We start from the raw sequence: 264,799 nt of genomic DNA on the forward strand, positions 1-264,799 counted from the left end.
AGAGCGGGGAGGGGGAGGAGGAGGGAGAGAGGTGGAGCAGCAGGGGGAGGGGGAGGGAGAGGAGGAGGTGGAGCGGGGAGGAGGAGGAGGGAGAGAGGTGGAGCAGCAGGGGGAGGAGGAGGGGGAGGGAGAGAGGTAGAGCAGCAGGGGGAGGAGGAAGGAGAGAGGTGGAGCAGAAAGGGGAGGGGGAGGAGGAGGAAGAGGGAGGGGGAGAGAGGTGGAGCTGCAAGGGGAGGAGGAGGTGGAGCGGGGAGGAGGAGGAGGAGGAGGGAGAGAGGTGGAGCAGCAGGGGGAGGAGGAGGGAGAGGGGGAGGAGGAGGGGGAGGGGGAGAGGTAGAGCGGGGGGGGGAGGAGGAGGAAGAGGGAGGGGGAGAGAGGTGGAGCTGCAAGGGGAGGGGGAGGGAGAGGAGGAGGTGGAGCAGCAGGGGGAGGAGGAGGGAGAGGGGGAGGTAGAGCGGGGAGGGGGAGGAGGAGGTGGAGCAGCAGGGGGAGGAGGAGGGAGAGGGAGAGAGGTGGAGCAGCAGGGGGAGGAGGAGGGAGAGGGGGAGGTAGAGCGGGGAGGGGGAGGAGGAGGGAGAGAGGTGGAGCAGCAGGGGGAGGGGGAGGGAGAGGAGGAGGTGGAGCGGGGAGGAGGAGGAGGGAGAGAGGTGGAGCAGCAGGGGGAGGAGGAGGGGGAGGGAGAGAGGTAGAGCAGCAGGGGGAGGAGGAAGGAGAGAGGTGGAGCAGCAGGGGAGGAGGAGGGAGAGGGGGAGGAGGGAGAGAGGTGGAGAAGCAGGGGGAGGAGGAGGGGGAGGGAGAGGGAGAGAGGTGGAGCAGCAGGGGGAGGAGGAGGGGGAGGGAGGAGGAGGGAGAGGGAGAGAGGTCGAGCAGCAGGGGGAGGAGGAGGGAGAGGTGGAGCGGGGAGGAGGGGGAGGGAGAGAGGTGGAGCGGGGAGGAGGAGGAGGGAGACAGTAGAGCAGCAGGGGGAGGAGGAGGAGGAGGGTGAGGGGGAGTAGCAGGGGGAGGAGGAGGGTGAGGGGGAGCAGCAGGGGGAGGAGGAGGTGGAGGGAGAGGGGGAGAGGTAGAGCAGCAGGGGGAGGAGGAGGAGGTGGAGGAAGAGGGGGAGGGAGAGAGGTGGAGCAGCAGGGGGAGGAAGAGAGAGGTGGAGCAGCAGGGGGAGGAGGAGGAGGAGGAAGAGGAAGAAGTGGAGATAGAGGAGATAGAATAGGAGGAGAAGGAAGAGGTGGAGCAGGAGGAGGAGGAGGGAGAGGAGAAGGAAGAGGGGGAGGAGGAGGAGGAGGAGGAGGAGGAGAGGAAGAGCAGGGGGGGAGGAAGAGGAAGAAGTGGAGATAGAATAGGAGGAAGAGGTGGAGCAGGTGGAGGAGGAGGGAGAGGAGAAGGAAGAGGTGGCGCAGGAGGGGGGGCGTTTCTCTGCTGCTTCAACAGGTGGGCTGAATTAATGCTGCGTTCAAAGTCTGTCTGGAATTAAAAATACAAATAAAAGCGAGCGGAGCAGTCGAGCTGTTGAACCTCCTTCAGAATCTGTGCTGTCTGAAAAAGCCGTTAGATCGGATATCATGTGCATTATTTAAATAATAACCCTGTTTGACATCTGTAATTTCCAATAAAAAAAAAATCTATTTCATCTCCTCGTGCAGTTATTATAGTGTAAAATAAAAGTTTATTTAATGATTTACTTTCTTTTTGTTTTGATAGGAACATGTTATATTTGCATATCCAGTTCTTTATATATTGTTACTGTAAATTGGAGGGCCACAGACGTACAAAGAGACTGAGAAACTACATTATGCAGACCGGTTTGGTAAAAAAGGTCTCGGCATAATGGACGTTAGCGGTCCGATTTTAAACTTCATAATAAACAGAACAACTGCTATAAGAAAAGCAGCTCTGCTCCATCCACTTCCTGACTGGTCGGTCGATTTGCCAGATTTGATGAATTTTGGCCCCAGACTGACTCCACTGTATTCAGATCAGGACTGTAGGGAGGACTCATTGGTCCTCTTCTATAAAGATAGCTCTTCATGCCTGTATGTTTGGGCTTGTTGTTCAAATTAATTTACGCCTCCCTGATGGTACTGCATGGTGGTTAAGAATTTAAAGTGCCTAAACCTTTTATTGTAATTTTTCCCAGAAGTCAAGAATAGAAATGTGTATGGCTGAAATAAATACATTGGAAAAAATTTGTTTCAGGCTTTCAGCAAATAAAAGCCACATGAAACTAACTGCACGTTCAGTGGGAAAAGCGTTAAACCTACAACATCATGCCACCTCTGTTTTTATCGTGAAAATGCTCGCAAGCAAATGTTGATAACAGATGAAAACAGGGAGCTAAGAATTGACGGGAAGGTGGGTAAAAATTCTTATCACGCTTATCACTAATGACGCCTGCCTTCAAAAATATAATAATCATCTGCGCCACAAACATTACTGATGCAGAAACAATTGATTTCTGGCATCAACCAATAATAACCTGATGTACATGTGAGTATTGAAGGGATGCTTACAAATAATCATTACGCACAAGTCATCTTTGGGTAATATGATTGCAAGCACAACCCAGTGGCCTCCGCTATGTACGCCCTCCGTCCTGGAAAATGAGGAATATAGTGAAAATAAAGAGCATTCACAATGGCAGCTTTCTATAGTGCCGCCTTCTGTCCCGTTCTAACAAAAATAGTAGAAGGAGTTTTCCACAGACGTCAGAATGAGGTTAGTGCATTTCAAAATCTTCGATTGGGGTTATTCAGAATGGGTTTAAAAATAGGACTCCACGCTGTTGGAGACGAAACGGGGAGGCGGGAGACTTCCACTGAGCTCATGTTGGAAAAGTCCATGAGTACATCAAACAGATAGCAAGGATAGAGTATGAATTTGATCTTGGTGCAGCTATACCTGGAAACCTTTAGCTCTTTGACCAAATTGCAGAACATGTAGAAAATTGGATTTGAATGAGCATTATGGCTGGTATATGGATAATAATGAGAAAAAGGAAAGCTGTAAAAGGCACATTATTCCAGGATTGAATCTCAGAATGAGGTAAGACGGCAGCTTTTGAGACAATATCCTGTGGCCTAATAAATGAGGGAGAAAATAGTATTATGAAAGCAGAACGCTTCTCGGGTTTGACCAACTTCAGGGGAAGTAGTGAACACACCTTAAGAGCCCAGCTCTTAAAATACACAGACCGCTTATATTAATATGAGATAGTTATATTTCCTGTTCTCCGGTTGTTTTTAATGTCATAGAATAGAAGAATTGTTCATTTCTAACAATTTCACGTCATTTTATTCACTTTTAAATTATTGTAATTTTCCTTTTTCCTGCAGTCTGTGGATTGTGTGTCTGTTTGTGAGCTTGGCTGCTGTTTTGCGTAAGTGGAAATTTGTAATTTGGTTAACTCTAAGTGACCCAAAAAAAAAAAAAAAGTAGCCAAGCGAGAACAATGACCACATTATATGACAGTCCATAAAAGAGACCTCGTCAGCACAGAGTAATGAATAAAACCAATCAAATGTTAGAGGTTACACATGGTACATCCACCTCTGGCTATATAGTTTGTTTTCTTCTGCAGCTAACTGTTGGTGAACTCAAGTGCAGGACAGATCCATATCTCATTGTGTCCGTATTTTATATAACACAGTGAAGGAGAGGGCATGATAACTGATTCTATAATTGAATACCGCTCTTTTCTTGCTTTGTATTGCAGCCCACAAATTTTTTACATTTTTTTTGTATGAACCAGAGGCCAGTGAAACACAATAGTGGATGCAATGGATGAAAACCTGACTTATGTATCAAAATAGTGCAGCTACATACATCACGGTAATCAACGGGATTCAACGTTATTCCAGATCTGTGATCCTTTTTTTTTTTTTTTTTTTTTGCCTTTTCAATCCCAGAACTCTAACTCCAGTATTAGCGAGCAACATTTGACATTGACTGATCCCCATAACACAAATGTGACTGAGCCGGACTTGAATCTAATTTTACTCTTGTTCAGCGACCACCGGTAGGAAGTGATACATACTGTATGTTACTGACATTTAATTCACACAGGCATGACATTTTTATTTATTTTTTTTCATTTGTGAACATCTTACCCCAAACTCCACGCTGCCTTTGCTGCCATAATTTAAAACAAGGAAGCCAAGCATGGTGATCAAGAAGCGTTGGGCTGTACTTCTCCCACATTTGTAGTTTTCATATTGCGAGCACTAGGTGCTGCTGCAACACTGCGATGCTGGTGACACAGCAGTGAGCTACAGCTCCCCATTATTTCTCGTCTGCGCTATCTGAGCTGTGCCAAAGCAGCGTGCCAACGAGACATCCCGGGCTCTCATGAATAATACAAGCAAGATGGCCTTGGTTCCCCGTCACTGCAGTGAAGCCCCTGATCTGTCACACTCACCTGGATATGACACACACTTCTGCTACGGGGGAATAAATGCTTGGTTTGTCTAGTCTGACATCCACACACACACACACACACACTCACACATACTGAAAGAGAGTATGAAAGACAAATACACACTTTTTCCAGTGTTGTAAACAAAAGTATTATGCCGTCCCTCCTTGCCTGCCCTGCTATCCCCAGCAGAAAAGGTAAAGAAGTCGCACACAAACACACACACACACGCACATTTCCTTCAGTGTATAAGATGACGAGGAGCTGGTTGATGGCAGACCGACCTTGCTGTGTGACGTACAGAGGAATACACAATAATTATGTCCTGCTGTCTGTTTCAGACACGGAAGAGACATCCAGTGGGTTTCTGACAGTTGACAAACACAAAATTAGAAGTACACCGCAGCAATCTGTGCAAGGTGGAGAATCTGTCAGCCGCTCGGCGTTTCCCGGAGTGAAGTGGACACCGTAATGACTGGAGGAGCAGCAGCATCCGCAGCAGCAGCAGCAGCAGTTGCTGGAAAAGTGGGAAGAGCGCTGCTCTGGCGATAGTTGCCTGAAGATGCCAGCTGTTTACTGAAAGTTTGCTGGTCTCAACGCAGAACCAGAATCTGGAAAGGTAACGGTGCATGAGGGGAAGGCAGGGGGGGGTGGGGGGGCTAATGAGGGACCACCAGTTGGTTATCATGACAATTTGCGAAATTCTCCCAACTGTAACGGGCTTAATGGTGGATTTCTGTCCTGCTGGTTTCATTACAGCTTTTCTTGGGGGAGTAGTATTGTTGAGCAGTTTAGAGTCAGAAAGCAAAGGTTTTTATAATGGGCCTCTATTTGGGACCAAACCTGGCCATCTAACTCACTATGTGAGGGATGTACGCTGTGTACGCTTGGACACATTCATAAATAATCATAAATAATTAACTAAAGCACAAACGCAAAGTAAAACTTGTTTATTGTATATTTACTCGGTGTCTGTATTTAATGCTGTTTAAAGGCCATGGTGGGTGGATGCTTTAATCCCAGATTGAGCAAAGTTGATATCTTCCACCTGCTGCCGCTCTGCTTGTACTCTTCAGCTCATCTGTGCTGACTGTGGCATTTCTGAAAACCATCATCCCAGGACCATCAGTAACAGGGGACGTATTAATATGTGAAACTCTGGCTTTACTGTATCTTGGTTCAAAAATATGACAGCAAGTGAGTACTTCTCCCGGTTTTCTTTTATCCTCGAGCTTTCTCGACCAGAGAATGATTCTAGATGTACGGGGTCATGTCAGTAGATCACATCAGCTTGCCCAGATTGAAGAACTTCGGCAGACAGACAATTCACCGGTTTGTGATTTGTCATATAAATCTGAAACTGGTCCCAAATACATATTGAATAAAGTCAAAGAACTAGGGGCTGACAATGTGAACATATAATCCAACAGTAAAAAAAAAAAGTCTTTGGTGTTGCAATTTCATTCAACCCTGCTTTACTGTAGATATTTTGGAGAGTGTTCAAACTGCCCACTTAAACGCAGGTATCAGACAGTGACTCTGACCAAACAAAGGAGAAACAAAAACTGCTTTGACTCCGAAAATGACCCCAAATGAATGAAACAAAGTTTGGTTGTTTTTTTGTTTTTGTTTTTTCCTCTGATCTGCAAAGTAATTGTTAGTCTGAGCTTTCACAACAGAAAGCTGAACAGGGTTAGGACAGGGTTGAACAGGAAGAACAGAAAATAACCTTCCCATGATGTGGGAGACCAAATATCCAATGCCCCCTAACCCAAATATTCATCTTAACCTTTAAAGACCACTGTCAGAGAAACTCGCACTTTGGAAAGGTTTCATACACTTATTCACATATTTACTTTCCCTAAGTTATTTCATTTTCCAACATTATTCCACTCCACTGGTTTGTTTTAACCTTCTTCACCTCACACGACTGTAATTGCTGTTCTTTTACCATAATGCCTTTAAAGCCTGTGGCATTACTGTGCTGTCCTTATTTTCTTGAATAGTACCGATTATGTGCATTTATCTGTGCTACTCTGCACTTTGTAAAATTTCGTTTTAAAAATGACCCATGAAAATAGGTAATCATTGGCCTATTTGTAAGTGCCCGAGTGCTGACACTGCTTCATAAAATAATTCTCCGCATGTTTGAACACATTGCTGCCTTTACAGAGGGGATCCATACTGCATATAAATTCTGCGGCGATTTCAATGCATACATTTCCCGCTGAACTACTGTTATACTTTGCCTCCATCTATTACAAGTAGACTGCAGTAGTATTTCTAAAAATCCAATACTTCCTCTTTATGTGGTTCGGAAGGTTTTGATTGGTTGAGTGAAACAACAGCAAGCAAAAGTGTTTCATGTTGACTGTTGGAGCTTCATAAAAAAAAAAAAAATTCCTGAATGTCTGCGCACTCATCAGGATGCTCTTCTGAATTCGATTACACGTCAGCTTCTATGTTCAGCATGGGAAATAAAAGCACAGCTGCTCTGGTGATCATCTCTTCACAGTGTACTAGTCATACAGCTTGAGGATAGGCCCTTTTCACAGTAGACATCTCAACATGTCACAGCAGGAAAAGCACAACTGTTGATGTTAAAATCAACCAGCATCCTGGTACGGTGCATGCTGACTCACTGTCACTTTCATGGCTGACTGAGACCCTCGAATACAGCAGAACCATTTCTTAATGTTATTAGAAACACTCAAGTGTCTGCTGTGAAACAGGCCTGTCGTCTCTGAGTTTCGCACTAACACAGATGTCAGGTAACTGATTGATCGCACCGGCGCCTTTAGCGTCGCATGACTGAAATGTCTCCACAGCCCGATGTTGTTACCCGCATCGGTTATTGCTGTGCCCAATCAGTCAAACAGCCACAGAAAAACAGTAAAACAAACGGTTAATCACAAAGACTCCAGGTTGAACAAGTAACTCACTCTGGACAACGATGTGATTCATGATTACTGTGAACTTTCATCTTTCTAACTACATCAGCCCAAGCTGTGCGCTTCTCTCTCACTTTTCCATCTTTCTGACCTCTCCTGTTGTTTTATGGAGCTATTTCTGTGACTGTAAGACCCCGTGACCCTGCTCAGCAACCACTGTCATAACTATTATCATCAGTATTATTGTTACGGTGGGAACTGTTGGTTCTCTGACCTGCTCGATATGACAAATGCGTTAAATGTGTTAAATTATACATAGAATACAACGTGGAGGATCATACAGGTCACAAATAAAAGGAAAAACTAACATTAAAAGTTAGACTCCACCAGATCAGGTTCAATGCATTCTTGCATTAATTAGGTCTGCAAAACTTTACTGAACAAATATACTGTATGTGTTAGATGCCTGCCGCCAGAGAGGGTCACCAGTTAATCTCCAGATATGGTAACATTCACGGGGACATGGGGGGGACATTCATTTGTACAGCATATTGTTTCTTTGGTTTTTTTTTTAATCATAAGTTCAAGCGTTTCACAATAAAAGTCAAATTCAGCATCTAAAACACAACATAATGTGAGCTGAGGGAGTCAACAGGTGGTGTTTGAGCTGCGTTCCAAACTCGAGTCACTCACTTTTAGATTTATTCCTGGCACAAAAAACAACCACCCAGCCCTGATCAGAAGACCTGAAAAAACAAGCTGCAGTACGTCTCTAATGGAGGCAGGTGTTTGACCATGCTGAGCTCTGCGGGCGACCACAAGAGTCCTGAAATACACTCAGAAAGTTTGAGGAAAAAAAAAAAAAATAATAATTTGGATCACTTGGAATTGATACATGCCTTAGGTAAGGTTTGTTGTCTATACGGGATGGAATAAACGTGGAATTAATTGGCTCTGGACAGCAGAACTACTGTGTCTGCTATAAAGTATAGATATCCTGTGATCCGTTAAAAATGTATCCCACAGAAGGATCTGTTTTTGTCACCCACATCCGTGTGGTTTTACAGCAGGTGTACCTTTTCGCTGTGATTACTCCTGAGTCTCTTCACAGCGTACAGCACATATTGAATGTCACATATTTGAGAAAGAGGCATTTGTTTCTTTTCACTGAGACGTCCCTGACTCACCTCGCTGAGAACAGGGTAAACTGAAATCGATCCCCCTAACACTCCGAAGAAATGTTTCACTGTCCCAAAATGAAAACACTATTTCCTTTATCACACACCAGCAGATCCGAGGTGAATACATTTCTGATATACAGTTTATTGCATTTCCTTTCTATCGTTTCCTGTAGCTGTGGATTAAACCTTGTAAAAATCAGTTAGCTACACTCCCTCTCTTTACCACTGCAGCTACTTTATATCCAGCCAAAATGTTTGGTCTGATTTCCTCGATTGTGACAGAGGACATGGTTGCATCCCTCCCCAGGGTCTCTCTCGCTCTCTCTCTCATGGACTTTTGAGACTTAAATCCTCAGCAGCTTTTCCATTCATCCCCGAGCTGTGTCAAGCACCACTTTGTTGGATTTGAATTCTCAGCTTCATTGTAGCAGCCTCCAAATGGGTGCTTGGAGAGTTCCAGCCTGGTGTGAATTTGATGATTGCGATGCTTTATGACTTCTAAATGTGCTGGATAGCTCAGCGACTTGGAGTGATTCCTTAATGGGTGCTAATCAAAGCGGCGGAGAGAGCAGTCAGCAGAAGGTGGGGAAGGAGACAGATAACAAAAGCCTGATGCATGGTACGATTACAAAATAGACCTGGCCTGAGCCCAGAGGGAAATTTCCTTTTTGAAGACGACCAAAAAAAATGACCTCAAAGATGCATATCAGTCACACAAATTTGCAAAATGATAAAACACGGACACAAAGTGACCACAGAGAGCTGTAAAAATGTCAATAAAATGGGATTTAAAAAATACAAATAAACATGAAACCCAAAGTGTCACCATCAAACCAAAGGGAGACACAAAACAACCTCAAACAAATACAAATTGACTACAGAGCATGCAACAAGACCACAAAGGGACACAAGTCAATTATAGAGAGACACAAATCGACCACAAAGAGATGGAAACCGACCACAAACAACAAAGGGAAGGAAATAACTACAAAGAAACACAAGGACTCACAAATTGACTACAAAACAAAAAGAAAAACAAAACAACTACAAAGATGAATAGTCAGAGAAGTAATAGAGAAAATTATATTAGCTGAATAATTTTTTCCTTCTAATCCTGACTTTGGAAGCGAGTGCAGAAAACCACCAAAAATCCATCACAATGGTAAAAAAATCATTATGCCATTGTCTATAATGAACTTTCATCCTAATTCATGATGTGGAGGACGGAAGAGAGACAGCTTCAAAAACACCTTCCTGCTTCACTCGCACACTTCTAGGCAGATTGTAAATGCAGTGCTCAACCTTTTCTCCTCAGCTTGTCTGGATATAATCGGCATCCCATTTTTCCATGATGAGGATTTATCAACGGCTTTATTTGCTGGAAAAGAGAGCGTCTGATCTTCACGCATGCAAAATTACTTCAAAAGACTTCTCTTTTCCTCTTTCTCTGTCAACACTAGATGTCCCCATGAGCCTTTGATAGAAAAAAACTAAATGCCGCCCAAACTCGAGGCGTGTGTAGATGATCATGAAGATGTATTTTCTTATGGCCTTTGTATTCTGGAGCAAATAACGCTGATGCAAATAAGGAGATTACACAGAGATTATGCAGAGAAGCAGTAGTGCAGACATGGCTAATGGGAGGTAAAACACTAAACGGCCCTAATTAAACACAGGACACCCTCTAGTAACGCAGCGTGATTGTAGATGAAGCATGAGCTCTGAAAACAAAACCCAGAGTCTTGTGGGCCAGGTGATCTAAACAGAGAGGATTAGATAGCAAAGCTGGAGGGCTGTAATGTCTCAGATCTCACAGCAGCTCCCCCCTAAAGTGGATTATGAAACTGATATGGTGTCAGAAGTTTACTGGAGGGCAGGAGATGGGAGGTAAAGACGGGCCATGGTAATCTTTTGGTAGACAGAGGGGGGAACAACTGCAGCTGATGTCAGATAAAAGTATGGCTTCCCTCCAGTAAGACTTAAGATCAGTGTGAAGAAGCAATAAAGTGATAGTTTGATACTGTAGTGGCTGGTGGGAGGGAGCGCTGAAAGAAATGGTTCTGGAGGAGGGCGAAGCTGTGATTAGAGGGTGGAGGTAAAATCCCAGGGAATCACCGGTGTCTGTTCGGGTGCTTGTTGAAGTCTTACTCTCGCGGCGGTGAGGAAACAATCAAAATGGAGTTTGGGAAGAATGCAGGTTGGAAGTGATATCGATGTGGTCTGAGCCGCGTACTTTGGGTTTAAAGATAGAACAGATCGCTAAGCGCCACCAGTTGTTCCCTGCCTGTCTATGCCTTGATGTTGCGATCAATTAAAGCAAAAAGGAAAATCACATCACTGTTTTTTATTCTTATTAATTCGTTTTGGGAAATCAAACACAGCGCGTCTCAACACTTCAAGCTTCATCAAGGCAAACTGACTTATCTGCAAAATTCTCAGCACCTGTTTTTTTTTTTTTTTTTCCTTTTCAACACAGTATCTTGGCTGATGAAGCTAAATTAATTTGTAATGATTAGATAATGAGTAAAAGAGCTGTCTTTAATTAAAGTTCGCTCAGCGATAAACCTGCAGCATGCTTTTGGCGTGCTTTTACAAATCATTAGGAAAGGCAGCATTTAGAATCAAAAAACTTTTTTTTCAAATGTTTAGAGGAGATCTAACTTTTAATAACTGTGATAGCAAAAGTATGAATATCTGAGCCACAGTTCATTATCAGATACTTTGTGCTGTGAAATATTCCCAAAAAAAAAAAAAAATCACCTTTCTGCAATATGTATTAGAATCATGTTGGAAGTAAAAGTACGACAAAGTATCTGTGCGCAATCTCTTCAAAACCCTTTGCAGGTAAAACATTATTCAGCGTCTGCAGGGAATTTTTTTTTTAACAATGCTGAAGAAATCACAACAAGACAAGGAAATAAGCAGTGATATGAATTTTACCAAGCAAAAGATAAAAGCAGAACTTATCGTGTAAAAGTAGTCGGCCGATTGAATAAGATTTTATGTTTATTCTGATGTTCCGTTCCGAGTCAGACACAGGGAAAAAAGATCACAGTACGCCACGGATTCTGACTGAGGTTTGACATTTACATCCTAATATCACCTGAAATCAACTTTGATGATTCAGGTGCGCTGCATAACTGCAGTTTTGCACATCTTGTTTGCTATGCTGAAACTCCGAGACACTACATTAATGCCTGTTAGAAATTCTGTGACAGTAACTGCATGCAGAATGAGATCAGAGTCCAATACGTTTCCCAAATTGAATAACAAAATATGTCGTTTGCCTCACAAACAGAGAGGTTTTCTCATGTGACATCCCTGCTGGAAAGACTACATTGTTTGTGACTTCTATAACTGTTGTTGAAATATAAATATGCTTTAGGTTTGGTTTAGTTTTTCGTTTTTTTTGTTTTTACAATCTCGGCTACGTTTATGGAAAATGTTGGAGTGTTTTTGTTATGAGCATTAGTCATGTTTTGCTGTGAGGTGACATCAAGCAGCTGCAGTAATTCTTCCAGCAGCAAAGAGAAATGCGCTGTGATTTATGATATAAGTCAGGAGGAGGTTGAGCTGGATGGATGAGTCAACAAGATGCAGGCGCGCAGTGTTTGATTCCCACGTGGACGCAGCAGTTCATGTTCTTTTAGCTGTCCGTGACCTTTTGACGAGGTTAACTACGCTGTTGTTATAACTATGACAACAGAGATTGTTTTATGTTAAGGAAGTCACACTTTTTAAGCTTACAACACCATAATCACTACCATAGCAACCACGGGAATGAAGGTCAGTATTACAGACTATAAAAAAATGGACGTAGCCTGAAAAGCCAATACTGAAGCGTCTTAAACCTGCATTACAGCGGGGCCAGCAGGTGGCGCTGTAGAAGCCCATGAGGAAATAGTCGCGCTTCACAATCGATTAATCAGCTCGGTACACGTTTATTGTTTCAGGAGTCTCAAGTCCTCTTTTTCTGTTGTAGTTTTTTTGTTGTTTCAAAGAAACCAAAGATGGAGTTGGCAAATTTACAAACCCAAGGCCTCAAACTTTGAAGCGTAACACTTTGTAGGTATGCTGCTCTTGATACACTCCGTGGTCTGCTATCTGTTTGGTGTATCAGTGAGAGGCGCCAGTTCAGAGGAGGCTGAGTCAGAGGGCTGGAAATAAATAACCTATGTGGTTGTTCAGGTCGAATTACTGGTTAGAAAAAAAAAATATCACTATTTGTGTTAAAATAAGTATCAAGGTAAAAAAAAAAAACCTTTGTCATCATTTCTTGATCCGTGGTCACAAGTAAAAGACACTTTGGTTCATTGAAAAAAGGAAAAAAATAAAAACAACATTTGCTGCACGGTGGTTGAGCCTGGAGTCCAGGAGATAAATATTATATGTCAACAACAAAAACTACACTAAACACACACACACACAGCTCCACAGTGCAGCATCTCCTCCAAAACACATCACAACCCCCCTTCTATCTACACAGCACTTGGACACTGCAAAAGGAGCCCAGATGGGCTGGGCGTGGTCCGGTTGTTCCTGGGCTCAAACTGCCAAGCGCAGCTCAGAGCAGAGGAAAGAAAGAAAAACAGGTTCATCAAAGAAGAAACACACACTTACATATATCTGTCTGTTTATCTGTCACTATCATCTCTGTGACTGTGGTGCCAGTGTTAAGCTGTTTTTATGACTCATCTAACTGCCTTGTCCTCCTCCTTTGGCTGTGTCACTGCCTCCTTTGCTTTCATCATTACCTCAAAAAAAAAAAAAAAACACAGCTAAAAGGCTTTGTTGCTGAAAGGTAAGCTGCTTTTTTTTTTTTGTTGTTGTTGTTGCTTTTTTTGGTTCCAAGGCTGATACTCTCATCTCTGTAACCACAGCAGAAAAAGAATAATGACTGTGGACATATGTTGAGCGGCCGTGTTCAGTGTAGGCAGCAGCAGCAGCTCTGATAAACCCACAGAGCTCTGCCTGCCCACCGCCAACCTGCTGACACACAAACTTAGCAAGTGGCTGATGCACACAGAGAAACGTGTAGCTCCATCCGATTCACGTTTCCTCATCACAAGGTGGTGGGGCCCAAAAACGGAGTCATCAAGCACTTTTACGTGGCACCTAAAAAAGCTAATTATTGCGCTAGTTTGACCAAAACTAGACTTTTAAACTACACGTAAACACGTTAGCTCGACTGAAATCGAACTAACACACCCAGATAATGCGAGTGGAAGTTGACCTACTGCTGCATGTATACGGACAGCCAGAGGAGATCTGAGCGTGTGCAAAAGTTTCCCACTAAGTTATGACCCGGAAGTGGAGCAGCATTTAAAAACTTAAACGCAAACATAGGTCAGACAGAAGAAGCCAGCTAACTGCTAATGCATCGAAACGGCAAATTCTGCAGCAAAAGCTAATTTTCGGACGGATACAGAGGCGAACTTGCTAGCTCACCGGCCTTTTTTTTTTTTTTCTTTCGACCTCTGTTGTGGTTTGTGGCGTCACAGGTCAATCTGAAGTGGCCCGTTATTCACAAGCCGAAAGAGTGCATATCAGTACCTATCGTAGCGACAAAATCGATTTCACTGCGGTACATGTTTACTGGGACAAGGACAGAAGTCCCATGAGATGGCTTTATCGAGCTATAACCATAGCTCGATTTAACTCTGCGTGGAAACATACTGATTTTTAGATTGAACTACTGCTCGTCTGTGGTTACAGTTGTGGATACGGAAACATTCAGCTGTTTACAGCCACTAACGAAAAAAATTGTATGTTTTGCAATACGTGTGTGTTTTGTTGGCATCGACTGATTTATGGTGCTGAAATTATCAGATTTTTTTTAATTCTTTTTTTTTACAGAGATAGCGGAGAACTTCATGATTAAAGATGCCGTTTACACTTACATTTATTCCCCGTTGAATGACCTGAGAATAGGTATTAACAATTAACTGCAACAAAAACAGAGCCAAATCCTCCGAGCTGCACACGACAAAGAAGTCAGCAGAGGTGTTCGTGTAAAATGCTCCCGTGTTTGCAGAACTTGTCTTCTGCTGATAACCTCAAAAAGGTCTTGGTCTTGTCACACATCCTCGGCAGAAAATCTAAATTATTGTTAAATGTTTGTCATAAACGAATGGTGAAATCAATTGTGTAGCAGGGGTAAATCATTTACTCACCAGCATTTCTCCTTTTGAAGGTGACTCAGCCTGAGGGCAGGGAAATCAAAAATACATGACGTGGTCAAACAGGAAACTGACGGAAAAAAACGAGGAACATGAAGAACGTTGATGGACAGACACACATTTTCAAATGCGTTTGGGCATTTAAACAATATCGCTGTCTGTCAGTGTGAATGTAACACTGTCAGTCAGAGTAACTTGTATTGCTTGTAGCCATTTTAAATAGAATAAATAGAAAAAAAAAATTTCACAGTTTTTTTTTTTTTTTTAGTTATGTCGTAAAAACAGTCTGTATATGATTTATATCTGTATTGGATATTTCATTATGTTTGAAATATTCAACATGGAAAATAATAGAAATAAGAAAAAAGTCTCAATCAAATTACTTGACATGACAATTACAATAAAACCGATGAATAAAAAATTCTTTATTCCTTCTCACTACGCATCTAATATCAGAATTTTGAAAATCTGGGTATTTTTGACTTGGACATGGTTCTCTGTGTCTGATGGACTGTTCTTTAAAAAAAAAAACAACAACAAAACACTCATGATCTCCATTCAATGAGAAGAAAGCATCAGCCAAAGAACTCTGGGGGCTCCTCACAGATTCGAGGTTACAGTATAATGACGGTCCCATAATAATTTGAAGGTACATTTTGAAAATATGAACCGCTGAAGCAGAATGTCTTCTGACCTTGAGTGGAGGTTTGAATGAAATGAAAGTTTTAACACCATTGACGGCTTGTAGTTTTTATGTCTTATGTGTATTTATATGTTGCCACTTTCCTAAACTCGATCTTTTTTATTCCATTATGGAGAAAGTGTGCATGGAGGAGAGGAAACAGAGGGTAAAGAGTGGATTTATATTCTGTCCAAACAGCATGTTGGATGCACCCCCACACATACACATCTCCAATGTGGGATGGGTGGGGGCGGCCAGTGCCGACCACTTTCTGTAGCTTTCTAAAACAGGCCATCCGACATTCACACCCACTTCACGCCATGAATGGCCAGCCGTGCGGAAGCGTGAGAGGAGCAGGCTACTGCTCTCTCTGATCTTTTTTTCATGTGAACAACCAAGTCCATCTGAGTTTCTGAAAATGTGTGCTGTTTTTTAAACAATATCACGTCTCCCCTTTCTGCAGCTCATCCTCTTTTCATGCCCAGAAACAGAGAACTACAGGCCAAGTCAGGCCGTATTAAAGAAAAACAATGGTGGAAACATCATCACGAAGAGACATCTGCACTGCGTTCAGGTGTGTCTTAATGAGGCTGGCGTAAATGGCGGTTCAGTTTGAAATCTCATGGCCTCACAAGAGCTGCAGAAAGCAATCACATCTTTACTGCAGTTAGCATGCTAACAGCTAGCCCACACCTGTCTCATTTTCAGTTAGCGGCTCATTATCAATATCTAAGGTGCATTCAAGGCCCAGCGTCTCCTGTCGGAAACGCAAGATGCGACCTCCTGTTAAGCTGCAATCAACTACACACACTCCTGCAAGAAACCACATCTGGCAGCAGAGAAAAAATTCAGATTGCTCTGCATCGCGCATGATGACAATAAAGCATCTTGATCTTGATTTTGATCTGCTCCTTTAAATTTATTCTTAAAAATGTCAAAATGCTGCCAAGAAACCTTCGCTGTACAGCCGGACACATCATCACCATCATCACCACCACCACCGCAGCAAAAGCTACAATTACATCCAGGCTGTAAGCAACCTAACCTTCTGGAGGAGTCTGGCTGGATGGGTCATTAGCTGCAGAGCCAATCCAGATGCACTTAGAGGGGAGTGTGAGGGGGATATCGGGGTTGTGATTAGTTTGTGATCATGCAAACTAACATTTTAGACTTGAGCTTTCAGCTAAAGATAATTTGGAGCCTGCTGAACAAAAGACTTTCTGAATGTACTCTAATAAGTAAGCATGCATCATACTTGGTGGAACATTTGGCACCATGCTGGACGTTGTGCTGATGGGAAGGGACGGGGCCATCAACACCTCACAATTATTTTGCCTTTTGCTGCAGGATGCTCCTTCATCAATGCACTTATTTTTTCATCCAAATTTTTACGTCCGTCCAGATTTCTGTTCGTCTTGCCGCTCTCTACTTTGTGCAGAGCGCAACAGCTATGTGGTTTGGAGGGATGTCTCCGAGAGGACGTTTCATCTCTCTGCCTTCCTGTCAGAGCTTGATGCTGATCCAATTCTGCTTCCTCACTTCCCCGAACCTCCATTTCTCTCCTCGACCTCTGGTATACAGCTAATATCTAATCAAATACTGTACTTATGTTCAATCCTGAGTTAGTTTCCTTTAATGCTACTTCATATTTCTCCTTGTGATATAAGCTATGGTGCACTCTGAAAGAATTAGTCTTGCAACCTCTGCTTTGTTTCTGAATGTTTCAAATTCATAACTTTTACTTGCAATGACATTTTTAGATTGTTTTGCGGTTACTTTTACTTAAGCAAAGGATTTAAAAACTTGGAAATTTGCTTTCTGGTATAATTTTCCTCATTAGCTTATAAAATATGTATCGTATTAAAATCCGTGTAAAATAAATGCTCTCTTTACTTCAGCTTAATCAACCTGACAGTTCCTCTTAGACACGTAACCAACAATCTGTCTCCTCTTTGTTTTCTATTTTGTTCCATTTGTTCTCATATTTTCTGCTGTATGTGTTGATTTTACAGATTTTCCGCATTTACATTTTGTTGCTAATTAGCGTAAAACTACAATATATTATAACCTATCTGAGGTTGTTTGGCTGCCGTCTTGGGTGCATTTTACTTGTGGATTTTATGGTATTATGTTCTTTATAATCAGCCTACAGTATGCTATAGCCGAACAAAATCGCCTCACTGGGGACATATAATTATGCCAAACGTTAAAGGGATCTGATGAGACTGCGTTTGTGTATATCCACTTAGCCTGAAAATGTCGATTACGTGTCTCCCGGGGTTGGCTATATAGATATAATTAAACATGCGACTGCATTTGTTTCTAACATTTTTCATTCCATTTATAGACGATGTTTGTCCAGTCACACTCCTACCACTTTTTTTGGAATTCAAATGTGAGTATATCCATGTTGTCAGATGATATTATACATACCGAAATGCTTTAATCAAAGTTTGTCAAAGTTGATTTTCTTCTCCCACATCCCTTACTGCCAATGATCTCATTCCTCGACCCACTTTAAATCTGGACCGTGTCTCTTCATGTCAAAACGGGTTTCATGTTTTTGTTCCTGCTGAGTCAGATTTCATTTCAAATCCTTTGAGAAACAATGCTCAGCTAAGAAAACACATCAAAAGGCTACAACACGTGGTTGTGTTATCTGCAAAAGGTTTTGATCAGCCGTGATCCACTTTTTGGTCTGGATCCTTTGGGGAAAATGACTGGCTGATGAAGAACCACTTTTGCATGTTTTTGAAATGATAAGGATGTCCAAAGATATCATAAAGTATGCAAACATCATCATCTTAATTACTAAGTGGCACGAAAACTGCTTCTTTATACTGCTATCTTGCTAATTAGAATAAATATTCCATCTGTTGAGCACAGATTCACTTTTAAAAGAATTTAGGACTGATGCCTTTGGCATGATGCAAGGATTTCAGAGCAGCGGACGACTGGCTAAAGATAAAAGTCGAGGTGGCCTGCCACCAGCATGGTGGGATGTCCTACTTGGAGGCCTGTTTGGGTTTCTCTACTCTGATATTAGAACAGTGTCTCGACTCTGACCTCTGGCCAGACAAAAGCTTTCACTCCAAGTGCCACGACTGCTGCATTATAAATGTAGCTGAAGAGTATCCCATTAGGAATGGTCCTGCAAAGGCTTCCACTTATTTCCAAAGTATCTCTCTGTGCATAGAAGACTAGAGCAAACAGCTCTGAGTGGGGCCTGCTAAAAGCATCCAAGAGAGTCCAGACACATCAGATGGCACATAAACAAAACAGAATGTCGAATGTACATCCAGAGAATTAGCTGAACCAGCTTTAGTCTGTCAGCTTCCACTGTTATATATATATATATATATATACACGTGTGCTGGTCATACTGTCAAGCAGGGCTGCATCCAACCATCCATTATTGATGCCGCTTATCCGTGCGGGGTCTTGGAGAAGCCTGAACCAATCCCAGATGGCAAGCGAAGGCTGAGGTACACCGTGAGCAGGTTGCCAGTCTATCAGAGCGCTGACACAGAGAAAAACATCTGGTCACACCTCGGGGCAATTCAGAGCCACCAATTAACCTCAACCTGCAACCTTTGGACTGTGGAGGGAAGCTGATGGCGTTGTGGGGGTGGGACACTGCGCAACAGTCGGCCAAGCAGGATGGAACGCACAAAAGAAATCATAAGGGAAATAAATTGACAAGTATTGCAATTATTTTGAATAACTCAATCAACTGAAGTCAAGTTTGTTGAAGTAATATATGTATATGTATATGTAGTCACTGTATGGAATTTATCCCTAAAGACAACAGTTGATTACTGCAGTTAATGTAAATCACGACAGGTGCTGTCATCCCACACACGACTACAGTTGCTGACTCTTTAAAAAGGTACTGCAGCTCGTTGTGTCATCCGTGAGCTCAGTGCAGCTGCTGTGCTGCTGGTTTTACAGCATCATGCTGGAAAGGTGACCCGCTTTAGTTTTAACAAGTAATAGTGTGGCAATTTAAGAACCAATAATTTGGATTTTTATGAAAAGCAAGCCGATTTGTTGTCCATTTAACACCTGCCTTTTTTTCTAAATGCCTTATTCTTTAACAAGACAAAAGCAGTTATTGAGTTAATTGAATATTGAACTCATCAGTAGCTGTTTTTAGTTTATATGATGGTTTTTGCATGTTATTTTCACAAAAAATAATGACGATCTGGTTTTTGTTGGGTCTCATACCAAACATGCATTGTCACCTCAGGCCTGGAGATGATTTGTAGGCCGGGCCATCTCTGCATTTCCATGACACTTACGGTGCCAACAATACATAACAATATTTGACATATTTTGCCCTCGTCCAAAAATTTCAAGTCCTGTGCAACACTAGGATATTGCACCTAGCTATGATGCGATTTTGATTATATTTTGTTTAGTTGTGGAGCCCTAGTCTAACCCCAACTCCAGCTCCACCGTCAGGATGCTTTTTTATTTCAATTGTCACCGAGATACATTGCTCTTCATTACAGTGTGCCTGGCCGAGGCCATGTGTGATAATAATAGCAGAGCTGCCACAATATCAGATTTCACTACTCCCTTATTGTAGACAAAAATTTCTTCACAATAAGGACGACATGCAATATCAAATTAAAAAAGTAGAAATATAGCAATGCTGTCAGTCAAATTAATCTCTAACTGCTTATTTTGTGTTTTGAAGAATGAATTATAGTCTTTAATCAACTGTAGAGAATCATACAAAAACGACAGGTCATCAGGGCCTGGCATCTGCCAATCTGATGTTATCATTACAGCCTGAGCAACAGCGTCTGTATTAAACGAGCACTGTGTGACGATTCTGGACCAACCTGAGCACAGCACCACAGCACATAAAAGGAAGTCTGTAAAGATAAAATGTTCACTTGTCAGTTCAGGGGTCACACACGGGAAGGCAGTCAGCCAAGGCAAACAAATCCGTCCAGGAGAAAAGCGCAACATAGAAAGTCCATAAATCCAGGTGGAGTTAAAAACCAAGAGAGCAAACACGAAAGAACAAAGACCGAAGAGCACAAACACACCAAAGTGACGATGACAACCTGAGCGGTAACCAGGTCTGGGAATATTTGTTGGGCAACAACAGGAAGTATAATTAGATAAATTACTCATGACTACCAAAATAAAACGTGGAATGGAACCCAACTAGAAAACACAAATCAGACAGAATATCACACACTGGCATTCAAACATTTTTCATGTTTGTTGAAAGATTCATTAAGCGACATTTCTATGATTATTCTGATCAATTGGTCACTGTGGTGGATGTTCAGACTGAAAACTGATTCGCATTCGATACAAAAACATGAAATGTGGTGAAAAAGGTCCAGTTTTAGACGCCACCAATAGTTTTTTTTAGTTAACTAGCCTGTAAATTGTTTTTTTTTTTTTTACCCTAATCAGAGCTTTATTTGTCAGGAGCCGCAGTGTGCCACTGTCCTGCTTTCTGTGGAAACAAAGACGCTGCGTTTATCTGATAATGCCAATTTCCGTGCATGACAGGGTGAAAAATACCCAGCGCAGAAGGTGTCGGCTTGGAATTGTTTGTTTTGTTTGACAAACGCTTAAGAACCTAAAAGACTCAGTTCATGACATGAAACTGAGCTGCGGAGCTGCACATTTATGAAGCTGACACCAGCGTATATTTATCAAGAAAACAGAAAAAAGCTCGTTTATATGAACCAGTGTGATAAATGACTCATCAGCTGTGCATTAATTAAATTTGTACTTTTTCTCCACCATCTTTGGAGCTGAGTTCCAGGCTCCCTTTCTGGCTATTTTGTAAACGGATGATTTAAGAGGGGGGGGGGGGGTCTCTAAGGTTTATTCTAATTAGTCTGCAACAAAAGACATCCCTCTTTTTTCCAGCACTGATAATCTCAACTTAAAAGCTGGAGCGCCGAAACAACTTCTTTTTTTTTTCTGTTTCAGAGAGAATGCACACCCGCTGCATTTATTCAGAGAGGTCAAAAGGAAGCGCTCCTGCTAGAGGAAGATGGATCCCAACTAAAGTCCTGCTCTTCCAGCAGAATGAAAAGAGGGAGCCATATGTTTAGTCCTAATGCAGCAGTCACACTGAATGTACACTCGGTTGACATCGCAATCTGGAGCCGCGCACGACACCATGTAGTTTAACGGATAATGGGATGCGAGACTGGTCACATTTCACATCTGTGTGAGCGCGTTCCTGCTTGCAGTCCCCATACAATGTGTCACAATCCATTACAGTCTCCAAAACACACACACGGTCCTTCTTTGTCTCTATACACACATACAAAGTCAGCATACAAAGACAGAGTGTACTTTTTCCCACTCTGCTGTGTGAATAAAGTCTCTTTCAAACTCAGGTGCACCCCCACAGACCACTTTACTCACCACCACAGCAGAGAAGAAACTCAGACGCACACACACACACACACACTCAATTAACTCCCAGCTTTGAATAATAAAACAATGCAACATACAATATTTCACTTGTGGAGACAACTCTTTCCTCGCTTTCTTATTTAGCAGGCAGGTCATTAATTGCATCACATGATAAATTACAGCAATTTCATGTGACATATACACACCGGTTGTTTATAAGCACAGATGTGGCAACATAATCTCTGGATTCACGGCGGGAATGTCGAGGGAGAGCTCTCCCTTATTTGCCTTAATGAATCATGCTATAAGTTTATTTTGCTGGAACAACAACACATTTGGCATATGTGCTGAAGAAGTGGCAGCGTGTGCATCATGTTTGATTATGGTGATGTGATTGACAGTATACATTTACACATGCGGCCTGAAGCTCATGACTCATTTTCAGAGTGTACATGAAAACATGTTGGATATCTAACGACATCTCTTGTGCTCAATCTCTATTATCGCGTTTTCTCCACAGCGTATGTGTCAGAGATGACTTATCATTGGAACAACGTGGGCGGCAGGGAGATTAATTTGATGTTTTCTCTTTCAATTTTTTTTTATTTTTTTCTTCAACTTGGATCTTGGATCTAGAAAATTGCATGAAATCAAAAAAATAGCATCAGGTGAGGCTGATTTGAGGCTTCCCGGAGGAAGCATATGTTAATCATCTGAAGCTTTGTGTTAGCCAAGGAAACAGGCCTGACTAGAAAACAACACGTTTCTAAATACTAAATAGTAAAACAACCCTTGACGGCAAATAGGTATCACCCTCTGTCCCACAGATGAGAATGCAAAGAATAAGTGCCACACACCAATCCTCAGGAGGAGCTGTACCAAAAGGCCACAATCTGCTTCCGTTGTGTCTACACTTGACCAAAGCTTAACCGCATGTGACCGGCGACATGGGGCTCATAGGAGCCTTCATGACTGACACATAAACTGCTTTTCCACTGTTCAAAACACCCTGAAGACCCGTTAACATCTGCCTTTTGTCAGCTGCGGAAAAGTGTGCAATCAGCAAGAGGAGCAGACCCGGGTCAACTGACTCTGCAGCAGGCTCTGCCAGGTCTAATCACCGTTGATATAACCACAACACCTGGCTGAACTTGGTAATTTTCACTTTTTGGAGCTCAGCCGGTGTAAACAGACCCATTACCTGTCCAGCTGTGCTGTTGTAGCGGAAACACTGCAGCTACGCTGAGGGGATGAACGAGCTGAAGCGGATGCGTTTTTAAAAAACAAACAATCACTGGCCGAAGCATCTCCAACGGAGGCGTCAAACCTTCTATAGAGACACCAGCCTGGCCCGGGGATGAGATGTGGTAGAGCTGATATCTCAGCGTGCACGGCGGCTAGCAGCTCACCCCGCGCTGTATCTGTGTGTGTGTGTGTGCTCTGTAACTGCATGTGAGGACATCGCTCCTTGCAGTTTTGTGTGTTCAGCCTGAACAGAAGGTCCAGCTGGACTGATTCTTCCATGTTTACAAAAATCCACTTATGTACACTAATTTTTGGTATTTTTCTATTTCAGAAGGCACTGGGGGATAACAACCTATTTCACTGTTTAGTTAGGAGGTCTAACTCACTTGGCAGAACAGATGGCACCTGAAAAAGGGGAGACAGAAGAGACGTGTACATGATTGAACTGGGAGAGTGGAGGGTGGGAAAGGCTTGATGAGAGAATGAATGGATGTGTAGACAGTGATTTAAGGGGGTTTGACAAAGGAAGGGAGAAGATGGTGACTTTTGAAAGGTGACACAAATTTGAGACGCTGGGTTACTCAGCCAAAGAGGGAGTTTGACAAAAATGTGTCTGTTCCGGAACTTTAAATTCCATCTCGCACGCTTTTCTCAGTGGGATGAAATTTCCACACTTTTGCACTTCTTCGCCACAGGTTACCGGTCTTTCCTAAATTATTGCACAGTTCTGTTTTTCACAATCAGTCAGTAGCGGCATTGATGCTGCAGTCGTTTATATTTGAGCATCTGTAAAAATGAACTGAGCACAAGATCTGTATACTTCACTTATTTCTGAAAAATAATAGACATGCCTTTGTTCTACGATGAGAGTGGCCACCGTCTGGCCATACACTGAAGACTTAGTTCACTTTATTGATTTATTAGACATTAGACACTTATTGGCCTTCACAGGTCTAATTGTTCTAATTCTAATTCTAACTGAAACATTTTTACTGTAGCATTTTGGAACAGAGGCCTGATCTGCTAGTGTGAGCGCACTGTCAATGGAGAAATTACTAATTCTCAACAACAAATCTCCACTTTTCTTAAGAGCATTGTAAAAACTAATGAATAAACTTCACAGAGTGATTAACATACTGCTTTAGTGAAAATGTAATGAGGTCTAAGTGTTGTGATTGGAGGGAGGATGCGTTTTTTTGTTTTGTTTGTTTTGCTTTGTAGCTGAAACACTTCTTGTAGTTGGACAACCCAGAAAATATCTTATTCCCTGGGCAACGTCATTTATTCTGAACTAGTGATTTGTTTGAGACACAGCGAAGGTGTTTTGGTATGTTCAGTCACACAAATCTGCCTCTTAAGCCCCCCATCCCTCCCTCTCTGTTTCTTCCTGCTGCCATGAAGCTGAACTTGAATCAGTTCATTTGGGATGTGACAGATCAAGCAGATGCTTGAAACTGGAGATGCAGAATTTTTTTAATGAAGTGCCCAAAAGGTTAAATTGTTGTGTCAGACCATTCTGCAAGAGAGAGTAGACAAATTTACAGTCCAACATGAAGCATTATTTTCTGGTGGATAATGCACGCTGAGCATCTTGCAGAATGAGCTCCGGTGCAGAAAATAAAATTTTTCTGGATTATATAAACACACAGAACTAGATATGCAAATAGTGCAGTGGAATGCATTGTTAACAGAATAATAAAACACCACAAGTACGTCGCAAAATCAACAGGGCTGACGTCTTGAAGTGTAAATAGAGAAAGGAAAAATGATGGATAGTATAGAAACTAGGCAAAGCAATAGACAATACAAAAAGACTGACATGAATAAATGATGATAAAATGTATAAATAGCTGCATCTGCACAAAAAACAAAGTCAACTTTTGGTGCCGTGTAAATGTCACACATTCATGCCACATAAATAGGATCAGTCGAATTCAGGTTTTGTGAAAGATTTGAAACATTAAAGGAGCAACTCCAACAAAAAAGCCGAAGAGCTCTCTGTGAGCGTACAATTACAATTTTGGTGAGACTGAAGCTCATTTCATCTTCTTTTGTTCATTGTTATCATTACTGAAGGGTACTCAGGGTATTTCACCTTAATAAAGTTCCTGCTGATCATGTTGTGGATCATGCTGCTGTTGTGGAATGAAACTTATAAAGTCTGGTGCCATGTGAAGATACCAGCCTGCTAACAGTCTCCTTGCTGTTATAACCTTTGCTCATGATATATTTTTGATTGCTAGAGTTACTGGTCAGTTATATCTACAACAATATATGTAAAAATGAGCTCTGCCTTGAGCAGTTATAGTGATATACTGAAATACTGATTACATCGTTATCCATCAGTGAGAAATAATTACAGTGAATTTAAGTTTCACTTGCTGACTGTTCCACGCATTTACAGGAACTCCCGAATGCAAACTGGAGTCCGTCTATATTTCAGTGTTGCTCCTTTCAAAGATGTGAATATCATCATAGGTTGTTTCCTTGTCTTATAAATCTGTGTGCAACACAAACTACTATAACTGCTACTTCTTCTACAACTCTTACTATGACCAGGAATGAAGGAAATACAATGATGTTTTGTGATTTTTTTTTTTTTTTTAACATTTTATTTACATTTTTTATTTTTTTACAGGATGATTTGACCTTTTATGTTTCAGCACACATGAAGATAATTTTGACCTAAAAACAGGATTACTTTTTGCTGGCGTTATCTATACTGTACATGTTTGGATCTGAACTCTGTTAGATACAGATTAAAACTTGTAGTTAAGTACAGTATGTTAGCAAATCTACTTCCCTTCACTGACAATTGGCTTGTTAACAATACCAGCAAAAGCAACAGTAAAACATTTTTCTTGAAACCATTTCTTATTACCGAATCGATTACTCCTCTAATTACAGACGGATTTCTCCTTTACAGAGGGATCAATAAAGTCTGTAAAATACAGAAAAGAAAGGAGCAATCGGATAATAACAATAATAATAATAATAATAATCTAAACCTGAAAATATTGCTGATGTCAGCTTATCATTCTTCCACCAGGATGATGACCAGGAGGTCAAACGGTGTGATGGAGTGCTGAATGAAACGGTGGATAGCACCAGACACCAGAGTGTGTGTGTGTGTGTGTGTGAGAGAGAGAGAGAGAGAGTAGGACATCCATAAACAAACTCAACTCCCCCCCCCCCCAACCTTTTTCCCTCCCCCCCTCCCCGTCTCAGTCAAGGACAGTTCCGTTTGGCACGGAGAGACCGAACCGCTCCACATTCAGCCTCTCCTCCTCCTCCTCTTGTTGTCGCTTGTGCTGCCTACTACGGGGCATCTGTGGTTGGTCCCTCCCTCCCTGTATGTAAATCCTCTGTTGTCTGAGCCGGTGGGGGAGGTGGGGGAGGTGGGGGGAGGTGGGGGGGAGGTTGGGGCTGCTGGCTCCCGCCTCGGTGGCGCACATGAGACCGGAGAGCGGCCGAGGTGAGATCGCTGCGCCGTCGGAGCTGTCCGCTGTGCCGCGGTGCTGAACTCCACATCTCTGTCCTCCCCCCCCCCTTCTATTTCACCTCTGCTGGCTCTACTGCACGTTCTTCATATTTTTTTCTTTTTTTCTTTTTTTGATTTTTGGGAAAGGATTAACCACCTCCCCTTTGGCTGTTTATAGATACAAACTTCTCCCGAGGACGTCTCTCTCTCTCTCTCTCTCTCTCTCTCTCTCTCTCTCTCTCTCCCTCTCTCTCTGTCTCTCTCCCTCTCTCTCTCTCTCTCTCCCTCTCTCTCTGCACTCGCCGGAAAATACGGCTTCACCCGCCGTGGATTTCACCGGAGCTCCAGATTTTCATGAATAAATAGTTTGTTGAAAAGTGCTTGCGTCCGCTAATCTCGCTTTGGATTATTCTCCTGGAAGGTTTACGTCTGGACACACAGGTAAAAACACACCTTTATGCTACGTACAGTATGTGCTCGCGTGTTTTGTCCCTAATTGTTTCACCCTCATCCGATCCCCCCCCCCCCCCCTCCTCCTCCTCCTCCCGGTCTGGCTCTCCATCTGACACCGAGTTGAGCCCTCACCGCCGCTGAGGCGACACACAACTCTTTTCCAGCAATCCATCGGGCCAACTCTCTTTAACGCGGTGGAATATCCTCTGATCGCTGCCTGAAGCTTCCACCGGGTCCCGGAGGCTCACACCGGCTGATATCCGTATATCTGAAGTTGAGATTAGACTTGCTGCGCAAACACTTCCGAGCACGGTGGCACAATCAATGTTTTTTTTTTTTTTTTTTTATTATTATTATTATTTTTAAATAAGCGACTGGAAACACGGATTGTTGCTCAGAGCTTTTAATTTATCCACGTAGTACTTAGTGTTTTTTTTTTTTTTTTTCCTTGGCACACTAATCCTTGAGTGACACCGTTAGCAGCAGAGGGATTATACTTTTGTTTTTCACCCTCAGCTCTGCGCCTGATTCACTTGGCAGTATATTACAGGCTCCGGCGTCGGGGATGGCCATTAATTGTGTTGTTTGATGGTTACGGATGAAATTTCTGGTGTTGTTTTTGTTGTTGTTTCTGTTGTGTGTGTGTGTGTGTTTTTTTTTCTTCTTCTTTTCATCGCCACAGTGCAGCAGATGGATTTAAAGACAACCTTAAACCAGATTACGTTCTGTCATCGATAGGACTCTGATGTACGAGCCGATTTCCTTTGAAGAGGCTTCTGTTTTGGCGAAATGAATAAATCTTACTGTCGGATGTAGAAAAATATGATCTACACAGCACAACAGCATTAGTGGGTGATGCTCAGGAGAGTTTTTAACAGCCTCCTGCATTATAAAGAATTCACTCGAGGTCTGTAGTTGAGCATTTACTATGTAATTTGGCAGCTTCGGTTACTCAGTTACAGCTGGTGACATTTGATGGTGCATTGTTAGTGTTTGTGAATAATGATTACATGCTGGTATTTAAGAAGCATTTTAAATGCAGCTCATATTTACAACTTACGTTTTTGTGACATTCCTGCTTGCACTGAACTAAATTCTCTGATAACATCACTGCCACCAAAGACTGGAAGTACTGACTTTTTCCGTCACTTTTTTTTTTTTTTAAGGAAAGGTGCCTCATGACAACTTCATCATTTCTTGGAGAAACTCTTTTTTTAACGGTTCACAAAGCAAACAGAAAAATTCAACAACATATTTATAAACTAATTGCAACAGTAACTGACAGCCTTGTCTGGGAAAGCATGGATGCTAAAGAGACCATGCAGTTCGAATACTCAGCCATCTGTAGGCCTCTACAATCCAACTTCAATCCCTTTATTCCCACAATGCCTTCACTTTATCTGTGAAAGCTCTTTGAAACCACAAGATAGAATCTATTTCCAGTTGGCGCATCAAATGAATGAGAGGATCTGTTTTTCAAGGCTGCATCCTCTAATTGATTCTCCACTTGAATACGAACTGGGGACCAAGTAATGTATCGTTAATATTTGGTGTGTATATATATATATATATATATATATAAAACAAATGATGAGTATGAGTATGCTCCAGTTTCATTAAATAACACACTCCGAGGAAATGGCAAGAGAGATAATACAATCCTCATTCTCAGAATGACTCCATATTCTGATAGCACCACTCTGACCGGTGGTCAGAATCATCTCCCCAGTGAGCCATTTTCCCACACCACACCAACACTCGACAAAGTCTCAAGTGTCCTCTTCTCTTTTTTTTTTATACCCACCTCAGAGCCAATTAAACCCCTTAACAACAGGTCGTAGATGGAGCCAGCTGAGCAGGTAGTTGTGTTAATGGAGCTGCTCTGCTTTTCATTACAATCACTTTCTTCAATCACCACAGGGAGGCAAAGCCTTTTGAGTCAATATTACTTTTCACTAGAGGCAGCAAAGAAATGATAAGAAAGTGACCGAAGCCTTTCAGATTTTGACAGGAAATGCCTCTGGATGGAGGGTTTACTCGGCCAGTAATGGTAGTTGGCAGTAAAGGGCAGATCTGGATGATGCGACAATAAAGCTGTAAGTTTTGTGAGGAATATTGCGCTGCCACTGGAAATAGCACCAATTTAGACACCCGAGATCATCATCTTCATGGTGATCTCAGGTGTCCTGGCTTCCCAGCACGGACAGAAGTCTCACCATTACCATTTACCCTCTGAGATGTCTTTATGGGGCTATTTTAAAGAGCAAACTGGGTTTTAACAAGCAGTTTCCTGGGGTTGTGGCTGTTGTGGCTTTCTGTACAAATGTCACACACATCCGCAAATCCTGTGGCTCACCTCGCAATACCAAGCGAGATGGATGAATTTGTCCCATTCCACCACTTATATTATGATCCAGCCTTCTTAGGGCTACTGAGTTTTTCTGAGCTTCCAGTAGGATGCCAGCTCTTTTCGAAGGCAGGGAATCCACAAAATCCCTCAAGTTCAGCTGCCAATAATGCGACTGAACTAAACACAATGGAGCAACAATCGTCTCTCCCAGTAGATGTGAAGCACCGCATGAATATCTCAGACCAAAACAAACGTTTCCTCTGCCATAACTGAGGCCTCCGATTGCCTCCATCGTCAGCCAGGTGATACAAACAGCCCCAAGACACACAAAAGGAAGAAGTCGTAAAGACCCGCTGAGTCCATCCAGGCTCTGATGCCAGGTTAAGTGCTTTCAGTCTACAGATCAGTTTTAGTTAAACCACATGTGGCCTGGTCTTGTTTGTTTTCTTTGTCTTGTTGTTATTCATGGTGAGTTAAAGCTCAGATCACAAAACCACCACATTTACATAAATGGAGTCAAACACCATTGCAGTCCATCTAATGATCGTCAGGGGGCGACTGCACTGGTTGTCTATGAGGAAAAACGATGTACATCTAAATGTTTTTGTTTACTCCTGATCAGTTATGATCTCTATCTATAGTTTCAAATCTTCCTAAATACAATGGAAAGTTGTTTTTTTTTTTTTTTTTTAAATTATGGTCCCACTTAGATGAAAAAAGTTCATAAAGCAGGATCTGAATTGGGGCGTGGCTGCTGTTTTGTGGTTAATAATAAATAAATAAATAAAATGGCCAATTTACAAACTCAAAAAAAAAAAAAAGGGGAAAAGTGGTTTCGCAGAAAATTCATTTCTTGAGGTTTCATTGACGAGCAGGATCCATTGACTAAAATATAAGACACAAATTGTGTATTACAAAGAATGAAGAACATTCTTTGAAGAACAAAGAACAATATTCTGAGCATACCTTTATAGCAATCACTGTGAATATAATTAAAATTTAACGTATGACTGATATCTAAACATATATATATATATAACAGCGTCACACTTTTGGGTTCCGACTTTACTGGGAGAGATGCAGTCAAAGTGTCATCCGACTGCAGAAGTATCTTTTTTGCTTTGTGAAGCTCTCACTGGTACAACCAGCCAGCAGCAATCAGTGTTAAGCCAAAAACTATGAAAGCATTTATGAGGTGGTAAGCCGTCACATGGTAGGGAAGTGAAGACACATTTCACACATCCTACGTCATTTTTTTGGCCATTTTATGGTTTAGTTATGAGACAGTACAAAGAGAGACGGGAAATGGGACAGAGAAGTGAAATAACATGTAAGAACGAGTCCATCTCAGCAAGCTTTTGTGTCCAAGCACTCAGCTGTCAGGTCAACACCCCCAGCATATATCAAATATGATACACACATAGCTACCTGTCTTAATGGAACAGCTATATTTGAGACTTGCTTCAAAGCCTCTACACTTCACCTAAGATCACTACAATGTGGTTTCTTCAGCGAAGGAAATTCAGGTTGGTTGCTTTCATCTATCCTGTGTGAATGGAAGATGGAGCGGCTAATGTTTCCACAGAACAGACCCACATTCATGAACACGCACACCAACAAGGACAACAGGAAAACAACCCTCGTGAAAAAGGAACGACTTTGTTCTCGGGCAGTGTTGCAGTACATCAGTTAGGGTTCTGGGTCTGATTTCCAGGCTCCAGGCCTTTCTGTGTGGACTCCGTCGGTTCTCCCTTTGCTCCCTCTGGGTACTCCGGCTTCCTTCCACTGATGTCTATATATATGTGCGTGCTTTCCAGCTGTGCCCGATTTTGTATAGTGAATAGCAAGCGACTTTATTGGAGCAATTTAGTAACTGAAGCACTTTCACAATGGGCTGATTACTACTATTTTATGATATTTCCCTCTTGAATCTCCTCCATTTAGTTGACCAACAGCTCTTGGTATGGAAGGTGACTCTGACTCGTACCTCTGTGTGAGTATTTGTGCAGCGTAAAACATATCCGCAAACTGGGTGGAATTTAAAATAAGAAATTCTCAACACTGAATATCGCAGTTGTTTGGGTGCCATATCTTTATCCCTCAGCTCCGGCCTCATCAACAACAACACCTCCCCTTTTTGCGTCTCCCTTCTTTGCACTTGGAGCTTTAAGCTTTAAACCTCTGCCGACACCCATCTGTGTCTTTGCGTCCGTCTTTGTTGTTCCCCTCTCAATGTGCAGAATCTTTATTGTGCAGTAGACCCACACACATTGAGATATGTCATCCCTCTGACATGTGTAGGAGACGCCACCTCCTGGCATTGTTATATCTCCTGGCAAACAGGAGGGAGGCTCATTTGATGAGGCTTCCTCCATCGTGCACGCTGCATTCATCTTTCATTGGCCCTTACTGCTGCCTGAAAGTATGTACTGTAGCAGTTACAGATGAGAACAGTTAGAATGTAATTTAGATTATTAGCACATGCTTAACTTGCTTTAATGATGTATGAGAGTGTCTGCTCTGCGTGTGCAGTGAAGTCATGCTGGTAACGTTTCCGCCAGATCATATTTCCTTTTCCTCCGTTTTGATGATCAATCTAAGGCAACAGTATGAGGCTCGGTCTCCTGACTTTTCAAACAGCTTTAGAGTTCTGAAGCATGACTTCCTTCACTCCCATGACTTGATTGAACTCCAAGTGTATTGGTAAATTGTTATTGTCATAACCCATTTTGTACAGTACAGCAGAACAAAGCTTTCATGGATTCTTTTAAAGCCAAGGCTCAGTGAGAGATTGAGATGCCTCTCTTTCCATCTTGATGCTCTTTGGCAGATGGTCAGACCGTAACAGAAGCTGCACGAACTTTAATGGCGAGTGTGGACAGGCTCTGCATCTCTGAGCTAATCCTGTCAGTGCACTGCGGGCACAGCAATGGCACAAGTGGCCTAAGGCATTGGAAAACATTTTTGAGATCGAGAGGGGGTGTTGTTGGCGCTGGCCGATTCCAGATAGGAGACGTAACAGTCTGTCTCTTAGATAACAACACCATTGTTTGCTGTTTCTGGGACTTGTGTGACACTTGAGGATACGGGTGCTTGGGTGGTCCGGCCATGCGTTGCATTTTAATGGCATCACAGGTCACAGTGTGTTGTTTACTGCCAATGTGGCCAAGTGTGACGCCATTATTCTGGGCACAGTGCAGTCGATCAGATCAGTCTGATTATGTAATGATTGTTAACAATCATGAGAGCCATGTGCCTCTGCCAGGCTTTCCCTGCAGAGTTGTAGAGAGAACCTGGGACTTCACGACATTTAAAATGGCCTATAAATTAAATGCCTATAAAGGAAAAGTCAAGGTCCTTCCTTCTACTAGCTCATATGTAGAGACTCCTGCGATCATAAATGATTGTAATGTGGCCCATATAATGTCCAAGTCCCCCGTTGTCAAACCTTTGTCACAGACAACTTATTGGTTCCTCTGGAGTCTCTCTACTGAAAGATCCTGTGCAGACTGACAAAAATATTTTTTAGTCTGGAACTCACTCATGCTCTGAGTCGTGAATAATTGTGACTTTTTGATGAATCCAAGGGTACAATTGCAGCTCATAGCACACAGTGGGCTGTTTATAATTCTCAGATTTGGTGCCAAGGTAGACAGAAATCCTCTGCATGACAAAAGAGATAGTAGAATCACTTCATTTTCTCACTGGGTGGTTATTCTGAGTTGTGATGAATAATGTGTGCGCTCCCCAAAGATGTATTAGATCAAATTTTCATATAGTACAAACTGGCAGCCAAGGACTGGTCACAGTGTGCTATCTGGGGTTTGGTAGACAGCTGCCTGGGTGGATCAAAGGCAGAAAAATGTAGTCAGAGAAAACCTCTTTACAAGTGCCAGCTGTCTTTAAAACCCCAACAATTTCCCCACAAGTTGTATTGTGGGTGACGCTATTTGTGTCCTTTTTTTTTTTTTTTTTTTTTTTTTTTGTCTAAGAATAGTGTTTATACAAAATAATAATCTTTCATAGAAAATAAGAAAGCTGCTGATCACTTGTTTAAAAGTCCTTTTTGAGGTTTCATTCACAAAAAAAATCAGCACTAAAAAGGATTTAATTTTTTAATGTTCAGGTGAATAGTATGACATTTTAGCTCAACAGACTAATTCACCTTCTAGCTCGGAGTTAAACACGGTGCAGGGAAAAACAAAGCTATATCAAACAGGGGGTAGCTTAACTTATCACAGAGATGGGAAACCAGTAACCTGACGGTTTTGTTGTCTTAAGCTCCTATTGGATGGGGAAGGTGGGGTGCTTTTAATATCACATGCTCTGGTCGGTGCTTTTAATCCAGCGGTGAGTGTATGTGAGCAGTTTTTCACCTGCCCTCCAGTCATATTTACAACTGAAATTACCTCCTGTCTTTTTCAGAAAATTCACTGCCCTCCTGTAATTCCAGTCCTGTCCAGGCCAATGTCTGTCCACTGAGGTTTTGCCTTTGTTTTAGCAGCATGTGTGTTTTCGCCTCGGGGTGAAAATAGAGAAATTCAAAGTCTTCTTTCACAGATATGATAAAAGACGTCGACAGCAACAAAGGCCAATGTGTTAAACAACGGGATGACAGACAAAATTGGAGGTAACAGGAGTGCAGGGTCTTGTAAAAGTTATCGAATGTAGCAGATTAACTGTATGGACAACTATCACGAACATTCTTTGTTTCTAGCTCACTTAATGTTCATGCCAGTTAGAGACCACCTCCTGATTTTGGAAAGCATAATTCCCCCGAGTAAACCTGTACTCCCATTTACTTTGGGGAGTTACACTACGCGGGAGCTTCCACTTGCCCTTCCTCCCTGTCGGCAATCTCAGTGCAAAGCTAGCGCTAATAAAAGCCGCTGCGGGCTGTTCATATTTACCATCAAATGAGCGTTTTTGACCTCACTCACTCATCTTCATCCGCTTTATCCGTATCTGGGTCGCGGCGCTGCTGGAGCCAATCCCAGCTCACATCGGGCGAGGTACACCCTGAGCAGGTCGCCAGTCCATCGCAGGGCCAACACACAGAGACAAACAGAGACAAACATGCACTCACGCTCGCATTCACACCTACAGTCAATTTAGAGTCTCCAGTTAACCTAGACATGCATGTCTTTGGACGGTGGGAGGAAACCGGAGCACCCGGAGAGCGTAGGGAGAACCGCACAGAAAGGACCCAGGCCGGGAATCAAACCCGCGACCTTCTTATTGTGGGGCGAAGGAGGCAAATGTGGAGTATTTTAAAGACACAAATGCAACCAGTGATGATAATAATAATAATAAATTCTATTAATTGTGTGTATCCTATAAAAAAAATGCATTTCATTGAGCGTTTCTTCAAAACGGATTCATTCTTAGTTTGTAAAAGACAAAGTTCCGACTGAAGTTTGTGCCTCTGCAGGATCCCTCAGTCTGTCTCAGCGATCAGCCCACAGTCCAAAGCATGAAACATCTGCTGAGAACAAAGCAGGCTGCAAACATAGAAACACATCAGAGGCTCATTAATGCTCCACTGTTTGACCAGCTGAACTCTAGTTACCTTAATGACTTTCCTAATGTTTTCCCCGCTCTAAATCCCTCTGCTTCTTCACCGTGTGTGCACCGGTCTCACACAGTTAACATCTTTGTGATCTCAGCAGAAGTCCTTTAATGTCCCCGAAACAGTGGAAGAGTAAAGCATGAATAAAATGAGATAGTGGTGCTCCCAGGAAAGGGAATACCTTCCTTGTTTCGCTTCGGGTTTTGTTGTTGAATCCTGGTGAAGCGCCGTCTTCCTGGCTAGCAGATCATTGAAATTCTGCATTTGATTTCAAAAGTTTCTCTGCCTGGATTTGGCTTGGCTGTTAGGATTTATAGCAGATTAACTGTGAGAGTGATTTAGCTCTTAGGCTCTGCTGTTGCTACCATGGCAGAAAAATAACTTTTTCTCATCTGCTTTTGCCATCCTCACTGGCTCACACATTCACTAAATATTTCAAATATGAAAAATAGGATGTGTGTGTGTGACCCTAATAATGACAGTGGAGGATATCAAAATGTAATTAGAGGTCTGGGGGGTAAAACAGATGAGCTACAACCACGTAGGCGTGAATATCGAGACACAACTCGACTCAAGGCATTGTCGAAACACATAAAACAGCGAGTGTTTCCGATGAGTCTCCTTCAGTGGTAAAATGCAATTGTGGAGTTTAGTGAGAAGACACAATACGCCATCATAAGTTCAAAGCTCAGTGTAATCAAATTTTATGCATTGGATAGATATCGGCACGAAACAGATAACAGCCTCACGAACGGTGAATTGTGTCATCACAACATGCGGCCAACAAATTTACACAAGGGCCTATTCCCGTCTTTATCTGCTATCTGGTGGCACGGATGCACTGCTCATATCCGCCTGGCAGAGAGAAGGTTGGAGATGGCAAGTTGCTCTTTGAAGTCCAGAGGAAGCGAGGGGTTCACAAATCCTAAGAAATCTGCACTAATTATTTAGTGAGCCAGTGAACTGAGATCCTTGTAACTGTCGGGACCTGTGATTGATATCGGGGGTTTGGGGAGATGAAACGAGCTTCTCCGAAACTTTTACATGCTGGTGTTCACTACAGTTTAACAACCCTGCCAGAGCACTCAAAAATGACGTTATTACTCAACTTGAACCCACTTGAGGTTCAGAGTTTATTCTTGACTTTGTAAAGATTATTTGATCAAACAAATCCATGTCGAGGTCCATCTATCCGTCTGCGTCTTCCTCCCCGCAAATGTTTCAGAAGTTGAAGTTCAAAGTTAATTCTTGACTGGCACCTTGTACCTGGCGAGGCGGGCTCACCCAACAGTGCATTTAATCGCTCTTCTTGATATTTTAATTGTCTGTTTTGATTAAGAAATGTTTGCTCATTTGCCAGTTGGTACCGGGCCAAATGTTGCCTTTGTGATGAGATTCCCCCTGTGCCACCCCGGTCCCCGTCTAACGACTGATCTGAAAATTAATCCAGCATAGCAAAGACTAATCAAACAATGTTTGCAAATTTGATAATTTGTCAATTAAGTCTCTGATGTCAGACCCAAGCACAAAACCGCCATTGTAACTTTAACTCATGCAGGTACGGTTCACTGAGCATAAAAGGAACATAAACTCAAATGTGTGTGTGTGATACACAATATTCAATGAGTCAGATTTAAAACACACTTGTGTTTTAAGCTGTTAACACTTTTTTCCCAGCCGGATGTTCAGTGAACATGCAGCACGGGGAACACGTTGTAACTACCTGAGGAATAATGATTTAGCAAAATAATACTTAAAAAAAGGAACATGCTTGAAAATGTAACATTTAATTATGCATACAATATCCCTGACTAATAAAGGAGAAGTATATAGCTGATGATATGAGAAAAACTATACGATCTGTATATCATTAGGGAAATCCATCCATCCATCCATCCATCCATCTGTTATATTCCTGCTCTCCCTTTAGGTTAGTGGGGGAATTGGGGCCAACCGTTGGAGAAATGACAATTTCTATCTACCAATCAAACAGAAAATTCTTTGGGAAATCACTTTCCCCAAGAGCTGGCCTCGCGGTAGACAGTGAATAAATTCTTTATCTCACAGTTATTGGTTTGACTGTGCCGCATAAGGTTAATTGTGCATCTATGAAAAAAAAAAAAAAAAAAGAAACGTCTGCCAGACACAAAGGAGAAGAAACCTGACTGAAGTCTATTGAACTTGCATACAAACAAAACCAAGTCGTATTAGATGGTCAAAGTCGTGACAAGAGACCCTCACAGGAATAGTTTCTAAGGATCAGTGTACATTGTTTTCCTCTGATTTCAATATGCTATTGTTGTGAGAAATATATATTTAAATACAGTGGAAAGAAAAACAAGAATCATTTGACCAAGTATGGAACTTTTGTATATCCAACATAGGTGCTAGTAATTATTGGATGCAGTGAGTTGACCCATCTCAGTTGAAAGACATCCACAACTTCATCCTGCCTGCTGCTTGACGTTTCTAATGCCACATTCTCATGCCTGTGACTGCCATACTTAACGCCCAACGCAGGTCATTGGATCTCCGCCGCTCCTTTTGGAGCACCTCACTGTGTACATTTCCATATTGATAGGGAACATTTATTTCTTTCAAGTTAATCTTAACTCTCTCCTTCTTTGCCGCACGGAACAGACTTGTTATTAACCGCTGCATGTTATATGAAGACAATCGCACTGACATAAAACATACACAAATTAGTATATTAATCCACTTAATAAATTGGCCCATTAGCATAACTGGTCACATTTAATATATCATGTTGATTATGGAATGACATTAGGCAGCTCAAGTGTGTCTTATTTGGATGTGATCCAGAATATCGGAGAGATGTTTAAGGATGTGCCAGGGTTAGGACTCAGCTTTTTCAAGGCCTCCGCAGATTTGCCTCAACTATTCAGACTCAATTTAAGCTCTACAAAGGAATCCCCCCTTTCTGAAAATTGCTGTTGAGATGAAGGCAAAGAAATAAAGCGGAGCCATACTTTAAAAAAAAGAAAAAAAGAAAAAAGAGTCTTTCTGCATGTCTCTCATATCATAGCTAGCGCTCTTTATCTTGCTGTGAATAGTGTTAATAAAATGAAGCACTTTCACTGACATTTCACCCACGTTAACAGTTGACTGCCATTACACAGCAGGCCTGTAGGTCGTCTGGGCAAAACAGTTTAATAAGTTTAATATTTCGGCAATCTTCAGCAGCCAGAGGAAGTGAAGTCACAGAGTTTTAAAGTGAAAACGCCCGCATTAGGAGGAGCGTGGGGTGGATGGATGAGCCCACTGAGACTTTTAGCCCCAATTATTCCAGGAGTTAACTGTTACTTTATTAATGTTACCATGATGACCGAGGTTTTCCTCAGAAAAGTACGTCAACATCGCTTCGCTGTCCAAACCCAACCAAACCAAAGTCAGTAAGCCTCACTGTAAAGTCATCGCTGTCGCAACAGATGCCTTCCACCACAGACGAAGCCCTGCAGATCATATCAGAGGGTCGGGACAAACCTACACACTCACTTAGGCTGGGGGATTTGCGGCACAGAGGAAGTTCATAGGTTGGTATAAGTGCATTTAATTTCTTTTTTGCTGAAGTTAATCTGTCCCTCCATTAAGCATACCGCTTATCTTTACTGGGTCACGGGGGTGTCTGATCTCTGCTGACACTGCGTGAGGGCAGGGACACCCTGGACAGGTTGCCGGTCGATCACAGTCACAGATTAATGTGCATGTCTTTTGACTCGGGGAGGAAGTACCCAGAGGGAACTCACACAGGCACACGCAGGGAGAAGGTCCTGATCCCAGAGTACAACTGAACACCCTCTTTTCTGAGGACAGAAGAAACACTTGCGTTCCATTAAAACAGACTTCTAGTGGTGAGAGTCTGCAGCAAAACTTTAGGTCACATATGAGCTGATCTGTGTAGAAACACAAGCTAAATATCTCAAATGCAACCGCATCTTCCAAATGAGGAGATCACACGGAAAGCCGAGGCTAAGCACAAAACAGAAACCATGCTAGCTGTCAGCAGATACAGCTGCCAGCACAGCTGGGCGTCTGTGGAGGAAGTGCTCTCTTAGCAAAAAGACGCTGCACTTCCTCTCACCAAAACATCTGTCACCATGTCATTTCAGATGAATTGCCGGTGATTACACAATGGTGCTTTTGTCTGGGGGTGGTTTGCAAACCCCCTAATTCTGGGTACTAGACGAGACTGTTGAAGTTGTGCCATTCTTCAGACAGAAGAAGCACTGATGAGACGTGTTATAATAAAAGTTATAATCTGATATTGAGATGATAACATGTGTTCATTCGGAACCAAACCGTCTCAGGGGCTAAGGAGCTCTAGAAAATAGGGACTAACTCAGGCAATAAAAATTCCTGTATTATAACTGTGTTTTGCATTTCAATAATGATGATTTTGAAATTAGATATGCACGGGTAGAAAGGGAATTTGAAGTGAGTTGCTGGATTTTCTGAGTGACTGCTGTGCAGATGTCGTAGCGTCCTCTAAACCTGTATTTACGGTCAGCGATCTTTGCGATTGCTAACTCTTCCTGCTATTTCCTGATTCATCACAAACTACAACCTTGAGAGCATGAAGAGTGTTTCAGGGTTGGAACCTCAACCATTAATCTGTTTTTTTGGAAATAAAAAAAACTGCTTTATTCCACAACGACCCAAAAGATATGCGATCCAAAGAGCATCCCGATCATGACAGCTTTCATATTTGAGGTGATAATAATCTGGTTTGTAGTAAATTTCTTTTCCAGAAGATTCTTCCTCTGGCACATAGGAACTAATGTCTTTTATGTTCCCAGCTGCTGCAACAGCTCAGAACAAACAGAAGGACTGGGCAGTTATCACAAGCGGTGACAGTCACCTGAACAGATGAAACACAATAACCTACAGGAGCGTGAAGCTCATCAAGAGGAAGGCGAATAGATAGATTTTCTGCGGCAGTGTAATATTAAAATTCAACAACACTGATTATGTGGCTCTCAAGTTGTTTTCAAAAAAACAAAAGAGGCAGACGAGCACTGTATTTATGCTTTACTGCACGGCAATAAAACACTTCTGTAAACTACAAAACTGGAAAGAAGCAAAACAATATTGATTGCTGCGAAAGGTGGCCTTCATACTAATCTATTTTTCTATATCAAAGTTTATCCTTTAGTCGTTTGACAAAAACATCTCCAACTCAACATCAACTTATTGGCTTTTCCTGGAGCTTTATACCAGAACATTCTTCATTCATAGCACCTTTAGAACCAAACAAAGTTGTACTTTCAATGCAGCATAGAGAAGAAGTCCTAAAACTGCTCTGGAGGAAACCTGAACAGATCCATCTCCCTGACAGACCATGGATGAAAATCCTTGCAAGAATTGCTGAGTGGACTTCGAGTTTGGATTGTTCTGTCAAAGATATAAACAAATTGTTTTCTGCTTTCAGGATGTTGAACCACAGACCATCCAGTTTTTAGTATTTCAGGTCATATAATAAATGAGTCTTTTATGCTCAAACATCTAAATAGCAATCCATAAACAATAATATGATAAATAAAAAATCCCATCTCAACTGGGTGACTCTCTTATAATTGAATAATAAAATGTATCCATGAATAATGGAAATTACATTATCATAGTGTCTCAGCATGAACAGTAACTCCACAGACTGAATATCTGAGCATGAAATGAAAGGAAACAAATGAAAATCGGGATGTGAGTGATTCACGCTGTTTTGGAAACACACTTAACAGGTTGGCAGTCGCTCTGGAAATTCCCGCAAAAAAACCAAACAAAAACAAACAAACAAAAAAAAACAACAACAACAATGCAATGTTTATCTTAAATTGCACTTTTAATGAATTAGCTTCCATCATTCGTCGAATTATCATCTTTGATTTGCACAGTCCCTGCAGGGAGAGGCAAAGAACTGTTTCAATCCTGAAAAAGGTGGCTAAAACTATCTGATTGTGTAAAAAACCTTTCCAGTCAACCTACAGTTCCATTTTAATTGCTGCTGTATATCCTCTATATTGCTTCATTTATGGCATAACGTTATGGGGCCTTTGTTTGGAAATACGAGATTGATTAAATTAAAAAGGTCACTAAGTACACGGTACTGTCACATACAGAGTGAACGTCAGATCTTTCTTCCTCCCTTCATTAAGCTGGCAATCGGTTCAGAAAAAATGTGGGTTTAATACTAAACTCCAGAAACTACGGCGGTACACAGAGCAGCTTTATCGTCAGGCCGAGGCGTTGGGGCTATCGGCCTTCATCAGGGTTGAGTGCCTGTGCCTGGGGGGAAATTCAGCAGTATTTTCAGAAGGAGGGGAGATGGTTGGCCCTTCAAACAACCTGTTTCTCTGAGCTGGATGGAGAATATAAGTTTACAACCTTATATTCACCCGCCAACTCTCCTAACCTCAAGGCAAGTGCTGCCCCTTTTGATGAACCCACTTTGCCATTTATTAACTGACTGGCTGACTGCTGGCCTTGCAGAAAGAAATGTAGCACGGTCTGCGGAGTTGTTAGGGTTTTTTTTTTTTACTTCAGCAGCGCCTGAAAAACTGTAGAGAAACGCTTTCTTCTCACTCTATGCAAAACATTCTCAGCATGTCTTTTTAACGCCTCAAGTTCTCCCTTTTTGTGCACATCATAAAATTGCGGACCGCAGTGGCAGCTGATGTTTCCCTTCGTGCACCAAAATAATAACAAAACTGTGGCGGGATGTAAGGAATTATTGAAAACGGTTGAGACGGACACCATGCGAGGGCATAAAATGAATACTATGCAAGATAATCACTTAGGCATGTGTAGCATTCAGAGTCGCTTCATTTGTTGGAAGGAACGCTCAATTTGAGGTCGGCACAGTATTTTCAGCACTTGTAAGGGAAAAACAGGAACCAAACGTAAACACTACCCCAGGGGGAAGAGTGTTGCCTGTGGTTCTGGTTGTGCTTTGAACTTGAAGGAGTCCTTTATCAGTATACAGTGCTGCTGGGGATGCATGAGTATGAGAAGTACCACGGCATCTGGCAAATAAGACACGCTGTGGCAAGATGCTCAGGCGGCAAAAACACACAGCAGACGCTCCAGTGTCCTCCAGATATCTTGGAGTCATACTGTAGTACTACAGCGCAGTTGATCTGTACGTAGAAATATCGCTGAGTGTACTTCAAGAATGCTGCCCACTGGGGGACAGAGATGTGTCTGCTGAAGCATACTGGGAAAGAGTCGGGGGGAGAGGGGAGAGCGGAGCAGTTTATCTGCTGACTTCAAGTTCCCCTCCAGTGACCTCGCTGACAATATGAATAATTTCAAACAAGCCTTTCTTGGAAATTATTGGTTGACAGACCAAACTGGGAGCAGCCACCTCATCCCTGGTGGCCGCACCACAATCCAATTCCTCAGCTGTAGAGTTGGCCTCAGCTTTCATGCAGAAACGAATTTCCATTGTATTACTAGCCACCGGAGTTTAAGTAAGTTTAAGTATCATCCATTCTGAAGGTGATTTTGTTGTACATTTGACAGCCTTCAGAGTCAGAACTTCTAAAAAACATAAATCAAGCTGATTAAATAAAGAGCAACAACTGTAGATGTCTGGCTAACTTATTTCTGTGAGCAAAACCAAGCAAGTCTCCTGAAAGTCCACATTCGGAGGGTGGCTATTCAAAAATAAAAGAAATCAACCTAAAAAAAAGTGATAAATTACACCTTTATCTTAAATCGCACCACTTGCTGATAACAGAGCAGAAATAAAAGAACAAGCCTAATTTCATCAGTAAGAAAACCTTCCCCTTTGTGTGCTTTTTTTTAGGATTGATGGAAAAATAGCACCTTAATGAGAGTATTAACAAAACAACAACAAAAATCTGAGAATATTTAATAAAATTGATTATAATAAATTGGAAAATAATGGATGATTATAGTCTCTGAATGGGGTGTTTGCTGGGAACCAACTCCATATTTATGATCCCTATAATCCTAAATACAAGGTTATACAATTGGAAGGACATGTTGTATGTCGACGCCGTACTTTCTATAAAAGTGTTTGGAATTGGAGTAATGTCCAGTTTTTCAGAACAGAAATGGCTCCTTTTCAAAGTCTGGTGAGTTTGGGGCATTACTTTGGGGCTAAACACACATTAATGATAAATGATTTTATCATTATATTTTCACTTTCAAAGGCAGTCCACCATTGTGATTCATGAGGTACGCAAACATTACACTATATTTCAAGTACATGCTGAAATTTTTGATAGATTCTAACTCAACAGGGGGTCAGAACCTCACACTGCTGCATCCAAATGAACGCCAACCATACAGTCAGAGTGTCTTCAGAGACAAGAAACACAAGGAATCCTGCAACAGATGGTCTCGTCGCCACAGAGCCCTGAGCCAGTACGGGATTGGGTGAGGTGACCGAAGGCACCGAGGTCTCATCAATCCACTGAGGAACTGAACAGCTTCTCAAGTTTGCTTTGAACTACTTGCTTGCCAAGTCCTGCGGGAAACTGTGTGCGGGTGACCTTGGAAGAATTACAGCAGTTTTAAAGGCAAGCAGTCATCATAGCTATTTAATTTCAGCGTGCTGCAGATGTGAAATGTAGTATTGTAGGTCATCGATAAAAGTGTGGCAGTCGGGTCGACCTCTGACTGTAGGTGGTAACACTGAGCAGTGGGTGCATGCTTCAGTAATACTTCAACAAAATACAACCCCCCCCCCAAAAAAAAAAAATCTAACAAAAAAACAAAAACATGACTTATAACAGTAATTCATTAAAGAAAAACACTCATAATGTATCATCTTTGCAAAGTAAGCTCGTCACCTTAAATAAAAGTTACGTGTTCGGGTACTTTGACTCTTACAATTCATCAAAGTGGGTGCCTTTGCTTTTTTGACAAGTACTAATGAAGATGCTGTTGAAGTAGTATTAAAAAGGATGAGTAGGAATAACTTAAGACACTGCTAGGAAAGACTGGCAGTGTTACAAAAGACACTTAATAAATAGACTGATTTTTAAAATAGATCTCTACTTTGTTTTACTGAGAGTGACTCGTGTATTAAATTCTGTTCTATGTGGTACAAGTAATATTGCAAAATTGAAATAAGTGGGTGAACTCTACAGAAACCCTGCAAAAAAAAAAAAAAAAAAAAAATTACAAGACAACAACAACAAAAACAAAAAAAACACACTGAGTAATCGCTGGTGGTTAACAGTTTTTTGAACAGCGACTGCGACAGTGGAAATGTTGAACAGGTACACAGCTCAGGTTTATAACTCCGATTGTACTGGACTGCTCCCAGGTGTAAATCTGCATGACTGGCTGACTTTGAAGTCTGATGACTGCAGAAAAAACTTCATGCAAGCTCAGCGAAGTAGATAAATAACAGAGAACAAAAGAGGAAAGGAAAAAAAAAAAAAAGAAAAAGAAAAACTGGTTATTGTACCCTTTTGGACTCTTCGCATTTTACACCCATGGAGGAAAAAAAAAGAAAAGGGATGGACCTGCCAAAGTGCTGAAAAGTTGCAGCCGCAGGACAAAATGAATGACACCTCAAATGTCATTTCAGCACATGATAGGTTTCAAACAGTGTGCAAAAAGTGGCATTTAAAGAACAATGCTGCTATATGGAAAATTGTCTATGCTGCAGAACAGGCGTTTGTAAAATTACCCTTGTGGAAACCTCAAGGCCTTTTCTGCTGTTTCAATTTATTGCATCTGTCATTAGTAAGTTTGGTGGGAGTATAGGAAGAAAAATAAGATAAGCTAATGGAGGAACACGATGACCCAATGTATTTCACTTAAATTGAATATCTAGCACTTTTAATGTGTGGCTGTAAGAAGAAAAAAAAAGTTACATTGATTAGTTTACCTGCATTTTAAAGATGGCAAATGAAAAACGTAAACAGCTCCAGTATTGTAATTGTTACAACCCTCATTCTTGGTTATATTTATATTTACACGTCCTGCTTGGTCTATAATTTAATGACCTTTAAGAAGTCTTCAGGCTCACAACATGAGTGGTTTGGTGGTTGTTTGGCAGGAGTCAGTTCACTGAGCTCTTTTCCATTCTTTTTCATAGAGTCCCCCCCCCCAACCCCCTCCACTCACACTTGGGAGTTGTACAGTACAGTCACAGCAGTCAATGGTCAATGAACAACTCAGTGGGAACTTAAAGGCGCTGAAAGCTGCCGAACTTTTCATGCTCACATTGCTTTTCCTGACACTGAGATATCACATTCATTTTCAAGTTTATAAAATTGCCCTTTTTTTTTTTTTTTGCTTCTTTTGGTTTATTAATAAATAAATACACCTTTAACTGTGTTCCAAGCTTCATGAGAGAACTGATAGCTGGTAGTGAACTGCAAAACAGATGGACCAGGGAGCTGTGGCTCGTCAATAAAAATATTTTGAATATCGTGTCCTCTTGTAAAAGGTTGAAATTAAACTCTGCCATATGTTTTTCTCATTGCGTAGAATATATGTTTACAGTCTTGTTTAAAAAACATGACCTGTACTGTTGTTACTACTGACAAAAACTCAGAGGCTCTCTGTGGACCCAGCCAAATGCTGAATTCTTCATGTCTCAAGGGGTTTATTTCGTTATATTTTAGTCAAGCTGACTGTAATTAGAAAGCTGTAAATTGAAGAGTTATCAGCAATAAGTCAGAATTAGTGTAAGCTGACTTTACGGTATAATAGTCAGGGGAGAGAAATATTCCTAGAGGCTCTTTTTGGGGAAAAAAAAAATAAAAATCACACAATGTCAGAAAAATGTATGGCATGGCTTTAATTATGTATTCCTATTTTCTCGAGTTATAAGTCAACCAACATGCATGACAGCTGATAGTGAATTACATTTATTCAGCGTCAGCTAACACCTAGTGCGCTGCTGGTGCATGCAAACAGTATTTGTAGCATGTGCTGTATGGTATGGACGTTTCACTTGATATGCATGCGCCGTGCGCTGAATGGCAAAAATCCGCTGAATGAGATGAATGGTGGGGGATCGGGGGTGTGACAAGACGTGATGCATTGTGTACATAGTGGGGAAAAAGGTAGTCTTCATTTGAAAGTCAATGCCAAGGCTTAGACGCACTCCAGGGGATTTAAAATCATGAGGCAGAGTTGTGCCGACTCTCCCTCGGGTTGGGGGGGACTGAGGGAAAACTTTTGGACAGTTTCTGTCTCCAGTGCTTTCAAAGCAAATAAATAACAATCCGGGCTCGTAGTACTTATTCAAATACACACTCAGAGTCACACAAGAGGACTTGGACTTTGGATTGTACATATTGTACTCGGGGTCGGTCCATGTTATACACAGCCTTGTTGCATTGTTTTAATCACCATCTTAGGTGTTTGCTCTGATTGGCTCTGAAAACATGCGGGATGATTTAACAGCGTATGTTGCTGGATGCCGCTGTTGCCCAACCAGAAGAGCGAGTAGCATTTAGGTTAAGCCCGTGTGGTTCTATGCTGCGTAAGGAAGGACATCCAAAAAAATAACAGAAAAATAATTGATGCTTGGAGGCGGCCTTCATCTGACACTATCTGCTCTTTTCTAACTAGTCAGACAACTGTTCAGTCTTTTGGATATCAAATATCTCAAGGTGATGTTATAGTTTTTATTTAATTAAACGCTGACACGCTAAATAGAGGCAGTAAAAACTATATTTTCACTCAGACAAGAGTTGATGTCAAGACCCATACATACAAAAATTATTAAGTTTTTTAGTATCAATCTGTTTTTGCTTCTTTCCTGAAGCTTCTCTCGCATTAGTGACTTTCCTGAACAGGTTTTCACTGTGATGGAAAACCTTCCTCGCAGCCTGTCGTAAGATAAATTACTCAAATGCTAGTTACATGTAAATGAAGAAATTCAGTCAAACACAACAATAAATCTTTCATATCATGTGTTCGTATTGCCACTGTGATATCAGTTGGCACGTTCATGTTTTTGCGTTTCATTTTTACTGAACATTTTTTTCTGTCTGGCTGGAGAATAAAATTCAGAGGTCAGGGCACAATGCACAATGTCGTGGCATATTTTACCTTTATGAAAGTCATTGTTCCTGCAACTTGGCCATGTTGCCATTATGAATATGTTGTAGATTAATTGTGCTGCCCATGTCTTCCCCACATAAAATGTTCTGTTTTTTAGATTTAATTGACCCTTAAGGTTGAACCTTATCGTTAGAGAAGTGAGTCGTATTGTAATCTGTTCGTAATAGTTAACCCCTCCCGGGTTATATTATACATTGGACAGGCAAACATCCACCCAGGAGACGCCATCACTCCTGTCGTAAAACGACTGCTGGTTGTTAATCTTAAAGACAGTTTTACTTCCATTTCATTGTACGCTGCCAAAAACCCCACTCACAACCACGGTGCACCAGATGAAGCAAACTGGCCTCAATGAGCAGAAAATGAACTCACCAGTGACGACAAAACTCACTTACGAACAGCGATGTTGTTGTTGCTGTTGTTGTTGATGTGATGTGCGTTGTTCGTGAAGACAGTTTTTGCTTTTCGTAAGGAAAAGAAGCTCACCTAATGAAATATGGAACATCATAGCTAGCGGTTCAGGATTTATACTCCCAGAAAGATGAGCGATGATTTAATAGTCAGTAGCTGTAGAGCTGGAAACCTGAGTGTTGCATTTCTGACTGATCATGATGAGTTAAATGGGCGTTGCATGACGTGGTTAAACTACTTAAAACTGTGCATATGTCTCTGTGTCTGACACAGCATCCTACAAAAGTTAGTCCATTAATAACCCATTTAACACCGGGATGCTGCAAAGAAGTTGATTGATTGTGCGAGCAGATATGGTAATCCACCTAGTGTGGCTAAAAGACTGTGCGAGGAGAGAAGTGGAGCAGCAGCCGCTGCAGGCAGGGTTCCTACCTGAATCTGGAGAGTTTAGAAACACAGAAAATGAATATGATCACATTAAAGAGGCAGTAAGTAAGATTTTAATGCCTCATAGCACAAAATAGCCATAATATGTCTGCGGGGAGCCGGTAGGGCATTAGCAGAGTTTGAACAATTACTTTACCAGGTTCAGAGATCTTTTTGCATCTCTAGGAATAAAAACACCTTGCCCACCGGATTACCGAGGAACTTTAATACCCTGCAGAGACTGCAGAATCGAAGTGAGGGGGAGACGTTTCATCTACAAAGGGTAAAATCTTTAGTTGGAGGAAGTTTGCCTCACATTGAGATCAAGTCTTTATGACTTGACTAAGACTCGAGTCTTAATGTGGCACCACTATGCTCATATGTGGAATAGGATTTGGACATTTGTCTCGTTGTAGATATTTCTTTGGAATATCTGCCTAGTTTTGACTTACATTTTTATGTAAATTCGGATGGAGAGGCTGGATGGTTCGGTCGTTTGGCTGATGATGGGTGTAATTTGTGTAGACGGATATTCTGTGAAGCTCATTTCAACGTGCATATGAAGAATAGAGATTGAAACGCCAGAGAGGATGACACTAAAAGTCCGAATTGGTTGAGAACAGGGTGCAGAATCTGGAGAACGACACACACACTAAACCTGTTGATATTAGTTCTTTCAGATGAAAGTACATTTTCTGTGAGGTTAAGCCACATGTACCGAACGGACCAACATCTTCATACCTGCTCAAAAAAAACCATACAAACACTGGTTTGAAATGAAAAAAGGAAGATACAGGCGACGCATTGATGTCACGCAGCTCAGGAAGGAAATAAAAGTCACATAAAGTGAAGGAAATAAAGTCTCAGCATTCCCGCTTTGTCTGCGACAATGCAGTGACATGTCACTCCGCCGGGGCGACCTCCTGACCTCCAGTGAAAGGCAAGTCAGCCAACAGAGCTGCCACTATACCGCCATTGTTGTCTGACTTGGTGTCAATCCATGAGAACAAGGAAACAGGGTCACGTTCCTGCTGTCAGTCACCCCCCCCCTCCTTCCACCGGCATATGATGAGCAGACAATGGTGGCTTGACATGGCTCAGAAAGTACAGCTCAGTGTTTGCCTCTGAAAAAATCAACAAGTCAAGCTGAGCCAAATATATTTTTAAAGCACCTCGAACAAAGGAGATTCTTGAGATATGCTGCACAAAGAACCGAGGGTATAAATGCAGATAAAAGTGTGGAATAAAAATACAAAGAAACAAGCGCATTGCAGAGTTTTAGCTCTTTCTCTTTGTGTGTTGAGTGCGTGTTTGTGTTCTGCTTGTGAAAGGCAATAAATGGAGCTTTGGCTAACCCACATGTATTTTCTCTGTCTCCCCTTCCTTTAGAATTGCTGCACACGTTTAAAGAGCATGTATTTGCTTGGTTTTGTTTAACTTCTGTAATACGAAGGTCAAGCTTGTTTGTACATTGCAATGAATAATTGAAATTGCAGGTATGTTGAGGGCGAAAAGTGAACATTCCCCTGCTCCCTTAAGTAAACATATTTAGGTTGCGTCTCTGTGAGGGTCGCTTGACTTAGACACTCACTAACAAATTAAAAGCCCTCACTGTAATTAACTTAACTTAATATATTGGCCCTTTATCATCTTTATTTTGAATTTCTCATGACGTCTAGTTCCAATTAATTGATCTAATCTCCTCCCCAAGTGTGGGGGATGTATTGATAGCTTCACTTTAAACCAGCAACGGTTTGCGGTTCCCATTGTCGACGCTAATTACAATGGACTTGATGTACGTTGCTTTCCGACTGGAACTGAATGAGTGTTAGAGCGGAGTACTCAACATTTTTGTTTGGCTTTTGACAGGAAAAGACCAATGAAGACAGCCAGATGGTGGTCGGCGGTAATTTTCCTGTTGGGGCTTGCTGTGCTTGGCGCCGATGGGCGGCCCAACAAGGAAGGATTCGGGTTGCCGCCCTATCGACCAGTTGTGAGATTCCGACACAAGGTATTGATCACCTTCTTTTTTAATTTGCTGTCTGTAACAAGATATCTATGTGGCTTTCCCAAGTATAAAACTAATTACAGTAGCACTTTCTTGCTGTGTCAGATGAATCTCATGTGGCTGTTGTTTTTCTGCCTGTTGAAAAATGCTTGATGGATCATTATCCCTCCCTCTGTGCTTTTCAAACGCTATACCAGATTATCGTGAGCAGAGAGGAGCTGAGCGAAGATGAAAACAAGCTCAAATGAAGTGAGGACACTCCTAAGAACATTCAAAGTAAAGGACGTAACTGAATGTGTGTTGACACGCGGCAGGCCTCGGCATCAAAATCTGCTCCTTTTATTAATCTCTCCTGCCACGTCTCAACGAACATCCCCTATAAACTGGTTGACTCCTTCATTTTCTTTGGAGTTGGTTCCCAAACGGCAACATAACAGAGATACATCAGTTAGAGCCATACTGAGAAAGAAATGGACTGATTTGGCAGACGGGGACTTGAGAAAAGCAGAGTGTTTTGTCAAGAGGCATTAGTTGGATTGTGGCTCTTCAGTACACATTTCCCATAAGCCTCCTTTGCAAGCCTGTTCTATTAGCACACACATCTCCTCTCTATTGAATCCACGATAAATATTACCAGTGACAATAAAGTAAAAACGTATCTATTTTTGCTCTTTACTTAAAGGCAGCCTGTCGACTTTAGACTAAATGTTGCATTTTAAATTTCTATAAGTCGGCCTAAGTCACATCTGCATGGTAATGAAAGGCTGGATGGTGGATGATGGCACTAAAGGAGAAGTGTTGGGGGGAGGTTGAAAGGTAGCTGGAAAGAGAGGGAGATGGAGACGGAGGGAACAGATGGTAGGAACGTCATTGGGCTGCCTCAGAGTTAAGCTGTTGAATCGACCTGATCAAACGCATTCTGACCTTTGGAACAATTTATTCAGTGGGATGCATTTGAAATAGCAGGACTGCCGATATCAGCTATGCAAGGGCTCTTCCTTTTTCTCGTCACCACTAGTCAGTAAATTATGCGTGTTAAGTAAGTTAAAAGATCTCAAGAAACTGATGACGGGGGGTTTCTCTCCAATCTGGGATTCTTTATGCTAAAAGAAAAGGCAGAATGGCATGATTCCGCGTGCACCAATGTCTGGACGGAGTTATTTATCCACGAGCCACCGCACCACTGTTTTGTCAATATATTCTACTCTCTCAAATCTTACATGTTCTGGGCTAAGCAGGAGCAAGAAAAAGTTGTTTTTTCAGAGTTCACAGTCTGACAGTCTGGAGCATGACATCCCTCCACAGCCTGTGTCCACACCTTTAGTTTTAGGATGGATGGTGTGTTTTCTCTGTGTATCATCAAGCGTAACCGATCTGAGCAAAGAGGAATTTTATTTTGAAGAAGGTGTGGTGAGTCTACTTCTGAGGCAATGGGGAGCCCTGAAGAAATTGTTTTTCTTAGATTTGACTATGAATAGTGTTTTGGCTAGAAATATGGAAAACAAATCAAAAGAAAAGCTTGTTTAAATGTATTTAAAATTGCTGCTGAACTTTTTTTTTTTTATTTTATTTTATTTTAGAAAGTGATTCATCTTATGTTGGGAACATTACAGGAGACGTATAATCTGTTAAAGTTGGTGTTGTGAAGGACTTAATTGTATTGAGAAAAAGTTGGCAGCTAACGCTCCAAGCTTAAGCTTTACTTAAAGTACAAACTTTTGGTGTGTAAATTCTCAAAATCGAAGACACGACCTTAACTTTAAATACTGAATTTGTATCTCTAGTTCGACTTAAGTTAGCTGAGTATAGTTTCCCTTGTTGAAACAGACTAATTTAGATTTTCTCACTTTTTCTACTATCCCGTTTTGGAACCAGTGCGACTTGAATAATTAAACTAATGTATGGCCACATGTAGCTGGAATTTGACAAGAAGCTACAAAAATGATGTATATGCTTTTCCACTCTGATGAAATTAATGTGCCGGCCGCTGTGATTACATCGCAGAAGAATGTCATTACAGCATCTGCATACCATTACGATTCATCTTGTAAGGGGACAGAGGTAAACTCCGCTCATCTATCCGCCTGTCAAACGGCTCTATGGAAATTTACAACCCTCCGCTGGAGAATGGCCATATTGCATGTTCCTTTACAAAACAGATCGTTGGCCTTTTTGCTCCTTCCTGACTTTTATCCACACACTGTTTAATAGAATATAGAGGGCAATTTTAAAAAGAAGCGGCTTTTAAATTAAATATTGTCAAAATATTTTGGGGGGGCACATTTAGAACTCGTTAATAACAGGGAGAACTAAATATTTTTATGCAAAACAATTGCATTCATTTTCTCATTCACTCAAAGAAGGGCAGCGTGCTTTACTTGAAGCTGTGACACCGATGGCCGTGTTAATGCCTTTTCACGTGCTTTGAAGGACAGTGTTTGACAAGGGCAACAGGATCAGATACAACCTTATAAGCTTTGCCTGCAAAGACTTTGATCACCAGGAGGCACTGGGTCATAAACAGCTGGTCAAATGTTCCCTCGCTATCCCTCCGAATTCTTCATTGTGAATTCGTCCACGCGGGGTCAGCTATAGGACACAGGTCCGCCACAGAAGCATTCAGCCCTAATGATGTTAATGTTACACTGAAAATACCATGATGCTTTTCGTTCTCATGATTCTTTAACATAGAGATTTTATTTTTTACATTACTCAGGTTATTTCATTGGAAGGGTGACGGAGAGGCTCTGTGCGTAATTTGCAAAATTTGTGGAAAAGTATCCCAGCTTGCCCGGCACAAGGGACAAAAGCAATTTCTGAGAGTTTGTCGCTGTGACATCAAGCTGTTGTGTCAGGACAAACAAAATGGAGGCAAGGACAACTGTGCAAAGTCTCATCCATCCAGCACTAGCTTGGCCACATGGCAAATCAGGATTAACAGGGAATAAGCAGAGAGAGAGGCGGGGAGCGGGGGGGCAAATGAGATTGAGATAAAGAGACAGGAGATGGGAAAAATAAGAATAAATCGCAGCTCGGTGTACAGTAATTGCTCTTAAAGCTGCAATAGGCATTGTTTGTCTTAAATGTGACGCCCGTTGGTATCATTCCCGTACTCCTCTTCCTCAGCTGGCCAGTTTTGGCCCCGGCACTTGTCACTCATCTTGAAGAGCTTTCTACTTTCAAATGGCAGCTGGCCTGAGGGTGAGGCAACCAGCTTCTGTTAAGTCTGTAAAGACGATGAAGAAGCAGACAATGCATCGGGCCAATCTGCCATTACAAGTCGATGTTGATGCCCATGCCGGTGTTAATCTTCGGTTTTCAGAGTGTGGCTGCTGGCTTATCTTTGCGGTTATGGCTTCTATTAACTGTGCTTTACCCGCAACTGATATATGGACTTACTGCAGCGAGCAACTAGCCTTACCACCCTCTGTTGTAAATAACAACACATCTTAACCACAGGCCATGCACACAACAGAAATTTTTCACATTTTACCGGAACAGGGTAATTCAGATGCCCGGCCAGACAAACTTTTAGGCCATGAAAAGCCCAGCGTTCAAGAAAATTTAAGTGTGTTGGGTGGTGTGGAAGACATTTTGACATTGCTTGTGTGGTAGATGTTGCAAAATCTGCAAAATATTTTAGATATTTAACCCTAACCCGAACAATGGGAGATGCTGTTATACAAGATTAATGCTAATTCCCAAAAGGCTGGATGGCAGATGAGCTGATTAGATTTCGACTGTCAAAGGTCAAAGCCTTCAAGACCTCACAGAATGCACTTTTGGTCTTGCGAATACAACATCGCCAATATTTTCACTTTCACATTATCACTTCATCTCAAGTACTGACCACTCGGACCTCCCAAAACATGTTTCTGGGCATTTCTCATGAATTCATACACTAATAATGATTAATTTAATTTTAATGTCTATAACAATAAAACTTAATGACAATTTGCATCATAAGGTCAAAGGTGACATCATAATCTTGTGCAAAAACCCCTGTCAGTTATATCATACTGTGACTCATGCAGCAGTGACAGATCTTGAGTTTATTGATATTATAATGTGTGCGCCACTCATTCGGCGTACGCGTATGCTGAACGTCGCACTTTTGTTATCATTGAAGCGGATGGCACGGATGAGTGTGGGATGTGAAATGTGAAGCAGTAACCGAGAGGAGACAAGAAGGAAGGTGGTGTCGGCGGAGTAAAGGGGGTAAGAGACAAAGCTGGCGAGAAAGAGATGTGGGCGGTCGGCCAGCTTGCTATGACAGCGGCAGATGAACTGCCGGTTGTACACCTGGGTGCTTCAGCGTCCCCAGAGTCTCAGGGCAGCAGAGACGGCCCCGCCAGCGGCCCTGGGGAAATCACTCTTCTCCAACAAATGAAGTGTGAACACTGTCTGCTATATGCAAATAAGCCCTGTTTGATATCTTCTCTACCTGTAGTGGAGCTCTAAATGTCACCTCCTCCAGAGGGTGGTGGGGGGAGACGAAGAATGTCAGAGAGCCACGTGTTTTCCGTGATTTGTCGTCATCAACAGCGTTTTGTATCAATGCCCAGAGGTGCCGCCGTGACGTTTAACTCAGCTGCGTCCTAGTTACTGGTATCATGGAATCGTTTCAGCTCGTTTATGGCCACACAGCCGCACAACCTGTGAGGCGGCACTGCTAGTTTTATGAATCTGACCACTGCAGACTGACATGTACAGCCAATCTGTGCAGACTTTGTACACACTTTCGCGGAGCCTCGATGATGAATCCTATAGGCTCGGCCGGCTTTTCCTGTAATACCGCCTGCAGGTCGATGTCGGCTGTTCAGAGTGAAAAACCTCGACAACTGTTGGATTGATGACAGGCCGACGTTGTACAGACATTTACGGGCCATGTGAACTTTGGTGTTCCCTCGACTTTTATGCAGCATCATTACCGGGCCAAAAGGTTAATGTGCTCCGTTTTAAACTGTTTCCCTCCAATGAACATCACCGAAGAGAATCTGTCGGCAAAATATATGAAATATGTTAGTGAGATGTGTCCTGTATATGTTCCAGTCACAGTTACAAAATGCAATGCTAACGAAATCGAATTATGAATGAGTTTCCATCTTCTCAAATGTGTATCTGCTTGTCTCTTTTTGTTTATTAAAAATGTGGATGTTAGGACTGTTCAAAAATAAAACTAGCTTTCTCTGAGAAGTTATGATTAGCATTTCCAGTTTTTGACGCACTACATGGTTCATCCATTGATAAACAAAAATGCTGAGGTTATGAATTGGTTATATAATTAATTGTTGGTTGCAGCTTTAAGAAAATGTCAGAAAAACCCCCCCGTCTCTGAGGCATTTGTTTCTTCACGACCGTAACTTGTAAGGGAAAATTTAGAAAGAATGTTGTCACTGTCACTAACATGGTATTTTCTCGTCAGTTTTCCGCTGCAGTACATGAGCAGCAGCAGCTGCATTTAACGGTTTCACTGAAAATGTCTCCATTCAGCGCAGGGATTGTTAACAGCATGCTTCTCTTCATGTGGGTGTTCTTGCCTCTGATAAGGTGTCTCATTAGCAGCAGCAGTAATGAATGCAAGACAGTACTATTTTGAAGAGATGTAAAAATGACTATGTAGAAAATGCCATTGATGGCGTTATTACGAAATCATACAATGTACAATAACCACAACACAAGAACTCAATCATCTCTGGAGCCTAAATTAAGTTATTATTCAAACATTTTTTAAACAAATCCTCCAGATGAAAATCATTTCAAAATCATTAACTGTATCTATCGCTTGCTATTCCTGGTCTGATGAAAATATAAAGAATATATATTATGTGCACTTTGTGAGTCAAACAAGGAGTTGGGTAATTTACTATTTTTAGAAAGCAGTCAGGCGCCACAGTCCATTATTTACAGTGGACTTGTTGCATAATGCATCTTCAGAGCATCACCCTGGTGGAGCTGGTAGAAAGCGACTGAATTTTCTGCACAAGGACGAGAAGGATGAGCTATGCAGGATTTTGCTGTAGAGAGAGAGATCAAATATTTATACCTTCTTCTTCATATTTATGGTTTGGGGAGAGCATCGCCTCATAATAGTGGTCCTGACAGCACCGTTGTCTACAACTGTCATGACTATACATGTACCAAATGGAGATGATTTTATATTTCAGCTACTCAAGGTCCCACAGTTATTGTCCTTTTATATATCGCTGCAATCTGATTTCTATTGAGTGATTCCTTTTACTTATTCTGCCAAATGCGGCTCAGTTATATTTTGGTTCGATTTAAAAAAAGGGAGAAAAAAGAAAAAGAAAAAAAAAAATCTGTGACTCTCATAACAGAATCATCAGGGATTTGACTACGATGACCAGATGATATATGTGCCAATTAGTATGAATTAAATATTAATATTGTTCATGTGCATGAGACCAAAGGGCCACTTCACATAATGGCACATTAATGTCCGACTTATCAATGCATCATTTGTTGCCATTCAAACGGGGAACACAACACTGTCTCCGATGAAGTCCTGCAGGCAGAGTGAAATCCTTGATGCCGACTATTTGCCTGCATTGACATATGAACTTTATTACATGGTCCATAGAATACAATTTCTATTGTGCAAGCATCAAGGATTTCACTCATTTAACTAAATGAATACAACCTCTATCATACTGTTGACGGCGTGATCTTGCGGTTTACTACAAATGATGTCTCCTTTTTGTGTTTGTTCCAACAGGATGGGATCGCTGAGAGCTTGAGGTTAAAGGGTGAGTTTCCATTTCTTATTACTTTCTCTTCCTCCCCTTTTGGTGGCATATAAGACACAACCAGAAGTACACATCATGTGGGGGAAGTGCAGGGTTGCTGTCTGATGAATGTGACGACGTGGCTAAAGCTTGCTTGCTATCCAGCATTTTAGTCAACCTATACCGAGAAGGTTTTACTTTTTACTGGAAGAGCAACTGATACTCGCAAACGCTCTGCATGAGGCCACCCACTGGGAGCACAGCGCTCTATCATCCAGTTTGTTTAGTTTAAAAAAATATACATCCCGCATGATGATGATGTTATGGCACAGCCAACTAACTTCTGCGGTTATGATTTATTTATTTATTATTATTTTTTTTTTAACTGGCTGACGAGTTTAAAAGATATTGAAGATGGCGGACAGTCTCACAGTTAAGTCCCATTATTCCGATACAGCCTTTGACTGCAGAGGCCAAAGAACATGACAAAGATCATTTTCATCCTCGTGAAACGACCCAGTGACCCCCGTGCCCCGCGTATGCCAGCATTGTTGCTTTTATCAGGATAGAAATGTTTCATCACGGGAGGTCAGGTGATCACTCAGGAAACCTCTATTGATTTTTCATGATCTTTCTGTGGAAGGAGAACGGTTGACTCAAACAAAAATGTGCTTCAAAGCACAACTGGCCAACCAGATCTTGACGCTGTAGAGTCAAGTATTAAGGCCTCTGCTGTTGGTGTGCAGCCCACATGTGTAAACCATGGTAATGCACCACAGTCCTCCGGCTGCTTGACAGACGGCTCTCCTCTGTCAACCTGCCACCTTTCTAATACCTTCTCTGTCTCCTCTAAACAAGAGTCAATGTCAGGCAAAAGGTGGTTCTGGTGTCCAACATGTCTGCCACTAAGTATTTGAAAGGGCCGCTAAATGGGCATATCCCCATTTTTCTTCACCATGGAAGGTCGAAGCAGTAATTGTAGAGGGTGCATTACCATAAAGGGCGGCCCCAGCTGTCTGCTGTGATTCACTTTAATGCGCCATGTTCTGTAAGCCGAGAGGGGAGATCTCACTTTGGCCAGTTTTCAGCAAACTCATTTCCAGTCCCAATAACGAGAACGCAAGCGAACTGTAGAGGAAATCATAAATAATTCAAGCATCAGCCCGTACATTGGAGGCTTCTCATTACTACACAACTGAGGTCAATTTAGCATTAAAACTTCAATTTTACAAGCTACGTCATAGGCTTCATGTTGAATGGACAGCTAGCAAGCCGAAATGAGAAGAAACACAGCAGCGGCTGAGCAGAGCGCAGTGATTCCGCTGAAATGTTGCTGATGCTGATGCAGAGAGTCAGTGTGTACTTTAGAATAAATTCATTACGGTTATAGTTAACTGCCTGTCCGAGATTTTTTACATACTCTGTTCATACTGGGGTCCCTTAAAATCTCCTCTCAGTCGACTCACCATCATCAGACCATTTAAGTCCTTGACCTACGATAGACCGGCCGGCTGCTCCGGATGGCTCACACTCAGTATTTCACTGAATAGATGGATAGATTTCTGCATTTAGTGCGGATGAGAAGACAAAAAAAATGTTACTAAAGATATGAAAAAGGGAATTCAGTAGTCTGTAAACTCAAAATGAATGTCAGCACAGAAGAGACAAAAGCAGACAAATGTCGGCCCTCTTCCAGGATGCTCTGTAATTGGAGTCCCGGAATGAGTTTGTGCCAAACTTACTGTGCTTGTTATGCAGGCTGCAGCAAGACCTCGGGCTGCCGCAGAAATGCAATTTTACAGAATAAATAGACTGATTCACTCTTATGGAATGCCTGCTGGAACTTTTTGAAATAATTTTACCATCCTCATTACGAGTAAAAAGTGTCAGTTTTGGCAACACTGCTGCGAGAGACGACTAGTGCTGCTGTCCACAGCCGAGAGACCGTTCATCTCCAACATTATTACCGGTGTTAAGACATATATGTTTGTATCTGGTTGGGGGAGAAAAGAAAAAACAACCTTTCAGAATTCAAGTAAAGGTTCATTATAAGTCCTTTCTAATTCAGAGTGTAGAACTTCCTGAATTTTAGTAACATTTTCAGGCAACAATGGTGCAGAATAACCAGAAATTATGACTACAATAAAGCCAAACACTATTGAAGCTGCTATAAACTTAAAGCTCAGTTCTAATATATTTATCATTTTTAGATTAATCTTTACAGGTGTAGTGGAGCATGGTAAAACACAACACGCTTTCATTATCTGGGGACACTCTCCATAATCTGCTTCGGAAAAGAAGTTGATCAGGTTTGTCAGGTCACACCTGTCCAGTCGCTGGTGCCAAGGCAGTCTAACTTCATCACTCCAGGAATAAATTTATTTGTTTTCACATTACTGAACCTCTTTAGCCAATGACATTGTCACTCCATGCTAACGACAGTGAGATGGCCAAAGCTGCACAAATGTCCAACAGAATAAAATCAAGTAACAGCAGGCTACATCCAAATGTTCAAAGGTCATCTTCACAGCAACAATATAGTGTTCAACACAAAACCGCAGTCATTATTTAACCTTGTAAATCTGAAAGAGGAGATTATAACCACATTTCCAGCAGCTTCACTCACAGAGCAACACAACCATGAAGTGGTAATTCTAGTTTTATAAACAGCTTTTTGGCATTTTTGCTTTTGAGAGCTGCAGTAGCGAGAGGCAACAAAGAGATGGGTAAGCTCCCAGAGCATCAAAGAAAAGAAATTAGAGGCTGCAGCAGCACACGCTCACCAAAACTGGAAGAACCCAGAAATCTGGATTTCTGCTGAGGCACAATGCATAAATAAGGACTCAAGCTCTATGTGGGCACCTTGGCACCTATTACAGCTTTGTGGCTGACCATGTGCATTCCTAAATGGCCACAATTTACCATTTTCTAATGGCTCCTTTCTGCAGGACCAACCTAAGAGCAGTATGCATTTCTAATGAAGTTTTTAAGTAATGACTGAGAAATCAAATAATGTTATTTCTAGCTTGTTATCAGCATGATCTGAATAAGTTATTATGTTTTTTTTTTTTTTTATGTTGTCTGTTTAACTCCATAGAAAAGCAGATTATTACTCAAATGGCACATAGCTGCTGGGCCTGCGTTGACATGCAGTTTAGATGGCAAAGCTGGAGGAGTGCATACTTTTTCATGCATGTGGGTACGGCCACTGAAGGAGGATTTCCCCACAGACAGACCATAATATTGGTCTTAAATAACTTCTGAATGGCATGGACTATTCCCATTAGCATAGTACAGCCTTTCAGGTATGAACTCTGCACAAGAGCAAACATCTTGTTTTGTTGCCCGGCACCAATGTTCATGTTCCCCTGATCTATGTCATCTCCCATTCTTTCCTTTACTGATATAATACATTAATTTGTATGCATAACAGTTGCCTCGCCCCCACCAGACCTGAGCCCATAGCAGCAGTACATCTGAATAATTCAGCGGCTGCAAACACCCAGCTCTAAATTGTATATTAATTCTAAAATTACACACCACCCCCTGGGCTCGGGTTACAGTTTTTATAACTCGTAACAGCTGTACGGAGGAGCTGTGAGCACTGTGTAGCACCGCACTTTCCTCAGACAGGATTACGGGAAGACTCCCCGTTGTTCCATCGAGCCTTTCACCGTTGGACCACAATTTCATTTGTAATAGCTTTTATACAGTAGGTCTTAATCAAGTTACTGTAGATTGTGTGCATTTCTTTTCTGGCCAGTGATAGAAGTGGTATTTGAAGATGGGCTGTGAGACTGCACTGCACCATCTGCTTATGAGAACCACTGAAAGGCACTTGGATTAGTTGCTGAGTAAAAAGAAATAAAATGACCTGTGGGACTTTTCTTTTGAATTCCTACCGGACTCACTCGCTGGTTTTACAGGTCACTTAATACCCTTTGACCCACTAAGTTATTACAGGACAGTAAATGTATGGCGTAAATGGTCCACAGTACAGCTCTTCACCTCCTCAGTGGAGAATTTCAGGTAGCTGTCATGGTCTCTCTTTATGTCAAAGAGTAATGGGCTGTGTTTGCATTGCAGATGTTTTAACTTGCTTTGGTTTTCGTGTGGAAATGTGATACGGATACAGCTCATAACTTATCTGCCTGCAAAAAGAGCTGACAGAAGTGTCTAAAAGGGTTATCATAATATAACATTTAGTTGGCCGCTTCCCATTCATTTGCTCTCTTTTGAAGCTGTTCATGCACTGAGTTTACAAAATATTTCCAATAGAAACTAAAACCATTTGAATGATGCCAGCTTTTCACCATATAAATAACTCAGTGGCTTTTCGTCCAAAACAAGGAGCTCTATTTGTGTGAGATGCTTTTTACAGTCGCCTCTGACAATATAAATATGGAGTGTGGGAAATAAGCATGTGTGACAATCTAGGAGTTTGAACTAAGGTGTTTTGTTTTAGTGTATTCTATCTGCATCCACGGCCAAATGTAACAATTTTTCTAGTTTTTTTTTTTTTTTTTTTTGCCAGAACGGGTCCGTTTTGTTTTGGGTAGTTTTTGTCAATTTGGTTGTTTTGGTTAAATAATTCAGAATCTCCCGAAAGGTCCGACACATCCAACTTGGCATGTAAGAACTAATATAACAATAAATACAATAATCAAATTATTAAGGTAACAAGCTTTAAGGTTTTGCTTGGAAAACCAAAAATATGGACACCTCAAATCAGTCAAAGACAAGAACTGTAATTAAACCACATTTATTTTTGATTCCAAAGTGTTTTAATTCTCACATCTTTAATTAAATGAATCCAATAAGAATGTTATTTATGTATCTGTAACAAGTTGTGTGTTTTTTTGAATCCTTGCTGAATTAGCTGCCCTTTTTAAAAAAAAAAAAAAAAACAGAAACTCTAACTACAACAAATCTAACTAGCTTTGTGAATTCACAAAGCAACAGTTGTAAAAGTGCCCCAAAAGATTTTAATGTGTATCCTCAATTTACTTCTTCTTGAATAAAAATTGATAAAAATCACACTAAATGAAGTCTTCTCCCATCCTACCTGGTCGTTAACCATTTAACCTGTGTCCGGGGTGTAAGCCCGTCGCTAATTAGGTGGCTGGGAGGTAAACCAGCCGGGCTCCGCATTGTTTGAACAAAGCTTTGAACTACTGAACTGATTCTGTAGTCTGGGCCCAGGTGTCTAATAAGCTACAACCTGCGAGAAATTACTGTTCAAATAGTGTTTCTTTAAATGCCGATTAAAAGCGATAGCACCGCTGGATACACATTTTAAACGGCAAATTAGCTGTTCGACTGCTTTTGCCTTCTGGTTTAAAGTCAAAAAATCTTTTTCAGCAAAAAATAAATAAATAAAAAATTGCATCAACGAGAGTAGTTTCGGTGGTAACTGCTCCACTGAAAATTAATTGAAGACAGATTTTCTGAACTCATAACATTCGCTTTCACTGAAAAAAACAAATGAGGTTCACATTCCAGCTCTCTTAATAAATTCTGATGTCAGATATCCGCCGTCACCCTCAGGACAAGAGCGCTCATTGCTTGCTTTATCAAGTTTCTCTCAATTTTTCAATTCGATAGAGTTTTATTCTAACAGATTTTGAATCTCGATTGCATAAAAGTTTCAGATTACAGTTATCTGCCTTCTTGCTTTGAGGGAAAGCTATTCAGACTCACAAACACTGACAGACGGCCCTCGGCCAAAGGAATAACATTTATGAACCGTACGGGTACTATTCCGTTACGACATGTCATTTACTTTCAGATCTTTGAATCACCTAATGACCTCGCAAAGAACATTAGACGGCCTACTCGAAAATGATAACACATCGAAGCGTAAAAAAAAAAAAAGAAGAAAAAAAAAGAAAAAGAGTGTGATTGCTGTCGTGGTGACCATCAGTTCTGCCAAAGGAAGCATGACGTGCTCTACACTTAACAAGATCAACAATATTACCATCAACACTCAGATTGAGCATATAAATGACTCCCAGGATGTTGATGCCCATAATTTTTGGCAAACCATATCCTGAATATGTAGAATTAAATGGAGTGAGACCAATCTAATTGAGATCCATCAATAATTCTTAGTGATCTGCATGAACCCGTGGTACTTACAGTGGATAATGATGAAAGCTTGGCATTAGCGGTGATTTTTTCCCCATCTGAAGGTCAACACAGTACTAACACAATGGAGTATTACCTTGATAGACATTTACTGCTCTAAGCCAAGATTAACTTCATTGTACCTTTTAACTCAATGGCAGGACCACAGCATTATCTAAACATAAGATAACTCTATGAAAATATCAATCAGCCCATGCACAGTCCTGAACTATCTTTCTTTAACCTTCACCTCAGTTGAAAATCTGAAAAGGGAGCATTTGGATTTGAAAAGAAAGAGAGAAGGGTGTCTAACCTTCAGATCCCAGATTGTCTTTCAAAGCTCTTCTTTATAGCACAGTTAGTACTGTTTGTATGTAGAGAGAAATAAAAAGTCAGTTTGAGTGACATAATACTCTTGTTGTCTTGTATGGTCTTGTTATCAGCAGGGACTGCAAGTTTTGTTTTCCTCTGTTCCTCTATGAGCTGAGGCTCTTTCATGTGTTTCATCATTGCAAAAAACTCCTTTTCCGGAGTTTTTGTGTGTGTGTGTCAGACAGGGCCGATGTGTCTTTAATGTCTTCAGACAAACTGTGACGATTTTATTCAAGTCAGGCTCTTATTTTTCAGCGCCACAAAATTTTATTTGGCCCTTGTGAAAGAAAGTCCCTTTTGAATTTAAACAGTTGAACCCTCAGAGGTTGATATAACAAAAGTCTTGATCGCTCTTCTTAACTTTTCAAACTAAGACAGAGCTTGACAACCTTATTAGCTTCAATACTCTGGACTTTTGATGATTTGCTGTGCAGTGATTTATTATTGATATTATCACTGTCATGTCACACCTTTGGAAAGTTCTGGATTTGGACTTGAACTTTTAAACTGCTCGTAGGTGTAAATGAGTTGTCATCTGTACATTTCAGACATTCGGCCAACTGATTGTGGTTCCGTTTGAGTACGTTCAACAAGCATGCAGCCTTCCCTGCGGAGAGCTGTAGGTGAGAACGTAGCTCTCCTCAGTCTCAACACACTTCATGCAACGGAGCTGCAACCATGACACCACATTTAGCAGAAGGCTGGAAAGACTCAAAGACTATCCCACATAGGCCCATTAACCGATTTAATGCTAAATCTACAACCAACCACTGAAACATTCATATAATAGTGGAGTTAGCAGCTAGCAGCCGTCCAGAAGAAGCCCGAGTTCTATCTCTGAAATATACCGGATATTGACAGGACATGCACATCCATCTATGTTTGTAGACCAGCTATTTCAAACAGGCGTCCCAACAGACCAGTAACTGGTCAACCAAACTGCCCCGCATAAATGTATACAAGGCGTTTGTGCCATTCGTTGTCCCCAACCCTGTTATAACAAAAACCTAAGCAGCAGTATATCATCTATCTGTCTGTTTGATTGACTGCAATTCTCATTTTAGCCATAAGCCAAAAACCCAAAGTCCCTTAAACACCTGCCCTCATCCTAAAGATAAGAATTGATTTGAATCTTTGTTATACTATTAGAACAGCGGAGAAAGAAAATATGAAATACGGAAAGAAAAAGCAGCTTGCTACTGTTGGTCCACAAACCAGCCACCTCACTGTAATGTGAAGTGGTAATGGGAGTAGTGTGGGGTGCTCACAATTAGTCTGCAATCTCTGATAAATGGGGTTGTTGGTGGGAATGCTCTCAGTGCCGCATCCTGATGTGGACAGAATGAGAGAGAAGCCGGGCCCACGTTCAGTCATTAGGCGAGGGAATGAAATGGGACGGAAAGTTGCCAAGTGGCTGCCAGGTGCTCTCATCTCCACTCTATAGCACATGCACTCAGCCAGAGACCAGCACACACACGCACACACACACACACACACACACACACACACCTAGGAAGAGAATGGAAGGTAACACATTTCTTTCACTTGCGTTACTGAAATGGTCCCTATTTTTTTTACATTTTCCTTTTGATATTTGTGTATTTGGCAAGACACATGCAAGGGCCGAGTTTACTATCTTTACAATAGTGCAGAGAAAAATCTGAAAAGAGCGTAACAACTGTAGTGACTTAAGAACACCGTGAAGGATATCTTCAAGTGTAGATTTTACAGAGATGGTGATTAAGGAATAAAACATCAATTGTAGCAGAAGATCATTTTTAAATAAACGTTTAAATTGTATTTTGTTTATTTCTGTCCTCCTGCATCTCTGGCTGCTGTAAGCTGCCTACCCGGTGCCAAGGTTGTGGTTTGATAGCATTTCACTGAATCGAAATGCAGCACTGAATACATTTTTTCAAATCAGGATCCTCCCATTCCCCTGCTGAAGTTAACAGGGTTCAACTTTTTACAATCATAGAGGTTATGTATATTTATAAGTTACAAATATCACTCAAAGGCTCAATTAGTGTCTGTAATCAAGATCTGCCAGTGGCGATGCCTGAAAGAGAGATGGATAAATGGCAGCCGACTAATATTCCCAAAGGGTGGATAGAATCTGAACAGAGATGAGTCACACAAGGTGAGAAAAGTTGATGAAATGAATCTGACACACAAAAACAGTTGCAGTGTTTCTTTCAAATAACGGAGATCACAATTGAGAAGTCAACGCCTAAAACTGCTGCGATGTGACGAGTGGGTCATTTCACTCCTGATGACAAAAACACAATCCGCACCCAAGAGTAGCTTTTGAATTATTCCTGAGAATAATGTAAATTAGCTGCATCTAATATCAGGTGTTGACATTTACCAGCTGAGCTACTGTTTTAAATAACCCTGAATATTGGATGTTTAATTGCATTCATATCTCTTTTTGATCAATTAATGAGTCATTTTCTAATGTAACAGACTTTCTCAGTGTTTCACTCTCTGATCTGGTTAAAGTGAAATGAATACAGAATAAATACAATTTCAGACAAAATACTGTGATCTTAAGGTCCAATTACTTACATTTCTCACACCTCCTGCTCAGTTGTTGTGAAATCTTGGGAGGGTGGGGATAATACTCATGTTACTAAAACATTCAATCATTTAGTGTTTGCATGCAGTATGGATGACATTTAGGTAATTTTTGATTTGATAATTCCCTGCATGTAAGCTTTATTATTAATCTTCTTTCATTTGGACGTTGTTTTGTTGTTATTCGTACTTCGTTAAGATGGTTAGTCCATTTGATTACCTCTTTCTCGGTCCCAGCAGGTTCTTGATAAAATATTTGCAAAAAACAAGAAAAAAAAAAAAAAGAAGAAGAAGCAGAAACCCCAAAACAAGAAAAAATACACAGAAGAAAGATAAATACAATATTAACCACAGTCCAGCATTCTGTTTACCATATTTGATCCACACATGCATTAAAAGAAAAAGGAAAATAACAATTTAAAGCTGTAGAAGACTCAGTTGAGTTTAATGTGTGGAATTGATGTCCTAGAACAGCGTTTACGTGAATTAGAGCCCTAATTTTCTGAATAAATTGAAAACCTAATGGAAAAAACAAACATCAGATGTTTTTTCTTCCAAAAGATGCTTTCTCTAAAACATTAAAGACTTTTTTTTTTTCAGCATCATAGCTCAGTGTCAAAGGAAGCCAATTTATGGGTGGGGGGGCTGTCCATATATTCCAAGGCGGGGGCTGGACTTTTATTAGTTACAGCAGCAGACAGCTGTGGTAATGTCTTTCCAAACCACTTAAAAGCCGGAGAATATCTCACTTGCAGTTTATTCATTTTAATTAATATTAATAATTAATATAATATTAAATATTTTAATTAATATTAACAGCATGTCCTTTGTAGACAGCAAAGTTACAAGTGATAAACGTGCAGACTTTATTTCATGAATAAACTGATTTGTGTTTTTCAGACTTCACAAAGACCCCTCGCAGTCTAATCATTCGCATTCGTCAGTACTGTCTGATATCTGCAGAGTTGCTGTCCCCTTTTGAAAAATCCAATACATGTATTTTACTTACAGCATTTTTTTTTTCATTGCACATGATAATTTAGACACTCTTGGCTGCAGCTCCTGCTGGCATGTTGTGACTTCGCACTTTTGTACCTTGGAGTGTGGCCCCTTTACTATTAAAGGAAAAATTGGATTTCACAGTCCAGTCATCAAGAGAGACATGTATAAAAAGTAGGTAAAAATGTTTGTTCATTCCATTTTAGGCTTCCGCATTTGTAGTTTTGGTTGTCTGGACATAAGTATGGACAACCACAAGACATGGTGATTCCCCGTTTTCTTTTTTTAAACACAATATATATATATATACATGCAATTTTTCAAATGTCCTTATTATCTCTGTAGGCCTGTTTTGCTCCAAGATAAAATGATTGATTTTTGGCGATTCTTTGAATAAATTATATGTCCAAAGGAAAATCTATTACATTTGGCACTAAACTGTGATGTGAATTGAAAGATGAACAGAGCAAAATTTGATCAAAGGTCAAAGTCACTATTAAATCACAAAACATGTATTTGCCCTCCCAATATGCCTCGTGGTATTCTAGGCAGAAACAGGGTAAAAAAGGGCAACGTTTGAGCTCAGCAGAGTGCTGCTTTCATTTTAATGTCGGAGGCCTTCCTTTTTATTAATTACAGCCGGGTTTGTCCTCTGTTCATGAAGTTTTGGTGGAATCAATTCATTAAGCACAACAAAAATGGAAAAAGAAAGAACAAGGTCGCATGAATAATAAGCAAGACTGTCTGGCCCAGTAATGTTACAGTATCAGACCAGCTGTCTAAGATAATTTATGTACTGGCCTACAGTCACACGAGTTGGTTAAGGTTGATTACTAAAGTGTGAATTTACTAGTTATAAATATATATATATATATATATTGTTTTGTATTTCAGAGGAGGGATGAAGGAATGGACCCATTGGGGTGGAAGGGAAGTCGTCAATGTTTTAAACATCGTGGTTTTGTCATCTCCAAAGGCTTGAAAAATCTCTTAGGCTTCAAATAGCTGTTCATAAAATGTTCATGAGTTGTTTATGCCACCAGGAGCAAAAGTGTTGTCACAGTGTTGCAATTAGCATATGATGGGAGGACGAGACGAAAAGCATTTCAGCAGGTGATAACTCAACACCTCTGTACGCAGCAGACAGATACAGGTCTGCACCTTGGAGGCAGAGAGTCTTTGACTTAAGATGCATGAAGCTGAAGATAACAAAGCTACAACTTGCTGCCTTTCTGCCACTTATTCCCACCAAATAACTTTTTTTTTTTTTTTTTAAACCAAACAAGGAACTATGCCGAGAATATTTCTCGTGACGTTGTTGAAACTGGTGAATATCCATATTATTAGTATTCCTGAAATTATGTTGTTGCTTGAGTGAACACTCGAGTAACATCTGAAAGTAAAATATGAGAAAGCCTGTTAACCAAGAAATGAAAAGGAAAAAAAAGTAATTGTTAAAGTCGTTAAATTGGCTTGGCCTTAAACCATAAATTGTGAATCCATTTTTTTTTTTTTTTTTGGGGGGGGGTTGACCATCCTCCAAGATTAACTATTGAAAGAACTCTGATGGCTGCAAGAATGCTGAAGTGAGCTGTGAGTCATTAAATTCCTTTCTATGAATATTCAACAAATAATTAATTGTGAATAAATTCTCTGTTCAGCTATTAGACATTGGTAATGGTTATGATTGTTGGAGACATTTGTTGAGGGCAGATTGAGTGAAGGCCGAACTTTTGTTCTTTGCATGGCAAGTTGGCTTAAAGTACAATTAAATGCTGCTGGTGAGACCAGAACAGCCTTCCATACCTGTTTTGTCATCTACTGAGACTTTTCAAGGACTTGATTAAGCGAAATGCCAGCTGGTGTGAGGGAATGTGACATTGTTTACGTGGCGTGTAAAAGTTTTAGTATTGTTTTAGTAGTTGTTTATTCTGATTTTCATCCCCTTATTGGCTTTCATGGGATTTGTGGACCTGCTTAACTTGGTGCGCTGAGTGAGCTGAGAGCCGCGGACTGTTGTTTACCATGCTCTGCTCTCTCCCTCAGGACTCTAAAAGGCTGTAATGGAAAACATCAGATGGCTACCAAACCAAGATTCTTCATTTAGGAAAACAAAGCCGAGACAGAAAAGAGGAAATGAAGTACAACGTGTCGAATAAGAGATGCTTGGCCAAGAGTAAACATGCCCTAAAACATCAGGGCAATATTGCTAAAGTGATGTGAGCATTTGGATTCAGAATGAGAACCAGACTTGTCAGGAGGCAGCTTGAACGTCTTTACAGACAGAACAGGTTGTTGGACGTCAGCAGAGGCCCGTTTCCATTATACGGCGCTTGTGCTTCTTTGAAGGCATGTCTTCTGCCGCGATATCGAAGGTTTGATTCGTCTGCTATGACAATCTGATTATGGAGGCCTTGTCCAAGTCTGTTATCATGTCATGTCTGTTATCCTTTCACCTCCGTGCTCACCTCATTATGCATGCATCTGGGGACGATGCCCTTCAAATGATGCAAACTGGAGAAACATATGTCAGGACCTTGGTGTTGTCTACATGTTCAGATTAAAGGTTAACAGTTTACCTGCACAGGGTGCACTTTCTGCCTGCTCCGATTTTAATGAGCCAATTCAGACGGGAATTTCTCTGCATTGAAATCTTTTCTCTAAAGTTTCTGCTGAATAGTAGAGTGCTCAATGCCCACTGAAGGATTTGCTGCAGTATTGTAAATATTGAATTAAGGATTTTTGCAATAATAATTTATATCTCGTTTTCAGCTATTGAATGGAGTGTTGTGTGTCTGTCCCATTCTATCATGCGATTCCTCGGTAATGTCTTGAGAGAGTCAAACTTGGCAAAAATGTCCACTTGGGCTTAAGGTTGCATTGATTAGGATTTCAAAGTCATTGTGACCTCAATTCACTCTTTGACTATAAGTTAAAAACTTTATATGATATGATATTTAAATATACATAAATTATATTTCTTGACTTAACTTTCTTGGACATCTTTGGATAATAAAGCTGATTCAGACAGAACAGGAAGCTGCTATGAATATGGATGTTGCTGCAGAGAAACTACTTATTCCAACACATGGATCCGTGACAGACTTTCTCAAATTGGTCGCACAATCACGAAAACTTCGCAGTCACAGTGAAATTAGTTTGTTGACCTGACCTCTTTATTTATTCCATGTATTGTATTGTATCTAGATAAAAAGAGATGCGACCTGCAACCTCAGTGACCCTTCGAGGCGAAATGGGACGCAGTGTTTTGGACACGCTGCACTGGACATGATGCAGAGCATCATGCATTTCAGTCCCCGCTCTGGAAAAGTAACAGATCATCAATAAATGAATGGCTGTCCACAATTCCTCATTTGTCTCTGATGTCAGCTGATGACCAGACTGCTGTGGATGTGCATACTTATAACAAATGACTGTGCCCTTCGCTGACCCTGCTGGTGGCAGAGGATGCCTGTCTGTGCGACATAAATTCACTGAATAATCATTATGCCAGGGCACCGCGGGGAATTAATAAACTAGCAAATTGACTGGCTCCAATCAGGTCACAGTGTACACACTCGGATCTCATCTAAATCCTCTGTGACGGCTGGAGGGTAGTGCAGCTGACTGTATGTGGGGAATGTTATGGATGTGAATGAGGCTCAGCACATGAAGTTGGTTTGTTTACCCCGTTGTCCAGCTGCTAAAATGAACACATTTAATTGAAAACCACATAACTGTCAAATGTGAAATTTAAGGATTTAATAACACCGAAAAGTCTCAGCGATGCCCAGGAAGATTTGAAATTCATCATCTGCAAATACAAAGAAAAACAAAGCCCTGCAGCTATGTGGCTTTCATTTGTTAGGAGGATTACACAAGGCTTTACAGAAACAAACTGTGCTGAAGTAATAAGTTTTTCCATTTTTGGAATTAGGTTTCTAAGGTAGAGAGCGATCTTATCTCCTCAACATATGATGTACCTGACCTTTAACACATTACTGTAGCCATCTGCTGTCTGCGCAAGTCTACTGTAGTCACCAGCAGATCATACAGCTGGAAGCCAAATGCCCCATAGATAGTAATTAATGCATTAGAGCCCCGTTCTCAAATCAATATGTATTGGTTGACAGTGAAACAGAATGTGTGCAATGGGAAAATAAATTTTGTCTGTGCGGTGCTCGGTTATATGGTTTTTCTTTTTCCTATGACGGTCTCTCAGTTCATTTGGCGCCTTATCTGGAGTTAATGCAGTGCAACTCTGAGCTCCACCAATTACAGTCATGTGCAACTAATTTGCATTAGCTAATATGTTTTGGAGGAAATGTAATGTCTGATGCAAAACTTAATTAATACTGTCACATTGTGTGGCAGTGAAACTGGGTTTGATGTAAATGACTCAATGTAGAACGGACACGATTTGCACATCAGAGACTTTGGTTCATTACCTGTCTAAAGCGCTGCCGGAATTGACCCGATCAATAAGAAAGGCCATGAGCCTTCCCCAAATTTCACCAAGTGCCTGGAGTTTCCTGAACCTTTTCCACAAAAAGTCTTCTAGCGCGACACAGCTGAGCTATGTATCTGAAACGCACTGATTCATGCAACGTTTAGGTAAGATGCTGGAAGGAACTGCCGAAAACCCCGAGAGATATTTTCTTGTTTGTGCTCCGCGCGAACAAGACATGAAGTTGAAAGATAAACTATGAAGAGAGTTCAATAAAGTCTGGCAGAAAATGAAAACATAACTCAAAGTGCGACACATCTTTGATGGTGTAATGGATTCAAGTCAAATCTCGGTTCAGACCAAACACGAGCCTTCGCGGCGCCAAGCCCACGTCTCCAACCTGGCTCGTCTCCTCTGCCCGATCCTTTCATATTTTTAAGATATATGCTTGGTGCTTATTATGCACACGATGTGTGGTATGATTTATTTTATGCTCATTAAAGACAACTTCATGAGACTATTTCACGAGGCCGTTTGCTGTGGTGCACCAGAGCCTTCTCAGTCTGAGCTTTCATTTATCAACACTGTGGTTAAATGTGTATTCGTCTGCGTGTTTGAACATTTTAGCTTTCATTGTAGCCATTAAAATACAGGAGGTTTAAAAAAAAAAAAAAAAAAAAGAAATACAGAGAAAACATTTTTTCTCGTAATTTCTCAGGTCATTTTCTAAAGGACAGTTCACTAACAAATACAGTGACCTTTTCAACGTTTGAATAAGCAATGGACAATTCTATAATCATTTGCTGCGCGCTCATTGCCAACTGCTGTGACTTTGTGTAAAGGTGCCGCCTTAAGAAGATTTCACTTTGATGTTTGAACTTTTTTTTTTCCTCTGATCATTATGCCCCTCCACACCTTGAGGACTATTCTATGGTACAATCTGAGAATGAGAGAGCTGCTGTTAGAGAGCCGATATGATTGAAGAAGTTCATGGATTACTGCACAGACTGATCTGCGGCTTGTCGAGAACGGTTGAATCAGCAGACTACAACAGAATCTTCACATCGGAGAAAATCGCACTAATCATTTCTTGGAGGAAAATGTGGTTCTCATCAAATCATTTATAAATTAAGCTATCCTCAGACGCCTGGAGTATATCACTCTTTTTATTTTTTTAACATAAAAAGGATTTTCTGTACTATATCTGTTCCCAAATTAAAGCTGAAGAAACACACAAGGCGTGATGCTTTGATCGGATATGAACCTTTTCATTCTGGCTTCTCCACCGATCCCAGTGGGAAACACCCCTTTTCTTCCTGCCTCCACACAGTGGTTAGAGTTCAGGGACTTCTGTGGAGCAGCAGCCCAGAATACAGTAACAAACGCGTCTCTCTGAAGGACACCTTCCTATATTTCATTTTGGTTTTCTTTTCATTTCAAACTGTCAAACCCTCCATCCTTGAATCAAATGAATACTAGCTCTTGTCATTATCGGGGCCCGTTTGTGTGAGAATTTTATATTATTTTTTTTCTTTGAAATCACTCCCACGTCGGTTGCTGTATACAGGACTGGACTTGCATAATTTATGGATTTGACTGACAGTTTGTGAGCTGAGGAAAGAAAAAAAAAAACACCATCCAGTATCGATGGGCATTCCCTGAGGATGGACGGGACCTAAACTGTGTAAATGAGACACAGGCTGTAACGAGCTAAAACCACAGCTTTCCATCCGTTTTGGCAGATGCGCAATGCAGATCACCAGTCGTGGTCGGGCAACAATCAAACCCTTTTTCTTATTCTTTGTTTTTGCAGGTTTTACTGGACACAATGGCTACCCAGGCCCATGCGAACACAAGTACTGTGGCTTGGGGCGTCACTGTGTGGTCGATCATGAGACTGGCCAAGGGGAGTGTAAGTGCTTGGACCGCTGCAAACCGCACTACAAACCTGTGTGTGGTTCAGATGGGAAGCTGTACAAGAACCATTGTGAGCTCCACCGAGTCTCCTGCCTGACGGCACATAGGATTACCATGACGCACAGCGAGGAGTGTTTCTACAAAGGTGAGAGCTCCTGTCACCTTTCTGTAATGCAGGATGTGTGTGGACTGCCCTGTATGCCTTGTCTTGCTCTGCGGCCTTTGCAAGTATGCTTTCATCCAAAGATGTGTCATTGTACCTGACTTGACCCCATGGGACACAAATGCTTAAGCTTAGCGCAAAGTCATTGTCATGAAAGGTTGAATAACACATGACTTTGTCTGCGTTTCACAAAGAAAAAAAAGGGAAATACTTTTTTAAGGTAGAAGAAAGTCATCTACTAGCAAGAGAATTAATCTGGGTATAAACCAAATGTTGCCTGCTGAACTAGCCTACTCCTTTAGCCTCCCTGGCAAATAACCAACTATCATTAAGAAGGTCCTGTTTTGGCTGGTAAAATCTGCTTTTTGGCATGTAGACTTACGGAGTCCATACCTCCGACCTAAATTACTTTTTGAAAAGATTTCAGCACTCCAGTTAAGACTCATCCATATGCAGCGAACCGTTTTTGCTCACTATGTCCACACTATTCTCAAATATAGCAAAACACAACACCCAAAATGATGCACTTTCAACACCCTTAAATACTAACTGTCCATTTTTGGAATATTTAATGTTATAAATGTGATGCCAGTTAAAAGGAGGATTGAGAATTTTGATAACATGCTCACATTAGTCTATTAAACATGAAGGTAAGGGCAGCAACCTCTTATCTTATCTTAGCCTGTAGAGGCAAAATGGGGCAATGCATGCGGACTCTGTCCTTTGTTTATCTCTCACTAATTAAGTAGCTTCCAGGCAACCAGCACAGACCTGGGGGATTTCAGTTTATAGCAAAGAAATAGTCCAGTAGCTCATTTTTATTCTCAAGGTGTTGTACAGCAAAAAAAAAAAGAAAAAAGAAAAAAAGACATAAAGCATTAATATGAGAGATTTTCGAGAAGTTGGTGGGAACAATTTGTTCTGTTTTGTATTTGGACTAGGAGAGCAGCAGATTTTCCCAAAATGTCAAACTTTTCCTTTATCGTAGTGGCATATGAAGAAATTGGGTTACTTGGCTTTTTTCTCTTCCCCCCAACATAATATCCTGAGTTAAAACTTGTTTAACACAGTTTAATACTGTACTCAAGCAGATATATTAAGAGCTGCTCTCATTTTATCATAAAGAAAAATTATGACGTTGGTGAATCCATGTGGGAATATTACACATGGAAAAGCATGAGAAGCAGTATTGTAATTAAAGGGCACATTTCTAATATTCTCAGCAGAAAAATTGCCTTTCTGGATCAGATTCATGGTTTGCTGCACATCCTAATACCCCATGTCAAAATACAGGCACATGCAGCACATCAGATAACACATTACATCTCAGTGTGGTTAAATATTTTAGACATCACGTAGCTAAACATAAGACAGAATGTAAGTGAGCGTAATGAGGAAGAGCAAAGGGCACAATCTGAAAATAGTCATATAGCTGTTTGTGCAGCTCGGTGTGGAGGCAGGAGCAGGTGGTAGTGCTGTGGTGCTCATATTTCCCCTGAGAAGGGTGACTGCTCTCTGCCATTTATTGTATAGACAGCAATTATTCTTAGTCCCCTTGAAATAAGCCTACCCTCCCTTTTGCAAAAGTAAGAGTTCCCGACATCCTTTCTTCCACTGAGGGCAGAGGGGAATAGTTGCACATTGCTCACAAACAGCACATTCACAATATTCATGAGCAACTGATGCAATGAGACTGCATGGACAGGGTTTCTTACCTTCCACTAACTCTGAAAAGCAACATCTTAGACATCTCGGTATGGCTTTGCATCTATGTTTTGTTGCGCATGAAACTCTAAGTCTCTGTGGTCCTCCCTCCAGAGACTTTTGAGGAGTAACGTCCTTGGATCGTTGAGCCAAAACAAAAAGAAACAGCACGTCCTCCTTATCAAGTATGCGTTTTTTTGTGTTTTTGTTCTTTCTCTGCTGAAATGTTCAGTTTAGAGATGAACAAAGCCCGAAGACACGGAAGAAAATGTGTACAAGCTTTTACAACTCCCAACACAGAAACCATCTTTAAACAGCCGCCTCATTGCTTGGCATACCTTAAGAGCAGCCTGTGCAGACGCGCTGTAGGTGAGCCAACGTGAACAGTCAAAGCATCTGTTTGATTCCAGTCACAGAAAAAGGCATTTGGATCAATGACACATCCCTGGTGGGTAACAATCCTAATCAGCCTCTCTCATGCGCCCTGTCCTGTGAGGCTACTCCCTCCCAAACCTCCACATCCAATCAGTGTCCGTCCGCATTGCAGAGTGGGATATTTGACCAATGTCAGGCAATCAATATCAGATAAACAGTGGCCAAAAGAAGGAACTAAACATTTTAAAAAGTCCTTTCGTCCTCCCAAAACACTGGCCCTAGCTCTGTCCAGATTGTTTTTATTTTTTATTGTGACTGATGTGTAATCAATTTCTCCTCTAAGAAGACAACACGGGAACCTGCTGGTGAAATTAGCCATTGCTGCATTGCTTTTGCATATTTATAAATGAAATGGTAAATGGCAGGAATGTTGTTTACAGTTTCAAATGTCTACATATGCCAACAGCAGGATAATGAACAGCTGCAGAAAATCTGTTCTTTGTTGAAAATACAAAAGGTACCGTGGCATTCAGGGGAAATGGATAATTGACCACATGTAATAGAGCTCACAACCAAATCTAGATGTCATTATGATTCGGAGGTTATTAGACGGTAAAATGGAATGTGCCCTAAGTGGCATGTTAAATGTGTCACTTGATTATTTGTCCTCCAGGTAATGGGTTCAATTTACCTAGTGTACGGAGATACACGTTCATTGTCACAGCATATTAATGAATCTCCTGTAGTCCAGTATGAGTTACCTGTATCTCAGAGGTCACGTCTTTGGTGCCATTTGTCACTCTGTCTGCTTTAGGTACTTGAAAATCTACTTAACTGATTTCAATTTAACGTTCTGTAAAGCTTGTGATTACTTTTTTAGCCACTCAAGGGATGGCTCAAGGGATTGAAATGTCTGTCAGTCCACCGCTTTAGTCCAGACTAAAGTAGCTCAGGAATTACTACGTGATTTGCCCTGAAAATGTGTAGAGACGTGAGGATGAAGTCTACTGTATTCAATAATTCCCTAACTTTTGCTGACAAAGCTCACATTTTTTTTTTGCTTTTTATTCAATTATTATTGTTACTTAAATTAAATTTTAATGAATTGCCTTGACATTTAGCGTAGAATGAAATGCACCAACTCTCTAGACCATTTGTCTGACTCCATCATCAGGCCAACGCCCTAATCTGTGCTCTGTCCTTTAGTTCATCATTAAACTCATCTTGAGATGTGTGCTGTATTTGGTGCCAATTAACTAATGCTAGCATGCTAAGATGCTAAAATAAACGATTTAGCCTCTTTGCTAAATTAGGCCTGCTTCAGATCACCATGTGAACGTACACCGACCATGAGGAGAACGAGGGAAGTCAGACAGACGGACAGAGGACTCTGATTGGACTGGTTGGTGATGACTCATTCTGGTGATTGACAGCAGGTCAGCCTGTTTATGTTTATTCATACTGTCTGATAACGCCTCGCAAGAAAATAACTGATTGGGATCATTATTAGTATTAATTCTGCAGGAAATCAATTTCAGGTGTGAATTTCGATAACAGAAAAAAAAAAAGAGGCATGTTGCAATATGAGGCAATATTCTGAGTGCGTTTCAGTGACATGACTTTATCATTACAGCACACAAACACACCGCAGATTTAAGAGTTTGTGACACATTTATCAGGTCAAAATCACCCGCCTGTTGCGTGCTACCATGGTTACCAAATGATATACTTTAGCATTGCCTATGCAATGAGTCAAACGTTGCTTCTGAAATGTTTTGCAAATAGCAATTTATCTTGAAAATAAAAGCTACAGTATATTCTGCCACACAATCCTTTCAAACTGACTACAACACTGAGTGCAAAGTATTCAGAATAAATTTATGAGGTTCGTAATGCCAGTGTTTTTAGCAGTGCACATGACAAGCTGATCACTGAAGAATGCATATTACAGTGAAACGCTTTGCAAATATGAACCTTGTGCAAGTACGAATACAGAATTCAAAAACAGCACTGCTGAACACATGCACAACTTTTCAAATTTCCTTTTTCTGTAAGGGAAATTAGAGGCATTTATCCAAATATTGTAATTGCAATCCCACAAGTTAGATTTTTTACAACTGAGCAGTTCATTCATTAGTTTATTACAACTGATTAACATTACAGCAGCATGAGGTTTCCCTTCTGCTTGCCATATTAAACTGGTTGTAATCTACGACTGTAGGCTGTTAAATTCAAAATACAATGCCATAAATGAACTGTCTGTGCCAGATGGATGACATGTCTGCGCCGCTAACGCTCTGCCGACTGCCACAAATTGGCTCATACTTTTCCTGTTGTTAGATATACAGAGGATAGTGAAATGTTTATCAGCTGGTCACCGACGGTCTATTTTCATCATTTATCAGCCGCTAACATTCGGTGGTCAATCAGCGCAAACAGAGTTTGCAGGTAGTGCAGGTCTTATTTTAGGCACATATGTGTTCAGCAGATCTGTAATCCAAGTTAAACCCTCCACTCCTCTACCACACAACCGCCGATTAAACACAAACAGTGCGGTTCAGAAAACAATGAGTCAAAGATATGGCCAAGAAAAAATTCTATTAATGTTTTTAACTAGAGGATTTGCATATTTAGATTTCTCCTGGGTACTGCATGATATTACAAGTAATCTTGAATTTAAACGTTGAATGAAAGTGCTACATTAGAATACAATGGTGCAATTTCATATTTCATGTATCAATTTCAGTGCTCTTTGTTACATTATGTACCGTCTCAAAATGTCATAGTGATATCTTAATGAGAGCACATGTATTCAGTCCAGGCCATGTTAAAATCGCTGGTGATTCTGCTTCATATTCATCTGACAGAAAGACAATTAGACCGCTGGGCGAGCTTAAACATCAAGCCGATGGAAATGATTGCTTTAGAACTGCCGTCCGTATGCAAAGAAGCGGTGCCACTATTGGTTCTGGTCCCAGCTGGTTGAGTCGATGCTGGAGACGGACAGGACTTGTCAGCCAGACGTTTCCTGTGGCTCTTATCTGCTGTGTAAGACAGTATAAAAAACTAGAAAATTCCAGGGAAATTTTGAAGTGCCACGGGACCCGGGGCCCGTCCGTCACCCGTCATCCGTAGCCCGTCGTTCGTTGCCCATCGCCCGTCGCCCCTCGCCTGGACGAGCAACCCGCGTACCGTCATGCTGTCGAAAGCCTTCCTGCTGAAATTTCCGTTCGGAGAACCGATTGAGCTTGATTCAGTGAGTGCGTGTCTATATCTGCCTCTATTTCCGTCTGTGTATATGTGTAAGTGCATCTGTATATCTGTGTCTGTGTATGTCTGTGTATATGTTTGAGTGCGTGTCTATATCTGTCTCAGTGTATGTCTGTGTAAATGTGTGAGTGCATCTGTCTATCTGACTGTGTGTGTCTGTGTATATGTGGCAGTACGTCTGGATATCTGTCTCTGTGTGCGTCTGTATATCTGTCTGTATCTGCATCTCTATATCTCTGTGTGTGTCTCTTAGAAGAAATCATTCAAAGTGATGGCCATAGGCCACAGACAGAGTGAGATGAGACCAGCATGACAATTGATCTGTGATTGTGTAGTAAGCGTAGGAGCTATGATAAAGCCTGTGTAAATGTGGGAGTGCATCTGTATATCTGTCTCTGTGTATGTCTGTGTAAATGTGTGAGTGCATCTGTCTATCTGACTGTATGTATGTCTGTGTATATGTGTGAGTGCGTGTCTATATCTGCCTATATTTGTGTCTGTGTATATGTGTGAGTGCGTCTGGATATTTGTGTCTGTGTGTGTCTGTGTACATGTGCGAGTGCGTCTGGATATCTGTCTCTGTGTGCGTCTGTATATCTGTCTGTGTCTACATCTCTATATCTCTGTGTGTGTCTTTGAGAAGAAATCATTCAAAGTGATGGCCATAGGCCACAGACAGAGTGAGATGAGACCAGCGTGACAATTGATCTGTGATTGCGTAGTAAGCGTAGGAGCTATCATAAAGCCTTTCGTCACAAACAGAGTTTAAGGTCTTCTGACCCGTTTAAACTTTGAACGGCGTTTCTGTGACAAAGTATGACGAAGCAGTGAGGCTCCAAAATGGGGTGGGTTTGATCCACAGACCTGAGCTGTATATCTGTCTCTGTGGATGTCTGTGTGAAGTGTGAGTGCATCTGTATATCTGTCTCTTTGTATGTCTGTGTAAATGTGTGAGTGCGTCTGTATATCTGTCTCTGTGTATGTCTGTGTACATGTGTGAGTGCGTCTGGGTATCTATCTGTGTCTACATCTCTATATCTCTGTGTGTGTCTTTGAGAAGACATCATTCAAAGTGATGGCCATTGGCCACAGACAGAGTGAGATGAGACCAGCGTGACAATTGATCTATGATTGTGTAGGAAGCGTAGGAGCTATCGTAAAGCCTTTCGTCACAAACAGAGGTCAAAGTCTCGTGACCTTTTTAAACTTTGAACGGAGTTTCTGTGACAAAGCATGACGAAGCAGTGAGGCTCCAAAGTGAAGTGGGTTTGATCCACAGACCTGAGCTGAGAGAGCTGCGGTCGTCACGGTGATTTGAGAATTCGTTCGGGTCAGAGCTCAGACTCTCCCGAAAACGCTCCGAAAAGTGGATTTTGACCACGTCCCGAACTACTTCGAATTGCGAGCAAACCGTAGCTCCGGTCCGAAAAGCGAAAACACCGTGAGAGACAGAAGAGTCTGGGGATTCTGCCAGTCTTATTTGAAAGGAAAACTCCTTAAAATGAGCGTGTAGGGACAGTGCAAAGACAGAGTGAAATTGTTTTTAGCGAAACCTTGATTTGCATTACAGTCAATTGGGCCAAAACCAGGTGTTGCTGACGCTCTGAGCCCTCCAGTTTAAATTTGGTGAGGAGTAGAGCTCTCAAACTTAGATTTTATGAATCCCAAGACCTGTGTCTACGTTTTGACAAAAAATCTTTTGTCTCCCTTTCACGGTTTGGCCGTGAGCTCGAGTTAAACATGAAAATGTCGGTTACTTTTTCACAGTGCTCTCACTCTACTTAACGAGCGGTTACACTCTAACTTTGAGGAAAAAGTGAATCGGACTGCTCCTTTGAGAGCTCGTAGTTTGAAAAGTGGACTGTTTAGGAGAAAAAGGTTTGATTTTGTGGAAAGAGCACAAGATTTCCTCCGTTTTAAAGTTTGAATGATATTTTTAGGTGCACGTATGACTGAGCTATGCGGATGAGAAAATAGGTGAATTTTTGAGGCGATTTTTCGTCGTCTCCCATGCATTCTCTATGGAAAATTTCGGCTGGTTTTTTGGGAATAACTTTGGGAAAAATCGGAATATCGACTACCCAGAACTTAGCACGCTATTCCCAATCGAGCCGCACGTTTTGATATATATATTGTTGGGCTTCGTTCAGTGGTACGACCCGCATTAACGGACGAAAAAGTGACGGAATAATAAGAATAATATTAATAAGTATGGAGAAGAATAAATAGTGCCTCGTGCTATGCACAGAGGCCACTACTTCTGTAGAAGTAGTGTCCTCTGTGCTTATAGCCCGTGGCACTAAATGACAGCAATGTGTTGACTGAAGCTTCTCATTAGCACCGGGGAGAGCATATGACCCGCATTTTCCCTTCGCAGTGAATGGCAACTCAGATAGGATCGCATCTGATTGAAAATTAAGTGGTGCACAAAAGCCTGTCCAATCTGCGGAGGGCAATGCGTGCATGAAGGCGAGCAATCTCTGCAGCAGGCAATTGCCACAAGCGGAGACAATTAGGGCTAAGGTTGCGGCACATCAAGCAAGTGGTTTCGGTGCATTCAGCACATCCAATTATCTGGGAGATCATACATTTAGAAGCATTCAGACATTTGGCTCCCAAGAAACCTTCTGTGCCTGAGCTTCTCAATTTTTTATTTACTACTTACTGTACAGTCTCGGTTCAACATTTGCTTTGCAACTTCGTCAAGTCGGTAAGAATGATGGATCAAAGTTTGGCACAAGTGTTTGCTTAAACACTGAGATGAGCTGTTATTGATTACCTCATACCTGCATGAGGGAAAATACCTGCATTCATTGGATTCATTGAGTCAGCTAAAATATCGGTTTTAATATTGTAGGGATAAACATATTCTTTTCAAAATTGGATTTATTTATGGATTTTGTTTTTGTCCCAACGCTAACAAATCCAAAACATGTCTCAAATGGGTGAGCGCCATCCAGTCCATTTCTAGGAGGGACTTGCAGTGAACATGATGTGAAAAATGTTGACTTAACTCAACAGGCCGTTTTGATTAGAAAGTAGCTCAAGTGTGAAATACTCAGTCATCAGAATGTGACCGAGTGACCGGCACTGAAATGCAATAATGTATTGCTTTTAATTACATTAATGTATTCAATCAGGAATGAGGTGCTGAGTGTACATTAGAATTACTGCCAAAATATGATTAACCAGTGGCATCTCAGAACCTACAGTAGAACCGTACAGTCACTGCTGTAATGAAAGTGCAATCACAGCTGCTTGACGGCCTGCACTGTCCTAATGATCCCACCTGTATCCTTTTGTTTCTCTGCCTCTGGCCTGAACCTCCTCCAGTCGTACTTATCAGCTCTTCCTGTCGGACTTCGGGGGCGATGATTACTTTTCAGTTTAATTTGCTGATTATCCTTTTGATAAATCAGTTTGATGTATAGATATTACCGAGTGTTGGTTCCAGTGTAGCAGTATCCGATTGTTTTTCTTTTCTAGTGGACAAATTAAAGGTGCTTGGCTATACTGTGATAGAAACCAGAGCAAACTTATAAATCCGAGCCTTTCTGTCAATTTCGCTTGAAAATGGCTTTTGTGAGGATTCATCAAAAGTCATCCAGCCAAATGGCAAGTGTCAACAAACTTGAAACACGAGTAGGGAGAGCATCAGGTTCTCTTCAGTCTCATGTAATTTCTCTCCTGCTTTAGTTTAGGATGTGAAAGGAAAAGGGAAAAGTCAGCCCACATTTGTCCTTCACATTTTCCATCACATCTGTGGTTGAGGTATCTACGTAATTGAATCCCACTATTCTTCCGGTGCATATTTATTTACAAACAGAATCTCCAGCAGAAGTTGGAGTCAGACACGGTCTAATGTGCCCTTCGTGTGGTTTCATCAGGGGTAACTTGGATGTCATTTAAATTTTCAATAGCGATTTATATCAGAAATATACATATACAGTACAGGCCAAACTTTCTTGACACACTTTCATATTCATGTGAATGAGAAGGTTAAGTAATACATCTTCTTTTTCCTCTCAAATTACAGATGTATTATTTGAATCTGATTCTTCTATTTTTTTGGACACGTGCACAGAAAGCTATATCGATGTACTAACCTTTCCAGGGAACTCTTTTCGAAGTGTATTGTTCACAGAAGAAAGCTTTAGTGGAAAGTTAATGACACATTTGCGGACTGATTTCATGTTAACTTTGTTTGAATCTATATTTTCGCTTTTTTCCCTGACAAAATTTAACAAAAATTATAGTATTCTTTTGGAAATTAAATCATTATGCAATTTAGACTGTAAAGCATAATCATATTTGGTATTTTTAACCAAACCACACTCGCTCATGCTGCATTGACAACAACAATGAACATGTTTAATTAGGTTGTGTCTATAAAAAAAAAGGCCTGTTGAACTACAGTGCTTTTGTTGTTCGCTGCTTTGCTGGCATCTCTGTGGAGTAAAGTCTTTGTGGGTGCGTCTCTCGAGCTCTGCCAAGAAAAACATGCTCATGAAGCATCATAGCTTCTGGCCTCCAGAGACCTTCTACCTTAACGATGTGTCTGCGTCTTCCCCTCCGGGGCGGGCTCCGTTGAGATCAGCTAGTGTACAGCAAAGGGCTTCAGAGCCTCCCGTGTGCTCTTCGCTTCCTTTTAATGACTCTGTGGCGCCATTAACGCTGCAACCTCTGTACGAGACCTGGCATTGTCATCGGCAGCGGTGCCAAAGAACAAGCTCCTCATTAAAAACCTAGACCTTTGGATCATTAAGTTTGCAAGGACGTCCGAAGCACTGTCAGCTGCAGGATTTTGGTGCCGGCCGAGTCTGAAGTTAGAGTTCGTGTGCTTTGTGATCTGCTTTGTTGATTAAAGGTTTTGCTCCGAAATGAGGTCCACAGATTGATTAATTGGAGACCAGCTCGCACAGAAACAGAACTTTTTTTCTTAAATGGCAGCTGAATTAATCATTTGGTTTTGGCTCTTTAATATGAGGTTTTGTTTGGGGGTATTTTTCGACATTGAATTATTATTTTCTAAAAGATTTCAGCAATTTAGACATAAAATATTACTGATATGGCAACTGCTTAAATGTTCCTCAGAGCAAAGAAGATTAATGTTGCAGTTCAATCTATCCAGATTATGTGCTCATCAGCTGTGTATCAGATCAGTTGATGTAGGATCAGATAGGGTTTTTTTTTTTTTTGTAACTAAGACTAACACAAAACACACACACACACACTGCAGAGAGCAACTATCTTTTCTGTGAATAAATGAACCGCACATAAAACAACTTTACATGTGACACGATCTTAAAAAGAATATTTGTGAGTACAGGCTTATCTTAGTCAAGACAAAGACAAAGACAAAGGGCCACACAAGCTACAATGTGAAAGATAATGGCCTGTCATCGGTCAATAAGTGAACTAATGTTGGTACAGAGAACGGAGAAGCACAGGGCTAACTCCCTGCAAGGATGCAATGAAATATTCCAGTTTTTGAGTGAGCACTTCCTCTTTCAGACGATATTCCACAATTTTAAAGGAAATAGTCCTCTAAAGGTATGAACGACCTGATCAGTGACATTGAACATTCAAATGTCCTTCAATTGTGGGCAAATTGACGCTTCACAAAAACTGATCGCAGAATGCAAGTGTCTGTAAATCGGCGTCGGTTTTACACTGAAACAAATTGATTTTTCCGACCATCTTCTAATGACAGTCGTGTCACACAATGCATGGCACAGTTTGTCTCCCTTATAGCGGAATCGAGACTGATGCAGTAGAAGAACAGCAGAGATGTATGACATAGCTTTAGGGACAGACACTGGGCCGTTTGCTAAAAACGGATATTGTAAGGGAAATTTCAGAGCACATTGGTCTCATCACTCTTTGTGTCTCGGTTTTTGAAAAAATCTGGTCTCATGCAGTCTTCAGGAAGGATACATCAGAGATCATAACCGATCATAACCAATATTAAAGTTTCAAGGAGGAGATCAGGGTGAAAAGTCACCGACAGTTAATATTTACTGAAAGACACAGTTTGCTGCTGTCAGCCTCCGTCCTGTTTGACAAGGATGAGCAGCTACAGAAGTGCAATTTCAAATGCTGCAGGTTGAGTTTGTTTATTCCCAGCCTTTACACTTTTCAAAGTCACAAAACACTGAAGCCCCATCGTTTCGCCTAAATTAGCTACGAATCATTGGTCACAGGTTCATGCAGAAGCTCTCATCATAATTTGTTGACGGCTGATGCTTTCAATCTGAACAGTAAATTATGGCCACGTGAGCTGTGTTTCTCCAGAAAACATTTTAAAGTCACGTTCGGTTCGGGGTGACTTCACACAGGAAGTCGAGCACGGCTCTGCGGAATTTGCATACTTGTGATTGTGTGTTTCTCCCTGTCGCCAAAACAAAACAGGCAGTTTAGCTAAATTGTAAACCCATTAGACTCAATAAATTCTTGGGCTATTTTGAAAAGACGTTTCAGCTACGTATTTTTTGTTAGAGAGACATACGAAAGGAAATGAATTAACAGCTGCCGCCTCGTAAAATGCGACCTGCAGCTCACGAAAGCCCACGCGTTTACAAAACGCATGTTTTATTTGTCATTTGTTAGACTTCCCTCATGGCCGCCCATCATCTGACAATTGAATGGAGATTTCCTGAAATACACAAGATGGTGATGGTTATTACCCTTCATCAATACAATTAAAATATTACATCGTATTTTGTTATTGAAACCTTCACCTATAGCCCTTTCACCTTTCTTTATCATGTGAAGGGACCATCAAAGTAAGCACAGACCATACTGTAATGACGTGATGTGTAGGACGTCGACAGTCCACTGTGATCCATTGCCAGTGCACTCTTGGATCAAGTAAACATGATGAGGCTTTACCTCTAGTCGTTTGTTGTTGTTGTTTTTTTTCCCATCATGCCTTTAATCTTGCCAGGATTGAAAGCTTTTTTTTCCTTATTTTAGTTTTTTGATGTTTTCAGGTTTGTGGCCATCTTATTATATTTATGTGGTTTGATTTTGTGTTTATTAGGGAGTTTCCACACAGATGGAGATGTTATTAACAGTGTGCAGCTGCGAGCAGGAATTGCTGAGGGAGTTTTTACTTGGAAAGCTTTGGCTAAATTGAGATATCTATCTTAAACAATAACCAGGCAGACTAAATCACACCTAGTTCACTTTTTATTTTACACATATACAACATAATGTATTTTGCAGCAGTCTAGTAGCCCGGTTGAGTTTTTCCTTTCATTCCAGAGGTCTTTATCTTCGTTTTCTTATGTCAAGCATGTGCTTTTGTCAGCATTACAGCATTTATAACTCTTCATGATATTCTGATTTGTGTCTATAGCAGTCACAGCTACATATGAAATATATCAGCAAATATAACAATAAAATGACTCAAAGAAAAAAGGCAGCTGTTTACATTTGGTTCAGTGATCCAAAAAATATGAGGTGGAACTCCATAGGTTGTGGATGAATGCACACTGTGCTAAAAATTATTCTACAGTTTTGATTAAATTTGTCCCACAACCCCCATCTTCCCTTGTGCGTCTATGAATAAGTATGTGTCAGGATGCAGGAAGGTACCCCAGAGGATATTCCCACAAAAAGGCCTGTAATTTATTCAGTGTGCAGTTACAGGTGCTATGCCTTCCACCTCCTTTTTTTTATTATTATCTTTATGTATTTTCGGCAACGTGCAGTCAAGACACCTGAGGCTTGATTTACTCAATTTATAAGCACAATTAGCGCCAGCACTTTTTTTTTTTTCATGTATCAAAACCAATTACTTGGACAATTTTAAATTGTGCCTTGCCGAGAGATGCTAATTCACCTCAGTTTTTTTTTTTTTTTTTTTTTTTTAAATAGTTCTATGGTATAGCCATCCATCTATCCATCTTCTACGACTTTTCTGTTTCCGGGTCATCCCAGCTCACTCTGGGGGAAGGTTTAGGTCACCAGCCCATCACAGAGCCAACAGACAGAGACCAACAACCACTCACACTCAGACCTACAGACAATTTAGAGTCAGCAGTTAACCCAAACATGATGTGGAAACCCACGTAGACACGGGCAGAACATACAAACTCCGCACAGAGAGGCCCCAAGCCGGGAGCCGAACCTGTGACCTGCTTATTGTGGGGCGACAGCACTCCTTTAGTATCTCTCAAAGAAAGTACAACATCTTACTTAAACAGAAAGGCAAAGAAAAGCGGTCACAACAGAAACACAGAGATGCTTTGGGTTTTTTTTTTTTTTCCACACAACTAAATGGATCAATCGCTGTGTAAAAATCATTCGGTTAATTGTTTTTTATTAATCGAACCATGTTCAACTGCAGCTAAAAGTTAATTTCTTTTTGAGAGATTTTTTTCAAAGATAACCAGAAGCAAATCATAAATATTACATAAAAACTCTGTGCTGCATTGGTTTAAAGGACTAACAAACTCGGCTTTGATATTAACATTTAAACATGTTCCATTTGAAAGAAATGTTAGAATTAAAAATTTTGAACTGCAGTACATCATACTGCCAGAGGAAAATTATATCTTCAATTATTTTGATACATTGCACTGCAACCCGGCACCTAAAGAAGCAACAAGGCTATTTATAGCTTGGAAGTAATGTACAATGTTTAGTATGATTTATTTATCTTTTTGGTAAAGTGCAATTTGATGTCGATGCCACAACCCCTGCAGGTTTGCACACCTCAAGACGAGGAACTCTTGTCTTTGATCGATGGGTTTATTTATAGCTTGCTCAGCTTCAAAGCATCCGATATTCATTTGCATGTTCATTATGTGCCTAAAATGGCCAATTATTCCATCAAAGGCGTGTGCAGAGGACTGGGCCACAGATCCCAAACAATCATATGACAAATTAGCCAATTAAACATGTTTGATGTCTCTCCCCCCTACAGCGCTGAATAAGGGGTTGACAGTGTAGAATAATTTAACTGATGTTCTGTAAAAAGGCAAGTAGCTGCACCCACTGTTAAAAAACTAGAAAATTAATTTGAATTCTTAAAAGATAGGCCAATGTTGCATGTTGGTGTTTTTTTTTTTTTTTTTTTTTTTTTTTTTTTATAGTTTTTTCCCCCCCGGAAATTTGCCATCATGGTTGCATAGTCCCATGTGGCTGCGTCACACTTTAGAGTATTTTTTTTGTCGTAGCCTACACAGTATGTATACACACACAAGGCCTTACTGTAAATTAAAATGCATCAAGGGCACTGTTTGTTCTTGCCTCTAAAACTTTCCACTAACTATAGAAGAACTATAGAAGTTTCCTTCAGGAACTCTTTAGACTGTGTTTACCTTAAGTGACAGCCTCCAAGAGCATTTTCTCAGTCAGCACAATGCCGTGCTCCATTTAAGGACAAGTTTAAACCGCTTTTCCTGTTCAAGCTATTATCTTGGAAAAGTTTACATTTTATTGCTTTCTGCCTCCTCCCTCATTTTTGTTTCCACCCACTCTCTCTATCCTGGATATCAAACCTCTGTACTATTTGGTGACATAAAAGTGAACAATGGTTGCCAACCATTGCTTGAAGCGCAGTGTTTGTGAGTAAGTCAGACATGGAGAGATGGAGAGGAGAGGAGAGGGTCGATCGGGTAGCAGCACTGTAGGCGTTTTCTAATATCAAACTGTTGACTTCAATCTATGTATAACCCAAGCCATCTGACCCAATGATGTGACAAATGTGTTGGCTTCTCAGAGAACTGGATGGTGCAATAAAGAGAGCCGTGTATCTCTTTTCAGGAAGAACCGGCATAAATACAGAAAAATATGTCCCTTAGATGTACAAGTCTAAGGTCATGTTTTCTATTTGGCCAGAGGAAAAGAGTCTGCTCCAAAAAATTAGTCTGAGTCTTAACAGCAAAAACATCATGCTTTTGTGATGTAAGATTGTATTTGCAGGTTGATTTTTTTTTTTAAAGTTCATGTTACGACCTGTCAAGATCGTTAGCATCAGAGTTAGATTAAATAAAGCTGAATCTTTCTTCTGGCACGGAACTTGATTTGCGTGAAAGGGGTTCTCTGAGGTGTCCGTACGCTGTATTTTCTCAGGGATATTTTCTGAAGCGACTGAAAAACTGAGCTTAACAATTCATTCTTGACCTGTTGAACTGTTGACACACTGGGCTCTGCTCAAGGTCCGCTCATTTACCAATTTACAAGATCTCTGACATGTTTTTCTAATTGATCATGAAACTGTTCTGTGTGCTCGAGGATGCGACTGCGGAAAAGTCAAAGTTGAAAATGCAGCGCGGAGGCATCAGCGCCATTCAAACGGATGCAGGGACCTTGTTATCAGGTGATATGCTGTAGAGACTTATTCAAATAGTTACTTATCCATTCAGCAGCTGCAGATGTGTACTATCTGAGCACAGCAGGGAGTTCTCATTACTTTTTCCATGAAAGCCAAATGTTGCCAAAAGACAACACAATTAAAGCTCGACGATGAAGCATAACAGGTAAATATGAGGCGGCATAGCTGAAAAACGATGCCGAATTCAGTATAATGCTTTATAAAGCTGAGTGGTGCTGCAGATTTGGACGATAAATCTGTGAGTTCATTATTATGTGTGACCCCCTTTTTATACAACGAGCTGCTTGGAACTTGGAAAATGAAAGTTAAATAAAACCACGTGTGTGACAGCTGCAGAACAAGTAAGCAAGTGGACCTTGGATGTGAGTAATTTGACTTGAACTCTTGCCCAAAAAGTACGGCAGATATATGTCTTTATATATTCAGGCTTTGGGGATTTTCACTGGCAATGAATTAATAGCGAGAACACATCTTGACAAGCTAAACTTCCTATAAAGAGTAAATAAAGGCCATATTTATGTGACTGTGCCACATACGTCTAACAGAGTCCATCAGAAGAGGTAATTGATAGAACCTTTAAAAGGCTTTTAAATCCCTCTGATGGTTTGGTGACATGGTATAGCCTTTCCATCTCTCCCCATTTGGAAATTGAGTCTTAATTCAGTTAAATGTTTGGCACATATACTGCAGTGTACATCAAGGTCCCTCCCTCTATTTTTTTTTTTTTTTTTTGGTTTGAATAAGAGTCTGTCAAAAGTACAAATTACTGAGCTGGCTGCCAATACGGTGGATTACACCATACATCAGAAAACATCCAATACCTGAGCAAACATCAGCAGGAAAAAAAACATGCTCTTGATGTCGAAAGTTTACAACTCAGCTGACCTGAACCTGTTTGCTGGCAGAACGCTGTTTGATATTTAGTCAAATTTCCGTGGCACTGGAAAGTAAACAGGCTGCATGTTGCATCATAAACTCTAAAACAGAGGTGCCAGCCTTGTCAGTATCCTTATAAGTGAACCTGAATGCTGTATGACCTAATCGTTGTTGACTGTGAATTGTGTCACATCTGAGGCAACAGATCTGCAAGAATCAAGTTTTACACTTCTCACCTATGAGTCGAGTACTTACATAGAGGATAATGGATTCCTTTAACCTAATAGTGGCCTTCACTGCACGATGAGAAGCAGGATTCAGGCGGTATTGTGATAATGCCAGTATACATCTCTTTTATACCCTGACCATGAAATGATGTGTGCATGTGTGTGTTTGTGGCCATTACTTTTAACGATATGATACAAGCCAGCACATAAAGCTGGATAGTTTCTTTTATTTTGCGCAAAACACATTCAAGGCAGGATGTAATTTTATCCTTGCAACATAAACATTTCTTAAGAGGCTGAGCTCATTGGACCAAAACAGTCTGAAAAGATAGTTAAGCAACAGTCGCTCGGTCATGTTAGCTAAAACTAAACTGACCTTTCTCCCACCAGCGACTGTGCACTGCACCTACACAGCAAATTAGCAGAGCCAATTTCCACATGTGCATGTTCTACACCGAAGGCCCAGTTCTTTTCATTGTCCTAGAGCTTAATGCATGGTCTTTTTCTATATCTGCAATTTATACATTAGTTATGTAACCAAAGGTGTCCCAGCTTTACTGGAAGTTTCTGGTTATCTAGACTTGAACTTAAAATGAGTTGATAGAATAATTTCAGCTCATGATTCACTCACAATCTTGTTTCAGAGCTTGTATCCAAATTTCTTGGCCTTGATTGGTATTTATTCTATTTTAGTTTCAAGAAACATTGCTATTTAATGCTACAACTCAAGATAGGAGGGAGGAGATTGTGATATTGTGATATTTCATCAATTGCCTTGCTGGCACTCGCATTAGTTGGTGGATTGTATAAATTGTCTGTGCCTTGATAAATGGTGATGAGGCCCAACTTGACTTTTTTTTTTTTTTTTTTTTTGGGCGGGGGAGGGGTTACAAGTAATCCTATTTCTCTTGATTATTTCACATTCTTCTCGTGGATTCAGTCCAACATTATCGAGTCATTGTCCCAAATCTACATCTAAGAGATGTTTCTGTTCCTACTTCTTTAAATCCTCAGTCTGTCGACATTCGGTCCAACAATGAGAAAAACAATATTCCCCAGTCTGACTGCAGCAGTCCAAATATAGACCTGTAGATTTGATAGCTCGGATGCTCGGATGTGTTAGTTGCCTTCTGCACCTGGGTCACTGTCCTCCATCATGTCATCAACAAGACCTGCCACTGAAGGAGTAAGCTCTTTGTAATCAACTCTACAGGGATCAGGTTTGAGAAGTGAACAAAGCCTCTCTGATTTTGCCATCTTCTCCACTTCTCCTTGTCTCTTTCTCACTCTCTGATTTTCCAGCTCAGTGTACCTCCATTTCATTATTTTGGCTGTGAAGCTGGTGGAAACATCTTTTTTTTTTAAATCTGGTTATTACATGTAGAAATTATATAATGAAATATAAAAGTAAATAATGCCACAATCTAGCTGAGTTAAGTGGAAGTATTTGGTTTCATGCCGCTGCAGTGCATCATAACAGATGAAGAGATGAAGAGATTTGAGGGTTTTAAACTCAGGCTGGATGATATGGCCAAAATGTGTATAAATTTTGGTCTACACAATATAATTCCAATTTTGATGAAAACATTAAAGAAATTACAGAAAAACCTCTAAATATATAAAAAGGATAGAAGTAAATCAGTTAAAATTATTTGTATTCAGCCTTGATCTACAAACAGGAGTCACATCACTGTCAAATAAAAATAAAAAAAACTTGGCTTTGTAAGAAATATATCATATTATTGTGTGAATATATTGAAACAAACGCCTTTAGCCACAATAAAGAATTTTTAGTGTTGCTACAGAATACAGAAAAAAGTTTGAGCAACAATAAAAACACATGTGAAGTGAAATTAATTTGATCTTCAATAGCCAAACTCCTTCCACATCACTCAATAAGTCTCTTCACGCTTATCAACTATTTCTTTTGCTTTGTGATTCACTGTGGAAGCTCCTTCAGTCACATTTGTGTTGCAATCGCACCAACGTAGCCTTTTCTTTTCTGTTCTTTTTGCTCAACTTGAACACCGAGATGCTGCTGTGTATCTCAGAAATGTGTTTAAAGCACCACATCACTGCAGTTGAAACTTATTCTGGTGGGATATCTAGATATTGAATTATTGCCCAGACCTCTTCTGAACACCTCAGGAGGTTTTTGGTGAAGCTCGGTGAGGAAGAAGAAGGACGGACAGGGGTATTGAATTGGCGGGCTGAAGTTTGAGTAAAGTCCCCTGGATGATAATGATCCCCTCCAAGGTGAGAGAGAAGGGGTGGGTGAGGTAATACATCAAAGATTAAGACATGAGGAAGAGCGGCGGCCCTGATGAAAGATGGGAAGGAGAGAATTACACCTGCATCCGGGGAGGAAACGATAGTGACAGAGACTGAATGAAGGGAGGGAATCTGTCTTTGACTGTTATCACATACCCAGAAAGTTACCATGGAGCACAGGAACAAAGTTCAGTTCCCGAAGAAACCATCATTCAAATACCACAACTAAATAACTTAAGTGCTCTTTATGCAGACAACGATGTTCATTTTAAGTAAAAATATGGAGTTAATATGATGCTGCAAAAAAACAAACAAACAAACAAAAAAAAAAATAATTCAGGGGACGGCTGTGTCCCCTGAACCCTGCGAAGACAGACAGGGTGAAGCTATGACTGGAGAATAAACACTACAAGCTACAATATTTACATGAATTCCCCATCTGTTCCTACACACTTTATCTGCCTTAACATAAGGAATAATCCCCCATCGCTGAAATGTTAACTGTCAGTTTCAGTCTGCTCAAGTTTATCATTCTAGCAATCTCTTCGACGTGCGATGATCATTCAGAGACCTGTTCGACTCTAAATGTCAACGTGACAGCGCGGCTGGAAGAAACCGAGTTTCACAACACACGCAACCAGAGTTGTCGGGGTTTGTTTTCACTACAGCGTGAAAAAAAATGCACTCTGTCATCATTACGTGTCAGAAGAACCATACACTCCATTAATATGGTATCAAGACAGGCATGGTTCAATTTGGCAAACTTCAATTTTGTCATGTACAGCTCCATAACAGCTGAGTAAAGTTAATCTATTGATCCAGAGAAAAGTTTGGGATACAAGCCAATGCTTCAGTTCAGTCATGAAATGAATCACTCTAAATTTATTACGGGCCTATTAAGACTGTTATATTAAAATTCTATGAAGAGGAGAAGACACAAAGTACGGATTGCTGATTTGATATTAATCGATTGATATATAAAATATGTAAAATATATATAAATATATAAAATAAAGACTTGATATTTCATAAACTAACTGATACAAATAAGTCCAATTTTAGGATCCAGAAATGAAGCCACATTTTTGCCATCTCAAAGGAAAGAATGAAATCTGAGCTGCAATTTAGCATAGCTGAATTCCAGAATCTGGAAAATTTGCTAAATAGTGTACAGTGTGAGTTTAGTTTTTTGGGTTTTTTTTGCACTATATCAACTCGAGTGTAGGTGCAGCGGCTGCAGCCGACTGCCCGGTTATCCATTTCAGATTCAGTCAGGTGTTGCTGCCGTGACACCTCTAGCTGCTCTTAAAGACTGCAATCAGTGACCTCTGATTTGGGTAACCCACTTGTCACGCTGCGCTGTCTTGATGTATTGTGAGCCACGGCAGTCCTCAGACCCCTGGAGACGGAGACGGAGGTGGTGGGGCCAGGCTCGGGCGGGGCAATGATAGGAAACTTCAGAAGTTGAATCCAGCTACTCCACTGAGCCACTTTTCTCTTTATATAAATAAAACAGTAGCACTTTTAACGCCAATGGAGGTTGGGGGTTGGCGAGTTCACATGCAGTCGCGGCCTCAGTGAACGCCGGATAGGATGGAGATGGTATATGCCTTTTTTCTCAGTTATTTTTGTGTGTTTCCAGGAAGGATTTGAATGTATTTTCAGCTCTGAACAAACAAAGATAGGGACTAGGACAGTGAAATAACACCAGAAGAGATCTGCAGAGCAGGACTGGCTTAGTTTTTATTTATTTATTTTTATTTATTTTTTCGTGAGTCATAAAATAACTTGTGATTCTCATGGGTACCAGCTGGATTTACTGTAATTGTTTATGCGGGAGTTGTTTCTGTGTCGCTTGGCGCTGTACGCATCAGTGGCTGTAGATTCATAGTGCACAGCGGCTTCCTCCTCAGGTGCTTCCAAAAGCAGGAGTTATCACGACAATATTCAAAATATTTCTCGACATCTTGATGCCATCTCTATTCCATTACTCACATATCTGGAAAAGTTCTGTAGAACATCAAATACAAACGTTGCTTTTAGCCTTCATGCCTCATATAGCTCGCTCATCACTGTCACAGAGTGCACCAGCAGTTCTCTGTGGAAAGCCACTGTGGTACCCAGAATGCCGTTAAGTTTCTGTCCAGTTTTATTGTTCCCCTTCTGGACAGATTTTTTTATTTAACTGGCACAAGGTGAAAGTGATGGACGTTGTCTCAGGAGGCAACAGTGGTCATTCTGTCACCAGAACAAATGTCTATACAGCAGTGGAGACATGACTAATATAAACAGAAAGACAAAGATCTATCGGTGACTTTAGCTTTGTATCACAGCAGAACATCCACATCTTTCATGCAATCCTTTTCTTCAAGCCACATTTAGATATGTTATATTTTGTAAAATACACTATTTTGCATGAATATCTGGTTTGCAGATTTGAGGATGATGCAGATTTCAATTTATGCACATTTTTACTTTAAATAATGGCAAGAGAAACAATTACTACTGTCAGTAAGGATACACAATTCTCACTGGCCCAACGTTAAGGAATTATTTTTATATGAGTTATGAACCAACAGGCAAGAAAATGTTCATTGCAAGGGATTTCAGTGGTTATAACTGAAAGGTCGCTTACAGTTCAACCTTTTCTGCATCCTGTTGTTTGTGGACTGGCTACCTTGCTGCAATGATTCACAGCCCACTCAGCAGCTTTCTTCATTGGCACTGCCACAGGAAACTGAGGCATAGAGAAAGTGTCCAGAATGTACCTGCTAAATTATAAATTGCTTGCATACCTGAATTTTTTCTGATTGACCTTGATGGATGCTATACTTATTCTTAAAATATGTGCTTGGTGTCCATTTTCAGTAAGTGGACTCTGAGTCCAGCTTCAGGCACTTTTCTGGCTCTACTTTAATGACTATTGGGATTTCATTTACATTACTTCCAGGTTGGAGTTGGTTTAAATTACATTTATTTACATTGAGATCATTATTTTATACCTGCAGTTGTATAACTTTCACCGGAATGTTTCAGCATTTTGGGGAAGAAAAAAAAAAAAAAGTCATCATATCACCAGCTGAGTGTCATTTCATCTTAAATCAACACTGTCGCCTGCAAAGGACAATATTTTCTGACTTAGCAGAATTTTTGGGGGGGTTATAGTTTGAATGCACATCCTGGAGTATGAATTGAAGAGTTTTATTGATTATGTTTTGCTTTGCGCCATTAGCTTTAAGTGAAATGAAACCTGAGATTCTGTCTATAAGCAGTTTTCCACCTAAAATCAGCAGCTCTTTGCTCTGAATCATTTCATTTGAAGTCCCACCTGTTTGTGTCTCTCCTCCCACGTTGATACAAAAATACCAAACAGATGGACCCAATGAATGTCAAGTTAAGAAAATACCAAATTCATATTAACGCAATAAAAATACTTGTGTTATTATAATTTATAACTGATCATTTTCATGCAAATCTCTTGTCAAAACTTAAATGACCCAAAATGCAATTTGATCACAGATTTGGGTGCTGTATCCATGTAGTGTTGGAGTTCAGTCTCAAGCAGAGATGGGGAGAACACTACTGCACATCCACCGATTTTCATTTTCAGCCATAAGTTTAAACTAACATTTCCTTACACTGTGCCCCTTGAATATTACCATTTCTTTGAAAAAGAAATTCGATCAATCTAACGAATATCTTAATTGAAGCAGTAAGTCAAAAGTATACTATTAAAAGTGAGTTTGACACCGTGCAGCTGTAAAACTCTTGGACTCTTGGCTTGCGATTTTAAAAATAAATCTCTGCGCTCACCAGAGAACAGCTTCCTGCGTTGCCCTTTTTGACAAATGGCTTTAATCAAATAAATCATTTGCCCGCAAACAGTACAGCGCACGAGTCCTCTTTCTCTGATGTGTATTTTCCCGCACTCGGAAACTTGACCTCTACATTATATGAACAGTTCAAGGCAGTTATTAAGAAGCGGTGGGTTTTTCCATGATGGATCCCGGCCAGCTGCTTGTGCACATATGGAGCCTCTGTGATGAGAGGCATTTGTCACAAGCAGGGTCATTGAGCAGTCAAAAACAACCAGTAAAGCAAACTTTGACAAGTCTGCGTCCTTCATGTACCATTTCCAAGCAGAGAAAAAATTAACCTATCATCAAACTACCATTACATTTTGTCTAAAAGCCACTTTGGCAGATTAACAGCCACTGTGGTAAGATACTGAGATAAAGACTTTTTTTTTTTTTTTTTAAATCTTAAAACATTGAAAGGCTTGGCGACATATGGAGCGTAAAAAGCTCTTGTGAGTGAACGGAAACCTGGCACGGCCTGACTCCACCAACCATTCTGTTATATCAGCAGCTTTTCTGCAGAACGTTTTGGCCCATGGAGATATCACACGCAACATCCACGAAAAATGTTGACAAAAGTATCATTATGCCGAAGCATTCTAGTGGGAGTCTCAGACTTGATGGTGCTATTACAAAAACTGTTACCTCTCCGTCAACAGTGTTTACCGCGCTGGTAATTAAATGTTGTAAACAATGACTGTGCTTTCATTAGTATGTGTGTGAAAAAATGAGCAGACTTGAGATAACTCGGAAAGGAGCGTTTTATGATTGGACGGAGGAAAAGGGGAAGATTGGAAATGGAAAGGAGGCTGTCCGTGTTTGGATTAAAGTCTCATCTTTCTCACCGGAAGGAAAGCAGTCAAATATAACATTAAATTACATCTGCCTGCAGAGGGACACTGGCCCGAGCAGCAAGCATGAAGGTCCAAGTGTTAGCAGTGTTGAACATGAGCCAAAAAAAACACACACACACAAAAACACCCTCATGGGAAGTTTTTTTTTTCCTCCACTCACAAAAACCATGCTTTTCCATCATCTATGCAAATAGCAGGTGCAGCAGACTGAAATGCTCGAACAGGGAAGGACACTTCTGAAATAAACAGCTTTTGTTGAAACATATACTTATGAGAGACAACAAATTTACTGGACAATCACACTCTACAGTTCTTTGAAATCCAACACATCCTTATTTTCTATTTTTATTGGTGCTGTAATTTATGCGCTTATGTATTTTTAGCATACTCAACTGCTTTTTCAAATGTACGTCCTTGATGAAATGATTAGAAATCCCATATAACGCGTTTGATTTGCTCAACTATATTGTGTTCAGTGGTGTGTGTAGAAAACCTGCCTCATGTTTGCAGCCTTAATTTTTACCTGATTGAAAGACATTTCCGGTTTTTTAGCTGGCAGCTAAACTGGGTAAGAAAAGGAAAGACGCAGAAAGATTTTGGGTTTCATGCAGCGTTCATCCGGTTTTTAGCTTTGTCCGGATATACGTTGTATGTTGGGATTCATCCTTTGCTGCTTGCATGAGTCTTGCCAGCGTGGTCTGCCAAGGTGCCTGTGAATCTGGGCAGCAGCACAGAGTTGGTGACCATGTGTTTGTAATTTTGCAGTTTCACATTGATGTAATTTTAGGATGGGTTTTGTAAATGTTTCCAGCCTGCCAGCAGGTTTAACCGGTTCCTCTGACATTCTGCTACACTGGCTGATTTGAACATGCTGTGCTTACAGGGCAGGACTAGTTTTATTATACTTTTTTTTTCTTAAGAAACAAGAATAAAAATCACTGAACTTGTATTTGCTGGTTGAATGATTACCTTTCCAATTGTAAAGAGTGAGCATACAGATTGTGTGAGTTTTACATCTGAAGGAAACACAGTAAGTTTGGTTCTGCGAAGGACAATACATGCATGTGTGCATAGCAACGTTAAGGTACACAAGTGTGCGTGCAGTTGTGCACATGTGCCAGAGCTTTGACGTCAGTGACCTTCAGATCCCCTGGGTAGGCCAGCAGCCATTTATCTTTTATTCATTCTACCATTTGTGACCAAGGCAGCTTCTCTGGCACTGACACTTGTCAAAACAGACCCTGTCCCGTGATACGTGGCGTGCCGCAGCCTCAGCGGGCCACGCTCCAGCAGCTGACGCAGTTCCCAGGCAAAGAATTAAACTTGCTGGTTGCCTTCCCAGGAATTCACCAGCCGCCGTCACTGTTTTAAGAGCCAAAGACAATTCTGTATTTCTGTGGACTCCCTCCAGTTGGTGTGTTATCAGCGGTGGCTTGTAGAAAAGACAAGCTTAGCAGCCACCACTGTTGGTGTTCACACCTTGCTAGCTGCAGGAAGCTTCAGACTGAGCGTATAGCTCCAACATCTGTCAACAACTCGGTTTGTCTCTCACTGACAGGTGTACCTACAAAAACAAACTGAAGCATTGTTCCAGCGCTCCTTGCTTAATTCTCTCCACCTGGCTCAGTGTGCTTTCAATTATTCAGTTCTCTAGCTGGTTAGTGAAAAACAAAGCACAGTGATCGGAGAATTACATTTTGGGTGGCATCACTAAGGACGAGAAACAACTAAAAGCTTAAGAAACCACAAACTGATGGAGAATAAATGAAATCACAGAGAGTGCCAAGCCTCAAAACTCTATTGGAGACTTTTCTGAGAATGGTGGTGGAAATTCTTTTATGTGTTATATGAAACGCTGTGAAGGCCGTTTTTAATCCATTGAATTAATTCTGAATGCTCTGTCTGGAACAGGGACACACTGATACATTTTTTACTGCTCCTTTTTCTTGTTAAACTGCAGTAATTAGACATTTTAATTTTCGGTAAAACAAAGCCCCGTTATCAGAGTGCTAGATGCTGGAAATTGTCCTGTGCTTGATGTATTGTTATTTTAAGGAAGAAATAAATGGGATTGGTGCATCAGTAACGTGGATAAAACTCAATTTTTATGTTTCTCCTCTTAAGTAGGTTTTTTTTCCACTCATCTATGCCAATATCTTCTCCACAGATGGAGGTATATGATATAAAAATGTAATTATTGTTCCAAAAATGTCTTGTGTTGAAGGATCACTGTTGCATCTCAGACTTTTCTCAATCACAGTACTCAATATTCCAAAGCTAGTAATAAAGTATCTGCACCTGGGGACTTTACAAGGTCACGCGGAAATGAGATGAAAATGAGAAAAGACTTGATGGCTTCTGCAGCAGTGCTTGAAATCCCAAGCACTGAGCGAGATGGCCATCTTCCAGCTTCTCATACTCATAACCAGTGTCAGGATCATCCCAAGCATCTCATTTAAATGTTCACTGATTTCTCAAGTTCTTTCACAAGAGATATTTATGAGGCACCAGTCAGAACATGCGCCTTTGACAATGGCGTGTCATCGGTTTGTGGGGTTGCTCAGACTCCGCTTAGCTAGTTGGTTCTCTGCAAGCAACAATTTTACCGAGTGCAGATGTCATTACTGCGCTCAGTAAATCCTTCATTGGTAGTTTATCCCCAACGAAGTCCGCTCGTCAGCTATTTTTCCCAGCTAGGTGACCACACTGTACGGTATGGTGGAGATGTCACCTTCATCTCCAGACAGTGGAAAAAAAAAACAAACAAACAAAAAAAAGAACACTCTGGCGCACAACAAAGCTTTCCTTGTGGGCCGCTTGAAATCAGCTAATATAACTGTTATTGGAGGAGAGACACTTCCAGATCTGACAATGAGAATTTGATGTGATGCGTGTCAACCTCCAGCTCTAGTCATTATTTTCTCTTTGCCTTGACTCGACTCTGCTGAACGTTTCATGCAGTTGACTTCTCTTATCTAGAGCCCTTTGATGGTGGATTGTAAATACAACACCGTCATGTTTTCTGTTGCTGTCAGGGTTATCCCTTGACACCAGCATGATGGATTTGTGTGCAGGTTTCTTTGTGTTGATGGGACGCGCTTCTTTCTTAGTTAGAGGCGGTGAAATGCCGCATGACTGTCACTGTTCCCTACGGGAGGATATTGCTTTGCGTTTGCTGTTAGTGTGCAGACAATCATTGACATACTCAGATTTGGGTTTTGCAGAATAAAAAACAGCAACTTTTTGTGGAAAATTTCACACCTTCGGGGGATCTCTAGTTTTCACAGGTACTATCTGGCTGTGATTTTAGCATTTAACATGTTCAGTGCTTTTAGTCGTGCAATTTTCAGCACCTGTTTGTTGACATCTTATTATTAAAATGATATTTTACACATTTCCCTTACTGTCTTGATTTTCTCCTCCCTAACTATTTTTCCTTTGTTTTTTTCCCTCAGATGATAATTGCAGGCTGAGCGACTACCGTCGGCTTAAAACCAAGACTCTGGATCTCCATGACAAACGCTACATGGGGTCTCATCTGCACGGGGCCCACATGGACAACATGGCTGCCAGGAAGCAACTGGTTGACATGATGTTTAAACGCTTTGATGCAGATGGCAACGGTCGCGTAGATGCCAGCGAGCTGTCACAGGTACGGAGACTGAGTGACACATTTACTGTTAAACACTTCAAATAGTCAACCACTGACAAAGGATAATTTAACAACTTAGCCTCAACACAAGCTCTTGTGTTATTTTCAATAACACTTCATTGATAACACTAGATATGGTTGGAAAAAAAAACAAACAAACAAAACAAAAAACTAATTGCAACTTTCCATCGTGTAACAGCATTTCCATTTCAATACGCTCCAACGCTCCTCCTGAGTCAAACCAGTCATTTTTATTTAAACATAAATAATCAAAAGCAGACTACAAATAGACAAAAAGACTTTGTACTCGGGTGTTTAAACTGGCTGCTTTGATGCCTGCCATAATTGTGTCCATTTTACTCTGCCTACCCTTCCCTCTGTTCGCCGTGCTTCATGGCTCCAGGTAGATCTTTTGAAAAACGATGTGGGTCAAAAGGAGCCGTTTGCTCATGGGAGGCTGCAGCCTTTGACTAGCGCTGCCAAGAGGTATAGCTGTAAGAAACAGCTTTTTGTGGATACCACGAGGAAGGATATTCTGTGCATAGCAACGTACTTGAGAGCAGCCTTAATATAGAAAGTATTGGAGTAACTGAAAAGCTATGAAAGCTGCGGTGGTTTCCTCAGGTCAGCTTCCTGCTGGTCCACTAGGACACACCGTCTGTACGGGGGGTCACCTTGGTTGGCTTTGTCAGCAGCGTGCCATTGGATTCATTTGAATCTATTTCAGCATTTTCAGTTCAAAGCATACAAATAACGCCTCAAAAATAGTGATATTTTCACCACATTTTAATATTATTTACATATTTTTACATGTTTTCACATTCACCCATGTCAGCATGAGGGAAATCAATGGTTAGTGGGTGAAATGCATAGTCAATAGACCATGTTGTGCTGTGTTTCATGGAATAATATTGCCACTATGCTCCAAGTCTGAATTTGAATGTGCCCTTTCAACCTATTGAATATTACTCTGGCTAGATAGGCCTCTCTTGCATTTTTTTATTTTTTACTATTTGAGGCCAAGCTGTACCACTCCACCTTTTCCTCAGGTGTTCAAATCCCACAAACCAGTAATAATTAACATCCAGTCGGAGAAGCACTTTTCAGAGGATACTCTGAGATACTCAGAGGACAGTCTGCCTTCCTGTTTTATCCTCGACACATATGGGAATGTTGGAGGATTTCTCATCATGTCAGCAACAAAAATCAATGTTTTAAAGAAAAGAAGAGAACAGAGGATTTCTGGGTTGGTAAAAAAAAAAATCAGCGGATTGCAGGTGGCTCTTGTGGGGTTTTCAGTCCAATCCAAAAAATTATTATTTATTTTACAAACGTATATAAATTCATACCAGTCTGACCCAAACACAAAGCTGTGTGAGAACAGTGTTTTTCCAAAATGACCTTTTTATGCTTTTAAGCTGTAAAATCACCATTTCAATTTATTATCAACATTTTTTTTCATGTCACACTTTAGAATCCAACCTACAGATCCTTTAGCTGCAGTGACAGCAAACACTTCATATCCTGAACACCTATGGCCTAAAAGACTGCCCAAGACCTTCTGCTGCAGCTAACATCAACATTACTGAATAGTAAATAATTGCATGATAAATATAAGAGTGAAAAGGCTCATTCGATCTGACATATCACTTAATAAAGGATGGTAGTCAGTGGTTGACTGTGCCTCAACATAAGGAGACATGAATGTAATTATGGGGTTGGCCTTTTAATTAGTTTTTCAGTTGGTGTTTTAAATGTCTCTCAGATTCCAATTTCAGAGTATATGTCAGGAAACACCATTTCTTATTGAGCTGTAAATATCATGTAGATTAGGGAAAGGTTCAAATTCACTTAGATTGGTTTGTAAAGAGCTAGAAATTGAGCTTAAAGTTCAGATGTTTGCTTATTGATTAAGGATAAAAGCTGAAGAAGACATTTATGCAAATCAAATTTTGTTGTCAACACGCCTCCTAAAGAGCACTTCACAAATAAGGCTGGATGATATGTGCAAATTTTATTTCTCAGAATACTCTATGGAGGTGAGCTACTTCCGATTGTGGACACATTTGATATGTTCCTGCTGCTGGTCGGCTCCTCTCCGGCACATTTGGCAGATTTAGCTCATTGAGGACATTTAGCAGCACACTCAAACCTGAAGTCTTTAATAGCCGAACTTCTTCCACACCACTGAATTAGTCTCTTCCCTCTTACCAACTATTTAATCTGCTTTACTGTGACTTGTGAAGGCGTGTCACGTTTTTATTGCAGTAACATTTAGCGGCTAACGTTTAGCACGTAGGAGCCGAGCCTACTGCTGCGGAGCGCCGGCTGACAATGAAGTGACATCAGCACCCTGAAATGAACGTCAGTCAGTGATGGATGCTGTAAATAACAAACATCCGGATATCAGAAATGTGTTTAAAAAAACATGTTGATGTTACTGAAACATTTCATATCACCATATACACTCACTGGCCACTTTATTAGGTACACCTGTCCAACTGCTCGTTAACACTTAATTTCTAATCAGCCAATCACATGGCGGCAACTCAGTGCATTTAGGCATGTAGACATGGTCAAGACAATTTCCTGCAGTTCAAACCGAGCATCAGTATGGGGAAGAAAGGTGATTTGAGTGACTTTGAACGTGGCATGGTTGTTGGTGCCAGAAGGGCTGGTCTGAGTATTTCAGAAACTGCTGATCTACTGAGATTTTCACGCACAACCATCTCTAGGGTTTACAGAGAATGGTCCGAAAAAGAAAAAATATCCAGTGAGCGGCAGTTCTGTGGGCGGAAATGTCTTGTTGATGCCAGAGGTCAGAGGAGAATGGCCAGACTGGTTCGAGCTGATAGAAAGGCAACAGTGACTCAAATAACCACCCGTTACAACCAAGGTAGGCAGAAGAGCATCTCTGAATGCACAGTACGTCGAACTTTGAGGCAGATGGGCTACAGCAGCAGAAGACCACACCGGGTGCCACTCCTTTCAGCTAAGAACAGGAAACTGAGGCTACAATTTGCACAAGCTCATCGAAATTGGACAATAGAAGATTGGAAAAACGTTGCCTGGTCTGATGAGTCTCGATTTCTGCTGCGACATTCGGATAGTAGGGTCAGAATTTGGCGTCAACAACATGAAAGCATGGATCCATCCTGCCTTGTATCAACGGTTCAGGCTGGTGGTGGTGGTGTAATGGTGTGGGGAATATTTTCTTGGCACTCTTTGGGCCCCTTGGTACCAATTGAGCATCGTTGCAACGCCACAGCCTACCTGAGTATTGTTGCTGACCATGTCCATCCCTTTATGACCACAATGTACCCAACTTCTGATGGCTACTTTCAGCAGGATAATGCGCCATGTCATAAAGCTGGAATCATCTCAGACTGGTTTCTTGAACATGACAATGAGTTCACTGTACTCAAATGGCCTCCATAGTCACCAGATCTCAATCCAATAGAGCATCTTTGCGATGTGGTGGAACGGGAGATTCGCATCATGGATGTGCAGCCGACAAATCTGCGGCAACTGTGTGATGCCATCATGTCAATATGGACCAAACTCTCTGAAGAATGCTTCCAGCACCTTGTTGAATCTATGCCACGAAGAATTGAGGCAGTTCTGAAGGCAAAAGGGGGTCCAACCCGTTACTAGCATGGTGTACCTAATAAAGTGGCCGGTGAGTGTATATTGATATCGAATCGATATCTTTACACAAGCATATAATGCTCTTGGCAGCACTTGAATTTAAAAAACAATGGTTGCCGCCCTTGTGCCCTTAAGCACCGTTTATAATTGGAGCGTTCTCCGAACTCATTTGAAATTCTAAGATGGAAATCCCTCGTGAGGGTACACATGAAGGGGCACAGGGAGCAATTGTTGCTGACCTTTGAGTCTTGGGTGCACTTTAAAAATGTCAAACTAAAACTTGTTTATTCCCTAATGTATTGCTTCCATTTATCATTAAGCCGAACACAAACTGGGTGAAATTTTTGCAAGGCAACGATTGTTTTTAAGGTATTTTAAAAGTATTTCAACTCAAAGAGTTTGTTGAATTACAATCCATATAACATTTTAGGGGTTTTACGTCTGCAGTTTTTTCGCATTCAATCTCATCTGAGAAGAAAAGTGAAAAGATGAGTTTGTTATATTATGTCATCCCTCCTCGCACCCAGCAGCATTTTGAGAATTAGAATAAAGATACTGAAAGCACCAATATTTTTGTAATGATACGGCCTTTGAAAATCTTTTCTGCTCTGCGGTACAGAACTCAGCCAACAAAGCCGGTGACTTCAACACCACGTGAAAGGCCACCTGCATTATTTTGAGGCTAAGCGAGCAGAAAGAAACGGCGAAGATCAGACTCTTCACACACACAAAGGGGGAAATTGCAGACACAGGCAGCTCTTTAGTTGTGCAGAATACAGTTATATTTCTGTTGTTTTTTGGGGATAGACTAAAGGTCAAAGGTGACTTTTTTTGTTTTCTTGGAAAGGGAGTGCGCGATGTCTAAAGCTGTCCATTATGATCAGGATTTTGACTCCTGATCTACCATGATGGATGTTTTTGCTGCCAAGGTCAGATAGAAGGTGTTGAATAGGATCACGCGCTTGCAGGATGATAATGAAACCTGTGGAGTGTTCGGGGCCTTTTCACCATCCGTTGTGTGAAAACTCGAGCAAGTCTCACTTGGTCTGCAATAAGCTGACAGGTAGCTCTGAGTGTGTTTGTTCGACTTAAACATTTAACACAGAGCTTCCATCAGGAAGGTAATGTTGACTCATTGGAGATGATATTCCATGGTAGACAGGAGATTAAGTCAAGAGGGTTTATAACCTGCTGTTTTAAGATAATAGCACTTTACTCGAGTATTTCCACTTCATATTTCTTAAGTGATCCTGACTAAGTATGTGTTGAAATCGGTTATCATGCATGTTTTTTTTTTATTAATTTATTTATATCTTACATTGGAGCTATTCTTTACAAAATTAACATGTGAAAGATGCTGGTGATCTAACATCGAAGGAAGACAATAAAAGTATAATCAAATGACACTTATTTCTTCACACATGTCAATTTTAACTTAATAGATGTTAGTGTTGTCACGATTTCGCTAAAAATAACACAGGTGTGAATGTGTGTTGTTCTTGTTTCAACGTTTAAAATGTATCAGATAAAAACCAAACATGTTGCATGTTAATAAGCTGCCGGACCTTTTCTGTCTTAAACCAGATCATGATTGTTGTCTAACAATGCTGTAGTTGTTGAATATTTGGTTGGAAAAGTTTTTTAGAAAACTAATTTCCTGATCTGTTCAATTTTAAGAATTTTCTAAATGTGTCAGACACATTGACAGCTAATGACTCATATATATATATTTTTTTTTATACAAAACAAGTTATAATGGCATTTCAACAGTTGCAGAATGTATTTATTTTTTATTTTTTGCAAATAAATGGTTTTAAATTGTTGAATGGTGGAAAAACCCAGGTCAACAAGCCTTAACCAAATCTCAATGTGTTTTAATTAAAGGTCATCAAGCAAGAAGGTCTCTCAAAGGATTTCTCAGCATGCACATTGTTTGACCTTCTGAAGTACAACGATATCAATGATGATGAACACCTGACAAAGGAGGAGATTTACACAGCTTTTGGTAAGTGCAGTTATGATAATAGAAGTAATTAAAAAATGCCTTCTCTTACTAATTATTAGGAATAAAGGAGATAGACAATTGGAATTGATGCGACGACACAAAACCTCCCACATGTAAGGACGCTCTCTGTGGTGTCAAGGTGATCAACGTGTCGAAAAAGCTGCAGAAATATTTCTACATCACAGACTACTAATCTAAAAGATACAGCATCAACAACAGTCTAACAATTTAATGACAACACGTTTTATGCCAGTTTATTTTGGTAATTGTCAACTGGCTGCAAAGAGCCTGGAATGGAAGAAACTGGTGCTTTTGGTGTTAGCTTGTCATACTCTGATTATCTTTATCACATATATACTGATATATTTCACTGACTTTCACAGACTCATTTTGGATCTTTCTTGGTTCCATTTTCACACAATGTTATTTCGATTTTACTAAAGTTTCTTCTCAACAACAGTAGTCAGCGGCTGCTCACTGCTCACAAAATGAAATAAGGTCGTAGTTGCTGCAAATTTTGTTACTGATCGCGTTATTGGTGATGTTGCTGTTTTCTACATTACGCTAACTACCCGCTGAATGTTTAAATGTACTCTAGCACGGCTTTAGCAGTTAAAGCCCCTCTTTTAAGCAGCATTAAGCAGCAGTTGTTAACATACTAATCGGATATGATAGTCATTGTAGTTGAGCAGTTCGCTGTAACTTCTCTCTCTCTTGTTTGTTGTCTTGGATCAGCAAATGAATTTTTTCAAATTGTGTGTTTTATAACAGCGACTTTGCTGCTGTGAACATATTGCTGCTACTTTGTGTGTCTCAAATCTTATGGTCATCACAATATTTTGCAGGCCGGAGTGACTACATAATTTTTTTTAGCAATATTCTCAATGAACTTCCAGCAGAAGAGCAAACTTGAAACTGCCTAAACAGGATGAATCTGTCAGAGCCCACGACTGAGAGCGAGATCTTTGGAAATATATTGAACACACATTATAACACACTCATGTTGATCTTTCCAGTGCTTTTCTTTAAATGACCAATACATCACAAACCTTATGGGGTCCACACAAAAACGCTTCTTTAATTATATTTTAATTGTGTATTATTCTGAAATCTGAAGAGCTGCTAACTAGTTCTGAGAAACATTGGCGATATTTAAAAAAAAAAAGGTGGTTGTTTGATATATCGCCAAAGGTTTACTAGCTTTGAACCCCACATTGTTGCCAAGTGTATTGTTGGCCTTCAGATGTTCGAGCCATCGGGAATGATGGATTGATGGAGGATTTAAAGCCACAGTTGGTGCCAGTGGCAGCAGGTCACAGCTGAAACAGTTGTTCAACCCCACCCCGCTTATTAGAAAACACAATGATGACAGGTGCGCTGCCATATCTAAGTCCAAACAACAACTTTGCACCAGTTTCCTCCCTATGTTTCCCCCTCGTGCTCTCTTTCATGGTTCTTAGCTGCCTGACATTTTCAGTCAGCTCAATATCCTCTGACAGAATATCCTCTGACATTTGGCTGTCTCGACACATTCGGCGGTGACAGAGAATTCATAATGAACCTTCAACTCATCAGCTTTTGTATTTAAAACATTTCTCAGAGCAGATAATAAAAGAGTCACAAGAGCAAATGGCAGAGTGGAAGAATCTCACCATGTTGGCTAATCCCCCCATCATAAATAAATGTGTAAGAGCAAACCATTTCTGGCAAATCGTAGAGAGAAAGGGATCGGCGCCAACCCTGGGAGAGCTGTGTTTCCTTGAAGAGCACAATCGCACTAACTCCAAATACTTCCTCTTTAGTTTTCTGATCTTCCAGCATAACTGCTCACAAAGGAAAGGGATATTTTCTGAGTAAATCTCTCCTTCTGGGGCAGTTTCTTTTAACCCATTTCATTTTTTATTGTTCCCTGTTCTTTTCCATTCTTTCTTTCCCCCCACGTGTGGCACTTCATGCTGTTATTTAGCAGCAATGAATAGCTGTCTGGATATTTCGAAGATTCACTATGTGAAACATTTAATTAAAACTCTTGACTTTGGATTGTGAGTATATGCAGGTTAAAAAAAAAAAAAGTAATAGTTTCAATTGTGCGATAATAAGCTTGCCTTGAGATTTCTGTGCACTTTACTGGAGCACTTGAAGCCATTTCATCTCTCTATTCGATACTGAATCAAGACAAGCAAACAAAAAAATAAAAGGCTTTGCAACATGGAGTTTAAATCTATCAAAGTGAAATGGGCTCATCTAAAACTTGCATGGACATCTTTAGATTCAATTTTATTGATGGAACCAGAGCGACCAATCAAATCAATCAGCCCTGCTGTAAAGGAGCAGAAATATAATTATAAGAATGTACAAAAATATTAAGTCATAAAAACTGAAGTTATTTATTTCACAGGCAAATAAATATCAATAAATGAAGGTCCCATTTCCACCTCCCGCACCAACAGTGAAACAAAACTGGAAATGGGCTGCTAGTTGCACAAAACACAATGTTCCAGCTGATGTAATATGCATGTGTTCAATTCCTGAGAACATTTCATAACAGCAATCCTGCGTAAAATAAGTGTGGTTTCATTTCTCTCATCCACTTAAAGCTCCTGTGAGCTGCTGCCTCCAAACATATTGTTACTAATATTCATAAAGATGTCAAAGGTGATCAGAGTTGATGCTGTACATGACTGAGTCCACTGTGTTGGATGTATTGATGCGACGGCCCAAAGCTGTCAGCAGTAAAAGCACACTGAGCCTGAACTGAGAAGAGGTGAATCTGGACAAAGGCTGACTCCAAGGTCCCCGTGGAAAAATAAAAAAATAAAAATAATAATAATAATAATCTGCATTGCCACCATATCACAGTGCTGAATTATGTGCCTCACAATGACAAACACAAACATCTAACATCGATAAGAGTCACATTAGGAAATAAATGCTAATTGGAAACGCATTACTTTTTATGATGGTATTGAATCGACCAAAAAAAAACGCTAGTCAGTCAGATTTACTGAGCATGGCCAATCTATTTTATTAGTGTTGGTGCGCTTCCATACACAGGTATAAAACAACCATAGCATATCGCAGCGTTAGAGCTACAACTTTTCCCCCCCCCATCTTAGAAGATGGATGTTCACATTAGTTGACAACGCAATTACAGGCATCAATAATGGATTGAGTTGTATTACATTGGCTCGTAGTTTGCAGATGTAGCCAGCAGACTAGTGCAGAGACAGAAACAGAATGCATCGAGTAATTTGGCTTTATAGAGCATGACCAGAGTGACTTGACTAAGGCCAAAAAATGCATGGCAGTCACAGCAATCATAACCTGGGAGTCGCAGCAGTAAAAATCTATGCAAATACTTTAAGCGCCGTCGTAAACTGAGCGCCGTCAGACGGTAAATCCCTTGATCCACTGTGTCCAGAATTATGGCACACCTCGGAAATGAACAGCAACAAATTCAGACCGACTCCACATGAAAAGGGCACCAGTCTGACTGCTCTGCTAATAAGGACCCTTCGCACACCTTTGTGGAATATTCAAAGCGTGGCAACATTGTTTGTCAGGACAGAAGATAAGACTTTAATGTCCATGCATTATTCATTCCTCCTTTGCATAGACAAGAGGGGGGTTGAGAATCAATTTGCTTCAGCTTGCGGTAAGGAAACTGTCTGGCAGAAGTGAAGTCTTTTAATTAGATGATGTTACAGATATGAATGATGTCTGCCACAGTACTGATAGTCAGCTCGTTGTCATCGTTCAATAATTTGGTGAATGATGGCACAGTGCATCATGGGTAAACAGATGAGGTGCCATCCATCATAAAGTGTCATTTACTTTTGGTAGGAGTGTCACAATACATCGGGGCATTGACTGGCAGACATTAACATCAGCTCTATGTTCCACCAAAAAGTAATAACACTCCCTTTCAAAGCTCAGCAGCTTAAATATATGCAAGTCAAATAAATATTCGAAGAAATAATTTATAATCTACGATATTGTGATCAGATCAGCTATCTTATATAACCCTACCACCAATGAGAATTAGTAATATAATGTGCTGTCGTTATGTTTGATGCTCAGTCAGTAAAGCTGAAGCATAATTATTGCATTTAAATGATTAGAGGTTATGTTACATTGCGGATGCAGCTTTCATGGTTGGGTGTAATAATCTGCAACAATTTGGCATCGCAACGCTGCATCCAATACCCTTTTTCAGTGCCTCTGAGGCTGTGCACTCGGCTAAAACAAGATATCTGAGGCCACTTTTGTGTAGTCAGGAGTTGAGAGGGATCTCTGTCATCTGCAGCAGACCAGTCAGCGTTTGCGATCGCTGCCAAATAAACTTGGGAAAAGATTATAGTGGCAGTTTGCTGAGTATTTTTGCCACCTAGATATTCAAAAAAAAGGCGTGTGGGACATTGCAGCACCTGACGCTTAGGTCACCAGTGAATATATCTGATTTCAGGTGGCACATCCAGGCAGTGTTAGCGGTGGGCTGAGTGTAATCAGTTGTATACCATTAACTAAGTTAGGTGAAAGCTGCAGCGTGTCAGACTGTGACGGCGTCCTTGTGCCCAATGTGCTTTTAAGCCCTTTGAAGCTGGCTGGGCATTCACAGTGTGCTGTGCTTGCGCACCACGCAGTTTAAATGTTATTAGCTAAGGTACACCTACTAAATGCATTCTCCGAGCATCCAGACGTGCTGCTTCACATGCAACAATGAAAACGAATCGGCCAGTGCTTGGAAAGAATCCTCTGACTGAATGCTCCCTCAGGCTAGTTTGTTAGCATTACACCTCATCCCCACTAAAACCACCTCTTAAGTCCTGCACAGCTGAGTTTCTGTGCAGCTTGCTTTTTAAATTCATGCAAAAAGGCCTTGGTGTTTATCGTAGCTGCATTTAAAACAGCAGTGACAGAAGCAGTCCCACTTTATCGGCTTCACTGTTATCGCCAAAGTAGTTACCCTGATTTTAGTCTCCATTATTCATTACGGATTCATTCAGTTCACATTCTTAAACGAAGTCACAGTAACGATTTGACCGGTATTTTTCTACACAGTAGATATTGCTCTGAAGCCCGACACTACCTGACAGAGCACACAGCCAGGAGATACAGCTCTGATTTCTGCTGAGGCTAGATGCTGCTGGACGCCCAAGGGGCTGAACCGAACACCCAAATGAACTATAATGCGATCCATCATGTCGTTTGCGTGGCCATAACAGATTGCATGAGTTCAAGGTGAGAAGTATTATAGTATGTTAGTATTATATCTACGTTAGGAGAAATGCTACGTACAGTATACAGTGAAGTGAACCCTTTGGAGTTTATGTATTAATTTATGAATCCAATTATATATTAATTTGTCTATCAGGATGATAAAATCATCATCCAGTTACAATTATGAAAAAACACAATCAAACCAAAAACTAAAAACACAAAATATTGTATTGTTCTTGTTCATCATTAAAAGTTGGAAATAGTGTGTGTGGTGGCTAATAGTTTAACAAAAGCTATTCAGAGCCAGCAGTTCACACCCAGAGCTGGCTGTGAAGGTCCTGTGGAGGTTTCTATAAAAGCTTTGAATCAGTGCTTCACAGAAGAAGAAGGCTGTGAAGAAAAGCATCGGTTCTTGACCGCCCTGACATACACTAGAGCTTCAAAAGGTTAGATTGATTTTATCTAGCTCAAATTTTCAGGCAGGTCCAAAATAGAAAAACTCGCTGAAAGTTAAGCATGAGTTTTGAACATACCTCTTAGTTCAAGGTTGAGGCGACATGATGGTTACGGTCAAGTAATTATCATGGCAACTGCTGTCGTCAGTTATGGCTCAAACCTCATGAATTTGCTAATATGCAACTACAACTCTAATTCATGTGTCTGCCTTTGGAATGATTTCTGACTGTGTTTTTTTGCATTTCTCTTTCATTATATTTTAAATAATTCTTTTTAAGTCTTTGGTGTAGGGTTGGCTTCATGCTATGCCAGTTCCTGCTCATTTCCTAATGTATAAATGCACAGAAGCTTTTAATCGTGTGTATTTCCAAGTCTGGTATAATTGCTGCGTTTGCAGAAAGTCTGCTAAGCTTGAAAATTTGTTGATTTCCAGTCTCTTTTCTGTGCAGATTAGAAACCAGCAAACCAGCAATCGGCTCTCCCTCCTTCATTGATTCTTCCAAAGGAAAAGTTTGTTATTTGGGACCTGTGGCATGGCAACAATTAATGGAGATGCAGCCCCGACTCAGCATTTGATTTAAAAGCTGTGAAAGGTGCTGAGAAATTGTTTCATAATTCATTGTTCAGTGTCCAACTTTTCTAAATCCAGAATTTATTAGAGAGAGTTAAAGGAAATTGAGTTACTTTTTTTTTTCTTCTAAGTTCATCTTCAAAGTACAAGTGCCAATTTTCAACAGTTCTCAAAGGGAGATTGTGGTTTCCTTTGAACTTGATGACAATTATGGATTTACGAAACACACAGTACAAAAAAAAAATGGATTCTATTACCCTGTAATGACTTGAGTCATTTATAACTCCTCCTTAAGTTTCATGTCTATAGCACAAAGTTTGGATCAAGTAACCCCAGCGTTTGGTAGAATTTATTAATGCCTTTGACAAAGCACTGATGAGAAGCAGTTATGTATAGGGTACCGTAATTGCTGTGATATAAACGAGAAGAAAAAGATTTATACACCCAGCGGCATTAAAAAGGCCGACGTGTGGTGGGAAAAATCCTTATCCATGAAACATTAATCTTTTTTTTTCTTCTTTTTTTTTATTATTATTTTGCAGCACCAGAAGTTGAAGTTTTACATCTCACAGAACATTAAGATAAAATGTAACTGCCAGAATTAAAAACGGGGTAACAGACCTATAAATCTGAATGAGACAATTGAAAGCAGCAGATCTACAATCCAGATCCGCTCCAAAGAGAAGAGTGTCTTTTCCGTGTTGTCTCCACGGGGAGCTGTTCGGATCTCACAAACTTCAATCGTCCGGGGAGAATTCCTTTATATCGATAATCATCACTTGAGGGCCTGAGTTTGAGTATGAGTGCTCAGGTTTTACCGTAGCCATAAGCAGGCAGAGGAATAAAATAAATGGTTCCTGATTACACAACTGCTGCTCACTTCCCCTGATGGAGCTTACTTGAAAACGATTTCTGATGTGCAGTCTGGCGAAGACCAGAGATTGTCATGCTGCTGACAAGGCAGCTGGTTCCGAGGATAGTGACGCTGTGAGGTCAGTCTGTTTTTGGAATCAATGAAGGAACACTTGAGTGGCGCTCACAAGCCACTGAGAAGGGCAGGTTCAAATTTCCACGTGGGGAAACTGTAGAAAATGTTTTTTATGCCCCCCAACTGAGCGAGGTTTGATGCGCTTTTCTAGCTGCCAAGATTGTTAAAGCAGTTCGGTGTAAACAGATTGCTGGATTCATTCTCTTTTTTCAACATTGAACATCTCCTGTCAACCAGTAGAAGGTGATGACATGCAGCATTTGCAGCGGTGCAGCTTGAATGTGCTGTGGGGCCGATGCTGCTGTAAAACTAAAAGCGGTGCCTGACTGTAATGGACACTCAGATGGAGATTTCCGATAGGCAACAGTGATTGCTGCAGGTGCCAAATACTAACCTTCTACAGCTGTTTTGGAAAAAGATTTGAGAAAGATAAGCAGACTAAGAATATGAGAATATTAATATTTTATGGCTATTATGATATTTGTAAAATCAGCGGGGGGACAGAGGAAGTGAGTAATGATGATGTCGTCACTCATTAGCTAAAGTAACATAAGTCATTTATATATATATATATATATATATATATATATATAATATGTAGCTATAATCTGCAAAATGGATTGATTTCATCGAGTTCACTTGATGCAGAAAGATGCAGAAAGATGAGACTGGAGATACTGATATACGGTCACTGTCACTTTGCCTACAGTATTTTCTTTGGACTGAGACCATTCAAGGCATTAGAAAATAATCTCATTCAAGTGGAAAAGCTCGGATTCAACTTCAAAAGGTATTTCTGAACTAAAAAGTTCTTTGACTTTAAGTTTAGCTCAAGAGTGTTCCATGTAAACAAACCCAAATTTATATACACTGATAAACACTCGTTTTAGTGTGAATGCCTTAAATAAGATTTGCAAGTCAGTGATGATGTTGACATTTTTATTTCTACCTTGTTTTTGTTTATGTTACACAAGCTGTAAAACGAAAGACACAGGAAGATTTTTAGTTTTCTAACTGAATGAATGAAACAAAGTAGGATCAAACTATAAAACTAAATCAGAAGAAATGAAACTGAATTCTTCATAAAGTCACAGAAACAGTCCTCCATTTTGAATGTCAGTGTAACACACCTCCTTTATATAAAGTCCATTATTGTTAATCTGTAAGACTCCTACCCTTTTATATAATTGTAAAAGCCTGTAGCATTAGATAAAAGGGCTAAGAGACATATATTTGTATTTATATACTCCAACATGGTCTTCTTATATTTATGTGAATTCAGATGCTTCATAACACAGTCAGAGGTTTTCTGAGGAATCAGCCAAAGCCATCTTTGTTGTCACTCACACTCACTTTGAGACCAGCACTGACGTAGACAAACCTGGAGCACCTTGTTGGGATTGTCTGCCTCCATTACACTGAATACGATTCAACGGAACCTGCCACTGAAAGACGGAAGGATTTTTATTCTTCAGCACCGGTTATGAAAGATTTCAGTCAGAGTTGTGAACTTTCCGAGGGTCTTTGTCTGACAGTCTTGTCAAGGAAAAACAAGAAATATACAAATAAATCTAATGGCTTAATTTGGAGATCTTAAGCGAGAGAAATTCTCTGTAAACAAGCTGCACAAGTAATCATCTTTATGGCCAATATAAGACACGCTGCATATTGATATAATTATTGTAATAAATCCATGCTTTGGCCAGAGTTCTTGATGTGAATTGAGGAAAAAAAAACTGTCATGTAAAAAATTCCAGCGTAGACAAAAGCTGCTTTTTTGTGTAAATGTGTTTTGACATAATTGTTTTTGAATAACGGGTGTTTGCTGTGAAAGGAGGTTCCATTTTGCGCATTAATTTCTTTCATAAAATATTCAGTGTCCTGACAAGACCCCGTTTTTTTTTTTTTTTCCTCACTCAACATCACAGTCAGGTGATATTTTGTTCTCTTCTACACTAATATGTAACAGGTCTTGGCTCAGAGGAAAAACAACCCAGAATGGTACAAAGCTATGATCAGCTGTAAGCCTGTGTACCTTTCTTTGAGTGCATTATAAAAACCCAATTAATGTTTTGTTGTTCTTTTGTCGTCGTACACGACGTTGCTTTGTTGTAGTGACTGGTGGCAGCAGTTCAACGTTCAAAGCAAAAAAAACAAGCAACAAAGTGGAGCCAGGGAGCTGCAGCGTTCAAACTGTTTCAACTGAGTCCACAGAGTCACTCAATCTGAATCATCAAAAACAGACTCCGTTCTTCTGGCTTTCAGAGAGAGTTTGCACAAATCAACTCAGCCGAGATCAGAGCGTATTCTGTTTGTGGGGCGTTTTCCCTTTTGAGTCTTTGTGTACGTTCTATGAATACTCAGCATCAGCGAAAATGCTTCTATTTCCACTTCAAAATGTCAGACTCAAAGCAAATGGGGGTGCACTCACATTCAGCCCGACTAATATTGAACATCATTGCGCATGAATGTGAGGGGAGTGGGTTAGAGGAAGGTGAGGCTCGGCGAAGAGCGAGAGAAAGAGAGCGACAGAGCGTGATAGAGGATGGAATAAGGAGGTTGGCTGAGCAACCTTGGTGCAATTTGTCTTCATGCAGCCACCCCTCACGACGTCCAGCAGTCCCAGGCTATTTTCCCTGACAAGCTTGTTGCCTCCAGTGTAGTAGGTGATTTACCTCGCACTGTGGCACTGACCAACATGCCGCTCTGGGAGAAGAACAGAGTAAATCAAAAAGTCTGGACTTCACCGTTAATCACTAATTACAGGTTGGATGGTGAAGGTTGAGCCCTTCCTGGAGACTGTGTCCCTCAGGCCTCAAAGCAGATCAAAACGAGGAGCCAAGGCCACTTCTGCCTCGGATAAATCTCCCACGGAGGAGGTAGCAGGCTCAAAGTGTTTGAGTCGGCCCAGACTCCCCGTCTCTCTGAGGAGTTTCTCATTCAGGTCGGATTGCAGCCCTCGCTTCCTTTTCCTCCCTCCCTCCGTCCTCCGTCCAGCAGCTAAAGCTACGAAGGAGCCAGCCGGGCTGCCTGTCGCCCACTTTCTTCTTTAAATTCTCCCTATAACTTCACACATTTCTATCCCCACAGGGATCAGCGACAAAATCGAGTTTGTTGCTTGCAGCGTATTTCAAAAGCATTAAGATACAAGGGGGCTGTAATTGAATGGTTAGGAAGGACATTATTGAAGGAGATTTTAGTCAGCGTATCCACCTGCCACCACCTCAGCTCCATGGAGAGCGCCAAGTGGCTGCATGCTGTGTTGATCTGCTGGCTGTAGTGTTATCTGTGTCAGGATGCGTGACTGATGGAAGGTCCACTTTCCGTAATTCTTCACCTTGCACAGGGGCCATTTTAGTGTGTTTTCCTGTTCATGTAGTTGTTTATTGAGGTATTTGCTTCATTTGAATTGTGTAAACCCTTCTGCTTACAGTTGGACGGCAACTACTTAAACACAAAACCGCTTTGAATCTGCAACAAATGCCACATCATTTGCATTGTATCGCAAATTAAACAATCTATTTTTAATTGGCATTTCAACATGATTTCAGAACATGCACTCGGTACACTTTCATGCACATCCTGAATAATTTCCACACCGCAGGACGGTGGTAAGAAAAAACTAATTGCTCCTTCATTTGTTTTCCGGCGGGATTGATTCTGCAGCAGTGTGGCGTTAAAATGCCAACGCTACAGGTTTCAGAGCAGAGAGAAGCTGTCGCAGTTCTGTGATCGAGAAACAGATGGAGACAAATTGATTGAAAATTGATGACATCTCTGAAAAAAAAAAATGAAAAATGAATCTTAAAGAACAGGCATGTATTAGATTAAAAAAAAAAATAGAAAGAGACTGACAGTGAAAGAGATTAACTGTCCATTATAAGCAGCCATTGCAGTTTTAAGAGAATTCCTTGTTCTCCTTAAACCTGCTGATCTTCCTGTGCTGGTCACATTTATATCTGACAACTTATCATTTGCATGACTGAACTTGTGACGCGGCCTTTTTCCAGGTTCTCAGCTGTTACTTCCGGTACAATGCTATCCTAGCCTGATGGTTGAGATAGCCAGAGGTACAAAAATAAAACATGGACTATTTGTGCTCTGTCGGCATTTGACATCCCAGCAGGTCTGTCATGTTGCACCAAAGAAACAATAGCTTCACTTTACCCAGCTCTGGAAGGAGCACTCCCCTCCGCCGTTTCAAACACTTTGGACTTTGTCTCTGAAGTTTAAATTTGTTCTTTCCAGCGAGAACTGTCCATCACGATTTACCATCCGTCCAGTACAGCGATGACATGAGGGGGTGATGTGTTGTCTGCTGCAGTTTTGCCTTGTTGAAACGCTAAAAATTAGCGTGTCAGTGCTTTAAAACTGCAGCTAAAGCAGTCTGTACGGCCTGTTTCTCAACATCCCGCCGAACTCCTCACCGGTCACATACACCTTGTTCAGGCGAGACCTTGTTAAACTAGGAAGTTTTTGTTCTTTGAATAATTTTTCATTTCCTTTCAGTTATTTTGATTCTCTTTGGCTCATGATGGCTCTCATCTCGCCCATGCTGACTGCTGTCGTCATTCATTACATAGAGACAGATCTTTACTGATCAAACGTGTCGCCTCAAATGACTTCTGTCACTTCATGAAAACCGCAGGGTAAACATTTCAAGTTGCGTTACAAAACTGATTATTGCCTTTCATGTGACATTTAAAGCCTTTCCGTCCTACATCAGTACAAGTTATGGGTTATATTTATTACAGAAAAATTTTCCATCTGGAGACTAATGAGTGAATTACTCATATATTTGTTTTAGAAAGGAAAAAAAAAAAAAAGAGGCTCATACATGAGTGTTTGACACCATCGCAACTGATCTTGCGTGCGATTTTCAGTTCTTTCCTATTGGCATTCTTCTCTTTTATTCTAATAGTAACAGTGAGCATAAGACAGCAAAAGGAGAGAGTGGGGGTGGCTTGCAGCAAAGGTTGTGTGTTATGTGTTGTACACCAGCAGCAGCAGTCTGAGATGATTTAGTGTGTTATATAATAATGCATTTTATTAAATAGCAACAGTAATAAAGAATAATCCAGGTATTTATCCACACAGGAAAAATATAATATTGATACTTATGAATGAAATAGATAATTTAAAGGTGACATAAAAACTTCCAACTTGTAATAAACTACATCGAAGTGGACAGCTGGAATGTATAACAGGATCTGATGCAATAGCCTGGCAATATACATTCACTTCACAGAGCTGATAATGTTCAATCTTTCCTGCAAAGTGGTCGGCTCGACTCTGGGGTTACTTCTGAGGCTCACATTAGTGGCTCTGCATTGAATGATGTTATATGAAAAGGTGTTTCTCTCATTTTATCCAAAAAGCATCAGGCAAGGTTCAGTCGAAACACCGTTGTGTTGTTCCTGTTATGTGGTTCCAAGTTGTACCCAACAGCAGAAAGATGTTACAGTATGGTTTATAGTCTTTATCTTTTTTCTTTTTTTTTTTTAATCAGTCCAGATGAAAGTCATTTTCCTTTTTGGTCCCCCATACCCCAAACACTGTTCTATCTCTGCAAGATGAGTAAATTGATTCCAGTTTACAGCAATGCTTCTATTAATGGAAAAAGAAAGGGAATGCAAAAATTGGAAAATGTAAACGAGCTGTTGATTATGCGCCACACTTAAGTTTAAAAAAGCTGTGCGGGGGTGTCTCGGAGTAAGGTGTTAGGTTTCTGTAACAAACATTTATTTAAATTGTTGACTTTATATAGATTTTCTGATTTTCCTGTGTTAAGTAGACAAGTAAAAGAGAAAGTCATGCTGTAGTCTCACAAATCATCACAGAGTTGCATCAACGCAGCTGACAGTATAATTAACTAAAGTTAGAGGCATACTCCCACTCAGAGTAAATGACTTATTAATCCTCTAATTTCGATGTAAGCCCGGCAGTGATTTGCCTGAGCTTAAACAGGGCTTCCTGAGGGCAAATGAGAGATTATACGTTTTCACTGTGGAAAAAACAGAAGTACGAATTGTCTCACAGCTCTGGTGTGATTGGTCTGGATCAGACGGGTGGGCCGAGCTCACAGATCAAAGACACAAGTGGCCCAACTGCAGAAAAAAGGCATTGTTGCAGGGCGGCTGAAATCATGCTGTGATTGAAGGTGCTCTCATCCTTATTCTTGGGGATGTGGCAAATGAACAGTCTAGTGTTCCTGCTCTTTCATTAGGTTTTGTATTTCATGCCCTTAGGAGCAGAGCAAATTGAGTCTCTGTTTCCTTTTGCTCCATTGCTCATTACCCAAGAGAAAGATTAAAAAGCATTCTCTCACAGGCCTAGTTACATAATACCACCAAAAAGTGGATGAGGGTACATAGTACTCATTGTCTCATCAAAATATTGGACACAAAGAAGGTATTAACTAACCACAGCGGTGCTGACCTCTCATTGTCCCGCTGTGGATTTTCTTTGTGGCACTCAGAATTGGTTGAATATCAACTGTAGAGATCTCAACCACATCTCATCATCACCAGAAACATGTTTGGAAAACTCTGATCAAGGTCTAAGGCTGTGTTTCCACGGGGAAGCTCCTCTAGAAAGGCAGCTTTTTGTTTTGTTTAGTTTTTTTTTTTCCTTTTTCAATGCCATTTTAATCAGAACGGATGCACTCCTGGGTTTTTACAACAGCCCAGAGAGCACAGCTTGTTTTAACAACACTGAACAGGTTAAAAAGCAGTGAGCTTCAGGTGGGATTTGGTGAGACCAGCAGCACCATTGCTCCCCAAAAGTGTCTGCTTTGTTTTTTGTTTTTTAGCAAAAAGGGAAATATTCTTGAGCGTGGATATTCAGAAAGACGAACAGAGAAAGTGGAACTTCCATTGTCGTATTATCAAGTAAATTATGCCAAGTATTTAGAGAATATTAAACCTGGTTCATTCCCATTACTTTGAAAATTGCAATAATTGCCTCAGTGAATCGAAACCAAACCAGACAAACGTCTGCCTTGGCAGCTAATTGAGACACTCGTATTTTTGTATTCTTGTTTTCGAGCTTCAATAAGCAAAAAATGTAAGAAAAACATTCATATTTCATTGCAAATATCTCAGTGGATTCTTCCCTCTGAATTAGGAACCGTTACATGAGAAGAGATGTCCAGCAAATTTCAGATATGAAGTAAAGAAGAACTCGGACTTCAACACGTTTTTTTTCCCCTCATTTAAAGCAACTTGCAAATAATGAACTTTTCTGCAAGCAACCAGATTTGTTGCCAGTTTGTGTAACGTTGTGTGTTTCTCTCTTTCCAGACGTGTACCTGCTCAACCTTCCGGACGAACAAAAAGTGAGTGTCACCACAGTGACAGTCGGCCAGAGCGTCGTGTTGACTTGTGCCATCACAGGGGAACACAGACCTCCAATACTGTGGGAGAGAAACCATCAATATCTGAACTCCTTGAACCTCGAAGACATCAATGTAAGAACTGACGGCCATCACACTCTCTGGGAGGTTGTTAATAGATAGGTAGAGCGTATCAAAGGTGTAAATAGGAAAAATAAGGACACACTGTTAGATATGTAGATGGCTGCATAATGAGAGTAGTAGTTGAACTGCTCTGATACAAAATCTAATTACTGTGTTTGAGGCATCATCACTTTTTAATGACACTTTTGGAGGCGAGCTGCAAATTTTATCCAATGCTTCTTTCTCATAATAATTCTACTTTATATATTTATATATATATTTTGGAAGCAGCTTAGATTGTCAGCACTTTTTTTTTTTTTTTTTTACTGCTGGCGCTGACTTTGTATTGTAGGTCTGACAGTAATCCAGGATGTCAGCTTGTATTCTTGGTGTCTGTGTTTAGACACTGCTGGGAGGGACAAGGATTTCAGACAAAAAAGGAAGATGAAGGGGGGATACCACTGGGGTTTAGCCCTAGAGGAAGGACCTAGTTTTACAACCCAGTGAAAGCCTGCATGTGTGTGTGTGTTAATCTACACGTACAGCTCCAGACAGCCCTCTGTGTCACGTTCACCCACATCAAACGGAGCAAAGATACTTAGGTGGCGAGGTACAGAAGAGGAAGACCTCTTCCGCCTTACCCTTTCCCTCTGTGTGTGTCAGAGCTGACCAAGATGAGTGTGATACTGTTGTGCATAATTAAGTCAACACTGTCGCAGTAGATAAAGGGAGACCCAGCGAAGCTGCTAATGTAACATTAAATGTTGATGACCCTTAAAATGAGTAAGAGGCGCCCAGCTGTCGCCAGTCAGCCTTGGCACCATCAACTGGCTCTAAACTAGTGCGCTGGTTCTGGTTGTCAGCGGTGTGTGATTCCCATAAATAGCGGTTTCAAATCGTGAGGTTACTTTTAGGCTGCGGATTCGAGACCAGCAGCTTCATCACCGTTTGCCTGTTTTGGTCTTACTGTATTATATTTTACTGCTGCTTTAAAACAAATCACAGCCATACAAGAGATAGGTACAAGAACTGTGGGCAACAGAAAAAGAAATAAAATGTTCTGTCAGATTATTTCTTCAAAATGCTCAGAATATCTTTGGATGGATTCATGCGAGAACAAAAAGAGAAAAAGGTGTGAGGTTTGGTTAGGTCAACACAGGCTTTGATCTATCTTTCACATATATATGTATATTTTCCCAAGAACGGCTGTACTTCTTTCATTTTTCTTTTTTTCTTCCAATAGAAGCAGTTTTTGTTTCATCTCGTGATTTTTGCCTGAAGACAGTCAGTGTCCTGACCAGAGCTGGTTTTTGTCCGCGCTTCACAAAGCTTCATCAGTTTCTCATGCGACTAATATCTGACCTTTTTCAAGAGCGAATTCAATTCAAATGTCAGCGCAGGGATGAAAGCTTCTGCTGCCAAATACTGAATGCTGCTCAGTAATGCTATTGCATAAGGAGAAAAAAATTAAATTAAATCTTCGTCTGAACTATTCAGTCACCGCAACAGAGAGAGCAAATAGATATGGATTTGAACTGGCTGAAATTATTGGACATTTCTATATTTTGGTGATAGCGTATTTTTGTAGAAAGAAAATGTAATTATTTTCCAGTTTCTTGTGGTTTTCACTTTCTTCCTATGGCTGAGACAGTGGAGGAGAAAAGGCGGTGTTGGTAATTAATCAAACCTTGGCCTTTTGCGGTTTGCGAAGTTCATCTTGTTGCAGAAAGTTAGATTCCAGTGCGCAGATCTCAAACTTCGAATTACAGATGAGAGCTGAAAAAAGTCGAATCTATGTTACATACTCAGAGCCACTTTGGTTTCCCCGGGCTCTATATGATGAGTGTATATAGTGTTGGTGCATAAAATTACACACAGCATATTGGTTGACAGCGTGCTTCATGAAGTGAGAGAAAAGTTATACTACCACAGCTAATCTGTATCACAGCTTTATTTAAAGAATAAAGCTGTTATATGTCCAGCTGAGTGTGTGATTTGATTGTGTTCGTGCCTAACAAAGCTGGAGCATCCGCCCTCCGCCGATATGCAGATTCACTAACAGTGAGCACTGCCGGTAAGTGAAGCAGCAAGAGCACCAGGAGTCTCCTGTGGCTCATCAGAAAACTGTGTGCAAATCACGCAGCACCAAGAGAATTCTACCCGTGGAACACAAGCAGCGCAACGCCGGCTTAATCCAGATTTATATTTGGCTCTGAGACTTCCAGTCAATCACTGTTGTTCCTTCCAGAGAAGGAGAATGGATTTTGTCTGCACCTGGCACCCACAGTCTCATTCTAAATGCCTCGCACACAACTTCTGTATAATTGCTGGCTGTTAATATTTGTGACCATCCACTGTCAGCCTTAATTAGAGTCATATTCCCGTGAGTACACAGGGGAGGTTTATGTATTCTAATCTCACCGGCCTCTCCCAGATCAGAACGTGGTTATTTTACAGTTTGGTGTATATATATATATATATATATATATATATATCTGCGCTCAGACTTAGTGAATTGCGCATTAATCCCAGCAGTGTGCTCGTATCCCAGAGTTCAATAGAGCCTCTCTGTATTTTGACAAAGCAGCTTACTGTAAATCCATGGCGTTGACAGTTGCTAGCGATTGCATCATCATCCAGTCCAGCCATCAGTATTTCAATCCTCCCTGAGTGGCCGAGAAGACAGTCATGTACTGAGTAAGCCTGTGTGTGTGTGTGTGTGTGTGTGTGTGTGTGTGTGTGTGTGTGTGTCTGGGGATGGTGACGTCTTCCCGGAAATAGTCGAAAAGATGAAAACTAAATTTGATATTTTGTAATTCTCAGATTGGGAATAAACTGTTTAAGTTTGTTTAAAAGATTCAACTTTTAAAAGTCAAGTCAAAGTTTTGACAGCTTGCGAGGTCACCGCAAAATATATTCGACTTTGCACCAAAACTGTTGACTTCACTCATTAAAAAACATAGGCGTGTTAAAAAGAAAACTAAAATTGTTGTGCAGTCCCAACAAGAATCGGTACAGTGCAGGAAAGAGGGCAATCTGACCTCAATCTTTCTTCCTCTCCTTTCTTATCTTGTCCGTTGGAATAGGTGTTTCACCTCCCATAGCGCTGTGTGTGTTGTGCTGCTAGTTTTCACTCTTAATGGAGGAAGTGTACCATAAGGAATATTAAACGTGTGAATATTTATATCTGTTTTCAGCTCTGATCGGTTTGATCCTCCTGTGCTGCTTCAGAGCGATCACAAAACAAACTGTGCAACATGATGTGGCAGCAAACACAAGAAACCTACTGATTTTTTTATGGCTTTTATTATGTGGTGTGGGAGCTGAGAACCACTCTAATATTTTCCTCCATTATCCTGACATTGGACCTACAATCTGCTATATATTGAACATGTTCTGTATAAGGACTGCAAGCTAGAATGAATTTAATGTAAAATTGAATTTAGTCTGCTGATATTAGATGAAAGAGTGAAAACTGGAGCTGAAACTGGTGACTTTTTTGCTTGAAAGAGCAAAAAATGGAAAACTTGGTGATTTAATTTACAATCCTGGCACTGAGAGTGGTGTCACCTGGTTGCATTTTCTATTGCCTTAATATTATGTGATGGAATCAAACCTCTAAATGCTTTACGTCTTTCTTCCTCCCCAACAGATCCCGTCACAGGTAGGGTGTTTGGACTTATTTATTTATATTTAAATCTGACATTACCTCACTTCTTTTATTTTTTCATTTCATTCAAAAACAGCTCACAAAGCCAGCGAAGAGCTTGCAACGGATGCATGATGCTGTTATTCACACTCCAAGCTCAAAAACACAGCCTGTCGACGTGAACATGTGTTCCTTCACCACAAAATGAATCCACAGGAGTTGCATCAGTCACGCAGAGAAAGGCTGAAAGGATTTTTTTTAGTCTTCTCAAATTGTGCCCAAGAAATCTTTGTTCTGTTCACTGAAAAAAAAAAAAAGGTTATCTGCCAGTATATTAAGGGTTTAGGTTTGCATTTGTCAGAAAGTGAAAATAAAAGCACAACAAAACAAGAAGAAAACTGCTCCAGTAGTCTAGATTCTAATTTCTAACTTGAAAGGGGGGGTTCGAAAGATCCTGTTTCATTTTAATGTTGCTTCACCCAAATCTTCACGAAAAAACAAAAAAAACAAAAACAAAAAACAAACAAACATATTTTCCGAGATAACCGCCTCCCAGATTTCCTCCTCAGCCTCAATGCAGCATGAAAGCAAATAAACTTCAACCTCATTATCTCTCTCCAGAAACTGTCAGAGCGCCAGGCAGGGAGTGGAGAGTTTTTCCAAATGTCCAAAGTTTGGACACACTTTACTCTCCACTTAAACGGGAAAAGTGTGTCCAAATGTTCCTCTCTCAGTGTTTCATGAATCAATGGCCACTTTCTGAAAAGCCTTGTGTCCGATGAGGTGGCTCTTTACTGCCCCTTCAGAGGTGACCTGCTGCTGACAGCTTTGTTAATTATAGTTTCTTGAGGGCTGTGGCCTATTTGTAAATCCACCTTTACCTGCCCTTGTCTCCCTTCTTAGCGTAGTCTTACCCCGGTCTGCTTTGTCTGCAGAGAGCTGGGCGCAGGGCGCCGCTGATAGCTGAGGTGAGCTGGAGGAATCATGTCGACAGCCTACGCCGTGACTTGTTCCACCCCTCTGAGTTTCATTTTTCCCCCCCATTCATTTTTCATTTAAGAAGGTGACACAATATGCTCTCAGCCCATGGGGCCAAAACGCACCATCGATTTCCCCTCATATTGTGAGGCTCTGATGCTTCACTCAGCCCCAGCCGTTACCAGGCTCGTGGGTTAGATCAGAGCACACTGGGGCGAAGTGATAAACACACTGTACGCCTGTAAACACGACGGCAAACTCCTCTCACTTGTCTGTAGACTTAAGGCGGGGGGGGGGTTGAACGCCAAGATGTAAACAGTCGGCAAAGATGTGACCCAAATGTTAAAAGCTGTTTAATGAGATAAGCTATTTTTCTTATTCTGAACTCTGCTGACAGAGGGCTGGTATTCGGGGTTAAGTCTCATTTTAATATGAGAATGGTGTGTTAAGTTAGAAGAAATGGGGAGCATGGGGGCAGAGTCATGGACAGTCTGAAGAATAAAAGTTACCAGCACCAAATACATCGTAATGTTTTTTTAATGCACGCAGCAATCAGGAATGAACACGTTTTGGCACTTGGCCTTCATCAAGTTAGAGGGGACTGAAGAAGACTAATGAGTGCTGCAGCACGTTCATCTCTAAAACTGTGCACAGGGTAGTGGGAGGCCTATTATTTTGAGCACAGGCAGTTCATTTGTTTCTAAGCACCTTGTAAAGATGTTTAATACAAGTAGATCCAGCTAATGCGAAAAAAAAACCAAAACAAAAACGCTGCTGTCAGCTAACTTACTGCAGATTTAAGTCTTCTTCCTCAAATCAAAGAAAATTAAAAACTTGAAATATAACTTTGATTGCAGTGTTACATATTATTATGAAAATAATGAGAAAACTGGGCCGGAGTACATTGGAGTAGACAAAGTATTTATTAAATGTTAAGAATGAGACTCATTCTACTAAATGATTCAACCATTACTGCGGAAGTTCTGCTGGCAAATGTTTAATTTCATTAACTTTTTATATTATTCTATCCGCTATGGTTTTCAGAAATTTTTAATTTCTATTAAATTCGTTTAAAAAAATGACATTTTAAAATCATTGTTTTAATATACTAATAGTATCCCAAAAAAAATGAAAGTGTAACAGCACAATATCCTGCTGCCAGTAGACAAGATGAGAAACATACCATAAGGCAACGTTGGCACCACAATGACAAATGCAAACAATGAACACACATGAAAAACAAAAAACAGAGCTGGTATCCATTCCCCGACTCACGACTGCAGCTTTTTTCTTTCATTCGCGAGTACAATAATTTACCTTTTCATATTGTTGACTTGTCCCCAGAAATCATGAAAAGTTGATTTAGCTTCAAAGAATCAGCACCGCCTATTTCAATTCAGTTCCTTCAAGACTATTTATACTCACAAAGCTCATTACCATCTCCTTTCAAGGTAACTTTTTATTCCAGCATGATCTTAAAAAGGTGGCAGACATTTGCCCTTTGCCAACCTCAGCTGGCTCATTAGCTTTGGGGGCTTCTTTTTCTGCTGCTGTCTTTTTTCCTTTTTTTTTTTTTGTTGTTGACATTTTTTCTTCCTCTTTGTCCACTTTCATGTTTTGCTGTTTTGGGTTTTTTTTGTGCTTGCTGGTTAATAATCATAACACAGCATGAATTAATTATACTTTAGTTAGCGCCGCGCAACTTCACATCATAGATTGGTTTTGGTTTAATTACAGCTTTTGTTTTCCTTTAAATAGGCCACATGAGAATTTAAGGGGAATATGTTTTCTGTTTTTTTGCGGCATGCACATTAACTAATACACAATTTGTCCTTTTTTTTTTTTTTTTTTTAGGGACAATAGCATTTGAATGCAAAGGAAGTCTTTTTTGATTGACTGCTTCTGCGGCGCTACATTTTCCTGTTTTGTTTTGAATGCAGCCAACATTATCACTCTATGCTCATCAATTACAGCCTGCCTTTCAATCAGATCACTTTCCTCTGATTGTAAAAATTATATGTATCAGAAGGCAATTTCTTCTTACTGTGAGTCTGATGTTCATTTTCCTCTGTGCCAAATGGCTTCAAGTCCGACTGAGATTAATGGACGCGTCTCTTCAATGTGCCTTTTGGCAAGATGGTTGTATTTTTCATTTCCTCTGCCATGACACATGTAACTCCTCATCTGCACCGACGAGCCTGTTGCATTCCCATTGAAACAGTTCATTTCATCTCTAAATGCGTCAACCGTCACTGCTGCCTCTAGATTATCAGCAGTTTCTCTGAGTCACCCCGGATCTTTTTGTGTCTGTCTGATAGGACTTTGGGGATGATGGCTCATTGTACATCACCAAGGTGACAACGACCCACATGGGCAACTACACCTGTCATGCTGATGGCTATGAGAAACTCTTTCAGACTCACACGCTTCAAGTGAACGGTAAGAGGCCCATACTGCTCATACAACACACTCTCCATCAAACTAATTCTACCCTCAGCTCTCATCTGCTGTATCAGCCGCATTGGCAGGTGCGTCGCCGTTGACTACAACCCTTCATTTATTTCACCATTTATGCATTTTGGAATCTATCAGCTGCCGTTGGTTTTCGAACAACTTAAAGACAAATACATTAGCTCTAGTAAAGATTTAGTGAATGTTTGTGGAGATGCAGTGATCATCAGTCTCTTGTTACAGCTTTTGTATTTTTCATTCATTCATTTCCCCACTTTCAGTCCCACAGCAGTTCTGTTCTCTTTAGTTTCTAAATTATTTACTTTGTGTGCTTCTGTTTGTTTAAAGGTGGCACGGTGGTGAGCGCTATTGTGTCGCAGAAAGAGAGATTTGGGTTTGACGTTTACGTTCTGTGCACTCGGGCTCAGCGATTTGGGGAAAATATGTAATAATGATTTTTTCTGAAAGATATTGTGATTTGATTTGGGAGGTAATTTTGTGGCTTTTAAAGTGCTGGCGGGGGTTTGCTGTATTTGGATCATTCCTAGCATTAGGTGACACTTGAGTCCCAACGGCGCAATATAGTATATTCTGTGTGAAAACACTTCTTATTAAAAGCATTTATTACACAGTTAACCCACTCCAACTTTGAAAAAAAGATTGTGTGCGCAGGGATTTATTAAATTTAAAATAATTCATATACCAGTTAACACTGCCAAACGTCAGATCACAGAGAAAGATAGTTGATGAGATTGCAGTTGGTCTCAGACATGAGGACTGCTGATCTTCTTGATCAGCAGTCCTTACTTTCACTTTCAGGAAGGCCGTACTGTAAATATGCATCCATACCAAAAGACAACTGAAGCGTTTTATTTTCCTCTTCTTTGCTAATTGGGTTGGAATAGCTTTCAGCTGGGTGAACAAACTATGTGCATTTTGAAATAGAGACATTACAGCAAGAGCAAAGGTGAAGCACTTGAGCTTGTGTGAATGAGGCTGTTTTTTTTTTCTCCACACATTCTGCCCTAATGAATTGAATATGAATAAACCATAGCGTGTCAATGTAGAACTTAATATCTTCATTACAGTCGACAGACAATGGGTTCATTATCATTTCTCAGATTACTCAGATTAATTGCACTGATATATTAATCTTCTTATAGCAAATATTGTGTTTACTGAAACACTGAATCTCTTGACATCGATTACTTCTGTTCACAGTTGATACCAAAACTTCCCAATGACCTTTTTCACTGCAGAATATGCATTACGCATTCTTAGTCTGAGTGAAGCCTCCAAGGACCTGCTATCACTCGGAAATGACTACTGAGATTTTTCTAAAACTCAATTAAGAAACAGCTGAAAGAGACGGCAATTCTGGGAAACTGGATTCAGAAAGCTGTCCATCGCTCCACAGCCTCAAGAGGCTGACGAGATATACACTATTCAGAGTTTTATTCAGAAGGACTGATGGAATTTAGGATGAAAGTACTTCCAAAGGTACTTCTGATTTCATACAGAGATCACAAGAGCTTCTCTGTTGGAAGCTATGTGAAAACTATGGAGGATAATTTTCTTCTTCATGACTAAAGACAAGGTGTTTTATATATTATCCATGTGCGTTTGTTGCTAGCCAATTTCTTTGTGTTGATGAAGACACTGATGCTGTACTTCTAGTTCACAATCATTTTGAAGATATTTATCGTGTTGCGATCATTTTCTTTATCTCTATAGCTTACACATTCTTTCTCATTTCTATAGCCCATTCTTTGCTGCAGCCACCCAACTTTACCTACAGAAATCAATAAAGTCGCGTCTAATTTGTACTGTGGCTGAAAACAAATTGTTGTTTGGGGTGCATTAATGAAAGTGTTGGTTGAAATACCAAACATACCAACCATTTATTTCGCTGAAAAATAAATATAGTTTCCCACCCTGGAAAGCGGCATTCATTTTGAAAACATAATTTGAAATCTAAGCATTTCTGAAGGGTGAAATGTAACAATGTGGGATGATGTGTTTACGTGTGCCTGAGAGCATCATTTTTCAAAATCACTGTTACTATCATTTCATTATTGCCCTTTCACTGTCTGCAAGTATGATTTGATTACACCCCTTTTGTCCAGGATGGGCGTTACCGTGCCCCTGTGACGCTGGCTGTCGTGTTTTTGGGGTTAAACGACCCTCAGGTAAAGTGAAGGTGGGTCATAGTGAGAGTAATTCAAAGACTTGGTGCAGTCGGTGGTGCATCCTTGCTGCGAAAGGGATTTGAGACTGCCACCCTATGTGCCCATCTGCTGCGAGGTTAACTGCAAAGGAGGAGGCTTTGTTTTGCTGATCCCTGGCCACAAAACTGGGCCCCAGAACCAGGAATGTCATGTTTCTAATGGGAATGAGCCAGAACTCGAGCCGTATGACGCATCAGCAACTCTGAAGTGAGAATCTGTCCTCGGTGCTGGACTGTCTCTTTTTCTCAGGTGGCCAGGTCGATCTGAGCGTCCCCCCACATAAGTCACCAGCTAAATGCTGCTGTGCTGGAGTTTTCCCATGAGGGTTGCCCAAATTAGACTGCATTGTCTGAAGCGCTGCTTTATCTAGGCTCTGAAAAGCAATTCAGACAGAGCAAAACTGTCAGATTTGGAGTGTCTGGTTGTGGGCTTGAGGATCTGAAATGCTGCTGTAGGACATGGGAAGGACTTGGACAACAAGTTTATCATAGACAAGTCTAATTATATATTTATAGAATGATGAACTCATTATTACATACATAGATCTCTCACTGTTCTCTCTCCTCGGACTGGAAAGTGATCCATCTGAGTTTTTTTGTAGCAGAAAAACGTTTTTTCAGCTACGATTTAATTCATATTGAGATGATTAGTGTAAATTTGTTTACAATAAAATTATTGACAACTGAAGAACTTTGATAAAAATAGTGTAGCCCAAGTTTTATCTGTATATTATTATTTGTCTTCTGTCTTTCTCCATTGCTTTAGGCAGCAGATTCTCCTTGGAATCAATTTCTTTCATTTTAATAGAGTTATTTCAATTCCTGGCAGGAAATAATAAATGAAGTGACACATACGAGAATGAACCTAAGCTGTGCAAGATGAGAAAATGAGCATTTGAAAATGGCTCAGTAATATTCCTATTATGCATCTTCATATTTGTCCCAGATTTCTTTCAGCAGCTCTATAGGTTTTCCAGGTTTTACTTTTATTTCATTCTTGTAATTTCTCCAGCTACGTGATGTACATGCAAACCGCTGTATTTTTACTGTGAACAAAACTCTCATCAGAGCTGGATTTGTCCTGCGTCTCCACGCGAGGCCTGGCATTCAGGTGAGGCAGTTATCACAGCTAAGAGAACAAGCTTGTGTGAATATTTGTTGTGGCCTCTATGTGCCAGTGGTTAAGAGTTTGTGTTTGTATACATGCGATAAGAGGGACTAACAGGACCCTCAGTTCTCACACTCACTGGTGGTGACTGCCATTTTTTAGAAACAGCTATGAATTCAGTTTGATTGAAGAGCTGTAGCAAGTCTGCCAGGAATAGTTGGAAATCTCCCAGAGGTGTGATGCTGAAGTGGTCTCCTGCCATGATATTTGTGTGTTGTACGCTCGTGTGTATGTGCGCATGTGTCTGCATGCCCGCTCATCTTCTGGCCATGGCCGACGGGGGCCTTGCAGAGTGATTGACGACTGGCTGGGGAGCGTTATGATGGAGCTGTCAGCCCTGCTGTGTCACATTCTCCTGGCAGTGACTGTCCTGACACTCAGAAACACATCAGAATGCAACTTCTTTCACATCTTGTCTGAATCGAGATTTGAGATAAAAAGTATCACCGACCTGCTTGCTCTTTCCATTTTCACGACTGTCCAGGCGAAAGAAATTGTAATGATTTGCATGCAGGAATTAGGCTTACACATGGACACTGGCAGAGTGTGAAGGTGAAGCTTTTCAAGCGGCTGAACACAAAATGTTCCTGTTTAGTGTGAAAACAAGAGTCTGTCTGTCGCTAATACCAGTTTTAAAGACATTGTGAAATATGCAGCTTTACTGCAAAGGACTCAATATTTATTCTTGATGTCTTTAAACAAAATTCTGCATCCCATCAAAGATGTGTGAAGCACATTCAATAATTTAACCAAAATATTAGCGTCAGAATGCATTTTTTGTGCATTTGTTACTGTTTTATTACTGTTGACACACTAAATGTTCAGTCATGTCTGATGACTAATGATTTTTCATGCTGGGGTAAGTTCACATCCTGTATTTATCCAATCACAAGTAATTTTGTGAGGTAATCTAGGTAATCAAGTCCCACAAAAAAAGACAAAAAAAAAAAAAAAATGCTGGAATTCTTGTTTTGGGTTTGCGTTATTTAGAGGATTAACAAGATTTGTGTTTGGATTTTCTGTGGAAAAAACAATTAGCATTTTGAAGAGAACGAGTTTGAGGTTTAATATGTTAATTCTCCTCCATTTCTTTTTTGGTTAATTGAAATCTCGAAGCCCCGGCGACCCAGCTCTGGATAAGCGGTTGAAGATAGATGGATGGATGCATGAGATCGAGGATTTGATTTAATCTATTTTACATGTTTTACATCTTTCATGAGTCCATGCCAGGGCTGGAGATAAAAGACACTCAGACTGATGCCTCACCGTGACTTGAACTTTATCATGTAACAACTTCAAACATGTTTATGTTTTTGGGGTGTTCGTTCTTTTTGGGCACTCTGATCTTAGAGTGCTGTCAGGTCAATATGAACTCCTCTCTTGGTTTCAAATATCAGTATTATAACAATATCAATGACAAATCTGCCAATAATTTTCACATTTTTGTTGACAGTTAAGTTGATTAATCTAGCTCCTATAAAAACACTTTCCGTATCGCTAATTGCTGTGAGATGCAACTAATGATTTGACTAAATTAGCAATGATCACGACGGTTCTCCTGATAGTGTCAGCTGGATTTGTTTTGAACGAAGACACAACATTCAGTAGAACTAAATATTGCCACAGTACAACATTTTAATTTGCAGTAATCCAAAGCCACCTGCCATCTGTATTTTAATGAAGTGCATCTTCAGTATTGGATGGAAAGTCGCTTGCCTCGATAGGCATCTACAGAGCGAGTCACAGCAGCGGCCTATCTGACAGACAGGGGCCACATTTCCACTGTAGAGATCAGTGAACTAGATATTCAGAGTGGATACTTGACAGGAAAATCTATAACATGTTATTGAATGCAAACTGAGGAGACATCCTTGTCTTGTTTTTTCTTTTTTTTGTGCAGAAGAATGAGTTGAGAGGATTAGCTCCATTAAAGGGCAGTTATCTAAGTACAAATATCTCAGTATGTAGTAGATACAGATAATAGTATAGCAAGGAAACTCCTAATTTGTGTCTCCTTCTTAAAAAAAAAAATCACTATTCTGTTTACTCAGCAATTTACAAAATATTGACCACAATACAAAGGCCAATGAACATTAAATCCTAAATCCATCTTTTTGAAGTTAATGAAGAAATCTGAAAGTCTTCAGCAAAAAATTTTATTTTTCACTTCTGATTTGACTGATTCGCCGCTCAAATCATTTTCAAATGACAGATAAACTGAAGTACAGTGTGTGTACAGTGAGCCCGTTACACATTCCCTGAGCTATCTGATAACGTTATGTTGTGCTCAGCTGGGATGAGGGAAAAATACAAAAACAAAAAAACAAAACACACCTCACTTGGATATTTGAAGAAAGTAGGCTGGTTCATTAAAGCTTTGGCAGCCGATGGGCCCCTCCCATCACAGATGTCTGCTTGAACCGGGTCCATCAAACCTACAGAGAGCGCTGATTAGTCCTGTACTTAACTACTCCATAATTACACCTCTACTCTCTGCAACAACACTGTAACCTGTCTGACGTCTGTGCTGCAGCTGTGAGCCCTGGTTGGATCACGGCCGCAGATCTTCAGTACAATCTCACAACCACTTCCATCATTTTGTCTCACACAAGCAATTTGCCCAAAAAACTGTATGGCATTAGATATGAGCTCAATCTCACACAATCTATTTTCTATCAGCCTCAATGGCATCACAAGATGTTTCTATACACTGTGTTAGCACAGACGAAAGACAGGCCTGATTGCAAATGGCCCTCTATGTGCTAATTTTCACCGATTTCACCTGTTCTCACAAAGTGTTGTCAAAGAAGAAGCATCTATACGGTGGAGTCGTGAATTGAGTCAAGACCGATTCTCTGTGAAGCACTCTCATAATTCCCTACTATCATCCTCCAGAGAAAAGCTTTCCATATTAAATGTTTTACATCAAGTAAGATGAGCAACTTCTTAAGATTTTTTTTTATTGCGTCACCAAACAGAGAAAGAAGAAGAAAGGATAACTGCTAAACTACTTCTGACTTCTGTCCGTCTGTATATTTTCAAAGAGTTTAAACTGTCTATCGTTATTCATTACTCTTATTTATTACCAATTAACCAATCAGCCGATCGTTTGAGTTCAGTGCAATGCTTCAAATAATGCAGATAAATGTCACACCAGAACAATTAGATGGGGGGGGGGGAATGTCAGCTCTGTGACCTTGACTGAGAACAGTCCAAACGATCATGACAGAGCAGCCTTGAAACTGTTGATCTTCTGGGCTTTTCACACACAGAAGTCCTGGCTTCAGTTCTGCAGGTGGAAACACCTTAATGATGAAAGAAGTCTGAGGAGGATGGCCAGATTGGAGGGGCTGACAGGCAACGGAGGCTGAGATAACCATTTATGACTGCGGTGAGCGGGAAAGTATCAGAATGAACAGTTAGATGGATGAGCTACAGCAGATGAAACACCCTCAGGTTTCCCTCCTGACAGGCCAAGAACAGAAATCCAAGGCACAGAAAATGGATACAGACTCACCAAGACCAGAGTTCGAACCTGGAGAGACCGTCGTGCATCTCATCCTGCCTTGTGTAAACAGTCTCGGGCGGTGGCGGTGTGTCTTACTGTTTCTCACCACCTCATTTTATGCTCCTCAGTTCCAAACAATCAGGATTTGAATTTCACAGTCTAAGTACTGTTGCTGACCCCATGCATCCATTAATGGCCACGATTTCCTTCCACTTTCCTCTTCTAATAGCTAATTCCAGCAAAATAATGCGCCACATCACAGAGCAAAATTCGCTTTCAAAGTTCGCATCATGAACATTTGAACGGCCACCCCAGTGAGAGATCTGCAGCAGGAATGTGCACCCAATAAATCTGCAGAAGTGATGTGACACAGGAAAGTCAGCATGGGCCAGAAGAAATCTTTTCCTAATCATGTGGAATCAGTGCCACGGAGAATGGAGGCGGATTTGAGAAGCCTTACTCTGCATTAATATGATGCTCTTTGTTCACGGATTGTACATTTAATGTGAGCACTAAAAGGGAGTGTCCTTCCCTGACTAACTAACCTGACTGTCACTCTTTCTGACCACATAAGACTGTTTTGTTTCCTCAGTGAGGCCTGTGGATTCATCCTAAATTTCAATTCCAACACTGTAATTAACGTCACTTTTTGAGATTGCCTGGGAGGCTTTATTAATGAGGTGTTCGAGTGGAACCCGGTTTGGCCACGCTCGCAGTATGCAGGTGCTGATTAATAGGCTGCTGTGGATTCGTGCCAGGAACAAAGGTTCATGTCACGTTTGCCATGACATCAAAACCTGCCCCGAAGAGTCCCAGAGAGCTCACCGTGTAGACATCGAAATCCTCGTGTCATCGTGCTCAAATGCTCAATCTGGCTGTGACTGATTTCTTCTGATTTCATTAAGACACTTGGCTGTTTGGTTGTCTGTTATGTGTTCATGATGTAGAACTTCTGTATTGATGGGCTACTCTAACTCCAAACCCAATCTTAATTCACATAATGACTGTGTTCCTTTGGGATCTGATAATAGCCTTAGCTGCCAATATAAATCATTTTTGGTAAAACATTACTCAACATTGTTTTTGGGTTATAGAACAAATAATTATGATTATTTATATATGGAGCTCATGCATTTCATTTGATGGGGGCCTTGAGAAGGGTGATAGTCACTCATTTATTTTGTTGTGTTTTCTTGATAATATATGTTTAGAAAACTTGGAAGGGAAGGGTTTAAAAACTTAAAACTGTTTCTACTTTAAACTTAAATTTTTGCTAAATGAGGTTAAACAGTTAACCTTTAATGTGCGCAAAATATAACTGATATAACAAAAAGCTGATAACAACCAGTGTGCGTTTGAACTTACTGGACAACAAGCCACTAAATATAAAATTGGCAGGAATTTTTTCTTTCTTTTTTTTTTTAAGTTAATGCTGTGATACATGTTGCATAGCTCAATCTTTCTGGTTAAAATTAAAAAAAAACTTGCTATTAAATAATACATCTGCTGAGATCACCTCTACTGTCTCTGGATCGAGCAGGAGCCATTTCTATGCTGGTACAGGTTCAAACAACCTTTATTTACAACAGAGGCTACTGCCACAAAGTGATTTACAGTAAACTCTGTGTCCTACAAAGGAGAAGAGCTACACGGAAAAAGAAACGAGGCCAGAGCTTTTGTTTGCTGGTCTGGGCATGTGTGAAGAAATTAAGTGGGAGCAATAATCTTCGCTCAAAAGATTGACTGCGTGGGTCCTTTTCAGTCACCCTTGTTACTGCGTAGGGGTATTAGCCTAACTGGAGTGTCTCTGTGACTGTGATTGGTAAAGTAACCTGGGTTCCATGAGAGCCCTCGGCAGCCCACTGCGGACAGCGAGTTGGCAGTCGGGATGCTGCGGTAACCAGATGGTCGTGGCAGAACTCTTCAGTCCTTTCACTCACCTGGCTGAATAAAGACTTCCTCTAACTCAGTGCCCACAGGAAATGGTCTCTAAAGCACGTCTGCCTTCTCTGTGTCTGCCAAGTGTCTCACTTCGATCCTGTGCTCATGTCTCTGAAGTCTGTTTCAGAAAGGCGAAGAAAAGAGGACACTGATTTGGGCCAGAGAGGCCGTGAGAGATTGCTCAAAACATGATGGCAAGATAGAGAGATTTGATGTCCCTACTTAAAGCACTGCCAGGCTGTCATCCTTATATGTGACAGGCTGTTGTGGAATGAATGATTCTGCTTTTTCTGTGTGAACAGTTTGTTGTGACTGTCCAAACTTCCGTTTCAGTCTCTTCAGGTAAACTACTACGCTTTTAAAAGGTTTTATCATTGTTGCGCTATTTAAAAGAAGGATGTGTCCTTTTAAAGGATTATTCAAATTTGTTCTTTTGATATATTTTCATATTTTGTGTGCAAGAGTCTAACAAGTTAGCCCTCGGGTGTGGTGCCAAACTTGTGGCATATTCTCAGCCTATGCATAAATGCATATTATTATTGTGATTGTGTGCTTTATTGATTTATGTTGATTTATGGTTTTGGAAGTACGATATGCAGGAGAGTTTGTTTATTTGGCTTCAGGGTAAAGACGTGAAGCTGCAGAATGAAAGTGGAACAATGGGCAGAAATGTGTAATGTCAGCTCTTGAAATTTAGTTTGTGAAAAGCGAGTGACATTTAACTTGTGCGTTCTTTTTCTTCAGACATGTTTTCTCTGCTTATGTCCTACCTCCTCCCTGACAAAAGGTTACATGAAATCAATGACTAGGAACCAAGATCAATACCGTTCGAACAGAGGTCTTCTGCTTTATTTATGTCTCTGATTCGTTTGGCTTCAAAGAGCATGCTAACCTTATCCAAAGGCATTCAGCAACGCTGAAAATACACTTGATGCTATTGATAGCGCACATTAATGCAAAGCCATATGTTCAGGTCTTGGCTCCTTCTCAAAAGCTTTACTGTGGCTACCGTATTCCTCAAGCCATGTCAATGTAAACAGCGGTGGAAGATTGGGCAGTATATTCATTCCTCCACCCTCCCCTCCCCCTCTGTCTCTCTGTCTCCTCTCTTTTCCATCCTATTTTCAGTTCCTCCCGTCATCAGGGTTTACCCAGAGAGCCAAGCCAGGGAGCCAGGCGTCACTGCCAGCCTGCGTTGCCATGCTGAGGGAATCCCCAGCCCCCAGCTGGCCTGGCTGAAGAACGGCATGGACATCACAAGCAAGCTGTCTAAACAACTCACCCTGCAAGGTAACAGAGGAGTTTACTGCTCACTGCATACAGTATACACTTACATATACAATATAGCTTTACTGCCAGTAATAGTGCATCCATTTAGATTTTACTACTGGTGTTACTTTCACCGCTGCAGTTTACCATGCCACTTAAATGCTACTATAGGCATGATTATTATCTGTTCTCATTAACATTGTGTAAAATGGTTAATTTTACATGTATAAAAATGACCAAGCTACCTAAACCAAGATGAGTGGTTCTCAGTAACAGCAGGCATACACTGTTTTTATGTGCCGGTTCATGTCTTAGATGTTTTTCTGGTTGAATTATAGCATGAACGTTGGATGAAACTCGTCCCTTAGCTGCGTGGGTGTCTGATTTTTAGATGGATGTGTTACTATCGTCACTTTAGAGAGCTCGGCTAGATACTCTGGTACAAGTTGAAGGTGATCATAAAGAGATTCACGATGTCTGTAACTTGTTGAATTTCCTCAATTGTTCAGCCCCAATATAAAATATTTGGAGTTCAAAGCTATTTGTAGTTCTGTCAATACAAAGTGAAGACGAATGCTTTTATTTAGAGGTTGCGCACAAAAACCCTACAGAAAATCAGACACAGCACAGCATGAGGCAAGCCTGTACCGCGTTCTTGCTTTGAACTCCCACCTTTTGAATTCTCCCTGAAACAAACCTCTCACCCGCTGCTCCTCACATATTAAAGAAGTCTTATGTAACTCAGTAATGGTAGCAGAGGAAGGTAGCGTGAAGCCACCTTTTATCTCATTCTGGCAGGCAAACTGTCTTTTCTCTGTCTGTTTCCTGTGTTGTTCCTCAAAGCTAATGGAAGTGAGGTGCATGTCAGCAATGTGCATTTTGAGGACACCGGCGCCTACACCTGCATCGCCAAAAATGAGGCTGGTGTGGACGAGGACATCTCTTCGCTATTTGTGGAGGACTCTGCACGCAAAACATGTATGTATAAGTCATGTCGTCGGCCTCGTTTTATTCTTAGAGCCCTGCAAGAGGATGTGATAGTAAATAATTTAACCTATCAGTTCTTAAGTTTATATCCCATGATGCATTGGGGGAGCCTCTGCGAGGGAAGTAATGGCGATGCTTTTTTTGTTCCCTTTCATCCGCTCTTCTTTTCCTCCTTTCATATTTTCTGTGCTGAAACACATTGGAGCTGCAGCACAAACAAATAATTATTTTGAAAGTTGATCCACAAGTAGCTGAGGATATATGAATTGCGAATTGCAAAAAAAAAAAAAAAAAAAAAAATCACTGTTTCACGCCTGCTGCTTTTAGTCTATTTTAAATCACCACATATGGAATGTTTTTGCTTTTAGTCATTTCATAGAAATGTGTTGATCATTTATAAGAATTCCAAATTACACAGCCTACAGTACACTCAGTATGCTTTCCAGAAAACTGACAAATACTTGAGGTGATGGTGAAATTTTAAATATTTAACATTTTTGCTGAAAAAAAACAAAAACAAAAAACTATTGTTTGGTTGTCAAATTCATTTTTTCCTCCACCATCTTCAAACTGTCTGCACTGTAATTATCCCCCACACCTCGTGTCACAGTGCTGCATTGAATTGGGAAGCATTAGACGTCATTACACAATATGTAACTTTATGAAGTCCAGGTTGTGACAAAAGTAAGCTAATTTAAATTCGGAAGCAATTTTCAACAAACAATTTCCTGCTGTTCTTTCCCATCGAAGAGAGTCTCACGCAGTAATTAACTTTGACCTTCTCTGAAATGTCAGATTCTGTCTTTGGGGTTCAACACCACTTAGTGATTTGTTTTGTTTTCCTTTGGGCAATTAGGGTTCTTAAAGAGCGCATATATAGCTACTCAGGCCGACACCTCCACCACATCCATCGCCTTTGGACGGCAATCCAGCAGTATGACACTGCCTCCACCCAGCCTGCCACAATTTAGAGGATCATGCTCTGTGAGGGTCAGAAGTCACTTGTGTGATTTGAAGCGTTTGATGCTTCACCGTGGGCGAAAGTGGTGATAGGAGTTGGATATTGCGAAGCCTTTTTGGAGTAGACAATCCCAGAAGACAGGAGTTCAAAGAAATGTCAGCAGACAGAAAGACAGACACGAAAGGAAACAGAGAAGAGACAGCCTTTACTACATTGTCGTACTCCGGGGCCAGAGTATCGCACAAACTCTGTACTTGACCAACTTTTCCTCAAAGAAAATTGCCTTTATGCATAAACTAGACCAGTAAATGGAAGCTGACTATATTACTCAGATTGGCCGGCTCTGTGAGCCTCAGGCTGATGTGGGATATTAGCTCACATCGCCTACAGCAGTGAAACGCTGAAACCTTCACCCTGCTCTGAAAAATATACATCCAGACAAGTCATTTAGTTCAGTAGGGAGTTTTGAAATTGCAGTGTAAGTTGGAACATTTTGATTGCTGTAAAATGTCAAAACATTTGTGGAAAACATCAAGTATAATTTCTCAGAGCTCAAGGGTACGTCTTCAAATGTTTTTTCCTTTTTTTGGGGGGGTTGTTTTTTTTTCCCCCCTGCCAAAAGTCCAAGTTTTAATAAACCAGTCAAGAGAAACAGATAATCACATTGGAGAAACTGAAACTAAAAGATCTTCTGCTTGACTGTTTTTTAGTTTGTTTTAACGAATGGCTGACTAAGTAATTGTTGTCAACCAATAAATCGTCGACCCCTCTACTCTCCACTTAGCAGAACCTAACAGCAACAACGCAATTATGTTAGACATACAACCGCGACTCTCTAAGTTCAGCTCAGGTTCCTCCCATTTCTCTTTGCCTGGACAGGATTGTGTTGAAACACACACAATACAATAACATTTCTGCAGCATCCAGCCCCCAAGAGCACAGCGGCCTCTTTTACTCTTAAAGGGAAGAAGAGAAAGTTCTCCATCAATGTGGCGGCTGCCGACCTCACTGAGGGGAAGGTAAGTGAGGTGATCAAGAACTCAACACTCTAAACTCCAGAGATCCTGTGTGGACATTTGAGAAACAGCAAAGTGGCCAAAGTGAAGTCTCACCTTTCTGTGTTTAAAAAAATAAAAAATAAAATAAAAAAAAGAGACTCCGTTCTGATGAAGCCAACGATCTGTCTGGGCATGACTCGTCCTGTCTGGCTCGGCTCAGCTCATAATGACAAAGAGAAATGGCAGACACTTCTAAAATTCAGTTTTGGCTTTGTCATTATGAGAGATTGAGTGTTTGTTTTGATGTAAAGCTCGACACAGCAAACGCACTGCATGGTTGATTATTAGCTGAGCAGCAGTTTTCAAACTCGTGCGATTGGAGGAATATACGATCTGTCTCTGCATTACTGGCACACACCTGCATAAATATATCTGTAATCCCGCTCTCTGTGAAGAACAGGTTGCCTTGATTTTCCAGACTGTTTCTCTTGATATATCAAATATAGTTTAACAATTAAATTGTTTTGACTGATCCACCTGAGGGTTGTTTGATCACAAATGATTTGGTCCTTTTTGAAATCTGTTTGTTTCTCATGCCACCTTGAAATCGTACATAATCAAAGAACCAATTTTCAAACCTTTTTTTCTCATTCGTGGCCGAAAACTGATTATTGACCAATTTGGAACAATTTAATTTGTTTCATAGTCAAAAGAGCGGCAGAGTGGTTAGCACTGTTGCCCCACAATAAGAAGGTTGTCTGGGGCCTTTCTGTGCAGAGTTTGTATGCTCTCCTTGTCCAAAGACGACATGTTTGGGTTAACTGACTCAGTGTGAGTGGTTGTTGGTCTCTGTCTGTCTCTGTGTGTTGGCCCTGTGATGGACTGGCGACCTGTCCAGGGTGACCCCGCCCCTCGCCCAGAGTGAGCTGGGATTGGCTCCAGCAAACCCCATGACCCGGAAAGAGATAAGAGGTAGAGGACGAATGAATGAATAGTCAAAAGAGGTTGAGTCAAACGTATTACTTGAGTAGCACAGTAGCCTAAAGCGTTATTTACATGTGTCCGTCACAGTTTTTCATTTGATTAAAAAAAAGGGAAGATGTACAGCCTTCACCTGAAGGATGTTTAAACATTCGGTAATTTATTGAATGTATGAAAAAGCTACACATCTATTTCACAGATGATGTGAATAATCGTGAGCAAAAGGTTTAATCAAATGACCTTCACATGGAGGAACAATGAGATGTGACATTTCCGCATGTGAGAGAACAGATCACTTATGGTTTAAAAAAGGACGAAGCAGCTGCGTTTGTGCTACAGCTTGTGTAAGACTCATTAAATCTCTGAGGAGGCTGACCGCTTGAGTTTTGACCCGCGTGTCATTTGTTTTGGCATTTGATTAGCCACTACAGATGGACAGATATCCTTATTGGGCCCTCCACTTCGGGGGCAGCTGGATGATATTTTCGAGGGAAGCTGCCAGCTGTGGTCATTACGTTGGTGTTGAAGGCCAGCACAGAGCGACTCGGAGCTGCTTTTGTCTGCTGTTATGTTGCGGGTTTAAACAGACAGTACAGTATATAGCCTACAGCTGCTTTTATGAAACTGACTGGTTTCCTGTTGATGCACATCAATATGTTTTACAAGCAGATGTTATTACTAAATTATTAATAATGTGGTACATTATGCCAAGTTGAAACACATGATCATGCTATGAATATTTAGAGCGTGCTGGGCTGCTGATTTGGTCGAGGTTGTTGGGTGTTTGGCTTTAGCAGCAGTGTCCGTCTGAGGTTTACGCACACTGCTGCTGAATGCTCACATGCTTGGTAGAGGTGCTGACACACTGAGGCACTGCTTTAACTCAAACTATTTAGATATTCTGTGTAAATGACCCTGTTATCTATGTTTATATATATATATATATATATATATATATATATATATATATAAAAATTTTAAGTAATTTCACTTGTTCGCCAATTGATGGAAACATTTTACACAAGGAAATGGGGCAATGCATAAGTTCTTACAAAATATGATACATAATGTTTTGTTTTTTATTTTTGTTTTTAAAGCACTTCAAAGCGTTGAGGTTCAAATTGATCAGCTTTTTTAATCCTTGTTATTTTTAACAATAAATACAAACAAAAGCCTCCTATACTCAGCAAAGCTTTCCACCCACAACAAGAATTATTTACTCAAAGAGAAAAAGAGAACATACAATGTTCATAATCACAAATCATTTGAAGTCTAGTTTACAGGCTTCAAAAAAATCCAACAAATGGTTACCAGACAGTAAATAATTTAATTGTTATTCTCTATTCAGAAAAATATTGCATAATTTCCCTGTGGGGATAAATAAAGTATTTCTGATTCTGATGAACTGGAAAATGAAAAGCCAAGGAAATGTTCTTCAATGTGTGCATCTCTCAGTTAAGACTGATTTAAATTTATTTAGTTTCAAGTCGCCCACTAATTAATGTGATTAATGTGATCAATAATACATCACTGGAAAAATAATCATGACACAAAATATAACTTGCTGTTCCCACTGACTCCATCACATCCCAAAAGAAGCAAAAAGATACAAATTTCTTCACTTTCAAGGAGGCACCATTGGGCCATTTTGTGACGTGCACTTGTCTGACCCATAAAATATCAAAATTGCATGCACTCCAGACGCGCTGATCGAGTTTCCTCATTTTAGGGTATTTTAAAGCACCCAAAAAGGTAGTCAAAGAGGAAGAAGCATTATAAAAACACCAACAAACAGAGCTCTGATGCTGTCGAGTGTTCAGGTCCACATTAACCTGCAAACCGGCAACTAAGCAGATGCCATTTTCAATTAATAGCTTCTCACCAGTACCTGACTACACTGAAGGGCCCATTTGAACCCTCACATGTACAGTTGGCGTCAGACTGCGTCGCACGAGTCACCTGAGTACCATATACAGCAATCAACAACACACGTATGACAAAGGTTCATGAAATACTCCACGCTCCCCAAAGCATGTGTGTACACCAACAGCTGTGTTCATATTTCCACCACCATCCTTGGCTGGCAGCAATGTAATGCATTCTTTAAGTCTCTAGTAAACTTCCAGCCGCTGTTTCTTTCATTTGTTCAGTCTGCATCCTGAAATATTGCCTTTAAAGTTTATGTCATTGACTGAAGGCCATTGCGAAGCTCCAATTTCTGTGGACGTGAACAACAGATGCTCTGAAGTTAGCTCCAATTTGAAGGACACATTTTGGCCAGTAGTCAAAAATCTAAACTCTCTTAAGGGGGAGGGGGGGGGGACACATCATGTAACAAAAATTGGCAAGAATATCATGGTTACTCTCTTTTGTTCTTAAGAAAATAAAATAAAATACTGCGCAACTGGCCATGGACACATAACTTGCATATGAAATCAATTTTATTTATTACTACTTTGAGTGGGAGCTGAAACCAAACAAGGCTGTAAAAATCTTATCATATATTTAAACATCTGTGTTTCCAATGTAGTTCAGACAAATCACAAACATGTCAAAACCACAGGCCGTTCTACATCGAGCGTGTGAAATGAGATAAGCTCAATGCGGCGTTGTGCTCTGACTGGAGAGGCTCTCTAACATATTTCTCTTTTTACACTCCTACAGCAAAGCATCTGCTTTGACGTTCGGGTTTCCTAGAGAGACGGCGGAACAAATTACTATAGAAATCATGAATTAACAAAGATATTACTTTCACTGTACTGATTCTTGATCCAACCTAAAAACTCCTTTGTAATCACTAACAAGTTTTGCTATGATAGCATATCCCTCAAATAACTGATCTACAATCAAAAGTAAAGTAATTCTAATAGCTGCTAATTTACAATTCCAAAAATGAACTTTCAATTTCATCTTTTAATACAAGTTGGATGCACAATCTAGACATAAATTCAATTCAACAACTGGGTTGAAATTCATCTGCAGAGGATGATTGTGCGATACAATCAAAATTTCCGACGCAGTTGGTAAATGGATTTTGCAGTTTCTCTGAAATTGAATGGACTATGATCATATCGCGGGAGACAGAACAACCCAAAAGAAGCTTTTGTTCCTCGTCAGTCCTTCTGGTTTTCTAGCTTTAGCTTCACAGGCACCAACCTAATTGGCTTCAGTCTCGGGGAAGACAGCGCAGTATTAAACTGGGTGGCATTTGCCTGTAAGAATTATGGATTCTTCAATCAAAAGCTCCAGACGTTGAGATGCTGGTGGGGATGTTGTGGTACCAGACTACGCTTGATCTAATTCCAGTGATCCAAAACAGACACTGACACAAATGACAAGTTGTGATTACAGATGGAAATGTTTTCAAATTTGACTTTGTGGAGAGCCGTGATCTCATCTCTGTGATATCGTCATGTTTATGATCTGCCTTGGGCCTGGGGGGGGGGGGTGTCAAAGGACTGAATAAGGTATGAAGGTAAAGATGAAATGAAAAACATCATATGACAAATGATGGCAAAAAGAGATGTTGGGATGAATTTGCCACAGTTGAGCTTGAAGGTCACAACCTTTACTTCAAAGGAGCAACACCCGAGTGTATTGTTTTTCTTTAAGATTCACCCATACACTTCAGAAAAACTTAAGCAGTCACTATTCTGAGATCTCTTTAACAGCCTGTCACCAGCAGGCAGAGCACCATCCATCTCTGACAGTCTGCCGCTAAACCGGCATAAATATCTGCCCTTCACAATGTGCCAATTATTTCTTGCAGTGTCAGAACGAGCATTTGTTGCTTTTGTCTCTCTTCTTCGTTTCTTTACATGATGCAGCACTCCATGCCTCCTATCAGGGACTTTCAGAGTGTTGTACAGAGGAGATGCCACCTCAAGCTGACGCTCCTTTGCCTTCTTCAGCTGAAGAGCCCTTAAAGACCAAATAGTCATTCATTCATTCATTCATTCATTCTCTACCTCTTATCTGTTTCCGAGTCACAGGGGGTGCTGGAGGCAAACCCAGCACATTCTGAGTGAGGGCGGGGTCACCCTGGACAGGTCGCCAGTCCATCACAGGGCCAACGCACAGAGACAGACATAGACACACAACCAGTCACACTGAGTCAGTTAACCCAAACATGTCGTCTTTGGACAAGGAGAACATACAAACTCTGCACAGAAAGGCCCCAGACAACCTTCTTATTGTGGGGCAACAGTGTTAACCACTCTGCCGCTCTTTTGACTATGAAACAAATTCAATTGTTCCAAATTGGTCAATAATCAGTTTTCAGCCATGAATGAGGAAAAAAAGGCTTGAAAATTGGTTCTTTGTTTATGTACGATTTCAAGGTGGCATGAGAAACAAACAGATTTCAAAAAGGACCAAATCATTTGTGATCAAACAACCACTCACACTCAGACAATTTAGAGTCACCATTTAACTCAAACATGATGTGTTTGGACGTTGGGAGGAAACCGGAGGAAACCCACGTCAGCAAAGGGACAAAAAAAAAAAACAAAAAAAAAAAAAAACGAATCGTCGAAGCACTAAGACACATTTCAAAGGAGGGTGACATGTTTTTATATGGAGCCCTTGAAAAAAGAACCATTCTTGCTCACTTTGTGCATACTTTTACTGATACAAGACTTTGGTTTCATTTGGTGCTCCCTTCAGAGCTAATTAGCAGAGAAAATACAACATTTGGCTTGTCACTGCGGTAACTTACCCTTAAACCCACGAAGGCTTTATTGAAATCCATAGAAGAATTTAAATTATCATTACATCATGTGATATCTCTGCACTCACAGCAGCAGAACATTTTAATAGGTGAACAGTTGGCTGGTCAGCATTAAGGTTAATGCCATTAGAAAAAAAAAAAAAAAAAAAAGAGGTTTATTAGTGGATGCACTGTGTTTACAGTCATGGTGCCTTCTAAGCAGATAAAACAAAGGATGAGACAAAAAACTGGAGGAGGCAGCTTGAGGAAGAGCTTGTTATGCAAACCTGGTCTCAGAGAGACACTCAGCCAACAGACAAACTATTCAGTCTCTATTTCACCCACTGTATCTCCAACAAGTACTTTTGTGTCAGTATGACGACGGCACAGGAAGTGCTGGTGCATCGAACCTCTGCAAGGATGATTGATGCAGTATGCAGTTTTGATTTCGAGCAACTAACCAGCCGGTTAGAGCAACTGTATCTTTAGTCGAAGCATGAATTGAGCATTTTTACTTGATTGTAAAAGTAACATAACACAATAATATACAGCATATTGTCCTGTGTATGATTCTGCTCCAAACTTTACTCCCTCTTCATGACTCACACAGTGGGTGAGTTCACTAACACTGTTACTGAAATTTTTAAATCCTGCATTGTACCTCTTGTGAGCTCGTTTAAAGACATTTCAGGCATCTGAAAAAACCACCAACAACAAAAACTAATAAATAAACCTGCGCATAACACTGCAGCTTGGAACACAGCTGTCTTACGTTCATTATTTTGAGGTGTGGAAGTCTAACTGATTGATGGATCAGTGTTATTGATGACCAATTCTCCTACTTGCCTCAAAGACATTGCTGTGATTTCATACAAATTTATCCCGTTCGTTATGCGTTATCATTTCATTGCCTCCATTTTAAAGGCTGTCATCTTCGCGTCATGCTAATCTCTACTGTTACACTGCTTTTTCACATCGATAAATTGAATAAAACAAAATACTGGTGGCGGTTCATTTCACAGATTGAGGCAGAGAGGAAGATCGTAATCATTCAAATCTGCTGATGAAGTGATTGGATACAACAAAAACCCTGAAATCAACCAGCTGTCAATCGTGCATGGATGAGAGATAACACCTCACGTTAAAGTCTCGACAAAGCTGTTCTCTTCTACACTGTCCGCCATGCTGTCTGCTCCATATCCTTAGAATGGAGGAGATCAGCTGCTGCCAAAATAGCGACCATGTTTCCATCAGCAACGTCCCTCCCATCACAGCCGGCTTTCACACAGTATTGGACACGCTGTCAGCACCGAGGAGCTCTAACCAAGCAGTGACGCTATACCCAGTGTCAGCAGCCCACTGCCTGTCAACTGAGTTTCATGCTGAAGGCTTTGTGAAATGAATATTGTAAACCCAACAGAAAGTTTAACGGCCTTTTAAGCCATAGTTACAACATGACATCCTGTGAATATTCTGTAAAAACTAAAAGATGATAAAAGTGCTTTAATGTTTTAATGAAGAAATCACCACAAAAGACAAAGTGGAGAGTTCACAAAGCAAGAATAAATAAAACAACCTGAAAACAAGTTGAAATCACACCTTGGCAGTGATTTATGATACATAAGATTAAATGTGAACTGACCTGCTTCACGTGCACAGATTGTGTCATTGTGTCAAACCTTTTTAAGGCTTTAGAAAAAGGGCATTTCTAAACTGATAAAAAACAGAACTGTAGGTGGTTCAGATTCATTGTACAAAGAGATATTTATCTCTCCATGACTTCCAGTAGCAGTTTTTGTTTGTGATGAGGTAGAAATACAGTTTTATTTTTCAAGCTTCAATGTTTCAACCCTTCTCCAGGAAATTGTACTTTTTTTTTTTTTTTTTTTTTTCAGCTCTCAAGGATTTCTCTCCAAGGATTAAGTCCTCTGAATGCTTTTCCTTTTAAAGAAATGACACAGCCCTCAGTCCCCTACAGGCTTCCATTTCTAATTCTAGTGCAGCCAGTCCTATTATTTTAAATGCTTTCCTACTCTTCATGACTGTAAATAGTGCTGTCTGGGATTTTCTGTTGAAGTTAACCCCCAATTGTCAAACCTCCTCAAATTTTATGCAGTTGATAAAAGTAACAACAAAAAAAGAAATAACAATGGACGGTTGAAATATAAATGCTAAAAGACTTGATCACTGATGAGTCATGACTTGCAATGCAGAAAGAAGCCAAACGAGGAGCTCGAAGGACTGACACTGATTCGTATTCTTCAACGTTCGCACTGAAGCGCACACATCACCGAACCAGCCATTTAGAATCGGATATAAAGTCTCTCAGTATTCAAAAATCACCCCTTGTCACTTTCTCAACTGTCATTTTCATCTTTTACATAAACATACATTACACAATTACATTACATTACAACAATAACAAAAAACAACACAATAACGTTCTCTTTAACTGTTTTTATATTTCTAATGTTTTCGCACTCAACTGTGCGACTGAAAACTGCTGCGCTGGCTGTCGTCTCTACTTAAGAATAAACTTGAGGACAATTGAAAAGATTATTTCAACAGTAATGGATTGTTAGTTTTGGTGTTTTAAAGGGATTTATTGACTGTGGTAGAATTCTTCCATTTTTAAACCCTGCCGTTGGTTTCATTCCTCAAGTATCCAAAGTACCTCAATTCTGAACAGAAAAGTATTCATAAAAAAGTAAAGATGAATGCAACACCTAAATGCGGCAAATCCGAATACTCAAAACTGGATTTGTGATTTAATCCCTTTGTGATTTCATATTGTTCCCCACGGAGCCCATATCAATCCAGTCAGTAAGCACAAAATAAAAAAGTATAGGAATTTCTTAACTTTTGCCCAACAATCAATAAAACTGCAGTTAAGTCAGGCCTATTGCTATACTCCTGAAATAAAAGTCATAAAAGTGCTTAAAGTTGCTTTACCTTCTGGACCTCACAAGAAGAAACCTGAGGGAGAGCAGCAGGGACAGTTGCGACGTCGAAGTGTTTTGCTTATTAAGACTTTAAAGAGCTCATTTAAAGTTTTTGGGGGCAACAAACAAACTGTTCAGGAAAACTAAAAGCTTTCCTTTATAGAACATCTATATGAGAAAATCTATCAGAGAAAAAGACTATTCAAATTAATAATGTAGAAAAGGGAACAACTGAGGGAGCAGAATTGAAGATCATATTAGCTTCTATTGATAAAGACGATTTCTGCTGATCTTCAGGTTCGGGCTCATATCCAAAGTGGGGGGGAGGAGGGGTGTGCTGTAAGTGGGTTTTAGCAGATACATCTAAAATCTTACTGGCACAGCTACAGTTATGGATAAGTGGTGTACCTGCTCTGCTTTGTTATCAATCCCTCCAGTGAAGGAACATTTGTTCTGTATCAATGTGGAAACGAAGAAAAAAAAAAATACTTTTCTCAGTTTCTTCAGCTTTCCTGTTCTCCTTCCTATCAACTGGATAGCAGCAATTAGCAGGCAGACTTCCTACAACTCAAACACACAGCAGGGGTCGATATTTCCAACAAACTACTGCGGGCTTCTCTCGGAAAGCAGCAAAAACATTGGAATGCATTTTGCATTCGTATCTGCTGTGACCCAATTAGTCCACCTATACTATACTTTCACTCTGGTCTGCCATGACCACTATGGTGATCACCACAGGCTGTTTGGCTCGCTGTCGCAGCAGCTTGCTCTTGTAAACAAATTGAATTTATGTAACCTTGCTGATGGGTAGGAACTGCAGAGTCCAGGCTGGTTGGTTAGCATGGCGTTCCCAATGTTTGGAGCCCAGTGGAAACAGTTATTACGGCCAGAAAGAGTGAACTCGCCGCCTACAGTGGCAGGCAGCTTGTTTTGTTATATGGATGATGAAGTTGATGTATGGGCCCCTTGTATGTGCAGACCAGCCACGGTCTCTCTGCCAAGTGATGAATAGCATCAATACTGTGGGCTATTGGAAAAGACCAGAGTACACAAGATCTCATCTCAACTCCTCTTTTCCATTTTCTCCACTTTCCATTTTTGTCACATTTCAAATAAATTGTATTGTTTTGCTTTTTGTTTTGTCCTTGCCTTTCTTTACTTCCCCCCCTCCCTGTCCCTCTATATCCAGGACCTCTTTTTGTGTAACTTTTAATGAGCTAAAGGGTATGCAAGAGTGCACAGGAAACACTTGACAAAGCACTTTTGAAAGATTAAGTCTGACTAACGGCACAGTGGTGTCTCATTGGCTTTGTTTCCTCCTTTTTCTTTTTTTTTTTTTTTTCCTCTGCATCTGTCCACCCGAGCAAGAGGCTGCGAGAATGAGCATTACATTAGAGGCGAGATTAGAATCGGATGTGAATTGGTCTGGAGATTGGTTTGTAGACTGAAAATGTCTGAAAAAGGAAGCTGGGATTGAAGCAGAGGGACGACTGGGGACACATGAACAATGAGAGAAGGTCACAGTTAAAAGCCAGACTGAGAGGACAGAACGTCTGCTGGTCGGCTGCAGGATGACACTCATTAAGTGACAGAATATGCTCAGACATACTGTATGCATGGAAAGTTGTTTGCAAAAGTTGGGCACCTCAGAGAAAAGTATGATTTTGACTTTTTTTTTTTTTTTATTATTATTAAAAGTAAATACACACCCTACAGCTGAGAAATGTCCTTGGTTCAAATGTTAATGCACTGTTATCTCTCACTTCATGAACTTTAAAGTTAGAAATCAGTAACCGTGTCATGTGTGAAAGTTGAGACACCATACTGAATCAGAAAGCCCCCTTTGGCAGATATCACAGCTTGCAAACACTTTTTGTAGCTAAAAGTCTTTCTGTTCCTGATTTATGAATTTTCACGCACTCTTCCTGCAGATTGCTTCAAGTTCTTTGATATTATTAGGCAGGCACTGCATGTTGAGGATCCACCCACAGATTTTCAAAGATGCTCAGGTCGCAGAATTGTGAGGCGTCTTTCCAGAAGCTTTAGCTTCTATTTCTTGAACATTACGTAGTAGATTTAAAGGTCTGCTATGGATCACTGCTTTGCTGTAGAAGCTGGAATCTCTTCAGTTCCATTCCACTGACCACCAGTGCTGCTCAGGTGTGGTGGTCAGTGGCGTGCAAAACTTTGCTGCATGTCGGAGTTTCGCTTTCTATCCACAAACATGCTGTTATACCTGAAAGTTTTCTTGGTTGGCCAGATGGTGCGTTGACTTTCAGAGTCCTCCTTAACTGCCATTTCTTTTCAAGATGGAAGCACTTTGTAGCCTCATGTTTTTCAGATCCTCAGTCAGGAGCTCAGAAGAGCCCGTGTTTGATGTTTGTTACTAGTTTTGAAACGTTAAAGGCTTTATCATCAGCTGAAAACACCTGACATTTCTTGACCTGTCTTTAAAATTAAAAGTCAATTAGGAGCCAACCTGTTAAGGAAGTACACCCAAACTTTAGCACATGAAGCTTTACTTTTGTCTTTTTTAAAAGTAACCAAGCATTAACATTTGAAGAGAGAATTTGTTTGTAATGTCTGTTTATTTCTTTTCGTGCCCCAAAAGTTCTCATACATTGTAGATGTGCCTAACCTAAAAAAAACAAAAGGATTTTCGTCTTACCACATCGAGGGAATTTGTGACTGCCGGCCTGTATTTTAGGTTGTCCATTAAAGCACTCGAGGCGTTGCATGGTTCCATTCCTCATTTTACATCATTAGTCAGCTCTAAGTGAATTTAATGAGAAATGACCTTTTACAGGAACCAAAATAGTTTTACCAGCTGAAGAGCAACACACTAATCCCTCCTAATGACTTATGAGAATCATCTGAGCCTGACACCTGTGGACTACTCATGGGTGTCAAAGGCAGCTTATCCATAAAGCCCATATTGATGATCTGTTGCCGGAGATTTCACTTTTAAGATGTACTTCACATCTCTCTGCATCAGTGTTGGTTGCAGCTTCCAAAAATGTGTTTTACAGTACTTGTAGTTAGTTGACTGCACTCCATTTTCCAGTGTTTGGTATCAAATTATTTCCAAGCAGAGGGCTCCATCGATTGTCTCTTGCAGTAGATGTCAGAGAGAAAGCTTCCATAAAACTTTCATGTGGTCTGCTTTACACTTTGCTTCTACAGGAGTGAGTGTTTGGGTGTTAGCGCTCACAAAGGGGATCCTATTGATTCTTACATTTATTTTCAACTGTGCTTTCCTCTTTTCCTCCCTCACAGTGGCAAACATTTTGTGGCGAGAAGAAGGTACGTCTAGACTGCTTCTGTTCCACTGTGGCATTCATTAAACAGAGTTAATTGAATTTTTGTAATAGGGTTACTGAACTGTGAGGAGAGGGATTAAATGATTTGATGCTTTGGAAGGAGATAACAATGTTGTAGGCTTATTTCCACTGAAAACGTTCAGGCTGTTCACCATTCATTTCAGGTGTGTAACAGACCTATTTTTACCCGGCTGCAGGTCTTGGCATTGGCAACATGTTCTATGTGTTCTACGAAGACGGCATTAAAGTCATTCAGCCGGTGGCATGTGAGATCCAGCGACACATTAAGCCCAGCGAGAAGCTGCTGGCTCTGCAGGTGAGTGCTCAGGGGGGAAAAAGAAAAAACCTTTTTTCCAAACATTTTCAGATTTCAAGCTAAACTAAATCCATCTTCATAATGGGACTGTGCATTTCAGGCGGTAAAATAAAAGCCTGTTTGGATCAGTAATTTAAAGATGCAAAGGAATTTTCAAAGACTCACATGCTGTATATTACACTAAGCTTGTGCCATTAGAAGAGTTCTTCTGTGACATCTATGTTCACGTGGGGTCACTTGATGCATCAGCTATCCAAGCTGAGACACTGATGATGAACACGTCTCCGCCTCAGAAGGAACAGGTGAAGCAGTACAGGTGACATGACTTTAAAGAGACCACCTTCTCACACGAGTTGCAGAGATCAGGGTGAGACACGTGCGAGTCTGACAGTGCAACTCGAGCTGCTGATTAGACATCAGCTAGAACTCAAAAAAAAAAAAAAAAAATGAGAAGACTTGTGCATCTTTCCAGTCCAGGAACTGAATCCAAAAAAAAAAAAAAAAACCCCTAATGATTTATGCATGTCAGAATCATTTCACTGTTCAACGCCTCCTTTAACAATTCTATTTTATTACATTAGAACATTTTGTCAAGGAACCACATCGTGTAATAAAAAGAGGAAATGTTATGGAGCGCTTTCAATAGAGTTGAGAATCCTTGACAGGCATAAATCAACCTATGCATTTTCTACCATGAAGAAATCCTGAAACTTTTATGTTTCACACTGAATTTCTATGGGGAAGCAGCAGTGTGTTTTATTGTGTTTATAAATACATGTGTTCATACAGGGCTAATGATGTGATTCATGATTCGCTGGCCTTGACACTTTGTGTGTTTCTGTCTGACCAAGCGGCAGCTTCTGATATCAATATTTAGCAGTCAAAAAAGTTTTATGTTTAGAATTAGCTGAGACTTTCATTCAGACGCAGTTGGGCTAAATTTTTTAGTGGTCTGCTCATAAAACGGCTCTGCGGGTAAATTTAGAGGAGTATCCCTGCAAATTGTATTTTTCTCAAGATCGTGCATGAATAACAGTGATGTCTCATCGTTTTGTAATGGGACATGGTGAATATTTTAATTCTGTATTTGGTGATTTGGGTTAAATGTCCCTTCATGACATCTAAATTTAATATGTTGAATTCAGATGGAATTCACAAGCGAAAATTAAAAACATTTTTCACTTTTTAATTTCCTTAAAATTTGACATTTTAATAACATGGATTGGATAGTGATGGGAGAGGACACGGAGACAAATAATTATTGTGCCAATGCTGTGTAAAAAGCACAGCAGTGTTTCACAGCAAACCTGCTTTAAGGTCTTTTTGAGCTACTTGAGCACAATACACTGAACAAAGCAGATGTTTTATCACAACATGAAGTTATTATGGCCAACATACAACAAAACGGTTACCTAATTACACAACATCTTCTTTGTTTATCGGTCCAGTTTTCGCTCTTCCTTTATTTAACTCTAAATAAGCTCCTCATTTAGCGGCTCCAACATATTCAAAGTATGTTCCAGTGACAATGAGCTCAAAAACATTAAAATGCCTCATGGAGAGGGGCTGAAAGGAAAGTGTTGTTTTGATGTGATGAGCCACGGCTATATTTTCTTTTATTGATATAAAAATATTGACTGGTGCAGCTCCAAAGTGGTTATTGTCACAGATGTTCCCCCGGACATTGTATCCACCACAGAAAAAATACCCAGTGATCACAGCATCTGTTTCATTTGATTCGTTGACAGACTCCATGCAGTCAGTGGATGGGAGATGATGGGCTTCACCTCGGTTTACACCCGGCTTTCCTCCCTGAATCACCAGCTATCACCAAAACTCAAGGGGAAAAATATTCAAAATGGCTCACTGATAGATACCTGTTGGATTTCTGCATCTTCTTCACTGGCTGCTTTCCCATGAGATGCTTTTCACCCAGGAGCCGTGCACTGACTGGATGGCTGTTATATATAAGATATGCCGTGAACACACAACAATCAGCCAAACGTTCCTCTGAGAACTTTTTCGATTAAGATATCAATCACTTTTCAAGCTGGGGTGCCAGTTTCTGAGCCGTCTTGGGGGGATTGTGAACACACAAGGCTGCTCCCAGCATGGTGCTCAGGTTTTCTGAATTGCAAAGGAGCATTGATTGATTTCTCAGTGGTAATCACACAGCCAATCCATTACCCTTAACTTGTATGGATAGGGTTTCACTGCGATACACAACGTAACAGAGGAAAACACTGATGTCCAATTGAAGAAACTCAGTGTATTTTATTTTGCGTCCCTGTGCAGAGAAGAACCTGAAAGACTCCTTTAGTATCTCTAATGGTATACAATCAGCCGCTCATCTGCACTTCATCACAATTTTCACTTCACCTTCTATTACCAGAGCTTAGCTTTTCCCAGAATCCCTCCTTTACTTTAAACTGAGTTAAATGCATAAGGAGATTCAACTTTCAGAAGCGTGGGGAAAAGCTAATCTGCACCTTTTTCAAAACGTCAGGAAGAAACATTGGTGAATAATGAGCCTTATGTGTATTGTTGGTCCTTCAGTATTTAGTGAGTGTGTGTCAGAGTGATCAGTGGGTAAAGAAGCTTGAAATCCAACTGGCCTATCTACCGTTTTCGGTTTTTCTGTGACGAGCATCACACAATAAGTATATCGCATCTTATATTAAGACCTTAGAGAAGCACCTTGAGAAAACAAGTGTACGCTGCTACTTTCTTGAAAAGTTCCCTGTTTTGACATTGTGGATGTTGCTGCTTCGCTGTTTTCTACAGCTTCCTCCCCACAGACGGCTGATGTTGTCACAAATGTATTAACACTAGAACGCTTCCTGTGTTTTAATGGGGAAATATCACAGCCCTCATATGTCTGATGCTGTTTAAAATCATATCATCCACATTCACAACTGCAACTGTTTAGCGTCCTTTGAAAAACATGCAGATTTGCAGTGTTTAATAGATAGTGTCTGGAAAAGTTCCAGCGCTTCAGGATTTGACTAAATCCATGAAAAATATACACTGGTCTGTAAGAGGAGGGTGTATGCATTTTTTTAATAAAAAAGGGAAAGAAATAGAAGCTGTCACTACATAAATCACATACATGCTATGCACCCACACACATACAGCCATATGCAACACACAAACACAAGCAGGATTACAGCCGCCTCCATTCACACCCTCAGCTGGGCATCCAATGTTCATTTTCTCGCCTTTTAAAATGTGCAATGAGTACAATTTTACAGCCATGTAACAAAAAATGACCACAGTGTGGGTCTGCAGGGGTTTCACAAGGTTCAATATCAATGACTCAATGATTGCAAGGATTTCTGCCTTTCAAAATTACCTTTGCCAAACCTGCTTTGGATCAGAAACACTGACAGATGGTACTACAGCTGGACACTGAAAGACACTGCAGATACAAAAAAAATAAAAAAATAAATTAAAAACCTTCCTGGGAAGCCAAAGACGGCAAAGCATTGTCATTGTTACAAAATACCCAAATTAACCATTTTAACCCAGCTCCAGTGAGAAATCACGAGGGGGCAGGCTGGTAAGGGGATTGCACTAGAAATTTGACAAATTCTGTAATCCTCAGCATAGTTCACTGAAGTTCATACATTATCTCATGTCCTTCCAACTCAAAGACGTGGGCCTGTAGGAGGGCACCTGTCATCCAATGTCTCTGTGGTTGTAAATATTGGGGAGGAAATAAAATAAAAAAAAAAAAAAAAAAAAACGTGAAGCCCTTCATTCATCCTTGCTGGCCAGCAGCTCCCTAAATCATCCCACAGAGTGTGGAGCAAACAGCCGGGCACAGCCTGGAGGCTTGGAGGGCTGGGAAAGTGGTTGAAAGGGAGGAGAGCTTCAGAGACAGAAGGCTGGTTAAGGCTCCCGTTGGCCAGGAAGGCAAGAGCTGCCAGGACTGGAAGCTGAACAGCCGCAGATTGTCTGCAGACTTTGTTCTGCGGATTATGTGCGGACAAATGGGAGCGATTACAGAGATTTCGCAGGCCCTCGCAAAGCTCATTTATCTAAGTTGTCAAGATAACACAACTCAAATCCGCATAGGTGATAAGACGGCAAGTAGTAAACAACACAGAATAACGTTTGGATGACGATAATTGTTTTTTAATGAGCTGTATTTCCCTGTGATTTGAGACTATAGGCTGACAGTGTGTGAGATTGTGTTTTGTTTTTTTTCCTAGGAGGAGGTGTGCCCCAGCTCCCCAGGAGAGGCAGTCCAGAGGTGTGTGTGGTCATCAGCGGTCAACATCAAGGACAAGTTTATTTATGTGACACAGCCGACTTTGAATCGAGTGCTCATAGTTGACATCCAGTCACAGAAGGCCATCCAGGTAATTTTCAGACTAAATTGGAAAAAAAAAAGAAAAAAGCAGGCTCAAAAACGTTTTACCAGCAACGTACGAGAGAGCATACAGTGTGAGAAGCTTAGTACACAAGACATCCATATAATTAAATATATCTTCCTTTATGTGCCTTTGTACAAAGTTGTTTCTCACAGAAATACAAAACTTCCTCCATCTGTGCAACAAACCTCAAGGTTGGAGAAGGCAGGAGAAATTCTTCCCACTCTGCGAAGAAAATGTTGATTTGATGGCAACCTATTCCATAATTACTTTAAATTTGGACTAATTCTAAGTATGTTTTTCTATCGTTGTTTCTGAACATGAATTTTTGACATCTTTTAATCGAATCACCTCCCTCAGCTAACGACAGTATTTGTCCTTCACTCAGAAACACTACATGCATCCAAACATGCAAACTTTATCCAGGCTTTGGAAACGGCTTGATGTTTACATATGTTCAGACTCTCCTTGATATTTAGCAGGCTACTAATACTCAGTGCTCTGTGCTCAGAAGGCCCCTAGTTAGCTTCATCTGCAGCCAGTAGGCAGCGTGAAACATCACACATTTGGCAGTTAGTGGACTCTGACTGGCACTTCATTATGTCGGTAATGTGGGCAATGTTTCAGGACCTGCCATCTTCAGCTGATCAGAGATCAGAGACCGTTGAGGTGCTTTTAAAGCCAATAATTGACTAATTCCACACACCCCCTCTTTCCTTCAGCGTTCTCAGAACAAACTTGGACAACCTTGGTTGCTTTTTCCAACACTCGCCTCACAAGTCCTTGTGTTGGCACTTGAGTGTTTGCTCCAAATCGCGCGCACACACATCTTGATGCTCCATAGATGTGCACAGGGGAACAGTGACATTTGGTATACTGAGAGCACGAGCTGTAAGCTTTTCAATTCTCTTTTAAAAACTGAAATAAATCTAGTTAAATGTCGAATGTGTATTAAGCTGTGAGCCCAGCATCATTTAGTGGCATCTGTTCAAGGATGCTTAAGTAACCAACATTATCAAACATTTAAGTTAGCAATGAAATAACTGCAGCGGGAAAATAGTATTGATGCATTTCAATATCAATTAAGAGCAGATGAGACCTACACAGGACTACAAAACATGGATGGGAACCTGCTGTTTGGGGACACTGTCTACATTTAAAAACAACTGATCAGTAACACAGAAACATCTGACTGCTCAACACGAAGGTCCGGCTAAAATCTGTGCTCAAAATTTGGATTTTAATATTTATGAATTTGCCTCCCAACAAACAACATGTGATCACAGGATTTAATGAGTGTCTGTGAAAACTGCCAATTTTGCAAAGTGAGATAATCTTAATGAAATGCTTTCTCTTTAGTTTTCACTTCCTGTTCTAATTTTAGATCTTGTTGGGCAAAATACCAGCAGATATAAATCAGCACCCTTACATTAGTATAGTGTAATATAAATATATTTGAGCATCAGAACTCAGATTTTTTCCAGCTCAAGATATGTATTTTTGTCCAATTAAAATGACAAATTATACTCTAAAAACATGTATGAGAAGGAAATAAATATTGCTCAGTGATTAAAAGTATACAGCATGTTTTTGTCGCTCATTGAGACTGACAGACTGAATTAATCCAGCGCATTACTCTCATGGAGTTAAACTCTCTCGTGGATATTTTTAGTTTATAAGTTGAATACTGTTTTGAAGCAGGTGTTGATTACAGATCTCAATAAATTTGTGGATATTAATTAATTATTTTAGTTTATCGCAATTATTGAAACGTGATTTCTAGGAACTGAGAGTTGACCAAACGCTCTGGACCCGCAGCTTGAGAACAGACTACAGGACTTTATCAGATCACGTCTCCTGGAATTGTCTTTTCAGTTTCTCACTGCTTGGCTCTAAGAGCTTTTCAACTCTCTCCCCTTTCACCTCTGACCTGACCCATTTCATACATACTCCAAATGTTAAGACTTGCACTTAACCTCCACATTGACGCAGTGACCGAGTCACCCCGAGGCCCACCTCTTCGTGGATACTGTACCCTGGCAACCTCGCAAAGAAATTGTTACATGGCAACCCCTGCAGTCTTTTCCACAAAGGGTATAAGAGGCAATCCCTCAGACGCTGTCACCTTACAGCACCGTTTACCTTCCTGGGGGAATTTTGTTTTGACGAGGCAGTCTCAGGAAACAGGCCATGACAGCGCTGAGCATTACTCATGAGCAGCGTTCAGCGAACTCATAAGTGTCGGTGGGTTTCTGGGTGTGTCGGTTTGATCCTGAGTGGCTCAGATCCCTGCAGATGTTCCTGACACCATGATGGCTGTTTACAGCTCACTAGCCTCTCAGGGACCGGACCTGCCAGGAAGCAGCGCTCTGGTCCCAAAGACTGTCAAAAGCTAATTTATTCAGTCGCCCGGAGGTTTAGCTTTGCTGCATTATATTAGGACTTGATAATTCACCACCTGAGCCCATTTCTTTCTTTGAATAACAAGAAAAAGACACATTCTGACTTGGTTTTCCCCGTTTTACATTTTATGATTGATGTGCATTAGGTCATATTAATGAAAAAAAAATGAATTTTTTAATTTGTTAAATGTTTGTGAAGACTAATGAGCAGACTGTATGCAAGGTGCACATGGTTTTGAGCCATTTTAATGTTTTACGTGCTTCATCCCTGACAGATCTACATTCAGAGCTGAACTTACAAGAGCATATTGGTGGAGGATGTTGACAATATTCCTCAACCGGAAAGAAGTTGTTTGGCAGGAGAAAAACGAACAGCATGAACACCTGTTTCCTCAGACGACTACATGCTCAGAGATTAGATGGGATTCAAAAGATATTCTCATCTGTTTTGCCACAACCCTCTTAGGAACATTTCACTCAAAACAATGTATATATTTTGAGAGGTAAACAATACTATTAGGGCTCCGCAGCAAAACAAACATCATCGAACATAAGCTGCAGTCAGAGGGAATCGTGAGACTACAGGGTTGCAGTAACTTGTCCTGAGTGAAAGAGACTGCATGCATTCTTCACCTCCATACTCTCCTGTCTATCTGCACTCAGGTGGACATTATGTATAAGGAGTGCTATTCTGTCACACGCGACTCATCTATTGTTCTGACTTAGAATATTGCAGCCATGTGTCAAGGAACGGATAAAAACCGAAAGCAATTACTTTCACTGTGGTAAAGCATTTGTGTCTGTCACCACTTGATTTGAAATGCAGTTCAACACTGAAAACATCTCACACATAAGTAGCACATCTGCACTCTGCCATGTTAAGAGCAGCATTGCTCTTGTCAACTCCCGATGCAATAGTGTGCAATAAAACTTTTCATAAAAACATCGCCACCGCACATCAAAGAGAGATCTCTTCAAAAGGCAAAGTCTCTATTTTCATGAATTGTTATTCTGTGGCCCTTCTGTCTTTAAAGGCTGACTTTGGTTTGGTTTTGTGTGCCCCCACAGACTGTCAGCACCGACCCTTATCCTGTGAAGCTCCACTATGACAAATCTCATGACCAGGTGTGGCTGCTCAGCTGGGGAGACATGGAGAAGAACTTCCCGACACTGCAGGTGAATTCACATCGCATTCAAACTGAACACTTTTGAAAATGTTAGGAAAGCTGAGAATGTGACATGAAAGCGCAAAGATGGAGAGAATCAGGGCACGGCTGACATGGTTGGATTTGATCTAAGGTTCGACGAGGTGGAGTGCATGTGCAGCGTGCACTGAAATTAGCAATCATTCTATGTTTTGTTATCTTGATTGGTAAACTGTCGAAACAGTGACTTGAATAATGGATTATCAAAATAGTGACAGATTGATCAAGTCATTCACACAGTTGTCCTGGCGCAGATTATAATAAAACACAAATGTGTACGTTTTAATGTAGACTAATATTAACATGAGCATATAAAACTTTGGGTCACTGATCAGCTATGTTCACAGTGATAATTATTCTATTAACAACATAAAATTCCACTTCAGTCTATTGTGAGGTTGTAACAGGGAAACATTTTCATTAGAAACACCACGTTACAAACATCCTGATTATCAGCATCTTGTCACGGCATGACAGCTAATTAAATGAGAATTCCTCCAACTTGACTTTGTCCTCCCCTTTTTTCAATATGACATGAATGTGGCATTAATCACTACAGCCACTTTGGGATTTTCAAAGGTTGATTTGTTTGTCTGGCCTGATGGGGGTAATTAATAGTCACTTACATTGCAGTGTGCAAGTATTTGGACACATTTTCAATTGTTTTGGCTCTGTACTTCAGCGCAGTGGAATTGAAATAAAAACAATGACTGGAAGGTGCTGACTGCGGAGAGCCAAATATCTTGGGATCACTTCAGACTCTGCACCGTCTTTCGAGACGTATCTAAAGAGGATGTGTCACGCTTTAAAACATATCATTAGCAAACTCCATCACATTAGAAGTACACTACCATCAAAGACCTACCTAAATGCAAATGATCCATTATTGTAAAACTTGGTGGTCTCAGGCAACTGAAACTTGATTAAAGTCAGTTTAGATAACTGAAGATTCTTGCGAAATACATTTTTCTTATTTTTGAAAATAGAATTAAATATTCTGACATTCATTGTGTGCATAAGACAATCAATAAAGCAGCCCTTCCTTCTGTGCAGCTATGTTCTGATCTGTAAACTATATCGACCAGCTGAGTTTCTAGATGCGACTTTAATGTCCCAAAATGAGGCTCTGCTTTCACCCAACTGTTCCCTACAGACCTATTCCAGAATGAAATGGGCCTCCTGCGTAATTAAAAGGGATTAAAAATGGAAGTTGTTTTCCTGGAAGGATGAAAACTTTGCTTTAAAAGAACAAACTTTGTCAGCACTGACCACATCAGGACTTTTCATGAGCCCCCAGTATGTGAGGGAATCACCATCTTTAACATGGTTGGATCAGTAAATGGGCATTTAATTTTTTTTTTTTTATTTTTTTTTTTGAGGCCAATATCAACCGAGGGTCACAGTTGGTGGTGTCCCAGATGATTTCGCCACGCTATTGGCCGATAGAGGAGACACCACCAATGAGAGCATGCTGTTCCGTATCCTGGGTGCTGATTGGCTTTGTGACCTCAGCCTCAGTTCACAGCATCCTAGCTTTCATCATCCCACGCCGCTCAGTTAGCTTCCTACGCAAACATCCGCTACGTCGCTCAGTGTAGAAAATGCTTACAGGAGTGTGTGTAGGCTTTATAAAAGCTTAAACATACAAAAATATTTTTTAAATAAAAATTACAATACCCTGATGAATCACTTCAGCCAATCCTTTTTCTACTTTGCGGATTTTCACCAATCGCGGGGGGGGTTGTGGAACGTAATACCCACGATAGTCGAGGGATTACTGTATTACACAGAAAGCAGAAATATCAAAACACAGACCTACATAAGCCTATATTCTGATCTAATAGGCAGGCATACCTCTGCAAATAAAAACCTACACGGCGGTGCAGGCCTCAACGGTTTGAAAATACACAGCTGCATAATTAGTCAACTGTGAAAATAAAATGTATGGAAAATAAGCCATAATTAATTCAAATGGCTCGGTATATTGGCACAACACTGATTAATGAAGCTTGCAACGAGCTTTGCTTCGAGAGAGAGAGAGACTGCGAGCCCTTGGCCACAGCAGCACCGCAAAGTTTCCCACTTTCTTCATATAATAGTCGGTGCTTCTGCTGCAGGTGGCTGAAGAGATTTGTAGTCTTTCCACCTTTTGTCTTAACCTTTTTCATGCACGTTTTGCAAATGGAGTCGCTTTGCTCTTTGTCTGTAATTCGAAACCCGAAATACCTCCAAATAACAGAGCCATTATTCATTTCTTAGCCACCAACTGCACCGTGTCCGCCCTCTTTTGGTTCAGATGGGAGAACACTACGTACATGTAAGAGGCGGGATCGGGCAGCTGAACGTGGCTTGGAGGCTCAAAGAGAAACAGTCAGCCGTATAAAATAGCGTTTTATACGGCAACATCAAAATAATATATAATGTACTGGTATATGTCTTACTTTAGTACCGGTATATCGTCCAGCCCTAAAGTGAGCAGAAGCATTCTGGGTCAGAGGAGAGAAGCCAGGCTGGTTCCACCTCGTATAAAGACACTAAAGTAACTATAAAACTACAAAAACACCAACTCCTAACAACTCGCTGCAATAGAGCTGTGCAGCATTTCTGAGCATCTGACCAGCACACCTTGGAACAAAGTGGCTACAGCAGCAGAAAACCTAAGATCAGGAAACTCAGGCTACAATTTATACAGGAAGGTGGGAAGAACATTGCCTGGTGTGATGAATCTTATTTCCTGCTGCAACATTCGGACTGTCAGGTCAGAATTTGGCATAAACAACACGAAAGGATGGATCCATCCTACCCTGTATGAAAGATTCAGCGTGCTGACGGTGTCATGGTGTGGCTGATATTTTTCCACAGCAACTGTGATGCCGTCATGTCAATGTTAGGGGGGGAAAAAAAAAAAAAAAAATCTAACAAGAACATTCAAATCTATGTCATGAAGAATGAATGCAGCTTGAAAGCAAAAGGGACTGAAGCCTGATACTAACAAGGTGTACCTAATAAAGTAGACTCCGATTGTGCTGCAGCAACAAGCCAAAACAATGATAATGTCTAAATACTCAGATCACCCTCCTCTCTACATGACAAACATTTGAAGATTATAATAAATAGAATCAAAGACTTCTTTTTCCTGGTTTCTCTGGGAGTTATTTTGAGTGGTTAAATGTTAGAGTCTCGCTCATTCGATGCGCAGAGATTAATAAGGAAGATTTTGCTCTGTGCCAAAATTAAAGCAAACCATGCTTACACACAAGCAAGTCTGCACGCTTCCATGCATGCACAAGTGTTATTTAGACAGTGACAACAGCAGAAATCATCTCCCACTGAGAAGCCAGCATTAAGAGGAGGGGCTTAGGTTTTATTCCAATTTAGTGGAGTCAACCAAATGTAAATGTGGTGTCGACATAAAGCGATTTCACTGAGTGGACACTACTTCCATACAATCATGACATGAAAGATATAACCCTTAACGTGCTATTGTTTAGGTTAGAAACCAGCAGCACAGAGGAAAATTTAATCAGGCTCCTTTTAAACACCCACCACCTCTTCTATCGATGTTCACCAGGTGATCAATCAGGCCAGTGGAAGAGTCTCCCACCACACCGTCCACACACAGCCGGTTGGCAGGCGCTTCGACAGAGTGGACGAGTTCTTCATTCCCGCCTCCAGCCTCATCATTAACCACATCAGGTATGTTTTGTATGATCCAAGAACACCTCTAATGCAAATTGAATTGCAAATTAAACTCACCCCATTGGCATCTTCGTCACTTTTTTCCCTTCAGGACTCAATACCACAATAATGATGTGCAGCGCGAGAGTGTGTTTGTGAGTTAATGGAGGTTTTTTGGAGAAAAGGCTCAGTGGTTGTCTGAGCGGCAGATGAGTACATTGCCACTTGCTTGAAATAGTCCCTCAACATAAACTGCATGAGCTGTGTTGAATTAATCATTTACAGATGAATGTCGGGAATCAAAAGCCACAAAGTCAGCAAGTGATTTTAAGGTTCAGTCTTTCAAGCTACAGGCACAGAAAGCTGCAGTTGCACAAAGTGCTCGTGTCGTCTGTGTCAGTCTGGTGTTTCAGATCTGCACCCCACTCAAGTTGATGGCAAAAAAAATAAAACAAAACAAAAAAAAAAGTATAAAAAGGAAAAGAATCAAGAACACAGTTAGCTGATTCTCGTTCAACAAGAACACAATAATGAGGTCAGGAGTTCAATACAATGTGTTCCTTTGTATTTGGGTCAAAAACCACCTTTTGGTGATAAATTAACACCACATTGAACAAGTCAACTCTAATTTAGTTTATAAAATGAGTAAACAGTTAGAAGGCTCCCAAAGTACAGCCCAATGTCATTTACTCGATTCGTCCAAAATCCCTTCAAAGTCACCTTACAATGTCTTATTACACAGCAGCATGTGAAATCCTCATATTGGAGACTTCAGTATTATTAGTCCAACCTGAACCACAATGTTGTCCTCATTAACTTTGAAAGCAAGTGAGCTAAACGCCGTCTGTTTTTGTCTCCTGTATTGTTTTGTTAACAGACCACACATGCTGTTTTTTTGCAAATGAAAAATTTTGCGTTGATAGAATTGTGAAAATGTTAACTTTTCACACTGGAGGATTTGTGAGGATTTAAAGGATATTGGTGAGATTTGGAGGTTTTGCATAATTATATCTTTGTTTAGATAGATTCTATTTGCCGCTTTCATTTTTTCTTATGATTTCATTTTCAAAGATTTAAAAGCTTTCAGGAATTTTCAAGTTCAAATATGAATAGTAACCGCTCTCTCAGGAGAAACGTGTCAACAACCAACCAGCAACCATTTAATCAGTGAGGTCACCAGTTAAAGGTGTAATTAACAGTGTATTATCAACAAGTATTTATGAGTTTCCTCCCTGTCGATTGATGTTAATATGGAGGTCAAAATCACGAAGACACTTCTGTCCCAACCAATATGACCATTTTATTGAAGTATGTAGATGCATTTCATAAAGTGGCCAGTGAATTTACAAGATATGTTTTCTAGCAAGGGGCATAAAAACATATTCCATTAAAATCCTTTCTAATCTCACCCTGCCCTTATGAATTGTTAGTGCAGTTGCGTTAAAGAATGTGTGCGGTGTTAAAACACTGTTTCACCGGCTCCATCACTGAAACGAGTGTAGGCACTTTAATTGTGTTCCTAAGAATCTGGAATGCAAAGTAAACACCAAGAAACTTTAAATCAGCTCAGCCTCATATTAAATGCTGTGCTGGTTGCATATGCTCCTTTAAAAAAAAACAACAAAAAAACAGTCAACATCAATGTTAAGCACTTCATCAGTTGTAATGTTTACGCTTGACATTGTCTTTGACACCGGAGGCAAATCAAACACCTCGTCAGCGCTGACGCCTCCTGACTTTGTGTCGATACTCTAAGAGGCAGTTATTTTTCTCGAGACTACACTCAGACATTTGCACAGATGCAGATCAATAACTTCTATAGAGTTAAAATATTCTGCATACAGAGCTAAAGAAAGTCAGAGGCAGGCGGCTGGTATCTCTCTTTTTCTTCCATTTTAGTTCATCAGCCACAGAGCGGACATGCTGAATGCAGAGTGCATGAGCAGTTGTCTCACACGCTGGATGTGAATGGAGGGAAGTTAGTCAACCACTTGGCTAATGACATGGCACAGCCGGGGACAAGGAGGAGGTCTGCAGGATTTCAGGATGTTAATGGTGTCCTGGGGAGGAATAAGAAGTCCAGTGTGCATGTTGTGGGTGGGGGGGCTTAGTTGGGTCCAGATCTAATTTCAGCACAGACGTAATTAGACCCACTGAGGCCTTTGAAGAATATCGTAGCCACATTTTTATTTATTTTTTTTTATTTGCGGTGTTTTCTCTGAAAACAATGTCTTCTTTAGATCGTAATTTTTAATGGTCTTTATAAAAACCCAGCTTTCAGAAATACATCCAGGTCCCTACAGCACAAATGTCTTTTACATACACAAACAGTATCATCTCATTCATAATGCTCGGCCTGTAACGGCGTGACCGTGTTCGTGCTTCGTGTTTAAATGCGCAACAATTGAAATGCTTTCATCCCCTCCAGCAGCATCTCTGTGGACACTGCAGCGTGGATAAATCCTGCTGCTTTTGTACTAAATATAACATTTAGTGGTTTCAACAACTGTTTTCATAAAGTACAATTTTTTTCCCCAATCAATCATTTAGTCAAGAATCCGCGAGAAATAGCTTTCACAATTTCTCACAACCCAAACTAATGTCGTTGAACGTTTGATTTTAATGACGACCAGCTCTGCACACCAGGTAAATATTCTGGTTCAACTGAACTAAACAAAACTGCAAAATGACGTAATAACAGGACTCAAAGGTTTAAAGTGTTTATCAAGATTCACATTTGCATCATTATTGGTTATTTTGATAAAATATTTAGGATATTCCAAACTCAGTAAAGTCTTTAAATAGTTTGACTTATTTGTCCATAATAGAAAATGAATAGTTAAAATGGTACAAGCAAAGTCCCTGTTAGTGTTTCAACTGGTGTTTCAACTCTTTTAAAAATGAAGCTACATCTAAAAAGGATGTCAAAAACCTGTAGTGGTGACATTAGTGTATCGCTCAAACCTGCTTCAATTTTGAACAAAGAAAAACACTGGTGAGTACTCCAGTATAATACAATAACAAAGAAATGCATAGAAATAAATAATAGACTTTAAAGTGGTGGCCTTATTTGAGTTGGCTCAGTTTCATGGTATTGTTGAATCGAAGTGCATTATATTCTGAGGTGTTTTTAATATTTTGCCAGTGAATGATTTCTCCAAAAATCCTAAATTCTTGGTTTGATTCAGCACATTAAGCTGAAAGCAGATGGAAGTAGCACACAGACGCTGTGAGATCTCCATATACTTCAGCTATAAACCAATAATTCAGGCCTTGTTAAAAGTGGGATGAAGTAGTCTTTTGTGTATCTGCCAGAATACGACTCAAGAACACAAAAGGCTTCAGGTCTATTCAAGTGCATAGGTGTTTTGTTTTGTTTTTTATTTGGACAGCTGTTTTTATTGCACATATTAGGAAAGCTTGAATTAACTACTGCCTAGTGGCCCTTTTTTTTTTTTTTTTTTTTGTTTGTACCCACATGGCTATTTGTCTGCTGACAGGAATGGAGCATCGATTAGTCGATTTGGCAGCGTGAGCAGTGTGAGAAAAGCCGACATATATTCAGCAACTTCCGGGACTAGTTTAATGACTGGAGACTCGCTCAGCAGCCTCTACAAAGCAAGCAGGAACTTCTGCAGGCTGTCTTTCATTAAAGCCATCAAGTAACAGTGAGACAACTCTCCATGTCAGCCAAAAAAATAAATAAATAAAAGTTATTTCATATCTTCAGCCACATCTACAGTTCTCCCTTCAGCTCCAGCTATCCACACCTATTTGTCACAATGCTTTTGATCATTGGCAAAGCAAGCCGAGCGAGATGTTGACTCCTTATTTTCGCAAATCCGGATGGATGAACGGGAACTGGAGTGTTGTGGATGTGTTTTACTGTGCAGCATCAGTTCTCAGGTCATGAGTTGTGGCCTCGGGATCTTTAACTCGAACTGCAGAATAAATATTACTCAAGTGTTCAGACCAGCTCATTTCTTCACTGAGAATACGTGAAGATAAAATATGAAACTGCTTCATAGAACAATCTTTAATGCATTAATCAACGATAGGAAGGACAAACATCAGCTGTCAGTTTGGCTGAGAGCAATCTGGGTCTGCCAATGAAGCAACCTAGCTGCGTTTACATCTGAGCAAGGGCAAACAATGTCTGATTATTCATTTATCAGACATGGGAAAAACGTCTGTTGGCAAAAATAATCTTTTCATTGCAGAATGAATGCTCCATTGTCCTTTAGCTCCTAAGCATGTCACCAATATTTCACAGCATGGATGCACTACTTATTGATTTCTCAGAGCAGCACAGTGTTGAATACAACCCACAGTAAAACAATTTCAGCAGTGTTTGACAAGTCTTCAAATCCTCTCAACTCTACTTCTGTACTCCACCCTGACAAGAAAAACATGTTGAGGTTTAACCTACACATAAGAAAAATAAATAATCATCTCGAAATCTCTACCCTTCTTGGATATTATTTTTAAAGTAATTGTGCGACCAAAAAGCAGACCATCTTTGCTCAGAAACCCTTCTTTGAATTTAGTTTAGCTTTCCAATTCATATAAACAGCTGATTTTCTGTGCGATTCAAAGACCTGACATATTACATTAGAAGATGTAAGTCAGTCAGCATGTTATCTGCAAGTCTTAAATAAGATGAATTGCTTGAAAAGTACAAAATAAATCAACCCATATATATATACCCATATATCTTTTATGGCAGTAATAACAGTTATGAAAGAAATTTCTCACATAACATGTACATGTATGGTAGTTAATTATGCTGCTGTCTACTGTTTGCAGTGAACTTAAAATGTGACTTTCAGTGATTCTCATCCAACTTTCCTTCATTTTTTTTTTTTTTTTTTTTTACCTAGTTTTGACATGTTAAATAGATACTGAAGCACAAAGGGCTAAAATCTAAAACAATTGCATTGCAATCACATTCAGTATTTTTGTGTGTTCATCTTGCAATCTTAGTTCCTGCAAAATATTGAACGTCAAGCTGCTGATGCGTGATGAGCTTTGTCTGCTGTCACAAAGCTGCATCACTCACTTCAACAGGACAGCGGTCGGGCCAGGAGGCAACCTAATCTAAACGAGACATTAAAACCTGACCGCTCTGATTGTGGCTTTTCTGAACGTTCATTTCTGGCTCTGGTTTTCATTCACGGGGAACAATGAACGTAAATGTGGGTAAGTGCAGATCAACAGACTAAAATTTCTGTGAAAAGTGAAGCAAATCTGAAATCAACAAATCTGGCAGGAATCCATGAAAATAAGTGAGGGGGTTGGCCAAATCAGGGCACAAAGTTTCCTGGGTTTACGCATTCATGTTAATGATGCAAGTGCACAAATTGCCCATGGCACTTGCTGGGCTACGTTTTTTCTGAAATAAGAGGTAGGTGGATCTCATCTTTTATGGACTGATGCTGTCTCCTGTCTGGACCTGGTGGACAGAAAGATTGCTGGATCAATGATCCCATCGCTCCACAGGGATGGTATTGTGCTTCGTGGCTTTCAAACAGCCATTTTCTGTTCAAAGGTACAGACAGCTTGGTGTTCAAATGGCATAAAAGATGAAGAATAACAGTAAGATTGAAGTGCCTGTCAGCATCAATCAGCTGGTATTCAAGTTTAATTGAAGGGTGTAAGCTCTTTGCATACTCCCCTTCTACCCTGTAAGGCTTTTAATGTCCCATTAAGATATTCCTGCATTTGCACTTGTCCAAGCAAACTCAAAAATTGCTTTAATTCTATTAGAGAAGAAAGTATAGATGATGTTATCCTGCCAATATGAACATTATTTTTTTTTTTGTCCTGAATACTTTAAAATTTTACCAGCCCCAGGATTTTCATAATTACTCAGTAAAAACGTTTGTATTCTTTTTGTCAGTTTGATATCTTGATATGTGGATTGCAATGTTCTGTTTCAAAGTGTTACCACTTACTGCTTGAAATGGGCCATGGAAATAAAAAAGAAAAACATTTTAATATTCCCCACTGAAGAAAGGAAAAATAGATTTTCAGACACACAGCAAAATCAGTTTTTTCAAAGTTATTCTTACTTCATATCGCATTTTGTTTGAATCTCCTGAAACACTGATTGTGATTGTTTCAATCAATTCAGAAAATATACCAAGATGCAATGCAAACATCATAGCCATGTTCTTCATTTTAGCTTTGTTTGTTAGCTTGCTAGCAAATATTCACAAATATTCCAAATTCACAAATCAAAAGGTTTGAAAAAGATAAAATCATTTTTGTACAATTTTTTGGCAGTTGAATGATTTGATTGAATAACTGAGCTTTTTAAAATTCATCCAATACTTGTTGAAGTTTGCCAACTTTGGATAAATGATACGCGTGGTTGATAGCTGGCGTTGCTATCAGTACAATGATGCGAATATCGTGACTAAAACTAATTATTCTGTTTACACAACAACAGCAGGTTATTGATTGAATCTATGTTTTTCTTATTAAATTCAATACAGGTTTGGCCTCATCCTTCATCGAAATGAGCCTGTCCTCCGCAAAATTGACCTGGAGACGTCGTCGTACGTGAAAAACATCAGTTTACGGGAGTACAACTGTATCCCCAAGTCTGTGGCCTACACCCATCTCGGCGGCTACTACTTTGTCAACTGCAGACCTGATTCCACCGGCGCCACACAACCCCACCTCATCTTGGACAGCGTGACCGACTGTGTGATTGGACAAAACCGCGATGTCACCGGCACTCCTTACGTGTCTCCTGATGGTCATTACTTGGTCACCGTTGACGATGGCGACGGCTTGATGAGGATCCAGACGATCTCAGAGCGCGGTGAGATCCAGGAACCCTTTGACATTCACACCAACCTTCACCTGTCCGATCTGGCTTTCCAGCGCTCCTTCACAGAGATCCACCAGTACAACGTGTTCGGCAGCTCCGGCCGTCAAACTGACGCCCTGTTCGTAGAGCTCAGCACCGGCAAGGTGAAGATGATCAAGAGCTTGAAGGAGGCCACCAAGTCGTTGGAGTGGCCGTGGAGCAGTAGGAACAGGGTGATGGAAAGCAGTGGACTGTTCGGACAATATCTCATGACCCCGTCTAGAGAGTCCCTCTTTATCTTGGACGGACGACTCAACAAGCTCAACTGTGAGATCACTGATGTCCTCAAAGGCAACGTTGTGGTGTGGGTGGGGGAGTCTTAGGTTGTCAGACCGAGACACAAGGAGCTTGGTTTTCTTCTAAAAAGGTACTGTTGCACTGAATTCTGTTGCAGATAGTGAAAATCACTGATTCAGAAACCAAATTGACCATTTTTAAGTTCATTGGATGAGAAACCATTACCCAAAAAACAAAACAACAAAAAAAAAAAAAAAAAGTGAGGAAGTTGTTGATTGTTACTGTGTTAAGGCTAAATTCTTTTTTTTTTTTTTTTTTTTTCCCTCCACCGGGTGGTTTGTCTTTAAGTCAACATAAAGTTGCTTGCTGGTCACATTTTCAGGAAAATTGGTATGAATCCGTAAATATGTGCAACTTTGCATTATTATTCACAGTCAGTTGTATTCAGTGTGTGGGAATGCTGTAGATAATCTCTGAACAAAACTAATATTCAAGTCAATTGGCAAAAATAGATAAATATATATATGCTGTATATGTCCAGATAAACTCTTGTAATTTAAGTTTACCCATCCAACTTTTTCCTGTGCCTTCAAGGAAAATTGCCCTCCATCTGAGGAATTTGCGTAATTATTCCCAGTATGACTGCAGACTACACCTCTTCCTCTGACTCCTCCATTCATTGCGAGTGTGGTTTCTCAAATTCACTGCTCTCGTCTATTTGTCCATCCAGCGCAGGCGACTCAGTCTAATTAAAATGAGCCCTTGCTGTGATCCCATCCTGTTTGAAGTGGAGACTGAGAGCTTCATTATGATTGTGTGCTCAGTAACCTTTGATCCGAAATTATAAACCAGCGTTAGAGGATTCTGAATTAAGTTTTGTTTGTTTGTTTTTTTTTTTTAGTACTGAACTGATAAATGAAAGTCAGTGGCGCCGTTCATACGCTGCACATTGTGAAATTTTTAGTATTTCAAAATGTTCCCGAGCATTGAGTCAACTGAGCACGTGTGTGAAGTAAAAGCGATCAAACATAACTCCAATATTAAAAAACAAACAAGAAAAAAAAGAAAAAAAAAAAAAGCATTGCATAATATAAAAGAAAGACGTCTGGAACATGAGCATTGTCTGCTCTGACAGCATGTTTCAAGTGGCTACTTAATGTAATGATGAGTTTAGAGAACTGAGGGGAAGAGATAGTAGTGGTTGAATTGTGTTGAAGGTCTTTAAGTTTAAACACCACTTTCTGAATGCTCCTGCTGTAGATTCATAGCTGGACACATTTCTATGCATTTTCACCCTGGCACTCTATGACTCTGTGAATCACAATGGGCAACTGTACTTCAAACTTAGTATGGACTTTTGATGTGTACAGATTATATGAAATCATCGTCTTTCCTGTTAAATCTTACTCGTATACATTTTGGACTTAATTTACTATGAACCTTTTTTTTTTTCCTCTTCATCACACGTTTTCCAACCTTTAAACTTGGATGTACTGCTATTGACGACCTCTGACCTTTCTCTATATTTATGTTCTGTACATAGCAGCTGATTGTGCGACCGTTTGGTTCCTATGAATGTAAAGGTTCACACAGGTTCTGTTCGTTTTCTGAGCAAAGAATCAGCACACTCCCTTTTTAAGAAATTTAAAAACACAGCTGTCAGGACCAACATCCTGTATTCAAGTACATTGTGATCACAATCCCTGCTTTCACGTCCATATAGCCATGTCTTGTATGTTTATTCATGTGATTGTTATTTATATAGAGAAAAACACGCTTGTCATTTTACCCAATAATAATAATAAAAAAAAAACAAAAAAAACTATAAGGCTCAAAATGAGTGTGATATTTGCTCTTTTCCTCATTAAAATAGCATTCCATGGCCAGTGCTATGCAGACAGTCATGCATTTCCAGCCTGTTAGCAATTACCATTCTACAAGAGATGATACAAGAACAAGGTCAAGACTCTACTGGCCCCTCAAGCATTCTTATATCGCAGTAAAAAAAAGTACTAAAATGCACACTTAACTAACAAACGAAGAAATAGATTTGTGTGCCTGAAAGAAAACCAGACATAGTAATTTATAAGCTTTTTTTTTTCTTTCCAGGAAATAATTTAAATTTTGTCTGACAAGGAAAGTCTGTGATATTCTGGACTATATGGAGAATGTGATTGACATGGACATGATTCAACCTAAGAGTGCCTGAAGGCTAAATGAAAAAATTGCAATTACTTCAGTTCCTGTATAATGTGATATTCACAAAGTTAACTAAGCTGGAACTGAAAAGTTTTCAGGATACTGGCAGGCCGAACGTGTCTTTGAAATTGTGTATACACACACACACACACACACACACACACACACACACACACGAGTTAGCTCTAGCAAAGGAAAGAAAAATAATGCAAATAAAGGTCCTTTAAGTGTGATTGATAATTAACTATACGACATTGACAGATTGTTTTATTGATGCAATAATAGATTGCTCATGTTGAACCAGAGCTCCATGAAGTAGTTGACATCCTCTCTCCTTTGTTCCGTAATAATGGGCCAGAGTTATATGTAGATGTACATAAATAGAATATAGTCTACAAAGCAGCAACAGGTTACTATGGCAGTACAAAATCTAAAACTGCAATCTTAAATGTACTTAAATCTTTAGGAATCACAAGAAAGAGGCATTAAAAGCAGCTTTCGGTTCAGAAATGTCGATTACACAATGAGAAATTAAAGTCACTTACAGGAAAATCGTGACTGCTTCATACGAGAATTTAGAAAAATGCTAGTAATGAATCAATTATGAGGATAATCATAATGTCCATCCCTGAACCTGGTGCTTTGAGTTTGCTGCATGACTAATTTAATGACTCAGTTGTGAACAAAAACATTTTTTTTTTTTTTTTAAATCAGCTCATCCGTAGAGAAATGCCCAGCCTGCCAATTTGACTCTGAATTTCGACCAAAGCCATTACCTTCAAAGACACGTTCAGTAGACGATCAGAGAACTGTCAGTTTTTCTTCCTGTGATCTGTGTTGAGGCAGACATCACATTTAAAGCCTATTACAGATGTTAGTAATTCACTACAGGTGACTGCCAGGCTTATTATTGTTTTATTTTTTATTTTTTTTACCCACTGGGTTTATTCATCTTAAATATATTTGGCTGCAGGTGCTATCAGAGCTTTTGAATAAGGGGATCCCCTCCATATTGCACAAGGCTGAACACTTCATTTTAAAATCCTCGTGGAGAAGCACTTCCATCTGAAGAGCCTGACATCAGATAAGTATTTCTTCCACAGTAATAAAAAAAAAAAAAAAAACTGCAGCTTTCAACCACATCATAACAAAGAGGAGCAGGATCTATCATTATGCGTCTGATTCCTAATGTAATGTACACAGAAGAGCGGACTCTCCGCTGTGTCTATAATTACTCCGTCGGTAATAATCAAGGCTGCAGTCACAGTTAAGCTTTAATCTGTGTGAATTCTCAGGTTTGATTCATCATTAATTAAAGTGACTTTTATAATTAGCCAGAGCCACGTGCCCTCATTAAATTGCTTGTTTAGTGTGAACAAAGGTTAAAACCAATATACCAATACGCTGTATCATTTGTAAACTGCTGTAAGGAAATGTTAATGATATGTTAATTAAGAAATGTAATTTGCAGTGTCTCCATTTCAGATGTTACACATCTTGTTCAGGTGATAGCCAAGAAATCATTAAATACAACGCCACCATCAAAAATGTCCAAAATATGATCATCAACAATCCATCAGTTTTAATTTCATTAGTCATTGTCGATTGTTAAAATTGGATAGTTTGTTTCAGTAACTGGCAGCTGTCTTTATAGAGCTTAAAAAAACTACTTCAAATAATATTTTTAAGCTTCTTAAAAGGTGAATGTTAACTCTTTCATTATTTCCAAAGTAATTTTATAACCGATAAACCAAAAAGTGACATTTCAGTGAATGTTTTTTTATTATTGGAAATTAATAAATGAATTGCATTGACTTTGAGTTTATGAAATGATCTGAAGGCACGACAGTCGGACTGATTCAGCAGGTAGAATGTACGAACAGCAGCACACCGGCGATGGCATGCCTACAGTTATTCACCAGAGATCACCAGCACATAAGTGTGCAGCCCATTCTCATGATCACCCCCCTCCCCCAACGGCAATCCTGATAAACGCTCCAAAGTATATTCCTCCCCTTACTAGTCCCAATTTATATTCATCCCTGAGTCACACAGGGTGCTGCTCGTTTATATTAATATTCTTCCTTACTGAATCCCCGTTAATAAAACAGCCATGTGAATAGAAAAGAGGCGCTGGCAGTTCCTTAATTATCTATTGTCAGTCTTCTATCTTCTTGCGGTCACACGGGAGGGCTGGAGACTCCTCCCCGCCACACACACACACACCCCCCCCCACCTCCATCAGGAGAATTTAGTACCAGATTCTGCCCGTCTCTATTACTCCATTCATAAGACGAGCAGCGTAATCACGCTGCTGACTCCTTAATCATGTTGCCAGGGCTGCCAACAGTACAACCTCTCTGCTCCATCCATACCGAGGCACCTGATGACTGATTGAGGCCACTAGTGGTGCTGCACCTTGTGCCGGTTGTAGGTCCTCATCCTGCATTCTGCTGGTTGCTTGCTCCCTCTCTCTTTTTTCTCCATGCCTGCAGAATAATCAGTGTACGTCTGTATGGTGGTGGATGGAAGCAATGGATTTCCTCTCAGGGAAGAAAGCATTACTAAACTGTAAAATAGACTTGTCACAGTGGTGCAGTAAGCAAAATGTCGATATAGAAGAGGCTTTAATTACGCTAACAACCGTGCACTTTCTATAAATTGCAGAATGTCTCCATTTTTTTCTCTTCTGGCAGGATGACTGTCTTCATTGTAGATGAATCTCAGTATATTTAGATCGGTGAAATGCGTGTGCACGCGTTTGTGTTCATGTCGAAACGTGGCTGTAGAGACACCAGCAGTTGACAGCAAACCCACAGAGACACTTCTTCAGTTGAATGTGAGCGAGTGTGTGTCTGGACAGATTTTGTCAACGCAACTCCATCGCAACAAAGAAATGTGTTGCTGAGTTTGAAGACGGAGGAGTACATGAGCACTCAGTGTGACTCAGTACCGTTCAGTCCTGCGAAACGTCAACATGGTCACAAAATTTCCACTAAATCCATCCAGTTCTGGAAACGCGTCAGACTGGCTGCTCATGGTGGAGCAAGCAAACATCTGAGCAACATGTCATCAGTGTGCTAACATCTCAGATGTAATGAATAATTTCAATAAATCAATGAATGCATAAGAAAATATGAATACATTAACTACCATTACTGCCTGACTCAGGGCAGCTAACAAGAACACCACCACACTGAGATAACGCCACGAAACAGACAGAAATTAGCCAATATAATAAAAAATAAAAAAAAGATGCGAAATGTGTACAAGATACAAGTTGCAGCATCAGAAAGGTCTTTATGCCTTCTGAAAGCCATCTTTTTCTCCAGCTCTTCCCTGCAGCATCTCAGAGGCTGCAACATAAAACAGTACGAGACGTGCAGGAGGAGCAGGCGGGTCGACACATTACTCATCTGATTAGTTACACGGCATGTTATGTAAAAATTATTGTTTTGTTCAAGGCTCTTCAAAAGTAGTTTGAAAATGTCAGGAAACAGAAATCACTGTCGGTTTCATGCAAACTGAGGTAAAATCTTCTGATTGCCTGCATTTTAATTTGCAAAATGTACTTACAGTAGATGATTAGACAAGCTGTTTGACTGATGTCCTTATTTTGGTCAACCCATTAAATCAGGATATAATTTGATCACTCTAATTTTATCAGACTGATAGGATGTCTCCAGTAACTTATTAAAAACTCATTTTGACCTCATCTGAGTTTCAACAGATGGAAGTTTTAGGCTTTTTGCTCATTAAGCCAGTGTTTATCAGTCTCTCAGGGAGTTCAGTGCAGTCTTTGCAAATAACAGAACTTTTTAAAGGTCACTTAGCAAATCTTTGCCAACACAGTGGATAATGCTGACTGGAGATAATAATCAGATTGCATTAATTCTTTTTTTTTTTAAAGATATTTACATCACTTTAAAGGTGAACTTTTCATATTAAAATTGTTGGACATATGGCGATGGCAGCAGCCCAGGAGAGGTTTTAATATGCTGACAGTAGATGCCTCCACCCCTTTAGCTGTCCTATTGTCATGCTGAGCTGGCTGTCATGACACCATGGCTGAAGGACGCCTGCGGACACTCAGCAATGACAGAGATTCAGGCAAAGTTCTGTCATCCACACAGCTGACAGATCCCCGCCTGATAGCGCCCAGGTCAACCATGACAGGAGACACCACCTCCACTTAACATGCACCTTGTCTGGCCCGTTGCTGTTCAGTGTCCTGCAAAGAGGCAGCTGAGGCAGTGCCCCTCAAAGCTGACCCTGAAAAAGCAAAAAGGCCAAAGCCCCCAAAGATGGACCAATAGATCTGCCTCAACGGTTCTGACACTTTCTGTCTGACTATCAGGAGTAACTACTTTTATCTGAGTCATGCTGAACTGGATTCTGCACATTAGGGATTATATGGGGGTCTGATCCTCAGCCACAATAAAAGCTGAACCCCGACAGAAACTAGTCCCTAACCCACAACTGAAACATGCACTGTTCTTCTCTTAGCCTGCAAAAAAATAAAACAGTTAAAAAAAAAAAAAAAGGGCAGATTCTGCCCATTTTCATTCACTGAGCTACTAAACCCAAGAAACTACTTTTTAAAACAGCTATATAGTCACTTTTAAGTGAATCGAGTTGACCTTTCCGTTTTCATCGAGTGAACTCTCTCTACTGATAAGGATGATGGGATGTAGTCAAAGCGCTCCAACAAGTCAATTAGCAGACGAGAGCAGCAACGACCAAGAGATTCACTGATTAACAGAGCAACAAAACAAATGCATCATTATCGTTAATGAAACAAAAATCTACGTCGTAATTTTAAAAGCAGAAAGCCAAGCATTCACTAACGATTTCAGGATTCTCTGCAAACTTGATCTCTTTGGGATTTGGACGTGTGAAAATGTTAACCTGGGGTCTGGGGAATTAAAAATGGGCCGTGGTGGCACTTTTTATTTTATTAGATGTACAAAAAAATACCAATAATATTGATTAGCAGCAGGCTTAATGAAAATACTTAACGGCAAACCTGCAGTGAACATTGAGATCTCTCTGTGAACAAGTGCTTTTTTTCAAGAGAAGAGCATTAAACTCTTACAGCTGCTCGAAGTCAAAAGGTCTTGGATGACAGCCAAACATTAATTGAACAAACAAACACTGAGTGAAATAGGTAGTTACAACACAAGCTAAATTACGTACAGTTGTGGACCACATTTGAGAAGTTATTCTCAACTTTACACAGGTACATATTCTGTACATCAAAAACATTTTCCAGACTCCCTGAACTGCCAGCTTTTAAACAGCCCAATACCGAACACAGGCAGCTCCGTCTCGACCACTTGGAGTGAAACAGGGGTGCAGTTCTTGGGACCTAAGAAGGCATGAAATGACCATCACATTTCTCAAAGCAAGCCGTGGATCATATTCAAAGTGCTCTGTGGCTAAATGACGGCACTGTGCTTCCCTATCTCATCACAGTAAACATGAGGAGCAAATGAGGTGGATTTATATTAGCTACGCATGTGTTAGCATGTCGCTAAGAGATGCTTTGATTAGTCTGTTTGGATGATTTTAAACAATATCTTCGATGTTAGATGATCTCAAAGTTTATCTCAAACTTCAACTTATTTATTCAACCATGGCGAAAACTGCCGTTTGTGCTCAATATCTAAAATCTTCATCTCTCCATTGTTGCCCTGTGAGTGAGTCCTGACGCGTTTTATAGTTGAGTTTCCACTTTCTGTGGAAAGAAACAGTTGAAAGCAACAGTGATAGAGCATTTGGCCATATCTGGACGATCTCATAGCTCTGTATAATTCCCTTATTCAACAAGCCCACATAGCGTTTGTTATGTATTGTGAATTAAAGCCGTGTGTTTTTGTGCACAGACAAGTTTTGTGGGAGGAGCCAAAACGACAAAAAGCGCCAATTAGCAATAGAAGTGGTGGCTACACAGATATAATTTTACTCTGAGTCCCATTTATTCATTAAATGCTTTATAAACACAGTGATGTTACAGATAAACTGAGCAATTTGCTACCTCTGATTAATGGTGTTGACTCTGGTGAAAAAGCCTACTGTGAGGACCTTCATTGTGGTTTCTCTTGGTAATTTATCAGCATTAAATACAGGATTGATTTTCTCTTTGTGTGTGATGAACAGTGATCTCATCAGTCTGTTTTGTCTATTTAATGCCGTGTAATTTCTGTTTATCCATCTCGAGCAAAGTCACCAAAAACTCTTTGAACATTGTAACATCAAAAAGGTTTTATTCAAAGTCATATTACTGATTTTCTTTTCACTAATTTCTGCTGTGACAAATACTTCACATTCAATTCACCTGATCCGGTCATGGTCAAGGAAATGAATTGTATTAAAAGCCACGAACAGCAGAAATATAGATGTTTTGCATACTTTTTGTGATCTCTGTGAGCTAGCTGAGAGTCAAATTGTATTTTATAAAACAGAATGTAATACAGACATTCAACATCTATAATCCATGTGGTTTCACTATTCATCCTTTCAGCTCTCAGACCAAACTGGACAACCTTGGAGATAACAACCAGCTGAGTGAAATGTAAAGTAATGCAGTGAAATGTGCAACAGCATCTTCTGTTTCAAGTCTTCCTCATTTTCATTCATGCACCGAGTCCAAACCTCTGAAATGTGCTCACAGTTTCACAAATCATGAACATCCACATCTTTAGATTTTTCTCTCCACTAGAGCAGGAGGCCAAATTTTCACAGCGGCTTCGGAGGATTGGGCCATTGGCCAGCCAGCCTTCATTAGGGGAATTAGCTTCTTGCTGCCGAGTAGAGGAGCAGATGCGATGCCCATCTCCTGGGCCGCCAAACACAGTGAGACGCATCCTGCACTGAGGGAAAGCAGTCTAGAGAGCTGCTCTATCACTGCCAGGAGGAAACATCACACAGCTCTCTCCAGTTTGACGACTCTTAGACTTCCTCTCTTAACAGCTGGTTCTTTGGCTGAGTGCGGCGCGAAGAAGCCACCCTGTGGTTTCTAGACCGAGAGGGACTCCTTCAATATGCAAAGCCCTTGACTGAAAACTGAGGCAGCGGAAGTGAACAAGAGCATTTACTGCAATGTGCATTTTGTGGATGTACTATATCAGTCCATTGTAACTGTGGCTGAACATTAGCTCTCCAAGACTGAGCAGGACTTTCCTCTAGTATGAGACATCTTTTTCATAGAATGGGCAAGCAGCCACTTCTGTTTACCAGGATCATTTATGATACAACCAAAAACAGTAAAGTCACAAGCAGCGATAATAAAGCAGATGATATATGATGCTCTGTGACTCCTTATACCATTATTACATTTATTTATCCAAAGTTTTTGGTTATTAATTTAAAGTGAGTTATGAGTAACTTACATCTTCTTCAGTAAAATATATTCAGTTTCTGCACAAAAGGTGTTGAAATTTCCAAATAGTTCATTGCCACAGGCATATAAACTGAGTCATGTCAGAAGCGTGAATGCATTTTCTGTTAGACATTTATTTATCGATTGACAATCAAAATTAAATCAGAATTAAAATAAATTCACACCCCAACCTGTGTGAACCTGTGAACTGACACGGAGACAGTAACTCAGCATGTGAGGACATGAACTGAGCAAAGTGATAAGGGTCAATGAAGATACATCAAAGCAGAAGATTTCTTCAGCAGCGCAGCGGCCTCAATTATTGTGAAATGGAAAGAATTCAGTATACTCAGGATCTATTTGTTGAAGAAACTATCTGACCTTACCGTGCATTGACCATCCAACAAGAGAGCTGGATATCAACAGGCTTAGGAGTTTTGATATTTCAGTTCATCATTCAGGGCGGGACATACTCTAAACAAATCCACCAATACACCTCACATTTCTCTCTCAGTGAGTATTTTTGCCGGATTATATTTTTTGGCAATGTCAGGATGTTGCTGCAGCCAAAGCAGAGAAAAGCAAGGTAGCTGATGACTAACAAGGTCACATTGACCAAGTATTCATTCAGAATCACAGAAAACACTCAAGAGCAAGAGCGTAATTTTTCCAAATAAGAGCATTTCGCTTTTATTTCCAGGTACTGTATCAATCTGCTCCTGTTACTCTGAGCTTCAACAATGAAAGAAAAGAGTTCAGGTTTTAACCACTCTCAGGAATTTTGTTTGGATTTAAAACTCACATGGAAAGAATCACACTTTGATCTGATCCTCTTGAGTTAACCTGCTGCAGAGCAGGTTGTTATTCAGTACAAGTTACCATCATGAGTTATGTAGGAAGACGTGGCCAACACATTTAACCCTGAAAACCTAACATGAAATCTAAAGTTTCTTTACTATCTCCAAAGCCTTCCTGCTAGATGCAGATGCAGGGTTTTTCCTGGTCTGGTCTCAGACAAAGATTGAACAACTGATGACAAATATCATCTGACTAATGTTACTCCTGCAGTGAAACAGTGTAATGCTCACAGGACCTGGAACTGACAACAGACCGTGGTCAGCATCATCTGAGGACTGTGCAAACCTTAAAGCCACGATTTACTGAGAACTGTCCATTTTTTCTGCGCGTTTCTATTTTTAAATAGAAACAGCTTTTCAAGCCGTTACAGCACCGGTCACATCATAAAACTGAAATAACCATTGCCACTCCGGCCAGACTGTGTGCTAAACAACATGGGATATCAGTGGGAACAAAAGGAAAAGAAAAGCACCAACAAGTGTTTCATTGTGTTGAGATGGTTTCATAAAAATGGGTGAAAGTGTTCAAATGAAATGGATGTTTTTTGTTTTTTTTTTAAGAGGAAGTCCAGCTATAGTGTTTAGGGGTATATCACTAATGCAAAATCAAGCACTTAATTTTAAAAAGCTTTAAGTTATGTAGTTATTAGAGCCCCTTTAGATGAAATGAGAAAAGATCTTTTATAATAATGTCCCCCCAGACCGACTTCTTTCTGGACCTTTGCTTTCGGAAATTTTGTCCGACTGGATGTCTTCCAATTTTAATCGAAGTCCCCTGGAGTGTATAAACCTGAAGTTCACAAATGCTTCTCATCCAATCTGACAGAGCTTTAGAGAATCTACCAGGAAGAACAGGATAAATTGTGCAAAGAGGTTCCAAATGGGCTTTTACAAAGCAGTGAATTAGGGGTCTGAACACTTTTGTAAATCACAGATTCCAGTGTTTGATTTTTACACAGACTCCTTATCTCCTTCTTGATCGAGGGAATGTTTGCAAGAAATGTGTTTGTTATTTTACTGAGTGGCAGGAGGGGCTCTTCTAATCCTCCTGAGGGAGGTGAGGTCACGTCTCACATTTTCTCGTAAAACTAGTCATCATGAGCACCAGGAGTCCCAGTCACATCCAAAATAGAACTGCTTCATTAAAAATGGCATGATTGCATGTAAACAACTTATTGTAGACAGGAAGTCACCAGGGAAATATCACTGTTAGCTGGGAAGAGCTGCGCCGAAGCAGGAGGGTTATTTTTCCCTTTCACACAAAGACATTTTTTTCCTTCTCGCTCACCACTGTCTTCTTTAGGTTTCATAAGATGTTTTGGTATGTGCTTAATTAATCACATTAGAAATTTGACCTTTCTGAGCATGTTCACCAAAGCTAAAAGAAACACGCCTACCATTTCGTTTCACCCATTGAACCAATCATTGGCCATTCTTTGGGCAAAATACTGAATGCCAAACAGCGTCTGATGTAATCTGTATGATATTGACATGGTACATCACCCATCTATCTAACTGACAGACATAAAAATTTCAGGCATGTTCATGTTAGCAAGCGATCGGTTCTCTCAGAGGACTGTGTTGGGACTTGCATTAAAGACAGTTGTTCTAAAATGGGACATCATAATTTCAACCATGTATTTCAGTCTAGTGGCCATGAAAAGAAAATGACACCCTGCGATTTAAAAATTCAAAAGGCATGGACAGTCTCCTGAAATAACATTTTTTGGTTGCTTTTTGGTTTGCCTGGTTGCATTCGGTGTCATCATCCTATTGTCATGCCGTGAAATTTCATAGATGATGCATCACACTAATAACGACACAAACAAACAGCTGTTTATGGCTCTCTCCCTCCGCGTCTCGCTGCCCAAAAGTTTTATTTACAAACACCAAAAGCACCATGAAACTGATCAGACGTTCTGTCAGTCCCGTCCGGTTTAGTCACAGTGCAGCATATTTTACTTCTAGTAAAAACTAAAAATAAGGAGCTCCTTTGAGTTCATCTGATAAACACTAGCTCTGAAAGCTTATTGATAACCAAGTCAGTCAGTTTGTGGGTTTTACGACTATGATTTTAATACCCTCATTACAACTTTTCAGTCTTTCATGAGATTAAATATTATCTAGTGCTAATGATAACCACTGCAGTAGTCTAAGTTCAGCTATATTTTGTTTTTGTAAACACACAACACACACATCTGCTACAGAAGAAGCACATCCTATCCCTGGAAAGTGTCCTGTAACACAGGGACAATGTATGCAGCTTAGTCTAACCTATCAGGACAGGTAGGATCATTTATTATTCATATTTTCTCATTAAAATTTAAGCAGTGACCAAAGCCTCAGTTGTAAACACACAGCAGTAAGATTAATGTAATGTTATGGAGACTGAACAGTCGGCTCAAAAAACAGAAGAATTCTGCATTCACAGCACCATGTTGCCACAGTTAGTGGGCAGATTGAGACAGCGATATCAGTATTCTCACTTGGACATTTGTTCCATTTTTCATTGTTGCCCCATCAAAGGTTAATGTTTTATTTTTTAGTACTTTGTCTCCAGCTGTCACTTTGTCATATAAACACAAACACAATTTGTTCATATTAATTCAGACATAGCCTCACATCACAGTTCTTCCATATTTCTCTGTTATTACTTTTTTAATGTAGACAAACAAACCTGACATATCTGTGGCACCTCGTGATAAGTGCCGATCAACACAGCACCATATTTATGAGTTAATAGTGCATTTCATAATGAAATACAATCTAATAACAGCAAAAGTAAAATACGTAACTGAGAAAAACTTTAATGATAACTAGAAAGGTAAAGTGACCAGGATCACAGATACACCCCCGCCCTTCTTTCTCTCTGCATTTCTCTCTGCCTCCACAATTAAATGCCTAAAATAGTTTTTTTGTGACAAAGCCAGTAACAAATGAAACTGAACATTATAAACAAATAATTCAACTCAATTGTTACTAAATACAGTCATTTATATACGTGCCCAAGTGAATTTCGCGCTTCAGAGATGCAAGCCAGTTTGGCAAAAATAGGCCCAGCTTGTAAAAATTGCAGAGCATGGAAAAAAGCCAGGCATATGTTTGTCTCAAAGACCCAATCAACACACACACGGGGCAGAATGGCTGACAGAGCTGAATCTAACACAGATACTTGCTCTGGGCATTTCAGGAATACCTGAGTCTGTGACTTTGACATCAATGTGAGTACAGTTTGGAGAGAGAGTTTATTATCCTTGTGAAGTCCCCCCCCCCTCCACCAAATACACACAGCCGCGTAAGAACAGAGCTAAGCTCTTAGAAAGGCAGTCAGCGAAGACTGTACATCTGCAGCAAACAGAAGATTAAAAACCATATTTCCACCGGCTGTTTGCAAGCTGCTGCTGCTGCAAAAAAAAAAAAATATTACAATTATTATGGCTGACATTATGATCAGGGAATTTATTCAAAGTTACCGTTTCAAATTTTATTCCCACTTAAACTTCCACTGTATGTTATCTTACATCTGGACAATATGATTTGTGGGACGGAGTATCTCAAGGTTGTGAGACATTTTGCCCTATTCAGAAAAAAATGCAGGTCCCTGCAATTGAGTATAACGCAACTTTATCTTGATTAATACGCAGAACATTAAGAGCATAGCAAACCTTTTTCCCCGTTTAATATCCAAATGTTAACGGGGGCAGTGTGGGAAGATTTGAATCAGAGCTCCACAGAGCTGACATCGAGTCTTTTGACTCTCAGCCAGTTTCTCATATTGCAACTTTAGTTGAAAACATGAACTTTCTACGAACCTCTATCAAATTATATCTGCCTATTCAAGGCCCACACTGTGCCCACACAAAAAAAACAAAATAAAAATACATCCTCAGACCTCATTCTTAATAAGATGGGTATGTGATGTCTTTGAAAGTCATAATAACTGAATGAAACAATCACAACGATTTGAGTTTGTCTGATACATCCTGCAGTCTGAGTGGTACTTATCTCTCCTTCAGGCTGCCATTCACAATGTACCTGTCTGATATAACTCATGAAATAACATGCAGAAGATGAATGTCACATCAATATCAACCAAATAGCGAGCTAGCCCAACTTTATTGTGTTGCAATAAGAACAACATGTCATCATTTGCTGTCGTATGCCTGTATATACAAAGCTTGCATCTGTCTGCCCTCTGGGATTCTGCCTGCAGCTGCATATGCGACTGTTTATCACAGAAATTCAAACTAAATCCACTCTGTCTCCCCACAGACGCACACAAACACACACACACACACACACACACACACATACTCACAGTAAGTCTATGGTGCTAACCTTTTCACGAAGAAATTGTGAGAAACCAACACATCCTGCTGAAAAGCCACTGCTGTTTTTGACACTTCCTGTTCCTAAATCAGTCATGAGCCTTGATTCCTCTCAGCTCTGTTTCATCAGTTCACAGTTAAACAGTCTGTGTTACACACATTTATAATTGTGTTACCATGCTCTCATCACTACAAACGGATGAGACGATGATCAGTGTTGTTAATATCCTGTCCGTGTAAAGAGCTGCCTTTTTGATTTTATAAGCCTTTGACAATATGTAGGCTTTGTCCAAAACTTCCTTTTTATATTCTTCAGAGGGATAAATGTGAAAGTGAATTTTCCATCAGCCTTGAACTCCTTGCCTTCACCTAAAAGAAACATTTTAGCAAAAAGATCTTAGCTTTGTTAGAAGTAGAAAGAAGTCACGTCCATCTTTCTTTTAGCCAAGAAGGACTTGCTGCAGAAACAATTTAAATTTATTGACTTCCACGTTCATAAAGAAATACACGTCAGTTCAAAATATTTTGAATACAGTTAAGTTAATTACGTTTCTCCTCTGGAGCTTTAAGTACTGTCTTTTCTTTTTTACAAGTTTCCATTTAAATTGTAGCTGCAGATTGGTCTTAAATGTATCGAGTTGTTTTCATGCTGAGGAAATTGATATTTAATGAACATGTATGGTTTACTAATCAAACAGATTGTCTCCTGAGTGTACAGCTCTGTCACATCTTTCTCTGCAGTGATCAGAGTATCTCCACTCTTCAGAAACGCCCAATCTCGACCGGTCTCCAGTTCATTACCTCTTAAAAAACCCTTCTCTCGTTAGTCCTCCAAGCACCAATCTCTCATCTCGCGCTTACAGTAGCTGTTGCTAGGCAGCACTTGGCATCAGATGACAAATGGGAATATATAAATAAGTATTCAGTAGTCTATAAATAGGTTATTAAATCCCAAACCAGTAACACCAGAAGTTCTCTGGTGGCACAACAGACCCTGAGGGATAAACCTGCAGTAATACCAGCCTGAAAAAAGCTGTGATATCTAGCCGGCTGAATGAACACAAGTCAGACGTCTGAGAGGAAGAAAACATGCCAACAAAGACGGATGACACCTAACGAATAACAGAGGGCATATGCACTGACATTTACTTCATAAAAAAAAGGGTTAAGGATTCAATGACATCCTGGATGGGGAGATGGAGCAACATGGAGTCTTTAGCCTCTAGCTGCAACAGGAGGAGACCTGATCTACTCCCTGTCAACACAAGGTAATTAACGAAATGGTCCAGATGGTCCAACCAGCCAGCCTGCCTGGGCGGAAATAAAGCCCTGTCCAGCAACATAGGACAGAAGTTGTCAAGTGGTCAGCAACATCACTGGGCATCCTTTCTGCATGATTGTGCCCTTGCTCTTGCGTGGTTGATGTATTTCATAGTCTTGTACTTCTCTAAACGGCAGGAACATGCAGTACAGTATCACCACATGAGTTAGATGGCTTTGCTAGAAAGGAAAAGCAATTTCATGTCAGTTCTAATATAAAAGCCTATATGCTCAATGAAAGGAGGGCTGGAGCTCGTAATATGACAAACCTGCAGAAGGTACAGTTTTATTTTCCACTCATCAAGTAACGTAGCCGTGTGAAATGGCAGATGTATCAGTGATTACAGGCGGCATTTCTGTTTGTTTTCTGCCGACCAGCGAGCGATGAGAGAATATAAAAACAAAGTTTTAAGAATGAATTACTCTAACCTGAGACAATGAAGCCCTCATTCTCTCTGCTAGTAACATAAATAAAAGCTATGTAGAATTTTTACGGGAAATTAACATTAACTAGCATCACATAACACTTGCACAACACTACAAGCTGCATTTGTAGATGTCATTTTTTCATATTCCCCTGAGGTGAGTTTTGCACATTGGCATGAAAGTAAGAAGTGAGCCACAATCTATGGCACAATAAAGTGCTAAATCTGAGTGTCTGGAATTCAAACAGTGGGGATGTTTGATTTACATTTTTAACCACAAAGCTGTCAGATGTCTTATAGATGTTTGACAGCACAGCAAGGCTTTAATCTTCTGTCTCCGCAACCAAAGTAAAGTCTCCTACACTGGAAAGAGAATACGGTGACTTTATATGTTGCACAATATAAATTTGCTTTTGTTATGACTTGGGAGAAAAAAAAAAAAAAAAAAAAAAAAAAGCCACATATGGCACAAGCATAAGCAGTTATTCCCTTCAGGAGAACGGTATGCGCAGGTGAGTTGGAAGCAATTCAAATGCAATGGAGCAAGCAAGCTTATATTTCCCAAAATAATACAGAGCCAGCCAGCACGAGCAAAATTTCTCCACAGCCTGCCTGCGACCCACCACACTCCTCTCACTTGGGATTTTAGAGTTTTTTCTTGGGAATATATTCAACAGAGGAACTGCTCAGAGACCTGCATGTTCCTTTATTTTTGCAAAGTCAAAGTCGTTCTGCATTAGACTTATCTGGTGATCAGTGTTAAAAGTCTGTGCAATTTCACATAGCTCTGCTGGAATACCAAAGTGTTTCAAGGATCAAGCGTGAAGGAATGTTTGCATACAGCGTGTGTTATGGCTGCTACAGATGTGGGTGGTTTTTGTGTGTGTGTGTGTGTGTGTGTGTGTGTGTGTGTGTGTGTGAGCTCCTATGCATTGAATATAAAGAACAAAGTGGGTTTATTGTTTGTATTCCATATTTAGAGATTTTTCCTATCTTTGTTTTTGTCAAGCCTGAACAGACAGTTGGTTTCAACACTACTCTTGCATGAGGAGTATTTGTTGGAGGGGTAGGAAGCCCTCAATCAATCCCCTCATTTCTAGAGCATTTCTACTCTCTTGTGGATTTCTGGCTCAGAAATTCACTGCTTAGTATAATTAATTAATGCATTGGTAAACCAGGTTGGGTTTTTTTTTTTGTGGATGAGTGGAGTCATTTCACTTGGCTCCTGCAGACAAGTGAAATTTGGCCAGGCAGCATGGGCAAGCTTGGTGCATCAGAACATTATCAGTAAAACAGCTATGAGAGCAGTGACACACACCTGTGGTCCTTTGGACTGTTGCACAAAAACAATATTGAATTAATACACTAATAGAAGTTACTAACAAAATGAATCAAGTTGAAAATTATTCATTGAAATACATTCTTCCTGTTCAGGAAGTGAAAAATGCGAGCCAATCCTTCCAGAGTTTTCACACACAGAACTACATAGTCAGCTCAGAGACCATGATGAGCTGTGTAATATTTTCTTTGCCTTCGTTTAAAGTGACATTTGCTTGATGAGCATCATCTGTCAAAATCTGTGTCTCATACTTCACATGCTGTGCTGTCTAAATGGATTTTGTGGTTGTATCAGTCCCAAGGGAGCCCATGGAAAGCAGGAGACATTTGCTATAATGGGTTACAATTATTTATCAACACACTGTTGTACCTGGATTTTTATTTTATTAGTTTGACAGTGATTATTATGTAAATGTGGATAATAATTTGGTGTGATACTCACTTGCAGTAATGCATCATGCATGTAAAGTAGTTACTGAAAATGGATCCAATTACAAGCTTTTTGCTGCAGACACTGGACAGATTTGATAAAGAGAATATGTAAATGTTCTTGAAGTCACAGAACTTTTTGTGACAGATTTATTTATCTGCCAGCAGAACATCATTCTTTTTGTTCTGACAAGTGTAGGTTTGTCGAAGGCCTGTTCTGTATAAAACAAAGCGAAGCAGTTCATTATGGTTTGCAGCAACTGAACCAACGAGAAAAAGAAATGCTATTCTGCTATCGCAACGAGGGACGTTTTATTTGAAATACTTCCAGCCTCAGTATGTCCATAGGAAATGACGAAGACTTGTTGCACCCATTCATTTGCATTTTTCCGCTGCAGAACTGCATTTAATTATCACACAGAGAGCGCATTTACAGAGATAATGAGAGAGGCCAAAAGCAAGCAAAGCTCCCCCATTAAACACTATATACATAAAAAAAACAAAAAACAAATCCCACACTACACCCATTAGTTTTCCCTCCATATGTTCTCCTTAAAGAGAGATAAAACTCCAGCGTTTGCATATTGCTCCTCTCCTCAGCACTGGAAACTTTAATTGGTCACTGTAGGGCAGAGATGTGTATTAATGAGGTCATATAATGAGATCTGTCTAAATGAAACCTATTCCATAAACGCCATTCCTTGAAATATCTTGTTTGGGGGATTAAAAAAAAAAAATAATAAAAAAAAACAACAACAAATAGCCATCCTAAAAGGAGATCAACGGCCGAGTATCATCCATGAAAGGCGGCTATACAGCATTCATTCATTAGCTATCATGACAACAATGTGGTACAAATAACTGTTTACATGTTGGAACAAAGTCTCCAGTTGTATGTTATGTGGCTTTTGCAGAAATATAATCAATGAATACCTTCAACACAACGGCATCGCTGCTACTTCAGGTACATGGTCAAAATAACTGGTTGTGTATTGTAAAACATTTCTTCAGGGAGCATTCCTGCATCACTCACAACCAATAAGGTTGTTAAAGTAACTAGCGTCCCACTCAACAATTTATGAAAAGACAACAAATGCAACTTGTTAAATGTAAACATTTATCTGAGGCTGCAGAGCCAAAAACATAACAAGTAGGCAATGAAATGGTAGAGTCTAAATATTGTTGTCATATATCCATCCCACTACGGCTCCCTTACAGATGCCCCATTGTGTTTTCAGTGCTGCAAACAGTTTTATTGGCATTTCACAGCGGAAATAAAATCTAAAGAGGTAATATGCTGTGAGAATTCATAAATGGTATGCATGGTATTTCCCCCCTTTGTTGTGCTCTAAGATAAAGTAAGAAGAATAAAGGAAGAAACAAAAGACAGTAATTACTTGATTTATTATTCCATTCGGCTTCTTATCCTGTTTTATTACTGTGTAGGAGTTTGACTGTTGACTGTTTTGTACAACAAAGAACGACTGAATCCTCTCTCGGAGCTGTGGTCAGATTTTCCTCAGAAAGAACCTTGTTGGTGTTTATTTCATTTTATATTCTGGATCGGTTGGTGAACCTAGTGACTACTGTATGTGTGCTATGTATTGTAAAGGTCTAATGTGGGTTATTAAAGAAACACACACTCGTATTTGCCATGTGATCGGAACTTGGACCCCTTTGCATCTGTCAGTCTAGATGTGAGCATGGGTCAGCCATCAGAGGAAAAGCACCCAACTACAGCTCTAGCTAGGAGACACTTTCAATCACAGCAGATGACATTTTCATACCAGTCTAAACCGCTGAGGTGAAAGGAAGGTTAGACCAGGAATTAAATTTAGTTTGTTTTTTCCCCTCCGGCACTTAAAAGGAGCATTTAATCATTCTGGGAACCCCATAATGGTCCCGTTGTGACGGATATATAATAATAAAAGCAGCTTCTTCCTGTCGTCAGAATGGCAGGGAGCATCTGATCACTGAATGAGTGGTTGTGGATGCTGAGAATAAAAAAAAAAAAAATAAAATAAAATACATATAATGTATATTGCACTTTGCAAAAGTTCTTGGCACAGTGTTCAAATTTTCATCCATCATGCAACACCGTCATCCCAGACAACTGTGACTGCTCCATAGTTGTGCTATCGTGCTGTAGCATGATAGCGACGTTGGCACAGAAATACAGCCATGGCATTGGCACCAAACTCATGAGAGATTCTTGAGAACATTGACAACCCATCATAATCAAGCTGATGCTTTGCTGCGTCGCTCCACGAGATGTGAACACCATCTCAATCTATGCCAGAGTGCTACCAAACTCCTAGTTGCCTGGGAAAAAAATCCAAAGTTTGTCTTGACTGTTTTTTTGTTGTTGTTTTTTTTTTTTTGGTCGGGGAGGTCGGGGGGGGGGGCATTTATCTACACTTGTACACTTCATTGAACTAATATGAAGTGCATAACCTTTGGTTGAAAGGGTCCCACTCAAGCTTTAATGTAAAGCAGGGCTTTGCCAACTTGCTCTCCTGACACCTTACTGTGTACTCAGGCGTGATATTCTGCTGCTACACTGGCTCTTTCCATTTCCTCAGCTAATTCCATTGACTGGGTCATGGAATTTGCATGCAAATAATGCATAGCTCTGCTGCTTGCATGATATAAGAGACTGGTGTTAGGCATGTCAAGGTTTTCTTTCAAACAGCACTTATGCCATTTATAGTGATAACGGTGGCGTAATTAGCACTTGAATTTCTATGTTTGATTGATTTCAGACAGCTGGACAAAAACAGGCTCTCCTGCTCTCCCTGTCCTGATTGATATCGCCATCTCCGTCTGACTTTATAATGCTTTAAGCCAACTCATGAAGAGAATCCTGTAAAAGCCATTAATGGACTGGAAAAGCCGCATAGTAGATATCAATATAAAAGGATGCATCTTTCCTACTTGATGAGCTTTGTGTTAAGAAATTTAAGCAAAGGAGAGGAATTCATCTTAAATGCACTTTCATCTGATATTATACATGCCTTTTGTCTGGACATTGCTGGGTATTGACTGCCAAATTTCAAATATACCTTTCTTGAACCATTTAATGGTTAAAGTGTAATTTTTAGTTTAGCATGCTGACAACTGCATGTAGGCTACAGTAACATTAACATGGTCGACCTGTTGCTGAATACAACTAAATTGTAATTTGACAACAAGGGCCAATCATTGAAGTTCTATATATATATATACATATATACATATATATATATATATATATATATATACATATATATATATATATATACATATATATATATATATATATATATACATATATATATACACATACATACACATATATTTAATTGAGTCAATTAATGGTCAAGTGGCTCCCAAAAAAAAAAAAAAAAAAAACAATTTCAAATCAGAGAGCAAATTAAAAACTTTTTTACTCAGCATGGGGGAGGAAGAGTACAAGCAGACATTATGGTTACCTTAATGCTTTTGTAAGATGTGCCTGACACACACAGCAATAGTAAATCACAGAATGAGCTGTTTAGAAAATGCTAATTACTCAACCGTAGTAAATGCAACAATTTTTTCTTTCCAAGACATGAAAGAAATATTAAAGAAAAACAAGAAGGCCAGTACAGACACAGTTTGTTCTCTGTTCTTGCCACTTAACACCATGTTTTTAGCAAGAAATAAAACTGAGAAAAGAATCTGTATTTCAACTTTTCTTTTCAGTGCTCATCTCTAAAGGAAAGTGAACCCTTTACTCAGTGAGACATTAATAGTTCTGCTTCATACAGTCACTATTCAACGCAAGATTGGCTAGTAGGAATGCCAGGGAGATGAATAAGGAATGGGAGAACTATGCACGATTTAAGAATTCAAAATGAGCTACAAAGGGGTTGCAGCCATGACAGATCTGTTAGCCTCCGGCTCTTTCTAAAAATTCTGTCAAGGAACAAAGGTGTGTTGGTAATAGTGCATGCAACAACAAAAAAAACGGTTCTTCACAAGAACAGTTGCAGCTGTATTAATGAGATGGGGAGAATATTAGATTGCATTTATTTACTGGTATTTGTTGAATTAAATGAATTTGAAGTTTCTGAATTTAAAACAGAGTGGTGTAAATTAAAGTCCTCCATTCTCTTGACAACTCAGGCATGAAATTCATTTTCATCTTTTTCTTTAATTCTAATTTCTGTGTTCAGCGCCCGATCATCTCTCAGTGCATTAGATAGGATTTGACTGCAGATAAAATGGAAGTGAGAGGAAGCCAGAAGACAGCAGAAGATTCATTAAAAGATGACTGCGGAGGCTCTGACTAACCCAAAGAGACACTAAGCCATGTGCAAATATGAGCGTGGTCATGGTGCCAGGTTTTCACACACAAGTTCTTGAAAATCTCCAAGAAAAAACAGGATACCTGCAGACTTTGCATCCCTGAATAATAATTCTCATTATGACTCCGACCGGCTCACGAAGTATTAGCTATAGGCTCTCTGCCCTGGAAAACAGGAGAGGACAAAACAATGTTGTTTTTTTTTTTTGTTTTTTTTTAAGCAAATCAACAAGGAAACATAAAAAAAAATGTAAGAAATTTAAATAAATGTTTTTGCTAAAAGTAATAGTTGGTACACAAAAAAAAAAAAAGCTAAATATGACAGAAAAAAAAAAAAAACAATCAGTCGTGTCCTGTATGTGGAACAAGGGAATAAAACCTTCAAATTAATGTACAACCAAGAATGAATGTCATACGTTCTTGTTTTCCTTCTGTTTCCTGAAACCTAAAGGGTTTCTTTTATTTGAATTTTGACCAGTGTTTGTTGAACACCTCAACATTGTGACCTTTTCTTCCACAATTATTGACGTGCACCTCACAGGGGAACTAGCATCAGTTCATCTGTGTGCCTGCAATCATGCATTCATGTTGATACTCTGATACTCTTTTGCCAATACTGCAAAGGTACGATTAAAAAGAGTTGAGCTAAATATGAATGAATACGTTACGTAACTGTACTGCTAAATGTTGAAGAGGAGGTTCAGGCGGTTGGTTTGGTCAACACAGCCTGACATCAGTAACCAGAGTCTTCATATAACCTGAACCAGACATGAATCATAACGGAGACAGATTTTTTTTTTTTAAAGACACTGACAAGTTAAAAAAGTCCACATTAATCTGGATGTGGTAATATCAAACACGATCATTGAAACTGTGGCAAGTAAAGTGAGGCCATAATGAAAGAAACTGAAGCTGGAGAGCAAGTAATTAAAATGATAGGCTTCAACTCCATCATAAACATTTAGTTATTTCAGCAGTAAATTTTCATCATCACAGGCTTTTTCAGCCACCACAAGAAAAACCTAATTATTGTGCGTGTATTTGTGGCGTGTGCTGTCAGTGTCTGAAGACAACGTTGGTTGAGATGCAACTTCTTTGCTCAAGAAATTATGATTTAAAACTGAAAATAAGTTGATGTTCAAAATTTCCTTGTCATTTAGCTTGAAACATAGCTTGAGAAGCTGTGTGACTGATTTTCATTGTCACATTAATTTCATTTCCAGAGATGCAAAACTGCAATATATTGTAGATGCAAAGAACCATTTTTTTTCCCCCTCACTAACTTTGGTGCAATGATTAAGTATGTTTCTATTTTGCCTCGGCTGCTTTTACAATCAACCTTTTCCCCTGAATGACAGCGCTGGAATTTTGATAATTTAAAGTCCTTGTTGAGTAAACTAAGCCCAAAAGAATCCATTAAATAAGCAACAAAATATCAATGAGCTGTAACAAATCAGACATATATTTCTGAGAAAATATTTGATCCAGTTGAAGCGGCAGTAATTCTGCATCAGGTAGGGATTCTCTTAAATTACCTCTTAGGAACGAAAACTGGGGCTCTTGACACCAACTTGTTTTCACTTTTCAACACTTTTAAAACTTGAGGGTCGAGGGTCGTGCCCCCCGAATGTGCTACTTCTTATATTATAAGCTAAATTAACGAGCTGCCAGTGATACATTTTCCTAAATGGTGGAGAGGATCCACTCTTTGCTTGAATCCACCTCTTAAAGTGGCAAGGACACTGGATCAACAAGCCCAAGGGACTCCCTCCACTGCTGAAAATCCATCCCAACATCATCAGTAGGTCACAATGCCCTGCAACTACAACCAAAAAAAAAAAAAGAAAAAGAAACCACCACTAATGATGAAAGCTGCATCTCTAAAGGAGATTATGAGAGAGATGATGGAAGAGCAGAGGTTCGCTGTATGTGGAAGTGTTTTACAGATGATGAGTGCCTCAGAAAAATGCTAACCAACGCAATGCAACCATGAGAATTGATGGAATTATGAAAGAGGTGCAGTCTAATATAGTACTCAATTCCATTGACCGCATCGACCACATTGAGAGAAATGGAAAAGAAAGTTGGCTGATTTGAATCCCGGCTGCATCGTCGGTCCACTCAGTGTCAGAAACTTTCCCAAATTCATCAGTTGGAGAACCAAAGCTGATGAGATGACAAATATTGCCAGGACAACGTTTTCGAGTGTCAGTCAGATAGTGAACAGAAGGTCTATTTGAACTCAGAGAGCTCCTTCAGCTTCAAAGGTGAAGCAGACTGTGGAGGAAAAATAAATAAATAAATCACTGGGCACTCAGGATACAAAGACCTTGTCCTGGCCAAGATGACAGCTCACTTCAAGGACACTGCAATCAATGGAAACAAGGATTTCTCTAAATTGCTGTGGATGAAGAACGCGCATCTAATCGCTGCAAATAAACATGCCAAAGAAAAGGATATTTGCTGTGAAAAGCTGTGGCAGGCAAGTAGCTGAAAAACAAAAGCATTAGCAGATGACAGAAACTGGAAGGGTCATATTTTGCCAGAATGAGCCCAAAAATGTACTGGTTCAACTGAAAAACCACAGTAAGCTTTGACGCCTTTTCTCAGGAGTCGACTGTTTTTATAAGAGTTTTCAAAGCTCGAAAGATTTGGACGTCATTTAGCATATTAGGCAGTCAGTTTTTGACTTTTTTATTAATTTTTTTTAATTGATCAATGTGGAGTCCACTCCACCACTGAATCTCATTACAGAGTGTAGGAGACAGACTGATAAACCTCTGTAGAATCCATTTATTATGAAAGCATAATAAAAAAAAAATTTATGTGAGGGAGTTTACATTAATGTGTAATGATACTGTGATATTTATGAAACATCCGTGTCTATGAATCTATGAATCTCGTTCTTTAAAAAAAAGAAAAGGAAAAAAAAAATAAAATAAAAATGCCAGAATTTGTGCAAATGTTTCTCAGTTGCTGGTGTACATGTCATGTTTGGATCAGTCAGATTCACGTGATTAAAGCTCCTTTAAAGGGTTTTTGGGGTGTGCGTCACAGGGTCCTTTTAAAATGTAATGCTTTAAGATATTTTAAAAGACCTCAACAAATAAAATTTAAGACAAATTTTAAGACAATTTCAACCTCTAAATCGAACCACTCACTTCAACAACCACAGGGCGTAATGGCGTCACGCAGCCCGACGTCAGTCTGTTGCTGACGTACCGTAAAACAGCTATTAATCACTACACGGTCTTTGTACCAAGTTATTCAAACAAACCACACACTATGTTTTAAGTTCCACCACTGTGCTTTCCCATCGGTATTAAACGCACCGCCTGGAAATTTAACACCTATAGCTAATTATGGTCAATTTAAGAAGTGAATTACCCGGATTTTAATTTGACACATTTTAAGACTATTTAAGGACCCGGAGGAACCCTGTGTCACCGTGATACTGCTGGTAGCTGTGTACTGAAGCAATACACGACCTGGAGACACCTTGTCAAAGGCTGAATGTTCTTATTTTTACTCCTAAAAACTGCCAAATGAAAACAAATTAAAGCAGATTTGTTTTTACATTTTCCTGTCCTGGTAACAAGTTTTAATTCAACATTAAAGTTATGAAACATTTCTCTGAAAGCATCCCAGCAAAAATGCATGCAATTAATATAACGGTTAACACCCGAAACTGTCAGCTGGAGCACATTTCTCTGTCTCTAACATAGCTACAGTAAATTAGCATTTGAGTCCTTTGTTTTAGTTACTAATGTAACATAAATGTGCTGCTAACCTCTTTGCACCACATATCACAGATAACCAGCAAGATAAGAGTTACATTTACAAAGCCATTAGTTTTTAGTGTTTGGAAAACACAATGAACACACACTCCGCCATTTGACAGCCAAATGTGAGGCAAATTCAATTAACATGAATGGAAAAACTTTAATCAGTGGACCTGGTCCTGGAGGGAAAGAATGAGTCAGCATTTCTTGTGTGTATCCCAGAAGTGTTGAAAGTATTTTGTTCACAAAACTTTTGCAAAGACGCTTGTTTCTGTTAGCGTAACAGCCGCACTTAGATCAATACATTAATGAACATTTACATCTCATTCCACAGCACTAACGTGGTCGGTATCTTTATGGGAGGCTCACAGCCTTCAGATACCATTTCTTTCAGTCATCATGGAGCTTAATCACACATGCGTGTAAATATATATTCTATAGGGTTAGGCTTACACACACACACACTATGGCTCATGTTTGTAGTGACCACATCCAAAGGTTGACAGTCGTCTGATTATTCAGTTGTAAGCTTTATCCGTTGGTGATATTGCGTAACTAAGTTACTAAAGTTTCAACGGCAGGTTTTGTGACAGATTATTTTGATTTCATTCATTTGCAAGGAAATCTGACCACGAAGTCACAGAGGAACGTAATCTAATAACATCCAGATGAAAATGATAACCTGCCTGTTCATAATTCTGCGGATGTTTCCTTGCCCTTAGACTCAGCATCCCAGAACCTCCCACAGTTGTCTCAGCTGCTCAAGCAGCTCTCAGGTCCAAGAGGGGATTTGGCAACATTACAATAGCAGGGCAGACATCCAAAATTCTCCAAGTCTCCTATGTAGCTCCTCCTCTCCTCACTTCATTTCTACTGCCCTCGCCTCCTACCTCCTATTCACTTTATAACCCGCCTCCGAACACACGTCCTCCATCCCATCAACCTTTACTCATCTCCACATTTCTCTTCTTTTTCCAGCTCCTCTACTAACCTCCCGTTATCGCTTCGCTCTCTAATATCCTACACACTTTGTTAGACCACCAAGTATGCATGGGTGTGACTGAGTTCATGGCCAAATGCAGTCCTCCTTTTGAGTTTTGAGTAAAGACATTACCAGGATTGGAAATGAAACTTGATGCTAATCCAAAGCCTAAAACATGAAGCCCTCACTTTGGGGAAAGTAGTTGATGTGGTGTTTCCTTTGTAACATTTAGAAAACGCACAAAGACTCAAAAGATGAAAACAATACCAGCCTTTCTGTTGTGGCTGGTAATAAACTTCAGTCATTTAATATCTTGTGGGTTTTTTGTTTGTTTTTGGAGGCAGGGGGTGGTCGTTCATTTTCAGTGAAGTCATTAGAAAGCAAAAAGGAAAATGAATTATTAGTGCAGTGCTTCTTCTTGACAGAATGGTTTCCAGCTAAATTAACATACATGTTGCTCTGACTAAATAAATGAAGGTTGTTTAGTGAAAAGCCTGCCCATGTGGTAATCAGAGCTTAATTAGAAAATAAAACTACCACCCTCAAGTTTGCTTGGAATCTCCGGGCAATAACGCTGCCATGCAGGTGAGCAAGATAGTGAAGACAGAGAGGTGAAAGGGGGGGTAGGATGTTTTTGCTGTCCTGAACCCTCTGGCTCTTTCTTTTGTCTCTTCCCCATGCAAGTGAGCATCTGGCAGAGCTAAGCTTTTCTGGTCTCCCCTTCCTGCTCTCTTTTGGTTTCTGTTGAGTTCTGACAAGCAGGCAGACAAATCCAGTCAAGCAGAACACTGAGCTCAGATGTAAGACTATTCATTTTAGTGACAGCAAGCCTCTCTTTTTCTGCTCCTATGGTCAATTTTGTATGGGGTGTCAGCGTAAGGCTAATATTGGGGTAATGGATAAAGATGTTAACTTGTGAGAAAATTATGAGCTGGTCGTGCAAAATAAATCAAAAGAACTGTCCGGAGGTCAGTAGTAAGGTTAGTAAGCTGTAGTATGGCAACCGCTGGTTTGAACCAACAATGAATCTGATGGAAAGGCTGCAGATGATTAGTGACACACAAATCATCTGTATTTCAAGGGGGCACGTCACACAGCAGGCCTGTCTGGTGGCTGAGAGAACAATCACGGCTTGGTATTGGTTCACATTCAGGTTGGACACCTAATCACAAACTTGATGGCACTGTCAGGTAACTGGAGCTGTAATTTTGTGCACCAGTGATTTCAGAAAAGCACTTTGATATATATGTTTCACAGCTGAAACAGACAGCTTATCTGATCAGCAGGTTCTTTTATGATAAATTACATACAAGGTAAGGTCAAAATAATGGGACCACCCAAATGTCAATATTAAGTCTCCATAGAAAGACGGACGGGATTTCTATTCTCGTGGCTTCATTTCCTGGGAGTTATCTGCCCTTGGGGAGCTGGATTAATTGCAGCAATTTCAGATACAGCACGTTGTGCTGAATACTCTCATTCTGGGATGCAGCTCCTTCACATAAAGCCTACTCCACTATGATAATCAAGCACTTGGAGGGGAACAAAAGAAAGAAAATAGGCCTAAATTCGGTGATTGCATTTTGTGGATGTTTTTAATCTAAAAAGAAAAACAAATACTGGAAAGTGAAACATATTTTAGCAAGTAAAACTTGATTTAAAATTCTCAATTCTCTCATCATACAGTGTGGGGGGCATCATCAAAAATTTTAACTGTTAAAAAAAAAAAAAACGTAAGTCTTTACACGTACAGCATGTAAGAGCAGTGTAGCAACACTACTCCTGCTGGAGCGCCATTGAAACTACTGCTGCAGGTGTGACAACCTATTAATTATAGATCATGCAATTTTAAGACTCATCACTTTAGTATATTAGACTATAAACCTTCGCAGATTTAGTACAACTATGAATAAAATATAGATGTTGGTAATACCCCTGAAAGGAATCATCATCTCTATGCAGCTAAACCTAATGTGCAAACATACTTTTAGTATCTTTAGGCTGAATTTAACCTGTTACTGAACAGTGACTTCATGTGTGAATGAAGAAAAGATCAGGCATGACAACATCTATAAGAACCTGATGATGTGCATTTAGGCACACACTAGTCTTAGATTACATAGAAAATAATCAGTGCAGGTTTTGTCCCTTCCACTAAGCCTGTTGTGTTTGTCTTAATACAAGTTTGCTATCTGTGGAGTGGATTTATTAAAACATTTTTAGAAGAGCAAAGCTATCTGAAAGATGAGTGGTTGTATGAGAGAAACTCAATGCAATCTTTGCCCTCTTGACACAAAGATTTTGGCAATCTATGGAAGGGAATAATTTATTATGACTGCAGGAAATGACTTTGAACCAAAAACAAATCCTGTGAATTCAATTAATTCCATGAATGAATGTCTGTTTTGTTTTTTTTTTTACAGATGACACATTTTAACCCCAGACTTTCTAAACACAAGATATAATAGATCCACCCGTCCAGACCTTAGTCCCTTGACGTCCCGACTTTTGTTGCTGTTTCAATTACAGTCATTGTCAGGTCTCCACTGGAAAGCAGCTCTTTAAATATCAATAGCAAAAAGTTAGAGTGAGTTGAGGCGATAGTGGACCAAAGTTACAGGGCCACAGAAAGAAATCACTGGAGCCCCAGCCACAAATTCTGTCACAGCTATTGTGGTGATGTGAGGATCCAAAATTGCTTTGCACAAAATCTCGACATTTATGGAATTTTTTGTTGTTGGTTCTGACGGCCAAACTTTTGGTCTTGCAACATCCCTAGAGGGTAACTTTATGATGGTAAGAATCTGACAACAATATTTCTCCAACATTTTCAGAGCTGTAAGATTATTTTTCCATGTTGTCGTCAGCCTAAACACTGAACTCGAAGCTTTGTCAGTTACTATATATATATATATATAATAAATTATTCATACTTAGGAATCTACCACAGACAACAATTTTACTAAATTATTGTAATTTTATCTAATGATAGTGTTTCTCCTCCAATTAATGGCAGCGTAATCAAGCAATTGGCAAGCAGCTCAGCACAGCAGCTTCCCATCAATGGCAACTTTTCTGATAATCAAGAAAAGAGAAGAAAAAAAAAAAAAAAATCACAACCCAGATCTGTTGTTTTCATGTGTCAAATGTCAATAAGGTTTTTTTACAAAAAAGACAGGGAAAATAAAACCATCCTTCTTTCCCAGTTTCCTTCCAAAATGCGTTTTCATTCTCGTCTCAGTACATTTGCATGCTGTGAAAACTGGCCGGTATTAAGTGTGTGATTGAGTCGGCGACCTACCAGTCCAACTCAGCATGAAGCCAACCCACCTTGCAGATAATAGAGGTGATTTCAACAATGACTTCATTTCAATCAAACAAAACGTTTTTGCGAGCTGGACTCACTTGATTCAGATGCAAATGTCTATTCAGAGTGGACCATTTGTGGACGTCAGTGCTGGCAGAGGCCAAGTCTTCACAGCACCGCTGTAGCAGGGAAGCACATGGAGGCAGACTTCTTCCAGAATAACTGACAGATCTCCTGCTGTGTTTGCAGGACAACTCTGCTGCTTTAACTCGCCTGAGGCTGAGCAGAGACTCGGATGGACACTTTCCAGCTGGTTCTCTGCACTCAATGTAGACACAATATAAAACTGCCGAGCAGCAAAGATGTGTGAGAGGATGCATGCAGTGCCCTTAAGGATTTATGCTCTGGACCCTTTGAAGCGTTGCTGTAGTGGCCATGATTGTCTGGTCTTTGTGAGCTAATTTCTTGTCTGCTGCATTGTGGGATATTGCAGTTACTAAAAGGAGGCCTCACTTTAAAAATAAAGGGAGTGCTGTCTTCAAGAGATACTCAAAATTGGGATGGCCTAAAAGAATGGTGCCATGGCCTGCTGTCTCTTAGAAATCCCAGAAGATCTCACAGTATTTCCACACGTGATTGTTACACAGAAGACAACTATAAGACAACTACACAAATACTGCTGCCACTGACTTCACTAAAAGTCCTATTAAGAGAGAAAACGCTGATATATACACCATTATTGCTGCTACTCTGAACACAGAAATACAAATTAGAAAGCAAAAGATTCAGAATTAATTACAATCAGTAATATTTCACAGATCCGCATCTCTGCGTGTGCTCTGTTAAATGATGCCAAATGACCACTAAGAGATGCAAACTGACTCCAGATAAACACAAAAGTAGTCTAAGGGAAACAAAATGACTATTACGGTACACAAAAATTACCAAAGACTACACACGAAACAACCAGTGAGTCCACAAAATGACCACAAGGAGACACAAAATGAGCAAAAAGTGACACAGAGCTGAAAAACAAGCATAAAGGTACAAAATGGCTACAAATGACAAAATTGTGGGGGGCCCATTTTCTTGTGATGCGTTTATGATGACTAGTACAAGTCATGACTACAACTAATCACCATTACAAAGATGTTTCAACTTAAGTGGCGCAAAAACAAGTTTCTCTGCACAACACAAGGTCCAAACATCACAACGCCGCCCATCATTCCTACACGGCCTACTACATTAGCACTCATTGCTTGTTAGAGCCAACTCAACAAAATGGCAGCACTTGATTGGACCACATATGGACTGACATGTCACATTACTTCCAACGCCCTTCTATCTGTCAGACGCTGATGGTCGACACTACAGCGTGAGACTGCTGTGATAAGGTTGCCATGACATTTTCCAGATGTCAGAAAGAGAGGGATGGTTAAATGGATTCAATCCTTCTGTGCAGGTTTGAGGCTTTCTTATCGGCAAGCTAATTCCCTGGAGGAATAGGATGTGCCATGGGAGAAGACTAATGGGACAAATGGAGGCTTGTATTCCCCAGACTCCCTGCCCAGGTCTAACCTTGCCTGGTTACAGACTGCGGCGCTGCTTGTTGCCAACTGCCTCCCTCTATCTTTTGCTTTGAATCGCTTGCCACCTTCGGTTTGGGTTGAAAGGTCAAACCCACATCAGATTTGTCTTTATGTTTGTTTGGGTTTTTTTTTTTTTTTTATGCAGTATTACTCTCTACTTCCAGCCATACATGAAACAGAAAGATAAAGCTTCTTTTGGCTGGTGAGAAACCTACTCAGCCGCAGCATGTACAGCCCGACTGACAATGATACATGACAATGACAACTCTTTTGGAGCTCAGACTCCTGGAGAGATTGGATGCACGGCGACAATACAGCAGTATAAATAACTTCAGCCGTGGATTAGAAGAGGGAGCTCATAACGGGCTGTTTGTACCTTTTTGACTGAAGAAAATAAACACAGGCAGCAGGTGACATGTCCAACAGCTATTGTACCACTGAAGTACAGGACTCCTGAGGAAACATGTAGAGCTCCCTGGATGAGAGTGATCACAAAAACCAGCTGCTGAGTTGAAATGTTCCAGTGATATCAGGAAACAAAAAATAAATCTCTGATTTTTCTTCCTGGATATATTAGGTCTTCATTTCAACGTCACACTAATGGAAAGAAGATTTAAAGACCAGCTGGTGCTGTTCCACAACAGTGGGACCTTTTGGCAGCAGGAGCAGTCTTAACATGTCGTGGATGATACAACGGGGTGTGCTGTCTGCTGAGCTGTTCATTTGTGAAATGAGCAGAGCTGCAGTTCTAATCAAGGCTCACCAACGAAACCCAATCTAGACACCGTCATAAAACAACTGCAGATGACACCAAGATCATCGACACCAAGGCCACAGAGAAGACGTCCAACCGTGATCCGGCTTACCTCTGATTCACTGATAGACACTAAGAAATAAATCCAGCCTTAATGTTCAACCCCAGCAGACTCTAAATTGAGATTATGTAGTTGCTGTGTTTAAACTGAGCAGAAATGTGCTCTTATCGTCATAAATCAGATTTAGCTTTTGTTTTGTTTTTTAGCTCAGCAGAACTTGTACAAAAGCTTGTCCCCTCATAATTTAAGTAATGAAACCAAAGTTGTTTCGAGGTCATCTGTGTAAATTTATCTGTATATCTTAGTTCCAGCCTTTTCCTTAGTTGCTTTTTAATTTGCACAATGTCAGTTTTTCTAATTTGCATGTTTTTCAACTGAATAACTTTTTGCTAAGAAGAATCTCTTGGAGATATTTCTTCTATATTTAATATTACAATTACTGCTTACTGAAACAAATGGGGCCAAACCAAATAATGTAAAGCCCCATAAAGTGTAAGCAGCCACTGAATTTTTTAAATGTTATTACCTACACTACATGTCGCTTCACACAGGGACCTACGTGTTCATGTGATTGGATGAAAAGTGAAACCTGCTGATGGGGAGATCTTTGAGTGGAGTCGGGATGCGAGGAATAATCACAGTTTCACAATTATCAGGCAATATTTCACAACACTACTAATGAACTAATGCATAAAATCAAAGCATTCTTTTATTTATTTATTGCTGTCAGAAATAACAGTAATAAAATCACTAACGTGATTTCACTCAATTATTACATGTTACCTTCACTTTGATGTGTAAAGCTGGGTGGTGATCCCTCAAAAACGCAATGCATTTAGTTTGACATGTTTGAACCTTTAGCTGGGACTTTTTTTCAGCAGGTTTTGAAGGCAGGTGATAATTGCTGTATGCGAAATACTCAGACACTGCTGACTTCACTTTTTTTTTTTTTGAGGTGGGGGACAAAGCTTCGTTGCCTGTCCTTCTGCCATCGTTTAACCAGCGTGGCCTCCATGCCCCTTGATACACGGCATTGTAAGCAGCTGGACCTCTGGTGTAACTTTGTCGTTCCATGCAGGTTGCGGAAATATTGTTGCAGCATAGTGTCTGTTTTTTTTTTGAGCGAGAACCTTTTAAAGCACGGTTAATCGTGAAATCGGTTAATCGCTGTATCCCTACTGTGGAGGAGACAAAGATGTCCTGCAGGACAACACAGTGAACAGAAACAAAGAAGTGAGAATCAAGTTGTTTCAATCAGTAGCTTTCCTGAGTAAGCAGTCTGTCGGGGAGAGAGCGGTACAAATATTGAACCAGAAAGGAGGATTCGGTTTTATGAGGGAGAAGCATGAATATGTCATTTGCAACATTACTGCAATGAAATGTGAGATTAAAACATTTGGCATAAATATATCTCCCCCTAAGACCTTAAGTATGAACATATTGTTTGGAGTTCATAAATTCTGTGTGTAGGCCCATATTTGTTGGCAGTCATGAGACAGAGACAACAAGTGTCTGCTAGTACAACAAGAGATCAAGCTGACATCCTCAGATTTCGTTCCTATCCTGATCTGACCTGCAGTCCAATCTAAATATATTTTCACTATCATTGAAGACAGAAAAGCATAAAGTCCCATTTAGAGTGGCTAAAAATGTAAAATCTTCAGATGTTGTGGATTAATAATCACTTATTTCAAAAAGAACTCTGTGTGTCAGTCTGTAACAGCAGATGGTAACAACTCCATCATCTTCAGCCAAACCCCTCATCCTCCTTTCATCATTGCTTCTTTCCTTTCTAGCTTTCAATACTCTCTTCTGAATAATTCCAGATAGTTTCTACCCGGTGGGAAAAAGTTTTTGTGTTTGAAAACCTGCTCCTCCCCGAGCGTTGCCTTTGATGTGCGATTGACGGGTCATGAATTTCCTAGTTAGCAGGGAAAGAACAACTAATTACTGACTTCTCTCTGCTATTCGACAGTGCAAGAAACAGAGGAAGTTCGTCTCAAAGGCGTCTTTTTTTATATATAAAACATTCAGTGATGGTGAACTGTCAAGTTGGTGTAAACAACACAGAAAAACCAAACAAAAACAAAAACTTTTCAGATGAAATTCTTCCGGCAGAATCGGTGAGTTGGTAATGATATTGTATGCGTTTCTGTGAAATTATCCACACATTTTAAGGCTAAAGCTTTGGCTGACAGTGTAGAGCTAAGCACCGCTAAATTAACACGTCTGTCCTACAGCAGCAGGCTCCTGGGTTATTGGATCAATTCTGCACCAGAGAAGCTACACCCCTTCAAATTCATGCTCCATCAACATTAACCCACTGTTTCGGAAGCTATCCATTCATGTTCCGACTGTGGAAAGAAGAGAGGCAATTTTCTCTTTATTGGGAAAGGTCCAGCTTTTTTGGAACTGTGTGATCACTTCATTATATTGTTTTTGGCTTCCAATATCCCCTTGGCTGTGTATGCTTGGCGTAAGCAAGTCATGCCCTCTAGATAAAAATCCAAATTACGTACATTGAACTTGTACTTGTATCTGTAATAATGTCCCTGAATCTCATGAAAAGGAGGCTTACTTCTTTATTTCCAGTTCTTTCAGCAAGCAAGTCAAATATTTGCAGATTCAAAACCATTCACTGATTTTTTTTGTTTCTGAAAACTTGAAAAATGATAATTTAATCAGTATTTATTTGGTTGAATGCAAGATGCACAAAAGCGCTATATTTTCATTTCTTCCAGGAGGTTACTTAAATATCCTCTGATTCCAAAGTACAGCACAATACAGACCAAGGTGTCTTGTACTTTAAGCAACCTGGCAATAATATAAATGCCAATATTATACAGAGGCAGAAAACTAAGATCAGGTTTTGCCGTTTCTTTAGTCATCATGATTTTGATGGGTTGTCATTCTGTGTAGCAGACCTTAACCTTGGCAGCATCCGGTCAATGCACTAAACATTGAGCTACGCGTGTAATAAAACCCTTAATCCCGGCAGCATTACTGCAAGGCTCCGTCCACTGAGCTTCACGGGACACCGGATATCCAAAGCCAGGAGGAACAAAGAGATCTCGGTAAACAAAATGAGATGTAGCACAAAGTGAGGCTGAAAAAGTGAAGTGGAAAAACATAAATTATCACAAATTCTCTCTGTCCCGAACAGCAGAGAGAAAGTTTCTCTCCCAGTCTAATTTCCCTGGAGGAACAGAGAGAAGGTGCCCTTGTGGTTTAAAGATACTGTGCTGTAATTAGATAGTCACGGGTTAAATCCCATCAGCAGCCAACACATCCATCAACAGCAATTTGTCCTGTTTAAACATCTTTACCGCTCTCTCGTTTGTTACATTCACATGCACAGAGCACTCCAATCATCGACTGCACTCTGGTGAAGGTCTAATTTGGATTAAGCTTTCTAAAAAGAGCCAATCGCACTCTGACTGTATCACCTAATGGTTTAACGTAATATTACATAAGCCTCACGTTATCTTCTATATTTGACTAACTAGAGGGCTTTCAATGCCAAAAGAAATAATAATCCCAGGAGTCATTTGTGTGATCCACTCAACAAAACCAGGCAAATTTGTTAATCCAGATTCTACCAAAAAAATAAATAAATAAATAATAATAATAATAATAAAATGGTGGGTAGCTCAGAGACGAAAAGATTTGAACACTGTGCTGCAGTCATTGGATTTTTGTTGGTGTTGAAAACCGTGTGCCCTCCCTGACCACAAGAGCATTACATCAAAGCAGAACAACAAATGTGTCAAACAGACTCACAAGGCTCTTTTTTTTTTTGGGAGGGGGGATCTTGGCCTGCACAAAGCCACAGTGTCTAATCTTTGACATGCTTTTTGTTGAAAGTCACTCACTGTTGTGGCTGAGCAGCTGTTTTCACAGTTTTAATTCATGAGGCACCGGCTGCCAAGCAGGGAAGGTAATTTTTTAGGAGTGGTTTAAAAAAAAAAAAAAAAAAATTTAATAAAAAGTTTCAGTCTCCAGGTTGACATTTTCATAATGCTGTGTCATTTGAACCTGACGCGGGCTGCCAAAGGTAGATGATCCTCACAAATCATTGTTTCTGGTTTAGGCGAAGCAGACATTAAGATGGTGTGATTATTGGAGCACAAGCTTCCTTTAGTCATTGTGAGAACTGAACTGGGTCAAGACACATTCATTGTGAGACGCAGTTAGATTCATTAACACAATATCAACTGAGCTCAGGCTGGTTGTTGGCTAATGTCACTAAATATCATGATTTATTTATTCATTTAAATTGCTGGCTTTTGGTCATGAAAGCTGCACATCATTAAAGTGGTAGTTTTCAAAGCTTTTGGCTTTGAGCTCAAAAACAAATTAGTTACCCCAAATTAGTGCACCCATGGGCAGGTAACCAGAAGAAAATTGTAATATTTGGTTTTCCTGTTCAGCTTTTATATAATTAATCTACAGATCTTTATAAAGATCAAGGGCTGCAATTAATAAGTCATTTCATTGATTTATATGCACACCATCTTCTCACTTATTTGTCTGGTCTATAAAACATCAAAAAAAACGTAATGTGGCTGAGAAAATCTGGTAATTTTTTTAAAGCTCTGTGTTATCAGTTTTGTTTCTCAATCAATTATTACCTAATTGTGTAATTCATACGATGCCAGAACAGAGACATGAAATTGCTCATTTTTACTTGCCAGCAGCCCAAACAGATTTTGGAAAGTCATTGATATGTAATCTGCATTCACACCAGCTTACTCTCTGACACGGGGACACCTCATTAACCATCTGAGTTCAACTAAGCACACTTGTTCATGTTCCAACATCCCAGCTTCATTCTGATTTCTACAAAGTCTGGTCCACTTTTCCTTCCTTATTTATTTCAGTATTATAAACAGATTTGCATAACACTGTACAGGAACGCTCTCGAAAAAGCAAATGTATAGAAGCATGGCCTGGACTGAGGGAGCAGAAACAGTAATTACACCTGCCCTCACCACCCTCTTCTCTATCAAACACACACAAGTTAATGATGAAGCAGGGGCAGTCCTATTGTCCTATTAAGCCTAATAGTGTGACTTACTGTGCTGCAGGACTGTGGATTAGTAAAATAAGATGGGTGGGGCTGACATTAAGGTCTGAGCTACCACAGTGTGAAGAGAAAGGACTGAGGTCGCAGCAAGGCTGAAGTGGATCAGAAAGAGATATGATTCCTAGTTCCAATGAAGTGCCTCTCTTATTGGCCCACTTCTCCTACGAGAGGACTGCATTTTGGCATCATTAACAAGGAATCTCCCTCCTGACTTCCAGAGCAGGTCGAACCTTGATGTTTAATCATAATTTTATTATTTAACTCAGAAAAATACTTTTGCCTCGGTCACATAAACCTCTAAGATGAGGAGTATTTTTAAAGGAGATTCTGATGAGGGTGAGCTCTTACATTAGTGGGAATGATGACAACTTTATTTCACAACGAGCAGACACCCTTCGGCAAACCAACTTTAAATGACTACAATATTAGAAATAATGACGCCTTTGGTTAAAAGGCAAAAATTGAGTAATCAGTATTTAGTTGATGGAGCCTGATGACTGTTGATGGATTTCCATTTCTTGTTTACAGTTACCAACCTGAGAAATACACTATTTGATAGTTTCATGGTGGGCAGTCCATGTTAGACATCAATCATTAAAAAAATAATTACATTGATTGACTCATTTCTTTCCTTTGGGAGAATGTGGATTTAATTATTATGGCTGAAATACACAACATCTGACCAAGTGTTCCTGCGGTGGAGCTATCAAACATTCATTTTCTCAGATATCAGCGTGAAGTCAGAACACTTGAACTAAAACACGTACCTGGTTCTAACGTTCTGCATCAGTGGGGAACGGACAGATTTATATATACATAGTGCATACTAAGCTCATTCATTCATTTATCTTGTCCTCTTATCCATTTCCAGGTGGCAGGGGGTGCCAGCTCACACTAGGTGAGAGCAGGGTCACCCTGGACAGGTCGCCAGTACATAACAGGGCCAACACACAGAGACAGAGACCAACAACCACTAACACTCAGACCTACGGACAATTTAGAATCACTAGTTAACCCAAACATGAGGAAGGGAGGCAACCGGAGAACCAGGAACCAAACTCGTAACCTCCTTTTTGTGGGGCAACAGTGCTAACCACTATGCTGCCGCACTGCCCTTGCATACTGCATAAGTGATTTGAATTCTTTATTTGTAGGCACAGTTGGGTTTGTGCAGATTACAGCGTTAACAGTCACCTAGAGGAAACACCAGCAGTGGTGATAAAAATTGAGAAGAGCAATAACAACAATGGCCGTGGGGGAAGAGCAACAACGTCAGCTTGAGGGGACGCAAAGATTTAGAAGCCATTTGGCTGGTTATAAAATTGAAGATCTCCAAGGCAACAAAACAAGCTGTGTAATACTTTAGACTAACTGCAGATGGTTGCACACCAGGGGGTAGCTTTTAAAGTATTAAATTAATTTGTCTACCAAGCATGTGCATATTAGAGAGCCTAAAGCAAGTCCAACACTTCATTTTCTCAGCTACTGTAACCTTCAGTTCATGCAATCCCGACTTGTTTCTGCAGAAAGGGTACTGTGGTCCTTACTTTGTCACAAAATAAGTGGTAATGCCAAAAAAAAAAAAAAAAAAAAAAAACATACAGTTGAAGGGTTAACAGCTATTTTCCTGTGAGGACTCCATGGGTATTTTCACACTGGCATCCCTCCCTGACCTCATCAACCTGCTTGAAGCCAATCGTTCATCAATGTAGCAATTAAAGGTAATGACCTCTAGAGCTGCCTCCTGATTCAGTGGCCTCAGAGAACTTAAAGATATTGTTTACAGATGAAGGAAACCGTCGGGGAAATGAATTTTAACACCATCACATCCTCCGTACTCTTTGTGTTTGGAATACTATGCAATACTGATATATGGCTGCTGCTGCTGCGGAGATAATCATATAAAGCTAAAATGGGCTTGCATATTGTAGTAAGCTACTGATGGTGTGCCGACAAAATAAACACGAAAAAAAAAAAAAAAAAGCAAAAACAAATCATCAGCTCCACAATAGAAACAACAACTGATGTTTCAGGTATAGGAGAAGAAAGTCAAACCTGCACAGTTAACCCCTCGGGCAAAATGTCAGCTTACAGAACGTAGCTTAATGTGGCACAATACCATTAGCAAGGTGAGAAAAACAGCAATAATTTACTCAGCCCATGGCGACTTCATTACCAGTAAACTGATTGAAGTGCACATCGATAGGTCAATGTTACACAACCCTTTCCATAGCAGTAATATTGCTGTCTACATAGAGCACATTAAGATGGGGTAATACGTGTGGAGACGCTCTGAAATCCATTTAGTCCTGAAATACAATATTGCACTGCAGAGTTCTTCCACCTATTGATGCTGTAATGCTCAAGGTTACCAAGCAGATCAGAGCTAAGAGGATGTGTACATGTACAGGTTTGTAAATATTCTTATATTTATGTATATATACACAGACAGTCACACAGATTAACAGTTCGTTTTGATCTTTACTGATACTTTCAGCTAGTTCCACAGTTCATTCCAGGAGCAGGTGGACAGACGGTCTCTGAGGAAGAGTGATAGGGTGGAAATTCCCAAAGCAGACAGTGACGAATATTCATTTATTTAAAAAAAAAAAAAACACATTAAACAATGCTTTATGATTTAACTTGATACAGCAGGATAAACAGGTTTGGCCCCAGCTGAGTTCTTGTCACAATGTTCATTTTACTCATAATGACACTTCATATTGGATTTGTGATACTTCTTTGTTTCCTTTACTCAATAGCAAACCTTTTCTTTGTGTTGATGAACAGCCAGTGGAGAAATAAACACTTGGTGTACACCTTGTGACACAGCTACTCCTGTTGTATTTTCCAAACTAATGGCTTTCGTGTTCATCAGACCATGGCCATTTCCTCAAGTATGACAATAAGAGAAGGATGATTGGTTTGTAACCCATCGGTGTGCATAAACGTCTCGGTATTATGAATACATAAATTTAACGTCACTTCATGTAAACAGCAATGTGACCTTATTCAGCTGGGTGCTTTGACTGTTATTTTTCAGCATGGTAAATGTGATCATGTCCCTGTTTTTCCCAACAGAAGTTCAAAACCATCTGTTGTCACAGCCAATATTACTTTGTAATTGATGCAATCAAAAATAGAGAATCCTGTTGAGGCGTGCATGCATATGATCCAAGGAAGCAGTTTTCAGACGTGTGAGCTGAATCCCCCGTGATGTAGTCCAGCATCTTTTCACCAGATAGACGAGCCAATGCAGCCATTACATAAAAGGCAAGACTTTATAATTCAGCTTAGTTTTATTTAGTCGGAATTTTTGATCAGCATGTACATTAAAATGGAGAATAAGCAATTTGTTGCATTTCTAAAAATTCCAACATAACTTTGTAGCATTTTAAAAATTATAATTTGTCCCTCCAAATTTAATATGAATGTTTGAATTTGTAGTAATTTTGAGCAAATAGCTTTTTTTTTCCCACCAATTCAGATTTAATGGGTAAGAACACAAAGAATATATGTAAGGGTTAAGCTCAAAAAAAAAAAAAAAAAAAAAAAAAACTAACAATGCTACAGGAGCAAATACTGATAAATAATATTCTTATTGTAAACTCCTTACTTAATAACCTGTTCAGCCTTTCAACCTGATCACTTATCCTATGTGATATTATGTAGCATCATTTCAGAAATTTAATTACAATCAGAACATTTTCAATGGTGAACACGTGAATCATGTTTTCTGTCTTGGGCCATTAGCTCAGGGTCTAACATCTTTTCTGCATGTTGTGAGCACAAACTGAACAGTGAAGGCTCGTGCTGCCATGTGAGTTTAATGGAGGGAAAACAAACTAAAACATTATGTGTGATGAAAAGCCGCTCCGAAACAATATGTACAAGAGTTGTTCATTCATTAAAAGGTACAGTATTTCAAACGCAATCAACAAAAAGGTGTACACAATGTTTCGCTGATTTTTTTTTCTCTCTCTTTATTTATTTATTTTTTTATTTTTTTTCTCCTCCTCCCCCCTCTACCGTCTCTTTGTGAAGAACTAGTTCGTAAAATACGTAAAATGATTCGTAAATGTAAATAAGTCCTGGCTCAAATATTCCTGCACAGGAACCTAATTCATTGGTTTTACTGTGTCACTGATATAAATGATTGAATCAGATTTGTTGTAATTTCAAATCGTAATCATTGCTCATAACTGTGGTTCTGATTTTATTTTGCACCTCTTGAGGAAAGCATCGGGAAGAGAGACTAATTTTGAGGGTAAAACAGACACATAGCAGGCAAACACACTGTCAGCATATACTCAGTGACACATCTGCCTCATGCCTTTACAGTCTCTGCCAGATGTGGGCGCTTACAAATCACCGGCTAACTTACAAAGAGGGCAAATCGAGGGCCCAGTCTCAGAGACCATTACCTTCACATGGAGTAGTTCAACTGCTTGCTCAGCAGCATTGTTTGTGTGCAGGAAGGCATATGAGCTTAAAGGAATGATGAATTACTGGACAAACAGCCGCATACAGTGCAAGCTAGTGAGCAAAACATTATTTTAACTGCTCCTTTGACATGTTATCTTATTTACATATTTAAAAGGTGGACCATGTGGCTCCCTTTATAGCTCTAATTTACCATCTTCTAATGGCTCCCCTTTCAGCAGGATAACACACCATCTCATGAAGCAAAAGTAGTCTCTCACTAATTTCATGAATATGACAATGAGTTCAGTGAATTGCAGAAACCCACCCAATCACCAGATCTAGATCAAATGGAAGACCTGTGGGATGTGATACAACAGAGACCTGCAGTTTGAATTTGCAGCGGACAAATATGTAGGAATGATGTCAAGAGATCACATGAATATGGAACACAATCTCAACGGAAAGTTTACAGCATCTAGCGCAATCCATGCTACGAGGAACTGAAGCTGTTTTGAGAACGAATGGGGCTCCATACAGGATTAGAATGGGATTGCCAATAAAGTGCTTCTTGAGGGCACCCAAATGGAACGAGCTACGCTTTTGTTTGGCTGCCAGCACCTGCTATCCACGTACAAAGCTGCATTGGGCTGAAAAGTGATGGCGCAAGCTGAAGATCTTGACACTGACCTCTGTGGTCAAGGCTTACATCTTTCACAACACAGGAAATCAATGTCTCTATTTTTAATATTTTACTTCGAACACAACCTTTCCCTGACCTTTGGTTCTTGGCAATAGTTCATAAACTGAGGATACTAAATGTTGATCTCTTGCCTATTGTGGTCACAAGGACAGGTTGGAGTAAAAACAATTACATAAATGAGACTGGAAATTTACAGCTTGAGCATTTTTAAAAAGCAACCTTTCACTAGCATATCTGAGGGACTGTACCTGCTAAATAGTTGCGTGTTAGAAATAATTCTTGCCATGAAATGCTGCAAGTAATTGGGCCCTTCTAAACTTGTCTCTGAAACCCTCCGTGCATTCGGGTCTTCAAAATTCACTTTGACAATTCTGACTCTGTATTGTTTTTTTTGCTGTGAGCTTCCATCAACATGCTTGTCAGTTATCCGACAGCATCATGACAGCTCAGTATCACTGTGAAGCAGTCAGTTAACCATGAATGATAACTAAATTTCAAATCCCCTATTTAGTGTCACAAATATCTCATCTGGGGTTCTGGGGTAGAAAACGTTTTTACCTCTAATTAAAAAACAGTCAAGCACCATCATTGAAGTGACAGAAAAGACAAACACATGGGTGCATCCGATGCACCACTGACCTGCAGCACTCGTACAAAAGGACAGGAATGTGTCATAAAAAAAAAAAAAAGAAATTAAAAGAAAGGCGCCAACAAAAGAGCATCACAGCTTCCTTTCGATTTGATGACATCTGTGCTCACGGATGGTGAAGCTGAGAGCACACTCAAAATGTTCCTCTCTTACATTCAAAATGACACAATTTTTGACAATCGAGGGGACACAAGCTGGTTTGTGGGAAATACATAAACAGCTCATTAAAAAACACTTGAATAAATGAAAGCAATTCAAACTATCATACAGAGTTAATAGATAATTGTAGTTTCACTGAATAGCTATAGCAGAATAAAAGTCAGCAGCAATACCACTAAAATTGAAGTACAAGTGGTGCTTTTGGCAAAGGGTTGTCATGGCAAATAATCATTTCATCCAGGTTTTCTTTTAAGTGCAGTCCCTATGAAGTTAGCTGATAAATCAAAAAATAAAAAAAATGTTCATTTTATTCTTGGTAGGAGCGGGAATCTTTTACTAACTCATGATGTGATTCAGATTTTTGGGGCTACAATTCAAAACAATTTGATTCATAATGATTTCTGCTTCAGTCTATAGGTGTGCAAAGGATCTTTATGATCTACTACAGTCCGCTTTGCAAGACAGAATTGCGATTCTTAAATGAATCGATTTTTTGGCACACCCCTAATTCTCAGTGCCTAAAACAAATTCGTCTTTTTGGTTTGATTTTGTTTTGCTTTTATAAATATGGCTGGTTTTGTAATTTGTAATATCACAACATTTTGGCCTGAGCACTATGTATTAAGAAAATGCAAACATGGCAAGTGAAAATAGAGTCTGAAACGTCTGCAAATGAAAGCCCATCTGGTCCTGTCAGGAAGTTCAGAGGTACATTTGAGGGTCCTGACTCAAGAAGAGGTGTTTGGAGCGGCGCTTCAAAGGCCTTTTACTGAGAGATGAGTGTGTGGCAGCAATGTGCCCAAAAGACCAACTTCAATTTGAACATCAAGCAGCCCGAGAAAAAACCCATCAAAACAAAATGAAAGAGGGGGGATAAACTAAAGCACAATTTATATCCACTTTGCTCTGCTGTGTCACAAATTGAGTTAGTGGGCTGAGACCGCCGGGATTTGGATAACCTGTCCCTGGGTTTTGTGTTGCCTTCTGCCAGCAGTTCCTGAAATCAATGACATTACATATTGATGTGTCAATGTATTCAGTGAAATAGGAAACAAAATAACTCCTAGATAAAGGGTGTTTTTTTTCCCCCCATTGGAAACCAGAGATGAATTGATAGGACGTACACTGAGAACTTAATGCACTTATCATTTTGGATCATTTAATTGGGGGATTCGGTGGCCTCATAATACTATCAGATTGTCATCTTTCAGACAGCTCAGAGTCTTGGTGGATATTTGCCAAGCTGCACTGGGAATACTCTGATCCATAAAGTTGTGCACTTTGTCAAAAGATGAGGGTTTTTTTGTTTTTTGTTTTTTTTCTCCTCCCCCCCTCCTATTTTTTCCTGCAACGTTTTAATGGAGCGTGTAATTCCAAGGCAGTTGTTCCAAAATGGGCATCTTTCAGAGATAAGACATTAATCATTTCCTGGCACATTATACACAAATTTCATAATTTCATGATTTGCATTCAAAATATCGTTAAAATGATATTAGGGAGGCAACCAAGTGTAGGTACCACACAATTGTTATGAATGCTTGGATATTCCCCTAAACTAACCTTTTTAATCGAGTCTGGTCCCAAAAATTATGGGGTAAAGTAGATGAAAAATTTTGTATCATATTACATGAGTTTGTTTAAAAGAAATTGTATTTCAATTAGCTGTTTTTGAAAAGATAAGAGAAACGAATAGTACCAAACAGTGATAGCTCTGCAAATTATGGTATTGAAAAACACTTTGTCTTTTCATAATGTATTTCAGTTCCTAAAGAGAAAATCCCGTCTGTGTTGCTGGAGTGGGGGGGGAAAAAAAAAAAAAAAAAAAAAAAAAGCGCATGCATGCTTGTGCGTTGCCGACATATGGAGGAAAAACATTAAAGCAATCAAACCTACGCAACATTACAGAGCATCCTTTAAAATGTTTTGCAATCATTTGGATTTTAATCAGCTAACCTTTGATTATTACCTGCACATGGTTGTCTTAATTCAGCATTACTGTAATAAGTGTAGTGACAGTTTAGGACCAATAACAATGTGAGGACATTTTCAGGCTTTAGGATATAATAATGGTACATTTCTGCATATAACTAGAAATTCTAGATCGAGGGAATGACACACACGCTGTAGAAACAGGGAAATTGATTGATTACTTGCATAATAATTGATCTTGACACAGCAACAATCCATTGTCCTCTCACAAAAAAAGTGCTATTTCAGTCACGGTTCTCCACACTGGGCACGATCCCTCCAAGTCTTATCTGTTAATTTGGATGAGACATTCAAACACATTCTCTTGCCTTTGCTCCTCAGTGAGCACAAACCTTTGATATGACTCTTTGGAAGGGAAAAAAGATAACTGGCAACACCTTACTAAACCGCACCGAGGGGCTTTTCTCCTTGTATTTCTTACAAATACTGATGTGGACAAGGTAAGCTAGAGCAACAGAAGATATAACTAAATGCAAGTAAGGAATTTTAATTTAAAAAAAATAAATAAAAAAGGCTCTTTGTCATGTTCCACACTGTTCCCTGAAAAACAAAACAGCTTTGACACGCCCAATGGCATTTTCGTCTTTCTAATTATGCGAGGCTGAGTTATGAGGAAACGATCAGTGTTGGGAGACATTTCAGCCAGAATATCCTGCTATTATGGCATCCGTGTTGCAGCATTTCATCTTTTTATACACGTACCTATCTGGTGGATCTCTGCGATAATTAGCCAGTTTACTTCTTTTGTGGGTAAATATAAAATAAAGGTGCATGTGTGGCAAACTTCAGTACGTTTCAGGAGTGTGAGACTTCAGGTGCAAGTTCGAAGCAGAAAATCGACTTTTGAGACTTTGCTGCTCAGTTTTCCGCCCGTCTGTTTCTGGCCATGCATGCCTCTGTCAACCAGAGATCATATTCTGCTCAGTGACAGTTACAGTGTGATAATGTACCATGTCAGCAGGTTGTCAGCCTTCTGCCACAGTAAAGAAGAAAGAAAGAGGGAGCCTGTGCCTTCAGTCTTTTGAGGCCTTCCCTAACCTTTTCCCAGGGAACCAGCAGCTCGTTTACACAGCGAGGTGGTCTTTGATACTGCAGTCTTTGGAGAACGTCATCTCTAATTACCTCTCAAATCCATCTCTACCCTGTTCGTCCCCCAAACCTGCCACCTGTATGGACTCCCTCTGTCCATCAGCGAATATGCTGTCCTCGGCTGCTGGGAGTAACTACTGTAGATTAGGCCCTCTGAGAATCTAAAAGGCTTTCAAATCACATAGTCCAACTTCAATCAGTTCATTTAAAGCTGTAATTATCTAGAATGAGTGGATTTTTGAAAGCGCTCACTTGGGTATCTTATATCTGTGGGTTTAAATTAGCTGGGAACATATAGTACTCTGATGTGCATGCTGACTTGTTTTATGCTGCTTTGATTGAACATGTTAGTCACTACATTCAGAAAACACTGGCAAGACTTCAGCGCTGTTGAAGGGAAATGTTTCTTAGTTAATGCTGCTGTACTAATCAATAGTTTTCTATTAATCACATGACCACATAATGGGGAAAGGAGTTGTCTTAGCCCAGCAGGGGTTTATCAGCTGGCTCTGTCTCTCCTGATGTGTTCGTGATCTTCAACATATCTTTATTGCTCCAATTTGACAGCCTGAATTTTGCCATTTTACTTCAGTCTGACTGCTCTCAACATCATTACCAGACACAGCAGTCCTTCAAAGGGCTCTGATAATCCTCCTATGCAGAATGAGAACGTAATGAGTGGGTGGTGAACAAAGCAGAGCATTTATTTTCTGAAGAGATATTTGTTGGCTAGCATCACTCGCATCACTTTGCTTTGGAGCAATCTTCCAAAGAAACTACCTAAACTGTTCTGCTGCTCACATCTGGTCTCCAGGAACAAACACCCCGATCTGTGGGAGTAAAACTACTGGACCTCGTCATTGCTAACTGTCAGCTTGACATTTTATTGAAAGCATAAATTGTTCTGTTATCAAGAAATACACAGGCAGTGAAGAGCAGCTACATGGTGCCATTTTCAATCCATCACATTTGTAAATTTTTATTTTTTTTCCCCCCTCATGGCAAGCTAGAACAGATATATGACAACTAATTAACATTTAATGAAATGGATCATCTGTGACACTTTTCTTCATTATGAAATCCAATTATAACATCCCCACCTTCCGCTCCTCCACCACCACAAAATACAACTGTACCTTTTCACTGTATCATAATTATATCAGTATAGAGAGGTTTTCATTGTTCTACAGGTGGAACAAAAAAAAAAAAAAACTTTATAGGACAGGTTTCCTTTGTTAAATTTTCAATCTCTCTCAACTTCATTTGCAGAATTATATCGATGTGTGAGGGGAGGTGAGAATGACAAACTCTCACTAATTCCTTTGTCTGCCAGTTGAATTTAATTCGCCATTAAATTGAGTAAGTGTGAATCGCCCTGCCATGGACCCCAACGGCTCATTGTTCCCAGCCAGTCTCATTAAATCTGTCAAATGCCCATTTCCGTGCAGGGTTTCCTGCCCTCATATTTTAATGAATAAGAGAAAGATTACAATAGCTTGCAGTTATAGATGGCTGGGGTATAGAGTGAAACCAAGCAGTCTGTACAAATAACTTGATCATTACAGCAAGGTGGTGACTGCACAGCAAAAATGTAAGACTTGCAGACTTGTTTTTGATTTCCAAAACAGAGCATGAAAAGAAGATGGGTGCATGTATGGCGGGACTGGGCCTTGCATCTGTCTGCCTTCTACAAATAACTCTGTTTGACTTGAGTCTCGTAACTGGCTACACATCCATCATGTCTATTAAATGGAGTCATGTCAAGGGGACATTGAGTTATCATCGTGCAGCTCTATCTACATTTTAGCATTCAGGTCAAAGCAAATGTATGAAAAAAAAGAAAAAAGAAATGTTATTAATGTTACAGTCTCGACTGGACTAATGGCTCTGCAGAAACAGTTAGAGATTTAATGAAATATATTGAGTGTGCTATTAAAAGACTTATTACTGACAAATGTTTTAACATTTAAAGTGGACAAACCGATTAGGAGCACATTTTTTTTTAAATACTTCAAACATCTCTATGCTGATCTGATTAAATATGATAATACGGATTATACAGAGACTAACATTCTGACCTTTATTTTTCTATTTCATTTTTAGTACTTAAAACATTTTCCTGCAGTTTATGGATTTTTTTACTGTTTTCTCTCTCTTTTCTCTGCCAGGCAGCCTATCTGTTTATGACCTTTGAAGACTGCATTTTTTTTTTTTTTTTTTACTTAACTTTGCCTCCTGTTATTGTCTCTGGATCTGAGTTTCGGTTCATATCAGAGGTGTTGCAATACAATCTGGCCATGCTGGGCAATCTCCATGCTGCTCCCGGCCCAGATATGCATCAACTAAGGAGGAGTCAGGAGTCCAAAAGGCCCATGTTCACCACAATGCCATCCAGATTACCATGACAGAGCAGCGCCATGATTTCCAGACTGTCCCCTGTCACAAACCACATGCACCGCTCCATGATAATAAAACCTACAGCTTCTTTCAGCTCCTCTCCAACCTACTGTTTGGCCTGCAGTCACAGGTATTCCCGAAAGAACATTTCTGTGATGCTCCCACAATCAACAGCTTCTTGATAATCTTTTTGCACGGCCTTTACAATATTAAAGATAATATTGTATAGAGCCAAGAAGCCAAGAAGTCAAGCTGCGAGAAGACAACTGAGGGGCAGTCCACCTCCTGGCTTCATACCAAACATCATTCCAGTCCTGTGGCGGATCACAAATGCAGACAAAACAAACAAATGCAGGTGTACTGCACTCAGAAAAATCTATGGGCTCTGAAGATATTTCCTGGCAGTGTGTCCACTAAAGAGAGAGAAAAGGACAAGACACAGCAGACGTGCGTCGACTACAGAGGCCTAGAAGACACCATTTAGGCGCAAGATTTCAGAAATGCATTGCATCCTGTCCACATTGGAGGGAGGGAGCAAGTCGAAGATGTCGAAATACCCATAGTGGTCATGATGCTGTCTTTTCTATTTGCTAATGCCATTGTTGTAGCTTTGTTGTCTTCTCCAAAGACAACAAAATTCACCCACAGCTCAAAGTATACCAAAGATGTCCTCTGCTGCCAGTTTTAAGCCTAATGACTCCCCGGGGTCTACTGGACCATCCGCCCTCCTGTCCCAGTGATTGAAACTGTAATTTGGTACATTGAGAAAGAGGTGTATAGTTGTCCCTTGTGACTGTAAAAAAAAAAAAAAAAAAAAAAAGCCTACATTACAACTTTTACACGGCACATCACTCTGTGCACAACACAGAGGAATGCTGCCGTTGGCTTCAACTTTATTTAAGGGCATTCAATTTTAGAAGTCGAGGGCATAAGTTTTCTTTTAAGCCATTAAAAAAGCAAATTCACTTTTTTCCCCCCTCCTCTCCATGCTCCATTAAGTTTATACATGCAATGCTCCCAGGCTAAAGAATCCTATCTTACAACCAAAGGCACAATGTTCAGGATTTGCATTTTCACTATAATCTTCAAACATGGAAAAGGCTAATAAATATTCTTATTCTTCCCAGTTTATTCAGTGCGTTTGCCCCATAAATACATTTTATTCTTGAACACGTTCTCTGTTGAACAACACTTTTTGCAGCAGTATCAATAAGCCAGGTCGTGTCATTTATGACTTCCCACCACAGATATATTTTAACAATTACATGAATCTAACAAGCACAATGAGGTCAAAATGAAAGCTGGTTAATTTTCACCTCCAAGGGTGACGTGGCCACAACAAGCTTTTTTGTTCAAGACTATTTGTCCCCTGTTGTGGCTAGCGGGGAACTAATATCCCATTCCTGGCAATGCTGATTCGCAACTTTTATGAGGTCTTCAGCCTGTCAAGTATCATCCCACTGAACTGACAATTACCTGCTAATGCACATTGTTTAATTTGGATGCAGGGAGAGGGGTATTATGCAGCAATCAGCTTGAACCTAACCAAGGTATGTGCTCAATATGATAGCGCTGTATGGGTTCGTAATGACAATTTAGAAAACTCCCAGTATATACAGTGTCGCTCTTATTACAGTTGTATTCATTTTCTAGCAGGAACAGATGCAGTTTGCATATGTTAGCTGTGCATGTCTGTGGATCATTTTTGATATTTTCCATCTGATGGGATGCAAATCTTTAAAAGCAAAATGCACATTTGATATGCACCCATTATGTACTCAATGTTTACCAGATGTTAAAATACCTCCTGCCTTAATGAGTGCAATTACTATAGCATACAGTAATGTAAAAAAGGGTGAAAATGTCAGCCATTTCATTCAGTTTACTGATGTATGGAATTGAGATTAAAAAAAAAAATCTTGCTTAGAGTGTTTACTTAAACACTTCACCCTCACATTGGCACATTGATAGAATAATGAATTTTGAAAAGCAACACAGATTTCTAAAATGCACCATAACAGATTAAGATGTGAAATAGATAACAGTGTAATTACTCTTAACTTATCACTAACACGCTGTCAAACGTCATCCCAAGATCTTTATCTGACAAGAATAATAACATGAACTGCCTTTAGCCCTGATTAGTTATCTGTATGGAATATTTTGGTTCAATACCAGTTTGTTTTTTTCCAACAATTTTTATTTTTACTCTGCTGCTCTCTGGAAAGGACTGAGGTTTTATTATATTCTATGGCTAGAAATTTGTGTAATTCCTTCCATCAGATATTCCTAAGTGGACTTCCTGCTTGAAACAGACTTCTATAGAGATTGTTGCATTATGAGTTGTTTGTAGCCTAAAGCTGAAATTGTCTGTGTAAACACCTTTAACAAAACTGCAGGGAGAAGGATGTTGTGGGTAATCGAAGGTCGAACAGGCTCGCTGAGATGCAGGCATGGACACCTGCTAAATCTGAACAACACATAGCAAGCAGCCCAATAAGCCGATTCGAAGTGTGATACACAATGTGGCTCAATATATGGGCAATGACATTCAGCTTAAAAGCTGCTTGGAGACCGTCAACCACTGGGGACGAACAGCAGACTTTAAACCCTTCCTGCCTCAAGTATCAAATATAATCCTGGAAAATAACGAAAACATTTGGTATTTGTCAAGAATTTGTTTCATAACAAATATTTTATTGCTGCTTGTCAACATTGTCATGAAAAGATTTTGATAAGTGAGGCTGGTGAATTGAATGTTCTGACAGGAGATGCGCTGCACTGGCAGGTCACTCTGTCGCTAAGACACAATAATTACATGGAAGAGCACAGAACAGAGCCTGAAAGCAGCTCAGGTGCCCTGCTAAATAACAACTATCTATCTATCTATCTATCTATAAACCTTGTAACACACACACACACACACACAATAACAATTAAAAAAAAAAAAAAAAACATTTTAAATATACTTGACAATACCTCATGGATTTGTTACTCATCATTGTGCAATTAGAAATGTTAACGGTTAGCTGGTAGTTTCTAAAAATCACTTCAAACTCAGGAGTTGTTACTTCAAGTGAGCTCGGGGCTCTTGGGGGGGTGAATGAGATCCTTGATCACTTGTAATTTGGAAGCTGGATGATCCGACATTGCTCCCTGTTTTCTGTCATTTTACATTTAGGGTGTAGATTTCATTCTAACACAGAGAGAAAGCAGGTTTCTTCTCAAGGCACTCAGCCGCATCCATTTATGTTATAAACCCAATTCTCTCACGTCCCCCCATACAAATTACATCCATATGCCTTATATTTGAACTGTTACAGCTCTCCTGACTGTCACAGAGGAGATACGGTGTTTAGGCTAATAATTAAGAAAATGTTAAAGGAAAATATATATCTGCCTCAAAAGTCTTTAACCAAGTGTAGTGACGGTCTGTAGGGAGGAATAAGTGTAAATGGTTGAGAGACCATGAAAAGCAGCAACTGGCACAACTCTAGAGTTATTTGCATTAATGGACAATGTTTGTGTTTATTGTGCTGTGGAGATATTGTGTTTTTGATGTAGAGAATAAAAAAATAAATAAAAAATAAACAAATAAAAAACAATGGATGATGAAGTATAGCTTGAAGAACCCTACATATTCACAACAAACAACTATGATCAAATGATGTGTGTTAATATGCTTTAAGGCTACGACAGTACCATTTAAAGTTATTCATATGAACTACAATAACCACAACGTTTTATATTTACCTGTCAAAAGGCAACAATTATTATAAAATGATGTCAAGGCAGACACATTTTCCATCTATAAGCACCAAATCATAACCAACGTTATCTCTGAGTTTGTACAGAGCAGGTCTAGATTGAGAGCTGCATTAACACAAGTTTGCACTTTACAAAGCTATATCTTAATGAATTCTGTCACTGTCATTCGCACACCCCGGATACAGATTTTATGCATGAGGACATTTTTTCACAGCTATTAGCAGAGGTGAGGTAAATTTTTTTACCTCGCAACAAGAAATGACTTCTGGGAGATTTCTTCATTAAAAAGAGTCTGGGAGGGAAACACTGCTCAGTGTGTGCAGGCAGATGTTCCAAGTGGATGTTAAGTATTTTTGTTTTATTCATGTGATCTTGTTATTTTATTATTTTTGACACCCTTTGTGTGTGTGTGTGTGTGTGTGTGACTGAGAAGCTGCTCTTGGCATTTAATAGAGTAGAACATCTTTACAACAGTTTCGACTGCAAGTAATTCTATTGCTGTCGACGGAATAAGACACAAGACAACAGAATTACAATGGCATGAGAATTCACATGCTGTTTCTTCATATGGTGAAGAAAATTTTTTAGTATTGCCCGCATCAGATCTGCTAATTAAAGATCAAAGTGATGTCATCATGAGCTGAGTCTTGGCTGCTGCTGAATGAGCAGTGTAATGGATCATTTCATTGCCTTGGTCCTCACTTGCATCATCTGACATTCTTTCCAAAGCAGTTCTTTCCTTTTTTTTTTGGTTTAAAAAAAAAAAAAGGGGCGGGGGGGGTGAATGATTGATTTTTTTTTTTTCCTTTGCATCTACAGAAGAATATGATCTTCGAACAATATTTTAAGCACTGAAATTTCTTATTAACACAGCCGAATCGCCGGTTAAACAAATTCACCTACTAATCATCTCCCCCAAAACACCACGCATTTCATCCTCCATCTAGCTCGGTTTTTGCTCAAGTGATTATGCTGCCTGAAGTCAAGTCTGTGCTCCCTGGGAAGGCTAGTCCTTGTATGCATTTTCTGACATAGAGAAATGACTCAATTAAAGTCTATGGTTCGTGCTCTATGGAGCCATTAACGTCTGCTGACCTGATTCTCTCCGCTGGGTTAAGTGAATGTTTTGTTAGAATGGGACAATTCAAACTAAATGTTAGTGTCTTTGAAGAGAGTAATTATGCTGTTTAAAATTATTTCACCTTCGAAATACATTTCTCCAGCCTGAGCCCATGGGGTCATTTTAAATAATTAAGATGATGCAATACAGAACAGTGGCAAGGGCTGCTGAAATATGACAGAATTATTCATTAATATCTGCAACTTCTCTCTTATTTAGTTTAGTTTTAAAGTTTTAGGTCAAGTCGCTTTTTGGATAAATCAGTTCCATCATGTTCATCTGCCTCATTTTCAGTTGCAGCATTCAGTACCGCTACTGTACAGTTAACTCAACAATCCTGTGAAGACACATGAAACTCACAGCAGTTGCAATGCGCAATACTTCTATCAAGAACTGGTTGAGATCAAACTAAACCCAAAGGAAGTGAATATTTCATAAACTGTCATGGGGGAGGACAGGAAAAGGCTCAAAATGAATGATTATGAGCATTTATTCCTGCAGGTTGAGCATATTGGGGTCATTTGCAATTTTTTTCCATCCTAACAAGGCATCTGTTGCTTCTTCAGCTCATCATGGAGGTCATCTGCTCACAACAAATGGCCAAAATGACACTCCACAAGAAACTTTTAAAAAGCTTAATTGGTCTGAAGACTTGCAGACTGAACGCAATACTTTTTTTAATATGCCATTAAAACCACAAAAGAAAAGAATGAGTGAGGTCAATCTTTTCTTCTTACACAGAGATTTCCAGAGGACAGAGAATTTAAAGTTTCTATTGTCCATGGACTGCACTTGAACAAGCTCAACCGGGGGATTCCTGTGTGTTGGTTGGCTCTTGAGCATACTAACCGTTCAGTGGTGATCAGTTTACTGTGTCACGTATGGCCCAGAGCAACACTGATTGATAAAATACCTTTTAGAAGATGCTACACCCTCTGTGCTGTGAACACAAAAGGCAGTAAATCACGCAAAGAGAGGGACGACGTTAAACATTTTGACATTACAACACGTGACACCATTCTCTCAGATTAATTTAAGAGCCATGTTGATTTGTTGAGTCTTTAAGTTGTGTTAGTTATAAACTGTATAGAGAATGTTGAAAAACATTAGTGGAGCTTTAGTATTTTTGTATTGTAATTTCAAGTGAAAATATTTCATACTTCAGTTTAACAGCAACGAGATATACTCTTACCGACTACCTGTGTTGTAAGAGGCGTTTACCTCTGCCCACACCACAGCTCTCCTCACACAAAGTCCATCTATATCCAATATTATTAGGACTCATATCCAGTTGGTACACAAGAAAGAGGGAAAGAGGATGCAAGCACTAAATCAATGGACAGACCTTTACTGCTTCAACATATGGGGGCTTGGGAGTTAAATCTTGCTTGGCTGCTGATTCAATTTTACAGCAGGAGCCTTCAGGAGAGTGCTGAATGGTAATTACCCAATGTAGGGCCAACCAGAGTGGAAAGAAGTGCTTTAAAAAAAAAAGTGCATGAGAATGAATAGAGGACCAAAACCTGGGTATAACCAATCTGTTTTCAAATTTGGGAAGTTTACAAAAGGACAGCAAAAGCTATAAGACGACAAATATGAGGCAGAAAACACATTGTGGTTTTGGTTCTTAATGAGGTTTAGAGTCTTTGTGGCCCAGGAGGTTGTAATTTCCTATTAATGATTCACAATGAATTCAGCAAAACTCCCAACCAATATCAGACTTTATCAAAATGACTCCACACATTCTACTACACATACAAGACTGACCAAACTAATTGTATCGTCATAACTCCTTTCCTTGGAGCAGCTCTTTCCTTCATTTGGTGCAGTATTCTGTGGCATAGCGCAGAATTTTTTATTTTGTCCAAAAAGGAATTCATAAAACTGCAGAAGAGTATATTATGTATGAATATATGTAATATACACATGATTAATACAACATTTGCAAGTTTCAACTTCTGCTTTGAGAGGATTTGTAGCTCTTCTGTCACACACAAAAAAAAAAGGGAACCTGAATAATTTGAGGCATTGGACTGTTTTCTTTTCAATACTTTTCACTACTCGTTCACACTTTTTACTTTGAGATTATATCTGCAGATGGGCAGCAATTCGTTGATTCGTCTATCAGCAGATGATTTTTTGACAAGCACCTTGTTAAACAATGGAAATGATCACGTGAAGTAGTTGCTGTGGCCTCAGCATGCAAGTTAAGACGACAGTGTTTACAGAGAATATTGTCAAATCCCTCCATGACTAAAGGGCTGAAGTTGATCTGGAGGGTGCTGATTTTCATGCATCATCATAATTCAGGCTCAAGACTACCTAAACTTCTAAAATATTTAAGTTATGAACCCGAAACTTCTTCGAATAATTGATCATCCTTGCAGTTGAATGACAACCTGTCGCAGTAAATCTGACAGTTTTTAGTTTGGCCTCGGTGTGAGTTAACACAGATGGTTTCACATGAACCTACATCCTAAATGAGCTTAACCGGTCAGTTCTTATCGACGCATCTTTACTGAAGTACGAATTTAAGAGTCGCACAAAGCAAACCACTTCAGCACTTCACATAATCAAAGGGAAATTGGGATAGAACTTCCAGCTGAAATTGGTGTGTTAAAACAAAGCCATTCTAGCAACAGCATTTAGGCTAATACACATCATGGTGTATTCTGCAGGGGGCTCATTACAGTGATGAAGAGCCAGGTCAGACCTAATCAATTCCATCTACACTGCAGAATACTGTAAGTACACATTTTCTATTGCTGTGGCTCTCACTGGATTTGAAACGAAAGAATGTATAAAGTTTCAATTGCTGACCGTCAGCTGTAGGACTGAGCATATCCCTTTCTTCACTGGCTATCCAATATGGATTGGAGCACTACAATTAAAGCTGACAACAGCGCTAAAAACTTAGTCGTCACCATTTCATCTGAAAGCCAAGTATTGAAGTAATGTTTCCCTGCCGCAAATTAGTCAATGAATTGATCAGTGCACAGACAGCTTCTGATGCGTGATTAATGGCTGAAATCATTTATCAAACATTAGCTGGATCCAGCTTTTCATGAGCGTGAGGAAACGCGCACACACACACACACACACACACACACACACACACTCACACTTGGGTGCCTCCGGTGGTTGGGAGAAGAGGATTAGGATGTGAGATGTCAGTGGCAGAGGTGGACAGCTGGGTGGGGGGGGGGGGGTATGGGGTCCTCCACACCTGGAACACTGCGGGCTGCAGCGTGCCATGTGGATGTGTTGGCTCTCTGGGCATGGCTCAAACACAGGGTGGGGGGCATCGGGAGCCGAGGGCCCTGAACCGACTCTGGGCCCTGGTGATGGTCTCACTCGTATTTAGGGAATTCCCACATGCATGTGTGGTGTCACGTCATGAAGAATCGATGAATCCTGCCTAAAATGGGCTGAGCAGCTCTTTCATTCCATCACTATGTAGCCCGTCTTTGACTCAGCTCCTCTTTTGGGACACATTCACTCACCGCTCCAGACATCGACACAGAAACCCTCTGGACTCTCTTAATCCTGAGTGAGGTGGCAGGAAAAGCACAGGATCCTTCACTCCACCAGCAGCTTCCCTTCCCCTGTCCATCCTCCTACGTCTTCTGTCCTTTATTCCCCCCCGTATTCACTGAGGTGTAGCACTGCCCTCCCTGACACACAAAGGTCATTCCACCCAATAAAGATCAACAAACTAGGTTCCAGGGAGGGCTGCTGATGGTGACACACGGACACACACGGACACACACGGACTCAAGACTAAACCTGCATCAATCTCAATGTTGACACCTTGTGGTGTTAAACTACTAAATTTAACCACTTAACCAAATCTCTTCACAATATCAAGTCTTAGAAAGCCCAGACATGCTGTTTCATTTGTTCTCCACCTTTGCAGTACCATGCCGTGTACCTTTATCTAAACTGGCTCCCATCAAGAGCAGCCAGGTTAAAGACACGTGTTGAGGTGCTGTGAAGACAGATTTACTGAATCAGACTGTCTTTAAAACTTTGAAGTATAGCCCATCTACACTGAGCACTGAAATGTCTAAAAGAAAGCAGGCTGGGATTATATACAGTGGGTTTTTCCTGGCGGTGATGAGATCTATCAAACCTTTGCGCATTAGCCTATATCTGTTCATAGTAAGGTCTGATTCTGCAAGGCTTCCCTCATTGCTTCCTCCCTAACAAAGAAAATTTGACTTGTGGATTTCTCTTTACTTGCAGGATGGGAATTGTTAGCTATTCATCTACTCTCAATTGGCGTTGCCTGCCAGTGAGGATCTTCCCGATAGTGTGTTATAGCGCTGCAAGGTCTATCGACTCGCTTTGCATCCAGACAGGTTACGACTAGGTTTGATCACAGGGTGCAAGATTACAGTACACTGAGAAAACAAAAAAGTCTGGACATGCAAATCCCATCTTCACTGAACCGCCATCACAAGTTTTTGTCAAACTATTAACATACTTGGAGGAGGTGGTGGAGGTAAGCATCTTTAATTGGAAACAAGTTTTTCTAAATGTCCACATGTTCTGAGAGACACCACCTGAAAATATCAAGTCTGTCTAGTGTGCAAGTGGTGAAATCTGCCCCTGAACTGAAGATGTACGTTTTAGAGATCGATGGCAAAGCAGTTACAACGTGCATCAAGTATAATCTCAACTGAAGTCTAAACCTGAACGTACTTCATTTTAGGGGCTCTACAAAGTAAAAACTATCTATTTGTGCTTTAACAGTAATGGAGATACTCGGGGACTATGATTTCTATGCACGTGATGTGAGTGAACCTGTGCTCAGTCACACACAAGATTTCTTAGATGCAAATCAAATGTTCTTTCAGCTGTCATAAGACTGAAGAAGATAATTGGCTGCTTGCATTACACTTGAGTGTAATGTTGCAGCGCATTGACTTAGCACTACTGTGTCAAAATCAAAAAGTAATTTCCCCCACACAAAACATAGGTGTTAGACTGTGGGGAAACATATGATAAAGGCTGATTCACAGAAATGTCAGGATTTTGTTCAACAGATGCTGTTGATCTGTGTTATCAAGAGAACTCTAAAAATAGTACAACAGGGCCGCAAGACCCGATAATGGACAAATGTGTAAAATTGCACAAATAAAAGTGAAGACTAGAGTGAGGGAGACTCGTGCTGCGAAGCCTTTCAGCATTGAAAGTTGAGCTGAATCTGAGTCCAGAGAATAAAAACGAGGTTCAACAATGAATTTTCATGCGGCAGCCAAGGTCTCCACACGTCACATTACTACCATCAAGGTTGTTCAAAATGAACATAGATTTAATTTAAAGACAACTTTCATAGAAATAACTGGTTGTTTATGATTATTTAACAATAAAGCATATAATGTGTATCCACAGTCAGGAATTATGAGTGGTCCCCAATCTGCAATTTTCCCATGATCCTTATCTTTATTAGCTCATTATTTTCAACGTTGCCAGCAGTGGCTGCTGATCTGTGGCATTTATCTGGGAAAGAAGAAACAGCCAATTAGTGAGCGCTTATCTCACAGATATGGAGGTGCAATAAGAATTAAATAGCACAGTAAATTTTGTAGATAGAATAGGCTCCAAATTGGGTTAATAAAATATATATATATACACACGTACAGACATTGTTTAAATTTGGTATCGCAGCAGCCGGTGGAGGTAAATGGGATATATTTTAGTAAGATATGGGATGTAAAGAAACTTCCTTTCAGCTGTTTACCTTAGTTAGGCACATACATGGAGTGTATGTGAGTTTTGACTTGGTGGTGGTGGTTTGGACTGGTGCAAATATTGAGCTGAACACCAGCCACTGAAAACAAATGTGTCCCTTTAATTCTCACAGAGCGCGACAGAAATGGTATGGGCACACCCTGGAATCGTTTGCTCTGTCATCACAATGTCTCGAACAATATCACACCACCAGAGAGCGAGGTATCTGACATTCACTGGTCATTTATTACTCACACTGGACCCGATTATCACACCTTCTTTTACAGATGAATGTGGTGCAATTGTGTTTGACTGAAGGCTAATGTGCTCTCACACACACACGAGAAATAACATTCACACAGTATACAGATTTTCTTTTAGACCATCATTCAGCTGAACATTCAAATGTTGCATAAAAACAAAAACAAATGTGTTATTGAAATGCTGAACTATTTGAACATTTGTACTAAAAAGACTATAAACTTGACTGGCTGTAAAATACTTTCAGTTACTGCCACGAAAACACCAAAGCGTAATGCTGGAAAGTGGGCTTCATTGATAGATAGCTTCTCCTTCAATAAAAAAAACTGACATTTTTTTTTTCCTCTCGGGTGTGGACCAGGATGTATAATGAAGGATTTACTTACAATGTCATCACCATTCAATCAAGGGCAGTTTTATGTCAAGCATGAGTTTGCGTAAAAAGTTTGGGTTTTCTTATGCGTCTGTTCTCATCATTTCTGTTTCCCTTCAAAACAGAGATTTGCATTTTTTCCCCACTGGCCTGAATCCCACTTTCTTCTTTTTATCTATTTTTTCAAAGCCCTTTGCCAGTCCACTTTAAAACATGATTGTTGCAACAGCAGGTCTATGAGTACAAGGAGAGGGTGTTCCTGATTGAACACAAACAAATGTGGGGGTCATCTCTCAGGTTGAGGATTAGCATGCTGCTATAGGCTGTATTTTATTTCATTTGTAAAAGTTTTGCATCGAAGTTTTAGTCAAAAGCTCTGATGAGAATAATGACAGTGCCATCTGTGATGTTGCAGTTGTCTATCTCCTAATCACTAGACGATAACAGAAATTGCCCAAATGAAACATAAAACCACCAACCAGGTTTCAGCTTTTCAATGGCACATCAATTACACTACTACTTTACTACTTGCCCAAAGAATCCTTAACAATCAACAAGAGTAAATTAACCTTAAAGGCCCACTAACTACCTCTTTCATGTCACAAGTATTGCTGCTAAAGTGCTTTAAGCCTCTTTAAAAAAAAAATAGAAAATATAGGTAAGAGGAGAAAAGGCTCATTCCGCCAACAATAATATTCTGCATTTGTTTTTGATATTGATTTTATTCAGGGTTTGTGAGAAATGCCTTTCGTGGTGGTCGTCACTAGTCCATATGATGACAAGTGGGTCACTGTCATTTCCGTTCATTTGCATTAAGAGACTAATTTCGGTCTTTTGTTTCCTGTTAAGGTCACTCATGTAACTTTCCATGTTTGGATTCTTAGTTGGGGTCTTGTTTATCGCTGCTGTGACTTTTTCTGCTTTACTGACAAACAGAGCTGACAAGCATGTAATTATGGTTTACCCTTATTTACAGCACTGTAAGGCTCAGTAGTTTTTGTTTTGATAGCGTCACACTATAAAAACTGAAGGTTAAGGTTAACCCTTCAGTATTTGCACACAATTTGATTTTGCCCACATATATCCAGGTTATCTGCTGCTGACTTTATCAAAGTAATACCTTAAAATTAACAGAACTAATGGTAACTTGTACTCTACACCTCAGCAGTCACTGATAAGAAATTACCTTAACATTTGGAGGACTTTTGCTGCAAGTGCCTGATATAAATTGCCTGACATTCTAATTAGTTTCATGAGTGCATTTAAATTCACACATGGTTCAGTTCTCAATTTCTTTCAAGGCATTTCCTTGATGACAAAAATTATCTTAACGACATTCCCACTGTCAAAAAGCCTCTAATTTAATGAAAGAGGGGTGTGCACTTTTGAAACCAGGAAAGAAACTACTATATAAACATCTTTTTACTGGTCAGATGGCCAAAGCTGCCAACATTCATTTGGGTATGACTACGCTGATGTAGAAAACAATGCGTTCCTGTGTGTTGGGCTTGTGATTGGCCAGCATCAGTTTGATATGTCTTCCTGACTGGGACTGACAACAGATCGCCTTAAACAGATCTCTGAGCCAGAACAGTGGCACCAATCTACAGAGCATGGGGACGGGTTTATTTTTGGAGGATTAATAGGATCAAACACAGACGCCAGCACGCATACACGTGTCTGTTCACATTTACTCTGAGGGCATCATTCATCAAAGCTTCAAGTAACTGCATATATTCATGAATCTTGTCACGATAACCTTTTTAAAAAATGAAAGACAATTATTAAATTATTTGCAACAACATATACACAAGATGCAGTTTCTTTCAGTTCTTCAAGTAATGGAGCAAAACGGGTACCTGTTTAACAACAGGTTAAAATAATGGATATTACAAACACGTACAAAAAGGGAATTATTTGGAAATTCATGACTTCGATCAATTTCCTCCTGATCCATCATTTCGATTAATAATTCAGGAAGCATGACTGCAGATATTAAAGCCTCAGTTTTTACTGAGAAATGTCCAAAAAACTACTCCTCTGTCTGAAATACAACATTAATACAAGTCAGTGCACCAAATTTAAGGGCAAATTTTATGAATTAAATATATCTCATGCAAGAGAGGTCTAGTCCTGCTCTATATGTAAAATGCCATGGAGTAATTAATAATTTGACGCTATACCAATAAAATGGCAAGGAGATTGAAGACGTTAGCATTTTCCTCGTTGTGAAATCTTTCAGTAGTGTGAAGTGAAACTCATTACGTAATTTGACCACTGACCATGATTCAGGTTTCAGTCGTGTTAATGAAGTCATAGCTTGTGTGAGTTGTTCACAGGTCCATCATGCACAGACCGCAGACCTGCAGCAGCGTCGACAATACCCATCTGACCCAACTGCACTGAATTAATCAGTGCCCGCACCCCACTCGAGTCCCAGATACATACAAGTCTGTCAAGTTCTGAAGAGTACTGGTGACAATAACTCCAATCCAACCTGGTAAACGAAATATAATTAAAGTGTAATGGAGCGAAAATGCACATTATTTGATTATCAGTATCCATTCATTTCAGCTGCAGTTATGTTGAGCTAATTTCTGGTCATTGTAAGCACAAGGTCGAACACTAAGTCAGGTGTGTGGGCATGCACAGCTGTGTGTGCTATTAACGAGCAGAAATCCAACTCGACATGAACTTCAACGGAGGAGTCACGCTTGTGAGCAGGAATTTCTGCATTACCTCATTTCGGACAAAGTCACACTGCAAGAAATAAAATACAAAAATATAAGAGGAGGAAAATCTCAATCTGTGCCTGAGCAGACGACAGCAGGAGTGGCTTCATTTGCATGAAAATCACATTGGTCACTTCCTAAACTTTCCCAGAGCACACTGCCATCGTAGAGGAGAGTACAGCGGGCATATCCTGTTAGGATTAGTGGGTCCCCGGGAGCTTTGGAAAGTCTGCAGGCAGTGATTGCCTCAGTTCGACAGCGGAATGAGTTACTGCCTCCGCTGACTAGAGGCGACAGCAAAAATCACCACAACTGCTGCCGGACCTTTTTTTTTTTTTTTTTTTTTTTTTTTTTGCTTTAGTTTTTTTTTTTTGGGATGACAACCACCCCAAACCCTTCATCACTACCACACACAAACACACTTATACACATGATTACACACACCGACAAGCTCTGCCCACATATCTTCTAGCCCTTGGCTTTTTAGACGACGGGGCAACGGGTCCAGAATGTTATTACCTAAGAGGAGAGCTGAGCAGCTGGCAGCGTCTCAAATTCATGAAATCTCAATATCTTTTGTTTTCTTCTTCCATGAAAAAGGGGAGCAGTGACTCAGAGACTAGCCATCACTGAATACACAGTAAGACTCTGGGGAAAGCCAGCCAGAGTGAGATAATTGTGTGGATAAATTTTGATACAGGGAAAAAAATAAAAAATTGTTGTGTTCAAAACTTAGAGAGCAACCATATTTGGCCTTTGGAAGCAGACTGTGGTACGTTTTCTGTATCATTCAGAAAAAGAAAAAAATATTGATTGTAAATAACTTTTTTTGCATCACTAATGTTGAGTCTCTTCCTAATTAGCTTAATCTCAACAATCAAGAACTATTGTCACTAAAGGTCCTCCACAGACTGTAGATATTTTTGTTTAACTATAAACGTATATTTCCCTGTAACCTTGAAAAAAGTAACTGAACAACATTACGAGCCCGGAAAGTGGGAAACTAAATTTCTCAAAATTAGTTTGAAGAACTCAGGAAATGTATTTGGTTGACTTCTCAGTCCCTTCTTCATTTGACATGATCTTTGCTGAAACCAGATTGCAGGAGACTCAGTGATGTATGCTATATCCCTAAAGCTCACAGGGATACAGGACCTACTTCAATACTAACCTTCATTATTGTTTTATAAAAAGTAAAAAAATATATATAAAACAGAAGGTAATCATGTTGGTTCAAGTTAAAAAAAAAAAGGGATTATGTGGGACGTATTAACTGTGAAAGTTTGCATCCTGAGAATTTTGTTAGATGATAGTTTTGTTTCTTTAAAATCTAAATTGAACTAGCCTGCTACACTTAGTGATCAGCTAAATATTTCATTCGAGTAAAGAGTTACTTATGTTTCGAAGCACTGCCAAAGTTGAATCAATTTCCCTGAGTACCTGTTTGATGCTGTATATATATTCAGCATGAATAAACATGTTGAACATATTCAAGCAGCTGCCTGGATCTTCCCGAATTTTTTTTTTTTTCCCCAAGAACATTACTACTTATTCTGCTGACAAAATTACAATACATTTTGGTGTGGGCTTGGAATATTTTCTTGAAATATAACTACAGGCAAGTTTTCTCTCCACAGAGTTCTGAAGCAACCACCTCCATCAAATTTATGCCTCAACTTCTTGGCTAAACTCTTGATGGCCGTCTTTATGCAGAACACCATTTTCTGACAAGCACTGCGCTCTGTGAGTTTCTGTCTTTCTACCAGTAATTGTGACATCATGCTGATGTGGTGCTGGTGTTTCGTAATCAGCTGTGTCGAGCTGCAATTTTCTCCAATTGAGGGTAATCGGGATATAGAGATATTTTCCATGCTGGGTTGTTGGATGGCTGAAAGACAAGATTGTATTCACGTGTAATTTCTCAGTTTTTGTTGATTTAAGCTAGAACTCCTGAAGGAGGAACAGATGCACATTCAAGGTACCATCTCTTCCTCATTTTGAGTCAGGGCAAATTGGCATTATGAGGTTAAAGCGTAACTGAAAAGAAGCATTTTGCTGCCATCTCTGCGTCCAACTAGCCAAACTGTTGCATAGGATCCACCTGTAAGCATCCCAGCGACTTTTATCACCAATCAACTTGGGTCTCGTAATAGTTTACTGCTTAGTTTATGAAAGGGGGGGGGGGGGGGGGACAAACAAACAAACTGACAAAGTGCCCTCGTGTGTGCAAATTACTTTTTAAAAGCTCACTTCTTTCAGCTTTTGCTAAATCTCTAATGAGATTAATGACTGGCAGCAGATAGGTTTGGGACTGTGATTTGTTCCAAATAAGCTCACCTGTACAAAAACAAAACAATTATTGGTAATGTTTCTTATGTCCCATTTTTGTTTTTACCATTTTTACTCTTAATTGGCCGATTTCAGACGACACTAAATTTTGTGTCTAAGGCAATGAGTATCACAGCAATAACCGCACACTGTCTCCCACTAACTCCATCAGCACAGGCAGCTGAATGCAGCGGACTATGATTTGTGGAAAAAAAATAAATAAATAAAAAGGCTTCTGGGACTTACAGTTAACAAAATTATTCAAGTCACGTAGCAAGCCAGGTTTTATTAAGTGAATATAAAAGCAGCATCTCATATCATTTGAGATTAACCTGAGATGTGCAGATCAAACACGAGGGACAGACATAAGGTTGCATAGGAACAATTTTATGTTTTAGTGGACTAAACAATTCACTTCCTGCTAAAAAAAAAACAAAACAAAACAAAGTGGAGTCTCAGAGGTCTGAAGGTCACATCTGCCACTAAAGGTAGACAACATGTTTACCACACAGCATAGAGGAAGGATGTACTTCTCATTAACAAGACCAGAAACACCTTCACTTGTATCCACCGCACACTCCATCTACACATTACTTGTGTTTTCAGTTATTATATTTCACTCCTGGCTGGGATCTCGGTGTCATTTTCGTCCAGAAACATGAAGCTAATAAAGTAGAGACTAACAACTACTGTGATGAATCTCACAACCTTTTGTCACGTTGCTCAAAAGGCAGACAGTGAGACCCGTTTTCTGTGAGGTGAAAGCAAAATTATTTTCACATGGCATATTTTTGTGAAACGATGCATGATGTTTAAAGTTGTCGACTCACTTCACTTTGCATATGTGCGAAACTGTGATCAAGAGCAGGTGGCACTGAGTGATGCAGGTGCACTGAAACATCTGGTTTGCACAGTTTTGATAAGTCAAAGTTTAATAACCACTCAACACCTGTGAACTGTCCAGTTTTTTTCACTTCCACTATTGTGTCTTGGTTGGTTGCTTAAAAGCTCTGATATATTAACTCATGTCACATTTTAATCATCCTTGAACATCCTTAATTGTAAACACATTTAGTCATACTAAAAAAGTGGGATTGTTTTCATGTTTAAAAGTAACTGTGTGCTTCTTCATTACATCACCTGAAGGCACGGTGCTGAGCAACCATTTAAACGTGCCGAGTTTGAGAGACACTCAGTGCACCAAACTTTGCGCTTGGATAGGTCAGAATTTTTTATTTCACTTTTATTTCCCTGGAAAGACCAGCTCAGCAACGATACAACTTCCCAAGTACTCTGAGGCCTATATTTTATTAATAAAAATAAGAATTGGAAATGTGTCAAAATGCATGACAGCATGTTTATGGATTGCCAGTTCGGAAAACTGTTCTGTGGCGGACAATTGGCTGATTTTAAACTCATTAACATCAAAAATATTTAACACGATCTTTTCATGAAAAATCCGACTGCAGGCATCCAATTCCCTCTCTGATGTCCCTTCAGCATATTGCCATGACAATTCAACACAAAATAAGCGTTGAATAATAAGCGATGAAGGATTTTTCAGTTTCTGAATAAGTTTTGACTTCCAAACGAGACAGTTTTTTTTTTTTTTTTGGCTATTGATTTGTTTTTTGTTTTTTAGTGTTTTTTTTAAATAGGTTTCACTGTAGAACACCTTGTTCCCCCCCGTTATCTCTGAACCAAATAGCAGGGTGGTATAGTGTTAATCCAACCCCCTATAATACCATGATGTGGATCTAACTGTTCTTTATGAAATTGGGCTTCGACTGCACTAAAATGAACAGCAACAAGTCATTGTTGGTTTTGGTCTTTAGAATTCTGTATAGGTATGGGGTGTTTTGTTTCCTTGTTTTTTTTTTTTATATTGTGTCCACCCACTGTATGTTTTCTACATTCTTTTGAGTTCCAAGCTCCAAGGGCAATATGCCAACTTAATCTGTATGCAGTATCCTCAACAAAATTGAAAATGAACCATAGGAGGAAAAAAATAAAAATTAAAAAAAAAATAAAAAAGGGACAAACAGAAGGAGGACGACAGAGGAGGACAAGTTGGATAAATCTGTCTGCAAGCAAAGGTCCATCCCAAAGAGTCAGCACGTACAGAGGAAGAGGATAAATCTGAAGAGAAAGTTCAAGAACAGACCGCAGTCAAAGTGTGATAATGTGGCAGTCTTAGTGTCACAATTTCAAAAATGATTTGTTTTTTTTCTATCCAGGTCTATTCATTAAAACTGTAATAATACACAGAATACAAACAGTACATTGAATCCAGTCTAATCTCAAGTATCAGCCCAGAGTACACAACATTACACTAATTTTATACAATAATGACACACAAAGGACGAATTTAATATGAGGTTACATTCATTAATTGCTTCCTCTGTACTACACAAAGAACAGCTGCCAAATTGCACACTTTCACAGCAGACCCTGATCAGACTTTCTCATCTTGCATTGCATTGCATAATCTCTTTGATGCATTGACAATGCATAAGGTAGAAAGCGCCCCCCCCCCCAATCAGAACAGTATGTATTGAAAGCTGAGGTGTTACTTTGACACCTACCTTAACATTGTTGCAGGCCTTCATGAAAACAAGCTGCTTCAATCACAGCGGGCTCTTTCAGCAGGATAACGCTTCAAGGTGTTCTCTGGGCCTCCAAATTCCAGTTTGGAACTAAAATACTCGTTTATGAATACATCAAGAGCTGTTCAATCTAATATTTAATTTGGACTAAGTAGATAATAAAATTTGCAAACAGAAAACGTGTCATCTGGTGTGAAGTGACGAACAGGTTACATTTCCAGGTTTAAATTGTTGCTGCTATACTTCCCTGTGAGAGGGACGTGGGCTTGTGTCAGACTTGTCTTGTAATAAACAAGTTCCTCTTGAGAAGCATCTACAGCCTCCTAAGTGTTTTACAAAAGAACACACACACACACACACACTAAAATCCTTAAGTGGTGGTCTTATTTTTCCGCCCACTCTGGTGTTTATAAATTTCACACAATGCAGTTTAAAAGTTTCTCACCTTAACAAAACCGCATGTACAAATTGGAGCTGTAATTGGATTATTGGCTTACAGTTGTTAGGGCACAGAGACAGACACGGTGCGCTGTTGGGCTGAAAATCAGCTGTCTTCCCAGGGTGCTCCGCTCCAGTCAGAACGGTCCTGATCCATAAACTCTCTAAACATCATCTTCATCACAACTTCCTCTTTTTACTTTTATTTGACTCTTAACACCAGTTCTCTCGTGTCACAGATGTACGTTTCCATCTATTCATCTTTTCTCTCTGCATTAAACAGGGGACATACAAATCCTCCTAAGAGGGCAACAAGAAACATTGATTTGTACAACGATGATTGACTTGAGAGTTTATTGGTGTGGTGTGATGAGTATAGTTTCACTGGCAACCCTTCTTTCCATGGTTAAAATATCACTGCCTCAACGTAGTGAGGTCAATAACTCCGAGGCCCGAGACTCACATTACATCTCAAACCAGACAACCACTTCCAAAGGTGAGTAAAATAGCAGCAGAATCGAAAGATCTAACAGTCCAGAGTAATTGTAATGTCTCTGTTCAGTCTGGCTATTTTGGCCCTCAGAAAAGTGTTTCCTGTCGACATACTTAGTAAATACTGCAATACATCCCAGAGCGGCTCATAGAGGCCTGTACAGAATGCATGAGAGCCTGGATGAGATTGATCAGTTGCTCATTACACAGAATGGAGGTGCGTCAGCTGCTCTACGCGGTGTTTTTGATGCTAAAGCTCTTTGTTTATTGGCAGTCCCAGAGTTTGTTTGGTTTTTTTGTGTGCCTCAGGCAGCCTCATATAGACGAGATCCCTTCAAGGCACCCTCCAAGGCAATTTAACAGAGCATCTAATTCCCACCTTATTACAGTTGCACTGAAATCAATTAAGATCTGGCTCTGGATCCCCCATCCAGCTGCACATAACAACTCACCTGTCTGATCAACCTCCCCTACACTGAGTGCCTGTAATAATATTCCACCTACTTTCAACTGAAGGTTAAAAGCACTCCATATTGTCATTAAAACCCGAGGTAATTAATTCATTCAGTCCATCAAAGGCTTCTTTCCAAATGCTATCTTGAATTAAGTCATCAAGAATAACAAAATGAATTAATGTGTAGCCAGAAAGGTAATAATTTGTCATTATATTCAGTTAACTTGGAACTCCAATATAATTTACTTAAAAAAAAAAAAAAAAAAAGGTTTTCTTAAGACATTAGTCCAAACATGCTATTTAATTAGATTTTATTTAAATAAATAGGATAGTGCACTAAAAAAAAAAAAAGTGACTTTTTGGTGTCGTAAATTCTATTAGAGTAACTGTCATAATTTCTGCCAAGTATTTTTAAGATTCAATCAGAACTAGAGATTTTTTAGGTAAAATTAAACATTGTATTAACGTAATACATGAACCTTTGTTTTCCTCATAATATTTAAATGTTTAATATTTGTATGTACATAAACCTAGAAATACTGCATAAACTTTACTCTGAAAGTGTAGTTTTTTGAAAGGCATGCACGACGCATGCGCGGTTGCGCAACAGGACTGCCTCTGCTCACGGACGTTACAGGATCACAGAGCAAGGTGTAGCACTAAGGTCTACAACCGCAGTTATTACCGTTCTGTTTTATATTTGTGATAATATATAGGTCCGCATGTATTTTGATAGTTTAATAGTTTAATAGAAGATATGTTGCTGTTCACAAGTTAATTTAAAGTTAGCATAACGCCACATTAGTCCAGGCTGGTCTCCACCTAAGTGGGAGGGCTGCAGTTTTTCCCAATAAAAATAACTAAAGTTTGGATATTAAATAAAGCACTAACGTAACGGTATAACGTTTATCAAGTGACGTCAACATAGTAGAACATGATTCTCTGTAAAACACGAGTGAAAACTTGGCGGCGACACTTAAGTAACGTTGCCTTAGTGAATTAACGCTGTCCATTGAGAATGAGGGGGAAATACTGAGAAACGCCCCAGAATAGGCTTTTAAAAACACACGTTAACTGACAGAAGTGCCAGAGGTCTTTGAGAGCTCCAGCTTGCAAATACAAAGAGACTTCACAGACAGTTTCCTTTCCTTTCTTTTTTTTTTTTTTGACAAGAAGCTAGTTAGCACGGCTGGTAGCCTAGCATGGCATGCGGTGTGAATCACACAGCAACTTCGTGATGTGCGGACCGATACTTTCGATACCAAATGTGTCCGTTTAGTATCGAAACTCATAATAAATTGTCTACATTTTCACCAGTCTGCACTGATTTGGGTTAGCAACGTTTTTCGTCACAGACAGTTATTTCACTAGTTATAGGACCTATTCTCCGGTTCCTGGTTGTCTGCTTCCAGTAACTGAGTCCACTTAAGTTGTATACATAAATGTGCACGTGCGCGCAACTTAATTCAAGTGACTGCCATTACTGCACACTGCCTGGCACCACTCTCTGTTGAGAGAGAAACTTGCAGAAGCAATCTACCACTACCAGGCCTATCCCAGTGCTCTCCAACAACTGGAAGTTGTAGAAGCTCTACTAAAACAAGCACCCATGCTTGAGGGAGCCTGGAACGTCATATTCAGGCACATATGGGTGGCAGAATCGTCTCAAAATGAAGATGGCCAATTACTAAATTAAACTGAAAAGGCGCAATGTCCCTTTTCCTGAGCTCCACATCAACTCAACGAGAGACATCCTGCAAAAAAAAAAAAAAAAAAAAAAAAAAAAATGCAAGAAAAAGAGAGCCGAGGTCAACTTCCTTCCTCTACATCCAAGTGGAGAAACCAACGACAGCCTGGAGAGGGACAGACAAGAGCTCCTTAATGAGGTTAAGAAGAACAACAATGCTAAATTAATTAAAGAAAAAATGGCCAACACATTTTCCTATCGAAGACTGGAGGTTGTGAGTGATAGTCCTGCTGCTGCTGACTTCAAAGAGAGGTGGCCTGCTTTGTTTTGTGAAGCTGAGGTAGGTGAATCTATAAAAGCCTTAAACATTTTACTTGCTTTATTGAGCTGTAACAATAGTTATTGAATGAATTTTTTAATGAACTAATTAGTTTTCTTTTCGAATATGTACGTTTATATAAAAATATTGATGTACTTGTGAATCTTTTGTCCTTTCAGATCAAGGGGGAATTCAGGAGAATAACTACCATTCCCCTGGAGCAAACCTTCATGCGCAAACTTGACGATTACACACCAAAAATTACGCTGATGAAAGCCAAGGGAGGTGCTGTGGGGATCAAGATGAGGCCGCTCCTGGACAGACTGAGTCAGATGTGCTTGTTGTGTTTGTTCAAATGTTTTACAGGGAGATGGGCCTACTTTTTTTTTCCCCCTCTCACTCACACATATACACACATACAGCACAAGTCTCTCACTTGGTAGATTCAGTGCCCCTGCATGCTCTGGGTCCATGCACTTGAAACACAAGAGCAAACATATGCACTTCATTGTGTACGTATAATGGTCATGTTCATGTTCTTAATCTGTTCACAGAAACAGAGCATTGAGATGAGACGTGAAACCGTTATCCGCAGCCTTATACTGTACCTTGGTGAGAAGGATGAGGAACGTTTTGAAGACTGCTTGGTATAGCATGATTTTAATCATTTAAAAAAAAATGTATTTAATGAAACGGGTTAATTTAATGTTGAGAGGAAAGCAGACAAAGGAACAGACATATTCTTGTGTTCATTCTTTCCTGATAAGTCACTTTGAATGATTCATGAATTCTATTTGTTTCTCAATAATATTCCTCTTTTTTGTTGTACATTGTATGTAGGACAGGATGTAGGACAGTTGGAGTGATGTCAGTAACTACATCCTCAAGATACTCGTCCGTGGTGTTGACGAGGATCCAGTCAATGTCTCCCTCCTTGTCGAAGGCCATGAGATTTTGCCAGGGTGCAACAGTACTGCGAAAGTTTGCTCACTGCTCATGGGACTGATTTATGCCCTTAACTTGGCATACCCTTCATTGGAAGTTAGAAAATGCTGTTGCTTCAAACTGCTTCAAACTGTTCCAAAGCAATAAAGAGAATACCAACACTGGACGCAGCGGGATGCATCCTAATAAGCGGCAGCGGTCAAAGAGAAGAAGTGTACGGTTGTCTCAAAACAACAACAACGGTTCGCACATTTGGCCAAACTTCCAAGTCACTAATGCTGTTTGACAACAGAAAGGTGGTACACCATCAGCAACTTTTAGAAATTGCAAATCATACTGCAATTTCATCAGCAAAATCATCAACATAGCGATTGGTCAGCTGTGTGATCTACAATAGACAATAAGCACGTTTCCACGCAGAGTTATATCTCATGGGACTCATGGGACTTCTGTCCTTGTCCCAGTAAACATGCACCGCAGTGAAATCGATTTTGTTGAAATCATGTCACCTCCGCTACGATAGGTACTGATATGCACTCTTTCAGCTTGTGAATAACGGAATAACAGTCCGGCTGTCCGTATACATGCAGCAGTAGGTCAACTATGATAAGTTCCATATCAGTCGAGCTAAAGTGTTTACGTGTACTTTAAAAGTCCAGTATTGGTCAAACTAAAGCAATTTTTTTTTTTTTTTTTTGGTGTGTCATGTAAATGTACTAACTGTTAGAGAGCTGATAGCAAGTCTGTGGAGACCAACCCAACCATCAGACATGTCAACATGTAGAACAGGAACTATCAATCAGCAAAGCTGCCAAATCTGACACTTCAGGCGTGATATCGCCCAGTTCACACACCACACCTCACATTTCTCACAATGAATAATTAATCCCCAAAATAAGTTATTTCGTTGGATATTTATGTTGAAGGTACCACATTTCTTGGCATCTTTATGCACATGAGTTGAAGCAACATTCCTAACTTCCCAAGCAGGACACGAGCCCTGATTTTCATTCTGTGTGTGTTATCGTGAGCTGTGTGCCCTTCAGTGGACGACCAAAGGTAATAGCCTCATTTGAATTATCGGGCTGTTCTAGAATAAAATATCAACAAAATAAGTCACTGCCTGTGAGGCCAGGATGAGCAGGTGGGGCTGTCTCATATTGCTGAACAAGTTTTGGTGCATCCACATTCAAATGCTGAATGAGTGTTCTGAACAAAACCAAAGTTCAGCACCGGCTGGCTCTTGACAAAATCTTTTCATCCATTTTGACGGTGAAGATGATGGCTGGAACCGCATGCTTTCAAACAGGAGCCCCTGAGATCTTTTATCAAGCAACAACATCTGTCACAAACGCCTACAACAGAGAACACTGAACGTTGGATTATACTGTAGATTACAGTAATTAACTGTAAATAAGACAATGAAAGGTACTCAAGGAGCAATAAATACTGTCTAAATTTTGAAGTTTTGATTTATTGGACTGTTTGAACAACCTTTATTTAAAAAAAAAAAAAAAAAGTGAAAATGATCAGGCAGGAAAGATGGAACACCAAACACACACTCCAAACTTTTGGTAAAACTTGACAAGCATCTGAACCAGACCAGTAAAGCCATACTGAGACATCTTTGTCAAAAGCTCACCTCATAATGAACTGGTTCAGGGGTGATGTCCCTGTGTGGGAGTTTTTTTTTTTGTAAGAGGAACCAGAATCTTCTGCCTTTTATCATGTAACAAAAAACAGGCATAAGCACAAGGTCACCTCGTCTTTCTTTATTAAATTGGTTCTTGGCCCATCTTGACGATACAAATAAAGAGTTCAACATAATGTTGGCAGGCTTTTGTTCTCAATGCAGCATGACTGTGTTGTCCAAATGAGAGATGCTAATATTTACAGCAGGACTGAGGGACGATTGGGGGGGGGAAAAAAAAAAAAAAAAAAAAAAACTGCAATGAGCCAAAGAGAAATGAGGAAGAGAAAAAAATAAATAAATAAAAGAATGGGAGGTCATTTCATTCACATTATTTGAAGCACTGCAAATTCCACAGTAAAATTAAAAAACTCTCTCTTTACTGCTGCATAGTTGTGGAGTTCAATGCTCATCTCTTATTTTTCTTGTCCCCCGTTTGGAACAGACTTTGCTCGCAATGTCAAACCAGGTATATGCAAACTGACAAGATGATTAACACCTCTCAATAACACAATCAATGAATCATTGCAAAGTTTTGTTTTCTCTTTTTTTGCACTACTTGGACCTTCCACTTCCGCTCTCCACGGCGTGTCAAGGTCAGACTATGCTGCACTGTTGTTAGTCTCTCCTGACAAAGAGTCCAGTAATGAGAACAAAAATGAATGTAACGATGATCATCATGAGATGAATATTGATACCAGTTTTCATGCACCTTTTAACCAAGAAATGATACAGCCCATTACTAACAAAGTTGTCAGATACACCAAATGGCCCATCACACGACTCCTGCAACTCGATGTAAACAGACGTCCCACCCATTTCAGGTATTCAGTTCCTCCAAAAGTTGCATTCTTAATGCAGCTGCAATGTTAAGTTAATTGCAGTCGATGGTAAATTAAGCAGAAACTATTCTGATAATTATTGATTATTGTAGACATCTCTTAAGCAGAAATGCAAAACATTTGCTGTAATGAGGTCTGCCACGTCAGGCTTTGGCGCATCTCAGCTCAATTTTTGGAGACCGTTGCATAGAATCCGAGAGATTTAAAGTGTGCCTATCATGATGATGCAAAAAAGTCACCCAAAATGTGATAAAGGTTATCCAGCCTGTCTTCTTCAAACTGTCTATGTTAGCAGCCAGACTGTGGTCAGCTGAGTGTCTCTGCCTTCAATTCCACCCCTCATCGATTATAGAAGGTCACTTCACTAATGAGCGAAGGTCAGCCCCTCTCTTCATCCATCACTGTCTTCCTCACCAGCCGCCCTTTCCTCTGAGTTTCCTTGCCTCTCCGCTCCCCTCCCATTGTCTGGCATGCAGCAGAATGTGGCGAGAAGAGGACATGTCAATGTTATCGCCGTGCAACAGATGACAGCTTTGAGGGAGGCCATGACTTTCAGCTGTTGCCCCAGTGGCTAATTACCCTCACTCCACACGAGAAGGACCTTCACACGCCACTTTGCAAAACAAAGCACCGAGCCATGGGAGGCCATTTTGATTTCGATGGAACTGCTTTTAATCTTTTCAACAACAGGGCCAAAAAAAAAAAAAAAAAAAAAAACCCAAACACATTCACATGTATTTTCAGAAGCACTTTGAGTATCCCACACTTCACATTCAACTAAAACTGCCATTTCACTATTCAGACTGGTTTAAGTTTGCATCACTGTTTCTCCAAAAGGCTGAAAAATATTTACCAGCTATTGTGTTCATAGTAACCCTGTGAAGAGTTTTGACAGAAACTGTAAGATTTAAAAATGTCATCACTGCCTTCAGTAATTATTATCTTTATTGATACATATACATTTTTTTTAATTTATTAAAAAGGATTAAAAGAATAAGTCAAACGATTATAACAATAATTTATGAGTAAAAATATCAGGTGAAATGGTTAGAGTAAATATGGCTGAGAAGTTAGATGAAAGATTTAGGTTTAATCACAGAATATACATATTTATTAGGACTTAAGCCAAAGGGGATTCAGTTCAAATATCATCATCAATTTTGCTCATTTAACACCTTAAATTAATAAAGTCACAGATTCTATTAACATTTAAAAAGAAGCCATACGCTCTACATTTAATGCACCAAAGCACAAACTGATCATAATATACCTGCAGGGGGCTGCTGATCAATACCAACAACTGTCACTTCACCAGGCGTGATTTCTGCTACTTTCCTGAACATCAACTGCTCAATTCCTAGATTATTAATCTGATGCTTTATATTTAGCATCAGTGGGAAGAGATAAATCAAACAAACAGGCAACAAGTGGGTAAATTTTGTCAATGGTGTGATTTTTCTTTGGGAGATGAAGGTGATTGCAGTCACAGAACCTGTAATATTATTCATCACTTAAATTTTATGTCGTGTCCGTAAAGTTCCAGGTCCAAATAAAGTTAAACATTATCCACTGATACGCACATGAAACATCAGAAGGCCAACTCAAAACTGAAAATCCAAAAAGATGTTTCACATTGATTACTGCTCATTCAGACCAGTTATGTGCTACCAGAGTTTTCAGCTGGCTGTCATGAATGCAGATCTACATGCAGCTCAATTCATTGACAACAGATCAAAATAAACATGAACTAAAAGCCACAGCTCAGCTTCCTATAGATGTCTGTTATTTTCAGGGTGTGGTTTCATGAATTGGAAGAAAAGCGATCAGTTGTATTTAAATCAATATGGTTGAGAGCAACAAATGACTGTTTAGAATTGATGTAGTTTCATCAAATCGTTAGTCTGAAGCAGTCATGCCAAAGATTTATTTCAATCCCTGAACAGCAAATTATGCATGTTGGTCTGTGGTTGAGGTCAAACAACAAGTTTACTTGAAGTCAACAACGGAAAAAAGGCTCACCTCTACCAGCATCGAGTTCATTCATTAAATTGTAACACCTACGGCCCAATAGTTCATGCTTCCTTTCAGCACCTGTAGTTCATATCGATTTACAGTTGCTGCTGAGCCACTTGCAACACTTAAAAACTAAAAACTGAAGTCAGCATATTCCCCGTTTGCCTCCCACATCACCTCTTGTGATGATATAACATGAAACGTGTGGTTTCCATAATCCTTGAGAGAAGCGATCCAGCATTATAGGAAATATATCTAACCGCTTTCTTCCTAAGAGGTAGAGCTGTACAGCGGCATCGACAATCACCAGACAGCACACACAGAAAGATTTTCATCACTGCTGGCAACTTCAATCATGCAAATTTAATGACTGTGGTACCAAAATTCAACACCAACCTGTCAGGTTTTTACAAGGAGAAAAATACACTGGACATTTTTTCACACCCAAGTTGTTGCTGCAATATAACAGTTCTCATACTTTTTCTTCAAAAGCTGACAATGAGGCTGAATCCAGGATTATAGCAGTTCTGCTTTCATTTTTCAGGCACAAAGCCCTCATTTGCCTTTATAGAAAGTCTAATGATATAAAACACTAGTTAATTATCTTAACCAAGTCAATGTGAGTGGATATCGTGCTGCAAGAATGTACATGTCAGTGGAAATTATCTGAATATTTCCACCATCTACACACTTGTGATTTGTCAATATACTGTTAAGGGAGGGAGGGGAAAAAAAAAATTAAAAATTTAATATTTACTGTTGGAGTCCAGCTCAGCTTGAAACAATTTCTAGGAGACAGAAGTGAGTTCTGAGGATTGTGCTAATGAAGCAGAAGTCGTCTGCTTTATCCAGAAAAAACAAACCCACGGAAAAAAAAAAAACACGTCAGTGAGTCAGACTGAGGTAAAGGCTAAGAAAGCCCTTAATGAGAACTAATGGCTTCTTTTACACACACACTCCCTTTAATAGTCACAGCTGACGGCAACAGTAAAGTTTGGGTATGCTTTTTTTTTTTTCCCCCCCCTTAATTCGTGCACCAACACGGGCGGAGTGTGGTGCGTTTTTCTTTTGCTCTTCATACATTGTTATGCACAGTCGGGGTATGACAGAATCAGAGCTGTGCTTGAAAGGCATCAAGTCATATTTAGCATTGTCTGTCTTTCCGAGGCTGGTGGCAGGATTACATGCTGGTTTCTACGTGCTACTGTCTTTAATAAAAAAAGACACACACAAACAGGACCACACTCCCCAGCTGTTACAGTAGAAACATTACCCTCTTTGAAATATAATGAATTGCACTATGCAGATGCCGAATCACATCGGTTGATCTCACAACAATAATGTGGCAGTCCTAAATCTGCTGACTTTAGCAGCTGCACGGGTTGTGACCAGGTTTTTAAAATGAGCCAGTTAGCCCACAGCAATTCATTTAGCTACTGAAGGCCCAGCGGCTCTCAGTGGTCGTGGTGGGCTGGTTGCGGTTTGTTCCATCGCTGGTCAAATTGTATGAAGGTGGGGGATTATTAGGGTGATACACGGCAGCACTGGTAGCTTAGACTTCGAATCAGGGCACAGAGCTCTGAAACCTGAAGTCTGGACAGAGTCAGGGACCTGTGCTAGTCGAGCAGCCGCTGACCATTAAGGGCTGCAAAATCCTCCGCTTCTAGTGTTCACAAACTGGCCTTGAATCACAGACAGCAACGGATGCCAAATGCTTTTCATTTAAAGTTGTCAATTTGAGGGGAAAAAAAATAAATAAACATTTGAGACCAGCCAAGGTCTTCTGGAAGTCATACACTGTATTATGACAGTTTTTTTTTTTTTTGTTTATTTGTTTTGGAGGTTTACCTTTCTCTGCTGAGGGAGAAAAAATAAATAAATAAATACCATAACCCTAACACCAAAATCAGTTCACAGCAGACTGGCAGGCTTCAGACAGCTTTTATCACTGTCACTTTTTTCTCTCCATTCATTGCTGTTATTTGCTAAAAATGTGAGTCACGTCTCTTCAGTCAATACAGACTATTTAAACAGCAGCATCATTTTGATTGTTAATGAGTGAAGCTGGGGGGGAAGAAAAAAAAAAAAAAAAAAAAGCTCCTTGCTTCATTGGATTTATTGATGCAGTAAAGAGGCATATGAGAGCATTAACATTGTTTTTGTTTGCTTTTCCTGCATTTGTGTCTACAGTAAACAGTTGATGTCCAAATCTTTATCACCATTAGTGAACAGACTGTTTGAGGTCACCTAACAAGGGTATTGACTGCATCCTCAAAATCTCCACTCAGTAATTAGCAGAGCATTTATGCACTTTTATCTTCAGATGTTTTAAGTTAAAAACATCAGTTAAATCTAAGTTCAATGCACAGAAGGTTAATAATTTTTATGTAAGCCCCCAGTTGGAGGGTCATCATGAAAACTGACAGACTTGGCACGGCAATTTTCGAGTCAGAACAATGAGCCACAACTGTTAATGAGCTGCAGCGGATTGTGAAGCCTATGACTAAAAACAAGGTTTTTTTGTTGTTGTTTTTTTTTTATAAAATAATGAATTTCAAATTCTCAAATATCACAGACAATCGTTTCATGTTTTTAAATGGAACTTGGGTGGAGCTGTGCTGGAATTGTGTTGTCAAAACAAATCTACTAATTGAATTAAAGAAAACAAAAAGATACAACTTCCAAACTAAGAAGCGTTGGACAGCTGTTTGTTGTCCAAAACTCATGAACTGCACATCACATCTTCAAATGGGAACAATTGGGTTAGGTTAAGAACTCAACTATGTAACCGCAAGGGAGAACAGGCTGAAATTTTTCCCAGTGACTTAAGAGAAATACGGCCCACTTTAATAATCAATCAACTCATCAAAACCATGAGAGACTGAATAATCACCGGACGAAATTAAAAACATGAAATTCCAGTTACACAAGCATTATTCACCCAAATGACATCTAGTTATCCTTTCAGTCACAGGACATTGCTTAATATAAAGGATTAGACTTAAAACACTGCTGCTTCATAAACAGTTGCATATCAATAATGTTCCCCTCCCTATGCCAAGAGCTTCAAACTGTCCGCTGACACAAGAGGTGCTATAACTCCCAACTGTTTAGTTTTTTTAAATTTGAGAGTACTCAACAGGGACGAGACTCAGTGTTTCACCTACTATTGATTATGATCATGTACATTCCAAGAGCTTCTCAGACTGCATTTTGCCTTGAAGCTCTCCAAAAAGAACAATTACAAGCTCCCTCTTTGCTTTATCCCTCCGATTAGTCCAGATGATAAAGTACCGAGTTATGCACAGAAGAAGGAGTGCTGACAAGTTTTCTTTGGTGGAACTGAACAGTCAACAATCCTACAGCAGGTCCCAAATAATCACTGACACATGTTGACTCATTTTACAGAGCTGGGTGACAAAGACGCTCATGTAAGACAATATTGCTCTGATCCAGCTGTCAGAGATAATGTTACATCAAGCGTCCATGTTCTGATAGAGAGATGAGCGAGGTCAGTTTGTACATTTTAGCCCGGGGACATAAAGCATATTTAAAATGCATTTCATCTTCCTGAGTACAGTCTAACTTTTAGTGTTAGACTGTAATCTTTGTTTTCTTACCAGCCATGTTAAATTTATGTCAGAAACTCACACATAACTAATTCTAACGATCACGCTGTGTGTGTGATATTTTCCGACTTTGGCTTAATGTTGTGTGAAAGCAGCCATCGAGATGGTAATGGCTCAAGATAACTCAAGTGGACACCATTTAAATGCACATGTCGACTCAGATATTTGGTGAGCATCTGGGGAAAATAACACAAGGCAGGGTACAGGAATACTAATATCATAGGTGGGTAGACTGAACACTGTCATCAGCCTTTCACTTTCCCCTTCTGTATGAGAGGTCACATGTTGTCTGCGGTTTCCCTTCCATTTCCAACATCAGAGCGGACAGCTAAAGATGACTCAGTAAGAGAAGAGTAAACAACTTTTTGGTGTTTGTGACAAAACATGAGTCAACCCAAACAGTAATCAATGGCCACCCTCCCTGTCTGATAAATAATGGCTTGTGTCCAAAGGAGCCTCAGAGTTGGTGCTTAAGTGTACCGTGATTCTCTCAGGGGGGAAGAAAAGAAAAGGAAAAAAAAAAATAAATAAATAAAAAATATCAAAGTCATTTCAGCTGATGTGCGATAATGGTCTGTCCATTAGATCCAACCTCGCCAATTCTTAGTTGGCCATTGAAGCAGCAAACATGATGGACGGCAGCTAGAGAAGTACACAATAAAAAGAACAGTGTACATCGTGGACTGGACTGGACTATACACAGTTTACACAATTTCTGCATCACTGCAAACTGGAAAATGTCCTGAAGTATGTGAAGGGTGGGGGGGGGGGGCTCACAGAGAACGCTAAAAAGGACTAATAGCAGAAAAATGTACTGAATAAATGATGAATATTGCTGCATGTAGCACGTACAACATGCAAGATTAATGCATGAGCAAAGACTTGGTTGCGTTCCTTTGACCACTTTTAGACGAGTTAAATAGGATACTGAATACACTAAACAAGACGTTAGAAGAGTTAAATATCGAGTATTGCTGTAGCTTGTATAACCTGAAACAAACATTTTCAATTTTTCCTTCAAGAAAGGCGACAGGTATTTCATCCACCACACAAAGAAACCATTTGTTTATGAAAACGCCATTAGCCTGACACCAGCTGCAAAGACTTCTCCACAGTGCCAGGTGAATCCAGAAGTATCAGCCCAAACCCAGAAACATGCTTCAGTTACATCATCAACAAAAATAAAATAAAATAAAATCTTACAGTATGTCAGATAAAATGGTTACTGACCCCCAGATAGGGTCACAGCTTCCGAGTCATTTTTGTTGCAGTATGGTGTGCAAAATGTAAGATAACAGCCACGTTTACATCCCAAATGTCAATCCACAGTCCAAAATGTGCTTCTGTAAGAGACCAAATCTTACAACAACACCTCCCAACAAGCAATGACAGCAACAAGGGAAATCTGCAAAGGCATTTGTGTTCATGACACTCAAATCTGATTATTCATATTTCCACAATGCAAGCAAACAGCAGGAGAGCATCACAATGCACCTTCCAAACAGCCACAAATTAACTTCGCCACAACAAATTAGGCCCGTTTATAATTAGCACCAATGAAAACAGACAGAAAAACAGCAAAAGAGGCGCTTCATCCAAACAGCATTTTCCAGCCAGCAGCGAATGAACCAGCGTGTCGGCAGCAAACACAAAGCAGAGACAGCTCAGAGGTCAACTGATAGTCAGCAAAAGCAGGAAAATTACTTTCCTTGTTGTGGAGAAGGTCCGGGTCCAAAGGTGCTGCAGGCAGGACAGGTGAAGTCCGGCAATCCACAGATTCCTCCAGAACCTCGGTAAATCCCTCCGTGAATTCCTCCAGGAGGGGGGTGACCTGATTGATTCGGTCCGTTTCTGAAGAGGTTCAGTCGGGTCAGCGGTCCAGGCCTGATCCTCATGATGTTCATGACGCTGCCGGATAAAACCCGACCGGAGTCCGCCGGCCGCAGCCAATTAGGGCCTTAATTAGCACGTGCGAGCGTTATCAGCGGACATGACGTCACAGACAGGTATTTCTGTAAAAAGGTAAATCTGTGTTGGGTTTCCGGTCAGTCCATTTCATACACTAATCGTTCATGATTAGTCCATTACAGGTGGTTTGTTTAATCCATATGAAAAGTCAGAACAAACATTTTTCATTCTTCCATGAGTTAGCTATTTGCCAGACTATTTCTCCGGCTTTGTTTGCACCTTAAATTCATGACAAGACTCCAGTATTTGTGCTAAGCTAAACTAACTGTCCCCTGGTATTTATTGGAGAGCTTTGAGAAGCTATCAACAGTCCTGTCATCTTGTAAGCCTCAGCTTATCTTAAGCTAGAACAGTTTTTTTTTTTTTTTGTTTTGTTTGTTTGTTTGTTTTGGGGGGTTTTTTGGACAACAACTATTGTACAGTCAGCGTTTGTTATTACACAAGAGCCGTTACAGCACTGTGCCGTGCACCGGAGATGGTCTGCAGTGCTCAGCCCACCACAGAGGGGGTGGGAGATGCTGCTTAAGATGGAGTTCAGTTCAGTCCTCGTCCTCCCCACTGATGCTGCCTCCAGGCTGTCCGGAGCTTTTTTACACCAGTTTGTTTATCGTGCCTCCCCCGCCGTGATGCTGCCTCCCCAGAACACCAGAATACACAACCGTGGCTTCTGCATACTGCAAAGAGAGGACTGAAAATGTCAGTGCAATTAAAATAGAGGATGTAAAATGGTGTTTCTGACCTCCCGAATCTATGGCCATGTCCATAAGCAAGTCTTTCTATCTATTAAGCTAAGTAGGATTTTGCCGAAATGACTATGAGTAGAAATGCAGAAAAATCTGATTATGGTAGAGGAACTTGAATGCGCATGGTGAGGCACAGGTTATATTGACTGCTGAAATTACCAGCAAGCAATGCAAAGATGTTCAGCAGGGCGTGCGTGCTGCTCTACAGGTAACTCCCTGTGGATTCCAGAGCAGCTGCCACCTTCTGACCTTTATAAGCAAATTTTAGTCTATCTATTGTCAGCAGTCAGCAGTTTTCTTAATTCATGCACATTGCATGAATTTGATAAGTGTAAAAAATTCCGATGTGCACTGTCACCGCTCGCTGTTAATGATGAATTATTGACCATCTGTACGAGAAGCTTTTGAAGTATAAAATTGGACGCATAATGAGAATTTGGTTCAGTGGCAGTGTGAGTTCCACCTCACCCTGACGTGATTTCATGTTGAATATTGATTATGTAAAGCCTCTTTTATTACATTAGAGACTAAATAAGATTTAATGAAATTGTGTTTAACCCGGAATTGTCGATGTTTTAGTCTTACAGAGTTTATTGATTTAAGCTAATCTGTACGATCGATTGATTGATATTCTTGAGGAGAGTTTTTACAACAGCATCACCAAAGTATTAGGCAGAGTTCTCTTTAAAAGACGGTCAAATATGTTTAATTGTCAAAAAATCTATGGGTTAAACATATTCTACTTGAAGTAATTCATAATTTTACTCATTAGCTGGTACATCTATTTATCCCCAGCCCACTACTTTCCACCTCAAAGGACCACTCAGATAATAAGCCTGTAATTAAACCTGGCTGCAGTGGTTTTTTGTGTCCACAGAGAGAAACAGAAATAGCAGCAGAACTAATACCAGCTTTATGTTATGCAGAAAGAAGCCCAGATTAATATGGTGGGTTGCGTTAAGAAGCAGTGACAGCCGAGCCCCAATAATGTCCCTCGATGTGTACCGTACTTTTCTCTTTTTTTGTTCCAGCGCTGGCAGACTTGAAAGAGCTGTGTGATGTTCTGACCTGCGAGTTTACCTTTTGTTCATCCTCATCCATACGCTTGTGTGCAGAGGATTCTGCATTTCAGATCTGAGCACTGAGTGAAACCGACCATGAAAAATTACAGCACGTACATCACCAACTTCCTCGTGTTTGGCTCCCTCTTGTTTTGATCTATATTTGTAACCTATATTTTCTCTCGAACACCTCCTGAAAAAAGCAACTATAATATTGTCATAAAGGTGTGATAATAATATTTTGACAATGATATTATTAATAAAGTAATGACTGAAATCTAATAATTGTGGTAGTTGGCTGAAAAATTAGTCACATTCATTTGGAGTGGCATTTTAGTGTTTAATTTAATTTAATAATTTTTCAAAGAAGCCTCGTTCTTAATGACTTTGGTGGACATTAGGTGAACTGCAGTCAGTGTGTGTGTGTGTGTAAGCACCAAACACGTGACTTTCATGAGATAGACTGAGCAGCATCATATTCATAGATGATGTAAATGAAGTTATTATAGTATAACATTGCTGCTGCCTCTGCTGTTTATCCTTCAGGGTCATGAGGCTGGAGCCAATCCCAGCTGACAACAGGCGAGGGCGGGGGCCACCCTGCAAAGGCTGTCAGTCTATTACAGGCCTGACATATAGAGACACTCAGAGACAATCAATCATCCACATTCACATCTACAGGCAATCAGCAATTAATCTAAATGTGCTTTGGACTGTGAAGGAAGCCAGAGAAGCACAGCTCCACACAGAACGGCCACAGGCCCAGAGTCTCCACACAGAACCTTTCTCTCTGAGCGTGCAGTCTTTTATAGTTCATTCGTAAAAAAGAAAAAAAAATTAAAGGCCAGCTTCTGTCTTACACTTTGTTCAAAGTGTGCTTAGTTTGTTTAATAGCTGTGCACCCGCTTGCCTGACCTGCCCTCAGTGAATGAGCCTATTATCTCAAGACTTGATTAATACAAGCCCAAATTGGAACGTTAGAAATTACAACATAATATTCACGGGCTCTTGTCCCAGAAATTTAAAAAAAGGATATATGTTGAACAGAATCTGAGCGTTAATTGATGACTATAGATGAATCAGATTACTTAATCAGATTAAGTAGTTTAGTTTCGAGGACCCCACAGTGAATCAGGCTGCTCAGAGGTCAATAACTTAATAACGACACCATCATTTTTATGTCACGTCTCGTGACGGTGGGCGCTCAGCCAGAGACGAGGCTGAATTCACCCATGTGAATCCCGATCAGCTCAAACGTGGACACAAACACAGAGAAGTGGACGCTGAGTCTCCCAGTTTGATCTCACTCCATGGTCAAACTCTGAATTAATGTTTTCTCACAAAAACTAAAGTATGTCATACTTTTATGATGATTTATTAATAAAATCAACACAGTAAGGGGATTTCATGTAATCCCCTTCAAAACAAAGAATGGCTGACATGAAGGTCACTGTGGATTATCAACAGAAATGATCAAATAAATTAAAGATAAATTAAACAGATGAAATAACAGTTTTTGCATGTATTGCAGTCACATTCAAAGAGAAGAGTTATAGCACTTTAATGATCCTCGTGGAGAAACTGGATATTATGACATTATCAGTTTTACTTATGACATTTTCAGCGCAGTTGCCCGGACACGATTGTGAGAGGCATATATTTAAAATTGTGCTAAAATATAAAGAAAATCCACGAGTCAGTAGACTGTTCCCAGTAGTAAATCATGGCTTATTACATTATAATGGACTCCTTATATCATTTCTTGCATTTAAAAATATCACCCCGCAGTAGGTTGAGACCTTTTAATCACATGCTAACACACTCAGCCAATGCAGGACATTGAAAAGGAGAGCCGGCATCCTCCCCTCTGCATGCCAACTAGCTTATTGGGAGTTCCTAAGTGAGTCCATGGGTGGTGCTTCTCCTAAAGCACGGCCATCAGCTGTACAGTAGAGCTGCAGCAATCAAATATGATCTTTCAGGGTGAGTGAAACGGAGCAGATCTCAGCAGGTGGAGACACATAGGGGATGAGTCACTTATGGACTTTCATGCCTCCTACACATTTTCCACCAGATACACACAAACAAGCAAACAAACAAAAAAAAATTATTACAGGAGATTATGTGTGTAGAGCTGTAAATGTAACGCTGCTGTGTTGCTGTGAAATATCTCCAGCGGCTGTACAATCCAATAATTAATTGAACACAGGTGAGGGTCACTTCAGACCTGCATGTGACTGTGGCTTTCGTCCAGGTTTAATTTTTAGAGATCGTGCCATTCAGTCCTAAAAGGAACAGTTCCCACACTTTGCCAAATATCGGTTATTCTCTTTGTTGGTGCGAGATACAGAGGAATGAGGCCACTCTAATTTTTCTTATTAATGTAGATTAAAGATGATGTTCCAGAAACCCAGAAAACAATCTGTCTGCTCCCACAAAAGCTGAAAAAACCAATTCTAACATTTTCCTGATAGTTCAAACCCCAGAAACAGAGTTAGCTCATCTTAAAATCAAGACCAGAAACAAACACAAGCAACGAGGCTGGATTGACTGAGAGGGTCGATCGTGTTCGCTGCTAAACAAAGCGATTCCTCTGTGATGTGAGTGAGTTTTATGGGTTTGTGTAGGTGCTGGATGATGTTAGCTTCTAATACATGTGCTAAGATACATTATGCTGAAAGTCGCGAGGTGACTTCCTATTTACTGTGTCCAACAACACAACAACACAACACACGTCCAACTATCAGTCTCCCATGTATTTTTCCCTGCTGCCAGCGCTATCCATTAGAACATACATTGCACTTGCATTTGAATGTTCAAAGCTTAACTCGGGGTCATCTCCATGACAATCCCAGACGTTTATTCTGCGGTAGGGCAGAATGTGAGACCTTCAGTCTCTGCTCTGAGATGAACGAGGAGGAAGATGGAGGACCGACTTATTTATGAGACCAGCCTGTGCTGAGATGGATAGATTGATAAATGGTTGGAAGGATGGATGGATGGATGGATGGAAGGAACTATTATGCTTTGAAAGGTGAATTACTGACATTATGACACATTACGGCTGCAGAAACTCTCCAAAGTAGCCCTGGGAGTGATGTGGCTGCGTCAGTGTAGGTGGGTGCTTTTGTCCCTGATTATGAGGAGGCGCTCTCTCCTTATCTTTGCACATTTGCGGGTGCTCGGTGAGAGACAGACCTCGCTATCTGCTCATCTACCTCTGAGGGGACTATAGAGCCCGAGCAGAGTCAAGGGAGGATCGACACTGAGAGCAGAACAGAAGAAAAACACTTCCTCCCTCCCAAACAACCTAATGGCTGATGGGAGATAATAACAGATTCACATAGTTTGAAAAATACGGTTTGCTGATTTGTAGTATTGATTTTTCTTATGTCATAATATTAAAATCTATTGACGTACGTAAAATGTTTTATGTTTTTTTTATCTTGTTTTTTTTTTTTTTTTTTTTACAGTGGCAATTGCCTTTTGGAAATTGGTTATTAGAGGGTGGGAGAAAAGCTGAAAGGATGGAGAAATGTATTATAGTATTATATGAATGCATTATATTATATGAAAGGGGCTCTTATCTCGGAAAAGAATCTTTGCTGGTGCCTCACATTGACAGATAATTTTTCTTAGCTGGGATTGTTTCCAATTGAATACAAAAAGATGACAAATCTATAAAAAGTATTCAAATAGAGTAAGAAAAATGAAAGGAATCAATGCTATTATTTCATTACACTCCTTTCAATGATGTTTTAGAGCAATGCGAACAGCATGAGTCTCCTTATGTTAAATATATAGATTTGCCCAGTCAAGACAAAGCAGGAGTGAAATCTGTTCAGAGCTCAGACCCTCAAACCTTCGTTGGATTCCTCCAGAGCACATTCGGCAGGCAAGCACCTGGCCAGAGGAGCTTTTATTAATCTTTCTTTTCCCCCAATTCTTTGACTCTGACAGCTTTTAAGTGAATTGTCTGCTCGGCCCCCGTGCAGCCCCGTGGAGTCCAGACACAGGCCGGTGAATGCTGTGACATCTCCACTCCCCTCAGCTCTCGTGCTGCTGCCTCCATCCAATTTACCATGAAAGGAATCCAGACAGTCCCATAATATGACCCACAGCTGGCTCGACTGAACACTGCCGACAAGTCTGTGCTGAGCTTTACACACACACACAACCAGCCGCCTATCTACAGAGGACCACTGACTGCCTGCTGCTCTTTGATAAGGGCCATTGCCCTGGGAGAGGCTGGACAGGGCGCTGTTGGGGTATTTCATAGAGAGCAGTGCCCCCTGCTGCCTCTGAAGAAGAGACACAGCCGCAGAGCCGAGTCAGCAGTAAACACATTCCCTCTAACTTCCTGTTGGATACAGATTACAGCCTCGTTTCCTCTGTAATTTCACGCAGCAGTCTAGCTTGGGGTATTATTGTTGTTTTGTTTCCATCCTCCTTGTTTCGTCCTGTCAGTCACAGTTATCTTTCTAATGCAGGCGACTGCAGTCAGAATTTCTTTTTTTTTTTTTTTTTCCCAGATACTTTATCACAATGAAAACATGATTTGTCAGTGTTAGGGCTGTACCTCCATTTGTGCTGAAGGGAAAACAAGGAAAAAAACTAAACAATAAAGCAAATGAATGTCACTTTGTTGCTTTTTTTTTTCCCCTCCTCATCATTTTCTTTCTGTGATTGCACAACTCGTGAATAATAAGAAAGTAGTGATGTCCCAGAACTCTGGTTCAGTTCAAGAAACAAAAACAAAGTGTCTGTTTTCCTCATTACATGAAAATGAAACCAAATTAATTGGGACAACGACTGAAGCTGCACTGATTTCGTTTTAATCCTTTAGAAGCTCAAACAGGAAATGTCCACATATAAATGGACAGAGGTCAGAGCTGAGAAAGCCTCCTTTCATTTCATTTTCTGCTGCAGGATCAAGAACACAAATATTTGGTAAAATTGAAAACCAAATCAAAAGAATTTTACTTTGACAGCCGCACGGCAAGGTTTGTTAAGTCTTTAAGGCTGAAAAGTAATGAACAAATGAAATAAGATACAACATCCTTGGCTGTTACGACATCTCTGACTTTGACAGAGAATATTGAGTCTTGGCATAAATTCCCTGCAGCTTCAACTTTGGGAAAGTCTCATCTCCTGAATCCTGTGTTCCCGCCTCCATGTAGTGAGAGACAGGAAATAGAAATAGAAATGGAGGAAACAAACAAAAAAAAAAAGAAAGAAAGATATTTTTTACCTTTATTTACTGCGCTGGAAGTGAGGATACAATTGTGCGTGTCAGTGCAGCTCCTCATTTCTCATGGTTGGGGTGTGTATGAATTTTTTGGAGAGTGAGACGAATTGGGGCCGCTGGCTCTGTGGAAGAAGGAACCAGGACCATCCAGCCTGAAATATTCATGAGGACTGGGAGAGTTCAGAAAGTGATGCAGTGCTGAGTGCTGGAGGACGGAAGCAGTCACAGGGAATCATCCCATCTCCCCACACTCACTCATCACTGAGGCCGATGAAGTCTGTTTTCATCAGAACATTTCAATCTGCTTCGACAATTACAGAGACTGTAAGACATTTGAGAAACATTAAAATGAACACATGTTGAAACTAAAGCAGTATTTAACACAGTGTGTAGGTGGAGGGATCTGTTGGGCCTCTTTAAATCATTTTGGTCTTTGGAATTTGGTCTCGACCTGCTCTGTATGTAAAGTGCCTTGATGTAACTTTATGATTTGGCGCTTTATAAATAAATAAAAATCTGTTTTTTGGACGAACAGTGCCCTCTCGTGGTTTTTCCAAAATGTTATTAAAACCACTTACTGCAAAAGATTGAGCTTTATCTGTGTGGTAAGAACTTCAGGCATAAAACAAAACCGACAAACACCAGTGAAAACATGTTATTCCAGGATGCCTGCTTTTATTATGTAGCTGCAGGCAGCTCTTTAGTCACTATGAATTACTTTTTAATCTACTGAAAACACTTCCCTCATGTTTTATTAATTGGATATTAATATTTTCTCAAGTTATTACAAATATGAGTAAACCGCAGCAATTATGTCAAAAAAAAAAAAAAAAAGACAAAAATAAAATGCTTCACTTGCAGGAGAAATAACTCTAACTGCATTTATCCCCTGAGCACCAGCCAGGTTTGAATCGATTCATTTTTCTCTAAAACAGGAACATGGAGCGCATTGAGTTGGAAATGTAGAAATTTCATTATGAAGGGAAATAATCTAACACACAAATAAAAACCAATAATGAAAGAAAGAACTAGAGATGGGACTTGTGCTGCTCTCACAGCTCTATATAACAAGACATTACAAGAGAGAAGCAAATAAAAGCGAGGGCAGACTTCAATATCTCTTTTTTATTAATTCTGACACTGAGGCCAGATAGAAAAGTATGAGTTACACGTTTCAAGTTGCTTCCATGACTTGTGCAAACACTAGACGGTATCTGGGGGGAGAAAAATTTTGAAAAGAAAGACATCAAAATGCAGAAGAAATGAATAAGTGCATTTAAACCTAGATGTTGATTCTTTATGCAGTATTTATTGATTCCCAGCTTCATATAAACTGGATGTTGAGGCATAAACATAGTACATTTGAACAAAAATATAACCAATATTTACAATTATTGTATTAAAAATACAAAAAACAACCGATACATACTCCACCAATTGTCTTTTTAAAAGACATACAGGTCAAAGTAGTACAAGACAGAATGAAGAACAGAAGGTCATCACCATCTAAATGTACATTTCTCACTGACATCACACATCAAATGGAGTAGCAGTTCTACCTACTACACTATCTTGTACATTTTTGTGCAACGTTTTGTTTTTCAAAATAGGACTCGGCCCGCTAATATGCACATTATCTTCAGAGTTGAATGAAAGTGAATGATGCATGTCACCACTGTAATACAAACAAATTATTAACAATCTATCTGCAGCCATTACAAATGACAAAAGAAACCCAGGAAATTATTAGTATGTAGTCACAGAACACAGTGGAAAACACTGCACTCATTCATCTTCTTCTCAGTCTGTAGTTTCCAGGACTGATCAATGTGATCAGTGCGAATCAGTGATTGAAGAAAAAGAAAAGTTATTATCATAATTGGATGTCTCATCATTCTGATTGGCAGCCTTGAGAGAGGAAAAAAAAAAAAATCTTCAGAATGTCAACTTCCCCACCGGAGTCAAAGTTAACAAAAATAACAATATAAATCTTCAGTCACTTCCGTAGATTTCAAGATATGCTGGAGAACTGGATGCAGGCATTAGCGATATACATAAAGCATCCACTGAGCTGACGCTTGCAACAGGTGAGAGAACTGCTTCTTTTTGTTTGTTCGTTCGTTCGTTGTGGAGATGAATCTGGTAGCACAACAGCAGAGGAAGAGGTGCAGGGTCACTGTATGTAGACAAAAGGCTCCACAACACCGTGACACACAATGGCAAAAGCCACCGTGCCAAACCATGTAACAATAAAACAAAGAAAACGGTTCGTCTTCATCTTGTACCGAGTCTTAATAAAAAAAAAAGGAAAATCAGGGGAAGTATCTTGAATAAGGCATTTCACTCCACTATTGCTTGAGTCAAGACTTGCTCTTGAAACAAGGTGATTTATGATGAGAACAACCACGTAAAGAAATGTATGCAATCATGGCATCATAAGGCGCTTTGGACATTCACAACACGTGGCATGTGTTTAGGAGGGGGGAAAGCCAATTCTGGATTTGGGGATACTTTTATTTGGAAGGGAAATGTGTATATTATAAGACTCTGTACAAGATCATCTGTAAAAGTACATGGTCAGAAGTACTCTGACCATCTGCACATGAGCAGCTTCTGAAACCTGCTGATGTTTACTACCCTGCTCAGTCTGAGTCCCTTCAGACCAGAAATGAAGTGACAGGAGGCAACTTTTCTGACGCCAGTGAGCGCCGCTT

The 264,799-nt window shown here is 40.1% G+C and overlaps 1 protein-coding gene across 1 annotated transcript; it reads left to right on the forward strand.

The window, feature by feature from the left end:
- Nucleotides 1-26,778: 26,778 nt before the first annotated feature.
- On the forward strand, nucleotides 26,779-172,323 carry fstl5 (follistatin-like 5). The gene is made up of 16 exons (XM_029512772.1): nucleotides 26,779-26,907; nucleotides 49,620-49,761; nucleotides 56,495-56,525; nucleotides 72,839-73,087; nucleotides 100,340-100,536; nucleotides 106,069-106,189; nucleotides 120,726-120,892; nucleotides 127,826-127,946; nucleotides 137,931-138,092; nucleotides 138,915-139,049; nucleotides 152,925-152,951; nucleotides 153,166-153,284; nucleotides 157,499-157,648; nucleotides 161,131-161,238; nucleotides 164,839-164,963; nucleotides 171,443-172,323. Exons 2-16 carry the CDS (start codon nucleotides 49,630-49,632, stop codon nucleotides 172,143-172,145), a joined length of 2,547 nt encoding a protein of 848 aa, XP_029368632.1. The 5' UTR covers nucleotides 26,779-26,907; nucleotides 49,620-49,629; the 3' UTR covers nucleotides 172,146-172,323.
- The last annotated feature ends 92,476 nt before the right edge of the window (nucleotides 172,324-264,799 follow it).

This window comes from Echeneis naucrates, chromosome 10 (genome assembly GCF_900963305.1).
Source record: "Echeneis naucrates chromosome 10, fEcheNa1.1, whole genome shotgun sequence".
Lineage (NCBI taxonomy): Eukaryota > Metazoa > Chordata > Actinopteri > Carangiformes > Echeneidae > Echeneis > Echeneis naucrates.

Bases quoted from the DNA above. Each gene is read 5' to 3' on its own strand.
- fstl5 (XM_029512772.1), top strand. From the start codon at position 49,630: ATGAAGACAGCCAGATGGTGGTCGGCGGTAATTTTCCTGTTGGGGCTT. The intron at 106,190-120,725 runs GTAAGTGCAGTT...CTCTCTTTCCAG, and splicing joins GGAGATTTACACAGCTTTTG to ACGTGTACCTGCTCAACCTT. The intron at 120,893-127,825 runs GTAAGAACTGAC...TCTGTCTGATAG, and splicing joins TGAACCTCGAAGACATCAAT to GACTTTGGGGATGATGGCTC.